This window comes from Oncorhynchus mykiss, chromosome 13, assembly GCF_057628025.1.
Source record: "Oncorhynchus mykiss isolate SJ-2025 chromosome 13, ASM5762802v1, whole genome shotgun sequence".
Classification (NCBI taxonomy): domain Eukaryota; kingdom Metazoa; phylum Chordata; class Actinopteri; order Salmoniformes; family Salmonidae; genus Oncorhynchus; species Oncorhynchus mykiss.
The window spans coordinates 81143654-81388683 of NC_143034.1; the positions used below are offsets into that span (position 1 = coordinate 81143654).

The 245030-nt window shown below is 41.1% G+C and overlaps 5 protein-coding genes across 9 annotated transcripts; 1 reads left to right on the top strand and 4 right to left on the bottom strand.

Moving 5' to 3' along the window:
* Nucleotides 1–1739: 1739 nt before the first annotated feature.
* On the bottom strand, nt 1740–18878 carry LOC118937613 (NLR family CARD domain-containing protein 3-like). Of its 2 annotated transcripts, XM_090197916.1 has the most exons (10): nt 18757–18878; nt 16956–17144; nt 11489–11605; nt 11290–11374; nt 10938–11160; nt 8042–9833; nt 7594–7767; nt 4106–4279; nt 3095–3141; nt 1740–2691 (listed from the first exon to the last, which is right to left on the bottom strand). In XM_090197916.1, the coding sequence occupies exons 2-10, from the start codon at nt 17126–17128 to the stop codon at nt 2153–2155; spliced, it is 3324 nt and encodes a 1107-aa protein (XP_090054042.1). In that variant the 5' UTR covers nt 17129–17144; nt 18757–18878; the 3' UTR covers nt 1740–2152. The 2 variants fall into 2 exon arrangements, with proteins under 2 accessions (XP_090054042.1, XP_090054044.1); XM_090197918.1 differs by lacking the exons at nt 11489–11605; nt 16956–17144; nt 18757–18878 and having other exon boundaries at nt 8042–9827; nt 11290–11393.
* An 11934-nt stretch (nt 18879–30812) lies between these two features.
* Nucleotides 30813–224344, bottom strand: LOC110515071 (NLR family CARD domain-containing protein 3). Of its 2 annotated transcripts, XM_090197856.1 has the most exons (11): nt 224259–224344; nt 53926–54022; nt 51226–51342; nt 46916–47032; nt 46537–46621; nt 46177–46405; nt 44019–45801; nt 43616–43789; nt 38145–38318; nt 36801–36847; nt 30813–32670 (listed from the first exon to the last, which is right to left on the bottom strand). In XM_090197856.1, the coding sequence occupies exons 2-11, from the start codon at nt 54003–54005 to the stop codon at nt 32141–32143; spliced, it is 3336 nt and encodes a 1111-aa protein (XP_090053982.1). In that variant the 5' UTR covers nt 54006–54022; nt 224259–224344; the 3' UTR covers nt 30813–32140. The 2 variants fall into 2 exon arrangements, with proteins under 2 accessions (XP_090053982.1, XP_090053981.1); XM_090197855.1 differs by lacking the exons at nt 30813–32670; nt 36801–36847; nt 38145–38318; nt 224259–224344 and adding exons at nt 55250–55317; nt 77187–77455 and having other exon boundaries at nt 43473–43789.
* On the top strand, nt 98522–130470 carry LOC110517709 (NLR family CARD domain-containing protein 3). 3 transcript variants are annotated; one of them, XM_090197815.1, is made up of 12 exons: nt 98522–98638; nt 100758–100898; nt 105908–106024; nt 107901–108017; nt 108395–108479; nt 108607–108835; nt 109212–110982; nt 111270–111443; nt 124590–124763; nt 126799–126972; nt 127152–127198; nt 127636–130470. In XM_090197815.1, the coding sequence occupies exons 2-12, from the start codon at nt 100774–100776 to the stop codon at nt 128163–128165; spliced, it is 3543 nt and encodes a 1180-aa protein (XP_090053941.1). In that variant the 5' UTR covers nt 98522–98638; nt 100758–100773; the 3' UTR covers nt 128166–130470. The 3 variants fall into 3 exon arrangements, with proteins under 3 accessions (XP_090053941.1, XP_090053943.1, XP_090053942.1); XM_090197817.1 differs by lacking the exon at nt 100758–100898 and having other exon boundaries at nt 98530–98638; XM_090197816.1 differs by lacking the exon at nt 105908–106024 and having other exon boundaries at nt 98532–98638.
* On the bottom strand, nt 145331–224441 carry LOC118937849 (NLR family CARD domain-containing protein 3-like). The gene is made up of 11 exons (XM_090197912.1): nt 224259–224441; nt 213882–213980; nt 212599–212715; nt 156034–156150; nt 155636–155720; nt 155278–155506; nt 153099–154893; nt 152641–152814; nt 148284–148457; nt 147997–148043; nt 145331–147579 (listed from the first exon to the last, which is right to left on the bottom strand). Exons 2-11 carry the CDS (start codon nt 213962–213964, stop codon nt 147053–147055), a joined length of 3348 nt encoding a protein of 1115 aa, XP_090054038.1. The 5' UTR covers nt 213965–213980; nt 224259–224441; the 3' UTR covers nt 145331–147052.
* A 10951-nt stretch (nt 224442–235392) lies between these two features.
* Nucleotides 235393–240382, bottom strand: LOC118938468 (uncharacterized). The gene is made up of 2 exons (XM_036942506.2): nt 240250–240382; nt 235393–238768 (listed from the first exon to the last, which is right to left on the bottom strand). The coding sequence occupies exon 2, from the start codon at nt 238757–238759 to the stop codon at nt 237818–237820; it is 942 nt and encodes a 313-aa protein (XP_036798401.1). The 5' UTR covers nt 238760–238768; nt 240250–240382; the 3' UTR covers nt 235393–237817.
* Between the last annotated feature and the right edge of the window lie 4648 nt (nt 240383–245030).

Genomic DNA, 245030 nt, shown 5'->3' on the forward strand with positions numbered 1-245030 from the left:
ACCCTAAATAGCATGAGGATATCCGGACAGGATGTCCTTAAAAGGGCATGAACACAGGACACAGGAATAACTCGTCCATCACTTTTTGACAGCAGCCGTCGACTATATTCTCTCTTACAGTTCTACAGGAATATTAAATGATGTGTTAAATATATTCTCTCTTACAGTTCTACAGGAATATTAAATGATGTGTTAAATATATTCTCTCTTACAGTTCTACAGGAATATTAAATGATGTGTTAAATATATTCTCTCTTACAGTTCTACAGGAATATTAAATGATGTGTTAAATATATTCTCTCTTACAGTTCTACAGGAATATTAAATGATGTGTTAAATATATTCTCTCTTACAGTTCTACAGGAATATTAAATGATGTGTTAAATATATTCTCTCTTACAGTTCTACAGGAATATTAAATGATGTGTTAAATATATTCTCTCTTACAGTTCTACAGGAATATTAAATGATGTGTTAAATATATTCTCTCTTACAGTTCTACAGGAATATTAAATGATGTGTTAAATATATTCTCTCTTACAGTTCTACAGGAATATTAAATGATGTGTTAAATATATTCTCTCTTACAGTTCTACAGGAATATTAAATGATGTGTTAAATATATTCTCTCTTACAGTTCTACAGGAATATTAAATGATGTGTTAAATATATTCTCTCTTACAGTTCTACAGGAATATTAAATGATGTGTTAAATATATTCTCTCTTACAGTTCTACAGGAATATTAAATGATGTGTTAAATATATTCTCTCTTACAGTTCTACAGGAATATTAAATGATGTGCTAAATATATTCTCTCTTACAGTTCTACAGGAATATTAAATGATGTGTTAAATATATTCTCTCTTACAGTTCTACAGGAATACTAAATGATGTGCTAAATGTGTTATTTTAATTGTAATTTAAACAATTGTGTGATTCCAAGTTTCTTATTGTTCGTAACAACTCAGTTTGCTGCTATAGGCAGTTAGCTGCCTACTGTGACAGCTAGGTACTGGTTGCAACCTTGTAACTCTCTGAAGGGAATAGTTGAAGACCATGTTTAGTTTCCAAGTGCTACTGAATAAGCTCAAGTTCTACTCCAATGCTCCAACATGATACATGTCATTATTCTAGTCTATCATTATTCTAGTTTATCAATCCATTTGAAATCATTATCTGCAGCACAGGTTGCTCTCTGCCATACTTTACATAACACAAGGGCAGCATATATAGCCTAGTGCATCAGAACTGCTAGGATACTGCCTGTTCTCTGAGCTCTTTATGTTTCTGGAGGCTGATGTCCCTTTATACCACAGGCTGGACAGTCCATGTCCTTACATTTAGTGAAAGGATGGAATGACTTCAGATTGTTACTACCATTTAGTGAAAGGATGGAATGACTTCAGATTGTTACTACCATTTAGTGAAAGGATGGAATGACTTAGTGTTACTACCATTTAGTGAAAGGATGGAATGACTTAGTGTTACTACCATTTAGTGAAAGGATGGAATGACTTAGTGTTACTACCATTTAGTGAAAGGATGGAATGACTTAGTGTTACTACCATTTAGTGAAAGGATGGAATGACTTAGTGTTACTACCATTTAGTGAAAGGATGGAATGACTTAGTGTTACTACCATTTAGTGAAAGGATGGAATGACTTAGTGTTACTACCATTTAGTGAAAGGATGGAATGACTTCAGATTGTTACTAACATCATATCAAACATAAAACATTTACAACTGATCTTTTTATTAAACTGAACAATAAAATAAACCCAACAAGATCTTACTGAGTTACAGTTCATATAAGGACATCAGTCAGTTGAAATACATTCATTAATCAGGCTGTTGATTGTGGCCTGTGGAATGTTGTCCCAGTCCTCTTCTCTTCATTGGCCGTGTGTGTGTGTGTGTCCAGTGTGTGTGAGCCCAGTGTGTGTGTCCATTGTGTGTGTCAGTGTGTGTGTGTCCAGTGTGTGTGTGTTTGTCCCGTATGTGTGTGTGTGTGTGTGTGTGTGTGTGTGAGTGTGTTTGTCAGTCCGTGTGTGAGTCTAGTTTGTGTGTTTGTGTCCTGTGTGTGTCCAGCGTGTGAGTTGTGTGTGTGTGTGTGTGTATCAGTGTGTGTGTGTATCAGTGTGTGTGTGTGTCAAGTTATTATTTCCAGAGACACGGAGGAGTCAACATCACAAACCCTAAACCCTGGATAGAGGGGCTCAGTGAATGTGGAGGTGAATGTGTACAGGTGGGTCAGTGTGTCAGAGGAGACACTATAGAATGACAGAGTGCCGGCTAGCCAGTCCAGATACACTCCTACTCTGTGGGAGCTGGAGGAGGGGACGTCTATGGTAGTGGGATTCTTATTGTGACAGGTTCTGTAACTTTTGTCATAGCAGACCAGACTCCAGGACTTGTCATTCCATCCAAGACAACAGTCAATACCCCTTCCTCTCCTGTTGATTCCTTTATATGTCACTCCAATATCAGCCCTTCCCCCACTCCACTCTACCTCCCAGTAACAGCGCCCAGTCAGACCCTCTCTACACAGCACCTGTCTACAGTCATCAAATCTCTCTGGGTGATCAGGATACGGCTGCTCCTCTGTCCTACATGTCACCTTTCTGTTCTCCTCAGACAGAGAGAGGAGTCTGTTTACTGTGTTTAGGTCCAGTGTGAGATCACAGACATCTGATGGATGAAACCAGACACAATATTAGAAATCATCATCATCAACATTAGAATGTTAACTCACTTTTCACTAATTCTTGTAATGTAGATGTTTCTAGGTATCAAAAGGAGAAGTTAAGGTAATTTGAGACTTGTAGAATGATCATATGTTATACTGTATGGTAATATAAAACACGTATTCCAATGAATTACACACACACACACACACACACACACACACACACAAACACACAAATTGTCAAAGCAACTCTTTGTAAACTTTGGTGTCCCTGATTTCTGCTTCTGTAGAACTACAGTTGATATTTAATATGACCAAGTAAGTAATGATGGTGGTCTTTGACTTTGACTTAACTTGAATTAAGACTTATTCTTAGTCATATTCTTCACAACAGTCAACACTCACATTTTCTAAGTCCAGGTCTCATTGTTTTCTCTCCACCATGTTCCACACTGTAGCGGTAAGCAGAAGAACAGACAGTCATTGAGTGATACACCTGAACACACACACAAACACACACACACACACACACAAACAAACTCATACTGGACACACACACATGCAGGTCAAGCGTTGGTAAGAATGTTTGTTTTTCTGTGTGTGTGTGTTGTTGGAGAATAATCAGAATTAGTTGGGTAACATAGATAAGATGTTTTATTTTCATTATATGCTTGTGAGTTACTTCTCATCAGAATGTCTATTTTTGTATAATACTGTTGGCCGGTTGCAGTTATCTGTTCTCTGTCATGGGATAAGTTACTTGGGCCGCAGAGAGGGGAGGGGTCAGGTTTGTCTACATAGGAAAACATATCTTTTAAACCAATTATCTCTTGGCTCCACAATGTCTGTGTGCCAGTCACTGTGTCTCTGTGATCTTGCCAAGGTGTATTTGATATATGCCTGTTGATAGGTTTTGTTTTATGGTCCTGAGAGCGAGAAAATAACTTAGTTTAGGAGACAAAGCTGAACGATAATTTATGGCCAATGCTGCCTGGCTATGTGTGTCTTTGCTATAAAGGATCTCAGTTGCAATGTGTAAGGACTCTCAGAGAATTCATTGATAGACACTGAATTGATCTGAGAGTCACAGGGTTGTGATGGAGCTCATATAATTAAAGATGGACTTTATGATAACTCTGACTTGTGTGGTGGTTTGGTCTCATGATTTGGTAAATACAGGACATTTCCACTACAGTGTTCAGTGTCTGCATCCTGTGTGTATGACGTGTGGTGTGTGTGTGTCCTGTGTGTGTATCCAGTGTGTATGTGTGTGTGTGTGTTTCACACACACATTGGACACACACACACACACACACACACAGTCAGCATTCCAAGTGGTGGAAATAATGTTTGTCTTAACTAGCCTGATAAGTCCAACATGTCTGATATGAACATTGACATAAACCCTCTACATACTTGAGTTTCTCCAGTCTGCAGTGTGGATCCTCCAGTCCAGCAGAGAGCAGTCTGACTCCTGAGTCTCCTGGGTGATTGTAGCTCAGGTCCAGCTCTCTCAGGTGTGAGGGGTTTGACCTCAGAGCTGAGACCAGATAAGCACAGCCTTCCTCTGTGACTAGACAGCCTGACAGCCTGCAAAGAGTCAAATCATATTAAAATCACACTGCTATTATTTGGTGGTGAAAATAGTGGTAGTATATTTTTTTCAACATGTGTGGACTGACCAGACCAGTATAAAAAGCAGAATCAGTCAAAAGACAGACAGTGAGGAATCAGATTTAGATTGTATTGAGTATACAGTCCACACCATATCTATTTAGACAGTGAGGTATCAGATTTAGATTGTATTGAGTATACAGTCCACACCATATCTATTTAGACAGTGAGGTATCAGATTTAGATTGTATTGAGTATACAGTCCACACCATATCTATTTAGACAGTGAGGTATCAGATTTAGATTGTATTGAGTATACAGTCCACACCATATCTATTTAGACAGTGAAGCTAACATTTTAAATGTGTCTCTATTCTCCAACATTTTGGATTTCAGGTCAAATGTTTCATATGAGGTGACAGTTTATAATGTCAACTTTAATTTGAGGGTATTTTTAGACATATGTGTTTCACTATTAAAAATGAAAACAATTTATATTTCCAGTCTCCCCATTTGAAGAAGTCTTAAGTATTCTGAACAATTCACTCATAGTGTATTAAAATAGTCAAAAAAAAATCTGTTTTTTGTCGTAAACTCGTTGGTTGCATTTGCAGTTTGTTTTTGGTTGTGTTTTGCCCAATAATAAAATGGTGGATGATGAGTGGAGTACTTTTCTGTCTAAGAGAGTAGATAACATGTTTCTAAACAATAATACATTAATCCTGATGGTGCCATGATTAAGAAAAATCATGAAAGAATCATGAATAATAATGAGTGAGAAAGTTACAGAGGCTACAACAAAACATGCTAACCTCTCACCATGACCAATAACAGAGGATACAACAAAACATACTAACCTCTCACCATTACCAATAACAGAGGCTACAACAAAACATGCTAACCTCTCACCATTACCAATAACAGAGGATACAACAAAACATGCTAACCTCTCACCATTACCAATAACAGAGGCCACAACAAAACATGCTAAACTCTCACCATTACCAATAACAGAGACTACAACAAAACATACTAACCTCTCACCATTACCAATAACAGAGGATACAACAAAACATGCTAACCTCTCACCATTACCAATAACAGAGGATACAACAAAACATGCTAGCCTCTCACCATTACCAGAAACAGAGACTACAACAAAACATGCTAACCTCTCACCATTAACAATAACAGAGGCTACAACAAAACATGCTAACCTCTCACCATTACCAATAACAGAGACTACAACAAAACATACTAACCTCTCACCATTACCAATAACAGAGGCTATAACAAAACATGCTAACCTCTCACCATTACCAATAACAGAGGCTATAACAAAACATGCTAACCTCTCACCATTACCAGTAACAGAGACTACAACAAAACATGCTAACCTCTCACCATTACCAATAACTGAGGCTACAACAAAACATGCTAACCTCTCACCATTACCAATAACAGAGGCTACAACAAAACATACTAACCTCTCACCATTACCAATAACAGAGGCTACAACAAAACATACTAACCTCTCACCATTACCAATAACAGAGGCTACAACAAAACATGCTAACCTCTCACCATTACCAATAACAGAGGATACAACAAAACATGCTAACCTCTCACCATTACCAATAACAGAGGCTACAACAAAACACGCTAACCTCTCACCATTACCAATAACAGAGACTACAACAAAACATGCTAACCTCTCACCATTACCAATAACAGAGGCTACCACAAAACATGCTAACCTCTCACCATTACCAATAACAGAGGATACAACAAAACATGCTAACCTCTCACCATTACCAATAACAGAGGCTACAACAAAACATGCTAACCTCTCACCATTACAAATAACAGAGGCTAAAACAAAACATGCTAACCTCTCACCATTACCAATAACAGAGGCTACAACAAAACATGCTAACCTCTCACCATTACAAATAACAGAGGCTAAAACAAAACATGCTAACCTCTCACCATTACCAATAACAGAGGCTACAACAAAACATGCTAACCTCTCATCATTACCAATAACAGAGACTACAACAAAACATGCTAACCTCTCATCATTACCAATAACAGAGACTACAACAAAACATACTAACCTCTCACCATTACCAATAACAGAGACTACAACAAAACATGCTAACCTCTCACCATTACCAATAACAGAGGCTACAACAAAACATGCTAACCTCTCATCATTACCAATAACAGAGGCTACAACAAAACATGCTAACCTCTCACCATTACCAATAACAGAGGCTACAACAAAACATGCTAACCTCTCATCATTACCAATAACAGAGGCTACAACAAAACATGCTAACCTCTCATCATTACCAATAACAGAGGCTACAACAAAACATGCTAACCTCTCATCATTACCAATAACAGAGGCTACAACAAAACATGCTAACCTCTCACCATTACCAATAACAGAGGCTACAACAAAACATGCTAACCTCTCATCATTACCAATAACAGAGGCTACAACAAAACATGCTAACCTCTCATCATTACCAATAACAGAGGCTACAACAAAACATGCTAACCTCTCATCATTACCAATAACAGAGACTACAACAAAACATGTTAACCTCTCATCATTACCAATAACAGAGGATACAACAAAACATGCTAACCTCTCACCATTACCAGAAACAGAGGGGGTCTGATCTTTGTGCCTCTGTAACTTTCTCATTCATCATTATCATCGATTCATTCCTGATCATTCATCATCATAGTAGCATCCACATGAATGTAGAAGTGTTCAGAAACATCTTCTATTCTTACTGACAATACAAGTGAAGTGACTCCAAAATGACAGGACATTATTCACCATTCAGTTTCTATCAGGAAAACATCTAAAACACAACCAAGACAAACTGCAAATACATTCAACAAGTTAGTAGAATCACAAGCCTGATGTAATCACTGCAGGCATGGAATATGGGACCAGATACTAAACGTAGGACTAAAATAATTTATCCAAAATATTATGACTTTTTCAAATGGGAGAACTAGATACATAAAGTGTTTTCATTCATAAACTGTAAAATATATGTGTGAATACCTTTAAATAAAAGGTGACATTCTGTACTGTCTCCTAATATGAAACATTATATCTCAAATCCAAAATGCTGGAGCATAGCACCAAATTTAAAACTGTAAGCTTCACTGTCCAAACACATATGGTGTGGACTATGTGTGTCTGGTAAACACATGTGGATCTGGTAAACAGTTATCACTTGTTGACCAACTACAGGAATACTGACCTCAGAGTCTCCAGTTTACAGTGGGGATTACCCAGTCCAGCAGAGAGCAGCTTCACTCCTGAATCCTTCAGGTCATTGTTACTCAGATCCAGCTCTCTCAGGTGTGAGGGGTTTGACCTCAGAAATGAGACCAGAGAAGCACAGCCTTCCTCTGTGACTCCACAGCCTGACAGACTGACAAAGAGATCATCATGACTTCACAAACAGACTGTTAATTTAACACCAGTAGTGTAGAAGGACAATGGCAGATGTATTTGGTTTATTCTTCCAAACAACATATAGATTCTTCCGTCTCCTAGAATTGTATGGTCATATTGTTATACTAATGTGAAAATCAATGAATTAATTCAGTTTTTCAATATATTATATACATATTATAATACATATTTTTCTCTAAACTGAATATTGCTTCCTGATGATTAGTTCTTATGTCATTTTATTTACTCACAGAACTGCTCTGGAGGCTTTGACCACTGGCAGCAGCCTCAGAAGACCTTCCTCTGATCTGGAGTATTTCTTCAGGTCAAACACATCCAGCTCCTTTTCTGAAGTCAGCAACACAAAGACCAGAGCTGACCACTGTGCAGGTGACAGTTTATCTTCTGAGAGACTTCCTGAGCTCAGGTATCTTTGGATCTCCTCCACTAGAGAATGGTCATTCAGTTCATTCAGACAGTGGAAAAGATTGATGCACCTCTCTGGAGAGGGATTCTCCCTGATCTTCTCCTTGATGTACTCAACTGTTTCTTCATGGCTCTGTGAGCTGCTTCTTGTCTTTGTCAGTAGACCTCGTAAGTGCTTCTGATTGGACTCCAGTGAGAGGCCCAGAAGGAAGCGGAGGAAAAGGTCCAGGTTTCCTGTCTCACTTTGTAAGGCTTTATCCACAGCACTCTTGTAGACAGTAACTTTACGCCTTTGTTTGATCCTCGCAAAAAGGTTCCTGGACGTTGATTGCAGTTTGGCCATTAGATTCTCATTGTTGTTGATGAATGAGAGGAACACATATACAGCAGCCAGAAACTCCTGAATGCTCAGATGAACAAAGCAGTACACCTTGTCCTGGTACAGCCCACATTCCTCTTTAAAGAGCTGTGTGCACAATCCTGAGTACACTGAGGCTTCATTGACATCAATGCCAGCCTCTTTCAGGTCTTCTTCATAGAAAATCAGATTGCCATTCACAAGCTGTTGAAAAGCCAGTTTTCCCAGTGACAGAATGCTCTTTTTATTCCAGTGTGGACCTGTCTCTTCTTTCCCAAGATACTTTTCATTCTTCTGTTTGGTATGAAACACCACAAGGTGTGTGTACATCTCAGTCAGAGTCTTGGGCATCTCTTCTCTCTTATGTTTCAGCATGTGTTCAAGGACTGTTGCAGAAATCCAACAGAAGACTGGAATGTGGCACATGATGTGGAGGCTCCTTGATGTCTTTATGTGTGAGATGATTCTGATGGCCAGGTCCTCATCACTGAATCTCTTCCTGAAGTACTCCTCCTTCTGTGGGTCATTGAACCCTCGTACCTCTGTCACCTGGTCAACACACCCTGAAGGGATCTTATTGGCTGCTGCAGGTCGGGTAGTTATCCAGAGGAGAGCAGAGGGAAGCAGATTTCCCCTTATGAGATTTGTCAGCAGAACATCCACTGAGGTTGACTCTGTGACGTCCCAACAGATCTTGTTCTTCTGGAAGTCTAGGGGCAGTCGGCACTCATCCAGACCATCAAAGATGAACAGAACTTTGTACTTGTTGTAGATGGAGATTCCTGATTGTTTGGTTTCCATTGAGAAGTGATTGAGAAGTTCAATCAAAGTGTGTTTGTCCCCTTTCATCAAATTCAGCTCCCGAAAAGGGAATGAAAATACAAATTGGACATCCTGATTCGCTTTTCCTTCAGCCCAGTCCAGAATGAACTTCTGCACAGAGACTGTTTTTCCAATGCCAGCGACTCCCTTTGTCAGCACAGTTCTGATAGGTTTGTCTTGTCCAGTTAAGGGTTTGAAGATGTCGTTACATTTGATTGCAGTCTCTGGTCTTGCTTGTTTCCTGGTTGTTGTCTCAATCTGTCTCAGCTCATGTTCATTATTGACCTCTCCTGTTCCACCCTCTGTGATGTAGAGCTCTGTGTAGATCTTATTGAGAAGTGTTGGGTTTCCTTGTTTAGCGATCCCCTCAAATACACATTGAAACTTCTTCTTTAGATTAGATTTGAGTTGGCAAATCACAGCAAGCTCATCTGAATCTAGAAATAACACAGAGGATATTAATATTACATCTGTTTTAATGCCTACAGTATTGAAGGACTGTTATAAAATTGTAAATTATAATAATTTATTATCTTATTAACTGACTGTCTAAATCTGTAAAAGTTTTTATAATGCATTACAGACTGGTGTGACTGATTATATTATTATTGGTATTATTGATGGTATTATTAATGTTGTCTCTCTCTCTCAATGCATCAACACAACACATCCCTGCCGCTACTTGATGAGGTCACTAGGTGTTGTTTTGAGACTATGTCATGAAGGACTGCTGAGGTTTAGAAGTATACTTATTCATGTCACTGAGGGACTTTAGAGGGTCTACACCTGAAGGTAATGGTTATAGGAGGAAGGTATATAGTGGAGGGTCTACACCAGAAGGTAATGGGTATCTGTAGGAGAAAGGTATATAGTGGAGGGTCTACACCAGAAGGTAATGGGTATCTGTAGGAGGAAGGTATATAGTGGAGGGTCTACACCAGAAGGTAATGGTTATAGGAGGAAGGTATATAGTGGAGGGTGTAGACCAGAAGGTAATGGTTATAGGAGGAAGGTATATAGTGTATGCACTAAGCTTGGAATGTGTTGGTGCAGGGAAGTGATTACATGTGGCAGGCATTGAAAAGGGGAGAGAGCCATGGATTAGTGATGGAGGGGGTCAGATGAAGTGAGGAAGAACAGATATCACTAAGGTTTATAGAGCAACATAGATACATTGGCTGTTCGGCTGCGGAGGAGGAGACTCAGCCTAGGAGAAAGGGAGGAGGAGACTCAGCCTAGGAGAAAGGGAGGAGGAGACTCAGCCTAGGAGAAAGGGAGGAGGAGACTCAGCCTAGGAGAAAGGGTTAAATATCAGTGCTTGTGTCAGATGTTTTGTTGTCTGAATAACAGCTGTACCGACCCCTTGGGAAGAATTCAACTTGGTTAAAGCTTCTCTAGTGTCCGTGACTTATTTACTCTGAAAAATTACAGTGTTAAGGCTGCTACAATATCATTGAGTTACACAGCTACTTTAGCTGTACTTTAGCTACAACTTTTAAATGTTATAAAACAGCATTCAACATGAGGCAGACAGATCTTACATTTCTCCAGTGTGTCAGCAAGCTCCTTCTGGTTCATTTTCCTCAGGATGTGCAGTGTGATCTTCAGAGCCCCCTCTCTGGCACTGCTCTCCTGCTTCTCATCTTCAGCATCCACCACTTCCTGCTTCTGACTCTCAAAGCCTTCTGGGAGTTCTGGACTAAGAATCCTCTTGAACATCTTCAGCTCGTTCTTCACAAATGTCATAATATTCTCTTCAAGCATCTGAAATAAATTAAGTAAATAAGTTAAGCAAGATAATAAATGCTTTCTCATTAACACATTAATGAATGATTGACAGATCAACTTTGCTTGAGGTAAACAAAAACAAATGTACATAACAGGACCACATACACTGAATATGGAGGCCAGGCCTGTTTGATGACTCTGGGAAGACTGGCCACTGAGAATCTCTGACTCTGATCTTCCCTGTTGGTTTCTGTGGACAAAACATGAGATTACATCTCCTCATCCAGGGAGTACACACACACACACACACACACACACACAGGGAGGGAATGTTAGTTGACCATGACCCATGAGTTCTTCTTACCTTTGTTCAGTAGAAAAGTCTCCCTCTCTAAACTCTATAGGTAGATCCATAGACCAGTCACTCTTCATGGACACACAGCTGGGAACAGGGGAGGCTGGTCTCTTCTGCTTGATTGGTCTTCAACACAACAGAGACAAACATTACATCTCTCATCTACTCTGAGCTCAGATGGGGAAACATAAGAAGAGTTTCACAAATAGAACTGACTTCCAGACGTTAGTTAACGCGCGCGAGCAGTGTGTCATTTTTAATAACGAAATTCAATTTGCGACGCGAGCGTTGTAGTCAGTCTGTCAGCCCCGCTAAAAGGCTGGTGTCGTTATTCTGCCTTCTCCGGGGGATGTTGAGGTACATTTACTAACCGGGAGGGTTGAATGATGTAATTTATTAGAGGGCTGGAAGACGCACTCTCGAGGTTGTTTACTCGCTATATCAGATATTAAGATGATTTTTATAATGAATGTATACTGAGGTTGATGTTCTGACTAGTGATTATTTACCCGGGGTTCAATACCTGCTATTGAGGCGCCCTGAAAATAATATTCAAAAGTTTGGTCCTTGGACACAGAGGGGTTAAACACTAAAGTTACCGTCCATCTAGTGAAGAGAGGAGAACCGGACAGAGGTAGCCAGCATCCGTCAACGAGAAAGGGAGAAGCCCCACCGGGATTTAACAGGTGGAAGAAACAACCGGGGAGCTCCATCGGTCCACAAGAAATGCAGACAGCCGGTGATGATGTAGTGGTAGCTATGGTAACTAGGATGCTGCTGGTAGAGTAGCTAGCTAGCTTACCGAGTTGTACCGACTAGCTAGGATAACTAGGATGCTGCTGGTAGAGTAGCTAGCTAGCTTACCGAGCTGTACCGACTAGCTAGGAGGTCGTTCGTCTGTCCCTCGTCTCGATGATGAATCCGGTGAAACACAAATTGAAACAAGGATAGAGAGTGAAAAGGATCTGGCTACACTCACACTGTCCCTGACCGTAAAGAAAAAAAGCAAATTGAACAGTAAACTTCGGTGTCTCAACACTGTAACAAACTCCGTCATTATTCCCCAAGATCACCTCAGTCCACTCTGCGCGTAATCGACTTGGCGCCACACCGAACGGGGACGCGTACAGTTCTGTACGGGGACGCGGACAGTTCTGTACGGGGACGCGGACAGTTCTGTACGGGGACTCGGACAGTTCCAGAACACTGACATGAGCAGTGGAACACAATCAACTAAACCCAGTCTTTACAGTGGGTTACATTAGTAATATTCATTTTTTTATTATTATGTGAAACAAACATTTTATAACAATATGTTGAGATCTGGGACCATATCGCCAAAGTGTCTCAGAGTAGAAAATGGGTCGTATAAGTGCTGAGAATAAAGGCATTTTACACTTATGGGTATAAGTAGGGTAACTATGCATGAAGTCTCTAGTCAGCAGATATTTAGGACACCTCGTGAGCTGTCCTAAGTAGTTAAGAGTTAACATCAGGTGTCCTAAGTAGTTAAGAGTTAACAGCAGGTGTCCTAAGTAGTTAAGAGTTAACAGCAGGTGTCTTGATAATACTATAGAATAATGCAGTGAGTCAGTGGTTCCTGCGCCACATGTAATTGCTTTGTAGTAGTTAAAATAATGTTTTATATTTCTATGTGATCAACCCATAAATAATATAGACCTACATGCAACAGTATGTCTTGTGCTTTTGACAATGATTTATGTGTAATAATTAATAATTATGTATAACAAGTGATACCATGTATGTCTCTAAAGCGTTTTGTCTTCATTTTGGCAGATTAACTCATGCTTATTCCCCAAGATTAACTCAGGTTTTCACCCAGTGGCTAAGGAGTTGGACCTGTGGCCTAAAGGTGGCTGGTTCGAATCCCGGTGAGGCCGGGTGCTGGAAAATGTGCTATTTGCTAACTGCTGGCTAACTTTCTGGTTAATTCCTTAGATCTCAAACCTGCCCCATCTTTCCCACGCCAATTGCTAGACTTTCAAATAGAGGTTACCAGGTCATTCAGTTCAAACCACATATGAAAAATAAAACACGTGGCTTGTTGATCAAGTGTTCTGCCTTACAATAATAAATATAATGAAATAACAAAACAAAAACACTAAAATGCTGAGACAGGTTTAGATTAACAAAATAATCTAAATGCTATTTAGTACCATAATGGTATTTACTAACATAATAATATTACTAAAACAGTTTCTAAAATAATTAGGGTTTAGGTTAATGCTAAATAGGTAATACGTAGGGTTAGATGCTGATGTAAAAAGGGCTTTATAAATACATTTGATTGATTGTTAGGTTGAGGGATTTTAAGGCAAAAAACAGTATGTGTTTATAGTTCTCTTCTCTTGCTCCTCCCTGTGGCCTCTGGGTACTACATAACTCATTCACGACACCTGCTAGGCTCATAATCTGAAGTAGCAACTGCATCAGATCTACAAATCAACTAGCTAGACCTGTCCATTTGTTTTCTAACTCAGTGAAACTGCGCAGCTTTCACTCAATCCGATGTCTACGAACGAACATTTCGATGCATATCAAATTAACCAGCAGCCATGTAGAAACAAGACATAAAAAAAAGTGTTATTTCTTAATTTAAAACATTTCTTCTGGCTGTTTAAATTGGCCACTTCTTGAAAAAGAGGACAGGGACATACGTTTTAGTTAGGTGGTATACCTTTTTCTGAAAACAAATATGGTTAACCATGACCCGAAAAGGTTTCAGGTTTAGCACTGTCGGTCACCACAACGTGTATCCAGGGCGAACAGTGATCACGCTCACCAAGTAGCTTTAACCCTGTTAATATAAGATACCTGACGTCAGCCTGCCGGCAGGTGTCATTGATACAATAGTGCAGCTGCCATTGTGATTCAGAACAATGAGCTGGGAATAGAACGTTCAGAAGGTGAGTTGGTTCCACGGAGCTCAATAGAACTAATAGGAGCTGCCATTGTGATTCAGAACAATGAGCTGGGAATAGAACGTTCAGAAGGTGAGTTGGTTCCACGGAGCTCAATAGAACTAATAGGAGCTGGCATTGAGACTCAGAACAATGAGCTGGAAATAGAACGTTCAGAAGGTGAGTTGGTTCCACGGAGCTCAATAAAACTAATAGGAGCTGGCAGGGTGACGCAGAACAATGAGCTGGGAATGAATAGAACGTTCAGAAGGTGAGTTGGTTCCACGGAGCTCAATAGAACTAATAGGAGCTGGCAGGGTGTCGCAGAACAATGAGCTGGGAATAGAACGTTCAGAAGGTGAGTTGGTTCCACGGAGCTCAATAGAACTAATGGGAGCTGGCAGGGTGACGCAGAACAATGAGCTGGGAATGAATAGAACGTTCAGAAGGTGAGTTGGTTCCACGGAGCTCAATAGAACTAATAGGAGATGGCAGGGAGAAGAATGAACAAAAATAAGGCCTGTTTTGTAGCGATTACTAAATAACATAACGTAATATTATGAAACTGGGCTCCATGGCGGATGCAATGAACTAGTTATCAGAAAAAAACGGTGTTGTAAATGTCATGTTTCCAGCCTACTTGAGGCGCACCGAAAATAATATTCAAAAGTTTGGTCCTTGGACACAGAGGGGTTAAACACTAAAGTTACCGTCCATCTAGTGAAGAGAGGAGGGGTAAAGAACGGAGCAGAAGAGACATGTTTGTTGTTTGCTGTAACTAATGGTCAACGTTGTATTGTAATGTATGTATTGTAATGCCAGAGTTGACGTGGGCCATCGTTCAAAAAAAGAGATGCCTCCCTGACCACCAGTGTGTTTGGATATAATGAAGATCAATTCAGTGAAGAAGAACCTCTAGAGTTCTGACCAAAGAGCCCTATAAAGGGTTCTATATATACTGTATACTCAGACAGGCTAACCTCCTATAAAGGGTTAAATATATACTGTATATATACTGTATACTCAGACAGGCTAATCTCCTATAAAGGGTTCTATATATATTCTATATATACTGTATACTCAGACACTTCCTAACCTCCTATAAAGGGTTCTATATATATTCTATATATACTGTATACTCAGACACTTCCTAACCTCCTATAAAGGGTTCTATGTATATTCTATATATACTGTATACTCAGACAGGCTAACCTCTGTCGTGGAAATTTCCTCTATTTACCAAATCATGGGAGCAAACCACACACACAAGTCAGAGTTAGTTATCAAAGTCCATCTTTAATTATCTGAGCTCTATCACAACCCTGTGACTCTCAGATTGATTCAGTGTCTCCCAGTGAATCCTCTGAGAGCCCCTTCCACATTGTAACTGAAGTCCTTTATAGTAAAGACACACACACAGGATAAGACAGCATAGACACAATTCATCGTTCAGCTTTGTCTCCTTTCCCAAACCCCAGAACCATAAACCAATCCTCCAAATCAACAGGCATATATCAAATTGTCATTTAGATACAACCCACTCAAAATACAAACTCCTGGACAAACTCACGGAGAGGAGGGTGAGGCTATAGGTTAAGATAGAAACAACATGAGAGGGAGCATAGAATGATTCCAGACACTGCAACCTTCCTTTCCCCACTATGGGGAAGGTAGAGAGTGAAAGATATGTTTACACATGATGACACTTTGACCTCTCCCCTCTCAGCGGCCATGCAACTTAGTCTTGACATAGAACAGATACTGCAACCCTGCCCACAGTATTATACAAAAATACCATTCTGATGAGAATTAACTTACACACATTTGATAAATATAAAACATCTTACATATGTTACCAACAAATTCTGAATCTTCCCTAACACCTCCTGTAAAGGGTTCTATATATATTCTATATATACTGTATACTCAGACACTTCCTAACCTCCTATAAAGGGATCTATATATATTCTCTATATACTGTATACTCAGACAGACTAACCTCCTGTAAAGGGTTCCATATATATTCTATATATACTGTATACACAGACACTTCCTAACCTCCTATAAAGGGTTCTATATAGAACTTTAGTGGTTCTGTATATGTAGGAAGATCCCTTTTTGGTTTCAACAGGAGTGAAGAGTGTGTTGATATAACGGATATATTGTCAGAATTCAGCTTGTAACAATGATCAGAATAAAAACTATAAAGTTATGCCTGCCAACATATTAGATAATAATCAAGAGGCTAAATGATTGTGTCATGCTAACATTTTATAGAGGTGTGTGCGTGTGCGTGTGTGTGTGTGTGTGTGTGTGTGTGTGTGTGCTGGTGACACAACCACATATCACAGTCTAATATACAGGATACAAACATTCCATTCCAGTTATACAGCGTTTTGCAAAACAAAAATTCATACACAAAAAACTATTAATTAAAATCTTAGAACAACAATATTTTCCAGACAAGGTTCCCCTGAGCAACACTGTCTGATAAATAACAAATGTGTAAAAATGGTGGAAACACATTTTAGAAACAAACAACATTGTAATCTCACCTCTTAGTTTTGGTGTCATGCTCCCCAGAGAGTCTCATTTTAGAGGCAGGGCCCCCCTCCTCTCTCTCCCCAGAGAGACTCATTTTAGAGGCAGGGCCCCCCTCCTCTCTCTCCCCAGAGAGGCTCATTTTAGAGGCAGGGCCCCCCTCCTTTCTCGCTCCAGAGAGACTCATTTTAGAGCACTGACCCCTAAACAGAGATCCAACATGTTGGTTGTGGTTAACACAGTGACAACTAAACAGAGATCCAACATGTTGGTTGTGGTTAACACAGTAATTATTGAAGGTCAGATGTTCTCTTTTATTCATTATCTCTTAGAAATAAAACATTTACTAACAGACACATCCAAACAGTTAGGTGATTTAATGCATCACATGAATATGTAGTCGTGATTTATAATTTTCACCTTTTGTCCATAATAATAATAATATAATAATAATAATAACAATATAATATATAATAATATGAATAATAATGTCTCACTTTCTCTTTTAATAATTTCTCTCATTCTAGTGTGTTGCTTTGTTCAACAGGTATGATATTATGATGCTGTTACTGAATTCAGTTCATAATATTAATGTTAAGAAAAGTCTGTTCAGTGGTTTCATACCAAATTACACAGGAAGCAGGAGCTCATTGGAATTTAGAAAACAACAAATGTTCTGATATTCTGAAAGACGACTTACAATTTATACATAAAACATACACACATTGTAAAATAACCAGAATATAGGAATATATGAACAACATGTTTTTGAATGCCTACGCCCCAGTTAGCTATATGAACAACATGTTATAATGTGACTTGACTACACCCAGTTAGCTATATGAACAACATGTTATAATGTGACTTGACTACACCCAGTTAGCTATATGAACAACATGTTTTAATGTGACTTGACTACACCCAGTTAGCTATATGAACAACATGTTTTAATGTGACTTGACTACACCCAGTTAGCTATATGAACAACATGTTATAATGTGACTTGACTACACCCAGTTAGCTATATGAACAACATGTTATAATGTGACTTGACTACACCCAGTTAGCTATATGAACAACATGTTATAATGTGACTTGACTACACCCAGTTAGCTATATGAACAACATGTTATAATGTGACTTGACTACACCCAGTTAGCTTTTGAACAACATGTTATAATGTGACTTGACTACACCCAGTTAGCTATATGAACAACATGTTATAATGTGACTTGACTACACCCAGTTAGCTATATGAACAACATGTTATAATGTAACTTGACTACACCCAGTTAGCTATATGAACAACATGTTATAATGTGACTTGACTACACCCAGTTAGCTATATGAACAACATGTTATAATGTGACTTGACTACACCCAGTAAAATATATGAACAACATGTTATAATGTGACTTGACTACACCCAGTTAGCTATATGAACAACATGTTATAATGTGACTTGACTACACCCAGTTAGCTATATGAACAACATGTTATAATGTGACTTGACTACACCCAGTTAGCTATATGAACAACATGTTATAATGTGACTTGACTACACCCAGTTAGCTATATGAACAACATGTTATAATGTGACTTGCCTACACCCAGTTAGCTATATGAACAACATGTTATAATGTGACTTGACTACACCCAGTTAGCTCCATTTTGTATGATTGAACTGTCACGTAGCTGTCCCAGGTGAAATGGACTGTTAGATCTGAGTGTTTTACTGTCATTCACTATACTAAAATAACACCATACATTTAATGTCGATACACACTTTACAATAATCCCTGGGAAGAGTCTTACCTTGTAGCCTGAATTCACAACCAGAACATGTCAAGTCATTGAGATATTTTCCGTTGTGCTGAGAGAGAACCTTCCTGATGACAAGTGTCTCTGTATCTATATTCTAGGTACAGTTGATCTCTGGATGCAATAATATCTGGTCAAAGTCTAGTGACACAACACCATAGTATATCATAACCATAACAGCAGTTTAACCTTTGGCCAGTAAAGGCCATGGTATATTATTACATGTAGAATCATTATGATGATCCAGGTTCATATTATAACATGTAGAATCATTATGATGATCCAGGTTCATACTATAACATGTAGAATCATTATGATGATCCAGGTTCATACTATAACATGTAGAATCATTATGATGATCCAGGTTCATACTATAACATGTAGAATCATTATGATGATCCAGGTTCATACTATAACATGTAGAATCATTATGAGTATCCAGGTTCATATTATAACATGTAGAATCATTATGATGATCCAGGTTCATATTATAACATGTAGAATCATTATGATGATCCAGGTTCATACTATAACATGTAGAATCATTATGATGATCCAGGTTCATATTATAACATGTAGAATCATTATGATGATCCAGGTTCATACTATAACATGTAGAATCATTATGATGATCCAGGTTCATACTATAACATGTATAATCATTATGATGATCCAGGTTCATACTATAACATGTATAATCATTATGATGATCCAGGTTCATACTATAACATGTAGAATCATTATGATGATCCAGGTTCATACTATAACATGTAGAATCATTATGATGATCCAGGTTCATACTATAACATGTAGAATCATTATGATGATACAGGTTCATACTATAACATGTAGAATCATTATGATGATCCAGGTTCATATTATAACATGTAGAATCATTATGATGATCCAGGTTCATACTATAACATGTAGAATCATTATGATGATCCAGGTTCATACTATAACATGTATAATCATTATGATGATCCAGGTTCATATTATAACATGTAGAATCATTATGATGATCCAGGTTCATACTATAAATGTAGAATCATTATGATGATCCAGGTTCATACTATAACATGTAGAATCATTATGATGATCCAGGTTCATATTATAACATGTAGAATCATTATGATGATCCAGGTTCATACTATAACATGTAGAATCATTATGATGATCCAGGTTCATATTATAACATGTAGAATCATTATGATGATCCTATTATAACATGTAGAATCATTATGATGATCCAGGTTCATATTATAACATGTAGAATCATTATGATGATCCAGGTTCATATTATAACATGTAGAATCATTATGATGATCCTATTATAACATGTAGAATCATTATGATGATCCAGGTTCATATTATAACATGTAGAATCATTATGATGATCCAGGTTCATATTATAACATGTAGAATCATTATGATGGATCCAGGTTCATACTATAACATGTAGAATCATTATGATGATCCAGGTTCATACTATAAATGTAGAATCATTATGATGATCCAGGTTCATACTATAACATGTAGAATCATTATGATGATCCAGGTTCATATTATAACATGTAGAATCATTATGATGATCCAGGTTCATACTATAACATGTAGAATCATTATGATGATCCAGGTTCATATTATAACATGTAGAATCATGATGATGATCCAGGTTCATACTATAAATGTAGAAACATTATGATGATCCAGGTTCATACTATAAATGTAGAATTATTATGATTTTACCAACCCCAACCCCAGCCTCAGCCCCAGCATCAACCCCCAACCCCAGCCTCAGCCCCAGCATCAACCCCAACCCCAGCCTCAGCCTCAGCATCAACCCCAACCCCAGCCTCAGCCCCAGCATCAACCCCCAACCCCAGCCCCAGCATCAACCCCCAACCCCAGCCTCAGCCTCAGCCCCAGCATCAACCCCAACCCCAGCAACCCTTCAGAAAAAATCGTACCATAAAGACAGACCAAAAGGCAAGGTGGCGGATTGGAATTTTATAGGAAATAAACCAATACTAGTCTTGGGAGACTCAAATGTTAATATAATCCCTCCATTTCATAACCCAAACATACAAGTGGACAGTTACCCTGGAGCAACATTTTACCATTTCACAAAGGTTCTGGAGAAAACAGCGGTTCATTTAGACACCAGCATAGTGGTTCTCTCGGTGGGCATAAACAATATGGATAATGACCCATACAAAACATCAATCAAACATATTGCATCAATGCACAAGGAAGCAAGAGTCACTTTCCCTAATGCAATTATTTACATCCCCATTATTTACCACTCACACCTCCTTTCACTAGTTCGAAAACAAAACCTCAGTCATTTTATTTATTTATTTATTTATTTCACCTTTATTTAACCAGGTAGGCAAGTTGAGAACAAGTTCTCATTTACAACTGCGACCTGGCCAAGATAAAGCAAAGCAGTTCCACAGATACAACGACACAGAGTTACACATGGAGTAAAACAAACATACAGTCAATAATACAGTATAAACAAGTCTATATACAATGTGAGCAAATTAGGTGAGAAGGGAGGTAAAGGCAAAAAAGGCCATGGTGGCAAGGTAAATACAATATAGCAAGTAAAACACTGGAATGGTAGTTTTGCAATGGAAGAATGTGCAAAGTAGAAATAAAAATAATGGGGTGCAAAGGAGCAAAATAAATAAATAAATTAAATACAGTTGGGAAAGAGGTAGTTGTTAGGGCTAAATTATAGGTGGGCTATGTACAGGTGCAGTAATCTGTGAGCTGCTCTGACAGTTGGTGCTTAAAGCTAGTGAGGGAGATAAGTGTTTCCAGTTTCAGAGATTTTTGTAGTTCGTTCCAGTCATTGGCAGCAGAGAACTGGAAAGAGAGGCGGCCAAAGAAAGAATTGGTTTTGGGGGTGACTAGAGAGATATACCTGCTAGAGCGTGTGCTACAGGTGGGAGATGCTATGGTGACCAGCGAGCTGAGATAAGGGGGGACTTTACCTAGCAGGGTCTTGTAGATGACATGGAGCCAGTGGGTTTGGCGACGAGTATGAAGCGAGGGCCAGCCAACGAGAGCGTACAGGTCGCAATGGTGGGTAGTATATGGGGCTTTGGTGACAAAACGGATTGCACTGTGATAGACTGCATCCAATTTGTTGAGTAGGGTATTGGAGGCTATTTTGTAAATGACATCGCCAAAGTCGAAGATTGGTAGGATGGTCAGTTTTACAAGGGTATGTTTGGCAGCATGAGTGAAGGATGCTTTGTTGCGAAATAGGAAGCCAATTCTAGATTTAACTTTGGATTGGAGATGTTTGATATGGGTCTGGAAGGAGAGTTTACAGTCTAACCAGACACCTAAGTATTTGTAGTTCTCCACGTATTCTAAGTCAGAGCCGTCCAGAGTAGTGATGTTGGACAGGCGGGTAGGTGCAGGTAGCGATCAGTTGAAGAGCATGCATTTAGTTTTACTTGTATTTAAGAGCAATTGGAGGCCACGGAAGGAGAGTTGTATGGCATTGAAGCTTGCCTGGAGGGTTGTTAACACAGTGTCCAAAGAAGGGCCGGAAGTATACAGAATGGTGTCGTCTGCGTAGAGGTGGATCAGAGACTCACCAGCAGCAAGAGCGACCTCATTGATGTATACAGAGAAGAGAGTCGGTCCAAGAATTGAACCCTGTGGCACCCCCATAGAGACTGCCAGAGGTCCGGACAACAGACCCTCCGATTTGACACACTGAACTCTATCAGAGAAGTAGTTGGTGAACCAGGCGAGGCAATAATTTGAGAAACCAAGGCTGTTGAGTCTGCCGATGAGGATGTGGTGATTGACAGAGTCGAAAGCCTTGGCCAGATCAATGAATACGGCTGCACAGTAATGTTTCTTATCGATGGCGGTTAAGATATCGTTTAGGACCTTGAGCGTGGCTGAGGTGCACCCATGACAAGCTCTGAAACCAGATTGCATAACAGAGAAGGTATGGTGAGATTCGTAATGGTCGGTAATCTGTTTGTTGACTTGGCTTTCGAAGACCTTAGAAAGGCATGGTAGGATAGATATAGGTCTGTAGCAGTTTGGGTCAAGAGTGTCCCCCCCTTTGAAGAGGGGGATGACCGCAGCTGCTTTCCAATCTTTGGGAATCTCAGACGACACGAAAGAGAGGTTGAACAGGCTAGTAATAGGGGTGGCAACAATTTCGGCAGATAATTTTAGAAAGAAAGGGTCCAGATTGTCTAGCCCGGCTGATTTGTAGGGGTCCAGATTTTGCAGCTCTTTCAGAACATCAGCTGAATGGATTTGGGAGAAGGAGAAATGGGGAAGGCTTGGGCGAGTTGCTGTTGGGGGTGCAGTGCTGTTGACAGGGGTAGGAGTAGCCAGGTGGAAAGCATGGCCAGCAGTAGAAAAATGCTTATTGAAATTTTCAATTATGGTGGATTTATCAGTGGTGACAGTGTTTCCTATCTTCAGTGCAGTGGGCAGCTGGGAGGAGGTGTTCTTATTCTCCATGGACTTTACAGTGTCCCAGAACTTTTTTGAGTTAGTGTTGCAGGAAGCAAATTTCAGCTTGAAAAACCTAGTCTTGGCTTTTCTAACTGCCTGTGTATAATGGTTTCTACCTTCCCTGAACAGCTGCATATCACGGGGGCTGTTCGATGCTAATGCAGAACGCCAGAGGATGTTTTTGTGTTGGTTAAGGGCAGTCAGGTCTGGGGAGAACCAAGGGCTATATCTGTTCCTGGTTCTAAATTTCTTGAATGGGGCATGTTTATTCAAGATGGTTAGGAAGGCATTTAAAAAAAATATCCAGGCATCCTCTAATGACGGGATGAGGTCAATATCCTTCCAGGATACCCCCGGCCAGGTCGATTAGAAAGGCCTGCTCGCTGAAGTGTTTCAGGGAGCGTTTTACAGTGATGAGAGGAGGTCGTTTGACCGCTGACCCATTACGGATGCAGGCAATGAGGCAGTGATCGCTGAGATCTTGGTTGAAGACAGCAGAGGTGTATTTAGAGGGGAAGTTGGTTAGGATGATATCTATGAGGGTGCCCGTGTTTAAGGCTTTGGGGAGGTACCTGGTAGGTTCATTGATAATTTGTGTGAGATTGAGGGCATCAAGTTTAGATTGTAGGATGGCTGGGGTGTTAAGCATGTTCCAGTTTAGGTCGCCTAGCAGCACGAGCTCTGAAGATAGATGGGGGGCAATCAGTTCACATATGGTGTCCAGAGCACAGCTGGGGGCAGAGGGGGGTCTATAGCAGGCGGCAACGGTGAGAGACTTGTTTTTAGAGAGGTGGATTTTTAAAAGTAGAAGTTCAAATTGTTTGGGTACAGACCTGGATAGTAGGACAGAACTCTGCAGGCTATCTTTGCAGTAGATTGCAACACCGCCCCCTTTGGCAGTTCTATCTTGTCTGAAAATGTTGTAGTTTGGAATTAAAATGTCTGAATTTTTGGTGGTCTTCCTAAGCCAGGATTCAGACACAGCTAGAACATCCGGGTTGGCAGAGTGTGCTAAAGCAGTGAATAGAACAAACTTAGGGAGGAGGCTTCTAATGTTAACATGCATGAAACCAAGGCTATTACGGTTACAGAAGTTGTCAAAAGAGAGCGCCTGGGGAATAGGAGTGGAGCTAGGCACTGCAGGGCCTGGATTCACCTCTACATCGCCAGAGGAACATAGGAGGAGTAGAATAAGGGTGCGGCTAAAAGCAATAAGAATTGGTCGTCTAGAACGTCTGGAACAGAGAGTAAAAGGAGGTTTCTGGGGGCGATAAAATAGCATCAAGGTATAATGTACAGACAAAGGTAAGGTAGGATGTGAATACAGTGGAGGTAAACCTAGGTATTGAGTGATGAAGAGAGAGATATTGTCTCTAGAAACATCATTGAAACCAGGAGATGTCATTGCATGTGTGGGTGGTGGAACTAATAGGTTGGATAAGGTATAGTGAGCAGGACTAGAGGCTCTACAGTGAAATAAGCCAATAAACACTAACCAGAACAGCAATGGACAAGACATATTGACATTAAGGAGAGGCATGCTTAGTCGAGTGATCAAAAGGGTCCAGTGAGTGGAGAGGTTGGTTGAGGGTCACGGCGATTTAGACAGCTAGCCAGGCCATCGGTAGCAAGCTAGCATAGGATGGAGGAATGTTGTTAGCCACCTCTTGCGTTCGGTCAGTAGATTAGTGGGGTTCCGTGTGGTAGAGGGGATTAATCCAAATCACACAACAACAACAAAAATAAGAACAATAGATATAGTTATAGAGGCCCGAGAAGGAAACATAATAATAATTAAAATAAATAAATTGTCCGATTGTCTATTCAGATAGCAGCCGGTAAGACAGCTAACGGTTAGTGGGCCGCAGATGGGCGTTCAGGTAACGTCGCGACGGAGGAGCCAGCCGGAACTCCTTCAGGTAGATAACGTCGGCAGTCCAGTTGTGAAGGCCCGGTGGGGCTCCGCGTAGGCAGTAAAACGGGTCCGGATAGGTGACTGCAGCCCAGGAGTGAATGATGGAACTCCCGGAGCTGGCTAGCACCGGAACAATCGATGTTTGCTCCGGAATCGACGAAAGCCGACTGTCACACGGATAGCAGCTAGCTAGCTGTGAGATCCGGGTATGAATGTCCAGAGAGCAGTTGAAATCCAGGGACATGAAGAGAAAAATTGGTCCGGTATGTTCCGTTCCGAGCCGCGCCGTACAAAACTGGCGATATATTTTCGATAGATTTTCGAGCTAAAGGATAGCTGTGGTTAGCTGAATACTAACGATTTGCCAGTAAAGAAGCTAACTAGCTTCTGATTAGCTTCTGGGCTAGCTCCTGGCTAGCTTCTGGCTAGTTTCTGGCTAGCTTCTTGGAGTTTCTGGCTAGCTTCTTGGAGGATTACAGATCTGAGGTAAATAATACTTTTTTTATAAATATAAATTGGTGAGGCGGGTTGCAGGAGAGTGTTTAGAAGATGAGTTGATGGAAAATAAAAATAAAATGTATGTGAAAAAAGTTGTAAATATATATATACAGGACACGATAAGACGAGGACAAAAGACGTCTGAACTGCTATGCGATCTTGGAAGAGACGGTTAACGGTCATTAACGGTTAGATCACCACACATGGCCCATTTCTCTTGGAGATACCCCATGATGAATTCCACACAACAACAGACCTGATACACTGGACAACAACCACAACAGACCTCATTTTTAAGAATTTGTGTGAGCAGCTAAATTTAGAATAGGCTCTACCCACAATTTGGACCCACCTAGCCACACCACACCCTTCTTTTCCCCCCAACCCCCTGTACTCTCTCCCCCCTTTCCTCCCCCAGTTGCTTTCTTAGATTACCCAGCAGAGGGGGTAGTTGACCCCCTCTCATCAAACATCATGAATTTATCCAAGTCTTTTCAACTCACAACAGCACAGACCCAACTTTTGGAGAGGGGGTTGTCTTTCATTCCCCGCCCTGGTAAATTTGACTGGGAAGAACTTCATAGGGACACACATAAATATCATAGATGACTTAAACTTCTAGACTACTTTGACTATCAGACAAATGACACCCATTTACCCTTCCTTCAATCTGGGAACCCAAACTGTCCCAGATAGATAGGAGGGTAAAGAACCTAATCAGAACCGACCAAGACACCCTTCACAACTATCACACCCAGGCAGATAGAGAGGACAACATCACCCGCATCGAAAGACAAGCCATAACATAACTTATAAACAACCCTCACATAATATTGAAACCGGCAGATAAGGGATCTAAAACAGTGATCCTAGATAAACATCAATACACATACGAGGCAAATAGACAGTTATCCAACACCAAGTATTATGTACCAATAGGAAACAGCCTACAAGCACAGACCCAGACTAAATTACGTAGAATCATACAAACACTTTATGATAAACGGCACATCACGAAAAAACAACGAGACTTTCTATTTGGCCCAGACACTCCACCACCTAGACTGTTTTACCTGCTTTGCAACATTCATAAAGAACCAGAAACCTGGACTATTCCCCATGAAGTTCCTCCTGGCAGGCCAATCGTATCAGACTGTAATAGCATACAACATAGCCCAATATATTGATCATTATATCAACCCTCTCTCCACTAGAGACCCCATCTACCTCAGAGACACGTATCACTTTCTTGAGAAGATCAAAACCATAGTTGTTCCCTCCCAAACATATATATTCACTATAGACATTAATAGCTTAAACACTAACATAAATACAGCAACAGGAGTACAGACGGTCAGAAATATTTTCCATGCACACCCAGATATCAATAGACCAGACAATGAAATACTACAATTATTAGAAATCAGCCTCACACACAAGGACTTTATATTCAATGATAAGCACTACTTACAGGTTGTTACGGATACAAGTATCCTGTGTGTGTGTGTGTTTCTTTTCTCTCCTTTTCCCCTCACAGGTGAAAATCATCACTCCCCAATCAGTCAACAATCAATCATCAATCAGAAGACACACCTCCTCCTGTTTCCTACCCTATCACAGTTCCTTCCCCATGGTTTAAAACCCCCATAATTTGTTTGCTCTAGAGCTCAATCTCTCTGTAAATGCCATGTCTGTAGGACTCTGTGTTTCACTCGCTCTCTGTGTATTAATTAACTTCTCTTTTGTTTGAGCACCTCCATAGCACTTTGTCCTCACCTGTGAGTATTGTTTTTGGTTATGGTGTTTGTTTGATTGCTGGTGGGAAAAGGGGAAACCAAGACAAGTCGCCCATGGGCATACACTACCCGTAGGTAGACTTTGTTAAATACACTAGTTAGAACTGGGCGGACCACCCACTGTATTTTTGGTTAGTTAGCTCTTGTTGAAATAGTCTAGTTTAGGGGTGTTTTTGAATACTTATTGTTTCTTTCCTTGGGTCCAGCTCAGCCCCTTTTCCTGCTCCCCCCATTACCGTGTGTTTATTAATAAACCCTGAGTTTGACGCTAGATTTCAGTAGTCGTGGTTATTTTGTTCTCACTTTTACTTTCTCGCAATTATAATTTGCACGAGTTATGTTACGGGTCTTACTACCATCCCCCCCCTAGACTGTCGGGCCAAAAGGGATTCGTAACACCCCATATCCCTAGCTTCTCTTTATTCAACCTGCCATCTACCCACCTGGGGACTGAGGGTTATGAGAGAACCCCCACATCACTGGCTTCTCTTTATCCAACCTGCCATCTACCCACCTGGGGACTGAGGGTTATGAGAGAACCCCCACATCACTGGCTTCTCTTTATCCAACCTGCCATCTACCCACCTGGGGACTGAGGGTTATGAGAGAACCCCCAAATCACTAACTTGTATGTTCTACAGCCTTGACAAGATAAGGAGGGGATGACTGGGAGGCAGGTTGGCATGTATTGTCATGAATCTTGCCCTGGAGGCAGGTTGGCATTTATTGTCATGAATCTGGAAGAAGTTCAGTAAAGTGGTCACTATCTGACACAGGCACAAAGTAATACAATCTGATTTTAATCCTACAGCCAATTTTTACTTTGGAGCTGGGGCTAGGGGGCACAAGGAGTTCCCTAAAGGGAACACCCCCTCCCATTCAGCTGAAAAAATATTATTTAGTAATATTTCATGTTCCCACATTAACAATACAATGTATTGTACAGCAAATGAAAGATAAACATCTTGTAAATCTACCCATCGTGTCCGATTTAAAAAAAAATATTTTACAGTGAAAACACAACATATATTTGTTAGATGACCACTAAATTCAAAAACACACACAGTGATTTTTCAGTCACAAAAGCATAAATATAGATTAAATAACTATAGATAAAATTAATCACTAACCTTTGATTATCTCCATCAGATGACACTCATATGACATCATGTTATACATGTATTGTGTGTTTTGTTCGATAATGTGCATATATATATATATATATATAAAGGATCTCAGTTTACATTGGCGCGTTACGTGCAGTAATGTTTTGATTCCAAAACATCTGGTGATTTTGCAGAAATACTCACAATAAACATTGATAAAAGATGCAAGTGTTATTCACAGAATTAAAGATAAATGTATCCTCTATACAACCGCTGTGTCAGATTTAAAACAAACTGTACGGAAAAATAATAATCTAAGAATGGCGCTCAGAACCCAAAGAAATAGCCGCCATTTTGGCGTCAACAGAAGCTACAAAAAACAATAAAAATATTCACTTACCTTTGAATATCTTCATCAGAAGGCAGTCCCAGGAATCCCAGTTCGACAAATTACTGATTTGTTCCATAAAGTTCCAAAAAGCCCATAATTTAGCCACTTGTTAGCTTGTTCAGCCCAGCATTCAATCCTCAAAAAGCACGAGCAATTCCTCCAGACAAAAACTCAAAAAGTTCCGTTACAGGTCGTATAAACAAGTCAAATGATGTATGCAATCCATATTTAGGATGTTTTAAACATTGATCAGCAATAAGGTTCCTACCGGAGAATTTCATTGTCTGATGAAAAGCATAGGAACGGGAGGACACTCTCTCGTGACCGCGTGTAACGAGACTGAGGCTTCCTGCCAGACCACCCACTCAAAGAGCTATTATGAGCCCCACCTTTATAGTAGAATCATACAACCAGAATCTAAAGACGGTGACATCTTGTGGAAGCCCTAGGAAGTGCATGCTCATCCATATCTAAGGTAGACATCCAATGGCACTGTTTTCTAAATTGAGTTCTCACTTCCTGTTTGGAATTCTTCTCAAGGAATTCTTCTTGTCTGCCATATGAGTTCTGTTATACTCACAGACATGATTCAAACAGTTTTAGAAACGTCAGAGTGTTTTCTATCCACCAGTTATAATATTATGCATATATTCCCATCTGGGACTGAGTAGGAGGCAGTTCACTCTGGGCAAGCCTTTCATCCAAAAGTGAAAATGCTGCCCCCTAGCATCAACAGGTTCTAAATATCTGGAGGAAATCACGCTGTTCTGCCTCCAGGTCAAGATTCATGACAAACATGAACCTGCGACTGGGAGAGGCAATGTAAAATCTAAATAAAAATTGTTTTCACAATCAACATGCCTTTTCTTGTTTCAATTATGTTTTATTATGAAAAATACAATATCTTCTTGTATACTTGTACAACTAAATAAACTAAAATCACATTTTATTTGTCACATACACATGGTTAGCAGATGTTAATGTGAGTTTAGCGAAATGCTTGTGCTTCTAGTTCCGACAATGCAGTAATAACCAACGAGTATTCTAACCTAACGATTTCACAACAATGACCTTATATACACAAGTGTAAAGGGATAAAGAATATGTACATAAACATACATGAATGAGTGATGGTACAGAACGGCATAGGCAAGATGGAGTAGATGGTATCGAGTACAGTATATACATATGAGATGAGTAATGTAGGGTATGTAAACATTATATTAAGTGGCATTGTAAAGTGGCTAGTGATGCATTTTTTTCCATCAATTCCCATTATTAAAGTGGCTGGAGTTGAGTCAGTATGTTGGCAGCAGCCACTCAATGTTAGCGGTGGCTGATAAACAGTCTGATGGCCTTAAGATAGAAGCTGTTTTTCAGTCTCTCGGTCCCAGCTTTGATGCACCTGTACTGACCTCGCCTTCTGGATGATAGCGGGGTGAACAGGCAGTGGCTCGGGTGGTGATGATGCACCTGTACTGACTTCACCTTCTGGATGATAGCGGGGTGAACAGGCAGTGGCTCGGGTGGTGATGATGCACCTGTACTGACTTCACCTTCTGGATGATAGCGGGGTGAACAGGCAGTGGCTCGGGTGGTGATGATGCACCTGTACTGACCTCGCCTTCTGGATGATAGCAGGGTGAACAGGCAGTGGCTCGGGTGGTGATGATGCACCTGTACTGACCTCTCCTTCTGGATGATAGCAGGGTGAACAGGCAGTGGCTCAGGTGGATGTTGTCCTTGATGATCTTTATGGCCTTTCTGCGACATCAGCAGTGTATGTGGAGCGTATGTCCATATATAATTGTACTATTTGTTATTCAACATAAAAGACGTACAACAAATGATCACATTGGTATTTTAACAGTGTTATTGTTTAAATTGTTTAAATTTAAGAGTTTAAATGTTTAAACAGAGGATCCATCTAAACAGTATTAAACAAGATGATAAACAGAGGATCCATCTAAAACAGTATAAAACAAGATGATAAACAGAGGATCCATCTAAAACAGTATAAAACAAGATGATAAACAGAGGATCCATCTAAAACAGTATAAAACAAGATGATAAACAGACGATCCATCTAAAACAGTATAAAACAAGATGATAAACAGAGGATCCATCTAAAACAGTATAAAACAAGATGATAAACAGAGGATCCATCTAAAACAGTATAAAACAAGATGATAAACAGAGGATCCATCTAAAACAGTATAAAACAAGATGATAAACAGAGGATCCATCTAAAACAGTATAAAACAAGTGCAGTATGTTCTGAGAATGTTACTTTAACATCAACTCATAACGTCACACTATAACTTCATGGGAGTCTTGTGGAAAGACTGCATGTTGTTTTGGGTGGATTGAGTGACGTCTTCATCAACATTTGCAGAATATTCCTGTAATATTTTCACCTCTTGTCAGACGCCAACAGTCTAGTCGGCTGCAGACATTCATAAGGAGTTCTAGTAGTTTATTTCCCATTTGCAGGTATTAAAAGTAATACATACATTGTAATTCCTTGTTGGAGCTCTCTCACATATAGGACAGTACATACCAGAGGAGGCTGCTGAGGGGAGGACGGCTCATAATAATGTCTGGAACAGAGTTGTGTGTGTGTGTGTGTGTGTCCCGTGTGTGTCTGCTGTGTGTGTGTGTGTTTGAGCTGTTGTTTATGTTTGTGTCTGTGTGTGTGTCAGTGTTTGTCTGTGTCAGTGTGTGTGCCATGTGTGTGTCCGCTGTGTGTGTGTGTGTGTCCAGTGAGTGTGTGTGTGCCCAGTGTGTGTGTCAGTGTGTGTGTGTGGCCAGGGTGTGTGTGTCAGTGTTTGTGTGTGTCCAGTGTGCGTGTGTCCAGTGTGTGTGTGTGTCCTTTGTGTGTGTGTCCAGTTTTTGTATGTGTCCTCTGTGTGTGTGTCCTGTGTGTGTGTGTGTGTGTGTGTGTCCTGTGTGTGTGTCCAGAGTGTGTGTGTGTCCTTTGTGTGTGTCCAGAGTATGTGTGTGTATGTGTGTGTCCAGCGTGCATGTGTGTGTGTCCTGTGTGTGTGTGTGTGTCCTGTGTGTGTGTGTCCAGTGTGTGTGTGTGTGTCCTGTGTTTGTGTGTACAGTGTTTGTATGTGTCTATTCTGTGTGTCCAATGTGTGTGTGTTTGTGTGTGTCAGGTTATTATTTACAGGGACACTGAGGAGTCTTCATCATAATGAACCCTAAACCCTGGATAGAGGGGCTCAGTGAATGTGGAGATGAATGTGTACAGGTGGGTCAGTGTGTCAGAGGAGGCTCTATAGAAGGACAGAGTGCCGGCTTGCCAGTCCAGATACACTCCTACTCTGTGGGAGCTGGAGGAGGGGACGTCTATTATAGTGAGATTATTATTGTGCCAGGCAGTGTAACTGTTGTCATAGCAGAACAGACTCCAGGATTTGTTATTGTATCCAAGACAACAGTCATCACCCCTTCCTCTCCTGCTGATTCCTTTATATGTCAATCCTATATCAGCCCCTCTCCCACTCCACTCTACCTCCCAGTAACAGCGCCCAGTCAGACCCTCTCTACACAGCACCTGCTCACAGTCCTCAAATCTCTCTGGGTGATCAGGATACGGCTGTTTCTCTCTCCTACATGTCACCTTTCTGTTCTCCTCAGACAGAGAGAGGAGTCTGTTTACTGTGTTTAGGTCCAGTGTAAGATCACGGACATCTGATGGATGAAACCAGACACAATATTAGAAATCATCATCATTCACATTAGAATGTTATACTCACTTTTCACTAATTCATTTAATGTAGATGTTTCTAGGTATCAAAAGGAGGTAACTTGAGACTTGTTGAATGATCATATGTTATACTGTATGGTGATATAAAACACACTTATTCACATTAATTACACACAGACATATACACACACACACACAACCGGACACACACACACAAATATTCACATTGTCAAAGCAACTACTGGTAAACTTTGGTGTCCCTGATATCTGCTTCTGTAGAACTACAGCTGATATTTAATGTGACCAAGTAAGTAATGATGGTGGTCTTTGACTTCGACTTAACATACATGAAGGGCACTTTTCGGCATTTGCTGTATGATCGATGAGAATTTCCATATTGCAAATGTACAAGAGACAGTGCCTTACAAGACGTCCGGGACGTGCACAGGGGCCAGATCTTCCAGTGAGTCATCAAACCAAGTCTCTCGGACATTCGGTTTCCGTTTTCTAAAATGTTCAAATATTGGTCATTTTTCCGCTGTTCCGGTAAATTCCACCAAATGGCGAATGGAATCTTATTGCAAATGTACAAATATCACCAATCACGACATGGCCATTTTTCCTAAAAGGAATAGACTTAGAAGATGAAACTTGGTGAGCATAGGTTCGGACAAGATGGCGTCGAGGCCTCAACGCTTTTTTGAGTTAAGGCAATTTTTCTGGGATTAAATGTCAAAACGAAAATAGAAAACGCTGATTTGAACACTTCACGTCAAAGTACATGAACCTACGGTGTCAGGAAAGAAAGAACCAGCCATTTATCTATGGTAATTTAAGAGAAATAGAACCAACAAAGCAAAAATGATATAACCGCCATATTGTGCAGTCAACAGAAGTCAGAAATTACATCATAAATATTCACTTACCTTTGATGATCTTCATCAGAATGCACTCCCAGCAATCCCAGTTCTACAATCAATGTTAGATTTTTTCGATAATGTCCATTTCTTATGTCGAAATAGCTTTTTTTTGTTAGGGCTTTTGGTACACAAATCCAAATGCGCATGCAGGTTCAGCTGAACGTCGGACAAAAAGTTCAAAAAGTTATATTACAGGTCGTAGAAACAATTCAAACTAAGTATAGAATCAATCTTTAGGATGTTTTTATCATAAATTTTCAACAAACTTCCAGCCGGAGAATTCCGTTGTCTGTAGAAAAGCAGGTCGCTCTCATGTGAAATGCGTGACCAATGCGTGACTCTTCCAGACCACTGACTAAAAGAGCTCTCATCCGGCCCCACTTCACAGTAGAAGCCTCATTCAAATTCCTAAAGACGATTGGCATCTAGTGGAGGCCTTAGGAAGTGCAACTTGACCCATATCCCACTGTGTTTTCGATAAGGGCTGAGTTGAAAATCGACCAACCTCAGATTTCCCACTTCCTGTTTGGATTTTTCTCAGGTTTTTGCCTACCATATGAGATCTGTTATACTCACAGATATCATTCGAACAGTTTTAGAAACTTCAGTGTGTTCTATCCAAATGTACTAATCATATATATATATATATTAGCAACTGGGACTGAGGAGAAGGCTGTTTACTATGGGCACCTCTGGGCACCTTATTCATCCAAGCTACTAAATACTGCCCTCCGCCCTAAGAAGTTAAGTTCCTATGAAATCCTACTGCAAATGGACAAAACCTATGCCATACGGACAAGTAAAACAATTATGACAATAAAATATGACAAAAGTATGTATGTACAGTTCTTAAACATGTGTAATTGACAAAAGAATCGAAAGAATTTCGAAAAACTGTCCAGAAAGCACTTTTTAAACCTCTTTGGTACAAGTAGCGTCCCACCTCGACAACAGCCAGTGAAATTGAAGGGCGCCAAATCCAAAACAACAGAAATCCCATAATTAAAATTCCTCAAACATACAAATATTAAACACCATTTTAAAGATAAACGTCTTGTAATTCCAACCACAGTGTCCAATTTCAAAAAGGCTTTACTGCGCAAGCACACAATGCGATTATGTTAGGTCAGCAGCTAGTCACAGAAAACCATACAGCCATTTTCCAGCCAAGGAGAGGGCTCACAAAGGTCAGAAATAGCGATTAAAATCATCACTAACCTTTGATGATCTTCATCAGATGGCACTCATAGGACTTCATGTTACACAATACATGTATATTTTGTTCGATAAAGTTCATATTTTTATCCAAATATCTCAGTTTACATTGGCGCGTTATGTTCAGAAGTGCATTGTCTCAAACAAACATCCAGTGAAAGTACAGAGAGCCAAATCAAATTACAGAAATACTCACTATAAACGTTGATCTAAGATACAAGTGTTTAAAATACATTTAAAGAAACTTCTACTTAATTTCTTGGCCCATCCCGTTAGCGGGATCATTTTCGTCAGCAACCCCTGAATAGCATAGCGCCACAGTCAAATAATATTACAAAAAAAATATGCATATTCATATTCATGAAATCACAAGTGCAATATTGCAAAACATAGTTTAGCCTTTTGTTAATCCACCTGTCGTTTCAGATTTTGAAATTATGCTTTACAGCGAAAGCAATCCAAGCATTTGTGTAAGTTTCTCGATAGCATAGCATAACATTATGTACATTATGTACACTAAGCATTACGTCACGAAAATCAGAAAAGCAATCAAAATAATAGTTTACCTTTGATGATCTTCGGATGTTTTCACTCACGAGACTTCCAGTTACACAACAAATGTTCCTTTTGTTCCATAAAGATTATTTTATAGTATTTTTAAAATACCTTTTTGTTTGTCGCGTTATGTTCCACAGGAAAGATCACGACAACGCAGGCTTTATGGCGAAAGCACACTTTTAGTCCAGTAATCAAAAATGCACAAGACACGAGCACAAAGTCTAGACGAAAAGTCAAAAAAATTCTATTACAGTTTCTAGAAACATGTCAAACGACGAATCAATCTTTAGGATGTTTTTGTCATAAATCTTTAATAATATTCCATCCGGACAAGTTCTTGTCTTTATAAATGAAAAGGAACTAAACTAAAGGCTTTTAACCAGACCACTGGTTCAAACTGCTCTTATTCACTCCCCCTTCACAGTAGAAGCCTGAAACAAAGTTCTAAAGACTGTTGACATCTAGTGGAAGCCTTGGGAAGTGCAACCACATAGACACTGAATATTGGAAAGGCAATCACTTGAAAAACTACACACCTCAGATTTCCCACTTCTTGGTTGGATTTTATCAGGTTTTCGCCTGCCATATGAGTTCTGTTATACTCACAGACACTCACAGACACTCAGAGACATCATATGTATATCCTAGCCTCTGGGCCGAAGTAGCAGGCAGTTTACTCTGGGCACGCTATTCATCCGGACGTAAAAATAATGTCCCCTATCAGTGAGGTTAGGGGGTGATAAGTTTTAGAATTTTTTTTCAAATGTTCAAAATTTGACCATTGGGTCTTGACTCGATGTTTTGCAATATGACAATTTACTGTAGAGCGCACTCGCCATCTTTTGGATTTTTGCTTTGTGACATTTGGCATTACCAAAAAGCTTTGAATGATCTGTCGTCCATTTGAGAGGTATTTGACATCTTGTATATGTTTCGTACGGTGCCAATATTAATATAATTAATATAATTAATAACATCTACATATAACCAACAACCCACTACTGTACATTATAACCTAGACTACTTTACATAATATAACATCTACATGTCACTAACAACCCACTATTATACATTATAACCTAGTCTACTTTACATAATATAACATCTACATATCACTAACAACCCACTACTATACATTATAACCTAGTCTACTTTACATAATATAACATCTACATATCACTAACAACCCACTACTATACATTATAACCTAGTCTACTTTACATAATATAACATCTATATATCACTAACAACCCACTACTATACATTATAACCTATACTACTTTACATAATATAACATCTACATATCACTAACTACTTTAGAAAATATGTTCCCATACATTTTTGTCCATTTCAGGGGGTTCTTCCCTTACTTGAATTAAGACTTATTCTTAGTCATATTCTTCACAGCAGTCAACACTCACATTTTCTAAGCCCAGGTTTCATTGTGTTCTCTCCACCATGTTCCACACTGTAGCGGTAAGCAGAAGAACAGACAGTCATTGAGTGATACACCTGAACTCACTCACACACACACACACACACACACACACACACACACACACACACACACACACACACACACACACACACACACACACACAGACACAGACACAGACACAGACATACTAGACTGACACAGACACAGACATACTAGACAGACACAGACATACTAGACTGACACACACACAGACACAGACATACTAGACTGACACACACAGACAGACAGACAGACAGACAGACAGACACACACACACACACACACACACACACACACACTAGACTGAAACACACACACACACTAGACTGAAACACACACACACATACTAGACTGACACACACACACACATACTAGACTGACACACACACACACATATTAGACTGACACACACACACACATACTAGACTGACACACACACACACACATAATAGACTGACACCCACACACACATACTAGACTGACACACACACACACATACTAGACTGACACACACATACTAGACTGACACACACACACACATACTAGACTGACACACACACACTGAAAACACATACTGGACACACACACACACTACACACACACACACACACACACACACACAAAGGACATACACACACAGGACACACACACACAGGACACACACACACACACAGGACACACACACTCTGGACACACACATACACACACACTGGTCACATGCACAGGACACACACACACACTGGACACACAGTAATCTCACACATACAAGACACACACACACAGGACACACACACTCTGAACAGACATTAGACACACACACACACACAGGACACCAACACGCAGGACACAAAAAACAGGAGACACACACACAGGACACACACAGTGGACTCACATACACACAGGACACAAAAACAGGAGACACACATACAGGACACACAAACACACAAAGGACACCCACGCATGACACACACACACACACACACACACACACACACACACACACACACACACACACACAGAGAGAGAAACAAACACAGGACTCTCACACACACAGGACACACACAAACACAGGATACAAACACTCACTGGACACACACACATACACACACACACTAGACACACCCACACATACACACACACACACTAGACCCACACATACACTAGACACAGACACGCACACACACACACACAGTAACATTTGTCCAAGTGGTGGTAATAATGTTTTTCTTAACTATCCTGATAAGTCAAACATGTCTGATATGAACATTGACATAAACCCTCTACATACTTGAGTTTCTCCAGTCTGCAGTGTGGATCCTCCAGTCCAGCAGAGAGCAGTCTGACTCCTGAGTCTCCTGGGTGATTGTAGCTCAGGTCCAGCTCTCTCAGGTGTGAGGGATTTGACCTCAGAGCTGAGACCAGAGAAGCACAGCCTTCCTCTGTGACTAGACAGCCTGACAGCCTGCAAAGAGTCAAATCATATTAAAATCACACTGATATTCTTTGGTGGTAAAAATATAGGCAGTGTATTTTTTTTGAGTAGACTGACCAGTTTATAGTATCAGTCAACAGACCAGACCAGTTTATAGTATCAGTCAACAGACCAGACCAGTTTATAGTATCAGTCAACAGACCAGACCAGTTTATAGTATCAGTCAACAGACCAGACCAGTTTATAGTATCAGTCAACAGACCAGACCAGTTTATAGTATCAGTCAACAGACCAGACCAGTTTATAGTATCAGTCAACAGACCAGACCAGTTTATAGTATCAGTCAACAGACCAGACCAGTTTATAGTATCAGTCAACAGACCAGACCAGTTTATAGTATCAGTCAACAGACCAGACCAGTTTATAGTATCAGTCAACAGACCAGACCAGTTTATAGTATCAGTCAACAGACCAGACCAGTTTATAGTATCAGTCAACAGACCAGACCAGTTTATAGTATCAGTCAACAGACCAGACCAGTTTATAGTATCAGTCAACAGACCAGACCAGTTTATAGTATCAGTCAACAGACCAGACCAGTTTATAGTATCAGTCAACAGACCAGACCAGTTTATAGTATCAGTCAACAGACCAGACCAGTTTATAGTATCAGTCAACAGACCAGACCAGTTTATAGTATCAGTCAACAGACCAGACCAGTTTATAGTATCAGTCAACAGACCAGACCAGTTTATAGTATCAGTCAACAGACCAGACCAGTTTATAGTATCAGTCAACAGACCAGACCAGTTTATAGTATCAGTCAACAGACCAGACCAGTTTATAGTATCAGTCAACAGACCAGACCAGTTTATAGTATCAGTCAACAGACCAGACCAGTTTATAGTATCAGTCAACAGACCAGACCAGTTTATAGTATCAGTCAACAGACCAGACCAGTTTATAGTATCAGTCAACAGACAGACAGTGAGGTATCAGATTTAGATTGTATTGAGTATTCAGTCCACACCATATCTATTTAGACAGTGAGGTATCAGATTTAGATTGTATTGAGTATACAGTCCACACCATATCTATTTAGACAGTGAGGTATCAGATTTAGATTGTATTGAGTAAACAGTCCACACCATATCTATTTAGACAGTGAGGTATCAGATTTAGATTGTATTGAGTATACAGTCCACACCATATCTATTTAGACAGTGAGGTATCAGATTTAGATTGTATTGAGTATACAGTCCTCACCATATCTATTTAGACAGTGAGGTATCAGATTTAGATTGTATTGAGTATACAGTCCACACCATATCTATTTTGACAGTGAAGCTAACATTTTAAATGTGTCTCTATACTCCAGCATTTTGATTTGAGATCAAAGGTTTTCATGTAAGGTGACAGTATATAATGTCACCTTTTATTTGAAGATATTTTCATACATAACTGTTTTACGTTTTGAAATAAAAGCACTTTTCGTGTCTCGTCCCCCTATTTGAAGAAGTAGTAAGTATTCTGACCAATTTATAAAATAATTTAAATGTTGAAAAGATAATGATGAAATAATTGCACTCTGGAACCTTATAATTGTATATAATTGATTAGCATCATACAATTCTAATCTGATGATGTGTGTAGTTTTAGTCAGAATTAGGTTAAACAATGTATCTGTATAGTGGAAAAACACAGACTGTCTGAGCAAGGCGTAGCTCAGGATTTGTACTTGTATGGGAGGGGCTGAAGAAAGATACAGAGGACAGTTAGAACCCACCTGGCAGGAACTGAGAAAACTTATGAGGACAGGGAGGACTTTTCAAGGTTTCCCTAATCTTGGGGGGATGGAACTGTCGGCTGGGAAAGGATCCACAGTGGTTGGAACTATGGAGAAAGAGATAAAACTCACCCACTGTTTGTGTGGAAGTATGTGCGTAGGATACGTACTGTTTGTGTGTGAAGGTATGTGCATATGGAACCAGTATGAAATGGATGGTTTTGTACAACAGACTAGGACATCCTCATAAATAAACACTTTGATTTTTGTAAACTGGGACTCTTGTCTGCTTCATTCAACCAGAATCTTACAGACTCTGTGTTGCAGACTGAGTAGATTAATTGAAGTTTATGAACATCGATAACACATTTCTCATGACAATTTGGTCCTTTGAGCCGGATTCCAATACCTGCCCTGTCGTCCGAAGGTAACACGCCGAAAACCGTGCACGGGTGGGTCGTTGACCCGTAAATTAAACACCTATCCCCTGACATTGAGGTTCCATAACAGGCCGGTTTATATCTAAGGTCGATAGAGACAGTGACGGAATCCAACCGACATTGCTTTCCCAGCCTACGAGACAAGGTCAGTAAGTTTTTATTCACGAATTTGGGGGAATATTTTAAGACATCTTGGACTTGATATGCTAAACACCTAGAATGAATCAAGGATAAGAACTTAGGTATTCTAAACAGATTCACCGGGACTGTCTAATACTTTGTGTATTAATTAAGGAAGTGATTGAGGTGGAAACTGGGGATTCAAATCAAATCAAATCAAATCAAATCAAATTTTATTTGTCACATACACATGGTTAGCAGATGTTAATGCGAGTGTAGCGAAATGCTTGTGCTTCTAGTTCCGACAATGCAGTAATAACAAGTAATCTAACTAACAATTCCAAAACTACTGTCTTGCACACAGTGTAAGGGGATAAAGAATATGTACATAAGGATATATGAATGAGTGATGGTACAGTGATGGTACAGAGCAGCATAGGCAAGATACAGTAGATGGTATCGAGTACAGTATGTACAAATGAGATGAGTATGTAAACAAAGTGGCATAGTTTAAAGTGGCTAGTGATACATGTATTACATAAGGATACAGTCGATGATATAGAGTACAGTATATGACGTAAGCATATGAGATGAATAATGTAGTGTAAGTAACATTATATAAGGTAGCATTGTTTAAAGTGGCTAGTGATATATTTACATAATTTCCCATCAATTCCCATTATTAAAGTGGCTGGAGTTGAGTCAGTGTCAGTGTGTTGGCAGCAGCCACTCAATGTTAGTGGTGGCTGTTTAACAGTCTGATGGCCTTGAGATAGAAGCTGTTTATCAGTCTCTCGGTCCCAGCTCTGATGCACCTGTACTGACCTCGCCTTCTGGATGATAGCGGGGTGAACAGGCAGTGGCTCGGGTGGTGTATGTCCTTGATGATCTTTATGGCCTTCCTGTGACATCGGGTGGTGTAGGTGTCCTGGAGGGCAGGTAGTTTGCCCCCGGTGATGCGTTGTGCAGACCTCACTACCCTCTGGAGAGCCTTACGGTTGAGGGCGGTGCAGTTGCCATACCAGGCGGTGATACAGCCCGCCAGGATGCTCTCGATTGTGCATCTGTAGAAGTTTGTGAGTGCTTTTGGTGACAAGCCGAATTTCTTCAGCCTCCTGAGGTTGAAGAGGCGCTGCTGCGCCTTCTTCACGATGCTGTCTGTGTGAGTGGACCAATTCAGTTTGTCTGTGATGTGTATGCCGAGGAACTTAAAACTTGCTACCCTCTCCACTACTGTTCCAACCTATGGTTGTAATGGATTCAGTATACAGCCCAATCAGTAGTGAAAGAAGAATGTTATGCCTGCGCCACAGCAAAATCTCAGTTGAAAACCATCCCCTTTCCACTTGATGGAATTGAAAGTTGAAATGAAATGAAAGTTGGATTGGTCTTCATTATCTGTATGTGCCCATTACATCCAGACTTCCCCCTTTCACAGTTACAGGAGGAAATTATTATTGTATGGCTCGATATATCACACACAGATGGGACGTAGGGGAAGTAAGAACATGCCATAGGACAGAGAATGTTACAACGGACAAGAGGGACCTTGTACAGTTAGGCCTTCACCCTTACCCAACACAAAGACCTAGGGCCAGGTAGAAGAGAAAGAAGGAAAGAAGGAGTGCTCCATCAGGATCTTTTGACAATGGAGTTTACATTGATAGCATTGGAGTTCCAAGAGTGGTGCCCGAAACCTTGAATAAAGACTGTTGACATCTAGTGGAAGTCATAGAAATTGCAATCTGGGAGCCGGATTTACATATAGCCAATAGGTTTGCATTGGAAGAGCCTGGGACCTCAAAAACAAAACAAATTCGGTTCTTCAGATTTTTTTCTGCCATATCAATTATGTTATAGACAGTATTTTAACCTCTTGAAACTAGGGGGCACTATTTTCATTTTTGGAAAAATAACATTCCCAAAGTAAACAGGCTATTTTGTCAGGACAAGATGCTAGAATATGCCTATAATTGACAGCTTAGGATAGAAAGCACTCTGAAGTTTCCAAAACTGTAAAAATATTGTCTGTGAGTATAACAGAACTGATATTGCAGGCGAAAGCCTGAGAAAAATCCAATCAGTAAGGGACTCTTATTAGAAACCTCTGCGTTCCTATGTGTCCCCATTGAGCAGTGAAAGAGATATCAACCAGATTCCTTTTTCTATGGCTTCCCTAATGTGTCCAGTGTCACAAGACATAGTTTCAGGCTTTTATTTTGACAAATGAGTGTGAACGACAACATTGCATCAGTGGTCAGCTGGTGGCTCTCAGAGTGATTTGTGCGTAATAGACAAAGGCGGCCATTGTGCCTCTCGCTCCTACTGGGAAGCCAACTGTCCCGGTTGATATATTATCGAATAGATATTTGAAAAACACCTTGAGGGTTGATTCTAAAAAACGTTTGCCATGTTTCTGTCGATATTATGGATCTCATTTGGAATATTTATCAGCGTTGTCGCATTTCCGGTGGATTTCTCAACCAAACGTGAAGTACAAACAACAGAGGTATTTCATGAATATTAATATTTTCTAGTAATATTTTTTGTCCATTGCGTTATGCTAATTAGTGTCAGTTGATGACAATTCTCCCGGATCCGGGAGGGGTAGTTCTAAGATTAAAGTGTTTTCTACCCAGTGCTACCAATTAAATGCATATCCTAGCTTTTGGGCCTGAGTAACAGGCAGTTTACTTTGGGTATGTCACTGAAGCGGATATTCAGGAAACTAGACGCTATCCCTAAGAAGTTTTTACATTTTAGCTGCCATGTTCAGGGGATTAAATAAAATGTGTCATTCTGTACTGTTGCGTAATATGAAACATTCTATCTCAAATCCAAAATGCTGGAGCGTAGCACCAAATTTAAAACTGTAAGCTTCACTGTCCAAACACATATGGTGTGGACTATTTGTGCCTTGGTAAACACATGTGGATCTGGTGAACAGTTATCACTTGTTGACCAAGTACAGGAATACTGACCTCAGAGTCTCCAGTTTACATTGGGGATTCCCCAGTCCAGCAGAGAGCAGCTTCACTCCTGAATCCTTCAGGTCATTGTTACTCAGGTCCAGCTCTCTCAGGTTTGAGGAGTTTGACCTCAGAGCTGAGACCAGAGAAGCACAGCCTTCCTCTGTGACTCCACAGCCTGACAGCCTGACAAAGAGATCATCATGACTTCACAAACACACGGTTAATTTAACGAGTGGCAGATGCATTTGGTTTATTCTCTCAAACAACTTCAAGATTCATTTTTCATCTCCTAGAATTGTATGGTCATATTGTTATGACGCACTGACTCAGTAAGTTTTTCAATTATAAATATTTTAATCTAAACAGAATATTTCTTCCTGATTAGTTCTCAAATGTCATTTTATTTACTCACAGAACAACTCTGGAGGCTTTGACCACTGGCAGCAGCCTCAGAAGACCTTCCTCTGATCTGGAGAATTTCTTCATGTCAAACACATCCAGCTCCTTTTCTGAAGTCAGCAACACAAAGACCAGAGCTGACCACTGTGCAGGTAAGAGTTTGGCTTCTGAGAGACCTCCTGATCTCAGGTAGCTTTGGATCTCCTCCACTAGAGAATGGTCATTCAGTTCATTCAGACAGTGGAACAGATTGATGCTCCTCTCTGGAGAGGGATTCTCCTTGATCTTCTTCTTGATGTACTTGACTGTTTCTTCATGGCTCTGTGAGCTGCTTCTGGTCTTTGTCAGTAGACCTCGTAAGTGCTTCTGATTGGACTCCAGTGAGAGGCCCAGAAGGAAGCGGAGGAAAAGGTCAAGGTTTCCCGTTTCATTTTGTAAGGCTTTATCCACAGCACTCTTGTAGACAGTATCTTTAGGCTTCAGCGCAAAATAGATACTGGATGTTGATTGCGGTTTGGCCATTAGATTCTCATTGTTGTTGATGAAGGAGAGGAACACATATACAGCAGCCATAAACTCCTGAATGCTCAAATGCACGAAGCAGTACACCTTGTTCTGGTACAGCTCACATTCCTCTTTAAAGAGCTGTGTGCACAATCCTGAGTACACTGAGGCTTCATTGACATCAATGCCAGCCTCTTTCAGGTCTTCCTCATAGAAAATCAGATTGCCATTCAAAAGCTGTTGAAAAGCCAGTTTGCCCAGTGACAGAATGCTCTCTTTTTTACAGTTTGGATCTGTCTCTTCTTTCCCAACATACTTTTCATTATTTTGTTTGGCGTGAAACTCTACAAGGTGTGTGTACATCTCTGTCAGAGTCTTGGGCATCTCTTCTCTCTTATGTTTCAGCATGTGTTCAAGGACTATTGCAGAAATCCAACAGAAGACTGGAATGTAGCACATGATGTGGAGGTTCCTTGATGTCTTTATGTGTGAGATGATTCTGATTGCCAGGTCCTCATCACTGAATCTCTTCCTGAAGTACTCCTCCTTCTGTGGGTCATTGAACCCTCGTACCTCTGTCACCTGGTCAACACACCCTGAAGGGATCTTATTGGCTGCTGCAGGTCGGGTAGTTATCCAGATGAGAGCAGAAGGAAGCAGATTTCCCTTTATGAGATTTGTCAGTAGAACATCCACTGAGGTTGACTCTGTGACGTCACAACAGATCTTGTTCTTCTGGAAGTCTAGGGGCAGTCGGCACTCATCCAGACCATCAAAGATGAACAGAACTTTGTACTTGTCATAGTTGGAGATTCTTGATTGTTTGCTTTCCATTGAGAAGTGATTAAGAAGTTCAATGAAAGTGTGTTTGTCTCCTTTCATCAAATTCAGCTCCCGAAAAGGGAATGCAAATACAAATTGGACATCCTGATTTGCTTTTCCTTCAGCCCAGTCCAGAATGAACTTCTGCACAGAGACTGTTTTTCCAATGCCAGCGACTCCCTTTGTCAGCACAGTTCTGAAATGTTGGTCTTGTCCAGTTAAGGGTTTGAAGATGTCGTTACATTTGATTGCAGTCTCTGGTCTTGCTTGTTTCCTGGTTGTTGTCTCAATCTGTCTCAGCTCATGTTCATTATTGACCTCTCCTGTTCCACCCTCTTTGATGTAGAGCTCTGTGTAGATGTTATTGAGAAGTGTTGGGTTTCCTTGTTTAGCGATCCCCTCAAATACACATTGAAACTTCTTCTTTAGATTAGATTTGAGTTCACGTTGGCAAATCACAGCAAGCTCATCTGAATGAAGAAATAACACAGAGGATATTAATATTACGTCTGTTTTAATGCCTACAGTATTATAGGACTGTTATAAAGTTTTACATTATAATAATTTATTATCTGACTGTATAAATGTGTAAATGTTTTCATAATGCATTACAGACTGGTGTGACTGATTACATTATTATTGGTATTATTGATGGTATTATTAATGTTGTCTCTCTCTCTAAATTAATCACCACAACACATCCCTGCTGCTACTTGATGAGGTCACTAGGTGTTGTGTTAAGGCTGCTACAATATCATTGAGTTACACAGCTACTTTAGCTGTACTTTAGCTACATCTTTTAAATATTATAAAACATCATTCAACATGAGGCAGACAGCTCTTACATTTCTCCAGTGTGTCAGCATGCTCCTTCTGGTTCATTTTCCTCAGGATGTGCAGTGTGATCTTCAGAGCCCCCTCTCTGGCACTGATCTCCTGCTTCTCATCTTCAATGTCCACCACTTCCTTATCCTGCTTCTGACTCTCAAGGCCTTCTGGGGGTTCAGGACTAAGAATCCTCTTAAACAACTTCAGCTCGTTCTTCACAAATGTAATAATATTCTCTTCAAGCAACTGAAATAAATTAAGTTAAGTTAAGTTTAGCAAGAGAATAAATGCTTTCTCATTAACACATTAATGAATGATTGACAGATCAACTTTACTTGAGGTAAACAAAAACAAATGTACATAACAGGACCACATACACTGAATATGGAGTCCAGGTCTGTTTGATGACTCTGGGAAGACTGACCACTGAGAATCTCTGACTCTGATCTCTCCTGTTGGTTTCTGTGGACAAAACATGAGACATCTCCTCATCCAGTGAGTGCACACACACACACACACACACACACACACACACACACACACACACACACACACACACACACACACACACACACACACACACACAGGGAGGGAATGTTGTGTTTGTTTAATATTGTTTTAGGACTATGAAAATGGACAAAATGATCAGCCTATGGATTATGAAGACAACAACAATAAATGGGAAAATGGGAGAGGAGAAATGACTATAGACAGTGTTGTTTAACTCACTGACCATGACCCATGAGTTCTTCTTACCTTTGTTCAGTAGAAAAGTCTCCCTCTCTAAACACTATAGGTTTACCCATAGACTGGTTACTCTTCATGGACACACAGCTGGGTACAGGGGAGGCTGGTCTCTCCTGCTTGATTGGACTTCAACACAACAGAGACAAACATTACATCTCTCATCTACTCTGAGCTCAGAAGGGGAAACATAAGAAGAGTTTCATTCCAAAAATCCTTTACATCCATTTTCAGAAATCTTTGCAAATTTGTTTTTTTGTTTCTAGAAATGATCAAATTAATGATTGTGTTTTCTCACTATCTAATCATGGCATGCTCAATAACAGACATGTATTTGATTATAATCTATCACATGGTTTAATTTCAGAGAGACAAATAATCATGTTTTTTTGTTGCTAAATGCTACATATCTGTCTGACTCTCAGAGAAATCAGTAGTACTGCTAGGTTTTACACAGTAATAATATATATCTGCCTCACTCTCAGAGAAATCAGTAGTACTGCTAGGTTTTACACAGTAATAATAGATATCTGTCTCACTCTCAGAGAAATCAGTAGTACTGCTAGGTTTTACACAGTAATAATATATATCTGCCCCACTCTCAGAGAAATCAGTAGTACAGCTAGGTTTAGTACAGTAATAATATATATCTGCCTCACTCTCAGAGAAATCAGTAGTACTGCTAAGTTTTATACAGTAATAATATATATCTGCCTCACTCTCAGAGAAATCAGTAGTACTACTAGGTTTTACACAGTAAAAATATATATTTCCCTCAGTCTCAGAGAAATCAGTAGTTCTGCTAGGTTTTATACAGGCAAATATTTTCCTCAGACCACTAGGACAGCTGAGTAATCTAACACCTGCCTCAGACCACTAGAACAGCTGAGTAATCTAACATCTGCCTCAGACCACTAGAACAGCTGAGTAATCTAACACCTGTCTCAAACCACTAGATCATCTGAGTAATCTACCACCTGCCTCAGATTACTCAGCTGTTCTAGTGGTCTGAGGCAGGTGTTAGATTACTCACCTGTTCTAGTGGTCTAACACCTGCCTCAGACCACTAGAACAGCTGAGTAATCTACCACCTGCCTCAGACCACTAGAACAGCTGAGTAATTTGCTACCTAACTGGGAGTCTCCTGAGTGAAAACATCTGAAGTTCTTCAAAGGTAAATGATTTCAATTGATTGCTTTTCTTATTTTCGTGAAAATGTTGCCTGCTGCCAGCAGAGTCTAGCATAGCATTATGCCATGATAAACTTACACAAATGCTTGTCTAGCGTTGGCTGTAAAGCATATATTGAAAATCTGAGATGACAGTTTGATTAACAAAAGGCTAAGCTGTGTCTTCATTTGTGATTTTCATGAATAGGAACATTTTCTAGGGGTATTTATGTCCGCTGCGTTATGCTAAATCGTTTGAGGCTTTGATTACGCTCCCGGATCCGGGTTTGAGAGTAACAAGAAGTTAAACAGGATATTTTATCAGGACAAGATGCTAGAATATGCATATAATTGACACCGTTCGATAGAAAACACTCTAACTTTTCCAAAACTGTAAAGATATTGTCTGTGAGTATAACTTAACTGATGCTGCAAGCGAAAGCCTGAGAAAAATCCAATCTGGAAGTGCCCCAGGTTTTCGCTGCGTTCCAATGACTCCCTATTCGGCTGTGAATGTACCATCAACGAGCTTACGCTTGCTACGTATTCCCCAAGGTGTCTAAGGCATTGTGACGTAGTTTTACGCATTTCTGTTGAAGAATAGCCGTATGGGGGCACATTTGGTAAGTGGTCACATGGTGGCTCCGAGAGAGATTCTCGCGTAAAATACAGAGGTAGCCATTACTCCAATCGGTCCTGGAGAAAAAGGAATTGTCCCGACGGATATATTATCGAATAGATATTAGAAAAACACCTTGAGGATTGATTCTAAACAACGTATGCCATGTTTCTGTCGATATTATGGAGCTAATTTGGAAATAATTCCGGCGTTGTGGTGACCGCAATTTCCGGGCGATTTCTCAGCCAAACGTGAAGAACAAACGGAGCTGTTTCGCCTACAAAAATAATATTTTGGAAAAAAATGAACTTTGGCTATCTACCTGGGAGGCTCGTGAGTGAAAACATCCGAAGTTCATCAAAGGAAAACAATTTAATTTGATTGCTTTTCTGATTTCCGTGACAAGGTTGCCTGCTGCTAGCAAGGCATAATGCTATGCTAGGCTATTATAAACTTACACAAATGATTGTCTAGCTTTGGCTGTAAAGCATATTTTGAAAATCTGCGATGACAGGGTGATTAGCAAAAGGCTAAGCTGTGTCTCAATATATTTCATTTGCAATTTTCATGAATAGGAATATTTTCTAGGGATATTTATGTCCGCTGCGTTATGCTAATTAGTTTCAGGCGATGATTACGCTCCCGCATGCGGGTTTGGGAGTCGCTAGAGGTTAAGTGAAACCTTACACAGAAATACAATTCTCTCACATTACATCATTAGCATCCCATCCCATAATTTCACAAATAGTTTAATCTTTCCTCATTTATCCTGTACAACAATTAGATGTAAGCCTCATATCTGAGGCTATTGTATAAACTGCGTTATGGTAATGTGGCAGTATTGTCTCCCATGAGTTTCACAAAATTTTACCATACGCACTAGTTCGTAGCTGGATTCTTCACCGATCTTTTATGCCTTCTCCAGAACATAAATGTTGTTCAGACCTCAAGTGCTGTGAGGGGGAAGAAATTCCTTTGTTCTCTCTATGAAACTCACTCTCTCTATACTGTGGCCATGAGGAGATAATCTCCTCCAGGAACGCATATGAAGCAGACCAGGCCAGGTTTTGGGGTTAAAATATCTTCTGGGATATGAAGCAGACCAGGCCAGGTTTTGGGGTTAAAATATCTTCTGGGATATGACGCAGACCAGGCCAGGTTTTGGGGTTAAAATATCTTCTTGGAACGCATATGAAGCAGACCAGGCCAGGCCAGGGTTTGGGGTTTAATTATATTCTGGGATATGAAGCAGACCAGGCCAGGTTTTGGTGTTTAAATATCTTCTGGGAACGCATATGAAGCAGACCAGGCCAGGGTTTGGGGTTTAAATATCTTCTGGGAACTCATATGAAGCAGACCAGGCCAGGGTTTGGGGTTTAAATATCTTCTGGGAACTCATATGACGCAGACCAGGCCGGGGTTTGGGGTTTAAATATCTTCTGGGATATGAAGCAGACCAGGCCGGGGTTTGGGGTTTAAATATCTTCTGGGATATGAAGCAGACCAGGCCGGGGTTAGGGGTTTAAATATCTTCTGGGATATGAAGCAGACCAGGCCGGGGTTTGGGGTTTAAATATCTTCTGGGATATGAAGCAGACCAGGCCAGGGTTTGGGGTTTAAATATCTTCTGGGATATGACGCAGACCAGACAATAAAATAACAATAATGAGACTGTAAGGAGAACCAGTACTGAGTCAATGTGCAGGGGTACCAGGTAGTTGAGGTAATAATGAGGCTATAGGGAGTACCAGTACTGAGTCAATGTGCAGGGTACCAGGTAGTTGAGGTAATAATGAGACTATAAGGAGTACCAGTACTGAGTCAATGAGCATGGGTACCAGGTAGTTGAGGTAATAATGAGACTATAAGGAGTACCAGTACTGAGTCAATGTGCAGGGTACCAGGTAGTTGAGGTAATAATGAGACTATAAGGAGTACCAGTACTGAGTCAATGTGCAGGGTACCAGGTAGTTGAGATAATAATGAGACTATAAGGAGTACCAGTACTGAGTCAATGTGCAGGGTACCAGGTAGTTGAGGTAATAATGAGACTATAAGGAGTACCAGTAGTACTGAGTCAATGTGCAGGGTACCAGGTAGTTGAGGTAATAATGAGACTATAAGGAGTACCAGTACTGAGTTAATGTGCAGGGTACCAGGTAGTTAAGTTAATATGTACAGTACATTTAGGTAGGTGTAAAAGTGAATAGAGACTACATCTCCTCATCCAGGGAGTGACACTCTTTCACACACACACACACACACACACACACACACACACACACACACACACACACACACACACACACACACACACACACACACACACACACACACACACACACACACACACACACACACACAGGGAGGGAATGTTGTGTTTGTTTAATATTGTTTTAGGACTATGAAAATGGACAAAAGGATGAGCCTATGGATTCTGAAAACAACAACAATAAATGGGAAAATGGGAGAGGAGAAATTACTAGAGACAGTGTTGTTTAACTCACTGACCAGGACCCATGAGTTCTTCTTACCTTTGTTCAGTAGAAAAGTCTCCCTCTCTAAACCGTATAGGATATTCCATAGACCGGTCACTCTTCATGGACACACAGCTGGGTACAGGGGAGGCTGGTCTCTCCTGCTGGATTGGTCTTCAACACAACAGAGACAAACATTACATCTCTCAACTACACTCAAGTCAGATGGGGAAACATAAGAGGAGCTCCATTCTTAAATGCTATAGATCCATTTTCTGAAACGTTTGTAAATATGCTTTAATTGTTTGAAGAAATTATGAAATAGATTATTGCGTTTTTTTCACTCTCTAATCAAGGCATAGGGTTGTTCAATAACAGACCTGTATTTGTTCAAAATCTATTACTTGATGATTTCATTTCAGAGGGACAAATAATAATGTTTTTGTTCCGCAAATTGCGATATAGCTGCCTCACTCTTAAACCGGCTGAATTTTGTCTAATGTAGCAACATTTGAAAAGGTGTTTTTTACATTGGATAAAAGTAGAGACTAGGGTGGAAAATAGTATATCAGTGCTTGAAAATGGGACACTACAGTTGAGGAACAACGGGGAAGTAATTCTGCTTTGAACGTTGATAAACTTGTAACCTCACTTTTGAGAAAATGGACTTTGAATATTTTGGTACCTACTGGAGAGCTCTTCTTTGTCTACATGGCTGTTACTTAGGCAGATTATGTCACCCATCTAAATAAATAGTTGTTTATATATATATATATATATATATATATATATATATATATATATATATATATATACAGTGGGGCAAAAAAAGTATTTAGTCAGCCACCAATTGTGCAAGTTCTCCCACCTAAAAAGATCAGAGAGGCCTGTAATTTTCATCATAGGTACACTTCAACTATGACAGAAAAAATGAGAAAAAAAATACAGAAAATCACATTGTATTCAGATTATTGCATGGGTTTCTTTTACCATAAAACATTTTTTTTAAAATCTGACACAGCGGTTGCATTAAGGAGAGCTATATCTATAATTCCATGTGTCTAACTTGTATTATCAACTACATTTATGATGAGTATTTCTGTTTAATGATGTGGCTAAGCAAAATCACTGGATGTTTTTGGAACTAGTGAATGTAACGCGCCAATGTAAAGTCCTATTTTGATCAATATGAACTTTATCAAACAAAACATGCATGTATTGTGTAACATGAAGTCCTATGAGTGTCATCTGATGAAGATGATCAAAGGTTAGTGATTCATTTTATCTCTATTTGTGGTTTTTGTGACTGTCTGGAAAATCTTTTGCTGGAAAAATTGCTGTGTTTTTCTGTGGCTATGTGGTGACCTAACATAATCGTTGTGAGCCGGCTCTTGTAGGTGAACATTGTGTATAACTTTTAGTGAGTCCATATATTAAGGAAGTGATAGAAGCCTTTTTGGTTCAATAAGGAACCTTCTTTTCTAAGAGTGTATAATAACAAACACGATTTTCTTTTGACTATTTAATTTTCTACATCGTGTTATTTCAAGTTCTCCCTTTGGAGCGCAACATCACGTTGTTAAAAAATACTCCTAAACTGTGCGTGGCTATAAATTGGGCGTGGCTATAAATTGGGCAATTGAAGGCATCTAGGGCGTAATATGTGTTTGATGAAAATTGACATTGTTGCAACGTTGTAGGCAACATTATTGGCAAGGGACTTGATGCCTACTATGCCAAAGATATTTAGAGTTGTTAAACGGGTGTGAAGAGTGTGTTGATATAACGGTAATATTGTAAAAATTCTGCTTGAAACAATCATCACAATTGAAAAAAAATGAATTCCATTATATTAGGCAAGAATTAAGAGTAGGCAAAGTGGTCGTGTTGTGAAAATTCTATAAAATCTCTTACATTGGAAAGTGGGTGCCGTGGAACCCCTACAGTACCTCCTCAGACCCCAGATTGAGAACCGGATTGAGTACCCCAGCAGTACCTCCGCAGACCTCGGATTGAGAACCCCGGCAGTACCTCCACAGACCCGGATTGAGAACCCCAGCAGTACCTCCACAGACCCCGGATTGAGAACCCCAGCAGTACCTCCTCAGACCCCGGATTGAGAACCCCAGCAGTACCTCCTCAGACCCCGGATTGAGAACCCCAGCAGTACCTCCACAGACCCCGGATTGAGAACCACAGCAGTACCTCCACAGACCCCGGATTGAGAACCCCAGCAGTACCTCCACAGACCCGGATTGAGAACCACAGCAGTACCTCCACAGACCCCGGATTGAGAACCCCCGCAGTACCTCCTCAGACCCCGGATTGAGAACCCCTGCAGTACCTCCACAGACCCCGGATTGAGAACCCCAGCAGTACCTCCTCAGACCCCGGATTGAGAACCCCAGCAGTACCTCCTCAGACCCCGGATTGAGAACCCCAGCAGTACCTCCCCAGACCCCGGATTGAGAACCCCAGCAGTACCTCCTCAGACCCCTGGATTGAGAACCCCAGCAGTACCTCCTCAGACCCCGGATTGAGAACCGGATTGAGAACCCCAGCAGTACCTCCACAGACCCCGGATTGAGAACCCCAGCAGTACCTCCCCAGATCCCGGATTGAGAACCCCAGCAGTACCTCCTCAGACCCCAGTAATATTGAAGGTACCCATAAGCAACCATTTCAGACTAAAAAACAGAGGTGCGTTTTTTTTGGAAGTAAACTCTTAATAATTCTTCACCACAATTGTCATCTCACCTCTTAGCTTTGGTGTCATGTTCCTCGGGGAGTCTTATTTTAGAGGGAGGGTCCCCCTCTCTCTCCCCAGAGAGACTCATTTTAGAGCAACTGACACCTAAACAGAGTTCAAGCATGTTGGTTGTGGTTAACACAATAATTCTTGAATATCAATTGTTATCATTTATTCGTTATCTCTTATGAAACATTTACTAACAGACATATCTAAACAGTCATTTGATTAATGCATCACATGAACAATCAATAATAAATAATAAACATAATAAACATCCATAATAATAATAATATACTACTGTTTGTTAGTTATAGACAGTACGGCAACACAAGGCCATGTCTCACAATTATTTTCATTAAGTAATAGTAGGCTATTTCTTGTCTTTCAATCTGTTCTTTTCTAAACGTATCTGAGAATATAGACAGAAGGGGTAAAACGGACATGATTGATCTGAGGGGGAAATCATTGATCCATTCAGAAAGGTTTTATGCATCAAGTAAGAGATGTTATATTATGTAAAGTAGACTAGGTTATAATGTATAGTAGTGGGTTGTTAGTGATATGTAGATGTTATATTATGTAAAGTAGACTAGATTACAATGTATAGTAGTGGGTTGTTAGTGATATGTAGATAGCCTATAACCTACATATAATAGATGACCAGTCTAAACCTGTTCAGATCAGTTCACAGAGACCATCAGGTTTGTCAGCATGATAAGTGATCATAACTCAACCTAAACTGACTATTGAATGTCTGACGTCGACCTAACGTTATAATAGTTTGTAGGTAACCTAGACCTAACCTTATAATAGTTTGCAGGTAGCCTAGACCTAACCTTATAATAGTTTGTAGGTAGCCTAGACCTAACCTTATAATAGTTTGTAGGTAGCCTAGACCTAACCTTATAATAGTTTGTAGGTAGCCTAGACCTAACCTTATAATAGTTTGTAGGTAGCCTAGACCTACAGTACGAGAGTCTGCCCATCTTTCCTACATTCCAACACATTTATTTAATGTTACAGAGAAATATGTGTTACAGTTTCAACAGCCATTTTATAACTGCGTGGGCTACAAACATACTTCTAATTTCATATGAGGAAATCACTTTTTTTTTTTTTTTTTTTTTTTTTTTACCTTTATTTAACTAGGCAAGTCAGTTAAGAACAAATTCTTATTTCCAATGACGACCTAGGAACAGTGGGTTAACTGCCTGTTCAGGGGCAGAACGACAGATTTGTACCTTGTCAGCTCGGGGATTCAAACTTGCAACCTTTCGGTTACTAGTCCAACACTCTAACCACTAGGCTCCCCTGCCACACATAACTTACAGTCACTGGTGCAGCCGCCTGTTTCCTTGCAGATGAAGTAGCTTTCAAAGACAACTCATTCAACCAGCCTAAACAACAGTACATAAAATATGTAAAATGGTCAAAAGTGAATCCTCATAGAGTCATATACATTAGAGAGAGTTATATATATCCTGATAGAGTCATATACATTAGAGAGGTATATATATCCTGATAGAGTCATATACATTAGAGAGAGGTATATATATCCTGATAGTCATATACATTAGAGAGGTATATATATCCTGATAGAGTCATATACATTAGAGAGGTATATATATCATGATAGAGCCATATACATTAGAGAGGTATATATATCCTGATAGAGTCATATACATTAGAGAGAGGTATATATATCCTGATATGGTCATATACATTAGAGAGAGGTATATATATCCTGATAGAGCCATATACATTAGAGAGAGGTATATATATCCTGATAGAGTCATATACATTAGAGAGAGGTATATATATCCTGATAGAGTCATATACATTAGAGAGGTATATATATATCCTGATATAGCCATATACATTAGAGAGAGGTATATATATATCCTGATAGAGCCATATACATTAGAGAGAGGTATATATATATCCTGATATAGCCAAATACATTAGAGAGAGGTATATATATCCTGATATAGTCATATACATTAGAGAGAGGTATATATATCCTGATAGAGTCATATACATTAGAGAGAGGTATATATATCCTGATAGAGTCATATACATTAGAGAGGTATATATATATCCTGATATAGCCATATACATTAGAGAGAGGTATATATATATCCTGATAGAGCCATATACATTAGAGAGAGGTATATATATATCCTGATATAGCCAAATACATTAGAGAGAGGTATATATCTCCTGATAGAGACATATACATTAGAGAGAGGTATATATATCCTGATAGAGTCATATACATTAGAGAGAGGTATATAGATCCTGATATAGTCATATACATTAGAGAGAGGTATATATATCCTGATATAGCCATATACATTAGAGAGAGGTATATATATCCTGATAGAGCCATATACATTAGAGAGAGGTATATATATCCTGATATAGCCATATACATTAGAGAGGTATATATATCCTGATATAGTCATATACATTAGAGAGGTGTATATATCCTGATAGTCATTAGAGAGAGGTATATATATCCTGATAGAGTCATATACATTAGAGAGGTATATATATCCTGATAGAGTCATATACATTAGAGAGGTATATATATCCTGATAGAGCCGTAGAGAGAGGTATATATATCCTGATAGAGCCGTGGAGAGAGGTATATACATCCTGATAGAGCCATATACATTAGAGAGAGTTATATATATCCTGATAGAGCCATATACATTAGAGAGAGGTATATATATCCTGATAGAGCCATATACATTAGAGAGGTATATATATATCCTGATATAGCCAAATACATTAGAGAGAGGTATATATCTCCTGATAGAGACATATACATTAGAGAGAGGTATATATATCCTGATAGAGTCATATACATTAGAGAGAGGTATATAGATCCTGATATAGTCATATACATTAGAGAGAGGTATATATATCCTGATATAGCCATATACGTTAGAGAGAGGTATATATCTCCTGATAGAGACATATACATTAGAGAGAGGTATATATATCCTGATAGAGTCATATACATTAGAGAGAGGTATATAGATCCTGATATAGTCATATACATTAGAGAGAGGTATATATATCCTGATATAGCCATATACGTTAGAGAGAGGTATATATATCCTGATATAGTCATATACATTAGAGAGGTGTATATATCCTGATAGTCATTAGAGAGAGGTATATATATCCTGATATAGTCATATACATTAGAGAGGTATATATATCCTGATAGAGTCATATACATTAGAGAGGTATATATATCCTGATAGAGTCATATACATTAGAGAGGTATATATATCCTGATAGAGTCATATACATTAGAGAGGTATATATATCCTGATAGAGCCGTAGAGAGAGGTATATATATCCTGATAGAGCCGTGGAGAGAGGTATATATATCCTGATAGAGCCATATACATTAGAGAGAGTTATATATATCCTGATAGAGCCATATACATTAGAGAGAGGTATATATATCCTGATAGAGCCATATACATTAGAGAGGTATATATATATCCTGATATAGCCAAATACATTAGAGAGAGGTATATATATCCTGATTGAGTCATATACATTAGATAGGGAAATATATCCTGATAGAGCCATATGCATTAGAGAGGTATATATATCCTGATAGAGTCATATACATTAGAGAGGTATATATATCATGATAGAGCCATATACATTAGAGAGGTATATATATCCTGATAGAGTCATATACATTAGAGAGAGGTATATATATCCTGATATGGTCATATACATTAGAGAGAGGTATATATATCCTGATAGAGTCATATACATTTGAGAGAGGTATATATATCCTGATAGAGTCATATACATTAGAGAGGTATATATATATCCTGATATAGCCATATACATTAGAGAGAGGTATATATATATCCTGATAGAGCCATATACATTAGAGAGGTATATATATATCCTGATATAGCCATATACATTAGAGAGAGGTATATATATATCCTGATAGAGCCATATACATTAGAGAGAGGTATATATATATCCTGATATAGCCAAATACATTAGAGAGAGGTATATATCTCCTGATAGAGACATATACATTAGAGAGAGGTATATATATCCTGATAGAGTCATATACATTAGAGAGAGGTATATAGATCCTGATATAGTCATATACATTAGAGAGAGGTATATATATCCTGATATAGCCATATACATTAGAGAGAGGTATATATATCCTGATAGAGCCATATACATTAGAGAGAGGTATATATATCCTGATATAGCCATATACATTAGAGAGGTATATATATCCTGATATAGTCATATACATTAGAGAGGTGTATATATCCTGATAGTCATTAGAGAGAGGTATATATATCCTGATAGAGTCATATACATTAGAGAGGTATATATATCCTGATAGAGTCATATACATTAGAGAGGTATATATATCCTGATAGAGCCGTAGAGAGAGGTATATATATCCTGATAGAGCCGTGGAGAGAGGTATATACATCCTGATAGAGCCATATACATTAGAGAGAGTTATATATATCCTGATAGAGCCATATACATTAGAGAGAGGTATATATATCCTGATAGAGCCATATACATTAGAGAGGTATATATATATCCTGATATAGCCAAATACATTAGAGAGAGGTATATATCTCCTGATAGAGACATATACATTAGAGAGAGGTATATATATCCTGATAGAGTCATATACATTAGAGAGAGGTATATAGATCCTGATATAGTCATATACATTAGAGAGAGGTATATATATCCTGATATAGCCATATACGTTAGAGAGAGGTATATATATCCTGATATAGTCATATACATTAGAGAGGTGTATATATCCTGATAGTCATTAGAGAGAGGTATATATATCCTGATATAGTCATATACATTAGAGAGGTATATATATCCTGATAGAGTCATATACATTAGAGAGGTATATATATCCTGATAGAGTCATATACATTAGAGAGGTATATATATCCTGATAGAGTCATATACATTAGAGAGGTATATATATCCTGATAGAGCCGTAGAGAGAGGTATATATATCCTGATAGAGCCGTGGAGAGAGGTATATATATCCTGATAGAGCCATATACATTAGAGAGAGTTATATATATCCTGATAGAGCCATATACATTAGAGAGAGGTATATATATCCTGATAGAGCCATATACATTAGAGAGGTATATATATATCCTGATATAGCCAAATACATTAGAGAGAGGTATATATATCCTGATTGAGTCATATACATTAGATAGGGAAATATATCCTGATAGAGCCATATGCATTAGAGAGGTATATATATCCTGATAGAGTCATATACATTAGAGAGGTATATATATCATGATAGAGCCATATACATTAGAGAGGTATATATATCCTGATAGAGTCATATACATTAGAGAGAGGTATATATATCCTGATATGGTCATATACATTAGAGAGAGGTATATATATCCTGATAGAGTCATATACATTTGAGAGAGGTATATATATCCTGATAGAGTCATATACATTAGAGAGGTATATATATATCCTGATATAGCCATATACATTAGAGAGAGGTATATATATATCCTGATAGAGCCATATACATTAGAGAGAGGTATATATATATCCTGATATAGCCAAATACATTAGAGAGAGGTATATATATCCTGATATAGTCATATACATTAGAGAGAGGTATATATATCCTGATAGAGTCATATACATTAGAGAGAGGTATATATATCCTGATAGAGTCATATACATTAGAGAGGTATATATATATCCTGATATAGCCATATACATTAGAGAGAGGTATATATATATCCTGATAGAGCCATATACATTAGAGAGAGGTATATATATATCCTGATATAGCCAAATACATTAGAGAGAGGTATATATCTCCTGATAGAGACATATACATTAGAGAGAGGTATATATATCCTGATAGAGTCATATACATTAGAGAGAGGTATATAGATCCTGATATAGTCATATACATTAGAGAGAGGTATATATATCCTGATATAGCCATATACGTTAGAGAGAGGTATATATATCCTGATAGAGCCATATACATTAGAGTCAGGTATATATATCCTGATATAGCCATATACATTAGAGAGGTATATATATCCTGATATAGTCATATACATTAGAGAGGTGTATATATCCTGATAGTCATTAGAGAGAGGTATATATATCCTGATAGAGTCATATACATTAGAGAGGTATATATATCCTGATAGAGTCATATACATTAGAGAGGTATATATATCCTGATAGAGCCATAGAGAGAGGTATATATATCCTGATAGAGCCGTGGAGAGAGGTATATATATCCTGATAGAGCCATATACATTAGAGAGAGTTATATATATCCTGATAGAGCCATATACATTAGAGAGAGGTATATATATCCTGATAGAGCCATATACATTAGAGAGGTATATATATATCCTGATATAGCCAAATACATTAGAGAGAGGTATATATCTCCTGATAGAGACATATACATTAGAGAGAGGTATATATATCCTGATAGAGTCATATACATTAGAGAGAGGTATATAGATCCTGATATAGTCATATACATTAGAGAGAGGTATATATATCCTGATATAGCCATATACGTTAGAGAGAGGTATATATATCCTGATATAGTCATATACATTAGAGAGGTGTATATATCCTGATAGTCATTAGAGAGAGGTATATATATCCTGATATAGTCATATACATTAGAGAGGTATATATATCCTGATAGAGTCATATACATTAGAGAGGTATATATATCCTGATAGAGCCGTAGAGAGAGGTATATATATCCTGATAGAGCCGTAGAGAGAGGTATATATATCCTGATAGAGCCATATACATTAGAGAGAGGTATATATATCCTGATAGAGCCATATACATTAGAGAGAGGTATATATATCCTGATAGAGCCATATACATTAGAGAGAGGTATATATATATCCTGATATAGCCATATACATTAGAGAGAGGTGTAAATATATCCTGATAGAGTCATATACATTAGAGAGAGGTATATATATACTGATAGAGCCATATACATTAGAGAGAGGTATATATATATGCTGATATAGCCAAATACATTAGAGAGAGGTATATATATCCTGATAGAGACATATACATTAGAGAGAGGTATATATATCCTGATAGAGTCATATACATTAGAGAGAGGTATATAGATCCTGATATAGTCATATACATTAGAGAGAGGTATATATATCCTGATATAGCCATATACATTAGAGAGAGGTATATATATCCTGATAGAGCCATATACATTAGAGAGAGGTATATATATCCTGATATAGCCATATACATTAGAGAGGTATATATATCCTGATATAGTCATATACATTAGAGAGGTGTATATATCCTGATAGTCATTAGAGAGAGGTATATATATCCTGATAGAGTCATATACATTAGAGAGGTATATATATCCTGATAGAGTCATATACATTAGAGAGGTATATATATCCTGATAGAGCCGTAGAGAGAGGTATATATATCCTGATAGAGCCGTAGAGAGAGGTATATATATCCTGATAGAGACATATACATTAGAGAGAGGTATATATATCCTGATAGACTCATACACATTAGAGAGAGGTATATATATCCTGATATAGCCATATACATTAGAGATATATACATTAGAGATATACATTAGAGATATATACATTAGAGATATATATTAGAGATATATACATTAGAGATATATACATTAGAAATTTATATTAGAGATATATATTAGAGATATATACATTAGAGATATATATTAGAGATATATATTAGAGATATATACATTAGAGATATATACATTAGAGATATATATTAGAGATATATATTAGAGACATATACATTAGAGATGTATATTAGAGATATATACATTAGAGATATACATTAAAGATATATACATTAGAGATATATATATCCTGATAGGTCAGGCACTGTGTTATGCATTCAAGCCCGGTGCACTCTATTCCAGATCCCTGCATTGGCGGGGCTAGAATGGACATCCAGCCAGGACGGATGGTGCCGGCTCAGCGCTCCTGGTCTCCAGTACACCTCCTTGGACCAGGATATATATATATATATATATATATATATATATATATATATATATATAACAAACTGACCCTAGCCCCCCGACACATAAACTACTGCAGCATAAATACTGGAGGCTGAGACAGGAGGGGTCAGGAGACACTGTGGCCCCATCCGAGGACACCCCCGGACAGGGCCAAACAGGAAGGATATAACCCCACCCACTTTGTCAAAGCACAGCCCCCACACCACTAGAGGGATATCTTCAACCACCAACTTACCATCCTGAGACAAGGCTGAGTATAGCCCACAAAGACCTCTGCCACGGCACAACCCAAGGGGGGGAGCCAACCCAGACAGGATGACCACATCAGTGAATCAACCCACTCAGGTGACGCACCCCCTCCAGGGACGGCATGAGAGAGCCCCAGTAAGCCAGTGACCCAGCCCCTGTAATAGGGTTAGAGGCAGAGAACCCCAGTGGAAAGAGGGGAACTGGCCAGGCAGAGACTGCAAGGGCGGTTCGTTGCTCCAGAGCCTTTCCGTTCACCTTCCCACTCCTGGGCCAGACTACACTCAATCATATGACCCACTGAAGAGATGAGTCTTCAGTAGAGACTTAAAGGTTGAGACCGAGTTTGCGTCTCTGACATGGGTAGGCAGACCGTTCCATAAAAATGGAGCTCTATAGGAGAAAGACCTGCCTCCAGATGTTTGCTTAGAAATTCTAGGGACAATTAGGAGGCCTGCGTCTTGTGACCGTAGCGTACGTGTAGGTATGTACGGCAGGACCAAATCAGAGAGATAGGTAGGAGCAAGCCCATGTAATGCTTTGTAGGTTAGCAGTAAAACCTTGCAGTCAGCCCTTGCTTTGACAGGAAGCCAGTGTAGAGAGGCTAGCACTGAAGTAATATGATCAAATTTTTGGGTTCTAGTCAGGATTCTAGCAGCCATATTTAGCACTAACTGAAGTTTATTTAGTGCTTTATCCGGGTAGCCGGAAAGTAGAGCATTGCAGTAGTCTAACCTAGAAGTGACAAAAGCATGGTTTAATTTTTCTGCATCATTTTTGGACAGAAAGTTTCTGATTTTTTCAATGTTACGTAGATGGAAAAAAGCTGTCCTTGAAATGGTCTTGATATGTTCGTCAAAAGAGAGATCAGGGTCCAGAGTAACGCCGAGGTCCTTCACAGTTTTATTTGAGACGACTGTACAACCATTAAGATTAATTGTCAGATTCAACAGAAGATCTCTTTGTTTCTTGGGACCTAGAACAAGCATCTCTGTTTTGTCCGAGTTTAAAAGTAGAAAGTTTGCAGCCATCCACTTCCTTATGTCTGAAACACATGCTTCTAGCAAGGGCAATTTTGGGGCTTCACCATGTTTCATTGAAATGTACAGCTGTGTGTCATCCGCATAGCAGTGAAAGTTAACATTATGTTTTCGAATAACATCCCCAAGAGGTAAAATATATAGTGAAAACAATAGTGGTCCTAAAACGGAACCTTGAGGAACACCGAAATTTACAGTTGATTTGTCAGAGGACAAACCATTCACAGAGACAAACTGATATCTTTCCGACAGATAAGATCTAAACCAGGCCAGAACTTGTCCGTGTAGACCAATTAGGGTTTCCAATCTCTCCAAAAGAATGTGGTGATCGATGGTATCAAAAGCAGCACTAAGGTCTAGGAGCACGAGGACAGATGCAGAGCCTCGGTCCGATGCCATTAAAATGTAATTTACCACCTTCACAAGTGCAGTCTCAGTGCTATGATGGGGTCTAAAACCAGACTGAAGCATTTCGTATACATTGTTTGTCTTCAGGAAGGCAGTGAGTTGTTGCGCAACAGCCTTTTCTAAAGTTTTTGAGAGGAATGGAAGATTCGATATAGGCCGATAGTTTTTTATATTTTCTGGGTCAAGGTTTGGCTTTTTCAAGAGAGGCTTTATTACTGCCACTTTTAGTGAGTTTGGTACACATCCGGTGGATAGAGAGACGTTTATTATGTTCAACATAGGAAGGCCAAGCACAGGAAGCAGCTCTTTCAGTAGTTTAGTTGGAATAGGGTCCAGTATGCAGCTTGAAGGTTTAGTGGCCATGATTATTTTCATCATTGTGTCAAGAGATATAGTACTAAAACACTTGAGCGTCTCTCTTGATCCTAGGTCCTGGCAGAGTTGTGCAGACTCAGGACAACTGAGCTTTGAAGGAATACGCAGATTTAAGGAGGAGTCCGTAATTTGCTTTCTAATAATCATAATCTTTTCCTCAAAGAAGTTCATGAATTTATCACTGCTAAAGTGAAAGTCATTCTCTCTTGGGGAATGCTGCTTTTTAGTTAGCTTTGCGACAGTATCAAAAAGGAATTTCGGATTGTTCTTATTTTCCTCAATTAAGTTAGAAAAATAGGATGATCGAGCAGCAGTAAGGGCTCTTCGGTACTGCACAGTACTGTCATTCCAAGCTAGTCGGAAGACTTCCAGTTTGGTGTGGCGCCATTTCCATTCCAATTTTCTGGAAGCTTGCTTCAGAGCTCGGGTATTTTCTGTGTACCAGGGAGCTAGTTTCTTATGAGAAATGTTTTTAGTTTTTAGGGGTGCAACTGCATCTAGGGTATTGCGCAAGGTTAAATTGAGTTCCTCAGTTAGGTGGTTAACTGATTTTTGTCCTCTGGCGTCCTTGGGTAGACCGAGGGAATCTGGAAGGACATCAAGGAATCTTTGTGTTGTCTGTGAATTTATAGCACGACTTTTGATGATCCTTGGTTGGGGTCTGAGCAGATTATTTGTTGCAATTGCAAACGTAATAAAATGGTGGTCCGATAGTCCAGGATTATGAGGAAAAACATTAAGATCCACAACATTTATTCCATGGGACAAAACTAAGTCCAGCGTATGACTGTGACAGTGAGTGGGTCCAGAGACATGTTGGACAAAACCCACTGAGTCGATGATGGCTCCGAAAGCCTTTTGGAGTGGGTCTGTGGACTTTTCCATGTGAATATTAAAGTCACCAAAGATTAGAATATTATCTGCTATGACTACAAGGTCCGATAGGAATTCAGGGAACTCAGTGAGGAACGCTGTATATGTCCCAGGAGGCCTGTAAACAGTAGCTATAAAAAGTGATTGAGTAGGCTGCATAGATTTCATGACTAGAAGCTCAAAAGACGAAAACGTCATTTTTTTTTTTGTAAATTGAAATTTGCTATCGTAAATGTTAGCAACACCTCCGCCTTTGCGGGATGCACGGGGGATATGGTCACTAGTGTAGCCAGGAGGTGAGGCCTCATTTAACACAGTAAATTCATCAGGCTTAAGCCATGTTTCAGTCAGGCCAATCACATCAAGATTATGATCAGTGATTAGTTCATTGACTATAATTGCCTTTGAAGTAAGGGATCTAACATTAAGTAGCCCTATTTTGAGATGTGAGGTATCATGATCTCTTTTAATACTGACAGGAATGGAGGTGGTCTTTATCCTAGTGAGATTGCTAAGGCGAACACCGCCATGTTTAGTTTTGCCCAACCTAGGTCGAGGCACAGACACGGTTTCAATGGTGATAGCTGAGCTGACTACACTGACTGTGCTAGTCGCAGACTCCACTATGCTGGCAGGCTGGCTAACAGCCTGCTGCCTGGCCTGCACCCTATTTCATTGTGGAGCTAGAGGAGTTAGAGCCCTGTCTATGTTGGTAGATAAAATGAGAGCACCCCTCCAGCTAGGATGGAGTCCGTCACTCCTCAGCAGGTCAGGCTTGGTCCTGTTTGTGGGTGAGTCCCAGAAAGAGGATCAATTATCTACAAATTCTATCTTTTGGGAGGGGCAGAAAACAGTTTTCAACCAGCGATTGAGTTGTGAGACTCTGCTGTAGAGCTCATCACTCCCCCTAACTGGGAGGGGGCCAGAGACAATTACTCGATGCCGACACATCTTTCTAGCTGATTTACACGCAGAAGCTATGTTGCGCTTGGTGATCTCTGACTGTTTCATCCTAACATCGTTGGTGCCACGTGGATAACAATATCTCTATACTCTCTACACTCGCCAGTTTTAGCTTTAGCCAGCACCATCTTCAGATTAGCCTTAACGTCGGTAGCCCTGCCCCCCGGTAAACAGTGTATGATCGCTGGATGATTAGTTTTAAGTCTAATACTGCGGGTAATGCAGTCGCCAATGACTAGAGTTTTCAATTTGTCAGAGCTAATGGTGGGAAGCTTCGGCGTCTCAGACCCCGTAACGGGAGGAGTAGAGACCAGAGAAGACTCGGCCTCTGACTCCGACCCGCTGCTTAATGGGGAAAACCGGTTGAAAGTTTTTGTCGGCTGAATGAGCGACATCGGTTAAGCGTTCCTACAGCATTTCCTTCCAGAAACCGTGAGAAAGTTGTCCGGCTGCGGGGACTGTGCCAGGGTATTTATACTACTATCTGTACTTACTGGTGGCACAGACGCTGTTTCATCCTTTCCTACACTGAAATTACTCTTGCCTAGCGATTGCGTCTGAAGCTGGGCTTGTAGCACAGCTATCCTCGCCGTAAGGCGAGTACAGCGACTGCAATTAGAAGGCATCATGTTAATGTTACTACTTAGCTTCGGCTGTTGGAGGTCCTGACTAATCGTGTCCAGATAAAGCGTCCGGAGTGAAAAAGTTGAGGAAAAAAAATAAATATATATAAACGGTAATTAAAAAGTAAAAACCGTAAATTTGTCAGGTAGCAAAACAGGTTGGCAAAAAAACGCACAGCAACTCGAAAACAAGTCTGCAAGTTGTGACCGGAAATGTACTGTACTGTACTGAGCGACGGTCCAGCGACGGTCCCCAGTCCGGAGCCCCCGGCGATGATCTGTCGCCAGGTTCCTCCAGTGAAGGTCCATGCACCAGGGCCGCCGCCAAAGTGGAGGGATCTGCGGGCGGAGGAGGGTCTACGTCCAGCACCAGAGCCGCCGCCATGAAGGGATACCACCCGGACCCTCCCCTTTAGAGTCAGGTTTTGCGGCCGGAATCCGCACCTTTGCGGGGGGTACTGTCAAGCCCTGGCCATAGAAAGGTTTTGATTCTCTATTTTGGTGAGGCCAGGGTGTGACAAGGGTGGGCATTCTAGTTTCTTTATTTCTATGTTGGTGTGGTTCCCAATCAGAGGCAGCTGTCTATCGTTGTCTAAGATTGGGGATCATATATAAGTTGTCCTTTTTCATTTGAGTTTTGTGGGTAGTTGTTTTCAGTATAGTTTATTTGCTTTACAGAACTGTTCGTTTTTTCACTTTGTTATTTAGTTCAAATGTTTTGATAAATAAAAATCATGAACACTTACAACGCTCCACTTTGGTCCGATCGCCATTCTGACGAAAGACATTACATTTTTAAAGCTTAAATACACTCAAATACAAGAAACGTTTTAGTTTTCCTGTAACTGGATGATCATATTTTTCTTTCCCCATGCTGTGGCCCTCACCACCTGGCCATCTGGCTCGTAGAGACTAAAGGACCATGCTGAGGCCCTCACCACCTGGCCATCTGGCTCGTAGAGACTAAAGGACCATGCTGAGGCCCTCACCACCTGGCCATCTGGCTCGTAGAGACTAAAGGACCATGCTGAGGCCCTCACCACCTGGCCATCTGGCTTGTAGAGACTAAAGGACCATGCTGAGGCCCTCACCACCTGGCCATCTGGCCCGTAGAGACTAAAGGACTATGCTGTGGCCCTCACCACCTGGCCATCTGGCCCGTAGAGACTAAAGGACCATGCTGTGGACCTCACCACCTGGCCATCTGGCCCATAGAGACTAAAGGACTATGCTGTGGCCCTCACCAACTGGCCATCTGGCCCGTAGAGAATAAAGGACTATGCTGTGGCCCTCACCACCTGGCCATCTGGCTCGTAGAGACTAAAGGACCATGCTGAGGCCCTCACCACCTGGCCATCTGGCTCGTAGAGACTAAAGGACTATGCTGTGGCCCTCACCACCTGGCCATCTGGCTCGTAGAGACTAAAGGACTATGCTGTGGCCCATAGAGACAAAGGACTATGCTGTGGCCCATAGAGACAAAGGACTATGCTGTGGCCCATAGAGACTAAAGGACTATGCAGTGGACCTCACCACCTGGCCATCTGGTCCATAGAGACTAAAGGACCATGCTGTGGACCTCACCACCTGGCCATCTGGCTCGTAGAGACTAAAGGACCATGCTGAGGCCCTCACCACCTGGCCATCTGGCTCGTAGAGACTAAAGGACCATGCTGAGGCCCTCACCACCTGGCCATCTGGCTCGTAGAGACTAAAGGACCATGCTGAGGCCCTCACCACCTGGCCATCTGGCCCGTAGAGACTAAAGGACTATGCTGTGGACCTCACCACCTGGCCATCTGGCCCGTAGAGACTAAAGGACTATGCTGAGGCCCTCACCACCTGGCCATCTGGCCCATAGAGACAAAGGACTATGCTGTGGCCCATAGAGACAAAGGACTATGCTGTGGCCCATAGAGACTAAAGGACAATGCTGTGGACCTCACCACCTGGCCATCTGGTCCATAGAGACTAAAGGACCATGCTGTGGCCCTCACCACCTGGCCATCTGGCCCGTAGAGACTAAAGGACCATGCTGTGGACCTCACCACCTGGCCATCTGGCCCGTAGAGACTAAAGGACTATGCTGTGGCCTTCAACACCTGGCCATCTGGCCCGTAGAGACTAAAGGACTATGCTGTGGCCCTCACTACCTGGCCATCTGGCTCGTAGAGACTAAAGGACCATGCTGAGGCCCTCACCACCTGGCCATCTGGCTCGTAGAGACTAAAGGACCATGCTGAGGCCCTCACCACCTGGCCATCTGGCTCGTAGAGACTAAAGGACCATGCTGAGGCCCTCACCACCTGGCCATCTGGCCCGTAGAGACTAAAGGACTATGCTGTGGCCCTCACCACCTGGCCATCTGGCCCGTAGAGACTAAAGGACCATGCTGAGGCCCTCATCACCTGGCCATCTGGCCCATAGAGACAAAGGACTATGCTGTGGCCCATAGAGACAAAGGACTATGCTGTGGCCCATAGAGACTAAAGGACTATGCTGTGGACCTCACCACCTGGCCATCTGGTCCATAGAGACTAAAGGACCATGCTGTGGCCCTCACCACCTGGCCATCTGGCCCGTAGAGACAAAAGGACCATGCTGTGGACCTCACCACCTGGCCATCTGGCCCATAGAGACTAAAGGACTATGCTGTGGCCCTCACCACCTGGCCATCTAGCTCGTAGAGACTAAAGGACCATGCTGTGGCCCTCACCACCTGGCCATCTGGCTCGTAGAGACTAAAGGACCATGCTGTGGCCCTCACCACCTGGCCATCTGGCTCGTAGAGACTAAAGGACTATGATGTGGCCCATAGAGACAAAGGACTATGCTGTGGCCCATAGAGACAAAGGACTATGCTGTGGCCCATAGAGACTAAAGGACTATGCTGTGGCCCATAGAGACTAAAGGACTATGCTGTGGACCTCACCACCTGGCCATCTGGTCCATAGAGACTAAAGGACCATGCTGTGGACCTCACCACCTGGCCATCTGGCCCTTAGAGACTAAAGGACCATGCTGTGGACCTCACCACCTGGCCATCTGGCTCGTAGAGACTAAAGGACCATGCTGAGGCCCTCACCACCTGGCCATCTGGCTCGTAGAGACTAAAGGACCATGCTGAGGCCCTCACCACCTGGCCATCTGGCTCGTAGAGACTAAAGGACCATGCTGAGGCCCTCACCACCTGGCCATCTGGCCCGTAGAGACTAAAGGACTATGCTGTGGACCTCACCACCTGGCCATCTGGCCCGTAGAGACTAAAGGACTATGCTGAGGCCCTCACCACCTGGCCATCTGGCCCATAGAGACAAAGGACTATGCTGTGGCCCATAGAGACAAAGGACTATGCTGTGGCCCATAGAGACTAAAGGACAATGCTGTGGACCTCACCACCTGGCCATCTGGTCCATAGAGACTAAAGGACCATGCTGTGGCCCTCACCACCTGGCCATCTGGCCCGTAGAGACTAAAGGACTATGCTGTGGCCCTCACCAACTAGCCACTGTACTGTATATCAACTATATAGCCACTGTACTGTATATCAACTGTATATCAACTGTACTGTATATCAACTGTATATCCACTGTACTGTATATCAACTGTATATCCACTGTACTGTTTATCAACTGTATAACCACGGTACTGTATATCAACTGTATATCCACTGTACTGTAAATCAACTGTATAGCCACGGTACTGTATATCAACTGTTTTTCAACTGTACTGTATATCGACTGTATATTCACTGTACTGTTTATCAACTGTATATCAACGGTACTGTATATCCACTGTACTGTATATCAACTGTATATTCACTGTACTGTTTATCAACTGTATATCAACGGTACTGTATATCCACTGTACTGTATATCAACTGTATATCCACTGTACTGTATATCCACTGTACTGTTTATCAACTGTATTGTATATCAACTGTATATCCACTGTACTGAATATCCACCGAATATCCACTGTACTGTTTATCAACTGTATAGCCACTGTACTGTATTTCCACTGAATATCCACTGTACTGTATATCAACTGTATAGCCACTGTACTGTATATCAACTTTATATCAACTCTATATCCACTGTTCTGTATATCACTGTACTGTATAGCCACTGTACTGTATATCAACTATATAGCCACTGTACTGTATATCAACTGTATATCCATTGTTCTGTATATCCACTGTATATCCACTGTACTGTATATCAACTGTATAGCCACTGTACTGTATATCAACTGTATATCCACTGTACTGTATATCAACTGTATATCCACTGTACTGTATATCAACTGTATATCAACTCTATATCCACTGTTCTGTATATCCACTGTATATCCACTGTATATCCACTGTACTGTATATCCACTGTTCTGTATATCCACTGTATATCAACTGTATATCCACTGTACTGTATATCAACTGTATATCCACTGTATATCAACTGTACTGTATATCAACTGTACTGTATATCAACTGTATAGCCACTGTACTGTATATTAACTGTACTGTTTATCAACTGTATAGCCACTGTACTGTATATCCACTGAATATCAACTGTATTGTATATCAACTGTATATCAACTGTACTGTATATCAACTGTATATCCACTGTACTGTATATCAACTGTATAGCCACTGTACTGTATATCCACTGTACTGTATATCAATTGTATATCCACTGTACTGTATATCAACTGTATATCAACTGTACTGCATATCCACTGTTCTGTATATCCACTGTATATCCACTGTATATCCACTGTACTGTATATCAACTGTACTGTATATCAACTGTATAGCCACTGTACTGTATATCCACTGTACTGTATATCAACTGTATATCAACTGTACTGTATATCAACTGTATATCAACTGTATATCCACTGTTCTGAATATCCACTGTATATCCACTGTACTGTATATCCACTGTTCTGTATATCCACTGTATATCAACTGTATATCCACTGTACTGTATATCAACTGTATATCCACTGTACTGTATATCAAATGTACTGTATATCAACTGTACTGTATATCAACTGTATAGCCACTGTACTGTATATCCACTGTACTGTATATCAACTGTATATCCACTGTTCTGTATATCAACATGATGTATCATATGACATGTTAAATTTAGAACTTTTGACGTATTGAATTTGACTTGACCACGTCCAGTCAGCTCCATGTTGTGTGATTAAACTGACACCAACCTGTCTCAGTAGAAGTAGACTGTTAGGAGTGTTATACTGTCATTCACTATACTAACATTACACCAGACATTTAATGTATCTACTGTTAGGAGTGTTATACTGTCATTCACTATACTAACATTACACCAGACATTTAATGTCTCTACTGTTAGGAGTGTTATACTGTCATTCACTATACTAACATTACACCAGACATTTAATGTCTCTACTGTTAGGAGTGTTATACTTCACTATACTAACATTACACCATACATTTAATGTATCTACTGTTAGGAGTGTTATACTGTCATTCACTATACTAACATTACACCATACATTGAATGTCTCTACTGTTAGGAGTGTTATACTGTCATTCACTATACTAACATTACACCAGACATTTAATGTCTCTACTGTTAGGAGTGTTTTACTGTCATTCACTATACTAAAATAACACCATACATTTAATTTATCTACTGTTAGGAGTGTTATACTTCACTATACTAACATTACACCATACATTTAATGTATCTACTGTTAGGAGTGTTATACTTCACTATACACTACACTAGTCTTCCGACTAGCTTGGAATGACAGTACTGTGCAGTACCGAAGAGCCCTTACTGCTGCTCGATCATCCTATTTTTCTAACTTAATTGAGGAAAATAAGAACAATCCAAAATTCCTTTTTGATACTGTCGCAAAGCTAACTAAAAAGCAGCATTCCCCAAGAGAGAATGACTTTCACTTTAGCAGTGATAAATTCATGAACTTCTTTGAGGAAAAGATTATGATTATTAGAAAGCAAATTACGGACTCCTCCTTAAATCTGCGTATTCCTTCAAAGCTCAGTTGTCCTGAGTCTGCACAACTCTGCCAGGACCTAGGATCAAGAGAGACGCTCAAGTGTTTTAGTACTATATCTCTTGACATAATGATGAAAATAATCATGGCCACTAAACCTTCAAGCTGCATACTGGACCCTATTCCAACTAAACTACTGAAAGAGCTGCTTCCTGTGCTTGGCCCTCCTATGTTGAACATAATAAATGTCTCTTTATCCACCGGATGTGTACCAAACTCACTAAAAGTGGCAGTAATAAAGCCTCTCTTGAAAAAGCCAAACCTTGACCCAGAAAATATAAAAAACTATCGGCCTATATCGAATCTTCCATTCCTCTCAAAAACTTTAGAAAAGGCTGTTGCGCAACAACTCACTGCCTTCCTGAAGACAAACAATGTATACGAAATGCTTCAGTCTGGTTTTAGACCCCATCATAGCACTGAGACTGCACTTGTGAAGGTGGTAAATTACATTTTAATGGCATCGGACCGAGGCTCTGCATCTGTCCTCGTGCTCCTAGACCTTAGTGCTGCTTTTGATACCATCGATCACCACATTCTTTTGGAGAGATTGGAAACCCTAATTGGTCTACACGGACAAGTTCTGGCCTGGTTTAGATCTTATCTGTCGGAAAGATATCAGTTTGTCTCTGTGAATGGTTTGTCCTCTGACAAATCAACTGTAAATTTCGGTGTTCCTCAAGGTTCCGTTTTAGGACCACTATTGTTTTCACTATATATTTTACCTCTTGGGGATGTTATTCGAAAACATAATGTTAACTTTCACTGCTATGCGGATGACACACAGCTGTACATTTCAATGAAACATGGTGAAGCCCCAAAATTGCCCTTGCTATACTAACATTACACCATACATTTAATGTCTCTACTGTTAGGAGTGTTATACTGTCATTCACTATACTAACATTACACCATACATTTAATGTCTCTACTGTTAGGAGTGTTATACTGTCATTCACTATACTAACATTACACCAGACATTTAGTGTATCTACTGTTAGGAGTGTTATACTGTCATTCACTATACTAACATTACACCATACATTTAATGTCTCTACTGTTAGGAGTGTTATACTTCACTATACTAACATTACACCATACATTTAATGTATCTACTGTTAGGAGTGTTATACTTCCCTATACTAACATTACACCATACATTTAATGTATCTACTGTTAGGAGTGTTATACTGTCATTCACTATACTAACATTACACCATACATTTAATGTCTCTACTGTTAGGAGTGTTATACTGTCATTCACTATACTAAAATAACACCATACATTTAATTTATCTACTGTTAGGAGTGTTATACTTCACTATACTAACATTACACCAGACATTTAATGTATCTACTGTTAGGAGTGTTATACTGTCATTCACTATACTAACATTACACCATACATTTAATGTATCTACTGTTAGGAGTGTTATACTTCACTATACACTACACTAGTCTTCCGACTAGCTTGGAATGACAGTACTGTGCAGTACCGAAGAGCCCTTACTGCTGCTCGATCATCCTATTTTTCTAACTTAATTGAGGAAAATAAGAACAATCCGAAATTCCTTTTTGATACTGTCGCAAAGCTTACTAAAAAGCAGCATTCCCCAAGAGAGAATGACTTTCACTTTAGCAGTGATAAATTCATGAACTTCTTTGAGGAAAAGATTATGATTATTAGAAAGCAAATTACGGACTCCTCCTTAAATCTGCGTATTCCTTCAAAGCTCAGTTGTCCTGAGTCTGCACAACTCTGCCAGGACCTAGGATCAAGAGAGACGCTCAAGTGTTTTAGTACTATATCTCTTGACATAATGATGAAAATAATCATGGCCACTAAACCTTCAAGCTGCATACTGGACCCTATTCCAACTAAACTACTGAAAGAGCTGCTTCCTGTGCTTGGCCCTCCTATGTTGAACATAATAAACGTCTCTCTATCCACCGGATGTGTACCAAACTCACTAAAAGTGGCAGTAATAAAGCCTCTCTTGAAAAAGCCAAACCTTGACCCAGAAAATATAAAAAACTATCGGCCTATATCGAATCTTCCATTCCTCTCAAAAACTTTAGAAAAGGCTGTTGCGCAACAACTCACTGCCTTCCTGAAGACAAACAATGTATACGAAATGCTTCAGTCTGGTTTTAGACCCCATCATAGCACTGAGACTGCACTTGTGAAGGTGGTAAATTACATTTTAATGGCATCGGACCGAGGCTCTGCATCTGTCCTCGTGCTCCTAGACCTTAGTGCTGCTTTTGATACCATCGATCACCACATTCTTTTGGAGATATTGGAAACCCAAATTGGTCTACACGGACAAGTTCTGGCCTGGTTTAGATCTTATCTGTCGGAAAGATATCAGTTTGTCTCTGTGAATGGTTTGTCCTCTGACAAATCAACTGTAAATTTCGGTGTTCCTCAAGGTTCCGTTTTAGGACCACTATTGTTTTCACTATATATTTTACCTCTTGGGGATGTTATTCGAAAACATAATGTTAACTTTCACTGCTATGCGGATGACACACAGCTGTACATTTCAATGAAACATGGTGAAGCCCCAAAATTGCCCTTGCTATACTAACATTACACCATACATTTAATGTCTCTACTGTTAGGAGTGTTATACTGTCATTCACTATACTAACATTACACCATACATTTAATGTCTCTACTGTTAGGAGTGTTATACTGTCATTCACTATACTAACATTACACCAGACATTTAGTGTATCTACTGTTAGGAGTGTTATACTGTCATTCACTATACTAACATTACACCATACATTTAATGTCTCTACTGTTAGGAGTGTTATACTTCACTATACTAACATTACACCAGACATTTAATGTATCTACTGTTAGGAGTGTTATACTTCCCTATACTAACATTACACCATACATTTAATGTATCTACTGTTAGGAGTGTTATACTGTCATTCACTATACTAACATTACACCATACATTTAATGTCTCTACTGTTAGGAGTGTTATACTGTCATTCACTATACTATTATTACACCATACATTTAATGTATCTACTGTTAGGAGTGTTATACTGTCATTCACTATACTAACATTACACCAGACATTTAATGTCTCTACTGTTAGGAGTGTTATACTTCACTATACTAACATTACACCATACATTTAATGTATCTACTGTTAGGAGTGTTATACTGTCATTCACTATACTAACATTACACCAGACATTTAATGTATCTACTGTTAGGAGTGTTATACTGTCATTCACTATACTAACATTACACCATACATTTAATGTATCTACTGTTAGGAGTGTTATACTTCACTATACTAAAATAACACCAGACATTTAATGTATCTACACACGTTATAATAATCCCTGGCAGGATTCTCACCTTGTAGCCTGAATTCACAACCAGAACATGGCAAGTCATTAAGATATTTTCTGTTCTGTTCTGTATATTCTGATAGATGAGGCCAGAGCTCGAACGTGCAGTTAACTGCGGCTGGCTAGCTTTAGAAAACCAGTATATCAAGCCTGTATCATAGTTTACCCCTCAGGCTACAATCAGGTTTCAGCATCAGGCAGGTATAAACATGCCGAGTTGTAGGCTACAACTGTACAACGTGACCTGAAGGGTTTCTGTTGCCAAATGTTTTGCTACGATGGGCACTAATGAATACACACAACCTGTTTTGAGGAAGTGTAATTTGTTGTTAGTCTTTCCACAATAATTATTTGTCTCTTTTTCACACAAAATACCTCCCTGAGTGAAAAGCATTAACAGTAGATTAGAAAGATAAAATGTTTGTTTGTTGATTGTTGTGTTTTAAGCCTGTTTTGAGAAGACAAGTCTATAGACCTATGATACAGTAGGAGATCACCCTGGTCCATAGACCTATGATACAGTAGGAGATCACCCTGGTCTATAGACCTATGCTACAGTAGAATATCACCCTGGTCTATAGATCTATGATACAGTAGGAGATCACCCTGGTCTATAGACCTATGATACAGTAGGATATCACCCTGGTCTAAAGACCTATGATACAGTAGGAGATCACCCTGATTCTAGATAGTGTAGGAGTGATCACCCTGGGGAACACAGACGGGCACGGAACAAATTCATCTCCCGCATTTAATTTACATCAAATAAGGAGAGTAGGTCTATTATAACACTCTGTCTACCATAAATATCATCAACCATATGAATATAACAATATCACCAACTATATGAATACACATAACAATATCATCAACTATATTAATACACATAACAATATCATCAACTATATTAATACACATAACAATATCATCAACTATATGAATACACACAACAATATCATCAACTATATGAATACACATAACAATATCATCAACTATATGAATACACATAACAATATCATCAACTATATGAATACACACAACAATATCATCAACTATATGAATACACATAACAATATCATCAACTATATGAATACACATAACAATATCATCAACTATATGAATACACATAACAATCGTTGTCTTACCTTTTATCTCTCAATAGAAACAGAGTCTGAATGATCATCAGGTCGTCAAAAGTTACTTTCATTTGCTCTGCTCATTTACATATCAGGTTCTGCCTGTTCTCTCTCCCTCTCTCTTTACAGCTCTTACAATGTGCCTTGGAATACATTCTATATCTGTCTTGAACTCTATTGGAGGGATGTGACACCATTCTTCCACAAGAAAATCCATCATTTGGTGTTTTTTTGATGGTTGTGTTCAATTGTGTTGAGACCTGGTGACTGAGACGGCCATGGCATATTGTGAAACAGTCTTCATCACTGAAGCTCCTACCAAACGTGCCCCAACAATCACCAATCGTTAAGCTCTTCCCGAGCAAGGTTGCAGTCTCTCCTGTTTGCAGCTCCTCTCTCTCCCCAGAGATAACAGCTCCTCTCTCCCCAAGGGGTAGCACCTCCTCTCTCCCCAGGGGTAGCAGCTCCTCTCTCCCCAGGGGTAGCAGCTCCTCTCTCCCCAGGGATAGCAGCTCCTCTCTCTCCAGGGGTAGCAGCTCCTCTCTCTCCAGGGATAGCAGCTCCTCTCTCTCCAGGGATAGCAGCTCCTCTCTCCCCAGGGGTAGCAACTCCTCTCTCCGCAAGGGTAGCAGCTCCTCTCTCCCAGGGGTAGCAGGTCCTCTCTCCCCAGGGATAGCAGCTCCTCTCTCTCCAGGGGTAGCAGCTCCTCTCTCTCCAGGGATAGCAGCTCCTCTCTCTCCAGGGATAGCAGCTCCTCTCTCCCCAGGGGTAGCAACTCCTCTCTCCGCAAGGGTAGCAGCTCCTCTCTCCCAGGGGTAGCAGCTCCTCTCTCCCCAGGGGTAGTATCTCCTCTCTCCCCAGGGGTAGCAGCTCCTCTCTCTCCAGGGGTAGCAGCTCCTCTCTCCCCAGGGGTAGCATCTCCTCTCTCCCCAGGGGTAGCAGCTCCTCTCTCTCCCCAGGGGTAGCATCTCCTCTCTCTCCAGGGGTAGCAGCTCCTCTCTCTCCAGGGGTAGCATCTCCTCTCTCCCCAGGGGTAGCAGCTCCTCTCTCTCCAGGGGTAGCATCTCCTCTCTCCCCAGGCGTAGCAGCTCCTCTCTCCCCAGGGATAGCAGCTCCTCTCTCTCCAGGGGTAGCAGCTCCTCTTTCTCCAGGGGTAGCAGCTCCTCTCTCCCAGGGGTAGCAGCTCCTCTCTCTCCAGGGGTAGCAGCTCCTCTCTCCCCAGGGGTAGCATCTCCTCTCTCTCCAGGGGTAGCAGCTCCTCTCTCCCCAGGGGTAGCATCTCCTCTCTCCCCGGGGGTAGCAGCTCCTCTCTCTCCAGGGGTAGCATCTCCTCTCTCTCCAGGGGTAGCAGCTCCTCTCTCCGCAAGGGTAGCAGCTCCTCTCTCCGCAAGGGTAGCAGCTCCTCTCTCCCCAGGGGTAGCTTCCCCGGATTTGAAGACATTGGTGGCTTAGCCCATAGCCTGTAGGGGGGTCCACTCCACAACAAACATAGACTCTGACCTGTCCAATTAACCATACTGATTAAAGTATCCTATAGGACCTAACCACTCTCTCACACACACACATACACACACACACACACACACACACACACACACACACACACACACACACACACACACACACACACACACACACACACACACACACACACAGGTCAGATCAGTGGTCATGGCTGATATGCATGGACTAGCAAACAAACTTGAATGCCATTTTACTCAGATTCACTGTTTGTGTTGATGCTGTTTGTCTCTGTAGGACAGTAGTTCAGGTGGCTGTTTGTCTCTGTGGGACAGTAGTTCAGGTGAATGTTTGTCTCTGTAGGGCAGTAGTTCAGGTGGCTGTTTTTTTCTGTAGGGCAGTAGTTCAGGTGGCTGTTTGTGTAGATGCTGTTTGTCTCTGTAGGACAGTAGTTGAGGTGGCTGTTTGTGTAGATGCTGTTTGTCTCTGTAGGACAGTAGTTCAGGTGGCTGTTTGTCTCTGTAGGACAGTAGTTCAGGTGGCTGTTTGTCTCTGTAGGACAGTAGTTCAGGTGGCTGTTTGTCTCTGTAGGACAGTAGTTCAGGTGGCTGTTTGTCTCTGTAGGACAGTAGTTCAGGTGGCTGTTTGTCTCTGTAGGACAGTAGTTCAGGTGGCTGTTTGTCTCTGTAGGACAGTAGTTCAGGTGGCTGTTTGTGTAGATGCTGTTTGTCTCTGTAGGACAGTAGTTCAGGTGGCTGTTTGTCTCTGTAGGACAGTAGTTCAGGTGGCTGTTTGTCTCTGTAGGACAGTAGTTCAGGTGGCTGTTTGTCTCTGTAGGTCAGTAGTTCAGGTGGCTGTTTGTTTCTCTAGGACAGTAGTTCAGGTGGCTGTTTGTCTCTGTAGGACAGTAGTTCAGGTGGCTGTTTGTCTCTGTAGGACAGTAGTTCAGGTGGCTGTTTGTTTCTGTAGGACAGTAGTTCAGGTGGCTGTTTGTATTTGTAGGGCAGTAGTTCAGGTGCCTGTTTGTCTCTGTAGGGCAGTAGTTCAGGTGGCTGTTTGTCTCTGTAGGGCAGTAGTTCAGGTGGCTGTTTGTATTTGTAGGGCAGTAGTTCAGGTGGCTGTTTGTCTCTGTAGGGCAGTAGTTCAGGTGGCTGTTTGTCTCTGTAGGACAGTAGTTCAGGTGGCTGTTTGTCTCTGTAGGGCAGTAGTTCAGGTGGCTGTTTGTCTCTGTAGGACAGTAGTTCAGGTGGCTGTTTGTCTCTGTAGGGCAGTAGTTCAGGTGGCTGTTTGTCTCTGTAGGGCAGTAGTTCAGGTGGCTGTTTGTCTCTGTAGGACAGTAGTTCAGGTGGCTACCCATTCCCTTAGTCTGCCTATCGTCATGGTTACACCTTCCTGAAAACAATGACTCCATACTTTGCTGAAACCTGTTCTGCCAGTTCATGTCCTTCAACACTAGAATGTTCCATTGTGGTTACCCAAAAAGATGACAAGATAGTTCACACATTCATCATCCAGCTCAGGTATTTGAACCAGTGACCTTTCGGTTACTGGCCCAACACTCTAATCGCAAGCAATCTGACCAGTTTAATCATTGAAATGTGATACAAACTGATGCAACGGTGGATCAGGCCATGTGGACACCTCCCAGTGGTGGGGTTGTTAGGAGTGTTTATCAGACCATGTGGACACCTCCTAGTGGTGGCGTTGTTAGGAGTGTTTATCAGACCATGTGGACACCTCCTAGTGGTGGGGTTGTTAGGAGTGTTTATCAGACCATGTGGACACCTCCTAGTGGTGGGGTTGTTAGGAGTGTTTATCAGACCATGTGGACACCTCCTAGTGGTGGCGTTGTTAGGAGTGTTTATCAGACCATGTGGACACCTCCTAGTGGTGGGGTTGTTAGGAGTGTTTATCAGACCATGTGGACACCTCCTAGTGGTGGCGTTGTTAGGAGTGTTTATCAGACCATGTGGACACCTACTAGTGGTCTGGTTGTTAGGAGTGTTTATCAGACCATGTGGACACCTCCTAGTGGTGGGGTTGTTAGGAGTGTTTATCAGACCATGTGGACACCTCCTAGTGGTCTGGTTGTTAGGAGTGTTTATCAGACCATGTGGACACCTCCTAGTGGTCTGGTTGTTAGGAGTGTTTATCAGACCATGTGGACACCTCCTAGTGGTCTGGTTGTTAGGAGTGTTTATCAGACCATGTGGACACCTCCTAGTGGTCTGGTTGTTAGGAGTGTTTATCAGACCATGTGGACACCTCCTAGTGGTGGCGTTGTTAGGAGTGTTTATCAGACCATGTGGACACCTCCTAGTGGTGGCGTTGTTAGGAGTGTTTATCAGACCATGTGGACACCTCCTAGTGGTGGGGTTGTTAGGAGTGTTTATCAGACCATGTGGACACCTCCTAGAGGTCTGGTTGTTAGGGGTGTTTATCAGACCATGTGGACTCCTCCTAGTGGTGGGGTTGTTAGAAGTGTTTATCAGACCATGTGGACACCTCCTAGTGGTGGGGTTGTTAGGAGTGTTTATCAGAACATGTGGACACCTCCTAGTGGTGGGGTTGTTAGGAGTGTTTTTCAGAATGTGGACACCTCCTAGTGTTGGGGTTGTTAGGAGTGTTTATCAGACCATGTGGACACCTCCTAGTGGTGGGGTTGTTAGGAGTGTTTATCAGACCATGTGGACACCTCCTAGTGGTCGGATCATTAGGAGTTTTAATCAGACCATGTGGACACCTCCTAGTGGTCTGGTTGTTAGGAGTGTTTATTAGACCATGTGGTCACCTCCTAGTGGTGGGGTTGTTAGGAATGTTTATCAGACCATGTGGACACCTCCTAGTGGTGGGGTTGTTAGGAGTGTTTATCAGACCATGTGGACACCTCCTAGTGGTCTGGTTGTTAGGGGTGTTTATCAAACCATGTGGACACCTCCTAGTGGTCTGGTTGTTAGGAGTGTTTATCAGACCATGTGGACACCTCCTAGTGGTCTGGTTGTTAGGAGTGTTTATCAGACCATGTGGACACCTCCTAGTGGTCTGATTGTTAGGAGTGTTTATCAGACCATGTGGACACCTCCTAGTGGTCTGGTTGTTAGGAGTGTTTATCAGACCATGTGGACACCTCCTAGTGGTGGGGTTGTTAGGAGTGTTTATCAGACCATGTGGACACCTCCTAGTGGTGGGGTTGTTAGGAGTGTTTATCAGACCATGTGGACACCTCCTAGTGGTGGGGTTGTTAGGGGCGTTTACCAGACCATGTGGACACCTCCTAGTGGTCTGGTTGTTAGGAGTGTTTATCAGACCATGTGGACACCTCCTAGTGGTCTGATTGTTAGGAGTGTTTATCAGACCATGTGGACACCTCCTAGTGGTCTGGTTGTTAATAGTGTTTATCAGACCATGTGGACACCTCCTAGTGGTCTGGTTGTTAGGAGTGTTTATCAGACCATGTAGACACCTCCTAGTGGTCTGGTTGTTAATAGTGTTTATCAGACCATGTGGACACCTCCTAGTGGTCTGGTTGTTAGGAGTGTTTATCAGACCATGTGGACACCTCCTAGTGGTGGCGTTGTTAGGAGTGTTTATCAGACCATGTGGACACCTCCTAGTGGTGGGGTTGTTAGGAGTGTTTATCAGACCATGTGGACACCTCCTAGTGGTGGGGTTGTTAGGAGTGTTTATCAGACCATGTGGACACCTCCTAGTGGTGGCGTTGTTAGGAGTGTTTATCAGACCATGTGGACACCTCCTAGTGGTGGGGTTGTTAGGAGTGTTTATCAGACCATGTGGACACCTCCTAGTGGTCTGGTTGTTAGGAGTGTTTATCAGACCATGTGGACACCTCCTAGTGGTGGGGTTGTTATAAGTGTTTATCAGACCATGTGGACACCTCCTAGTGGTGGGGTTGTTAGGAGTGTTTATCAGACCATGTGGACACCTCCTAGTGGTGGGGTTGTTAGGAGTGTTTATCAGACCATGTTGACACCTCCTAGTGGTGGGGTTGTTAGGAGTGTTTATCAGACCATGTGGACACCTCTTAGTGGTGGGGTTGTTAGGAGTGTTTATCAGACCATGTGGACACCTCCTAGTGGTCTAGTTGTTAGGAGTGTTAATCAGACCATGTGAACACCTCCTAGTGGTCTGGTTGTTAGGAGTGTTTATCAGACCATGTGGACACCTCCTAGTGGTCTGGTTGTTAGGAGTGTTTATCAGACCATGTGGACACCTCCTAGTGGTGGGGTTGTTAGGAGTGTTTATCAGACCATGTGGACACCTCCTAGTGGTGGGGTTGTTAGGAGTGTTTATCAGACCATGTGGACACCTCCTAGTGGTCTGGTTGTTAGGAGTGTTTATCAGACCATGTGGACACCTCCTAGTGGTCTGGTTGTTAGGAGTGTTTATCAGACCATGTGGACACCTCCTAGTGGTGGGGTTGTTAGGAGTGTTTATCAGACCATGTTGACACCTCCTAGTGGTGGGGTTGTTAGGAGTGTTTATCAGACCATGTTGACACCTCCTAGTGGTCTGGTTGTTAGGAGTGTTTATCAGACCATGTGGACACCTCCTAGTGGTGGGGTTGTTAGGAGTGTTTATCAGACCATGTGGACACCTCCTAGTGGTGGGGTTGTTAGGAGTGTTTATCAGACCATGTGGACACCTCCTAGTGGTGGGGTTGTTAGGAGTGTTTATCAGACCATGTGGACACCTCCTAGTGGTGGGGTTGTTAGGAGTGTTAATCAGACCATGTGGACACCTCCTAGTGGTGGGGTTGTTAGGAGTGTTAATCAGACCATGTGGACACGTCCTAGTGGTGGGGTTGTTAGGAGTGTTTATCAGACCATGTGGACACCTCCTAGTGGTGGGGTTGTTAGGAGTGTTTATCAGACCATGTGGACACCTCCTAGTGGTGGGGTTATTAGGAGTGTTAATCAGACCATGTGGACACCTCCTAGTGGTGGGGTTGTTAGGAGTGTTTATCAGACCATGTGGACACCTCCTAGTGGTGGGGTTGTTAATAGAACTACCCCTCCCGGATCCGGGAGAATTGTCATCAACTTACACTAATTTGCATAACGCAACGGACAAAAAATCTTACTAGAAAATATTCATATTCATGAAAACACAAGTGAAATATATTGAAACACAGCTTAGCCTTTTGTTAATCACCCTGTCATCTCAGATTTTGAAATTATGCTTTACAGCCAAAGCAAGACAAGCGTTTGTGTAAGTTTATCGATAGCCTAGCATAGCATTATGCAAAGCTCTTGTTGGTCACGAAAATCAGAAAAGCAATCAAATTAACAAGAAGGTATTTAAATGGTAATAACCAGACATTTTTCCAACAGATATTATTGGCAAATGTATTCCAGTAAGTTGTGACATAAGGAATGGATACAATCTCCCTTTGAAATAAAGCAGGTATCTGTTGTTCTGAGGGAGCAGGGAGAGAAACAGTTTCCCTATTGGAGAGTCAACTGGATTAAGCGAAGATAGGTCAAGAAGGTGAGGTCTGGTTACACATCTAAATAACATGAGTTCCAGATGGAATAGCATCAGAGACTATGGAGAACTCTCTAGGAGGGCAGGTCAAGAAGGTGAGGTCTGGTTACACATCTAAATAACATGAGTTCCAGATGGAACAGTATCAGAGACTATGGAGAACTCTCTAGGAGGGTAGGTCAACAACAACAAGGTGAGGTCTGGTTACACATCTAAATAACATGAGTTCCAGATGGAATAGCATCAGAGACTATGGAGAACTCTCTAGGAGGGTAGGTCAAGGAGATGAGGTCTGGTTACACCTCTAAATAACATGAGAGTTACAGATGGAATAGCATCAGAGACCATGGAGAACTCTCTAGGAGGGCAGGTCAACAAGGTGAGGTCTGGTTACACCTCTAAATAACATGAGAGTTCCAGATGGAATAGCATCAGAGACTATGGAGAACTCTCTAGGTGTTACAGGGATATTGTAACAAGATAAAAAAAATCCTCATAATTGAGTAACAATCCTTCTGCATTAAAAAGTTGACTTACCAGCAGGATATGATTATTAAACCAGTTCTTCAAAAATAAAGACTTGTTTCTATACAAAATATCCTTATTGTTCTAAATGAAATACCTTTTTTAATATATTAACGAGCACGTTAAGAATACTGTTGTAGGAATCTTATCGGTGTTATAGTTACAAAGTAACAAAATTGAAGTCACCAAAACGGGAGAAGATATAATGAGGGATGAAATTCCAAATTGAAGTTGGATTCTTTAAGAAATGTTTTTCCCAATTTATCTTTAAAGTATTATTAGTATTATTTATAGTAAAATCAACTAAATGTTCATAACGACAGATGTCCTTATATAATGTGTACGATTTTCCCAGATGAAGTCAACCTCTTTCCCTATTTTGTGGTTAAGATGTAGGGACTGGGCTGCATACAACTTGTGTATGACTTAGAGGCAGGGTAGCCTAGTGGTTAGAGTGTTGGACTAGTAACCGGAAGGTTGCAAGTTCAAACCCCCGAGCTGACAAGATACAAATCTGACAAGGTACAAATCTGTCGAATAGGCAGTTAACCCACTGTTCCTAGTCCGTCATTGAAAATAAGATTTTGTTCTTAACTGACTTGCTTAGTTAAATAAAGGTAAAAGAAAAATTTAGTGATTTAGTCTAATGCTTTAAACATTCTGCCCTCCAAATTCATATCTAAGGGGCATTTGTCATTAGTGCAAATCTGTTCTGTGACAATATGTAATAATAATAATAACTTTGTGAATCAGGATGCATTATGAAAGGACAATAAGAGACGGTGGTAATATGTTTCCTTTTAGAGACTATAATACATGACAACCAGGTCATTTTAGTTTCTCTTAGAATCACAACCTCAGTGGAACAACAGTTTGTCATTTCCCACAGGTACAGTTCTCCTGAACAAACAAGTGCAGGACAGAGGAATAGCAATCCTTACCTTGTTCTAAATTCAATCACCTTCTTCATCCTCATCATTCAGTTCATTGAAATACAGTTTTGAAGTTGTGCACAATTATCAGTTTCTGTTTGGTTTATGCAGCCCATTAATTCACTGTCAGCTACATCAGCCCATTAATTCACTGTCAGCTACATCAGCCCATTCATTCACTGTCAGCTACATCAGCCCATTCATTCACTGTCAGCTACATCAGCCCATTCATTCACTGTCAGCTACATCAGCCAATTCATTCACTGTCAGCTACATCAGCCCATTCATTCACTGTCAGCTACATCAGCCCATTCATTCACTGTCAGCTACATCAGCCCATTCATTCACTGTCAGCTACATCAGCCCATTCATTCACTGTCAGCTACATCAGCCCATTCATTCATTCACTGTCAGCTACATCAGCCCATTCATTCACTGTCAGCTACATCAGCCCATTCATTCACTGTCAGCTACATCAGCCCATTCATTCACTGTCAGCTATATTAGACAAATTAGCGCCTTGGAACCCAGGAGCATAGTCAGTGCTCTAACTCCCCCTTGTGGTGGTGTGGAGCAATACAATAAGCAGTCAAGCAGAGTAATGTACTAAACTACAAATTACCTCTAAATCCTGCAGCATACTCTCAAAACTAAGTAGATCTGTAAGTAGATCTGTAAGTAGATCTGGAAATAGATCTGGAAATAGATCTGGAAATAGATCTGGAAATAGATCTGGAAGTAGACCTGGAAGTAGATCTGGAAGTAGATCTGGAAGTAGATCTGGAAATAACTTCATCTTAGAAAGCAACACTCAACCTTTCAAGGATAAATTCCTCTGTAACCATTGGTTCAACTTCTTTTTGTTTATTTTCTTCAATAATAAGTACACACATTGAATGAGCCTATTTTCAGTTGATCCTTAGATATGGTAATCCCAAGGTATGTTACATTTTCCTTAAGTGGAATATTGCAGATAGAGGGATTCACACAGTCTGTAACATATGTCTATCACACACATACAATGTAATCAGACCTGGAGTCAGATTGGGAGGGAGAACATTATTTACAATGTAATCAGACCTGGAGTCAGACTGGGAGGGAGAGCATTATTTACAATGTAATCAGACCTGGAGTCAAACTGGGAGGGAGAGCATTATTTACAATGTAATCAGACCTGGAGTCAGACTGGGAGGGAGAGCATTATTTACAATGTAATCAGACCTGGAGTCAGACTGGGAGGGAGAGCATTATTTACAATGTAATCAGACCTGGAGTCAGACTGGGAGGGAGAGCATTATTTACAATGTAATCAGACCTGGAGTCAGACTGGGAGGGAGAGCATTATTTACAATGTAATCAGACCTGGAGTCAGACTGGGAGGGAGAGCATTATTTACAATGTAATCAGACCTGGAGTCAGACTGGGAGGGGGATCATTATTTACAATGTAATCAGAAAAGACCAACTGAAAAGGGACTAACTGTTCTGTAAACAGTTGTGTAAAACTCAGCAGATACACCATCAGTCCCAGGAGATACACCATCAGACTCAGCAGATACACCATCAGTCCCAGGAGACCTCCAACAGAAAAGGGACTAACTGTTCTGTAAACAGTTGTGTAAAACTCAGCAGATACACCATCAGTCCCAGGAGACCTCCAACTGAAAAGGGACTAACTGTTCTGTAAACAGTTGTGTAAAACTCAGCAGATACACCATCAGTCCCAGGAGACCTCCAACAGAAAAGGGACTAACTGTTCTGTAAACAGTTGTGTAAAACTCAGCAGATACACCATCAGTCCCAGGAGACCTCCAACAGAAAAGGGACTAACTGTTCTGTAAACAGTTGTGTAAAACTCAGCAGATACAACATCAGTCCCAGGAGACCTCCAACAGAAAAGGGACTAACTGTTCTGTAAACAGTTGTGTAAAACTCAGCAGATATACCATCAGTCCCAGGAGATACACCATCAGACTCAGCAGATACACCATCAGTCCCAGGAGACCTCCAACAGAAAAGGGACTAACTGTTCTGTAAACAGTTGTGTAAAACTCAGCAGATATACCATCAGTCCCAGGAGACCTCCAACAGAAAAGGGACTAACTGTTCTGTAAACAGTTGTGTAAAACTCAGCAGATACAACATCAGTCCCAGGAGACCTCCAACAGAAAAGGGACTAACTGTTCTGTAAACAATTGTGTAAAACTCAGCAGATATACCATCAGTCCCAGGAGACCTCCAACAGAAAAGGGACTAACTGTTCTGTAAACAATTGTGTAAAACTCAGCAGATACACCATCAGTCCCAGGAGACTTATTATTTTTAAGTTGTTCAATAGAATAAATGATGTGTTCAACTATAACAGGGTTTTCACACTGTTCCCTGTCAGCCTCACCAACTGATTTCACATCCCCCAGACAATCAAAACAAAGAGTTGAGGACACCTCACAATACTGTAGAAGATGAGGACACCTCACAATACTGTAGAAGATGAGGACACCTCACAATACTGTAGAAGATGAGGACACCTCACAATACTGTAGAAGATGAGGACACCTCACAATACTGTAGAAGATGAGGACACCTCACGATACTGTAGAAGATGAGGACACCTCACAATACTGTAGAAGATGAGGACACCTCACAATACTGTAGAAGATGAGGACACCTCACAATACTGTAGAAGATGAGGACACCTCACAATACTGTAGAAGATGAGGACACCTCACAATACTGTAGAAGATGAGGACACCTCACAATACTGTAGAAGATGAGGACACCTCACAACACTGTAGAAGATGAGGACACCTCACAATACTGTAGAAGATGAGGACACCTCACAATACTGTAGAAGATGAGGACACCTCACAATACTGTAGAAGATGAGGACACCTCACGATACTGTAGAAGGACACCTCACAATACTGTAGAAGATGAGGACACCTCACAATACTGTAGAAGATGAGGACACCTCACAATACTGTAGAAGATGAGGACACCTCACAATACTGTAGAAGATGAGGACACCTCACAATACTGTAGAAGATGAGGACACCTCACAATACTGTAGAAGATGAGGACACCTCACAATACTGTAGAAGATGAGGACACCTCACAATACTGTAGAAGATGAGGACACCTCACAATACTGTAGAAGATGAGGACACCTCACGACACTGTAGAAGATGAGGACACCTCACAATACTGTAGAAGATGAGGACACCTCACAATACTGTAGAAGATGAGGACACCTCACAATACTGTAGAAGATGAGGACACCTCACAATACTGTAGAAGATGCAACTGAAGATGGAGATTAATGTGGGATCATCTGTGATGAGACAAGTCATATTTAAATGCTGAATTGTATTATGTTTAGAGTGGTATTTTTCTAACCTGAAAAAAAAAGATTAATTTAGTTCACCCTCCTCCATTTCTAACTAGACAGCTTTCAGTTTATACATATCATCCAACTGGTGTTGTAGATCAATCAGAACAGATTTATCCTCCTCCATTTCTACCTACATCTGACACAGGTTCCGTCTGCTTTCAGTTTATACATATCATCCAACTGGTGTTGTAGATCAAACAGAACAGATTCATCCTCCTCTGAAAGACTTTCAACAGGCTTTTGAACAAGACAGGTGATCTTTGTAATTACACTTTCTTCTTCAGCTCTCCTGGTCTTGACAACAATACTCTCATGTTTTCTTGCATATCTTCCAACCTTAAAAAGCTCCCAGTTATTACTGTATGAATTGTTATTCATAGCGTTGTTCCTGAAGTGTGTAATTACATTGTTTATCTCCATCTGGACCAACTCATGTTTTAATATAGAGCTATTAAGCTTCCAATAGGATGCTCTGCCAGGGCCATTATCAGAGATAAACAGTGTAATGTCAGTATAAACAGCTCTATGGTCAGTAAGGGCCATTATCAGAGATACACAGTGTAATGTCAGTATAAACAGCTCTATGATCAGTAAGGGCCATTATCAGAGATAAACAGTGTAATGTCAATATAAACAGCTCTATGATCAGTAAGGGCCATTATCAGTGATAAAGTGTCCAGGATGTTAACAACAATAGCCTGTTAAATGATTGAGTGAGAATAGTGGAGCAAAACAGAGATAACTGTCTGACCAAGATACAACAAAGCTCACTGCCTTTACTGCAGGTAAAAACAGCAAAAAGGAGAGAGAAAAATGTAATTATAAATATCCATTACTCCAGTAGTCATGTTTAGTTAGAACGAAAGTTAAATCACCTCAGAGCTGGGAGTGAGATCTGCTCACATCAGAGGCAGATAACTAGGTATGTTGACTATCAGTCACAGTCTGGGAGTGAGATCTGCTCACATCAGAGGGAGATAACTAGGTATGTTGACTATCAGTCACAGTCTGGGAGTGAGATCTGCTCACATCAGATGTAGCTAACTAGGTATGTTGACTATCAGTCACAGTCTGGGAGTGAGATCTGCTCACATCAGAGGTAGATAACTAGGTATGTTGACTATCAGTCACAGTCTGGGAGTGAGATCTGCTCACATCAGAGGTAGATAACTAGGTATGTTGACTATCAGTCACAGTCTGGGAGTGAGATCTGCTCACATCAGAGGTAGATAACTAGGTATGTTGACTATCAGTCACAGTCTGGGAGTGAGATCTGCTCACATCAGAGGTAGATAACTAGGTATGTTGACTATCAGTCACAGTCTGGGAGTGAGATTTGCTCACATCAGAGGGAGATAACTAGGTATGTTGACTATCAGTCACAGTCTGGGAGTGAGATACCTGCCTACTCCTTTAACACCAGAGACAACATGATTAATGTTTCCACTGTCCATACCTGCCTACTTCTTTGACACCAGAGACAACATGATTAATGTTTCCACTGTCCATACCTGCCTACTCCTTTAACACCAGAGACAACATGATAAATGTTTCCACTGTCCATACCTGCCTACTCCTTTAACACCAGAGACAACATGATTAATGTTTCCACTGTCCATACCTGCCTGCTCCTTTAACACCAGAGACAACATGATTAATGTTTCCACTGTCCATACCTGCCTACTCCTTTAACACCAGAGACAACATGATTAATGTTTCCACTGTCCATACCTGCCTACTCCTTTAACACCAGAGACAACATGATTAATGTTTCCACTGTCCATACCTGCCTACTCCTTTAACACCAGAGACAACATGATTAATGTTTCCACTGTCCATACCTGCCTACTCTTTTAACACCAGAGACAACAAGATTCATCTGGACTATTAAAAGGGCCAGGATGAACCAAGCCAGTTTACAGGCAAAGACTTAGAAGGGAGGATTAAAGCTCCCCAACATGTAATTATATCAAGAAGACTTTATAACTGCCCTGATAGGCTCTTTATTGACAACTCTAACATGACAATTATATCAAGAAGACTTTATAACTGCCCTGATAGGCTCTTTACCTACAACTCTAACAGGACAATTATATCAAGAAGACTTTATAACTGCCCTGATAGGCTCTTTACCTACAACTCTAACAGGACAATTATATCAAGAAGACTTTATAACTGCCCTGATAGGCTCTTTATTGACAACTCTAACAGGACAATTATATCAAGAAGACTTTATAACTGCCCTGATAGGCTCTTTACCTACAACTCTAACAGGACAATTATATCAAGAAGACTTTATAACTGCCCTGATAGGCTCTTTACCTACAACTCTAATAGGACAATTATATCAAGAAGACTTTATAACTGTCCTGATAGGCTCTTTATTGACAACTCTAATAGGACAATTATATCAAGAAGACTTTATAACTGCCCTGATAGGCTCTTTACCTACAACTCTAATAGGACAATTATATCAAGAAGACTTTATAACTGCCCTGATTGGCTCTTTACCTACAACTCTAACAGGACAATTATATCAAGAAGACATTATAACTGCCCTGATTGGCTCTTTACCTACAACTCTAACAGGACAATTATATCAAGAAGACATTATAACTGCCCTGATAGGCTCTTTACCTACAACTCTAACAGGACAATTATATCAAGAAGACTTTATAACTGCCCTGATAGGCTCTTTACCTACAACTCTAACAGGACAATTATATCAAGAAGACTTTATAACTGCCCTGATAGGCTCTTTACCTACAACTCTAATAGGACAATTATATCAAGAAGACTTTATAACTGCCCTGATAGGCTCTTTACCTACAACTCTAACAGGACAATTATATCAAGAAGACTTTATAACTGCCCTGATTGGCTCTTTATTGACAACTCTAATAGGACAATTATATCAAGAAGACTTTATAACTGCCCTGATAGGCTCTTTATTGACAACTCTAATAGGACAATTATATCAAGAAGACTTTATAACTGCCCTGATAGGCTCTTTATTGACAACTCTAATAGGACAATTATATCAAGAAGACTTTATAACTGCCCTGATAGGCTCTTTACCTACAACTCTAACAGGACAATTATATCAAGAAGACTTTATAACTGTCCTGATAGGCTCTTTATTGACAACTCTAATAGGACAATTATATCAAGAAGACTTTATAACTGCCCTGATAGGCTCTTTATTGACAACTCTAATAGGACAATTATATCAAGAAGACTTTATAACTGCCCTGATAGGCTCTTTATTGACAACTCTAACAGGACAATTATATCAAGAAGACTTTATAACTGCCCTGATAGGCTCTTTACCTACAACTCTAATAGGACAATTATATCAAGAAGACTTTATAACTGCCCTGATAGGCTCTTTACCTACAACTCTAACAGGACAATTATATCAAGAAGACTTTATAACTGTCCTGATAGGCTCTTTATTGACAACTCTAACAGGACATTTATATCAAGAAAACTTTATAACTGTCCTGATAGGCTCTTTACCTACAACTCTAATAGGACAATTATATCAAGAAGACTTTATAACTGCCCTGATAGGCTCTTTACCTACAACTCTAACAGGACAATTATATCAAGAAGACTTTATAACTGCCCTGATAGGCTCTTTACCTACAACTCTAACAGGACAATTATATCAAGAAGACTTTATAACTGTCCTGATAGGCTCTTTATTGACAACTCTAATAGGACAATTATATCAAGAAGACTTTATAACTGCCCTGATAGGCTCTTTATTGACAACTCTAATAGGACAATTATATCAAGAAGACTTTATAACTGCCCTGATAGGCTCTTTATTGACAACTCTAACAGGACAATTATATCAAGAAGACTTTATAACTGCCCTGATAGGCTCTTTACCTACAACTCTAATAGGACAATTATATCAAGAAGACTTTATAACTGCCCTGATAGGCTCTTTACCTACAACTCTAACAGGACAATTATATCAAGAAGACTTTATAACTGCCCTGATAGGCTCTTTATTGACAACTCTAATAGGACAATTATATCAAGAAGACTTTATAACTGCCCTGATAGGCTCTTTACCTACAACTCTAATAGGACAATTATATCAAGAAGACTTTATAACTGCCCTGATTGGCTCTTTACCTACAACTCTAACAGGACAATTATATCAAGAAGACATTATAACTGCCCTGATTGGCTCTTTACCTACAACTCTAACAGGACAATTATATCAAGAAGACATTATAACTGCCCTGATAGGCTCTTTACCTACAACTCTAACAGGACAATTATATCAAGAAGACTTTATAACTGCCCTGATAGGCTCTTTACCTACAACTCTAACAGGACAATTATATCAAGAAGACTTTATAACTGCCCTGATAGGCTCTTTACCTACAACTCTAATAGGACAATTATATCAAGAAGACTTTATAACTGCCCTGATAGGCTCTTTACCTACAACTCTAACAGGACAATTATATCAAGAAGACTTTATAACTGCCCTGATTGGCTCTTTATTGACAACTCTAATAGGACAATTATATCAAGAAGACTTTATAACTGCCCTGATAGGCTCTTTATTGACAACTCTAATAGGACAATTATATCAAGAAGACTTTATAACTGCCCTGATAGGCTCTTTATTGACAACTCTAATAGGACAATTATATCAAGAAGACTTTATAACTGCCCTGATAGGCTCTTTACCTACAACTCTAACAGGACAATTATATCAAGAAGACTTTATAACTGTCCTGATAGGCTCTTTATTGACAACTCTAATAGGACAATTATATCAAGAAGACTTTATAACTGTCCTGATAGGCTCTTTATTGACAACTCTAATAGGACAATTATATCAAGAAGACTTTATAACTGCCCTGATTGGCTCTTTATTGACAACTCTAATAGGACAATTATATCAAGAAGACTTTATAACTGCCCTGATAGGCTCTTTATTGACAACTCTAATAGGACAATTATATCAAGAAGACTTTATAACTGCCCTGATAGGCTCTTTACCTACAACTCTAACAGGACAATTATATCAAGAAGACTTTATAACTGTCCTGATAGGCTCTTTATTGACAACTCTAATAGGACAATTATATCAAGAAGACTTTATAACTGCCCTGATAGGCTCTTTATTGACAACTCTAATAGGACAATTATATCAAGAAGACTTTATAACTGCCCTGATAGGCTCTTTATTGACAACTCTAACAGGACAATTATATCAAGAAGACTTTATAACTGCCCTGATAGGCTCTTTACCTACAACTCTAATAGGACAATTATATCAAGAAGACTTTATAACTGCCCTGATAGGCTCTTTACCTACAACTCTAACAGGACAATTATATCAAGAAGACTTTATAACTGTCCTGATAGGCTCTTTATTGACAACTCTAACAGGACATTTATATCAAGAAAACTTTATAACTGTCCTGATAGGCTCTTTACCTACAACTCTAATAGGACAATTATATCAAGAAGACTTTATAACTGTCCTGATAGGCTCTTTATTGACAACTCTAACAGGACATTTATATCAAGAAAACTTTATAACTGTCCTGATAGGCTCTTTACCTACAACTCTAATAGGACAATTATATCAAGAAGACTTTATAACTGCCCTGATAGGCTCTTTACTGACAACTCTAATAGGACAGTTATATCAAGAAGACTTTATAACTGCTCTGATAGGCTCTTTACCTACAACTCTAATAGGACAATTATATCAAGAAGACATTATAACTGCCCTGATAGGCTCTTTACCTACAACTCTAACAGGACAATTTGGGTCGACATGGAAGAAGAACTCAATGCCCCATTTGGAGCATCATATTATCTGAGTCAACACTTAAATGTGGGACTGCAGAATCCCATAATGTCCCAAACTAAGAAATATGGAGTCAGATAAATAAGAGACAGACATCTTCACCTTCCCTGACAAGCTCTGCTTCGTTATTGAACAACCATGAATACTAATTAGGAGGAAAGGTGGTTGTCTGGAGAGAGTGGGATAGGTTTTCTTTTAGCCTCAACACTAATACATTTCACTTCTGCTTTTAGTGTCAACTTAAATTAGAGTGTGGCTGTGGAAGACTGGTCCCTTGATGATGTCTGCAAGTGTCTGAGTTCTGAGTTCCAATGATCTCCATGATTCCATCCCATCATTCCAAGGTTCACAGTCTTTCTGAAGAATGCCAACTCTATTCAATTGTCCACTTTGCAACGAGCAAACATTCTCTGTGTCCAGACTACTCACACATATTGTCCTCTATCACCAGCACGTTCTAACTACCTGTGGAGTTAATGGGTGTGGGAAAACAAATAGATGTTTCAGCTTCTATCGGTCACACATCTACCAAAACCACACAGAGCTTTTAAGAGCCAACTTAGATGAGAATTGCCCTCATGATGAATTTGAGACTGGGACTGATCCCATTGAAGATGACATGAGACTGGGACTGATCCCATTGAAGATGACATGAGCGACGTAGAGAGTCTGCCAGAGGCTGAATATGTTCAAGACACAGAGATCAACACTGAGCAGCTAATTGAACGTCTCTAAAACAATATCTGTCTTTTTATTTAGTAAACCAGGAAAGAACACTGCATCCCAGCTACGGTACAGAATAACATTGTTGAGGACCTCAGAACCATGTTGATGCATTATGACCCACTACAGTCCCCTCAGGTTTCATCTGACAAATAAACGAATACATGTGGTTGAACAGGACGATCTCAGGGACTTGCTTAACAACTCTGCAGTATTTGAGGAATGCATTAGATGCATAATCTCTGAGTGGATGCTGGAGCATTACTGTGTGAAAGAAGTGGGCGTGGTCAGGACAACTGAAGTACCACTGAGCAACAAAGAAGGTTATAAAACAAGGTGATTTCAATACAGCTACATTTCCCTCAGGCTACATGAATATAAAGAGGCATGAGACAAAACAATCATAATGAATCAGATTACATGGAGAGAAGGGACCTGATCCTAGATCATAATGAATCAGATTACATTTCCCTCAGGCTACATGAATATAAAGAGAAATGAGACAAAACAATCATAATGAATCAGATTACATGGAGAGGAGGGACCTGATCCTAGATCATAATGAATCAGATTACATGGAGAGGAGGGAGCTGATCCTAGATCATAATGAATCAGATTACATGGAGAGAAGGGACCTGATCCTAGATCATAATGAATCAGATTACATGGAGAGAAGGGACCTGATCCTAGATCATAATGAATCAGATTACATGGAGAGGAGGGACCTGATCCTAGATCATAATGAATCAGATTACATGGAGAGGAGGACCTGATCCTAGATCATAATGAATCAGATTACATGGAGAGGGGGACCTGATCCTAGATCATAATGAATCAGATTACATGGAGAGGAGGACCTGATCCTAGATCATAATGAATCAGATTACATGGAGAGAAGGACCTGATCCTAGATCATAATGAATCAGATTACATGGAGAGGAGGACCTGATCCTAGATCATAATGAATCAGATTACATGGAGAGGAGGACCTGATCCTAGATCATAATGAATCAGATTACATTTCCCCCAGGCTACATGAATATAAAGAGACATGAGACAAAACAATCATAATGAATCAGATTACATGGAGAGAAGGGACCTGATCCTAGATCATAATGAATCAGATTACATGGAGAGGGGGACCTGATCCTAGATCATAATGAATCAGATTACATGGAGAGATTAGGGACCTGATCCTAGATCATAATGAATCAGATTACATGGAGAGGAGGGACCTGATCCTAGATCATAATGAATCAGATTACATGGAGAGGAGGACCTGATCCTAGATCATAATGAATCAGATTACATGGAGAGAGGGGACCTGATCCTAGATCATAATGAATCAGATTACATGGCCCCCAGGCTACATGAATATAAAGAGACATGAGACAAAACAATCATAATGAATCAGATTACATGGAGAGAAGGACCTGATCCTAGATCATAATGAATCAGATTACATGGAGAGGAGGGACCTGATCCTAGATCATAATGAATCAGATTACATGGAGAGAAGGGACCTGATCCTAGATCATAATGAATCAGATTACATGGAGAGGGGGACCTGATCCTAGATCATAATGAATCAGATTACATGGAGAGATTAGGGACCTGATCCTAGATCATAATGAATCAGATTACATGGAGAGGAGGGACCTGATCCTAGATCATAATGAATCAGATTACATGGAGAGGGGGACCTGATCCTAGATCATAATGAATCAGATTACATGGAGAGGAGGGACCTGATCCTAGATCATAATGAATCAGATTACATGGAGAGAAGGGACCTGATCCTAGATCATAATGAATCAGATTACATGGAGAGGAGGGACCTGATCCTAGATCATAATGAATCAGATTACATGGAGAGGAGGGACCTGATCCTAGATCATAATGAATCAGATTACATGGAGAGGGGAGCTGATCCTAGATCGTAATGAATCAGATTACATGGACAGGGGGACCTAATCCTAGATCATAATGAATCAGATTACATGGAGAGGGGGGCCTGATCCTAGATCATAATGAATCAGATTACATGGAGAGGGGGGCCTGATCCTAGATCATAATGAATCAGATTACATGGAGAGGAGGGACCTGATCCTAGGTCATAATGAATCAGATTACATGGAGAGGAGGGACCTGATCCTAGAACATAATGAATCAGATTACATGGAGAGGAGGGACCTGATCCTAGATCATAATGAATCAGATTACATGGAGAGAAGGGACCTGATCCTAGATCATAATGAATCAGATTACATGGAGAGGAGGGACCTGATCCTAGATCATAATGAATCAGATTACATGGAGAGGAGGGACCTGATCCTAGATCATAATGAATCAGATTACATGGAGAGGGGGGCCTGATCCTAGATCATAATGAATCAAATTACGTGGAGAGGGGACCTGATCCTAGATCATAATGAATCAGATTACATGGAGAGATTAGGGACCTGATCCTAGATCATAATGAATCAGATTACATGGAGAGGGGGACCTGATCCTAGATCATAATGAATCAGATTACATGGAGAGGGGGACCTGATCCTAGATCATAATGAATCAGATTACATGGAGAGATTAGGGACCTGATCCTAGATCATAATGAATCAGATTACATGGAGAGGGGGACCTGATCCTAGATCATAATGAATCAGATTACATGGAGAGGGGGGCCTGATCCTAGATCATAATGAATCAGATTACATGGAGAGGGGGGACCCGATCCTAGATCATAATGAATCAGATTACAAGGAGAGGCAGACCTGATCCTAGATCATAATGAATCAGATTACATGGAGAGGGGGGACCTGATCCTAGATCATAATGAATCCTAGATCAGCACTACAACTCTGGGACACTGCCTGTATAGAACCGAACACAGTTGTAAAGTCTAGTTACAGCAGGTGTTTACTGCCATCTAGTGGAAGATACCAATATAACACTTTATTATCAGGGTGGGGAGGTGGCTGAGCTGAAACAGAAAGTAAAGTTGTTCTTTTGTTCAGGATCCATTTTGAGACGACAGAGCAGAAAACACTATATGGAGATTATTGAAAAATAAAGTAAGTATTTCTGAACAATAATCTATTCTAATGAACAGAGTAAGAGAATGAATACCTGGAATGAGATATTACTAGTTAGTAGAACTGCTACTTGAGCTGAGTTGCTGACAGACAGCAGTTTTCAAAGTGTAAACTAATCAGTAGACCTACATGTTATCAGTAAAACGTCTGGTAAAGATGGTGGAGGAGCTTTTCAATAATATGGTTTTATGTTTATCTCAGGGTTTCTCCATCCTTTTGTTCTTACCAGCACTGACACACCTGATTCAACTAATCATCACATATTATGTGAACTGATCTGAACAGGTTTAGGCTGGTGATATGATATATAGGCTATAGCTGAGGTATAGACCTTGATCTGGATATCACTAACAACCCACTACTATACATTATAACCTAGTCTACTTTACATAATATAACATATCACTAACAACCCACTACTATACATTATAACCTAGTCTACTTTACATAATATAACATCTACATATCACTAACAAACCACTACTATACATTATAACCTAGTCCACTTTACATAATATAACATCTCTTACTTGATGCAAAAAAGCTTTTCTGAATGGATCAAAGATTTCCCCCTCAGATCAATCATGTCCGTTTTAGCCCTGGGTTAACTAACTAACTAACTGTTAAGGGGCAGAACGACAGATTTGAACTTGCAACCTTCTGCTCTAAAAACTAGGCTACCCTGCTACTACTCCTACTCTACATTCAAATAAGTGTGAGACATGGCCTTGTGTTGCTGTACTGTCTATAACTACCTTAATAAACAGTGACTTATTATTATTATTATTATTGTTATTATTATTATTATTATTATTATTATTATTGTTGTTGCTGTACTGTCTATAACTACCTTAACAAACAGTGACTTATTATTATTATTATTATTATTATTATTATTGTTGCTGTACTGTCTATAACTACCTTAACAAACAGTGACTTATTAATATTATTATTATTGTTGCTGTACTGTCTAGAACTACCTTAACAAACAGTGACTTATTAATATTATTATTATTGTTGCTGTACTGTCTAGAACTACCTTAACAAACAGTGACTTATTATTATTATTATTATTGTTGCTGTACTGTCTAGAACTACCTTAACAAACAGTGACTTATTATTATTATTATTATTGTTGCTGTACTGTCTAGAACTACCTTAACAAACAGTGACTTATTATTATTATTATTATTGTTGCTGTACTGTCTAGAACTACCTTAACAAACAGTGACTTATTATTATTATTATTATTATTATTGTTGTTGCTGTACTGTCTATAACTACCTTAACAAACAGTGACTTATTATTGTTATTATTATTATTAAAATTCAGAGTTACCATGGAGATGTCATTTCATAACTACATGTTCATGTGATGCATTAAATCACCTGACTGTTTCTATATATCTGTTAGTACATGTTTCTAAGAGATAATTAATAAATGAAAACACTTGACATTCAATAATTAGTTGTCACTGTGTTAACCACAACCAACATGTTGGATCTCTGTTTAGTTGTCACTGTGTTAACCACAACCAACATGTTGGATCTCTGTTTAGTTGTCACTGTGTTAACCACAACCAACATGCTGGATCTCTGTTTAGTTGTCACTGTGTTAACCACAACCAACATGTTGGATCTCTGTTTAGTTGTCACTGTGTTAACCACAACCAACATGCTGGATCTCTGTTTAGTTGTCACTGTGTTAACCACAACCAACATGTTGGATCTCTGTTTAGTTGTCACTGTGTTAACCACAACTAACATGTTGGATCTCTGTTTAGTTGTCACTGTGTTAACCACAACCAACATGTTGGATCTCTGTTTAGTTGTCACTGTGTTAACCACAACCAACATGTTGGATCTCTGTTTAGTTGTCACTGTGTTAACCACAACCAACATGTTGGATCTCTGTTTAGTTGTCACTGTGTTAACCACAACCAACATGCTGGATCTCTGTTTAGTTGTCACTGTGTTAACCACAACCAACATGTTGGATCTCTGTTTAGTTGTCACTGTGTTAACCACAACCAACATGTTGGATCTCTGTTTAGTTGTCACTGTGTTAACCACAACCAACATGTTGGATCTCTGTTTAGGGGTCAGTGCTCTAAAATGAGTCTCTCTGGGAAGAGAGAGGAGGGACCTGCCTTTAAAAGGCGTCTCTCTGGGGAGAGAGAGGAGGGGGCCCCTGCCTCTAAAATGTGTCTCTCTGGGGAACATGACACCAAAGCTAAGAGGTGAGATGACAATTTTTGAAATAATAATTAAGAGTTTATTTCCAAAATGCATCACATTTGTTTTTTCATCAGAAATTGTTGCTCATGGGTACCTTCAATATTACTGTCCTCAGATTTTTAATTAATAGGTTTTAGATGGGTATATCTTAAATTATTATTACTATTATTATCAGTTAATAGATTTTAGATGGGTATATCTTTATTAAATTACTATTATTACAGCATGTCCTCTTTTTTCAAGACGTGGCCGATTTTAAAACTGCCAGAATACATTTTTAAAATAAGATTCATTTATTTTTTTACGACATTGTTTCTGAATGGCTGCTGGGTAATTTGATTTGCATTGAAATCTTCATTTGTAGACATCGGATTGAGTGAAAGCTGCGCAGGTTCACTGAGTTGCAAACCAAATGGACAGGTCTAGCTCATTGATTAGCTACGTATTACCTATTTTAGCCTTAACCCTAATTTTAGGGTAAAGTAGCCTAGAAGACTTTTAGAAACTATTTAGGAAATAATATTATGTTAGTAAATACCATTATTGTACTAAATAGCATTTAGATTATTTTGTTAATCACAACCTGTCTAAGCATTTTGCTTTTATTGTTTAGTTATTTTATTATATTAATTATTGCAAGGCAGAACACTTGATCAACAAGACACATTAGTTTTATTTTTTCAAATGTGGTTTGGACCAGTTTGAATTGGCGTGTGATAGGTGGGTTAGGTTGGGTAGGTTTGAGATCTAAGGAATGAACAAAAAAAATACACTTTATTTCTCAGCTGCATCACCAATGTCTGTAGGTGAATTTTTAACGTTTAACTGCTAAATATTTTCAATAGATGGCAGCACATGACCACGAAGCATCAGTTATAGGCTACAAGCAGCAATATAATTGACATAAAATAGCATATAACCACAGACTATATGTCCCATGATTTTCTAAAATGGTCACTCATTACTTTAGTTACAATATATATAGCTATTTGGGCTGTGTTGCTTTTGGGAGAGCAAAAAATAGTGACTATAGCAGGTTTTGAACCCCAGGTAAATAATCACTAGTCAGAACCTCAACCTTAGTATAAATGCAGTATAAAACATAATCTTAATATCTGATATTGCAAGTAAACAACCTCGGAATAGAAAAGACGAGTGCGACTTCCAGCCCACCAATAAATTACATCATGCAAACCTCGCTGTTAGCAAATTAACCTCAACAGGCCCCTTGAGAAGGCAGAGTGACGACACAAGCTTTTTAGCGGGGCTGAGTTGACTACTAGCGAGAGAAGGCAGAGCGGGTCGATGCTGGTTGATGAATTTGACAATGAATGTACGTGGAAAATATGTTTTTCTCAACCAGAGGTGACTGAATTCATGTTCAGGCTTATTGATAATCATTATAGTCATGAAGTATAATTTCAAACATGAGCATAAAAACAGGTAATAATAAACATGAATCATCATTATATTACTTCACAGTAATCTGTTAAATGCTTGTTCAGTCCTTCCTCTTGTGTTAGCAGTGTGGAAAGGGACAGAAAGAAGCCCTCTTGTGTTAGCAGTGTGGAAAGGGACAGGAAGAAGCCCTCTTGTGTTAGCAGTGTGGAAAGGGACAGGAAGAAGCCCTCTTGTGTTAGCAGTGTGGAAAGGGACAGGAAGAAGCCCTCTTGTGTTAGCAGTGTGGAAAGGGACAGGAAGAAGCCCTCTTGTGTTAGCAGTGTGGAAAGGGACAGGAAGAAGCCCTCTTGTGTTAGCAGTGTGGAAAGGGACAGGAAGAAGCCCTCTTGTGTTAGCAGTGTGGAAAGGGACAGGAAGAAGCCCTCTTGTGTTAGCAGTGTGGAAAGGGACAGGAAGAAGCCCTCTTGTGTTAGCAGTGTGGAAAGGGACAGGAAGAAGCCCTCTTGTGTTAGCAGTGTGGAAAGGGACAGGAAGAAGCCCTCTTGTGTTAGCAGTGTGGAAAGGGACAGGAAGAAGCCCTCTTGTGTTAGCAGTGTGGAAAGGGACAGGAAGAAGCCCTCTTGTGTTAGCAGTGTGGAAAGGGACAGGAAGAAGCCCTCTTGTGTTAGCAGTGTGGAAAGGGACAGGAAGAAGCCCTCTTGTGTTAGCAGTGTGGAAAGGGACAGGAAGAAGCCCTCTTGTGTTAGCAGTGTGGAAAGGGACAGGAAGAAGCCCTCTTGTGTTAGCAGTGTGGAAAGGGACAGGAAGAAGCCCTCTTGTGTTAGCAGTGTGGAAAGGGACAGGAAGAAGCCCTCTTGTGTTAGCAGTGTGGAAAGGGACAGGAAGAAGCCCTCTTGTGTTAGCAGTGTGGAAAGGGACAGGAAGAAGCCCTCTTGTGTTAGCAGTGTGGAAAGGGACAGGAAGAAGCCCTCTTGTGTTAGCAGTGTGGAAAGGGACAGGAAGAAGCCCTCTTGTGTTAGCAGTGTGGAAAGGGACAGGAAGAAGCCCTCTTGTGTTAGCAGTGTGGAAAGGGACAGGAAGAAGCACACAGGAGTTTTCCTGTGAGGGGAGTGGTGGTGTATCCAGGGAGAAAACTAAACTAATCTTCTGAAATGTCATTTGTGGTTTTATGCTGCCATCTATTGGAATTATGTAGCAACTGCAGTAGTACTGAATAATGTGTTATTGCTTACTAAATTACTAAGAATTGCAAGATATAACATTTTGTAGTTCATTTTACCACTTACGACCATAAAATAACAATTTATAGCTTAACAAGCAATGAAACTGACATCAACCAAAAACACAATACATTTAGGTAATTATATAACTTTACATTTATAGTTATATAGGTAATTAAATAACTATTTATTTAGATAGTGACATTATCTGCCAAAGTAACAGCCCTGTAGACAAAGAAGAGCTCTCCAGTAGGTACCAAAACATTCAAAGGACATTTTGTCAAAAGTCAGGTTACAAGTTAAAACCTGTTGACGCCAGGGGTTCCCCTAGAGGAACGCCCCCCCCCCCCCCCGTTCAGCTCAAGCCGTGGCGCATGGAACGCAAAAATATTCTTAGAAATATTTAACCTCCACACATTAACAAGTCCAATAGCTCAAATGAAAGATAAACACCTTGTTCATCTACCCAGCATGTCAGATTTTTTAAATGTTTTAACACACCACATATTTATATTAGACCACCACCGAAACCAAGACAAGAGGCAGCCATTTTGTCCCAGAAAATATAAAATTATAAAAGCAGGATTAAAAAATAAATCATTCACTAACCTTTTGAAAATCTTCATCAGATGACAGTAATAGGACATGTTACACAGTACATTTTGTTTTCAATAATATGCCATTTATATCCATAAATGTCCATTTACATTGAATTGATGTTCAGAAAATACTGAAAAATGTCTGCAGAAAATATAGATAGCGCCGCAAGATAACGTAAATAGACATCATAAACTTTGACTAAATATACATGTTCTACATATAGTTAGAAAGATACACTGCTTCTTAATGCAATCGCTTTATTACATTTCTTTTTAACGTTACAGAAATCGCTCACTATTCAATATGCTGAGACGGCGCTCAGACATAAGCAATATTTCTCCGCTATGTTGGAGTCAACAGAAACACACAATTTCATCATAAATATTCCCTTACCTTTGATGGTCTTCGTTCAGAATGTACTGGAAGGGTTCATACTTACCCAAAACATTGTTTGGTTTCAAGTCTTGTGTCTTTGTATTAGCATCTGCTAACAATATCAGCTGAAATGCTCCCAAAATGTCCTCTGGTCCTGAAAAGTTGCGCATCAAAACTTCAAAATTACATATTATATGTCGACTAAACAGGTGTTTGTCCTTCTTCTGAGTACTGGAACAAAGGAATGGCTGGGACCAATTCGCGCCCTTATGCACAGGTTTTTTCTCGCGGCACTTGCTCAAATCACTCCCATAGGGCCAATTCTCGCGGGATTGGAACGATTAAACGCTCTACAGAATGAGGACATCTAGTGGAAGACATAGAAAGTGTCCCCAGATCCATAAGTGGTTGGGAAGGGTGGGGGCGATGACGTCAAATTTGCTCCAACTTTCATGACCACAAAACTAGTTTGGAAGAATGCCTGCCCTGTGAGTTCTGCTATACTTACAGACATAATTCCAACGGTTTTAGAAGCTTTAGAGTGTTTTCTATCCAATAATAATTTTATTTGCATGTATTAGCAATTTTTGACAATTTTTTTTTTAGTTTACTATGGGCACGCAATTGCTCCAAAGGGGGCAGTAGTCTGCCATATCTTTAACAGGTTTTAATCAACGTTCAAAGCAGAATTACTTTCCCATTGTTCCTCAACTGTTGTGTCTGATATACCATATTCTAGCTCTGAGTCTCTACTTTTATCTTATGTGAAATACACCGTTTCAAATTTTGTGACATCGTCGGTCACATTTGACTGTATAAAACCTAGCAGTTCTACTGATTTCACTGAGAGTGAGGCAGATATATATTACTACTGTGTAAAACCTAGCAGTTCTACTGATTTCACTGAGAGTGAGGCAGATATATATTATTACTGTGTAAAACCTAGCAGTACTACTGATTTCTCTGAGAGTGAGGCAGATATATATTATTACTGTGTAAAACCTAGCAGTACTACTGATTTCTCTGAGAGTGAGGCAGATATATATTATTACTGTGTAAAACCTAGCAGTTCTACTAATTTCTCTGAGAGTGAGGCAGATATATATTATTACTGTGTAAAACCTAGCAGTACTACTGATTTCTCTGAGAGTGAGGCAGATATATATTATTACTGTGTAAAACCTTGCAGTACTACTGATAGATATATAGCAATTAGCAAATACCCATACCGTCTATTTGTTTCTCTGAAATGAAACCATCAAGTGATTTTAAACAAATACATGTCTGTCATTGAACAACACCATGTCATGATTATATAGTGGAAAAACACAACAGTCTCTTTCATACAGCAAATTTAAGGACAAAATTCTGAAAAGTGATAAATAGATGTAATGTTTGTCTCTGTTTTGTTGAAGACCAATCAAGCAGGAGAGACCAGCATCCCCTGTTCCCAGCTGTGTGTCCATGAAGAGTGACTGGTCAATGGGTCAACCTATAAACTTTAGAGAGGGAGACTTTTCTACTGAACAAAGGTAAGAAGAACTCATGGGTCCTGGTCAGTGAGTTAAACAACACTGTCTCTAGTCATTTCTCCTCTCCCATTTTCCCATTTATTGTTGTTGTTTTCATAATCCATAGGCTCATCCTTTTGTCCATTTTTCTAGTCCTAAAACAATATTGAACAAACACAACATTCCCTCCCTGTGTGTGTGTGTGTGTGTGTGTGTGTGTGTGTGTGTGTGTGTGTGTGTGTGTATGTGTGTGTGTGTGTGTGTGTGTGTGTGTGTGTGTGTGTGTGTATGTGTGTGTGTGTGTGTGTGTGTGTGTGTGTGTGTGTGTGTGTGTGTGTGTGTGTGTGTGTGTGTGTGTCCATGTGAGTGTGTGTGTACAGTCCCTGGATGAGGAGATGTAATCTCTATCCTTATTGCCTAGTCACGTTTACCTACATGTACATACTGTAATATTATATTGAATAAATACATTGATTTTCACATTAGTATAACAATATGACCATACAATTCTAGGAGACGGAAGATGAATCTATATGTTGTTTGGGAGAATAAACCACAAGTATTACCACAAGAACCTCAACTACCTGGTACCCCTGCAAATTGACTCAGTACTGATACTCCTTATAGTCTCATTATTACCTCAACTACCTGGTACCCAGCACATTGACTCAGTACTGGTTCTCCTTATAGTCTCATTATTACCTCAACTACCTGGTACCCTGCACATTGACTCAGTACTGGTACTCCTTATAGTCTCATTATTTTCCTGGTACCCCTACCCCAGGCCCTGGATAAAAACACATGATGATTTCAAAACTAAATGTTTAAATACAGATCTTATATTACTGTATTTAATAATGGTTTTAAAAAAAATGTTTTATATATATATATTATATATATGTCTAATGTATCATCTGTACAGTTCTTCATGAAAATTTATTTGTTACATTTGAGGCAGATATATAATACTACTGTGTAAAACCTAGCAGTACTACTGATTTCTCTGAGAGTGAGACAGATATATATTATTACTGTGTAAAACCTAGCAGTACTACTGATTTCACTGAGAGTGAGGCAGATATATATTATTACTGTATAAAACCTAGCAGTACTACTGATTTCTCTGAGAGTGAGACAGATATATATTATTACTGTGTAAAACCTAGCAGTACTACTGATTTCTCTGAGAGTGAGGCAGATATATATTATTACTGTGTAAAACCTAGCAGTTCTACTGATTTCACTGAGAGTGAGGCAGATATATATTATTACTGTGTAAAACCTAGCAGTTCTACTGATTTCACTGAGAGTGAGGCAGATATATATTATTACTGTGTAAAACCTAGCAGTACTACTGATTTCTCTGAGAGTGAGACAGATATATATTATTACTGTGTAAAACCTAGCAGTACTACTGATTTCACTGAGAATGAGGCAGATGTATATTATTACTGTGTAAAACCTAGCAGTACTACTGATTTCTCTGAGAGTGAGGCAGATATATATTATTACTGTGTAAAACCTAGCAGTACTACTGATTTCTCTGAGAGTGAGACAGATATATATTATTACTGTGTAGAACCTAGCAGTACTACTGATTTCTCTGAGAGTGAGACAGGTATATATTATTACTGTGTAAAACCTAGCAGTACTACTGATTTTTCTGAGAGTGAGGCAAATATATATTATTACTGTATAAAACCTAGCAGTACTACTGATTTCTCTGAGAGTGATATTATTTGTTTCTCTGAAATGAAACCATCATGTGATAGATTTTAAACAAATTCATTTCTGAAAAGTGATATATTTATTGCGTTTTGGAATGAAACTCATCCTATGTTTCCCAATCTGAGCTCAGAGAAGATGAGATGTAATGTTTGTCTCTGTTGTGTTGAAGCCCAATCAAGCAGGAGAGACCAGCCTCCCCTGTACCCAGCTGTGTGTCCATGAAGAGTGACTGGTCTATGGATCTACCTATATTCTTTAGAGGGGGAGACTTTTCTACTGAACAAAGGTAAGAAGAACTCATGGGTCATGGTCAGTGAGTTAAACAACACTGTCTCTAGTCATTTCTCCTCTCCCATTTTCCCATTTATTGTTGTTGTTTTCATAATCCATAGGCTAATCATTTTGTCCATTTTCATAGTCCTAAAACAATATTAAACAAACACAACATTCCCTCTCTGTCTGTCTGCCTGCCTGTCTGCCTGCCTGCCTCCCTGCCTGTCTGTCTGTCTGCCTGCCTGCCTGCCTGCCTGCCTGCCTGCCTGCCTGTCTGTCTGTCTGTCTGTCTGTCTTCCTGCCTGCATGCCTGTTTGTCTGTCTGTCTGTCTGTGTGTGTGTGTGTGTACTCCCTGGATGAGGAGATGTAATCTCATGTTTTGTCCACAGAAACCAACAGGAGAGATCAGAGTCAGAGATTCTCAGTGGTCAGTCTTCCCAGAGTCATCAAACAGACCTGGCCTCCATATTCAGTGTATGTGGTCCTGTTATGTACATTTGTTTTTGTTTACCTCAAGAAAAGTTGATCTGTCAATCATTCATTAACGTGTTAATGAGAAGCATTTAGTCTCTTGCTTAATTTAATTACTTGATTATTTCAGTTGCTTGAGGAGAATATTATGACATTTGTGAGGAACGAGCTGAAGATGTTCAAGAGGATTCTTCGTCCAGAACTCCCAGAAGGCTTTGAGAGTCAGAAGCAGAATAAGGAAGTGGTGGATGCTGAAGATAAGAAGCAGGAGAGCAGTGCCAGAGAGGGGGCTCTGAAGATCACACTGCACATCCTGAGGAAAATGAACCAGAAGGACCTTGCTGACACACTGGAGAAATGTAAGAGCTGTCTGCCTCATGTTGAATGATGTCTAATAACATTTAAATGCTGTAGCTAAAGTACAGCTAAAGTAGCTGTGCATCTCAATGATATTGAAACAGCCTTAACACAACATCTAGTGACCTCATCAAGTAGCAGCAGGGATGTGTTGTGGTGATTAATTAAGAGAGAGAGAGACAACATTAATAATACCATCAATAATACCAATAATAATATAATCAGTCACACCAGTCTGTAATGCATTATGAAAATGTTTACACATTTATACAGTCAGTTAAGAGAATAAATTATTATAATGTAAAACTTTATAACAGTCCTACAATACTCTAGGCATTAAAACATACATAATATTAATATTATTTGTGTTATTTCTAGTTTCAGATGATCCTGCTGTGATTTGCCAACGTGAACTCAAATCTAATCTAAAGAAGAAGTTTCAATGTGTATTTGAGGGGATCGCTAAACAAGGAAACCCAACACTTCTCAATAAGATCTACACAGAGCTCTACATCACAGAGGGTGGAACAGGAGAGGTCAATAATGAACATGAGCTGAGACAGATTGAAACGACAACCAGGAAACAAGCAAGACCAGAGACTGCAATCAAATATAACGACATCTTCAAACCCTTAACTGGACAGGACAAACCTATCAGAACTGTGCTGACAAAGGGAGTCGCTGGCATTGGAAAAACAGTCTCTGTGCAGAAGTTCATTCTGGACTGGGCTGAAGGAAAAGCAAATCAGGATGTCCAATTTGTATTTTCATTCCCTTTCCGGGAGCTGAATTTGATGAAAGAGGACAAACACACTTTCATTGAACTTCTTAATCACTTCTCAATGGAAACCAAACAATCAGGAATCTCCAACTACGACAAGTACAAAGTTCTGTTCATCTTTGATGGTCTGGATGAGTGCCGACTGCCCCTAGACTTCCAGAAGAACAAGATCTGTTGTGACGTCACAGAGTCAACCTCAGTGGATGTTCTGCTGACAAATCTCATCAAGGGAAATCTGCTTCCCTCTGCTCTCCTCTGGATAACTACCCGACCTGCAGCAGCCAATAAGATCCCTTCAGTGTGTGTTGACCAGGTGACAGAGGTACGAGGGTTCAATGACCCACAGAAGCAGGAGTACTTCAGGAAGAGATTCAGTGATGAAGACCTGGCCAGCAGAATCATCTCACACATAAAGACATCAAGGAGCCTCCACATCATGTGCCACATTCCAGTCTTCTGTTGGATTTCTGCAATAGTCCTTGAACACATGCTGAAACATAAGAGAGAAGAGATGCCCAAGACTCTGACTGAGATGTACACACACCTTGTGGTGTTTCATACCAAACAGAAGAATGAAAAGTATCTTGGGAAAGAAGAGACAGGTCCACACTGGAATAAAGAGAGCATTCTGTCACTGGGAAAACTGGCTTTTCAACAGCTTGTGAATGGCAACCTAATTTTCTATGAAGAAGACCTGAAAGAGGCTGGCATTGATGTCAATGAAGCCTCAGTATACTCAGGATTGTGCACACAGCTCTTTAAAGAGGAACGTGGGCTGTACCAGGAAAAGGTGTACTGCTTTGTTCATCTGAGCATTCAGGAGTTTCTGGCTGCTGTATATGTGTTCCTCTCATTCATCAACAACAATGAGAATCTAATGGATGAACTGCAAACAAAAAACAACTCTGAAGTTACTTTCTACAAGAGTGCTGTGCATAAAGCCTTACAAAGTGAGACAGGAAACCTGGACCTTTTCCTCCGCTTCCTTCTGGGCCTCTCACTGGAGTCCAATCAGAAGCACTTACGCGGTCTACTGACAAATTCAAGAAGCAGCTCACAGAGCCATGAAGAAACAGTCAAGTACATCAAGGAGAAGATTGGGGAGAATCCCTCTCCAGAGAGGTGCATCAATCTGTTCCACTGTCTGAATGAACTGAATGACCATTCTCTAGTGGAGGAAATCCAAAGCTTCCTGAGATCAGGAAGTCTCTCAAAACCCAACCTGTCACCTGCACAGTGGTCAGCTCTGGTCTTTGTGTTGCTGACTTCAGAAAAGGAGCTGGATGTGTTTGACCTGAAGAAATACTCCAGATCAGAGGAAGGTCTTCTGAGGCTGCTGCCAGTGGTCAAAGCCTCCAGAGCTGCTCTGTGAGTAAATAAAATGACATATAAGAACTAATCATCAGGAAGAAAGATTCAGTTTAGAGAAAAATATGTGTTATAATATGTATAATATATTATTTTGAAAAAACATATTGAATAAATACATTGATTTTAACATTAGTATAACAATATGACCATACAATTCTAGGAGACGGAAGATGAATCTATATGTTGTTTGAGAGAATAAACCAAATGCATCTGCCATTGTCCTTCTACACTACTGGTGTTAAATTAACAGTGTGTTTGTGAAGTCATGATGATCTCTTTGTCAGGCTGTCAGGCTGTGGACTCACAGAGGAAGGCTGTGCTTCTCTGGTCTCAGCTCTGAAGTCAAACCCCTCACACCTGAGAGAGCTGGACCTGAGTAACAATGACCTGAAGGATTCAGGAGTGAAGCTGCTCTCTGCTGGACTGGGGAATCCCCACTGTAAACTGGAGACTCTGAGGTCCGTATTCCTGTAGTTGGTCAACAAGTGATAACTGTTCACCAGATCCACATGTGTTTACCAGGCACACATAGTCCACACCATATGTGTTTGGACAGTGAAGCTTACAGTTTTACATGTGGTGCTCTGCTCCAGCATTTTGGTTTTGAGATAGAATGTTTCATATTAGGTGACAGTACAGAATGTCACCTTTTATTTAAAGATATTTATACATATACACTTTCTTTCTGTACTTATTTCTCTTAATTATTTGGACAAATTCACATTGTATTTTTTATTTTATTTTAGTTCACCTTTATTTAACCAGGGAGGCTAGTTGAGAACAAGTTCTCATTTGCAACTGCGACCTGGCCAAGATAAAGCATTGCAGTGTGAACAGACAACACAGAGTTACATATGGAGTAAACAATTAACAAGTCAATAACACAGTAGAAAAAAAAGGGAGTCTATATACAGTGCCTTGCGAAAGTATTCGGCCCCCTTGAACTTTGCAACCTTTTACCACATTTCAGGCTTCAAACATAAAGATACAAAACTGTATTTTTTTGTGAAGAATCAACAACAAGTGGGACACAATCATGAAGTGGAACGACATTTATTGGATATTTCAAACTTTTTTAACAAATCAAAAACTGAAAAATTGGGCGTGCAAAATTATTCAGCCCCCTTAAGTTAATACTTTGTAGCGCCACCTTTTGCTGCGATTACAGCTGTAAGTCGCTTGGGGTATGTCTCTATCAGTTTTGCACATCGAGAGACTGACATTTTTTCCCATTCCTCCTTGCAAAACAGCTCGAGCTCAGTGAGGTTGGATGGAGAGCATTTGTGAACAGCAGTTTTCAGTTCTTTCCACAGATTCTCAATTGGATTCGGGTCTGGACTTTGACTTGGCCATTCTAACACCTGGATATGTTTATTTTTGAACCATTCCATTGTAGATTTTGCTTTATGTTTTGGATCATTGTCTTGTTGGAAGACAAATCTCCGTCCCAGTCTCAGGTCTTTTGCAGACTCCATCAGGTTTTCTTCCAGAATGGTCCTGTATTTGGCTCCATCCATCTTCCCATCAATTTTAACCATCTTCCCTGTCCCTGCTGAAGAAAAGCAGGCCCAAACCATGATGCTGCCACCACCATGTTTGACAGTGTTCAAGGTGATGAGCTGTGTTGCTTTTACGCCAAACATAACGTTTTGCAATGTTGCCAAACAGTTCAATTTTGGTTTCATCTGACCAGAGCACCTTCTTCCACATGTTTGGTGTGTCACCCACGTGGCTTGTGGCAAACTTTAAACAACACTTTTTATGGATATCTTTAAGAAATTACTTTCTTCTTGCCACTCTTCCATAAAGGCCAGATTTGTGCAATATACAACTGATTGTTGTCCTATGGACAGAGTCTCCCACCTCAGCTGTAGATCTCTGCAGTTCATCCAGAGTGATCATGGGCCTCTTGGCTGCATCTCTGATCAGTCTTCTCCTTGTATGAGCTGAAAGTTTAGAGGGACGGCCAGGTCTTGGTAGATTTGCAGTGGTCTGATACTCCTCCCATTTCAATATTATCGCTTACACAGTGCTCCTTGGGATGTTTAAAGCTTGGGAAATCTTTTTGTATCCAAATCCGGCTTTAAACTTCTTCACAACAGTATCTCGGACCTGCCTGGTGTGTTCCTTGTTCTTCATGATGCTCTCTGCGCTTTTAACGGACCTTTGAGACTATCACAGTGCAGGTGCATTTATACGGAGACTTGATTACACACAGGTGGATTGTATTTATCATCATTAGTCATTTAGGTCAACATTGGATCATTCAGAGATCCTCACTGAACTTCTGGAGAGAGTTTGCTGCACTGAAAGTAAAGGGGCTGAATAATTTTGCACGCCCAATTTTTCAGTTTTTGATTTGTTAAAAAAGTTTGAAATATCCAATAAATGTCGTTCCACTTCATGATTGTGTCCCACTTGTTGTTGATTCTTCCCAAAAAAATACAGTTTTATATCTTTATGTTTGAAGCCTGAAATGTGGCAAAAGGTCGCAAAGTTCAAGGGGGCCGAATACTTTCGCAAGGCACTGTACATTGTGTGCAAAAGGCATGAGGAGGTAGGCGAATAATTACAATTTTGCAGATTAACACTGGAGTGATAAATGATCAGATGGTCATGTACAGGTAGAGATATTGGTGTGCAAAAGAGCAGAAAAGTAAATAAATAAAAAACAGTATAGGGATGAGGTAGGTGAAAATGGGTGGGCTATTTACCGATAGACTATGTACAGCTGCAGCGATCGGTTAGCTGCTCAGATAGCAGATGTTTGAAGTTGGTGAGGGAGATAAAAGTCTCCAACTTCAGCGATTTTTGCAATTCGTTCCAGTCACAGGCAGCAGAGAACTGGAACGAAAGGCGGCCAAATGAGGTGTTGGCTTTAGGGATGATCAGTGAGATACACCTGCTGGAGCGCGTGCTACGGGTGGGTGTTGCCATCGTGACCAGTGAACTGAGATAAGGCGGAGCTTTACCTAGCATGGACTTGTAGATGACCTGGAGCCAGTGGGTCTGGCGACGAATATGTAGCGAGGGCCAGCCGACTAGAGCATACAGGTCGCAGTGGTGGGTGGTATAAGGTGCTTTAGTGACAAAACGGATGGCACTGTGATAAACTGCATCCAGTTTGCTGAGTAGAGTGTTGGAAGCAATTTTGTAGATGACATCGCCGAAGTCGAGGATCGGTAGGATAGTCAGTTTTACTAGGGTAAGTTTGGCGGCGTGAGTGAAGGAGGCTTTGTTGCAGAATAGAAAGCCGACTCTAGATTTGATTTTCGATTAGAGATGTTTGATATGAGTCTGGAAGGAGAGTTTACAGTCTAGCCAGACACCTAGGTACTTATAGATGTCCACATATTCAAGGTCGGAACCATCCAGGGTGGTGATGCTGGTCAGGCGTGCGGGTGCAGGCAGCGAACGGTTGAAAAGCATGCATTTGGTTTTACTAGCGTTTAAGAGCAGTTGGAGGCCATGGAAGGAGTGTTGTATGGCATTGAAGCTCGTTTGGAGGTTAGATAGCACACTGTCCAAGGATGGGCCGGAAGTATATAGAATGGTGTCGTCTGCGTAGAGGTGGATCAGGGAATCGCCCGCAGCAAGAGCAACATCATTGATATATACAGAGAAAAGAGTCGGCCCGAGAATTGAAGCCTGTGGCACCCCCATAGAGACTGCCAGAGGACCGGACAGCATGCCCTCCGATTTGACACACTGAATTCTGTCTGCAAAGTAGTTGGTGAACCAGGCAAGGCAGTCATCTGAAAAACCGAGGCTACTGAGTCTGCCGATAAGAATATGGTGATTGACAGAGTCGACAGATCCCTTATTTCACTTCCGGCGCCGACAGAGATGGCCGCCTCGCTTCGCGTTCCTAGGAAACTATGCAGTTTTTTGTTTTTTTACGTGTTATTTCTTACATTAGTACCCCAGGTCATCTTAGGTTTCATTACATACAGTCGAGAAGAACTACTGAATATAAGATCAGCGTCAACTCACCATCAGTACGACCAAGAATATGTTTTTCGCGACGCGGACCCTGTGTTCTGCCTTACAAACAGGACAACGGAGTGGATCCTATGCAGCGACCCAAAAAAACGACTCCGAAAGAGAGGGAAACGAGGCGGTCTTCTGGTCAGACTCCGGAGACGGGCACAGCGCGCACAACTCCCTAGCATTCTTCTTGCCAATGTCCAGTCTCTTGACAACAAGGTTGATGAAATCCGAGCAAGGGTAGCATTCCAGAGGGACATCAGAGACTGTAACGTCCTTTGCTTCACTGAAACATGGCTCACTGGAGAGACTCTATCCGAAGCGGTGCAGCCAACGGGTTTCTCCACACATCGCGCTGACAGAAACAAACATCTTTCTGGTAAGAAGAGGGGCGGGGGCGTATGCCTCATGGCCAACGTGACATGGTGTGATGAAAGAAACATACAGGAACTCAAAGCCTTCTGTTCACCTGATTTAGAATTCCTCACAATCAAATGTAGACCGCATTATCTACCAAGAGAATTCTCTTCGATTATAATCACAGCCGTATATATCCCCCCCCAAGCAGACACATCGATGGCTCTGAACAAACTTTATTTAACTCTCTGCAAACTGGAAACGATTTATCCGGAGGCTGCATTCATTGTAGCTGGGGATTTTAACAAGGCTAATCTGAAAACAAGACTCCCCAAATTTTATCAGCATATCGATTGCGCAACCAGGGGAGGAAAGACCTTGGATCATTGTTACTCTAACTTCCGCGACGCATATAAGGCCCTGCCCCGCCCCCCTTTCGGAAAAGCTGACCACGACTCCATTTTGTTGATCCCTGCCTACAGACAGAAACTAAAACAAGAGGCTCCCACGCTGAGGTCTGTCCAACGCTGGTCCGACCAAGCTGACTCCACACTCCAAGACTGCTTCCATCACGTGGACTGGGAGATGTTTCGTATTGCGTCAGATAACAACATTGACGAATACGCTGATTCGGTGTGCGAGTTCATTAGAACGTGCGTTGAAGATGTCGTTCCCATAGCAACGATTAAAACATTCCCTAACCAGAAACCGTGGATTGATGGCAGCATTCGTGTGAAACTGAAAGCGCGAACCACTGCTTTTAATCAGGGCAAGGTGTCTGGTAACATGACCGAATACAAACAGTGCAGCTATTCCCTCCGCAAGGCTATCAAACAAGCTAAGCGCCAGTACAGAGACAAAGTAGAATCTCAATTCAACGGCTCAGACACAAGAGGCATGTGGCAGGGTCTACAGTCAATCACGGACTACAGGAAGAAATCCAGCCCAGTCACGGACCAGGATGTCTTGCTCCCAGGCAGACTAAATAACTTTTTTGCCCGCTTTGAGGACAATACAGTGCCACTGACACGGCCTGCAACGGAAACATGCGGTCTCTCCTTCACTGCAGCCGAGGTGAGTAAGACATTTAAACGTGTTAACCCTCGCAAGGCTGCAGGCCCAGACGGCATCCCGACTACCGCCCCGTAGCACTCACATCCGTCATCATGAAGTGCTTTGAGAGACTAGTCAAGGACCATATCACCTCCACCCTACCTGACACCCTAGACCCACTCCAATTTGCTTACCGCCCAAATAGGTCCACAGACGATGCAATCTCAACCACACTGCACACTGCCCTAACCCATCTGGACAAGAGGAATACCTATGTGAGAATGCTGTTCATCGACTACAGCTCGGCATTCAACACCATAGTACCCTTCAAGCTCGTCATCAAGCTCGAGACCCTGGGTCTCGACCCCGCCCTGTGCAACTGGGTACTGGACTTCCTGACGGGCCGCCCCCAGGTGGTGAGGGTAGGCAACAACATCTCCTCCCCGCTGATCCTCAACACTGGGGCCCCACAAGGGTGCGTTCTGAGCCCTCTCCTGTACTCCCTGTTCACCCATGACTGCGTGGCCACGCACGCCTCCAACTCAATCATCAAGTTTGCGGACGTAACAACAGACGGCCTACAGGGAGGAGGGAGGGCCCTCGGAGTGTGGTGTCAGGAAAATAACCTCACACTCAACGTCAACAAAACTAAGGAGATGATTGTGGACTTCAGGAAACAGCAGAGGGAACACCCCCCTATCCACATCGATGGAACAGTAGTGGAGAGGGTAGCAAGTTTTAAGTTCCTCGGCATACACATCACAGACAAACTGAATTGGTCCACTCACACAGACAGCATTGTGAAGAAGGCGCAGCAGCGCCTCTTCAACCTCAGGAGGCTGAAGAAATTCGGCTTGTCACCAAAAGCACTCACAAACTTCTACAGATGCACAATCGAGAGCATCCTGGCGGGCTGTATCACCGCCTGGTATGGCAACTGCACCGCCCTCATCCGTAAGGCTCTCCAGAGGGTAGTGAGGTCTGCACAACGCATCACCGGGGGCAAACTACCTGCCCTCCAGGACACCTACACCACCCGATGTCACAGGAAGGCCATAAAGATCATCAAGGACATCAACCACCCGAGCCACTGCCTGTTCACCCCGCTATCATCCAGAAGGCGAGGTCAGTACAGGTGCATCAAAGCTGGGACCGAGAGACTGAAAAACAGCTTCTATCTCAAGGCCATCAGACTGTTAAACAGCCACCACTAACACCGAGTGGCTGCTGCCAACACACTGACACTGACTCAACTCCAGCCACTTTAATAATGGGAATTGATGGGAAATTATGTAAATATATCACTAGCCACTTTAAACAATGCTACCTTATATAAATGTTACTTACCCTACATTATTCATCTCATATGCATACGTATATACTGTACTCTATATCATCGACGGTATCCTTATGTAATACATGTATCACTAGCCACTTTATACTATGCCACTTTGTTTACATACTCATCTCATTTGTACATACTTTACTCGATACCATCTACTCAATCAAATTTCAATCAAATTTATTTTATATAGCCCTTTGTACATCAGCTGATATCTCAAAGTGCTGTACAGAAACCCAGCCTAAAACCCCAAACAGCAAGCAATGCAGGTGAAGAAGCACGGTGGCTAGGAAAAACTCCCTAGAAAGGCCAAAACCTAGGAAGAAACCTAGAGAGGAACCAGGCTATGTGGGGTGGCCAGTCCTCTTCTGGCTGTGCCGGGTGGAGATTATAACAAAACATGGTCAAGATGTTCAAATGTTCATAAATGACCAGCATGGTCGAATAATAATAAGGCAGAATAGTTGAAACTGGAGCAGCAGCACAGTCAGGTGGACTGGGGACAGCAAGGAGTCATCATGTCAGGTATTCCTGGGGCATGGTCCTAGGGCTCAGGTCCTCCGAGAGAGAGAGAAAGAAAGAGAGAATTAGAGAGAGCATATGTGGGATGGCCAGTCCTCTTCTGGCTGTGCCGGGTGGAGATTATAACAGAACATGGCCATACAACATACTGTATCTTGCCTATGCTGCTCTGTACCATCACTCATTCATATATCCTTATGTACATATTCTTTATCCCCTTACACTGTGTACAAGACAGTAGTTTTGGAATTGTTAGTTAGATTACTTGTTATTACTGCATTGTCGGAACTAGAAGCACAAGCATTTCGCTACACTCGCATTAACATCTGCTAACCATGTGTATGTGACAAATAAAATTTGATTTGATTTGATTTGATTTGAAAGCCTTGGCAAGGTCGATGAAGACGGCTGCACAGTACTGTCTTTTATCGATGGCGGTTATGATATCGTTTAGTACCTTGAGCGTGGCTGAGGTGCACCCGTGACCGGCTCGGAAACCAGATTGCACAGCAGAGAAGGTACGGTGGGATTCGAGATGGTCAGTGACCTGTTTGTTGACTTGGCTTTCGAAGACCTTAGAAAGGCAGGGTAGGATAGATATAGGTCTGTAACAGTTTGGGTCCAGGGTGTCTCCCCCTTTGAAGAGGGGGATGACTGTGGCAGCTTTCCAATCCTTGGGGATCTCAGACGATACGAAAGAGAGGTTGAACAGGCTGGTAATAGGGGTTGCGACAATGGCGGCAGATAGTTTCAGAAATAGCGGGTCCAGATTGTCAAGCCCAGCTGATTTGTACGGGTCCAGGTTTTGCAGCTCTTTCAGAACATCTGCTATCTGGATTTGGGTAAAGGAGAACCTGGAGAGGCTTGGGCGAGTAGCTGCGGGGGGGGGCGGAGCTGCTGGCCGAGGTTGGAGTAGCCAGGTGGAAGGCATGGCCATCCGTTGAGAAATGCTTGTTGAAGTTTTCGATAATCATGGATTTATCAGTGGTGACCGTGTTACCTAGCCTCAGTGCAGTGGGCAGCTGGGAGGAGGTGCTCTTGTTCTCCATGGACTTCACAGTGTCCCAGAACTTTTTGGAGTTGGAGCTACAGGATGCAAATTTCTGCCTGAAGAAGCTGGCCTTAGCTTTCCTGACTGACCGTGTGTATTGGTTCCTGACTTCCCTGAACAGTTGCATATCCCGGGGACTATTCGATGCTATTGCAGTCCGCCACAGGATGTTTTTGTGCTGCTCGAGGGCAGCCAGTTCTGGAGTGAACCAAGGGCTATATCTGTTCTTAGTTCTGCATTTTTTGAACGGAGCATGCTTATCTAAAATGGTGAGGAAGTTACTTTTAAAGAATGACCAGGCATCCTCAACTGACGGGATGAGGTCAATGTCCTTCCAGGATACCCGGGCCAGGTCGATTAGAAAGGCCTGCTCACAGAAGTGTTTTAGGGAGCGTTTGACAGTGATGAGGGGTGGTCGTTTGACTGCGGCTCCATAGCGGATACAGGCAATGAGGCAGTGATCGCTGAGATCCTGGTTGAAGACAGCGGGGGTGTATTTGGAGGGCCAGTTGGTCAGGATGACGTCTATGAGGGTGCCCTTGTTTACAGATTTAGGGTTGTACCTGGTGGGTTCCTTGATGATTTGTGTGAGATTGAGGGCATCTAGCTTAGATTGTAGGACTGCCGGGGTGTTAAGCATATCCCAGTTTAGGTCACCTAACAGAACAAACTCTGAAGCTAGATGGAGGGCGATCAATTCACAAATGGTGTCCAGGGCACAGCTGGGAGCTGAGGGGGGTCGGTAGCAGGCGGCAACAATGAGAGACTTATTTCTGGAGAGAGTCATTTTCAAAATTAGTAGTTCGAACTGTTTGGGTATGGACCTGGAAAGTATGACATTACTTTGCAGGCTATCTCTGCAGTAGACTGCAACTCCTCCCCCTTTGGCAGTTCTATCTTGACGGAAAATGTTATAGTTGGGTATGGAAATCTCAGAATTTTTGGTGGCCTTCCTGAGCCAGGATTCAGACACGGCAAGGACATCAGGGTTGGCAGAGTGTGCTAAAGCAGTGAGTAAAACAAACTTAGGGAGGAGGCTTCTGATGTTGACATGCATGAAACCAAGGCTTTTTCGATCACAGAAGTCAACAAATGAGGGTGTCTGGGGACATGCAGGGCCTGGGTTTACCTCCACATCACCCGCGGAACAGAGGAGGAGTAGTATGAGGGTGCGGCTGAAGGCTATCAAAACTGGTTGCCTAGAGCGTTGGGAACAGAGAATAAAAGGAGCAGATTTCTGGGCATGGTAGAATATATCCAGGGCATAATGCGCAGACAGGGGTACGGTGGGGTGCGGGTACAGCGGAGGTAAGCCCAGGCACTGGGTGATAATGAGAGAGGTTGTATCTCTGGACATGCTGGTTGTAATGGGTGAGGTCACCACATGTGTGGGAGGTGGGACAAAGGAGGTATCAGGGGTATGAAGAGTGGAACTAGGGGCTCCATTGTAAACTAAAACAATCATAACTAACCTGAACAACAGTATACAAGGCATATTGACATTTGAGAGAGACATACAGCGAGGCATACAGTAATCACAGGTGTTGAATTGGGAGACCTAGCTAAAACAGTAGCTAACACAGTAGGTGAGACAACAGCAGCTAATCAGCTAGCACAACAACAGCAGGTAAAATGGCGTTGACTAGGCAGGGAGGGTCGGATTAACTACACACAGAGCCTGAGTGCGGCTGGGGCCGACAGATAAAACATAAACAAGCAGAATGGAGTACCGTGATTAATGGACAGTCCAGCATGCATCAGCTATGTAGCCAAGTGATCAGTGAAGATGAGAAGTACGAGACTGGAAACAAAGTGTACTACAAAGTGTACTACAAACGAGTTGACTGTCAAGTGTGGAAAGGTAGTCATTGGCCGAGATGGTGTGGTGATATTTGTGAGACACGGAGGCACCATTTTTAAGGTGCATCACTCAAGATTGTGGAAAGTAAATTATCAACAAGATGGAGGGTCTGTTGCTGAGAATCAGCCTCCTACTGAAATTGACAAAAAGGACACATTATTAATAACCTCTTGGGATAGGGGGAAACATTTTCACTTTTGGATAAATAGCGTGCCCTATTTCAATTTCCTGCTACTCATGCAAAGAATATAAGATATGCATATTATTAGTAGATGTGGATAGAAAACACTCTGAAGTTTCTAAAACTGTTTGAATCATGTCTGTGAGTATAACAGAACTTATGTAGCAGGCAAAACACCGAGGACTAACCATTCAGATTTCTTTCTTTTTTTTTTTAAGGTCACTGTCTGTTCAATGATTTCTCAATGGGAAACGGTATTTCTTAGGCAACTTGTTTGCAGTTCCTACCGCTTCCACTGGATGTCACCAGACTTTGGAATTTGGTTTAGGTTAACCCTTTGTGCAATGAAGAAGTACGGCCATCTTGGAACAGGGTAACGTTATGTGTACTGTTAATAGTTGCGCAAGACTTGAAAAGTAGCTTTAGTTTGTGATCCTCCTGTATTGAAAATAGATAGATCCGTCTTCAATTTGATTGGTTATTAACGTTTAAAAATACCTAAAGTTGTATTAAAAAAGTAGTTTGAAATGTTTTGGCAAAGTTTACAGGTAACTTTTGAGATATTTTGTAGTGACATTCCGCAAATTGGAAGCTGTTTTTTTCTGGATCAAACGCGCCAAATAAATAGACATTTTGGATATATATCGACGGAATTAATCAAACAAAAGGACCATTTGTGATGTTTATGGGACATATTGGAGTGCCAACAAAAGAAGCTTGTCAAATGTAAGGGATGATTTATATTTTATTTCTGCGTTTTGTGTGTTGCCTGCAGGGTAGAAATATGCTATTGTCTCTTTGTTTACTGTTGTGCTATCATCAGATATGTTTTCGCCGAAAAGCCTTTGACCAGGTGAGACATTTGCGTCCCGCCTATCCCAGAGAGTTAACAGACACAAGACTACCAGAAACTGACACTGGAAGTGGAAGAGAGACCTTCAGCCATGCCACTGGTAATACTGTTGAGGGTTCAAATGAGGAAAACATTCAACAACAGACACATGTGTTATTAAGACAGCATGGTTGTTCCAATCTGAAAACTGGACAAACTGTTAAATACATGGACAGAGAAAGTGGTATTCCAAACACAGCAACCGTCATTGGACGAGCAGGAAAAGCCAAAGGAAAACACCAGAACTGGTCCAACTTGCAGTACTCTGAACCAGCTACACTTTCTTGTACAACAGGGTCAGCTGACCTGTCACTTATCAGATTTCAACCAATGAAAAATCACAGAACACAGAATGACATTCAAAATGATGATGTACTTGAAACAAATGATGTTTAATTTGACTCTAAACTAGATGAGCTCTGTAATTAGAGAAAAAATTGAATGTTTGAGGAAGTGAAAGACATTGGCCAAAAATGTGTCTCAACAAGTTGGGTGTGTCCCTTAAAGAACTGAAATAGTGCCAAAAGACTATAGTGGCTAGAGGTTTAGAGGAGCTGGCTGCTAAACAACTCCCAAATGACTCATCTAGTGGCTAGAGGTTTAGAGGAGCTGGCTGCTAAACAACTCCCAAACGACTCATCTAGTGGCTAGAGGTTTAGAGGAGCTGGCTGCTAAACAACTCCCAAACGACTCATCTAGTGGCTAGAGGTTTAGAGGAGCTGGATGCTAAACAACTCCCAAACGACTCATCTAGTGGCTAGAGGTTTAGAGGACCTGGCTGCTAAACAACTCCCAAACGACTCATCTAGTGGCTAGAGGTTTTGAGGAGCTGGCTGCTAAACAACTCCCAAAAGACTAATCTAGTGGCTAGAGGTTTAGAGGAGCTGGCTGCTAAACGACTCCCAAAAGACTCACCGACATGCGCCTCAGAGTCACTCAGATTGCTGCTGACAGTGATTTGGAGGACTTTCCTGTCATGTTGATGACTTCATCTGGGGTGGCTCACAGACCTTCGCTACAACTGTGATTCCACACCTCAAAGCTGCTTTCCTGGTCCAACACAAAGGAGCAGCTTGGTGACTGTCTGACTACAAAGGGAGCATCAGGTCTTGTGCTCCTAAAGACTCTCAGTAATGGAAAGTGGCAGCTTGACTAATACAAATATAAACTGAGTCACACAACCCATTTGTAATGAGGAACTTAAATCATACTTGGGACATTTCATTATTTTGTTGTTTTATTTGTCTTTAAAGAAAAGTGGGAAATTGTTAAGTTTGTGTTTTAAGTATCCCTATATTTCTGTTACTACGGTGATATCACTCTGTTATTATTAGTACAACTGGGAGTGTCAGTGTTGATGGACCTGGCCTGAGTGTCATGGCAACCATTTGCATTGTATTTTATTTCACCAGGTAGGTGAAATAACCAGGTAGACCTTTATTTAACCAGGTATTTAACCAGGTATTTAACCAGGTAGACTAGTTGAGAACAAGTTCTCATTTGCAACTGCGACCTGGCCTAGATAAAGCGTAGCAATTCGACACATACAACAACACAGAGTTACACATGGAATAAACAAAACATACAGTCAATAACACAGTAGAACAAAAGAAAACAAAAAGTCTATAGACAGTGAGTGCAAATGAGGTAAGATAAGGAAATAAATAGGCCATGGTGGCGAAGTAATTACAATATAGCAATTAAACACTGGAACGGTAGATCGGCAGAAGATGAATGTGCAGGTAGAGATACTGGGGTGCAAAGAGTGCAAAGGAGCAAAATAAATAAATAAATAACAGTATGGGGATGAGGTAGGTAGATAGATGGGCTGTTTACAGATGGGCTATGTACAGGTGCAGTGATCTGTAAGCTGCTCTGACAGCTGGTGCTTAAAGCTAGTGTGGGAGATATGAGTCTCCAGCTTCAAAGATTTTTGCAATTTGTTCCAGTCATGGGCAGCAGAGAACTGGAAGGAAAGACGACCAAAGGAGGTATCATGTATTGTGGAAATACGGTGGAGTAAACGTTGTTCAACTGGAACAAGTTGTGTCATTTTGAGTTAACAGTGTTTACTCAGTACAATCTAAATCTGATACCTCACTGTCTGTCTTTTGACTGATACTGCTTTTTAAACTGGTCTGGTCAGGCTATTCAAATAGTTGTACAATAAATGTTTCTATCTACAAGCAATAATTTGATGTTTTGTCATTTCTAATATTGATAGCTATGCATTAATGAATGCATGTATGGCAGGTTTCAGGACACTGATATATCTGAATGTGTTGAAAAAATTTACTGCCACTATTTTCACCACCAAAGAATATCAGTGTGATTTTAATATGATTTGACTCTTTGCAGGCTGTCAGGCTGTCTAGTCACAGAGGAAGGCTGTGCTTCTCTGGTCTCAGCTCTGAGGTCAAACCCCTCACACCTGAGAAAGTTGGATCTGAGTAACAATGACCTGAAGGATTCAGGAGTGAAGCTGCTCTCTGCTGGACTGGGGAATCCCCACTGTAAACTGGAGACTCTGAGGTCAGTATTCCTGTAGTTGGTCAACAAGTGATAACTGTTCACCAGATCCACGTGTGTTTACCAGACACATAGTCCACACCATATGTGTTTGGACAGTGAAGATCACAGTTTTAAATGTGGTGCTCTGCTCCAGCATTTTGGATTTGAGATAGAATGTTTCATATTAGGAGACAGTACCAGAATGTCACCTTTTATTTGAGGGTATTTTCATAAAGATCTGTTTTATCGTTTAGAAATGAAAGCACTTTATGTATCTAGTTCTCACATTTGAAGAATTATTAGTTATTTGGACAAATTCACTTATATTGTATTAAAGTAGTCATAAGTTTAGTATTTGGTCCTATTTTCCATGACTGCAGATAGAAATAGAATATGTTTCTGAACACTTCTACATTCATGTGGATGCTACTATGATGATGAATAATCAGGAATGAATCGATGATAATGATGAATGAGTAAGTTACAGAGGCACAAAGATCAGACCCCCTCTGTTATTGGTAATGGTGAGAGGTTAGCATGTTTCGTTGTATCCTCTGTTATTGGTAATGGTGAGAGGTTAGCATGTTTTGTTGTAGTCTCTGTTATTGGTAATGGTGAGAGGTTAGCATGTTTTGTTGTAGCCTCTGTTATTGGTAATGGTGAGAGGTTAGTATGTTTTGTTGTAGTCTCTGTTATTGGTAATGGTGAGAGGTTAGCATGTTTTGTTGTAGCCTCTGTTATTGGTAATGGTGAGAGGTTAGCATGTTTTGTTGTAGCCTCTGTTATTGGTAATGGTGAGAGGTTAGCATGTTTTGTTGTAGCCTCTGTTATTGGTAATGGTGAGAGGTTAGCATGGTTTGTTGTAGCCTCTGTTATTGGTAATGGTGAGAGGTTAGCATGTTTTGTTGTAGTCTCTGTTATTGGTAATGGTGAGAGGTTAGCATGTTTTGTTGTAGCCTCTGTTATTGGTAATGGTGAGAGGTTAGCATGTTTTGTTGTAGCCTCTGTTATTGGTAATGGTGAGAGGTTAGTATGTTTTGTTGTAGCCTCTGTTACTGGTAATGGTGAGAGGTTAGCATGTTTTGTTGTAGCCTCTGTTATTGGTAATGGTGAGAGGTTAGCATGTTTTGTTGTAGCCTCTGTTATTGGTTATGGTGAGAGGTTAGCATGTTTTGTTGTAGCCTCTGTTATTGGTAATGGTGAGAGGTTAGCATGTTTTGTTGTAGCCTCTGTTATTGGTAATGGTGAGAGGTTAGCATGTCATATGGAACAGATATGTATTAAAATATCCTCATTATAGATATGGTGTGGACTGTATACTCAATACAATCTAAATCTGATACCTCACTGTCTAAATAGATATGGTGTGGACTGTATACTCAATACAATCTAAATCTGATTCCTCACTGTCTAAATAGATATGGTGTGGACTGTATACTCAATACAATCTAAATCTGATACCTCACTGTCTAAATAGATATGGTGTGGACTGTATACTCAATACAATATAAATCTGATACCTAACTGTCTAAATAGATATGGTGTGGACTGTATACTCAATACAATCTAAATCTGATACCTCACTGTCTAAATAGATATGGTGTGGACTGTATACTCAATACAATCTAAATCTGATACCTCACTGTCTAAATAGATATGGTGTGGACTGTATACTCAATACAATCTAAATCTGATACCTCACTGTCTAAATAGATATGGTGTGGACTGTATACTCAATACAATATAAATCTGATTCCTCACTGTCTAAATAGATATGGTGTGGACTGTATACTCAATACAATATAAATCTGATACCTCACTGTCTGTCTTCTGACTGAAACTGCTTTTTATCTGGTCTGGTCAGTCTACTATAATATTTGTACTAAACATGTCTCTCTCTATTCATTAAATTATGAATAGATATGGCTGTTTCAAGACACTGATGTATCTGAATATGTTGAAAAAATATTCTTCATATAAAAATAAATATATACTGTCCCTATTTTCACCACCAAAGAATAGCAGTGTGATTTTAATATGATTTGACTCTTTGCAGGCTGTCAGGCTGTCTAGTCACAGAGGAAGGCTGTGCTTCTCTGGTCTCAGCTCTGAGGTCAAACCCCTCACACCTGAGAGAGCTGGACCTGAGCTACAATCACCCAGGAGACTCAGGAGTCAGACTGCTCTCTGCTGGACTGGAGGATCCACACTGCAGACTGGAGAAACTCAAGTATGTAGAGGGTTTATGTCAATGTTCATATCAGACATGTTTGACTTATCAGGTATGTTAAGACAAACATTCTTGTCACCACATTTACGAATGATATGCTGTGTGTGAGCTCTGTGTGTGTGTGTGTGTGTTTGTGTGTGTGTGTCACTCAATGTCTGTTCTTCTGCTTTCCACTACAGTGTGGAACATGGTGGAGGGTACACAATGAAACCTGGGCCTAGAAAATGTGAGTGTTGACTGAATGTTACTAAGAATAAGTCTTAATTCAAGTTAAGTCAAAGTCAAAGACCACCATCATTACTTACTTGGTCATATTAACTATCAGCTGTAGTTCTACAGAGGCAGAGATCATGGACACCAAAGTTTACAAAGAGTTGCTTTGACAGTGTGTGTGTGTGTGTGTGTGTGTGTGTGTGTGTGTGTGTGTGTGTGTGTGTGTGTGTGTGTGTGTGTGTGTGTGTGTGTGTGTGTAATTAATGGGAATAAGTGTGTTTTATATTACCATACAGTATAACATATGATCATTCAACAAGTCTCAAGTTACCTTAACTTCTCCTTTTGATACCTAGAAACATCTACATTAAATGAATTAGTGAAAAGTGAGTTAACATTCTAATGTGAATGATGATGATTTCTAATATTGTGTCTGGTTTCATCCATCAGATGTCTGTTATCTCACACTGGACCCAAACACAGTAAACAGTCTCCTCTCTCTGTCTGAGGAGAACGGAAAGGTGATTTGTAGGAGAGAGAAGCAGCCGTATCCTGATCACCCAGAGAGATTTGAGGACTATAGACAGGTGCTGTGTAGAGAGGGTCTGACTGGGCGCTGTTACTGGGAGGTAGAGTGGAGTGGGAGAGGGGTTGGTATAGGAATGACATATAAAGGAATCAACAGGAGAGGATGGGGTGGCTGTGGGCTTGGATACAATGACAAGTCCTGGAGTCTGCACTGCTCAGACCACAGTTACGCTGCCTGGCACAATAGTAATCCCACTACCATAGACGTCCCCTCCTCCAGCTCCCACAGAGTAGGAGTGTATCTGGACTGGCCAGCCGGCACTCTGTCCTTCTATAGAGCCTCCTCTGACACACTGACCCACCTGTACACATTCACCTCCACATTCACTGAGCCCCTCTATCCAGGGTTTTATCTTTGGTATGATGGTGCCTCAGTTTCTCTGTGTCAGTGATACACACACACATTGGACATATACACACACACACACATTGAACACACACACACACACACACACACACACACTCATTGGGCACACATACAGACACGCACACACACACACACACACACATACACACACACACACACACACACACACACACTGGACATCTGGACATGTACACACACACACTGGACACACACATTGGACACACACATATATTGGACACACTCACATACACACAGCCACAAAAAGATTCACACAATGGACACTGGACACACACACACTGGACACACACACACACACACTGGACACACACACACTGGAAAACACGTTGGACACACACACATATTGGACACATACACACACACACTGGACACTCACATACACACAGCCACACACAGACACACATTTTGGACACACACACACACACACACACTGGACACACACACACACTGGACACACACACAAATTGAACACACACACACACTGGACACACACATTGGACACACACACAACACACACACACACACACACACACACACACACAAACACACACACACACAGACACGCTGGACACAGAAACACACACAAACACTGGACAAATACACACAGACACACACATTGGACAAGCACACACACACATTGGACACACACATATTGGACACACAAACCCTGGACACACACACACATTGGACGGACACACACACTGGACATATACACACACACACACACACACACTGGACACAAACACATTGGATACACACACACTGGACACACAAACCCTGGACACACACAGACTGGACACACACCCACATGCTGGACACACACACATACACTGGACACACACTGGACACACACCAGTGGTTGCTAGGCAGTTTCTGTATCACAGCTTCTATCCCAGTTCTATCTGCCTGTTAAATCAGTTTCTGGACCACAGGTTCTAGAACAGCTTCTATCCCAGTTCTATCTGCCTGTTAAATCAGTTTCTGGACCACAGGTTCTAGAACAGCTTCTATCCCAGTTCTATCTGCCTGTTAAATCAGTTTCTGGACGACAGGTTCTAGAACAGCTTCTATCCCAGTTCTATCTGCCTGTTGAAACAGTTTCTGGACCACAGGTTCTAGAACAGCTTCTATCCCAATTCTATCTGCCTGTTAAATGAGTTTCTGGATCACAGGTTCTAGAACAGCTTCTATCCCAGTTCTATCTGCCTGTTAAATCAGTTTCTGGATCACAGATTCTAGAACAGCTTCTATCCCAGTTCTATCTGCCTGTTAAATCAGTTTCTGGATCACAGGTTCTAGAACAGCTTCTATCCCCGTTCTATCTGCCTGTTAAATCAGTTTCTGGACCACAGGTTCTAGAACAGCTTCTATCCCAGTTCTATCTGCCTGTTAAATCAGTTTTTGGACCACAGGTTCTAGAACAGCTTCTATCCCAGTTCTATCTGCCTGTTAAATCAGTTTCTGGACGACAGGTTCTAGAACAGCTTCTATCCCAGTTCTATCTGCCTGTTAAATCAGTTTCTGGACCACAGGTTCTAGAACAGCTTCTATCCCAATTCTATCTGCCTGTTAAATCAGTTTCTGGATCACAGGTTCTAGAACAGCTTCTATCCCAGTTCTATCTGCCTGTTAAATCAGTTTCTGGACCACAGGTTCTAGAACAGCTTCTATCCCAGTTCTATCTGCCTGTTAAATCAGTTTCTGGACCACAGGTTCTAGAACAGCTTCTATCCCAGTTCTATCTGTCTGTTAAATCAGTTTCTGGACCACAGGTTCTAGAACAGCTTCTATCCCAGTTCTATCTGCCTGTTAAATCAGTTTCTGGATCTCAGGTTCTAGAACAGCTTCTATCCCAGTTCTATCTGCCTGTTAAATCAGTTTCTGGACCACAGGTTCTAGAACAGCTTCTATCCCAGTTCTATCTGCCTGTTAAATCATCAACCTAAACTGTTTCCATCAGACTATTAGAACATGACTGAACCTTTTGGTTCCATTTCTGATCTTTTACCACTTTGCATTTTTATGATCTATTTTACTGTTTGTGTTTGTACCACAGGAGGTTGGTGGGACCTTAATTGGGGAGGACAGGCTTGTAATGGCTGGAGGGGAATAAGTGGAATGGTATCAAACACGTGGTTTCCATGTGTTCCATTTCATTCACTCTGTTCCAGACATTATTATGAGCCGTCCTCCCCTCACCAGCCTCCTCTGGTATGTACTGTCCTATATGTGAGAGAGCTCCAACAAGGAATTACAATGTATGTATTACTTTTAATACCTGCAAATGGCAAATAAACTACTAGAACTCCTTATGAATGTCTGCAGCCGACTAGACTGTTGGCGTCTGACAAGAGGTGAAAATATTACAGGAATATTCTGCAAATGTTGATGAAGACGTCACTCAACCCCCCCAAAACAACATGCAGTCTTTCCACAAGACTCCCATGAAGTTATAGTGTGACGTTATGAGTTGACGTTAAAGTAACATTCTCAGAACATACTGCACTTGTTTTATACTGTTTTAGATGGATCCTCTGTTTATCATCTTGTTTTATACTGTTTTAGATGGATCCTCTGTTTATCATCTTGTTTTATACTGTTTTAGATGGATCCTCTGTTTATCATCTTGTTTTATACTGTTTTAGATGGATCCTCTGTTTATCATCTTGTTTTATACTGTTTTAGATGGATCCTCTGTTTATCATCTTGTTTTATACTGTTTTAGATGGATCCTCTGTTTATCATCTTGTTTTATACTGTTTTAGATGGATCCTCTGTTTATCATCTTGTTTTATACTGTTTTAGATGGATCCTCTGTTTATCATCTTGTTTAATACTGTTTTAGATGGATCCTCTGTTTATCATCTTGTTTTATACTGTTTTAGATGGATCCTCTGTTTATCATCTTGTTTTAGATGGATCCTCTGTTTATCATCTTGTTTTATACTGTTTTAGATGGATCCTCTGTTTATCATCTTGTTTTATACTGTTTTAGATGGATCCTCTGTTTATCATCTTGTTTTATACTGTTTTAGATGGTTCCTCTGTTTATCATCTTGTTTTATACTGTTTTAGATGGATCCTCTGTTTATCATCTTGTTTTATACTGTTTTAGATGGATCCTCTGTTTATTATCTTGTTTTATACTGTTTTAGATGGATCCTCTGTTTATGATCTTGTTTTATACTGTTTTAGATGGATCCTCTGTTTATCATCTTGTTTTATACTGTTTTAGATGGATCCTCTGTTTATCATCTTGTTTTATACTGTTTTAGATGGATCCTCTGTTTATCATCTTGTTTTAGATGGATCCTCTGTTTATCATCTTGTTTTATACTGTTTAAGATGGATCCTCTGTTTATCATCTTGTTTTATACTGTTTTAGATGGATCCTCTGTTTATCATCTTGTTTTATACTGTTTTAGATGGATCCTCTGTTTATCATCTTGTTTTATACTGTTTTAGATGGATCCTCTGTTTATCATCTTGTTTTATACTGTTTTAGATGGATCCTCTGTTTATCATCTTGTTTTATACTGTTTTAGATGGATCCTCTGTTTATCATCTTGTTTTATACTGTTTTAGATGGATCCTCTGTTTATCATCTTGTTTTATACTGTTTTAGAAGGATCCTCTGTTTATCATCTTGTTTTATTCTGTTTTAGATGGATCCTCTGTTTATCATCTTGTTTTATACTGTTTTAGATGGATCCTCTGTTTATCATCTTGTTTTATACTGTTTTAGATGGATCCTCTGTTTATCATCTTGTTTTATACTGTTTTAGATGGATCCTCTGTTTATCATCTTGTTTTATACTGTTTTTGTTATGGTGCGTGAATGAGGACCCAAAAGCGAATTAACAAACAGAGTACTTTAATGACGAACATACGTGGGCTCAGATGGACAGGTAGATTCCGACAGGACAGGACAAGGTTGCAGCACACACGATGATAGTCTGGTTCAGGCATGAGACACATAAACAAACAAACAAGAATCCGACAAGGACAGGAGCAGAAACAGAGAGAGATATAGGGACCTAATCAGAGGGAAAAAGGGAACAGGTGGGGAACGGGGTGAATGGGTAATTAGGAGGAGACAAGGCACAGCTGGGGAAAAGAGGGGGAGAAAAGGTAACATAACAACGACCAGCAGAGGGAGACAGGGTGAAGGGAAAGGACAGAGACAAGACAACATGACAGTACCCCCCCACTCACCGAGCGCCTCCTGGCGCACTCGAGGAGGAAGCCTGGCGGCACCGGAGGAAATCATCGATCAGCGCACGGTCCAGCACGTCCCGAGAGGGAACCCAACTCCTCTCCTCAGGACCGTACCCCTCCCAATCTACTAGGTACTGATGACCACGGCCCCGAGGACGCATGTCCAAAATCCTACGGACCCTGTAGATGGGTGCGCCCTCGACAAGGATGGGGGGGGGGGGGGGAAGACGAGCGGGGGCGCGAAGAACGGGCTTGACACAGGAGACATGGAAGACCGGGTGGACGCGACGAAGATATCGCGGCAGAAGAAGTCGCACTGCGACAGGGTTAATGATTTGAGAAATACGGAACGGACCAATGAACCGCGGGGTCAACTTGCGAGAAGCGGTCTTAAGGGGAAGGTTCTGAGTGGAGAGCCAAACTCTCTGACCGCGACAATATCTAGGACTCTTAGTTCTACGCTTATTAGCCGCTCTCACAGTCTGCGCCCTATAACGGCAAAGTGCAGACCTGACCCTCTTCCAGGTGCGCTCGCAACGTTGGACAAAAGCCTGAGCGGAGGGGACGCTGGACTCGGCGAACTGAGATGAGAACAGCGGAGGCTGGTACCCGAGGCTACTCTGAAAAGGAGATAGCCCTGTCGCAGACGAAGGAAGCGAGTTGTGGGCGTATTCTGCCCAGGGGAGCTGTTCTGACCAAGACGCAGGGTTGCGAAAAGAAAGACTGCGTAAGATGCGACCAATAGTCTGATTGGCCCGTTCTGCTTGACCGTTAGACTGGGGGTGAAAGCCGGAAGAGAGACTGACGGAAGCCCCAATCAAACGGCAAAACTCCCTCCAAAATTGAGACGTGAATTGCGGACCTCTGTCCGAAACGACGTCTGACGGAAGGCCATGAATTCTGAAAACATTCTCGATGATGATTTGTGCCGTCTCTTTAGCAGAAGGAAGCTTAGCAAGGGGAATGAAATGAGCCGCCTTAGAGAACCTATCGACAACCGTAAGAATAACAGTCTTCCCCGCTGACGAAGGCAGTCCGGTGACAAAATCTAAGGCGATGTGAGACCACGGTCGAGAGGGAATAGGAAGCGGCCTGAGACGGCCGGCAGGAGGAGAGTTACCGGACTTAGTCTGCGCGCAGACCGAACAAGCAGCCACGAAACGACGCGTGTCATGCTCCCTGGTGGGCCACCAGAAACGCTGGCGAATGGAAGCAAGCGTACCCCGAACGCCAGGGTGGCCGGCTAACTTGGCAGAGTGAGCCCACTGAAGAACGGCCAGACGAGTAGGAACGGGAACGAAAAGAAGGTTCCTAGGACAAGCGCGCGGCGACGGAGTTTGAGTGAGTGCTTGCTTTACCTGCCTCTCAATTCCCCAGACAGTCAACCCGACAACACGCCCCTCAGGGAGAATCCCCTCGGGGTCAGTGGAGGCTACTGAAGAACTGAAGAGACGAGACAAAGCATCAGGCTTGGTGTTCTTAGAGCCCGGACGATAAGAAATCACGAACTCGAAACGAGCGAAAAACAGCGCCCAACGCGCCTGACGCGCATTAAGTCGTTTGGCAGAACGGATGTACTCAAGGTTCCTATGGTCAGTCCAAACGACAAAAGGAACGGTCGCCCCCTCCAACCACTGTCGCCATTCGCCTAGGGCTAACCGGATGGCGAGCAGTTCGCGGTTACCCACATCATAGTTACGTTCCGACGGCGACAGGCGATGAGAAAAATACGCGCATGGGTGGACCTTGTCGTCAGAGAGGGAGCGCTGAGAAAGGATGGCTCCCACTCCCACCTCTGACGCGTCAACCTCGACAACGAACTGTCTAGAGACGTCAGGTGTAACAAGGATAGGAGCGGATGTAAAACGATTCTTGAGGAGATCAAAAGCTCCCTGGGCGGAAACGGACCACTTAAAGCACGTCTTGACAGAAGTAAGGGCTGTGAGAGGAGCTGCCACCTGACCGAAATTACGGATGAAACGACGATAGAAGTTCGCGAAGCCGAGAAAACGCTGCAGCTCGACGCGTGACTTAGGGACGGGCCAATCAATGACAGCTTGGACCTTAGCGGGATCCATCTTAATGCCTTCAGCGGAAATAACAGAACCGAGAAATGTGACGGAGGAGGCATGAAAAGTGCACTTCTCAGCCTTCACGAAAAGACAATTCTCTAAAAGGCGCTGGAGGACACGTCGAACGTGCTGAACATGAATCTGGAGTGACGGTGAAAAAATCAGGATATCGTCAAGGTAAACGAAAACAAAGATGTTCAGCATGTCTCTCAGGACATCATTGACTAATGCCTGAAAGACAGCTGGAGCGTTAGCGAGGCCGAAAGGAAGAACCCGGTATTCAAAGTGCCCTAACGGAGTGTTAAACGCCGTCTTCCACTCGTCCCCCTCCCTGATGCGCACGAGATGGTAAGCGTTACGAAGGTCCAACTTAGTGAAAAACCTGGCTCCCTGCAGGATCTCGAAGGCTGAAGACATAAGAGGAAGCGGATAACGATTCTTCACTGTTATGTCATTCAGCCCTCGATAATCTATGCAGGGGCGCAGAGACCCGTCCTTCTTCTTGACAAAAAAAAACCCCGCTCCGGCGGGAGAGGAGGAGGGGACTATGGTACCGGCGTCAAGAGCTACAGACAAATAATCTTCGAGAGCCTTACGTTCGGGAGCCGACAGAGAGTATAGTCTACCCCGGGGGGGGGTGGTTCCCGGAAGGAGATCAATACTACAATCATACGACCGGTGTGGAGGAAGAGAGGTGGCCCTGGACCGACTGAACACCGTGCGCAGATCGTGATATTCCTCCGGCACCCCTGTCAAATCACCAGGCTCCTCCTGTGAAGAAGAGACAGAGGAAACAGGAGGGATAGCAGACATTAAACATTTCACATGACAAGAGACGTTCCAGGAGAGGATAGAATTACTAGACCAATTAATGGAAGGATTATGACAAACTAGCCAGGGATGGCCCAAAACAACAGGTGTAAAAGGTGAACGAAAAATTAAAAAAGAAATGGTTTCACTATGATTACCAGAAACAGTGAGGGTTAAAGGTAGCGTCTCACGCTGAATCCTGGGGAGAGGACTACCATCCAGGGCGAACAAGGCCGTGGGCTCCTTTAACTGTCTGAGAGGAATGTCATGTTCCCGAGCCCAGGTCTCGTCCATAAAACAGCCCTCCGCCCCAGAGTCTATTAAGGCACTGCAGGAAGCTGACGAACCGGTCCAGCGTAGATGGACCGACAAGGTAGTGCAGGATCTTGAAGGAGAGACAGGAGTAGTAGCGCTCACCAGTAGCCCTCCGCTTACTGACGAGCTCTGGCCTTTTACTGGACATGAAGTGGCAAAATGACCAGCGGAACCGCAATAGAGACAGAGGCGGTTGGTGATTCTCCGTTCCCTCTCCTTAGTCGAGATGCGGATACCTCCCAGCTGCATGGGCTCAGCACCCGAGCCGGCAGAGGAAGATGGTAGTGATGCGGAGAGGGAGGCGACGGAGAGCGCGAGCTCCTTTCCACGAGCTCGGTGACGAAGATCAACCCGTCGCTCAATGCGAATAGCGAGTTCAATCAAGGAATCCACGCTGGAAGGAACCTCCCGGGAGAGAATCTCATCCTTTACCTCTGCGCGGAAACCCTCCAGAAGACGAGCGAGCAAGGCCGGCTCGTTCCAGCCACTGGAGACAGCAAGAGTGCGAAACTCAATAGAGTAGTCTGTTATGGATCGATTGCCTTGACATAGGGAAGACAGGGCCCTGGAAGCCTCCTCCCCAAAAACAGATCGATCAAAAACCCGTATCATCTCCTCCTTAAAGTCTTGATACTGGTTAATACACTCAGCCCTTGCCTCCCAGATTGCCGTGCCCCACTCACGAGCCCGTCCAATAAGGAGAGATATGACGTAGGCGACACGAGCAGTGCTCCTGGAGTAAGTGTTGGGCTGGAGAGAAAACACAATATCACACTGGGTGAGGAACGAGCGGCATTCAGTGGGCTCCCCAGAGTAACACGGCGGGTTATTGATTCTGGGCTCCGGAGATTCGAAAGCCCTGGAAGTGGCCGGTGGATCGAGGCGGAGATGGTGAACCTGTTCTGTGAGGTTGGAGACTTGGGTGGCCAGGGTCTCAACGGCATGTCGAGCAGCAGACAATTCCTGCTTGTGTCTGCCTAGCATCGCTCCCTGGATCTCGACGGCTGAGTGGAGAGGATCCGAAGTCGCTGGGTCCATTCCCGGTCGGATTCTTCTGTTATGGTGCGTGAATGAGGACCCAAAAGCGAATTAACAAACAGAGTACTTTAATGACGAACATACGTGGGCTCAGATGGACAGGTAGATTCCGACAGGACAGGACAAGGTTGCAGCACACACGATGATAGTCTGGTTCAGGCATGAGACACATAAACAAACAAACAAGAATCCGACAAGGACAGGAGCAGAAACAGAGAGAGATATAGGGACCTAATCAGAGGGAAAAAGGGAACAGGTGGGGAACGGGGTGAATGGGTAATTAGGAGGAGACAAGGCACAGCTGGGGAAAAGAGGGGGAGAAAAGGTAACATAACAACGACCAGCAGAGGGAGACAGGGTGAAGGGAAAGGACAGAGACAAGACAACATGACAGTTTTAGATGCATCCTCTGTTTCAACATTTAAACTCTAAAATTTAAACAATTTAAACAATAACACCGTTAAAATACCAATGTGATCATTTGTTGTACGTCTTTTATGTTGAATAACAAATAGTACAATTATGTATGGACATACGCTCCACATACACTGCTGATGTCGCAGAAAGGCCATAAAGATCATCAAGGACAACAACCACCCGAGCCACTGCCTGTTCACCCCGCTATCATCCAGAAGGAGAGGTCAGTACAGGTGCATCATCACCACCCGAGCCACTGCCTGTTCACCCCGCTATCATCCAGAAGGCGAAGTCAGTACAGGTGCATCATCACCACCCGAGCCACTGCCTGTTCACCCCGCTATCATCCAGAAGGCGAGGTCAGTACAGGTGCATCATCACCACCCGAGCCACTGCCTGTTCACCCTGCTATCATCCAGAAGGCAAAGTCAGTACAGGTGCATCATCACCACCCGAGCCACTGCCTGTTCACCCCGCGATCATCCAGAAGGCGAAGTCAGTACAGGTGCATCAAAGCAGGGACCGAGAGACTGAAAAACAGCTTCTATCTTAAGGCAATCAGACTGTTTATCAGCCACCACTAACATTGAGTGGCTGCTGCCAACATACTGACTCAACTCCAGCCACTTTAATAATGGAAATTGATGGAAATTGATGGAAATTGATGGAAAAAAATGCATCACTAGCCACTTTACAATGCCACCTAATATAATGTGTACATACCCTACATTACTCATCTCATGGGTATATACTGTACTCGATACCATCTACTGCATCTTGCCTATGCCGTTCTGTACCATCACTCATTCATGTATGTTTATGTACATATTCTTTATCCCTTTACACTTGTGTATGTATATAAGGTCATTGTTGTGAAATCGTTAGGTTAGATTACTCGTTGGTTATTACTGCATTGTCGGAACTAGAAGCACAAGCATTTCGCTAAACTCACATTAACATCTGCTAACCATGTGTATGTGACAAATAAAATGTGATTTTAGTGTATTTAGTTGTACAAGTATACAAGAAGATATTGTATTTTTCATAATAAAACATAATTGAAACAAGAAAAGGCATGTTAATTGTGAAAACAATTTCATTTTTGATATTACATTGCCTCTCCCAGTTGCAGGTTGATGTTTGTCATGAATCTTGACCTGGAGGCAGGTTGATGTTTGTCATGAATCTTGACCTGGAGGCAGGTTGTTTGTCATGAATCTTGACCTGGAGGCAGAACTGCGTGATTTCCTCCAGATATTTAGAACCTGTTGATGCTAGGGGGCAGCATTTTCACTTTTGGATGAAAGGTGTGCCCAGAGTGAACTGCCTACTCAGTACTCCTACTCAGTCCCAGATGGGAATATATGCATAATATTATTACTGGTGGATAGAAAACACTATGAGCTTCTAAAACTGTTTGAATTATGTCTGTGAGTATAACAGAACTCATATGGCAGACAAAAACCTGAGAAGAAATCCAAACAGGAAGTGAGAACTCTAGAAATTTAGAAAAGAGTGCCATTGGATGTCCATCTTAGATATGGATGAGCATTTAAACGTGTTAACCCTCGCAAGGCTGCAGGCCCAGACGGCATCCCCAGCCGCGCCCTCAGAGCATGTGCAGACTGGCTGGTGTGTTTACGGATATAATCAATAAATCCCAGTCTGCTGTTCCCACATGGGAGCAAAAGGGTAAGTTAGTGGCCTATTGGATAAGAAACTAATAATACATTTTAAAAAAGCTAACAAATAGGCTTAGAAGTTAAAGATATAATCAGATAAAACATATGAGAAACTGTTTGTTAACCAAGCCTGTATGTCCAGGATTTTATGCATTACAGGTGAAGTCACTCAATCCAGTCCCCGAGGCTTGTTGGGGGGACCATACCAAGGACTCCTGGTGACAGCTAGCTGAAAGATCTACCTGGATTCATATCACACGGCGGGAGGGTAAGACACAGTGACACTGTCGAACAATAAACAGTGTTTGAGAGGAGAACTGGAATTAGCAGAATTCCGGGGGCCATCGCTCGAATGAAGAAAATCCTTCCTGTCTTTTCATCCCTGTTTTTGTTCATAGAAGTGAAGGTGTGTCTGGCTCTTGCTAGTGATGTGTTCTCGGGGAGAGGGTGGGGCTTCACATGGAAGCTGTACGTCTGAGCTGTCTTATCGTGGGTGCCATATTCCTGATACAGCACGTCCTACCTGAGTATGCGGAGAGTGGTAATTTGACCCATGGTTTAGACGATGAGGATTTTGTTCCAAAACAAGCATAAGAGATCCCTAGATCTGGGTAGACAGGAAGTTAGAGTAGAGGTTGGGAAGGATGTCTCAGTGGAGTTTTATGTAGACCAAATGGGGTCCCTAACTACATGGCAGTCTAGGACTCTGAGACATTATGGTATATATCGGTGCAGGTCCCCATATTGATCATGGACACAGGTCATGGGGGCGGCAGGGTAACCTAGTGGTTACAGCGGTTAGAGCATTGGACTAGTAACCAGAACGTTGCAAGTTCAAACCCCTGAGCTGACAAGGTACAAATCTGTCGTTCTGCCCCTGAACAGGCAGTTAACCCACTGTTCCTAGGCTGTCATTGAAAATAAGAATTTGTTCTTAACTGACTTGCCTAGTTAAATAAAGATTCAATAACTAAAAAAAAACATTGTGAGGTAGATATGATTGTAGAACATTTAGGACGTAGGGAAGTCAGTTAAGAACTAATTCTTATTTACAATGCCTACTGGGGAACAGTGGGTTACCTGCCTGTTCAGTTAAATAAAGGTAAAATAAATATGGAGAGAGAGGGCTATATGAACCCACTCACCCAGTATGGAAGGAGGTGGAGTATAGTGAAGGTGAGAGTTTTTGACTGTAATCCGGAGAGAGGGATGTATTGCATAAAGATACGCCTAACCCTTTAAACAGTAATGAAGGAGGATCTAGGGTTGTGGTATGATGGAGATGACCAGTTTTTGGTTGACACCCTAGTACGGTTCCGGGTAGAGGAGGTTAGGCCGGTATGGTAAAGCTGTTGGTAAAGCTGTTCACGAAAGCAGGAATGCCAAAAAATGACAGTTGCATTGATTTGCACTATTTATATCCACAGGTTCCTCCCTTTACAGTGACCAGAGGAGATTATTACCGTTTGGCCCGGTACAGTACTCTTGGGAAATGATGTCAGGGCGATGCTTTACCGGCAGATTAGACAGGATTATGCTCACTTGTACATTTGGGAATGCCTTTCACACTCATTCAACACCAAGACATGAAGTTTAGCCAAACGGGAGAAAAGAGCTACTCCATCTGGGTCTTTGATGACAAAGTTTACATTGATAACATTGGGGTTCCACGGGGGTGCCAGATATGTTCAAAGCAAGAAATCAGATCCTAGCAGGATTAGAGTTAAGCATTTCCAGGTGGTCTACTCTCAATAAGAACGTGGACTGGATTAATTATATTTATTATAATCAACAGCGTTTTACCAATTGTACCAGAGATGCTATTAAAGGTTTTTCAGAACAGACTGAAGCAACCAGCTGGATGGCTTGGCAGAATAGAATTGCATTAGATATGTTATTGGCTGAAAAAGGAGAAGTATGCGTGATTATAGGGACCATGTTTGTGCTTACATCCCAAATAACACAGCTCCGGACGAATCAGTGCCCGAAGCACGAAGCTGGTTTGACCACCCTGGCTCACGGTTTGGCAGAAAACTCTGGGGTGGATACTTCTCTGACTAATTGGTTTGATAGTATGTTCGGAAAATGGAAAAAATATTATGATCACTGTATTATGGACTGCATTCACCTGTGTGACTGTTTTAGTTTTATGGGGCTGTTGTCTAATTCCCTGTGTACGAGGCCTTATTTCCAGGACTGGAGAAATCGATGACAATAGATGGTGAGTAACCAGTGGATACCAGGTTCTGACCCGTGGAGTGCTGAATGCATGTCTACAGAACAAGTGGACGAATCTGGATCCTTCATTTGCGGGGAACTTATGTTTGATGAGACCATTTTTGATGTTTAGGGAGGTTAGGTTGTATCTTGTTTCATTATTAGACAGTTTTTTTTATGAAGATTGTAACGAAAATCCTGATAAGAAGAGTTATGATTCTGATGTAGGCCTGAGAAACAGTCATGGCGAATGCAAGTAGTGGGTTATGTTTAGGTGATGTTTTGATGACAATAAATATTTCTAATAAAAATAGAAATGGGCTTTTTAATATTACAATATAACTACATGTGTGATTGGATGTATAATATTTAATCAAAGGGTGGATATTTTAAGGGAATTTTATCTATAATGACTAATTATGTATACATTTCAATCAGGACTGACTAATCAGAATACTATTATGTTACTGTATATGTACTAATCAGAATACTATTATGTTACTGTATATGTACTAATCAGAATACTATTATGTTACTGTATATGTACTAATCAGAATACTATTATGTTACTGTATATGTGCTAATCAGAATACTATTATGTTACTGTATATGTACTAATCAGAATACTATTATGTTACTGTATATGTACTAATCAGAATACTATTATGTTACTGTATATGTACTAATCAGAATACTATTATGTTACTGTAAATGTACTAATCAGAATACTATTATGTTACTGTATATGTACTAATCAGAATACTATTATGTTACTGTATATGTACTAATCAGAATACTATTATGTTACTGTATATGTACTAATCAGAATACTATTATGTTACTGTATATGTACTAATCAGAATACTATTATGATACTGTATAAGTACTAATCAGAATACTATTATGTTACTGTATATGTACTAATCAGAATACTATTATGTTACTGTATATGTACTAATCAGAATACTATTATGATACTGTATATGTATGAATTTTCTTTTTAATCCTAGTGCTGAATATAATGTGTGTAAATATAATCAAGAATTAGAACAATGACTGTCTGTTCTTGGTAGAAATGAATGAACTATATCTCCAGTCTGGCTAGAATGCTTATCTTCACAAGCATGTCCTTGGCTCGGTCGTATCTTAATAGGGTGAGACGATGTGAGACCCATACAGCCTTAGTACTAGAACGGAGATGGCACGGGTTGGTACTGAAACTAATGACCTCATTTTAAGTGTATAACCTGTGGTAAAATGTGTAAGGAGCAGTACTATCGTGAATAAAATCTGCTGTTTGACTTTGAGACTGGGCTCTGTCCATTTTATACAAATAAGGGTCATACAAATCCTTATGAATTGACAGAGTGTTTAATTTTAATTGGGTATTAAAACAGAGGAATATAACTCCTGCAACATTTGGTCCTTCGAACCTGGATCTAAATATCCGTCCCTGCCATCTGGAGGTCGTACGCCGGAAAAATCGTGCACGAGCGGGTCTGGTCCCGTTATTTAAGACCTGGCCTCTGAATTGAGGGTAAAGACCAAGCCGGTGTACACCCCAGACCGACAGGGAAGGTGACTAGATCCAACGAACAGTGCTTTTCCCAGTCGGCGGCAGGTCAGTAGCCTTTATTCTCGAATTTGGGAGGAATTATTTGGGATATTTTTGATTGAATGTTCTAAAGGAGTTTGGATTTAATCAATGATAGGTGCTTGAATATTCTGAACAAATACACTGGGTTTCTAATTTGCGTTTTAACCAAAATCGATAGCAAGGAAGAAACGGGAGAGACTCGTGGTAAGGTGCACTACCATACATAAACTAGAGCATAATAAATCCTGGTTTTGCAAGCCAGAAGGTTATTAAGGAGAGATATAGTACGCATTGGGGAATTAGGACTCTTGTTCCGTACAAATAGGATAGCCATTAATTCAAAAAACATACCTAAATAAAGTTTTAACCTGAGTCTATCTGTATATGGGAAGTAGTCTGACTATCAAGAAGTAGCAGATAGATATATTAAAACAGTGTATAAAGTGCTGATCCAATGAGGTGTGGTGGTAGACCCATGGATCCTAACAGTGTATAAAGTGCTGATCCAATGAGGTGAGGTGGTAGACCCATGGATCCTAACAGTGTATAAAGTGCTGATCCAATGAGGTGAGGTGGTAGACCCATGGATCCTAACAGTGTATAAAGTGCTGATCCAATGAGGTGAGGTGGTAGACCCATGGATCCTAACAGTGTATAAAGTGCTGATCCAATGAGGTTGTAGACCCATGGATCCTAACAGTGTATAAAGTGCTGATCCAATGAGGTTGTAGACATCTTAGTTCCAACATCTTTTTAGCTGCTGTCAAACCTGACATGAAAGGTATTTTCTGTAATGATAGTGGTGAATGATCATTAAGTGATAACAGTTTGGGGGAACAAGGTGTGATGACATCCACTACAGCAGATAAGACAGAGGGAACCTCTTTCCAAAACATGCCCCCTGGTCACTCCCAGTACATATGATTAAAGGAGCCCAAGGCACCTTGATTACATAGATCACACAGAGGAGAGGTTATGATTTTCATTAAATGTTTTCTAGATGGAAGGTATATGCACGAGATTACAATGTATCAGCTGGTGATTAGGATTGTTAGATGAACCCACTAAGTTCCTGATGAACTCAACTGGTTGAGCCTCTTCAGCAGCTAGTTCCATGGACACAGTGATTTCAATGTCCTTCACCAAGGTCAGATGACTTTCAGTCAACAGTCACTTTGGTGTATCTTCACTCCGTAGCCCACATTCTAGTCTGTCTCTTATGATGTCATTTAGAACACCATTCAACTCACAGTGTTCTGATAGTTTCTTTACTGCAGCAGCAAACATTGGTACTGATTCTCCCTCTTCCTGATGTGTCCTGTGGAACCTGAACCTTTCAGCATTAACTAGTGGTTCTGGTGAAACATGTCCTTTAAGTGTCTCCACAACATCCCCATACGCCTTATTACCTGTTCTGTCTGGATGTAACAGGCTGTCTAGTAAATTACATGTCTTTGGCCCCATTACACTAAAACATGTAGGCACAGTGTTGTCATCATCAATGTAATTTACAAGAACAAAATATTCAAACCTTTCTGTATATGAGGTCCACTGCTCAATGGTTTCATTAAACTGTCCAATGTTTCCAACAATTCCAGCCATTTTTCATTTCTCAATAGGCTCATGATTGTCACTCACTTCAATATTGTCCTCAACCACATCAATATTTTCCTCAGTCACATGATCTTCATTCACTTCACTCATTGACGTTTCCTCCCCAAGTTCGCTCATTTAGCAGTTTTTATTTCCAAAGTTCGGCTTCACAGTTGAATAAATGTCCCTTCCTTTAATCAATATATATTCCTCCTTTTTTAACTTATTTGGGGTAGGGGGCAGTATTTTCACCTCCGGATGAAAAGCGTGCCCAGAGTAAACTGCCTGCTACTCAGGACCAGATGCTAGGATATGCATATTATTTGTAGATTTGGATAGAAAACACTCTGAAGTTTCTAAAACGTTTGAATGATGTCTGTGTGTATAACAGAACTCAAAAACCTGATAAAATCCAACCATGAAGTGGGAAATCTGAGGTTTGTAGGTTTTCAAGTCTTAGCCTATCGAATATACAGTGTCTATGGGGTCATATTGCACTTGATTCATTTTATCTCTATTTCTGCTTTTTGTGACTCCTCTCTTTGGCTGGAAAAATGGCTGTGTTTTTTTGTGAGTAGGTGCAGACCTAACATGGTGTGCTTTCGTCGTAAAGCCTTTTTGAAATCGGACACTGTGGTTGGATTAACAACAAGTTTAGCTTTAAAATGGTGTATAATACTTGTATGGTTGAGGAATTGTAATTATGAGATTTCTGTTGTTTGAATTTGGCGCCCTGCACTTTCACTGGATGTTGGTCAGGTGGGACGTTAGAGTCCCATGTACCCTAGAGAGGTAATCAAGTTGTTTTACAGACCTGGCATCCGTCTTGGGTCGTTTTCCATGACGATGTTAAATCTCTCTCTTAGCTAGCTCAACTCTGCACTTGCCTCTGCTAGTAAATCACTGTGTTAACATTAGCCTAGACTGAACCACAGAAAATAACAGTTTTAAACAATTGTAAAAACCATCTTCTTCCAGACAGAATAGTTCCTGTAGATTCAGACTCATCACCAATCTTTTGTTATGTTATGTAGGTTTCATAACCACGTCTGTATAACAATTCAATAATGATGAGACGGGAGACAGGAATCAGTTCAACCATTTATCTGGAACGTGATCATCTCAACACATACAAACCCCCATGATGCTCTGCGGCACAACCCCAATACACAACAATACATCAATAAATTAGTAAATGGAGACTAAACAAAACTTAGAGGATTTAAATGTTTAGTTGTAGAAAGTAGGGCCATGGGACAGGGTCAGAAAGGTCAGTATGTTTGATACCTGGTTACAGAGGTGACATAACAAGCATAAGGTCCATTATAACACAGTGAAGTAGGACCATGGGACAGGGTCAGAAAGGTCAGTATGTTTGATACCTGGTTACAGAGGTGACATAACAAGCATAAGGTCCATTATAACACATTGAAGTAGGGCCATGGGACAAGGTCAGAAAGGTCAGTATGTTTGATACCTGGTTACAGAGGTGACATAACAAGCATAAGGTCCATTATAACACAGTGAAGTAGGGCCATGGGACAAGGTCAGAAAGGTCAGTATGTTTGATACCTGGTTACAGAGGTGACATAACAAGCATGAGGTCCATTATAACACAGTGAAGTAGGGCCATGGGACAGGGTCAGAAAGGTCAGTATGTTTGATACCTGGTTACAGAGGTGACATAACAAGCATAAGGTCCATTATAACACAGTGAAGTAGGGCCATGGGACAGGGTCAGAAAGGTCAGTATGTTTGATACCTGGTTACAGAGGTGACATAACAAGCATGAGGTCCATTATAACACAGTGAAGTAGAGGTGGTTGTGTGATTTATGTGTGTGTGTGTTTGTCAATGTGTGTGTGTCGAGTGTGTGTCCAGTGTGCGTGTGTCTGTCAGATTGTGTGTGTCCTGTATGTGTGTGTCCTGTGTGTCCAGTGTGTGTGTGTGCATGTGTGTGTCTGTGTCCAGTGTGTGTGTCCAGCGTGTGTGTGTGTTTCCAGCGTGTGTGTGTGTGAGTCCAGTGTGTGTGTGTGTGTCCAGCATGTGTGTGTGTCCGGTGTGTGTGTGTTCCCAGCGTGTGTGTGTGTGTGTCCAGCGTGTGTGTGTGTGTTTCCAGCGTGTGTGTGTGTGTGTGTGTGTCCAGAGTGTGTGTGTGTGTGTCCAGAGTGTGTGTGTGTGTGTGTCCAGAGTGTGTGTGTGTGTGTGTGTGTCCAGAGTGTGTGTGTGTGTGTGTGTGTCCAGCGTGTGTGTGTGTCCAGCGTGTGTGTGTGTGTTTCCAGCGTGTGTGTGTGTGTGTGTGTGTGTGTCCAGAGTGTGTGTGTGTGTGTCCAGAGTGTGTGTGTGTGTGTGTCCAGAGTGTGTGTGTGTGTGTGTGTGTCCAGAGTGTGTGTGTGTGTGTGTGTCCAGTGTGTGTGTGTGTGTGTCCAGTGTGTGTGCGTGTTTGTCCAGTGTGTGTGCGTGTGTGTGTGTCCAGTGTGTGTGTGTGTGTTCATGTGTGTGTTTGTGTGTGTGTCAGTGTGTGTGTGTGTGTTCATGTGTGTGTTTGTGTGTGTGTCAGTGTGTGTGTGTGTCCAGCGTGTGTGTGTGTGTTTCCAGCGTGTGTGTGTGTGTCCAGAGTGTGTGTGTGTGTGTGTGTCCAGAGTGTGTGTGTGTGTGTGTCCAGTGTGTGTGTGTCCAGCGTGTGTGCGTGTGTGTGTGTGTGTGTGTCCAGTGTGTGTGCGTGTTTGTCCAGTGCGTGTTTGTCCAGTGTGTGTGCGTGTGTGTGTGTCCAGTGTGTGTGTGTCCAGTGTGTGTGTGTGTTCATATGTGTGTATGTCAGTGTGTGTTTGTGTGTGTGTGTCAGTGTGTGTGTGTGTGTCCAGTGTGTGTGTGTCAGTGTGTGTCCAAAGTGTGTCAGTGTGTGTGTGTGTCCAGTGTGTGTGTGTGTGTGTATCTACAGGGACAGTGAGGAGTCATCACCCCAAACCCCAAACCCTGGATAGAGGGGCTCAGTGAATGTGGAGGTGAATGTGATCAGTTGGGACAGTGTGTCAGAGGAGGCTCTATAGAAGGACAGAGTGCCGGCTGGCCAGTCCAGATACACTCCTACTCTGTGGGAGCTGGAGGAGGGGACGTCTATGGTAGTGTGATTATTATTGTGACAGGCATAGTAACTGTTGTCAGAGCAGAACAGACTCCAGGACTTCTCATTGTGTCCAAGACAACAGTCCTTATCCCTTCCTCTCCTGTTGATTTCTTTATACGTCACTCCTATAACAGCCCTTCTCCCACTCCACTCTACCTCCCAGTAACAGCGCCCAGTCAGACCCTCTCTACACAGCACCTGTCTACAGTCCTCAAATCTCTCTGGGTGATCAGGATACGGCTGCTTCTCTCTCCTCCATGTCACCTTTCTGTTGTCCTCAGACAGAGAGAGGCGTCTGTCTACTGTGTTTAGGTCCAGTGTGAGATCACAGACATCTGATGGATGAAACCAGACACAATATTAGAAATCATCATCATTCACATTAGAATATTAACTCACTTTTCACTAATTCATTTAATGTAGATGTTTCTAGGTATCAAAAGGAGAAGTTAAGGTAACTTGAGACTTGTTGAATGATCATATGTTTTACTGTATGGTTATATAAAACACACTTATTCCTATTAATTACACACACACACCCACACACACCCACACACACACACACACACACACACACACACACACAGTCAAAGCAACTCTTTGTAAACGTTGGTGTCCCTGATTTCTGCTTCTGTAGAACTACAGCTGATATTTAATATGACCAAGTCAGTAATGATGGTGGTCTTTGACTTTGACTTAACTTGAATTAAGACTTATTCTTAGTCATATTCTTCACAGCAGTCAACACTCACATTTTCTAAGTCCAGGTTTCATTCTGTTCTCTCCACCATGTTCCACACTGTAGCGGTAAGCAGAAGAACAGACAGTCATTGAGGGATACACCTGAACTCACACACACACACACACACACACACACACACACACACACACACACACACACACACACACACACTTACTTACTGGACATATACACACACACAGTATCATAACTTTGTACAAGTGGTACGAATGTTTGTCTTAACTAGCCTGATAAGTCAAACATGTCTGATATGAACATTGACATAAACCCTCTACATACTTGAGTTTCTCCAGTCTGCAGTGTGGATCCTCCAGTCCAGCAGAGAGCAGTCTGACTCCTGAGTCTCCTGGGTGATTGTAGCTCAGGTCCAGCTCTCTCAGGTGTGAGGGGTTTGACCTCAGAGCTGAGACCAGAGAAGCACAGCCTTCCTCTGTGACTAGACAGCCTGACAGCCTGACAAAGAGTCAAATCATTTTAAAATCACACTGATATTCTTTGGTGGTGAAAATAGTGGCAGTATATTTTTATCCATATTCATGTCAAACTCTGATCTGTTTCACCTCCAGGTGTCGTTTATATCCCTGGTGTATATATCCCTGGTGTATATATCCCTGGTGTATATATCCCTGGTGTATATATCCCTGTGTTTCCATGGTGTATATATCCCTGTGTTTCCATGGTGTATATATCCCTGGTGTATATATCCCTGGTGTATATATCCCTGTGTTCCCCTGGTGTATATATCCCTGGTGTATATATCCCTGGTGTATATATCCCTGTGTTCCCCTGGTGTATATATCCCTGGTGTATATATCCCTGGTGAATATATCCCTGTGTTTCCCTGGTGTATATATCCCTGGTATATATATCCCTGTGTTTCCCTGGTGTATATATCCCTGGTGTATATATCCCTGGTGTATATATCCCTGTGTTTCCCTGGTGTATATATCCCTGGTGAATATATCCCTGTGTTTCCCTGGTGTATATATCCCTGGTATATATATCCCTGGTATATATATCCCTGTGTTTCCCTGGTGTATATATCCCTGGTGTATATATCCCTGGTGTATATATCCCTGGTGTATATATCCCTGGTGTATATATCCCTGGTGTATATATCCCTGGTGTATATATCCCTGGTGTATATATCCCTGTGTTTCCCTGGTGTATATATCCCTGTGTTTCCCTGGTGTATTTATCCCTGTGTTCCCTGGTGTATATATCCCTGGTGTATATATCCCTGTGTTTCCCTGGTGTATATATCCCTGGTGTATATATCCCTGGTATATATATCCCTGTGTTTCCCTGGTGTATATATCCCTGGTGTATATATCCCTGGTGTATATATCCCTGGTGTATATATCCCTGTGTTTCCCTGGTATATATATCCCTGTGTTTCCCTGGTGTATATATCCCTGGTGTATATATCCCTGGTGTATATATCCCTGGTGTATATATCCCTGGTGTATATATCCCTGGTGTATATATCCCTGATGTATATATCCCTGTGTTTCCCTGGTGTATATATCCCTGGTGTATATATCCCTGGTGTATATATCCCTGTGTTCCCTGTTTCTCGGTACCAGTTTGTCTTGTATGTTTATCAAGTCAACCAGCGTTTTTCTCTACTGCTGCTTCTGTTCGTTCCTCCCGGTTTTTGTCCCTTGCCTGTTTTCTGGACTCTTTACGCACCTGCCTGACCATTCTGCCTGTCCTGACCTGTAGTCTGCCTGTCCTGACCTGTAGTCTGCCTGTCCTGACCTCTTCTGCCTGTCCTGACCTCTAGCCTGCCTGACCATTCTGCCTGTCCTGACCTCTAGTCTGCCTGTCCTGACCTCATGCCTGCCTGTCCTGACCTCTAGCCTGCCTGACCATTCTGCCTGTCCTGACCTCTAGTCTGCCTGACCATTCTGCCTGTCCTGACCTCTTCTGCCTGTACTGACCTCTTCTGCCTGTCCTGACCTCTAGCCTGCCTGACCATTCTGCCTGTCCTGACCTCTAGCCTGTCTGACCATTCTGCCTGTCCTGACCTCTAGTCTGCCTGTCCTGACCTCTAGCCTGCCTGACCATTCTGCCTGTCCTGACCTCTTCTGCCTGTACTGTCCAGTCTGCCTGTCCTGACCTCTAGCCTGCCTGTCCAGTCTGCCTGTCCTGACCTCTAGCCTGCCTGTCCAGTCTGCCTGTCCTGACCAGTCTGCCTGTCCTGACCTCTAGCCTGCCTGACCAGTCTGCCTGTCCTGACCTCTAGTCTGCCTGACCAGTCTGTCTGCCTGTCCTGACCTCTAGTCTGCCTGTCCAGTCTGCCTGTCCTGACCTCTAGCCTGCCTGACCAGTCTGCCTGTACTGTCCAGTCTGCCTGTCCTGACCTCTAGCCTGCCTGACCAGTATGCCTGTCCTGTCCAGTCTGCCTGTCCTGACCTCTAGTCTGCCTGTCCTGTCCAGTCTGCCTGTCCTGACCTCTAGTCTGCCTGTCCTGTCCAGTCTGCCTGTCCTGACCTCTAGTCTGCCTGACCAGTCTGCCTGTCCTGACCTCTAGTCTGTCTGACCAGTCTGCCTGTCCTGACCTCTAGTCTGTCTGACCAGTCTGCCTGTCCTGACCTCTAGCCTGCCTGACCATTCTGCCTGTCCTGACCTCTTCTGCCTGTCCTGACCTCTAGTCTGCCTGACCAGTCTGCCTGTCCTGTCCAGTCTGTCTGTCCTGACCTCTAGCCTACCTGACCAGTCTGCCTGTCCTGACCTCTAGCCTCCCTGACCATTCTGCCTGTCCTGACCTCTAGCCTGCCTGACCAGTCTGCCTGTCCTGACCAGTCTGTCTGTCCTGACCTCTAGCCTGCCTGACTAGTCTGCCTGTCCTGACCTCTAGCCTGCCTGACCTGCCTGACCAGTCTGTCCACGACCATTCTCTTGCCTCCCCCTTTTAGTATATTAATAAATATCAAATACTCTAACCATCTGCCTCCCGTGCCATCTGGGTCTCTTCTTGTGCCTTAAACCACACTGCTATTCTTTGAGGGAATCCCCTTTTATTTGAGGGTAGTTTAATACATTTCCAACATTTTAGATTTGAGATCAAATGTTTCATTTGAGGTGACAGTATATAATGTCACCTTTTATTTGAGGATATTTTAAGACATTTCTGTTTCACCATTAATAACGAAAACTCTTTGTTTCCAGTCTCCCCATTAGAAGAAGACATAAGTAATTCTGACCAATTACCTTATAGTGTATTAAAGTAGTCAAAAGTTTAGTATTTGGTCGTAAACTCGTTGGTTGCATTTGCAGTTTGTTTTTGGTTGTGTTTTGAGCAATAATAAAATGGTGGATGATGAGTGGAGTACTTTTCTGTCTAAGAGAGTAGATAACATGTTTCTAAACAATAATAAATTAATCCTGATGAAGCCATGATTAAGAAAAATCATGAAAGAATCAAGAATAATAATGAGTGAGAAAGTTACAGAGGCTACAACAAAACATGCTAACCTCTCACCATTACCAATAACAGAGGCTACAACAAAACATCACTAACCTCTCACCATTACCAATAACAGAGGCTACAACAAAGCATGCTAACCTCTCACCATTACCAATAACAGACGCTCCAACAAAACATCACTAACCTCTCACCATTACCAATAACAGAGGCTACAAAAAAGCATGCTAACCTCTCACCATTACCAATAACAGAGGCTACAACAAAACATGCTAACCTCTCACCATTACCAATAACAGAGACTACAACAAAACATGCTAACCTCTCACCATTACCAATAACAGAGGACACAACAAAACATGCTAACCTCTCACCATTAACAATAACAGAGGATACAACAAAACATCACTAACCTCTCACCATTACCAATAACAGAGGCTACAACAAAGCATGCTAACCTCTCACCATTACCAATAACAGACGCTCCAACAAAACATCACTAACCTCTCACCATTACCAATAACAGAGGCTACAACAAAGCATGCTAACCTCTCACCATTACCAATAACAGAGGCTACAACAAAACATGCTAACCTCTCACCATTACCAATAACAGAGACTACAACAAAACATGCTAACCTCTCACCATTACCAATAACAGAGGCTACAACAAAACATGCTAACCTCTCACCATTACCAATAACAGAGGCTACAACAAAACATGCTAACCTCTCACCATTACCAATAACAGAGGCTACAACAAAACATGAAAACCTCTCACCATTACCAATAACAGAGGGGGTCTGATCTTTGTGCCTCTGTAACTTTCTCATTCATCATTATTCTCGATTCATTCCTGATTATTCATAATCATGGTAGCATCCACATGAATGTAGAAGTGTTCAGAAACATCTTCTATTCTTACTGACAATACAAGTGAAGTGACTCCAAAATGACAGGACATTATTCACCATTCAGTTTCTATTAGGAAAACATCGAAAACACAACTAAGACAAACTGTTAATTAATTCAACAAGTTTGTAGAATCTCCAGCTTGATGTAATCACTGCAGGCTTGGAATATGGGACCAAATACTAAACTTATGACTACATTAATACAATATAAGTGAATATGTCTGAGTAATTACAACTTTTTCAAATGGGAGAACTACATACATAAAGTGCTTTCATATCTGATAATACTGACCTCAGAGTCTCCAGTTTACAGTGGGGATTCCCCAGTCCAGCAGAGAGCAGCTTCACTCCTGAATCCTTCAGGTCATTGTTACTCAGATCCAGCTCTCTCAGGTGTGAGGGGTTTGACTCCAGAACTGAGACCAGAGAAGCACAGCCTTCCTCTGTGACTCCACAGCCTGACAGTCTGACAAAGAGATCATCATGACTTCACAAACACACTGTTCATTTAACAACAGTAGTGTAGAAGGACAATGGCAGATGCATTTGGTTTATTCTCTCAAACAACAAAGATTCATCTTCCGTTTCCTAGAATTGTATGGTCATATTGTTATACTAATGTGAACATCAATGAATTTATTCAATATGTTATTCAATATAATATTATATACATATTATAATAAATATTTTTCTCTAAACTGAATATTTCTTCCTGATGATTAGTTCTTAAATGTCATTTTATTTACTCACACAGCAGCTCTGGAGGCTTTGACCACTGGCAGCAGCCTCAGAAGACCTTCCTCTGATCTGGAGTATTTCTTCAGGTCAAACACATCCAGCTCCTTTTCTGAAGTCAGCAACACAAAGACCAGAGCTGACCACTGTGCAGGTGACAGGTTGTGTTCTGAAAGTCTTCCTGATCTCAGGTATCTTTGGATCTCCTCCACTAGAGAATGGTCATTCAGTTCATTCAGACAGTGGAACAGATTGATGCACCTCTCTGGAGAGGGATTCTCCCTGATCTTCTTCTTCATGTACTTGACTGTTTCTTCATGGGTCTGTGAGCTGCTTCTTGTCTTTGTCAGTAGACCTTGTAAGTGTTTCTGATTGGACTCCAGTGAGAGGCCCAGAAGGAAGCGGAGGAAAAGGTCCATGTTTCCCGTCTCACTTTGTAAGGCTTTATCCACAGCACTCTTGAAGACTGTAACTTCAGGTTTGTCTCTGAACAACGAAAAAACGTTGCTGGACTTTGGAGGTTTGGCCAGTAGATTCTCCTTGTTGTTGATGAATGAGAGGAACACATATACAGCAGCCAGAAACTCCTGAATGCTCAGATGTACGAAGCAGTACACCTTGTTCTGGTACAGCCCACATTCCTCTTTAAAGAGCTGTGTGCACAATCCTGAGTAGACTGAGGCTTCATTGACATCAATGCCAGCCTCTTTCAGGTCTTCTTCATAGAAAATCAGATTGCCATTCACAAGCTGTTGAAAAGCCAGTTTTCCCAGTGACAGAATGCTCTTTTTATTCCAGTGTGGACCTGTCTCTTCTTTCCCAAGATACTTTTCATTATTCTGTTTGGTATGAAACACCACAAGGTGTGTGTACATCTCAGTCAGAGTCTTGGGCATCTCTTCTCTCTTATGTTTCAGCATGTGATCAAGGACTATTGCGGAAATCCAACAGAAGACTGGAATGTGGCACATGATGTGGAGGCTCCTTGATGTCTTTATGTGTGAGATGATTCTGTTGGCCAGGTCCTCATCACTGAATCTCTTCCTGAAGTACTCCTCCTTCTGTGGGTCATTGAACCCTTGTACCTCTGTCACCTGGTCAACACATCCTGAAGGGATCTTATTGGCTGCTGCAGGTCGGGTAGTTATCCAGAGGAGAGCAGAAGGAAGCAGATTTCCCTTGATGAGATTTGTAAGCAGAACATCCACTGAGGTGGACTCTGTGACGTCCCAACAGATCTTGTTCTTCTGGAAGTCTAGAGGCAGTCGGCACTCATCCAGACCATCAAAGATGAACAGAACTTTGTACTTGTCGTAGTTGGAGATTCTTGATTGTTTGGTTTCCATTGAGAAGTGATTAAGAAGTTCAATGAAAGTGTGTTTGTCCTCTTTCATCAAATTCAGCTCCCGAAAAGGGAATGAAAATACAAATTGGACATCCTGATTTGCTTTTCCTTCAGCCCAGTCCAGAATGAACTTCTGCACAGAGACTGTTTTTCCAATGCCAGCGACTCCCTTTGTCAGCACAGTTCTGATAAGTTTGTCTTGTCCCGTTAAGGGTTTGAAGATGTCGTTACATTTGATTGCAGTCTCTGGTCTTGCTTGTTTCCTGGATGTTGTCTCAATCTGTCTCAGCTCATGTTCATTATTGACCTCTCCTGTTCCGCCCTCTGTGATGTAGAGCTCTGTGTAGATCTTATTGAGAAGTGTTGGGTTTCCTTGTTTAGCGATCCCCTCAAATACACATTGAAACTTCTTCTTTAGATTAGATTTGAGTTCACGTTGGCAAATCACAGCAAGCTCATCTGAATCTAGAAATAACACAGAGGATATTAATATTACATCTGTTTTAATGTCTACAGTATTGTAGGACTGTTATAAAGTTTTACATTATAATCATTTATTATCTTAGCTGCCTGTATAAATGTGTAAATGTTTTCATAATGCATTACAGACTGGTGTGACTGATTATATTATTATTGGTATTATTGATGGTATTATTAATGTTCTCTCTCTCTCATCTCTCTCTCAACTCTCTCTCTAAATTAATCAACACATCCTTCTGCTACTTGACGAGGTCACTTGTTGTTGTGTTAAGGCTGCTACAATATCATTGAGTTAAACAGCTACTTTAGCTGTACTTTAGCTTTTAAATGTTATAAAACAGCACTCAACATGAGTCAGACAGATCTTACATTTCTCCAGTGTGTCAGCAAGCTCCTTCTGGTTCATTTTCCTCAGGACGTGCAGTGTGATCTTCAGAGCCCCCTCTCTGGCACTGCTCTCCTGCTGCTCATCTTCAGCGTCCACCAAATCCTTATCCTGCTTCTGACTCTCAAGGCCTTCTGGGAGTTCTGGACTAAGAATCCTCTTGAACATCTTCAGCTCGATCTTCACAAATGTCATAATTTTCTCTTCAAGCAACTGAAATAAATCAAGTAAATAAGTTAAGCAAGAGAATAAATGCTTTCTCATTAACACATTACTGAATGATTGACAGATCAACTTTACTTGAGGTAAACAAAAACAAATGTACATAACAGGACCACATACACTGAATATGGAGGCCAGGTCTGTTTGATGACTCTGGGAAGACTGACGACTGAGAATCTCTGACTCTGATCTCTCCTGTTGGTTTCTGTGGACAAAACATGAGATTACATCTCCTCATACAGGGAGTACACACACACACACACACACACACACACACACACACACACACACACACATACACACACACACACACACACACACACACGCACACACACACACACACACGCAGGGAGGGAATGTTGTGTTTGTTTAATATTGTTTTAGGACTATGAAAATGGACAAAAGGATGAGCCTATGTATTATGAAAACAACAAAAATAAATGGGAAAATGGGAGAGGAGAAATGACTAGAGACAGTGTGGTTTAACTCACTGACCAGGACCCATGAGTTCTTCTTACCTTTGTTCAGTAGAAAAGTCTCCCTCTCTAAACAGTATAGGTAGACCCATAGACTTGTCACTCTTCATTGACACACAGCTGGGTACAGGGGAGGCTGGTCTCTCCTGCTTGATTGGTCTTCAACACAACAGAGACAAACATTACATCTCTCATCTACTCTGAGCTCAGATGGGGAAACATAAGAAGAGTTTCATTCCAAAATGCTATATATCCATTTTCAGAAATGTTCGTAAATGAGCATTTATTGTTTAAAGAAGTTATGTTTACATATTTCTTGCTAAATGAGGGGATGGCACGTGGGTACCTGCTTCTATAAACCAATGAGGAGATGGCACGTGGGTACCTGCTTCTATAAACCAATGATGCAGCGCGAACTGCGTCACAAATAGAACTGACTTCCAGACGCTCATTGGCGCGCGAGCAGTGTGTCATTTTTAATAACAAAATTAATTTAGCGACGCGAGCGTTGTAGTCAGTCTGTCAGCCCCGCTAAAAGGCTGGTGTCGTTACTCTGCCTTCTCCGGGGCATGTTGAGGTAAATTTACTAACCGGGAGGGTTGAATGATGTAATTTATTGGAGGGCTGGAAGACGCACTCTCGAGGTTGTTTACTCACAATATCAGATATTAAGATGATTTTTATAATGAATGTATACTGAGGTTGAGGTTCTGACTAGTGATTATTTACCCGGGGTTCAATACCTGCTATTGAGGCACCCTGAAAATAATATTCAAAAGTTCGGTCCTTGGACACAGAGGGGTTAAACACGAAAGTTACCGTCCATCTAGTGAAGAGAGGAGAACCGGACAGAGGTAGCCAGCATCTGTTAACGAGACAGGGAGAAGCCTCACCTGGATTTAACAAGTGGAAGAAACAACCGGGGAGCTCCATCGGTCCACAAGAAATGCAGGCAGCCGGTGATGATGTAGTGGTAGCTATGGAAACTAGGATGCTGCTGGTAGAGTAGCTAGCTAGCTTACCGAGCTGTACCAACTAGCTAGGATAACTAGGATGCTGCTGGTAGAGTAGCTAGCTAGCTTACCGAGCTGTACCGAATAGCTTGGTTAATTAGCAGGTCGTTCTGTCCCTCGTCTCGATGATGATGACGAATCCGGTGAACCACAAAATGAAACAAGGATAGAGAGTGAAAAGGATCTGGCTACACTCACACTGTCCCTGACCGTAAAGAAAAAAGCAAATTGAACAGTAAACTTCGGCGTCTCAACACTGTAACAAACTCCATCGTTATTCCCAACAACGTGGACGAGGACGGTTCTGTACGGGGACGCGGACGGTTCTGTACGGGGACGAGGACAGTTCTGTACGGGGACGGGGACAGTTCTGTACGGGGACATGGACGGTTCTGTACGGGGACGCAGACAGTTCTGTACGGGGACATGGACAGTTCTGTACGGGGACATGGACGGTTCTGTACGTGGACGAGGACAGTTCTGTACGGGGACGGGGACAGTTCTGTACGGGGACATGGACGGTTCTGTACGGGGACGCGGACGGTTCTGTACGGGGACGAGGACAGTTCTGTACGGGGACGGGGACAGTTCTGTACGGGGACATGGACGGTTCTGTACGGGGACGCAGACAGTTCTGTACGGGGACGGGGACAGTTCTGTACGGGGACATGGACGGTTCTGTACGTGGACGAGGACAGTTCTGTACGGGGACGGGGACAGTTCTGTACGGGGACATGGACGGTTCTGTACGGGGACGCAGACAGTTCTGTACGGGGACGCAGACAGTTCTGTACGGGGATGAGGACAGTTCCGTACGGGGACATGACCAGTGCAACACAATCAACTAAACCCAGTCTTTACAGTGGGTTACATTAGTAATATTCATTTTAAACAAACATTCTATGTTTTTTTGTAACAATATGTTGAGATCTGGGACCATATCACCAAAGTGTCTCAGAGTAGAAAAGTGGTCATATAAGTGCTGAGAATAAAGACATTTGACACTTATGGGTATAAATTAAAGCTATGCATGAAGCCTCTAGTCCCACCTAGTCGGCAGATATTTAGGACACCTTGTGAGCTGTCCTAAGTAGTTTAGAGTTAAGAGCAGGTGTCTTGATAATACTATAGAATAATGCAGTGAGTCAGTGGTTCCTGAGCCACATGTAAACAGTAACTGAATGATTGCTTGATGGGATCCGTGAGCTGACAAGGTAAAAAATCTGCCCCTGAAGAAGGCATTCAACCCACTGTTCCATGGCTGTTATTGTAAATAACAACTGCTAACCATGTGCATGTAACCAATAACATCTGCTAACCCTGTGCATGTGACCAATAACATCTGCTAACCATGTGTGTGTAACCAATAACATCTGCTAACCATGTGCATGTAACCAATAACATCTGCTAACCATGTGCATGTGACCAATAACATCTGCTAACCATGTGTGTGTGACCAATAACATCTGCTAACCCTGTGTATGTGACCAATAACATATGCTAACCATGTGTATGTGACCAATAACATCTGCTAACCCTGTGTATGTCACCAAGAACTTCTGCTAACCATGTGTGTGTGACCAATAACATCTGCTAACCCTGTGTATGTGACCAATAACATTGCTAACCATGTGTGTGTGTGACCACTAACATTGCTAACCCTGTGTTTGTGACCAATAACATCTGCTAACCATGTGTATGTGACCAATAACATCTGCTAACCATGTGTATGTAATCAATAACGTCTGCTAAACCATGTGACCAATAACATCTGCTAACCATGTGTATGTGACGAATAACATCTGCTAACCATGTGTATGTGACCAATAACATCTGCTAACCATGTGCATGTGACCAATAACATCTGCTAAACCCTGTGTGTGTGACCAATAACATCTGCTAACCCTGTGTATGTGACCAATAACATTGCTAACCATGTGTGTGTGTGACCACTAACATTGCTAACCATGTGTGTGTGACCAATATCATCTGCTAACCCTGTGTTTGTGACCAATAACATCTGCTAACCCTGTGCATGTGACCAATAACATCTGCTAACCATGTGTGTGTAACCAATAACATCTGCTAACCATGTGTATGTAACCAATAACATCTGCTAACCATGTGAATGTGACCAATAACATCTGCTAACCATGTGTGTGTGACCAATAACATCTGCTAACCCTGTGTATGTGACCAATAACATATGCTAACCATGTGTATGTGACCAATAACATCTGCTAACCCTGTGTATGTCACCAAGAACTTCTGCTAACCATGTGTGTGTGACCAATAACATCTGCTAACCCTGTGTATGTGACCAATAACATTGCTAACCATGTGTGTGTGTGACCACTAACATTGCTAACCCTGTGTTTGTGACCAATAACATCTGCTAACCATGTGTATGTGACCAATAACATCTGCTAACCATGTGTATGTAACCAATAACATCTGCTAACCATGTGTATGTAACCAATAACATCTGATAACCCTGTGTATGTAATCAATAACGTCTGCTAACCATGTGACAAATAACATCTGCTAACCATGTGTATGTGACCAATAACATCTGCTAACCATGTGTATGTGACCAATAACATCTGCTAACCATGTGCATGTGACCAATAACATCTGCTAAACCCTGTGTGTGTGACCAATAACATCTGCTAACCCTGTGTATGTGACCAATAACATTGCTAACCATGTGTGTGTGTGACCACTAACATTGCTAACCATGTGTGTGTGACCAATATCATCTGCTAACCCTGTGTTTGTGACCAATAACATCTGCTAACCATGTGTATGTGACCAATAACATCTGCTAACCATGTGTGTGTAACCAATAACATCTGCTAACCCTGTGTATGTAATCAATAACATCTGCTAACCATGCGACCAATAACATCTAACCCTGTGTATGTGACCAATAACATCTGCTAACCAACCATGTGACCAATAACATCTGCTAACCATGTGTATGTGACGAATAACATCTGCTAAACCCTGTGTATGTGACCAATAACATCTGCTAACCCTGTGTATGTGACGAATAACATCTGCTAAACCCTGTGTATGTGACCAATAACATCTGCTAACCCTGTGTATGTGACCAATAACATCTGCTAACCATGTCTGTGACCAATAACATCTGCTAACAATGTGTATGTGACCAATAACATCTGCTAACCCTGTGTACGTGACCAATAACATCTGCTAACCATGTGACCAATAACATCTGCTAACCATGTGTATGTGACCAATAACATCTGCTAAACCCTGTGTATGTGACGAATAACATCTGCTAACCCTGTGTATGTGACCAATAACATCTGCTAACCATGTCTATGTGACCAATAACATCTAACCCTGTGTGTGCGACCAATAACATCTGCTAACCCTGTGTATGTGACCAATAACATCTGCTAACCATGTTTATGTGACAAATAACATCTGCTAAATGTGTATGTAACCAATAACATCTGCTAACCATGTGTATATAACCAAAGACATCTGCTAACCATGTGACCAATAACATCTGCTAACCCTGTGTCTATAACCAATAACATCTGCTAACCATGTGACCAATAACATCTGCTAACCCTGTGTATGTGACCAATAACATCTGCTAACCATGTTTATGTGACAAATAACATCTGCTAAATGTGTATGTAACCAATAACATCTGCTAACCATGTGTATATAACCAAAGACATCTGCTAACCATGTGACCAATAACATCTGCTAACCCTGTGTCTATAACCAATAACATCTGCTAACCATGTGACCAATAACATCTGCTAACCATGTGTATGTGACCAATAACATCTGCTAAACCCTGTGTATCTGACCAATAACATCTGCTAACCCTGTGTATGTGACCAATAACATCTGCTAACCATGTCTATGTGACCAATAACATCTAACCCTGTGTGTGCGATCAATAACATCTGCTAACCCTGTGTATGTGACCAATAACATCTGCTAACCATGTCTATGTGACAAATAACATCTGCTAAATGTGTATGTAACCAATAACATCTGCTAACCATGTGTATATAATCAATAACATCTGCTAACCATGTGACCAACAACATCTGCTAACCCTGTGTATATAACCAATAGCATCTGCTAACCATGTGACCAATAACATCTGCTAACCATGTGTATGTGACCAATAACATCTGCTAAACCCTGTGTATGTGACCAATAACATCTGCTAACCCTGTGTATGTGACCAATAACATCTGCTAACCATGTCTATGTGACCAATAACATCTGCTAACAATGTGTATGTGACCAATAACATCTGCTAACCCTGTGTACGTGACCAATAACATCTGCTAACCATGTGACCAATAACATCTGCTAACCATGTGTATGTGACCAATAACATCTGCTAAACCCTGTGTATGTGACCAATAACATCTGCTAACCCTGTGTATGTGACCAATAACATCTGCTAACCATGTCTATGTGACCAATAATATCTGCTAACCCTGTGTATGCGACCAATAACATCTGCTAACCATGTCTATGTGACCAATAACATCTAACCCTGTCTATGTGACCAATAACATCTGCTAAATGTGTATGTAACCAATAACATCTGCTAACCCTGTGTATATAACCAATAACATCTGCTAACCCTGTGTATGTGACCAATAACATCTGCAAACCATGTGTATGTGACCAATAACATCTGCTAACCATGTGTATGTAACCAATAACATCTGCTAACCATGTGTATGTGACCAATAACATCAGCTAACCATGTGTATGTGACCAATAACATCTGCTAACCATGTGTATGTGACAAATAACATCTGCTAACCATGTGTATGTAACCAATAACATCTGCTAACCCTGTGTATGTAACCAATAACATCTGCTAACCATGTGACCCATAACAACTGCTAACCATGTGGATGTGACCAATGACATCTGCTAACCATGTGTATGTGACCAATAACATCTGCTAACCATGTGTATGTGACCAATAACATCTGCTACCCATGTGACCAATAACATCTGCTAACCATGTGTATGTGACCAATAACATCTGCTACCCATGTGACCAATAACATCTGCTAACCATGTGTATGTGACCAATAACATCTGCTAAACCCTGTGTATGTGACCAATAACATCTGATAACCATGTGTATGTGACCAATAACATCTGCTAACCCTATGTATGTAACCAATAACATCTGCCCTCCATGTGTATGCATCCAATAACATCTGCTAACCCTGTGTATGTGACCAATAACATCTGCTAACCATGTGAACAATAACATCTGCTAACCATGTGTATGTAACCAATAACGTCTGCTAACCATGTCTATGTGACCAATAACATCTGCTAAATGTGTATGTGACCAATAACATATGTTAACCATGTGTATGTGACCAATAACATCTGCTAACCATGTGTATGTAACCAATAACATCTGCTAACCATGTGTACATGACCAATAACATCTGCTAACCATGTGAACAATAAGATCTGCTAACCATGTGTATGTGACCAATAACATCTGCTAACCATGTGTATGTGACCAATAACATCAGCTAACCATGTGTATGTGACCAATAACATCTGCTAACCATATGTATGTGACAAATAACATCTGCTAACCATGTGTATGTAACCAATAACATCTGCTAACCCTGTGTATGTAACCAATAACATCTGCTAACCATGTGACCCATAACAACTGCTAACCCTGTGGATGTGACCAATGACATCTGCTAACCATGTGTATGTGACCAATAACATCTGCTAACCATGTGTATGTGACCAATAACATCTGCTACCCATGTGACCAATAACATCTGCTAACCATGTGTATGTGACCAATAACATCTGCTACACATGTGACCAATAACATCTGCTAACCATGTGTATGTGACCAATAACATCTGCTAAACCCTGTGTATGTGACCAATAACATCTGATAACCATGTGTATGTGACCAATAACATCTGCTAACCCTATGTATGTAACCAATAACATCTGCCCTCCATGTGTATGCATCCAATAACATCTGCTAACCCTGTGTATGTGACCAATAACATCTGCTAACCATGTGAACAATAACATCTGCTAACCATGTGTATGTAACCAATAACGTCTGCTAACCATGTCTATGTGACCAATAACATCTGCTAAATGTGTATGTGACCAATAACATATGTTAACCATGTGTATGTGACCAATAACATCTGCTAACCATGTGTATGTAACCAATAACATCTGCTAACCATGTGTACATGACCAATAACATCTGCTAACCATGTGAACAATAAGATCTGCTAACCATGTGTATGTGACCAATAACATCTGCTAACCATGTGCATGTGACCAATAACATCTGCTAACCATGTGCATGTGACCAATAACATCTGCTAACCATGGGTATGTAACCAATAACATCTGCTAACCCTGTGACCAATAACATCTAACCCTGGTTATGTGACCAATAACATCTGCTAACCATGTGACCAATAACATCTGCTAACCATGTGTATGTGACCAATAACATCTGCTAAACCCTGTGTATGTGACCAATAACATCTGCTAACCCTGTTTATGTGACCAATAACATCTGCTAACCATGTGTATGTGACCAATAACATCTGCTAACCATGTGACCAATAACATCTAACCCTGTGCATGTGACCAATAACATCTGCTAACCATGTGACCAATAACATCTAACCCTGTGCATGTGACCAATAACATCTGCTAACCATGTGACCAATAACATCTGCTAACCATGTCTATGAGACCAATAACATCTGCTAAACCCTGTGTATGTGACCAATAACATCTAACCCTGTGTGTGCGACCAATAACATCTGCTAACCATGTCTATGTGACCAATAACATCTGCTAAATGTGTATGCGACCAATAACATCTGCTAACCATGTGAACAATAAGATCTGCTAACCATGTGTATGTGACCAATAACATCTGCTAACCATGTGCATGTGACCAATAACATCTGCTAACCATGTGCATTTGACCAATAACATCTGCTAACCATGGGTATGTAACCAATAACATCTGCTAACCCTGTGACCAATAACATCTAACCCTGTGTATGTGACCAATAACATCTGCTAACCATGTGACCAATAACATCTGCTAACCATGTGTATGTGACCAATAACATCTGCTAAACCCTGTGTATGTGACCAATAACATCTGCTAACCCTGTTTATGTGACCAATAACATCTGCTAACCATGTCTATGTGACCAATAACATCTGCTAACAATGTGTATGTGACCAATAACATCTGCTAACCATGTGACCAATAACATCTGCTAACCATGTGTATGTGACCAATAACATCTGCTAAACCCTGTGAATGTGACCAATAACATCTGCTAACCATGTGTATGTGTCCAATAACATCTGCTAAACCCTGTGTATGTGACCAATAACATCTGCTAACCCTGTTTATGTGACCAATAACATCTGCTAACCATGTCTATGTGACCAATAACATCTGCTAACAATGTGTATGTGACCAATAACATCTGCTAACCATGTGACCAATAACATCTGCTAACCATGTGACCAATAACATCTGCTAACCATGTGTATGTGACCAATAACATCTGTTAAACCCTGTGAATGTGACCAATAACATCTGCTAACCATGTCTATGTGACCAATAACATCTGCAAAAACACTGTGTATGTGACCAATAACATCTAACCCTGTGTGTGCGACCAATAACATCTGCTAACCCTGTGTATGTGACCAATAACATCTGCTAACCCTGCGTATGTGACCAATATAATCTGCTAACCATGTCTATGCGACCAATAACATCTAACCCTGTCTATGTGACCAATAACATCTGCTAAATGTGTATGTAACCAATAACATCTGCTAACCATGTGACCAATAACATCTGCTAACCCTGTGTATGTAACCAATAACATCTGCTAACCATGTGACCAATAACATCTGCTAAATGTGTATGTAACCAATAACATCTGCTAACCATGTCTATGTGACCAATAACATCTAACCCTGTGTGTGCGATCAATAACATCTGCTAACCCTGTGTATGTGACCAATAACATCTGCTAACCATGTCTATGTGACAAATAACATCTGCTAAATGTGTATGTAACCAACAACATCTGCTAACCCTGTGTATATAACCAATAGCATCTGCTAACCATGTGACCAATAACATCTGCTAACCATGTGTATGTGACCAATAACATCTGCTAAACCCTGTGTATGTGACCAATAACATCTGCTAACCCTGTGTATGTGACCAATAACATCTGCTAACCATGTCTATGTGACCAATAACATCTGCTAACAATGTGTATGTGACCAATAACATCTGCTAACCCTGTGTACGTGACCAATAACATCTGCTAACCATGTGACCAATAACATCTGCTAACCATGTGTATGTGACCAATAACATCTGCTAAACCCTGTGTATGTGACCAATAACATCTGCTAACCCTGTGTATGTGACCAATAACATCTGCTAACCATGTCTATGTGACCAATAATATCTGCTAACCCTGTGTATGCGACCAATAACATCTGCTAACCATGTCTATGTGACCAATAACATCTAACCCTGTCTATGTGACCAATAACATCTGCTAAATGTGTATGTAACCAATAACATCTGCTAACCCTGTGTATATAACCAATAACATCTGCTAACCCTGTGTATGTGACCAATAACATCTGCAAACCTTGTGTATGTGACCAATAACATCTGCTAACCATGTGTATGTAACCAATAACATCTGCTAACCATGTGTATGTGACCAATAACATCAGCTAACCATGTGTATGTGACCAATAACATCTGCTAACCATGTGTATGTGACAAATAACATCTGCTAACCATGTGTATGTAACCAATAACATCTGCTAACCCTGTGTATGTAACCAATAACATCTGCTAACCATGTGACCCATAACAACTGCTAACCATGTGGATGTGACCAATGACATCTGCTAACCATGTGTATGTGACCAATAACATCTGCTAACCATGTGTATGTGACCAATAACATCTGCTACCCATGTGACCAATAACATCTGCTAACCATGTGTATGTGACCAATAACATCTGCTACCCATGTGACCAATAACATCTGCTAACCATGTGTATGTGACCAATAACATCTGCTAAACCCTGTGTATGTGACCAATAACATCTGATAACCATGTGTATGTGACCAATAACATCTGCTAACCCTATGTATGTAACCAATAACATCTGCCCTCCATGTGTATGCATCCAATAACATCTGCTAACCCTGTGTATGTGACCAATAACATCTGCTAACCATGTGAACAATAACATCTGCTAACCATGTGTATGTAACCAATAACGTCTGCTAACCATGTCTATGTGACCAATAACATCTGCTAAATGTGTATGTGACCAATAACATATGTTAACCATGTGTATGTGACCAATAACATCTGCTAACCATGTGTATGTAACCAATAACATCTGCTAACCATGTGTACATGACCAATAACATCTGCTAACCATGTGAACAATAAGATCTGCTAACCATGTGTATGTGACCAATAACATCTGCTAACCATGTGCATGTGACCAATAACATCTGCTAACCATGTGCATGTGACCAATAACATCTGCTAACCATGGGTATGTAACCAATAACATCTGCTAACCCTGTGACCAATAACATCTAACCCTGGTTATGTGACCAATAACATCTGCTAACCATGTGACCAATAACATCTGCTAACCATGTGTATGTGACCAATAACATCTGCTAAACCCTGTGTATGTGACCAATAACATCTGCTAACCCTGTTTATGTGACCAATAACATCTGCTAACCATGTGTATGTGACCAATAACATCTGCTAACCATGTGACCAATAACATCTAACCCTGTGCATGTGACCAATAACATCTGCTAACCATGTGACCAATAACATCTAACCCTGTGCATGTGACCAATAACATCTGCTAACCATGTGACCAATAACATCTGCTAACCATGTCTATGAGACCAATAACATCTGCTAAACCCTGTGTATGTGACCAATAACATCTAACCCTGTGTGTGCGACCAATAACATCTGCTAACCATGTCTATGTGACCAATAACATCTGCTAAATGTGTATGCGACCAATAACATCTGCTAACCATGTGAACAATAAGATCTGCTAACCATGTGTATGTGACCAATAACATCTGCTAACCATGTGCATGTGACCAATAACATCTGCTAACCATGTGCATGTGACCAATAACATCTGCTAACCATGGGTATGTAACCAATAACATCTGCTAACCCTGTGACCAATAACATCTAACCCTGTGTATGTGACCAATAACATCTGCTAACCATGTGACCAATAACATCTGCTAACCATGTGTATGTGACCAATAACATCTGCTAAACCCTGTGTATGTGACCAATAACATCTGCTAACCCTGTTTATGTGACCAATAACATCTGCTAACCATGTCTATGTGACCAATAACATCTGCTAACAATGTGTATGTGACCAATAACATCTGCTAACCATGTGACCAATAACATCTGCTAACCATGTGTATGTGACCAATAACATCTGCTAAACCCTGTGAATGTGACCAATAACATCTGCTAACCATGTGTATGTGTCCAATAACATCTGCTAAACCCTGTGTATGTGACCAATAACATCTGCTAACCCTGTTTATGTGACCAATAACATCTGCTAACCATGTCTATGTGACCAATAACATCTGCTAACAATGTGTATGTGACCAATAACATCTGCTAACCATGTGACCAATAACATCTGCTAACCATGTGACCAATAACATCTGCTAACCATGTGTATGTGACCAATAACATCTGTTAAACCCTGTGAATGTGACCAATAACATCTGCTAACCATGTCTATGTGACCAATAACATCTGCAAAAACACTGTGTATGTGACCAATAACATCTAACCCTGTGTGTGCGACCAATAACATCTGCTAACCCTGTGTATGTGACCAATAACATCTGCTAACCCTGCGTATGTGACCAATATAATCTGCTAACCATGTCTATGTGACCAATAACATCTAACCCTGTCTATGTGACCAATAACATCTGCTAAATGTGTATGTAACCAATAACATCTGCTAACCATGTGACCAATAACATCTGCTAACCCTGTGTATGTAACCAATAACATCTGCTAACCATGTGACCAATAACATCTGCTAAATGTGTATGTAACCAATAACATCTGCTAACCATGTGACCAATAACATCTGCAAACCATGTGTATGTGAACAATAACATCTGCTAACCATGTGTATGTAACCAATAACATCTGCTAACCATGTGTATGTAACCAATAACATCTGCTAACCATGTGTATGTGACCAATAACATCTGCTAACCATGTGACCAATAACATCTGCTAACCATGTCTATGAGACCAATAACATCTGCTAAACCCTGTGTATGTGACCAATAACATCTAACCCTGTGTGTGCGACCAATAACATCTGCTAACCCTGTGTATGTGACCAATAACATCTGCTAACCATGTGTACATGACCAATAACATCGGCTAACCATGTGAACAATAACATCTGCTAACCATGTGTATGTGACCAATAACATCTGCTAACCATGTGTATGTGACCAATAACATCTAACCCTGTGCATGTGACCAATAACATCTGCTAACCATGTGACCAATAACATCTGCTAACCATGTCTATGAGACCAATAACATCTGCTAAACCCTGTGTATGTGACCAATAACATCTAACCCTGTGTGTGCGACCAATAACATCTGCTAACCATGTCTATGTGACCAATAACATCTGCTAAATGTGTATGCGACCAATAACATCTGCTAACCACGTGTACATGACCAATAACATCGGCTAACCATGTGAACAATAACATCTGCTAACCATGTGTATGTGACCAATAACATCTGCTAACCATGTGTATGTGACCACGAACATCTGCTAACCATGTGTATGTGACCAATAACATCTGCTAACCATGTGTATGTAACCAATAACATCTGCTAACCATGTGTATGTGACCAATAACATCTGCTAACCATGTGTATGTGACCAATAACATCTGCTAACCATGTGTATGTGACAAATAACATCTGCTAACCATGTGTATGTAACCAATAACATCTGCTAACCCTGTGTATGTGACCAATAACATCTGCTAACCATGTCTATGTGACCAATAACATATGCTAACCATGTGACCAATAACATCTGCTAACCATGTGTATGTTTCCAATAACATCTGCTAACCATGTGACCAATAACATCTACTAACCATGTGTATGTGACCAATAACATATGCTAACCATGTGACCAATAACATCTGCTAACCATGTGTATGTTTCCAATAACATCTGCTAACCATGTGACCAATAACATCTACTAACCATGTGTATGTGACCAATAACATCTGCTAACCCTATGTATGTAACCAATGACATCTGCCCTCCATGTGTATGCAACCAATAACATCTGCTAACCCTGTGTATGTGACCAATAACATCTGCTAACCATGTGAACAATAACATCTGCTAACAATGTGTATGTGACCAGTAACATCTGCTAACCATGTGCATGTGACAAATAACATCTGCTAACCATGTGTATGTAACCAATAACGTCTGCTAACCATGTCTATGTGACCAATAACATCTGCTAAATGTGTATGTGACCAATAACATCTGCTAACCTGTGTATGTGACCAATAACATCTGCTAACCATGTGTATGTAACCAATAACATCTGCTAACCATGTGTACATGACCAATAACATCTGCTAACCATGTGAACAATAAGATCTGCTAACCATGTGTATGTGACCAATAACATCTGCTAACCATGTGTATGTGACCAATAACATCTGCTAACCATGTGACCAATAACATCTAACCCTGTGTATGTGACCAATAACATCTGCTAACCATGTGACCAATAACATCTGCTAACCATGTGTATGTGACCAATAACATCTGCTAAACCCTGTGTATGTGAACAATAACATCTGCTAACAATGTGTATGTGACCAGTAACATCTGCTAACCATGTGCATGTGACAAATAACATCTGCTAACCATGTGTATGTAACCAATAACGTCTGCTAACCATGTCTATGTGACCAATAACATCTGCTAAATGTGTATGTGACCAATAACATCTGCTAACCATGTGTATGTGACCAATAAGATATGCTAACCATGTGTATGTGACCAATAACATCTGCTAACCATGTGTATGTAACCAATAACATCTGCTAACCATGTGTACATGACCAATAACATCTGCTAACCATGCGAACAATAAGATCTGCTAACCATGTGTATGTGACCAATAACATCTGCTAACCATGTGACCAATAACATCTAACCCTGTGTATGTGACCAATAACATCTGCTAACCATGTGACCAATAACATCTGCTAACCATGTGTATGTGACCAATAACATCTAATAAACCCTGTGTATGTGACCAATAACATCTGCTAACCATGTCTATGTGACCAATAACATCTGCTAAATGTGTATGTGACCAATTACATCTGCTAACCATGTGTACATGACCAATAACATCGGCTAACCATGTGAACAATAACATCTGCTAACCATGTGTATGTGACCAAAAACATGTGCTAACCATGTGTATGTGACCAATAACATCTGCTAACCATGTGTATGTGACCAATAACATCTGCTAACCATGTGTATGTAACCAATAACATCTGCTAACCATGTGTATGTGACCAATAACATCTGCTAACCATGTGTATGTGACCAATAACATCTGCTAACCATATGTATGTGACAAATAACATCTAACCCTGTGTGTGCGACCAATAACATCTGCTAACCCTGTGTATGTGACCAATAACATCTGCTAACCCTGCGTATGTGACCAAAAATATCTGCTAACCCTGTGTATGTGACCAATAACATCTGCTAACCATGTCTATGTGACCAATAACATCTGCTAAATGTGTAAGTGACCAATAACATCTGCTAACCATGTCTATGTGACCAATAACATCTGCTAAATGTGTATGTGACCAATAACATCTGCTAACCATGTGTACATGACCAATAACATCGGCTAACCATGTGAACAATAACATCTGCTAACCATGTGTATGTGACCAATAACATCTGCTAACCATGTGTATGTGACCAATAACATCTGCTAACCATGTGTATGTGACCAATAACATCTGCTAACCATGTGTATGTGACCAATAACATCTGCTAACCATGTGTATGTGACCAATAACATCTGCTAAACCCTGGGTATGTGACCAATAACATCTGCTAACCATGTCTATGTGACCAATAACATCTGCTAACAATGTGTATGTGACCAATAACATCTGCTAACCATGTGTACATGACCAATAACATCGGCTAACCATGTGAACAATAACATCTGCTAACCATGTGTATGTGACCAATAACATCTGCTAACCATGTGTATGTAACCAATAACATCTGCTAACCATGTGTATGTGACCAATAACATCTGCTAACCATGTGTATGTGACCAATAACATCTGCTAACCATATGTATGTGACAAATAACATCTAACCCTGTGTGTGCGACCAATAACATCTGCTAACCCTGTGTATGTGACCAATAACATCTGCTAACCCTGCGTATGTGACCAAAAATATGTGCTAACCTGTGTATGTGACCAATAACATCTGCTAACCATGTCTATGTGACCAATAACATCTGCTAAATGTGTAAGTGACCAATAACATCTGCTAACCATGTCTATGTGACCAATAACATCTGCTAAATGTGTATGTGACCAATAACATCTGCTAACCATGTGTACATGACCAATAACATCGGCTAACCATGTGAACAATAACATCTGCTAACCATGTGTATGTGACCAATAACATCTGCTAACCATGTGTATGTGACCAATAACATCTGCTAACCATGTGTATGTGACCAATAACATCTGCTAAACCCTGTGTATGTGACCAATAACATCTGCTAACCATGTCTATGTGACCAATAACATCTGCTAACAATGTGTATGTGACCAATAACATCTGCTAACCATGTGTACATGACCAATAACATCGGCTAACCATGTGAACAATAACATCTGCTAACCATGTGTATGTGACCAATAACATCTGCTAACCATGTGTATGTGACCAATAACATCTGCTAACCATGTGTATGTGACCAATAACATCTGCTAACCATGTGTATGTAACCAATAACATCTGCTAACCATGTGTATGTGACCAATAACATCTGCTAACCATGTGTATGTGACCAATAACATCTGCTAACCATGTGTATGTGACAAATAACATCTAACCCTGTGTGTGCGACCAATAACATCTGCTAACCCTGTGTATGTGACCAATAACATCTGCTAACCCTGCGTATGTGACCAAAAATATCTGCTAACCCTGTGTATGTGACCAATAACATATGCTAACCATGTCTATGTGACCAATAACATCTGCTAAATGTGTATGTGACCAATAACATCTGCTAACCAGGTGTACATGACCAATAACATCGGCTAACCATGTGAACAATAACATCTGCTAACCATGTGTATGTGACCAATAACATCTGCTAACCATGTGTATGTGACCAATAACATCTGCTAACCATGTGTATGTGACCAATAACATCTGCTAACCATGTGTATGTAACCAATAACATCTGCTAACCATGTGTATTTGACCAATAACATCTGCTAACCATGTGTATGTGACAAATAACATCTGCTAACCATGTGTATGTAACCAATAACATCTGCTAACCATGTGTTTGTGACCAATAACATCTGCTAACCATGTCTATGTGACCAATAACATCTGCTAAATGTGTATGTGACCAATAACATCTGCTAACCAGGTGTACATGACCAATAACATCGGCTAACCATGTGAACAATAACATCTGCTAACCATGTGTATGTGACCAATAACATCTGCTAACCATGTGTATGTGACCAATAACATCTGCTAACCATGTGTATGTGACCAATAACATCTGCTAACCATGTGTATGTAACCAATAACATCTGCTAACCATGTGTATGTGACCAATAACATCTGCTAACCATGTGTATGTGACAAATAACATCTGCTAACCATGTGTATGTAACCAATAACATCTGCTAACCATGTGTTTGTGACCAATAACATCTGCTAACCATGTGACCAATAACATCTGCTAACCATGTGTATGTGACCCATTACATCTCCTAACCATGTGGATGTGACCAATGACATCTGCTAACCCTGTGTATGTGACCAATAACATCTGCTAACCATGTGACCAATATCATCTGCTAACCATGTGTATGTGACCAATAACATCTGCTAACCATGTGTATGTGACCAATAACATCTGCTAACCATGTGTATGTGACCAATAACATCTGCTAACCATGTGTATGTGACCAATAACATCTGCTAACCATGTGTATGTAACCAATAACATCTGCTAACCATGTGTATGTGACCAATAACATCTGCTAACCATGTGTATGTAACCAATAACATCTGATAACCATGTGTTTGTGACCAATAACATCTGCTAACCATGTGACCAATAACATCTGCTAACCATGTGTATGTGACCCATTACATCTCCTAACCCTGTGTATGTGACCAATAACATCTGCTAACCCTGTGTATGTGACCAATAACATCTGCTAACCATGTCTATGTGACCAATAACATATGCTAACCATGTGACCAATAACATCTGCTAACCATGTGTATGTTTCCAATAACATCTGCTAACCATGTGACCAATAACATCTACTAACCATGTGTATGTGACCAATAACATATGCTAACCATGTGACCAATAACATCTGCTAACCATGTGTATGTTTCCAATAACATCTGCTAACCATGTGACCAATAACATCTACTAACCATGTGTATGTGACCAATAACATCTGCTAACCCTATGTATGTAACCAATGACATCTGCCCTCCATGTGTATGCAACCAATAACATCTGCTAACCCTGTGTATGTGACCAATAACATCTGCTAACAATGTGTATGTGACCAATAACATCTGCTAACCATGTGTACATGACCAATAACATCGGCTAACCATGTGAACAATAACATCTGCTAACCATGTGTATGTGACCAATAACATCTGCTAACCATGTGTATGTGACCAATAACATCTGCTAACCATGTGTATGTGACCAATAACATCTGCTAACCATGTGTATGTAACCAATAACATCTGCTAACCATGTGTATGTGACCAATAACATCTGCTAACCATGTGTATGTGACCAATAACATCTGCTAACCATGTGTATGTGACAAATAACATCTAACCCTGTGTGTGCGACCAATAACATCTGCTAACCCTGTGTATGTGACCAATAACATCTGCTAACCATGTCTATGTGACCAATAACATCTGCTAAATGTGTATGTGACCAATAACATCTGCTAACCAGGTGTACATGACCAATAACATCGGCTAACCATGTGAACAATAACATCTGCTAACCATGTGTATGTGACCAATAACATCTGCTAACCATGTGTATGTGACCAATAACATCTGCTAACCATGTGTATGTGACCAATAACATCTGCTAACCATGTGTATGTAACCAATAACATCTGCTAACCATGTGTATTTGACCAATAACATCTGCTAACCATGTGTATGTGACAAATAACATCTGCTAACCATGTGTATGTAACCAATAACATCTGCTAACCATGTGTTTGTGACCAATAACATCTGCTAACCATGTCTATGTGACCAATAACATCTGCTAAATGTGTATGTGACCAATAACATCTGCTAACCAGGTGTACATGACCAATAACATCGGCTAACCATGTGAACAATAACATCTGCTAACCATGTGTATGTGACCAATAACATCTGCTAACCATGTGTATGTGACCAATAACATCTGCTAACCATGTGTATGTGACCAATAACATCTGCTAACCATGTGTATGTAACCAATAACATCTGCTAACCATGTGTATGTGACCAATAACATCTGCTAACCATGTGTATGTGACAAATAACATCTGCTAACCATGTGTATGTAACCAATAACATCTGCTAACCATGTGTTTGTGACCAATAACATCTGCTAACCATGTGACCAATAACATCTGCTAACCATGTGTATGTGACCCATTACATCTCCTAACCATGTGGATGTGACCAATGACATCTGCTAACCCTGTGTATGTGACCAATAACATCTGCTAACCATGTGACCAATATCATCTGCTAACCATGTGTATGTGACCAATAACATCTGCTAACCATGTGTATGTGACCAATAACATCTGCTAACCATGTGTATGTGACCAATAACATCTGCTAACCATGTGTATGTGACCAATAACATCTGCTAACCATGTGTATGTAACCAATAACATCTGCTAACCATGTGTATGTGACCAATAACATCTGCTAACCATGTGTATGTAACCAATAACATCTGATAACCATGTGTTTGTGACCAATAACATCTGCTAACCATGTGACCAATAACATCTGCTAACCATGTGTATGTGACCCATTACATCTCCTAACCCTGTGTATGTGACCAATAACATCTGCTAACCCTGTGTATGTGACCAATAACATCTGCTAACCATGTCTATGTGACCAATAACATATGCTAACCATGTGACCAATAACATCTGCTAACCATGTGTATGTTTCCAATAACATCTGCTAACCATGTGACCAATAACATCTACTAACCATGTGTATGTGACCAATAACATCTGCTAACCATGTGACCAATAACATCTACTAACCATGTGTATGTGACCAATAACATCTGCTAACCCTATGTATGTAACCAATGACATCTGCCCTCCATGTGTATGCAACCAATAACATCTGCTAACCCTGTGTATGTGACCAATAACATCTGCTAACCATGTGAACAATAACATCTGCTAACAATGTGTATGTGACCAGTAACATCTGCTAACCATGTGCATGTGACAAATAACATCTGCTAACCATGTGTATGTAACCAATAACGTCCGCTAACCATGTCTATGTGACCAATAACATCTGCTAAATGTGTATGTGACCAATAACATCTGCTAACCATGTGTATGTGACCAATAACATCTGCTAACCATGTGTATGTAACCAATAACATCTGCTAACCATGTGTACATGACCAATAACATCTGCTAACCATGTGAACAATAAGATCTGCTAACCATGTGTATGTGACCAATAACATCTGCTAACCATGTGTATGTGACCAATAACATCTGCTAACCATGTGACCAATAACATCTAACCCTGTGTATGTGACCAATAACATCTGCTAACCATGTGACCAATAACATCTGCTAACCATGTGTATGTGACCAATAACATCTGCTAACCATGTGTATGTGACCAATAACATCTGCTAACCATGTGTATGTGACCAATAACATCTGCTAAACCCTGTGTATGTGACCAATAACATCTGCTAACCATGTCTATGTGACCAATAACATCTGCTAACAATGTGTATGTGACCAATAACATCTGCTAACCATGTGTACATGACCAATAACATCGGCTAACCATGTGAACAATAACATCTGCTAACCATGTGTATGTGACCAATAACATCTGCTAACCATGTGTATGTGACCAATAACATCTGCTAACCATGTGTATGTGACCAATAACATCTGCTAACCATGTGTATGTAACCAATAACATCTGCTAACCATGTGTATGTGACCAATAACATCTGCTAACCATGTGTATGTGACCAATAACATCTGCTAACCATGTGTATGTGACAAATAACATCTAACCCTGTGTGTGCGACCAATAACATCTGCTAACCCTGTGTATGTGACCAATAACATCTGCTAACCCTGCGTATGTGACCAAAAATATCTGCTAACCCTGTGTATGTGACCAATAACATATGCTAACCATGTCTATGTGACCAATAACATCTGCTAAATGTGTATGTGACCAATAACATCTGCTAACCAGGTGTACATGACCAATAACATCGGCTAACCATGTGAACAATAACATCTGCTAACCATGTGTATGTGACCAATAACATCTGCTAACCATGTGTATGTGACCAATAACATCTGCTAACCATGTGTATGTGACCAATAACATCTGCTAACCATGTGTATGTAACCAATAACATCTGCTAACCATGTGTATTTGACCAATAACATCTGCTAACCATGTGTATGTGACAAATAACATCTGCTAACCATGTGTATGTAACCAATAACATCTGCTAACCATGTGTTTGTGACCAATAACATCTGCTAACCATGTCTATGTGACCAATAACATCTGCTAAATGTGTATGTGACCAATAACATCTGCTAACCAGGTGTACATGACCAATAACATCGGCTAACCATGTGAACAATAACATCTGCTAACCATGTGTATGTGACCAATAACATCTGCTAACCATGTGTATGTGACCAATAACATCTGCTAACCATGTGTATGTGACCAATAACATCTGCTAACCATGTGTATGTAACCAATAACATCTGCTAACCATGTGTATGTGACCAATAACATCTGCTAACCATGTGTATGTGACAAATAACATCTGCTAACCATGTGTATGTAACCAATAACATCTGCTAACCATGTGTTTGTGACCAATAACATCTGCTAACCATGTGACCAATAACATCTGCTAACCATGTGTATGTGACCCATTACATCTCCTAACCATGTGGATGTGACCAATGACATCTGCTAACCCTGTGTATGTGACCAATAACATCTGCTAACCATGTGACCAATATCATCTGCTAACCATGTGTATGTGACCAATAACATCTGCTAACCATGTGTATGTGACCAATAACATCTGCTAACCATGTGTATGTGACCAATAACATCTGCTAACCATGTGTATGTGACCAATAACATCTGCTAACCATGTGTATGTAACCAATAACATCTGCTAACCATGTGTATGTGACCAATAACATCTGCTAACCATGTGTATGTAACCAATAACATCTGATAACCATGTGTTTGTGACCAATAACATCTGCTAACCATGTGACCAATAACATCTGCTAACCATGTGTATGTGACCCATTACATCTCCTAACCCTGTGTATGTGACCAATAACATCTGCTAACCCTGTGTATGTGACCAATAACATCTGCTAACCATGTCTATGTGACCAATAACATATGCTAACCATGTGACCAATAACATCTGCTAACCATGTGTATGTTTCCAATAACATCTGCTAACCATGTGACCAATAACATCTACTAACCATGTGTATGTGACCAATAACATATGCTAACCATGTGACCAATAACATCTGCTAACCATGTGTATGTTTCCAATAACATCTGCTAACCATGTGACCAATAACATCTACTAACCATGTGTATGTGACCAATAACATCTGCTAACCCTATGTATGTAACCAATGACATCTGCCCTCCATGTGTATGCAACCAATAACATCTGCTAACCCTGTGTATGTGACCAATAACATCTGCTAACCATGTGAACAATAACATCTGCTAACAATGTGTATGTGACCAGTAACATCTGCTAACCATGTGCATGTGACAAATAACATCTGCTAACCATGTGTATGTAACCAATAACGTCCGCTAACCATGTCTATGTGACCAATAACATCTGCTAAATGTGTATGTGACCAATAACATCTGCTAACCATGTGTATGTGACCAATAACATCTGCTAACCATGTGTATGTAACCAATAACATCTGCTAACCATGTGTACATGACCAATAACATCTGCTAACCATGTGAACAATAAGATCTGCTAACCATGTGTATGTGACCAATAACATCTGCTAACCATGTGTATGTGACCAATAACATCTGCTAACCATGTGACCAATAACATCTAACCCTGTGTATGTGACCAATAACATCTGCTAACCATGTGACCAATAACATCTGCTAACCATGTGTATGTGACCAATAACATCTGCTAAACCCTGTGTATGTGAACAATAACATCTGCTAACAATGTGTATGTGACCAGTAACATCTGCTAACCATGTGCATGTGACAAATAACATCTGCTAACCATGTGTATGTAACCAATAACGTCTGCTAACCATGTCTATGTGACCAATAACATCTGCTAAATGTGTATGTGACCAATAACATCTGCTAACCATGTGTATGTGACCAATAACATCTGCTAACCATGTGTATGTAACCAATAACATCTGCTAACCATGTGTACATGACCAATAACATCTGCTAACCATGTGAACAATAAGATCTGCTAACCATGTGTATGTGACCAATAACATCTGCTAACCATGTGACCAATAACATCTGCTAACCATGTGTATGTGACCAATAACATCTGCTAAACCCTGTGTATGTGACCAATAACATCTGCTAACCATGTCTATGTGACCAATAACATCTGCTAAATGTGTATGTGACCAATTACATCTGCTAACCATGTGTACATGACCAATAACATCGGCTAACCATGTGAACAATAACATCAGCTAACCATGTGTATGTGACCAAAAACATGTGCTAACCATGTGTATGTGACCAATAACATCTGCTAACCATGTGTATGTGACCAATAACATCTGCTAACCATGTGTATGTAACCAATAACATCTGCTAACCATGTGTATGTGACCAATAACATCTGCTAACCATGTGTATGTGACCAATAACATCTGCTAACCATGTGTATGTGACAAATAACATCTGCTAACCATGTGTATGTAACCAATAACATCTGCTAACCCTGTGTTTGTGACCAAAAACATCTGCTAACCATGTGACCAATAACATCTGCTAACCATGTGTATGTGACCCATAACATCTCCTAACCATGTGGATGTGACCAATGACATCTGCTAACCATGTGTATGTGACCAATAGCATCTGCTAACCATGTGTATGTGACCAATAACATCTGCTAACCATGTGTATGTAACCAATAACATCTGCTAACCATGTGTACATGACCAATAACATCTGCTAACCATGTGAACAATAAGATCTGCTAACCATGTGTATGTGACCAATAACATCTGCTAACCATGTGTATGTGACCAATAACATCTGCTAACCATGTGTATGTAACCAATAACATCTGCTAACCATGTGTATGTGACCAATAACATCTGCTAACCATGTGTATGTGACCAATAACATCTGCTAACCATGTGTATGTGACCAATAACATCTGCTAACCATGTGTATGTAACCAATAACATCTGCTAACCATGTGTATGTGACCAATAACATCTGCTAACCATGTGTATGTAACCAATAACATCTGATAACCATGTGTTTGTGACCAATAACATCTGCTAACCATGTGACCAATAACATCTGCTAACCATGTGTATGTGACCCATTACATCTCCTAACCCTGTGTATGTGACCAATAACATCTGCTAACCATGTGTATGTGACCAATAACATCTGCTAACCATGTGTATGTAACCAATAACATCTGCTAACCATGTGTACATGACCAATAACATCTGCTAACCATGTGAACAATAAGATCTGCTAACCATGTGTATGTGACCAATAACATCTGCTAACCATGTGTATGTGACCAATAACATCTGCTAACCATGTGACCAATAACATCTAACCCTGTGTATGTGACCAATAACATCTGCTAACCATGTGACCAATAACATCTGCTAACCATGTGTATGTGACCAATAACATCTGCTAAACCCTGTGTATGTGACCAATAACATCTGCTAACCATGTCTATGTGACCAATAACATCTGCTAAATGTGTATGTGACCAATTACATCTGCTAACCATGTGTACATGACCAATAACATCGGCTAACCATGTGAACAATAACATCAGCTAACCATGTGTATGTGACCAAAAACATGTGCTAACCATGTGTATGTGACCAATAACATCTGCTAACCATGTGTATGTGACCAATAACATCTGCTAACCATGTGTATGTAACCAATAACATCTGCTAACCATGTGTATGTGACCAATAACATCTGCTAACCATGTGTATGTGACCAATAACATCTGCTAACCATGTGTATGTGACAAATAACATCTGCTAACCATGTGTATGTAACCAATAACATCTGCTAACCCTGTGTTTGTGACCAAAAACATCTGCTAACCATGTGACCAATAACATCTGCTAACCATGTGTATGTGACCCATAACATCTCCTAACCATGTGGATGTGACCAATGACATCTGCTAACCATGTGTATGTGACCAATAGCATCTGCTAACCATGTGTATGTGACCAATAACATCTGCTAACCATGTGTATGTAACCAATAACATCTGCTAACCATGTGTACATGACCAATAACATCTGCTAACCATGTGAACAATAAGATCTGCTAACCATGTGTATGTGACCAATAACATCTGCTAACCATGTGTATGTGACCAATAACATCTGCTAACCATGTGTATGTAACCAATAACATCTGCTAACCATGTGTATGTGACCAATAACATCTGCTAACCATGTGTATGTGACCAATAACATCTGCTAACCATGTGTATGTGACCAATAACATCTGCTAACCATGTGTATGTAACCAATAACATCTGCTAACCATGTGTATGTGACCAATAACATCTGCTAACCATGTGTATGTAACCAATAACATCTGATAACCATGTGTTTGTGACCAATAACATCTGCTAACCATGTGACCAATAACATCTGCTAACCATGTGTATGTGACCCATTACATCTCCTAACCCTGTGTATGTGACCAATAACATCTGCTAACCCTGTGTATGTGACCAATAACATCTGCTAACCATGTCTATGTGACCAATAACATATGCTAACCATGTGACCAATAACATCTGCTAACCATGTGTATGTTTCCAATAACATCTGCTAACCATGTGACCAATAACATCTACTAACCATGTGTATGTGACCAATAACATATGCTAACCATGTGACCAATAACATCTGCTAACCATGTGTATGTTTCCAATAACATCTGCTAACCATGTGACCAATAACATCTACTAACCATGTGTATGTGACCAATAACATCTGCTAACCCTATGTATGTAACCAATGACATCTGCCCTCCATGTGTATGCAACCAATAACATCTGCTAACCCTGTGTATGTGACCAATAACATCTGCTAACCATGTGAACAATAACATCTGCTAACAATGTGTATGTGACCAGTAACATCTGCTAACCATGTGCATGTGACAAATAACATCTGCTAACCATGTGTATGTAACCAATAACGTCCGCTAACCATGTCTATGTGACCAATAACATCTGCTAAATGTGTATGTGACCAATAACATCTGCTAACCATGTGTATGTGACCAATAACATCTGCTAACCATGTGTATGTAACCAATAACATCTGCTAACCATGTGTACATGACCAATAACATCTGCTAACCATGTGAACAATAAGATCTGCTAACCATGTGTATGTGACCAATAACATCTGCTAACCATGTGTATGTGACCAATAACATCTGCTAACCATGTGACCAATAACATCTAACCCTGTGTATGTGACCAATAACATCTGCTAACCATGTGACCAATAACATCTGCTAACCATGTGTATGTGACCAATAACATCTGCTAAACCCTGTGTATGTGAACAATAACATCTGCTAACAATGTGTATGTGACCAGTAACATCTGCTAACCATGTGCATGTGACAAATAACATCTGCTAACCATGTGTATGTAACCAATAACGTCTGCTAACCATGTCTATGTGACCAATAACATCTGCTAAATGTGTATGTGACCAATAACATCTGCTAACCATGTGTATGTGACCAATAACATCTGCTAACCATGTGTATGTAACCAATAACATCTGCTAACCATGTGTACATGACCAATAACATCTGCTAACCATGTGAACAATAAGATCTGCTAACCATGTGTATGTGACCAATAACATCTGCTAACCATGTGTATGTGACCAATAACATCTGCTAACCATGTGACCAATAACATCTAACCCTGTGTATGTGACCAATAACATCTGCTAACCATGTGACCAATAACATCTGCTAACCATGTGTATGTGACCAATAACATCTGCTAAACCCTGTGTATGTGACCAATAACATCTGCTAACCATGTCTATGTGACCAATAACATCTGCTAAATGTGTATGTGACCAATTACATCTGCTAACCATGTGTACATGACCAATAACATCGGCTAACCATGTGAACAATAACATCAGCTAACCATGTGTATGTGACCAAAAACATGTGCTAACCATGTGTATGTGACCAATAACATCTGCTAACCATGTGTATGTGACCAATAACATCTGCTAACCATGTGTATGTAACCAATAACATCTGCTAACCATGTGTATGTGACCAATAACATCTGCTAACCATGTGTATGTGACCAATAACATCTGCTAACCATGTGTATGTGACAAATAACATCTGCTAACCATGTGTATGTAACCAATAACATCTGCTAACCCTGTGTTTGTGACCAAAAACATCTGCTAACCATGTGACCAATAACATCTGCTAACCATGTGTATGTGACCCATAACATCTCCTAACCATGTGGATGTGACCAATGACATCTGCTAACCATGTGTATGTGACCAATAGCATCTGCTAACCATGTGTATGTGACCAATAACATCTGCTAACCATGTGTATGTAACCAATAACATCTGCTAACCATGTGTACATGACCAATAACATCTGCTAACCATGTGAACAATAAGATCTGCTAACCATGTGTATGTGACCAATAACATCTGCTAACCATGTGTATGTGACCAATAACATCTGCTAACCATGTGTATGTAACCAATAACATCTGCTAACCATGTGTATGTGACCAATAACATCTGCTAACCATGTGTATGTGACCAATAACATCTGCTAACCATGTGTATGTGACCAATAACATCTGCTAACCATGTGTATGTAACCAATAACATCTGCTAACCATGTGTATGTGACCAATAACATCTGCTAACCATGTGTATGTAACCAATAACATCTGATAACCATGTGTTTGTGACCAATAACATCTGCTAACCATGTGACCAATAACATCTGCTAACCATGTGTATGTGAACCATTACATCTCCTAACCCTGTGTATGTGACCAATAACATCTGCTAACCCTGTGTATGTGACCAATAACATCTGCTAACCATGTCTATGTGACCAATAACATATGCTAACCATGTGACCAATAACATCTGCTAACCATGTGTATGTTTCCAATAACATCTGCTAACCATGTGACCAATAACATCTACTAACCATGTGTATGTGACCAATAACATATGCTAACCATGTGACCAATAACATCTGCTAACCATGTGTATGTTTCCAATAACATCTGCTAACCATGTGACCAATAACATCTACTAACCATGTGTATGTGACCAATAACATCTGCTAACCCTATGTATGTAACCAATGACATCTGCCCTCCATGTGTATGCAACCAATAACATCTGCTAACCCTGTGTATGTGACCAATAACATCTGCTAACCATGTGAACAATAACATCTGCTAACAATGTGTATGTGACCAGTAACATCTGCTAACCATGTGCATGTGACAAATAACATCTGCTAACCATGTGTATGTAACCAATAACGTCCGCTAACCATGTCTATGTGACCAATAACATCTGCTAAATGTGTATGTGACCAATAACATCTGCTAACCATGTGTATGTGACCAATAACATCTGATAACCATGTGTATGTAACCAATAACATCTGCTAACCATGTGTACATGACCAATAACATCTGCTAACCATGTGAACAATAAGATCTGCTAACCATGTGTATGTGACCAATAACATCTGCTAACCATGTGTATGTGACCAATAACATCTGCTAACCATGTGACCAATAACATCTAACCCTGTGTATGTGACCAATAACATCTGCTAACCATGTGACCAATAACATCTGCTAACCATGTGTATGTGACCAATAACATCTGCTAAACCCTGTGTATGTGAACAATAACATCTGCTAACAATGTGTATGTGACCAGTAACATCTGCTAACCATGTGCATGTGACAAATAACATCTGCTAACCATGTGTATGTAACCAATAACGTCTGCTAACCATGTCTATGTGACCAATAACATCTGCTAAATGTGTATGTGACCAATAACATCTGCTAACCATGTGTATGTGACCAATAACATCTGCTAACCATGTGTATGTAACCAATAACATCTGCTAACCATGTGTACATGACCAATAACATCTGCTAACCATGTGAACAATAAGATCTGCTAACCATGTGTATGTGACCAATAACATCTGCTAACCATGTGTATGTGACCAATAACATCTGCTAACCATGTGACCAATAACATCTAACCCTGTGTATGTGACCAATAACATCTGCTAACCATGTGACCAATAACATCTGCTAACCATGTGTATGTGACCAATAACATCTGCTAAACCCTGTGTATGTGACCAATAACATCTGCTAACCATGTCTATGTGACCAATAACATCTGCTAAATGTGTATGTGACCAATTACATCTGCTAACCATGTGTACATGACCAATAACATCGGCTAACCATGTGAACAATAACATCAGCTAACCATGTGTATGTGACCAAAAACATGTGCTAACCATGTGTATGTGACCAATAACATCTGCTAACCATGTGTATGTGACCAATAACATCTGCTAACCATGTGTATGTAACCAATAACATCTGCTAACCATGTGTATGTGACCAATAACATCTGCTAACCATGTGTATGTGACCAATAACATCTGCTAACCATGTGTATGTGACAAATAACATCTGCTAACCATGTGTATGTAACCAATAACATCTGCTAACCCTGTGTTTGTGACCAAAAACATCTGCTAACCATGTGACCAATAACATCTGCTAACCATGTGTATGTGACCCATAACATCTCCTAACCATGTGGATGTGACCAATGACATCTGCTAACCATGTGTATGTGACCAATAGCATCTGCTAACCATGTGTATGTGACCAATAACATCTGCTAACCATGTGTATGTAACCAATAACATCTGCTAACCATGTGTACATGACCAATAACATCTGCTAACCATGTGAACAATAAGATCTGCTAACCATGTGTATGTGACCAATAACATCTGCTAACCATGTGTATGTGACCAATAACATCTGCTAACCATGTGTATGTAACCAATAACATCTGCTAACCATGTGTATGTAACCAATAACATCTGCTAACCATGTGTACATGACCAATAACATCTGCTAACCATGTGAACAATAAGATCTGCTAACCATGTGTATGTGACCAATAACATCTGCTAACCATGTGTATGTGACCAATAACATCTGCTAACCATGTGACCAATAACATCTAACCCTGTGTATGTGACCAATAACATCTGCTAACCATGTGACCAATAACATCTGCTAACCATGTGTATGTGACCAATAACATCTGCTAAACCCTGTGTATGTGACCAATAACATCTGCTAACCATGTCTATGTGACCAATAACATCTGCTAAATGTGTATGTGACCAATTACATCTGCTAACCATGTGTACATGACCAATAACATCGGCTAACCATGTGAACAATAACATCAGCTAACCATGTGTATGTGACCAAAAACATGTGCTAACCATGTGTATGTGACCAATAACATCTGCTAACCATGTGTATGTGACCAATAACATCTGCTAACCATGTGTATGTAACCAATAACATCTGCTAACCATGTGTATGTGACCAATAACATCTGCTAACCATGTGTATGTGACCAATAACATCTGCTAACCATGTGTATGTGACAAATAACATCTGCTAACCATGTGTATGTAACCAATAACATCTGCTAACCCTGTGTTTGTGACCAAAAACATCTGCTAACCATGTGACCAATAACATCTGCTAACCATGTGTATGTGACCCATAACATCTCCTAACCATGTGGATGTGACCAATGACATCTGCTAACCATGTGTATGTGACCAATAACATCTGCTAACCATGTGTATGTGACCAATAACATCTGCTAACCATGTGTATGTAACCAATAACATCTGCTAACCATGTGTATGTGACCAATAACATCTGCTAACCATGTGTATGTGACCAATAACATCTGCTAACCATGTGTATGTGACAAATAACATCTGCTAACCATGTGTATGTAACCAATAACATCTGCTAACCCTGTGTTTGTGACCAAAAACATCTGCTAACCATGTGACCAATAACATCTGCTAACCATGTGTATGTGACCCATAACATCTCCTAACCATGTGGATGTGACCAATGACATCTGCTAACCATGTGTATGTGACCAATAACATCTGCTAACCATGTGTATGTGACCAATAACATCTGCTAACCATGTGTATGTAACCAATAACATCTGCTAACCATGTGTACATGACCAATAACATCCGCTAACCATGTGTATGTAACCAATAACGTCTGCTAACCATGTCTATGTGACCAATAACATCTGCTAACTGTGTATGTGACCAATAACATCTGCTAACCATGTGTATGTGACCAATAACATCTGCTAACCATGTGTATGTAACCAATAACATCTGCTAACCATGTGTACATGACCAATAACATCTGCTAACCATGTGAACAATAAGATCTGCTAACCATGTGTATGTGACCAATAACATCTGCTAACCATGTGTATGTGACCAATAACATCTGCTAACCATGTGACCAATAACATCTAACCCTGTGTATGTGACCAATAACATCTGCTAACCATGTGACCAATAACATCTGCTAACCATGTGTATGTGACCAATAACATCTGCTAACCATGTCTATGTGACCAATAACATCTGCTAAATGTGTATGTGACCAATTACATCTGCTAACCATGTGTACATGACCAATAACATCGGCTAACCATGTGAACAATAACATCAGCTAACCATGTGTATGTGACCAAAAACATGTGCTAACCATGTGTATGTGACCAATAACATCTGCTAACCATGTGTATGTGACCAATAACATCTGCTAACCATGTGTATGTAACCAATAACATCTGCTAACCATGTGTATGTGACCAATAACATCTGCTAACCATGTGTATGTGACCAATAACATCTGCTAACCATGTGTATGTGACAAATAACATCTGCTAACCATGTGTATGTAACCAATAACATCTGCTAACCCTGTGTTTGTGACCAAAAACATCTGCTAACCATGTGACCAATAACATCTGCTAACCATGTGTATGTGATCCATAACATCTCCTAACCATGTGGATGTGACCAATGACATCTGCTAACCATGTGTATGTGACCAATAACATCTGCTAACCATGTGTATGTGACCAATAACATCTGCTAACCATGTGTATGTAACCAATAACATCTGCTAACCATGTGTACATGACCAATAACATCTGCTAACCATGTGAACAATAAGATCTGCTAACCATGTGTATGTGACCAATAACATCTGCTAACCATGTGTATGTGACCAATAACATCTGCTAACCATGTGTATGTAACCAATAACATCTGCTAACCATGTGTATGTAACCAATAACATCTGCTAACCATGTGTACATGACCAATAACATCTGCTAACCATGTGAACAATAAGATCTGCTAACCATGTGTATGTGACCAATAACATCTGCTAACCATGTGTATGTGACCAATAACATCTGCTAACCATGTGACCAATAACATCTAACCCTGTGTATGTGACCAATAACATCTGCTAACCATGTGACCAATAACATCTGCTAACCATGTGTATGTGACCAATAACATCTGATAACCATGTGTATGTGAACAATAACATCTGCTAACCATGTGTGTGTGACCAATAACATCTGCTAACCATGTGTATGTAACCAATAACATATGCTAACCATGTGTATGTAACCAATAACATCTGATAACCATGTGTGTGTGACCAATAACATCTGCTAACCATGTGTACGTGACAAATAACATCTGCTAACCATGTGTATGTGACCCATAACATCTGCTAACCATGTGGATGTGACCAATGACATCTGCTAACCATGTGTATGTGACCAATAACATCTGCTAACCATGTGTTTGTGACCAATAACATCTGCTAACCATGTGTATGTAACCAATAACATCCGCTAACCATGTGTATGTGACCAATAACATCTGCTAACCATGTGTATGTGACCAATAACATCTGCTAACCATGTGTATGTGACAAATAACATCTGCTAACCATGTGTATGTAACCAATAACATCTGCTAACCCTGTGTTTGTGACCAATAACATCTGCTAACCATGTGACCAATAACATCTGCTAACCATGTGTATGTGACCCATAACATCTCCTAACCATGTGGATGTGACCAATGACATCTGCTAACCATGTGTATGTGACCAATAACATCTGCTAACCATGTGTATGTGACCAATAACATCTGCTAACCATGTGTATGTGACCAATAACATCTGCTAACCATGTGTATGTGACCAATAACATCTGCTAACCATGTGTATGTGACCAATAACATCGGCTAACCATGTGAACAATAACATCAGCTAACCATGTGTATGTGACCAAAAACATGTGCTAACCATGTGTATGTGACCAATAACATCTGCTAACCATGTGTATGTGACCAATAACATCTGCTAACCATGTGTATGTAACCAATAACATCTGCTAACCATGTGTATGTGACCAATAACATCTGCTAACCATGTGTATGTGACCAATAACATCTGCTAACCATGTGTATGTGACAAATAACATCTGCTAACCATGTGTATGTAACAAATAACATCTGCTAACCCTGTGTTTGTGACCAAAAACATCTGCTAACCATGTGACCAATAACATCTGCTAACCATGTGTATGTGACCCATAACATCTCCTAACCATGTGGATGTGACCAATGACATCTGCTAACCATGTGTATGTGACCAATAACATCTGCTAACCATGTGTATGTGACCAATAACATCTGCTAACCATGTGTATGTAACCAATAACATCTGCTAACCATGTGTACATGACCAATAACATCTGCTAACCATGTGAACAATAAGATCTGCTAACCATGTGTATGTGACCAATAACATCTGCTAACCATGTGTATGTGACCAATAACATCTGCTAACCATGTGTATGTAACCAATAACATCTGCTAACCATGTGTATGTAACCAATAACATCTGCTAACCATGTGTACATGGCCAATAACATCTGCTAACCATGTGAACAATAAGATCTGCTAACCATGTGTATGTGACCAATAACATCTGCTAACCATGTGACCAATAACATCTAACCCTGTGTATGTGACCAATAACATCTGCTAACCATGTGACCAATAACATCTGCTAACCATGTGTATGTGACCAATAACATCTGATAACCATGTGTATGTGAACAATAACATCTGCTAACCATGTGTGTGTGACCAATAACATCTGCTAACCATGTGTATGTAACCAATAACATATGCTAACCATGTGTATGTAACCAATAACATCTGATAACCATGTGTGTGTGACCAATAACATCTGCTAACCATGTGTACGTGACAAATAACATCTGCTAACCATGTGTATGTGACCCATAACATCTGCTAACCATGTGGATGTGACCAATGACATCTGCTAACCATGTGTATGTGACCAATAACATCTGCTAACCATGTGTTTGTGACCAATAACATCTGCTAACCATGTGTATGTAACCAATAACATCCGCTAACCATGTGTATGTGACCAATAACATCTGCTAACCATGTGTATGTGACCAATAACATCTGCTAACCATGTGTATGTGACAAATAACATCTGCTAACCATGTGTATGTAACCAATAACATCTGCTAACCCTGTGTTTGTGACCAATAACATCTGCTAACCATGTGACCAATAACATCTGCTAACCATGTGTATGTGACCCATAACATCTCCTAACCATGTGGATGTGACCAATGACATCTGCTAACCATGTGTATGTGACCAATAACATCTGCTAACCATGTGTATGTGACCAATAACATCTGCTAACCATGTGTATGTGACCAATAACATCTGCTAACCATGTGACCAATAACATCTGCTAACCATGTGTATGTGACCAATAACATCTGCTAACCCTATGTATGTGACCAATAACATATGCTAACCATGTGACCAATAACATCTGCTAACCATGTGTATGTGACCTATAACATCTGCTAACCATGTGTATGTGACCAATAACATCTGCAAACCATGTGTATGTGACCAATAACATCTGCTAACCATGTGTATGTAACCAATAACATCAGCTAACCATGTGTATGCGACCAATAACATCTGCTAACCATGTGTATGTGACCAATAACATCTGCTAACCATGTGTATGTGACAAATAACATCTGCTAACCATGTGTATGTAACCAATAACATCTGCTAACCCTGTGTTTGTGACCAAAAACATCTGCTAACCATGTGACCAATAACGTCTGCTAACCATGTGTATGTGATCCATAACATCTCCTAACCATGTGGATGTGACCAATGACATCTGCTAACCATGTGTATGTGACCAATAACATCTGCTAACCATGTGTATGTGACCAATAACATCTGCTAACCATGTGTATGTAACCAATAACATCTGCTAACCATGTGTACATGACCAATAACATCTGCTAACCATGTGAACAATAAGATCTGCTAACCATGTGTATGTGACCAATAACATCTGCTAACCATGTGTATGTAACCAATAACATCTGCTAACCATGTGTACATGACCAATAACATCTGCTAACCATGTGAACAATAAGATCTGCTAACCATGTGTATGTGACCAATAACATCTGCTAACCATGTGTATGTGACCAATAACATCTGCTAACCATGTGACCAATAACATCTAACCCTGTGTATGTGACCAATAACATCTGCTAACCATGTGACCAATAACATCTGCTAACCATGTGTATGTGACCAATAACATCTGATAACCATGTGTATGTGAACAATAACATCTGCTAACCATGTGTGTGTGACCAATAACATCTGCTAACCATGTGTATGTAACCAATAACATATGCTAACCATGTGTATGTAACCAATAACATCTGATAACCATGTGTGTGTGACCAATAACATCTGCTAACCATGTGTACGTGACAAATAACATCTGCTAACCATGTGTATGTGACCCATAACATCTGCTAACCATGTGGATGTGACCAATGACATCTGCTAACCATGTGTATGTGACCAATAACATCTGCTAACCATGTGTTTGTGACCAATAACATCTGCTAACCATGTGTATGTAACCAATAACATCCGCTAACCATGTGTATGTGACCAATAACATCTGCTAACCATGTGTATGTGACCAATAACATCTGCTAACCATGTGTATGTGACAAATAACATCTGCTAACCATGTGTATGTAACCAATAACATCTGCTAACCCTGTGTTTGTGACCAATAACATCTGCTAACCATGTGACCAATAACATCTGCTAACCATGTGTATGTGACCCATAACATCTCCTAACCATGTGGATGTGACCAATGACATCTGCTAACCATGTGTATGTGACCAATAACATCTGCTAACCATGTGTATGTGACCAATAACATCTGCTAACCATGTGTATGTGACCAATAACATCTGCTAACCATGTGTATGTGACCAATAACATCTGCTAACCATGTGTATGTGACCAATAACATCGGCTAACCATGTGAACAATAACATCAGCTAACCATGTGTATGTGACCAAAAACATGTGCTAACCATGTGTATGTGACCAATAACATCTGCTAACCATGTGTATGTGACCAATAACATCTGCTAACCATGTGTATGTAACCAATAACATCTGCTAACCATGTGTATGTGACCAATAACATCTGCTAACCATGTGTATGTGACCAATAACATCTGCTAACCATGTGTATGTGACAAATAACATCTGCTAACCATGTGTATGTAACCAATAACATCTGCTAACCCTGTGTTTGTGACCAAAAACATCTGCTAACCATGTGACCAATAACATCTGCTAACCATGTGTATGTGACCCATAACATCTCCTAACCATGTGGATGTGACCAATGACATCTGCTAACCATGTGTATGTGACCAATAACATCTGCTAACCATGTGTATGTGACCAATAACATCTGCTAACCATGTGTATGTAACCAATAACATCTGCTAACCATGTGTACATGACCAATAACATCTGCTAACCATGTGAACAATAAGATCTGCTAACCATGTGTATGTGACCAATAACATCTGCTAACCATGTGTATGTGACCAATAACATCTGCTAACCATGTGTATGTAACCAATAACATCTGCTAACCATGTGTATGTAACCAATAACATCTGCTAACCATGTGTACATGACCAATAACATCTGCTAACCATGTGAACAATAAGATCTGCTAACCATGTGTATGTGACCAATAACATCTGCTAACCATGTGACCAATAACATCTAACCCTGTGTATGTGACCAATAACATCTGCTAACCATGTGACCAATAACATCTGCTAACCATGTGTATGTGACCAATAACATCTGATAACCATGTGTATGTGAACAATAACATCTGCTAACCATGTGTGTGTGACCAATAACATCTGCTAACCATGTGTATGTAACCAATAACATATGCTAACCATGTGTATGTAACCAATAACATCTGATAACCATGTGTGTGTGACCAATAACATCTGCTAACCATGTGTACGTGACAAATAACATCTGCTAACCATGTGTATGTGACCCATAACATCTGCTAACCATGTGGATGTGACCAATGACATCTGCTAACCATGTGTATGTGACCAATAACATCTGCTAACCATGTGTTTGTGACCAATAACATCTGCTAACCATGTGTATGTAACCAATAACATCCGCTAACCATGTGTATGTGACCAATAACATCTGCTAACCATGTGTATGTGACCAATAACATCTGCTAACCATGTGTATGTGACAAATAACATCTGCTAACCATGTGTATGTAACCAATAACATCTGCTAACCCTGTGTTTGTGACCAATAACATCTGCTAACCATGTGACCAATAAAATCTGCTAACCATGTGTATGTGACCCATAACATCTCCTAACCATGTGGATGTGACCAATGACATCTGCTAACCATGTGTATGTGACCAATAACATCTGCTAACCATGTGTATGTGACCAATAACATCTGCTAACCATGTGTATGTGACCAATAACATCTGCTAACCATGTGACCAATAACATCTGCTAACCATGTGTATGTGACCAATAACATCTGCTAACCCTATGTATGTGACCAATAACATATGCTAACCATGTGACCAATAACATCTGCTAACCATGTGTATGTGACCTATAACATCTGCTAACCATGTGTATGTGACCAATAACATCTGCAAACCATGTGTATGTGACCAATAACATCTGCTAACCATGTGTATGTAACCAATAACATCAGCTAACCATGTGTATGCGACCAATAACATCTGCTAACCATGTGTATGTGACCAATAACATCTGCTAACCATGTGTATGTGACAAATAACATCTGCTAACCATGTGTATGTAACCAATAACATCTGCTAACCCTGTGTATGTAACCAATAACATCTGCTAACCATGTGACCAATAACATCTAACCCTGTGTATGTGACCAATAATATCTGCTAACCATGTGACCAATAACATCTGCTAACCATGTGTATGTGACCAATAACATCTGCTAACCATGTGACCAATAACATCTAACCCTGTGTATGTGACCAATAACATCTGCTAACCATGTGACCAATAACATCTGCTAACCATGTGTATTTGACCAATAACATCTGCTAAACCCTGTGTATGTGACCAATAACATCTGCTAACCCTGTGTATGTGACCAATAACATCTGCTAACCATGTCTATGAGACCAATAATATCTGCTAAACCCTGTTTATGTGACCAATAACATCTAACCCTGTGTGTGCGACCAATAACATCTGCTAACCCTGTGTATGTGACCAATAACATCTGCTAAATGTGTATGTGACCAATAACAACTGCTAACCATGTGTACATGACCAATAACATCGGCTAACCATGTGAACAATAACATCTGCTAACCATGTGTATGTGACCAATAACATCTGCTAACCATGTGTATGTGACCAATAACATCTGCTAACCATGTGTATGTGACCAATAACATCTGCTAACCATGTGTATGTAACCAATAACATCTGCTAACCATGTGTATGTGACCAATAACATCTGCTAACCCTGTGTATGTAACCAATAACATCTGCTAACCCTGTGTATGTGACCAATAACATCTGCTAACCATGTCTATGTGACCAATAACATCTGCTAACCCTGCGTATGTGACCAATAATATCTGCTAACCCTGTGTATGTGACCAATAACATCTGCTAACCATGTCTGTGACCAATAACATCTGCAAAATGTGTATGTGACCAATAACGTCTGCTAACCATGTGTATGTAACCAATAACGTCTGCTAACCATGTCTATGTGACCAATAACATTTGCTAAATGTGTATGTGACCAATAACATCTGCTAACCATGTGTATGTGACCAATAACATATGCGAACCATGTGTATGTGACCAATAACATCTGCTAACCATGTGTATGTAACCAATAACATCTGCTAACCATGTGTATGTAACCAATAACGTCTGCTAACCATGTCTATGTGACCAATAACATCTGCTAAATGTGTATGTGACCAATAACATCTGCTAACCATGTGAATGTAACCAATAACATCTGCTAACCATGTCTACATGACCAATAACATCTGCTAACCATGTGAACAATAAGATCTGCTAACCATGTGTATGTGACCAATAACATCTGCTAACCATGTGTATGTGACCAATAACATCTGCTAACCATGTGACCAATAACATCTAACCCTGTGTATGTGACCAATAACATCTGCTAACCATGTGACCAATAACATCTGCTAACCATGTGTATGTGACCAATAACATCTGCTAAACCCTGTGTATGTGACCAATAACATCTGCTAACCCTGTGTATGTGACCAATAACATCTGCTAACCATGTCTATGTGACCAATAACATCTGCTAACCCTGCGTATGTGACCAATAATATCTGCTAACCCTGTGTATGTGACCAATAACATATGCTAACCATGTCTGTGACCAATAACATCTGCTAAATGTGTATGTGACCAATAACGTCTGCTAACCATGTGTATGTAACCAATAACGTCTGCTAACCATGTCTATGTGACCAATAACATCTGCTAACCATGTGTATGTGACCAATAACATCTGCTAACCATGTGTATGTGACCAATAACATATGCTAACCATGTGTATGTGACCAATAACATCTGCTAACCATGTGTATGTAACCAATAACATCTGCTAACCATGTGTACATGACCAATAACGTCTGCTAACCATGTGTATGTAACCAATAACATCTGCTAACCATGTCTATGTGACCAATAACATTTGGTAAATGTGTATGTGACCAATAACATCTGCTAACCATGTGTATGTGACCAATAACATATGCTAACCATGTGTATGTGACCAATAACATCTGCTAACCATGTGTATGTAACCAATAACATCTGCTAACCATGTGTACATGACCAATAACATCTGCTAACCATGTGAACAATAAGATCTGCTAACCATGTGTATGTGACCAATAACATCTGCTAACCATGTGACCAATAACATCTGCTAACCATGTGACCAATAACATCTAACCCTGTGTATGTGACCAATAACATCTGCTAACCCTGTGTATGTAACCAATAACATCTGATAACCATGTGTGTGTGACCAATAACATCTGCTAACCATGTGTGTGTGACCAATAACATCTGCTAACCATGTGCATGTGACCAATAACATCTGCTAACCATGTGTATGTAACCAATAACATCTGCTAACCATGTGTATGTGACCAATAACTTCTGCTAACCATGTGTATGTGACCAGTAACATCTGCTAACCATGTGTATGTGACCAATAACTTCTGCTAACCATGTGTATGTGACCAGTAACATCTGCTAACCATGTGTACGTGACAAATAACATCTGCTAACCATGTGACCAATAACATCTAACCCTGTGTATGTGACCAATAACATCTGCTAACCATGTGTATGTGACCAATAACATCTGCTAAACCCTTTGTATGTGACCAATAACATCTGATAACCCTGTGTATGTAACCAATAACATCTGCTAACCATGTCTATGTGACCAATAACATCTGCTAACCCTGCGTATGTGACCAAGAAAGTCTGCTAACCCTGTGTATGTGACCAATAACATCTGCTAACCATGTCTATGTGACCAATAACATCTGCTAAATGTGTACGTGACCAATAACATCTGCTAACCATGTGTACATGACCAATAACATCGGCTAACCATGTGAACAATAACATCTGCTAACCATGTGTATGTGAACAATAACATCTGCTAACCATTTGTATGTGACCAATAACATCTGCTAACCATGTGTATGTAACCAATAACATCTGCTAACCATGTGTATGTGACCAATAACTTCTGCTAACCATGTGTATGTGACCAGTAACATCTGCTAACCATGTGTACGTGACAAATAACATCTGCTAACCATGTGACCAATAACATCTAACCCTGTGTATGTGACCAATAACATCTGCTAACCATGTGTATGTGACCAATAACATCTGCTAAACCCTGTGTATGTGACCAATAACATCTGATAACCCTGTGTATGTAACCAATAACATCTGCTAACCATGTCTATGTGACCAATAACATCTGCTAACCCTGCGTATGTGACCAAGAAAGTCTGCTAACCCTGTGTATGTGACCAATAACATCTGCTAACCATGTCTATGTGACCAATAACATCTGCTAAATGTGTACGTGACCAATAACATCTGCTAACCATGTGTACATGACCAATAACATCGGCTAACCATGTGAACAATAACATCTGCTAACCATGTGTATGTGAACAATAACATCTGCTAACCATTTGTATGTGACCAATAACATCTGCTAACCATGTGCATGTGACCAATAACATCTGCTAACCATGTGTATGTAACCAATAACATCTGCTAACCATGTGTATGTGACCAATAACTTCTGCTAACCATGTGTATGTGACCAGTAACATCTGCTAACCATGTGTATGTGACCAGTAACTTCTGCTAACCATGTGTATGTGACCAGTAACATCTGCTAACCATGTGTACGTGACAAATAACATCTGCTAACCATGTGACCAATAACATCTGCTAACCATGTGTATGTGACCCATAACATCTGCTAACCATGTGGATGTGACCAATAACATCTGCTAACCATGTGTATGTAACCAATAACATCTGCTAACCATGTGTACATGACCAATAACATCTGCTAACCATGTGACCAATAAGATCTGCTAACCATGTGTATGTGACCAATAACATCTGCTAACCATGTGACCAATAACATCTAACTCTGTGTATGTGACCAATAACATCTGCTAACCATGTGACCAATAACATCTGCTAACCATGTGTATGTGACCAATAACATCTGCTAACCCTGTGTATGTGACCAATAATATCTGCTAACCCTGTGTATGTGACCAATAACATCTGCTAACCCTGTGTATGTGACCAATAACATCTGCTAACCATGTCTATGTGACCAATAACATCTGCTAACCATGTGTATGTGTCCAATAACATCTGCTAACCATGTGTATGTGACCAATAACATCTGCTAACCATGTGTATGTAACAAATAACACCTGCTAACCATTTGTATGTGACCAATAACATCTGCTAACCATGTGTATGCGACCAATAACATCTGCTAACCATGTGTATGTGACCAATAACATCTGCTAACCATGTGTATGTAACCAATAACATCTGCTAACCCTGTGTTTGTGACCAATAACATCTGCTAACCATGTGACCAATAACATCTGCTAACCATGTGTATGTGACCCATAACATCTGCTAACCATGTGTATGTGACCAATAACATCTGATAACCATGTGTATGTGACCAATAACATCTGCTAACCATGTGTATGTGACCAATAACATCTGCTAACCATGTGTATGTAACCAATAACATCTGCTAACCCTGTGTTTGTGACCAATAACATCTGCTAACCATGTGACCAATAACATCTGCTAACCATGTGTATGTGACCAATAACATCTGCTAACCATGTGTATGTGACCAATAACATCTGCTAACCATGTGTATGTGACCAATAACATCTGCTAACCATGTGTATGTAACCAATAACATCTGCTAACCATTTGTATGTGACCAATAACATCTCCTAACCATGTGGATGTGACCAATGACATCTGCTAACCATGTGTATGTGACCAATAACATCTGCTAACCATGTGTATGTAACCAATAACATCTGCTAACCATGTGTACAAGACCAATAACATCTGCTAACCATGTGAACAATAACATCTGCTAACCATGTGTATGTGACCCATAACATCTCCTAACCATGTGGATGTGACCAATGACATCTGCTAACCATGTGTATGTGACCAATAACATCTGCTAACCATGTGTATGTAACCAATAACATCTGCAAACCCTGTGTTTGTGACCAATAACATCTGCTAACCATGTGACCAATAACATCTGCTAACCATGTGTATGTGACCCATAACATCTCCTAACCATGTGGATGTGACCAATGACATCTGCTAACCATGTGTATGTGACCAATAACATCTGCTAACCATGTGTATGTGACCAATAACATCTGCTAACCATGTGCATGTGACCAATAACATCTGCTAACCATGTGCATGTGACCATTAACATCTGCTAACCCTGTGTATGTAACCAATAACATCTGCTAACCCTGTGCATGTGACCAATAAGATCTGCTAACCATGTGTATGTAACCAATAACATCTGATAACCATGTGTATGTGAACAATAACATATGCTAACCATGTGTATGTGACCAATAACATCTGCTAACCATGTGTATGTAACCAATAACATCTGCTAACCATGTGTATGTAACCAATAACATCTGATAACCATGTGTGTGTGACCAATAACATCTGCTAACCATGTGCATGTAACCAATAACATCTGCTAACCATGTGTACATGACCAATAACATCTGATAACCATGTGCATGTGACCAATAACATCTGCTAACCCTGTGTATGTAACCAATAAGATCTGCTAACCATGTGTATGTGACCAATAACATCTGCTAACCATGTGTATGTAACCAATAACATCTGATAACCATGTGTATGTGAACAATAAGATCTGCTAACCATGTGTATGTGACCAATAACATCTGCCAACCATGTGCATGTGACCAATAACATCTGCTAACCATGTGCATGTGACCAATAACATCTGCTAACCCTGTGCATGTGACCAATAAGATCTGCTAACCATGTGTATGTAACCAATAACATCTGATAACCATGTGTATGTGAACAATAACATCTGCTAACCATGTGTATGTGACCAATAACATCTGCTAACCATGTGTATGTAACCAATAACATCTGCTAACCATGTGTATGTAACCAATAACATCTGATAACCATGTGTGTAACCAATAACATCTGCTAACCATGTGCATGTGACCAATAACATCTGCTAACCATGTGTATGTAACCAATAACATCTGCTAACCATGTGTATGTGACCAATAACTTCTGCTAAACATGAGTATGTGAACAGTAACATCTGCTAACCATGTGTATGTAACCAATAACTTCTGCTAACCATGTGTATGTGACCAGTAACATCTGCTAACCATGTGTACGTGACAAATAACATCTGCTAACCATGTGTATGTGACCCATAACATCTGCTAACCATGTGTATGTGATCAATAACATCTGCTAACCATGTGTATGTGACCAATAACATCTGCTAACCATGTGTATGTGACCAATACCATCTGCTAACCATGTGGATGTGACCAATGACATCTGCTAACCATGTGTATGTGACCAATAACATCTGCTAACCATGTGTATGTGATCAATAACATCTGCTAACCATGTGTATGTGACCAATAACATCTGCTAACCATGTGTATGTGACCAATACCATCTGCTAACCATGTGTATGTGACCAACATTTGCTAGCTGTTTGGGGTTTTAGGCTGGGTTTCTGTACAGCACTTTGAGATATCAGCTGATGTACGAAGGGCTATATAAAATACATTTGATTGATTGATTGATAACATCTGCTAACCATGTGTATGTGACCAATAACATCTGCTAACCATGTGTATGTGACCAATAACATCTGCTAACTCTATGTATGTGACCAATAACATATGCTAACCATGTGACCAATAACATCTGCTAACCATGTGTATGTGACCTATAACATCTGCCAACCATGTGTATGTGACCAAGAACATCTGCTAACCCTGTGTATGTGACCTATAACATCTGCTAACCATGTGTATGTGACCAATAACTTCTCCTAACCCTGTGTATGTAACCAATAACATCTGCTAACCCTGTGTATGTGACCAATAACATCTGCTAACCATGTGTATGTGACCAATAACATTGTTTACAGGTTTATATGAAATCTGACCTAAAATGTATTAAAATATGAAAAACATGGTTACACTGGTAGAACAGCTGATTGATCTAACACCTGCCTCAGACCACTAGAACAGCTGATTGATCTAACACCTGCGTCAGACCACTAGAACAGCTGATTAATCTAACACCTGTCTCAGACCACTGGTAGAACAGCTGATTGATCTAACACCTGCCTCAGACCACTAGAACAGCTGATTGATCTAACACCTGCCTCAGACCACTAGAACAGCTGATTGATCTAACACCTGCCTCAGACCACTAGAACAGCTAATTGATCTAACACCTGCCTCAGACCACTGGTAGAACAGCTGATTGATCTAACACCTGCCTCAGACCACTAGAACAGCTAATTGATCTAACACCTGTCTCAGACCACTGGTAGAACAGCTGATTGATCTAACACCTGCCTCAGACCACTAGAACAGCTGATTGATCTAACACCTGCCTCAGACAACTAGAACAGCTGATTGATCTAACACCTGCCTCAGACCACTAGAACAGCTAATTGATCTAACACCTGCCTCAGACCACTGGTAGAACAGCTGATTGATCTAACACCTGCCTCAGACCACTAGAACAGCTAATTGATCTAACACCTGCCTCAGACCACTGGTAGAACAGCTGATTGATCTAACACCTGCCTCAGACCACTAGAACAGCTGATTGATCTAACACCTGCCTCAGACCACTAGAACAGCTGATTGATCTAACACCTGCCTCAGACCACTAGAACAGCTGATTGATCTAACACCTGCCTCAGACCACTAGAACAGCTGATTGATCTAACACCTGCCTCAGACCACTAGAACAGCTGATTGATCTAACACCTGCCTCAGACCACTAGAACAGCTGAGTAATCTAACACCTGCCTCAGACCACTAGAACAGCTGATTGATCTAACACCTGCCTCAGACCACTGGTAGAACAGCTGATTGATCTAACACCTGCCTCAGACCACTGGTAGAACAGCTGATTGATCTAACACCTGCCTCAGACCACTAGAACAGCTGAGTAATCTAACACCTGTCTCAGACCACTAGAACAGCTGAGTGATCTAACACCTGTCTCAGACCACTAGAACAGCTGATTGATCTAACACCTGCCTCAGACCACTAGAACAGCTAATTGATCTAACACCTGCCTCAGACCACTGGTAGAACAGCTGATTGATCTAACACCTGCCTCAGACCACTAGAACAGCTAATTGATCTAACACCTGCCTCAGACCACTGGTAGAACAGCTGATTGATCTAACACCTGCCTCAGACCACTAGAACAGCTGATTGATCTAACACCTGCCTCAGACCACTAGAACAGCTGATTGATCTAACACCTGCCTCAGACCACTAGAACAGCTGAGTAATCTAACACCTCAGACCACTAGAACAGCTGAGTAATCTACCACCACTCGTAGAACAGCTGAGTAATCTAACACCACTCGTAGAACAGCTGTGTGTCGTTAGATGTTTTTTTGCCCTTCCACGTGACTTTATACACAGAAGATCTCTGCTAAACATAGAATCACATGGTTTATCAGTCTCTCTGTGACCTCCGACAAATTCAGAAAGTTGACTACAAATACAAAGTTGACAATTGATTCAAACAAGGGATGTACACATTTTCTTCATATGAAAACCAAGATGACTTTATTAAAATATAAACATTAGGCTTTAGGCCTGTTTCAATCCTGTTGAAATATATTCCATGTTCCATATATTGAGTTATATTTTGCTACTTGTAGGCTACTGTCTGTAATTTTTCTCAATATATTTTATAACATGTGCGCAATGACGTGCTAAATCTGAGATGTTTTATTTGTCAGCATTAGAATTAGCCACCTCAATATCTGCAGCCATAGGTGCTAATAGAAGCTGATCTGTGGTCAATATTGTGAACTAATTATAATGTTAATGTTAACAATTTATGTTATTCTTCAATAACACAAACTCCAAAGCAAATCAGGGGAAGAAGAATAGGTTTATTCAGAGAGGACAAATCAAGATGTTAAGAGGTAGATGTTCAGATCTTCAGTCCCCCCTGTCCTCAGCTTTTCTCCACCGAACAAAGGAACAGGATGCCATTTATAACCCCCCCCCCACTGCCTGGGGTTGACCAATCAGAAGTCCTCTCTGAGTTCAGGAGTGACATTCCACAGTTGTTGAACTGAAACCCAACTCCTATTTACAATTCCTTATTGACCATAGTTGACCATAGTACTCTAGTACTCTACTGACCATTAGTACTCTAGTACTCTACTGACCATTAGTACTCTAGTACTCTCGTCCTCTCAAACTCTCAAACTCTACGTTGTGTATTTATCTTGAGGATATGAACTCTGACCTGTTCACCAGACGTGGTACCTTGTAGTGCTGCTGATCCAGTTTCTACTGGTCTGACTGAGGATACGAACTCTGACCTGTTCACCAGACGTGATACCTTGTAGTGCTGCTGATCCAGTTTCTACTGGTCTGACTGAGGATATGAACTCTGACCTGTTCACCAGACGTGATACCTTGTAGTGCTGAGGATATGAACTATGAAAACTGATTTACAACGGCGCAGATCAATACATAACACCACCGTAAACATAAATAATAATAAATAAATGAATGGGTAAACAAAACCCGGTACACACCAGCATCATCATCATCATCATGTGCACAAGCACTACAATAAACAATTATGAACAAGGACATGGGGGGAACAGAGGGTTAAATACACAACATTGGGCAGCAGGGTAGCCTCGTGGTTAGTGGCAGGGTAGCCTAGTGGTTAGTGGCAGGGTAACAACATGTAATGATGGAATAGAAACCAGGTGTGTGGAAAGACAAGACAAAACAAATGGAAAATTAAAAGTGGATCGGCGATGGCTAGAAGACCGGTGACGTCGACCGCCGGACCCTGCCCGAACAAGGAGAGGGACCGACTTTGGCGGAAGTCGTGACAACACCTCTGAATGCTCGGCTATGACAAGCCAACTGACATTTACTCCTGAGGTACTGACCAATTGCACCCTCTATAACCACTGTGAGTATTGTTTGACCCTATAGTGCTGACCTGTTGGCCCTCTATAACCAGTGTGATTATTGTTTGACCCTGCTAGTAGTGTATGAACATTTGAACATCTTGAAGAATGATTTGAACTTAGTGGCCATGTTCTCTTATAATCTCTCCCCAGCACAGACAAAAGAGGACTGGTCATCCCTCAGAGCCTGGTTCCTCTCTACCCAGTACAGCCAGAAGAGGACTGGTCATCCCTCAGAGCCTGGTTCCTCTCTCCCCAGCACAGACAAAAGAGGACTGGTCATCCCTCAGAGCCTGGTTCCTCTCTACCCAGTACAGCCAGAAGAGGACTGGTCATCCCTCAGAGCCTGGTTCCTCTCTCCCCAGCACAGACAGAAGAGGACTGGTCATCCCTCAGAGCCTGGTTCCTCTCTAACCAGGACAGACAGAAGAGGACTGGTCATCCCTCAGAGCCTGGTTCCTCTCTCCCCAGCACAGACAGAAGAGGACTGGTCATCCCTCAGAGCCTGGTTCCTCTCTACCCAGTACAGACAGAAGAGGACTGGTCATCCCTCAGAGCCTGGTTCCTCTCTACCCAGTACAGACAGAAGAGGACTGGTCATCCCTCAGAGCCTGGTTCCTTTCTACCCAGTACAGACAGAAGAGGACTGGTCACCCCTCAGAGCCTGGTTCCTCTTTACACAGTACAGACAGAAGAGGACTGGTCATCCCTCAGAGCCTGGTTCCTTTCTACCCAGTACAGACAGAAGAGGACTGGTCATCCCTCAGAGCCTGGTTCCTTTCTACCCAGTACAGACAGAAGAGGACTGGTCATCCCTCAGAGCCTGGTTCCTTTCTACCCAGTACAGACAGAAGAGGACTGGTCATCCCTCAGAGCCTGGTTCCTCTCTACCCAGCACAGACAGAAGAGGACTGGTCACCCCTCAGAGCCTGGTTCCTCTCTACCCAGTACAGACAGAAGAGGACTGGTCATCCCTCAGAGCCTGGTTCCTCTCTACCCAGCACAGACAGAAGAGGACTGGTCACCCCTTAGAGCCTGGTTCCTCTCTAACCAGGACAGACAGAAGAAGACTGGTCACCCCTCAGAGCCTGGTTCCTTTCTACCCAGTACAGAGAGAAGAAGACTGGTCACCCCTCAGAGCCTGGTTCCTCTCTACCCAGTACAGACAGAAGAGGACTGGTCACCCCTCAGAGCCTGGTTCCTCTCTACCCAGCACAGAAGAAGAGGACTGGTAACCCCTCAGAGACTGGTTCCTCTCTAGGTTTCTTCCTAAGTTCCTGCCTTTCTAGGGAGTTTTTCTAGCCACAGTGCTTCAACATCCTAACATGATCTCTTCAGCACGAGACGACTGTTACACCCAACGACGTGTTTCTGCCAATGAGCTTCAAATCAAATCAAATTGAATTTCTCACATGTGCCGAACAATAATGAGACTATAAGGAGAACCAGTACTGAGTCAATGTGCAGGGTACCAGGTAGTTGAGGTAATAATGAGGCTATAAGGAGTACCAGTACTGAGTCAATGTCCAGGGTACCAGGTAGTTGAGGTAATAATGAGACTATAAGGAGTACCAGTACTGAGTCAATGTGTAGGGTACCAGGTAGTTGAGGTAATAATGAGACTATAAGGAGTACCAGTACTGAGTCAATGTGCAGGGTACCAGGTAGTTGAGGTAATAATGAGACTGTAAGGAGAACCAGTACTGAGTCAATGTGCAGGGTACCAGGTAGTTGAGGTAATAATGAGGCTATAAGGAGTACCAGTACTGAGTCAATGTGCAGGGTACCAGGTAGTTGAGGTAATAATGAGACTATAAGGAGTACCAGTACTGAGTCAATGTGCAGGGTACCAGGTAGTTGAGGTAATAATGAGACTATAAGGAGTACCAGTACTGAGTCAATGTGCAGGGTACCAGGTAGTTGAGGTAATAATGAGACTATAAGGAGTACAAGTACTGAGTCAATGTGCAGGGTACCAGGTAGTTGAGGTAATAATGAGACTATAAGGAGAACCAGTACTGAGTCAATGTGCAGGGTACCAGGTAGTTGAGGTAATAATGAGACTATAAGGAGAACCAGTACTGAGTCAATGTGCAGGGTACCAGGTAGTTGAGGTAATAATGAGACTATAAGGAGTACCAGTACTGAGTCAATGTGCAGGGTACCAGGTAGTTGAGGTAATAATGAGACTATAAGGAGTACCAGTACTGAGTCAATGTGCAGGGTACCAGGTAGTTGAGGTAATAATGAGACTATAAGGAGTACCAGTACTGACTCAATGTGCAGGGTACCAGGTAGTTGAGGTAATAATGAGGCTATAAGGAGTACCAGTCAATGTGCAGGGTACCAGGTAGTTGAGGTAATAATGAGACTATAAGGAGTACCAGTACTGACTCAATGTGCAGGGTACCAGGTAGTTGAGGTAATAATGAGGCTATAAGGAGTACCAGTCAATGTGCAGGGTACCAGGTAGTTGAGGTAATAATGAGGCTATAAGAAGTACCAGTACTGAGTCAATGTGCAGGGTACCAGGTAGATGAGGTAATAATGAGACTATAAGGAGAACCAGTACTGAGTCAATGTGCAGGGTACCAGGTAGTTGAGGTAATAATGAGGCTATAAGGAGTACCAGTACTGAGTCAATGTCCAGGGTACCAGGTAGTTGAGGTAATAATGAGGCTATAAGAAGTACCAGTACTGAGTCAATGTGCAGGGTTCCAGGTAGATGAGGTAATAATGAGACTATAAGGAGAACCAGTACTGAGTCAATGTGCAGGGTACCAGGTAGTTGAGGTAATAATGAGACTATAAGGAGTACCAGTACTGAGTCAATGTGCAGGGTACCAGGTAGTTGAGGTAATAATGAGGCTATAAGGAGTACCAGTACTGAGTCAATGTCCAGGGTACCAGGTAGTTGAGGTAATAATGAGACTATAAGGAGTACCAGTACTGAGTCAATGTGCAGGGTACCAGGTAGTTGAGGTAATAATGAGGCTATAAGGAGTACCAGTACTGAGTCAATGTGCAGGGTACCAGGTAGTTGAGGTAATAATGAGGCTATAAGGAGGACCAGTACTGAGTCAATGTGCAGGGTACCAGGTAGTTGAGGTAATAATGAGACTATAAGGAGTACCAGTACTGAGTCAATGTGCAGGGTACCAGGTAGTTGAGGTAATAATGAGGCTATAAGAAGTACCAGTACTGAGTCAATGTGCATTGTACCAGGTAGATGAGGTAATAATGAGACTATAAGGAGAACCAGTACTGAGTCAATGTGCAGGGTACCAGGTAGTTGAGGTAATAATGAGGCTATAAGGAGTACCAGTACTGAGTCAATGTGTAGGGTACCAGGTAGTTGAGGTAATAATGAGGCTATAAGGAGTACCAGTCAATGTGCAGGGGTACCAGGTAGTTGAGGTAATAATGAGACTATAAGAAGTACCAGTACTGAGTCAATGTGCAGGGTACCAGGTAGATGAGGTAATAATGAGACTATAAGGAGTACCAGTACTGAGTCAATGTGCAGGGTACCAGGTAGTTGAGGTAATAATGAGACTATAAGAAGTACCAGTACTGAGTCAATGTGCAGGGTACCAGGTAGTTGAGGTAATAACGAGGCTATAAGAAGTACCAGTACTGAGTCAATGTGCAGGGTACCAGGTAGATGAGGTAATAATGAGACTATAAGGAGTACCAGTACTGAGTCAATGTGCAGGGTACCAGGTAGTTGAGGTAATAATGAGACTATAAGGAGTACCAGTACTGAGTCAATGTGCAGGGTACCAGGTAGTTGAGGTAATAATGAGACTATAAGGAGTACCAGTACTGAGTCAATGTGCAGGGTACCAGGTAGTTGAGGTAATAATGAGACTATAAGGAGTACCAGTACTGAGTCAATGTGCAGGGTACCAGGTAGTTGAGGTAATAATGAGACCATAAGAAGTACCAGTACTGAGTCAATGTGCAGGGTACCAGGTAGTTGAGGTAATAATGAGACTATAAGAAGTACCAGTACTGAGTCAATGTGCAGGGTACCAGGTAGTTGAGGTAATAATGAGACTATAAGGAGTACCAGTACTGAGTCAATGTGCAGGGTACCAGGTAGTTGAGGTAATAATGAGACTATAAGGAGAACCAGTACTGAGTCAATGTGCAGGGGTACCAGGTAGTTGAGGTAATAATGAGACTATAAGGAGTACCAGTACTGAGTCAATGTGCAGGGTACCAGGTAGTTGAGGTAATAATGAGACTATAAGGAGTACCAGTACTGAGTCAATGTGCAGGGTACCAGGTAGTTGAGGTAATAATGATACTATAAGGAGTACCAGTACTGAGTCAATGTGCAGGGTACCAGGTAGTTGAGGTAATAATGAGGCTATAAGGAGTACCAGTACTGAGTCAATGTGCAGGGTACCAGGTAGTTGAGGTAATAATGAGACTATAAGGAGAACCAGTACTGAGTCAATGTGCAGGGTACCAGGTAGTTGAGGTAATAATGAGACTATAAGGAGAACCAGTACTGAGTCAATGTGCAGGGTACCAGGTAGTTGAGGTAATAATGAGACTATAAGGAGAACCAGTACTGAGTCAATGTGCAGGGTACCAGGTAGTTGAGGTAATAATGAGACTACAAGGAGAACCAGTACTGAGTCAATGTGCAGGGTACCAGGTAGTTGAGGTAATAATGAGACTATAAGGAGAACCAGTACTGAGTCAATGTGCAGGGTACCAGGTAGTTGAGGTAATAATGAGGCTATAAGGAGTACCAGTACTGAGTCAATGTGCAGGGTACCAGGTAGTTGAGGTAATAATGAGACTATAAGGAGTACCAGTACTGAGTCAATGTGCAGGGTACCAGGTAGTTGAGGTAATAATGAGACTATAAGGAGAACCAGTACTGAGTCAATGTGCAGGGTACCAGGTAGTTGTGGTAATAATGAGACTATAAGGAGAACCAGTACTGAGTCAATGTGCAGGGTACCAGGTAGTTGAGGTAATAATGAGACTATAAGGAGAACCAGTACTGAGTCAATGAAACTTAAGGACCTCGGCGTTACTCTGGACCCTGATCTCTCTTTTGATGAACATATCAGGACTGTTTCAAGGACAGCTTTTTTCCATCTACGTAACATTGCAAAAATCAGAAACTTTCTGTCCAAAAATGATGCAGAAAAATTAATCCATGCTTTTGTCACTTCTAGGTTAGACTACTGCAATGCTCTACTTTCCGGCTACCCGGATAAAGCACTAAATAAACTTCAGTTAGTGCTAAATACGGCTGCTAGAATCCTGACTAGAACCAAAAAATGTGATCATATTACTCCAGTGCTAGCCTCCCTACACTGGCTTCCTGTCAAAGCAAGTGCTGATTTCAAGGTTTTACTGCTAACCTACAAAGCATTACATGGGCTTGCTCCTACCTATCTCTCTGATTTGGTCCTGCCGTACATACCTACACGTACGCGACGGTCACAAGACGCAGGCCTCCAAATTGTCCCTAGAATTTCTAAGCAAACAGCTGGAGGCAGGGCTTTCTCCTATAGAGCTCCATTTTTATGGAACGGTCTGCCTACCCATGTCAGAGACGCAAACTCGGTCTCAACTTCTAAGTCTCTACTGAAGACTCATCTCTTCAGTGGGTCATATGATTGAGTGTAGTCTGGCCCAGGAGTGGGAGGGTGAAGGGAAAGGCTCTGGAGCAACGAACCGCCCTTGCTGTCTCTGCCTGGCCGGTTCCCTTCTTTCCACTGGGATTCTCTGCCTCAAACCCTATTACAGGGGCTGAGTAACTGGCTTACTGAGGCTCTCTCATGCCGTCCCTGGAGGGGGTGCGTCACCTGAGTGGGTTGAGTCACTGATGTGGTCATCCTGTCTGGGTTGGCGCCCCCCCCACCCCTTGGGTTGTGCCGTGGCGGAGGTCTTTGTGGGCTATACTCAGCCTTGTCTCAGGATGGTAAGTTGGTGGTTGAAGATATCCCTCTAGTGGTGTGGAGGCTGTGCTTTGGCAAAGTGGGTGGGGTTATATCCTTCCTGTTTGGCCCTGTCCGGGGGTGTCCTCGGATGGGACCACAGTGTCTCCTGACCCCTCCTGTCTCAGCCTCCAGTATTTATGCTGCAGTAGTTTATGTGTCGGGGGGCTAGGGTCAGTTTGTTATATCTGGAGTACTTCTCCTGTCCTATTCGGTGTCCTGTGTGAATCTAAGTGTGCATTCTCTAATTCTCTCCTCTCTTTCTCTCTCTCGGAGGACCTGAGCCCTAGGACCATGCCCCAGGACTACCTGACATGATGACTCCTTGCTGTCCCCAGTCCACCTGGCTGTGCTGCTGCTCCAGTTTCAACTGTTCTGCCTTATTATTATTCGACCATGCTGGTCATTTATGAACATTTGAACATCTTGGCCATGTTCTGTTATAATCTCCACCCGGCACAGCCAGAAGAGGACTGGCCATCCCACATATGCTCTCTCTAATTCTCTCTTTCTTTCTCTCTCTCGGAGGACCTGAGCCCTAGGACCATGCCCCAGGAATACCTGACATGATGACTCCTTGCTGTCCGCAGTCCACCTGACTGTGCTGCTGCTCCAGTTTCAACTGTTCTGCCTTATTACTATTCGACCATGCTGGTCATTTATGAACATTTGAACATCTTGACCATGTTCTGTTATAATCTCCACCCGGCACAGCTAGAAGAGGACTGGCCACCCCACATAGCCTGCTTCCTCTCTAGGTTTCTTCCTAGGTTTTGGCCTTTCTAGGGAGTTTTTCCTAGCCACCGTGCTTCTACACCTGCATTGCTTGCTGTTTGGGGTTTTAGGCTGGGTTTATGTACAGCACTTTGAGATATCAGCTGATGTACGAAGGGCTATATAAATACATTTTGATTGATTGATTGATTGAGTACCAGTACTGAGTGAATGTGCAGGGTACCAGGTAGTTGAGGTAATAATGAGACTATAAGGAGAACCAGTACTGAGTCAATGTGCAGGGTACCAGGTAGTTGTGGTAATAATGAGACTATAAGGAGTACCAGTACTGAGTCAATGTGCAGGGTACCAGGTAGTTGTGGTAATAATGAGACTATAAGGAGTACCAGTACTGAGTCAATGTGCAGGGTACAAGGTAGTGAGGTAATAATGAGACTATAAGGAGTACCAGTACTGAGTCAATGTGCAGGGTACCAGGTAGTTGAGGTAATAATGAGACTATAAGGAGTACCAGTACTGAGTCAATGTGCAGGGTACCAGGTAGTTGAGGTAATAATGAGACTATAAGGAGAACCAGTACTGAGTCAATGTGCAGGGTACCAGGTAGTTGAGGTAATAATGAGACTATAAGGAGAACCAGTACTGAGTCAATGTGCAGGGTACCAGGTATTTGAGGTAATAATGAGGCTATAAGGAGTACCAGTACTGACTCAATGTGCAGGGTACCAGGTAGTTTAGGTAATAATGAGACTATAATTGAGATAATATGTACATGTAGGTAGAGGTATAAGTGACTAGAAAATCAGGATTGAGATTACCACTCCTCATCCAGGGAGTGCACACACACACACGCACGCACACACACACACACACACATACACACACACACACACACACACACACACACACACAGGGAGGGAATGTTTAATATTGTTTTAGGACTATGAAAATTGACATAATGATGAGCCTATGGATTATGAAAACAACAACAGTAAATGGGAAAATGGGAGAGGAGAAATGACTAGAGACAGTGTTGTTTAACTCACTGACCATGACCCATGAGTTCTTCTTACCTTTGTTCAGTAGAAAAGTCTCCCTCTCTAAAGTTTATAGGTTGATCCATAGACTTGTCACTCTTCAGGGACACACAGCTGGGAACAGAGGAGGCTGGTCTCTCCTGCTTGATTGGTCTTCAACACAACAGAGACAAACATTACATCTCTCATCTACTCTGAGCTCAGATGGGGAAACATAAGAAGAGTTTCATTCCAAAACGCAGTGTCCACTTTCAGAAATGTTGGTAAATTATATTTGATTGTTTATAGAAATTATTAAATGACTTCAAGTCTTTATAAAGGCTTCTAAAGTGGGTAAATTTCACTTAAAAAAGACAGACTTGATTTGATGAAAAATGGATCAACAACAAAACAAAACAAAACAAAATCAAGAACAGTTACAGTATATAGAATGTAGTATATAGTATATAGTTACAGTATATAGAATGTAGTATATAGTATATAGTTACAGTATATAGAATGTAGTATATAGTATATAGTTACAGTATATAGAATGTAGTATATAGTATATAGTTACAGTATATAGAATGTAGTATATAGTATATAGTTACAGTATATAGAATGTAGTATATAGTTACAGTATATAGAATGTAGTATATAGTATATAGTTACAGTATATAGAATGTAGTATATAGTATATAGTTACAGTATATAGAATGTAGTATATAGTATATAGTTACAGTATATAGAATGTAGTATATAGTATATAGTTACAGTTATATAGAATGTAGTATATAGTATATAGTTACAGTATATAGAATGTAGTATATAGTATATAGTTACAGTTATATAGAATGTAGTATATAGTATATAGTTACAGTATATAGAATGTAGTATACAGTATATACTTACAGTATATAGAATGTAGTATATAGTATATAGTTACAGTATATAGAATGTAGTATATAGTATATAGTTACAGTTATATAGAATGTAGTATATAGTATATAGTTACAGTATATAGAATGTAGTATATAGTATATAGTTACAGTTATATAGAATGTAGTATATAGTATATAGTTACAGTTATATAGAATGTAATATATAGTATATAGTTACAGTATATAGAATGTAGTATACAGTATATACTTACAGTATATAGAATGTAGTATATAGTATATAGTTACAGTATATAGAATGTAGTATATAGTATATAGTTACAGTATATAGAATGTAGTATATAGTATATAGTTACAGTATATAGAATGTACACATAAGCAACATTATCTGATTTAAAAACGTTTTAGAATATACATTCTTAAACAAAATTGACATCTCACCTCTTAGTTTTGGTGTCATGTTCCCCAGAGAGACTCATTGTAGAGGCAGGGACCCCCTCCTCCCTCTCCCCAGAGAGACTCATTTTAGAGCACTGACCCCTAAACAGAGATCCAGCATGTTGGTTGTGGTTAACACAGTGACAACTAAACAGAGATCCAGCATGTTGGTTGTGGTTAACACAGTGACAACTAAACAGAGATCCAACATGTTGGTTGTGGTTAACACAGTGACAACTAAACAGAGATCCAACATGTTGGTTGTGGTTAACACAGTGACAACTAAACAGAGATCCAACATGTTAGTTGTGGTTAACACAGTGACAACTAAACAGAGATCCAGCATGTTGGTTGTGGTTAACACAGTGACAACTAAACAGAGATCCAACATGTTGGTTGTGGTTAACACAGTGACAACTAAACAGAGATCCAACATGTTGGTTGTGGTTAACACAGTGACAACTAAACAGAGATCCAACATGTTGGTTGTGGTTAACACAGTGACAACTAAGCAGAGATCCAACATGTTGGTTGTGGTTAACACAGTGACAACTAAGCAGAGATCCAACATGTTGGTTGTGGTTAACACAGTGACAACTAAACAGAGATCCAGCATGTTGGTTGTGGTTAACACAGTGACAACTAAACAGAGATCCAACATGTTGGTTGTGGTTAACACAGTGACAACTAAACAGAGATCCAACATGTTGGTTGTGGTTAACATAGTGACAACTAATTATTGAAGGTCAATTGTTCTCTTTTATTTATTATCTTTTAGAAATAAAACATTTACTAACAGACACATCCAAACAGTCAGGTGATTTAGTTAAACTACTTTTTCTAGCCCAATGACTACTCAAAACCCGCCCACAAGGCCTGAAAACTAACTAATGCCCCTGATAGGCCTACATCTTATTTTGGGGCAGCAGGTAGCCTGAAAACTAACTAATAGCCCCTGATAGGCCTACATCTTATTTTGGGGCGGCAGGTAGCCTGAAAACTAACTAATAGCCCCTGATAGGCCTACATCTTATTTTGGGGAGGCAGGTAGCCTGAAAACTAACTAATAGCCCCTGATAGGCCTACATCTTATTTTGGGACGGCAGGTAGCCTGAAAACTAACTAATAGCCCCTGATAGGCCTACATCTTATTTTGGGGCGGCAGGTAGCCTGAAAACTAACTAATAGCCCCTGATAGGCCTACATCTTATTTTGGGGCAGCAGGTAGCCTGAAAACTAACTAATACCCCCTGATAGGCCTACATCTTATTTTGGGGTGGCAGGTAGCCTGAAAACTAACTAATAGCCCCTGATAGGCCTACATCTTATTTTGGGACGGCAGGTAGCCTGAAAACTAACTAATAGCCCCTGATAGGCCTACATCTTATTTTGGGGCGGCAGGTAGCCTGAAAACTAACTAATAGCCCCTGATAGGTCTACATCTTATTTTGGGGCGGCAGGTAGCCTGAAAACTAACTAATAGCCCCTGATAGGCCTACATCTTATTTTGGGATGGCAGGTAGCCTGAAAACTAACTAATAGCCCCTGATAGGCCTACATCTTATTTTGGGGCGGCAGGTAGCCTGAAAACTAACTAATAGCCCCTGATAGGTCTACATCTTATTTTGGGGCGGCAGGTAGCCTGAAAACTAACTAATAGCCCCTGATAGGCCTACATCTTATTTTGGGGAGGCAGGTAGCCTGAAAACTAACTAATAACCCCTGATAGGCCTACATCTTATTTTGGGGAGGCAGGTAGCCTGAAAACTAACTAATAGCCCCTGATAGGCCTACATCTTATTTTGGGGAGGCAGGTAGCCTGAAAACTAACTAATAACCCCTGATAGGCCTACATCTTATTTTGGGGAGGCAGGTAGCCTGAAAACTAACTAATAGCCCCTTATAGGCCTACATCTTATTTTGGGGCAGCAGGTAGCCTGAAAACTAACTAATAGCCCCTGATAGGCCTACATCTTATTTTGGGGCAGCAGGTAGCCTGAAAACTAACTAATAGCCCCTGATAGGCCTACATCTTATTTTGGGGCTGCAGGTAGCCTAGTGGTGTAGGAGCGAACCATTAAGGAGAGCAAAAGCATTAAATATAAATAGGTCTAGTTGCCAGGCTGAAGTAGCAAGGACATGCACATTAAGAGAAGATGACACCCAGGCCACATGACACCCAGACTATGCTCTATGTTTGAAAGAGTACATCAGACCACACGTATATTTATGACAGCTGGACGTACTATGGTCAGCAGGATACAGGAAGAAAGATGGAAACAAGATAACTGATGACTAACAGGTGAAACAGAAGCATTATTTTTAGAACATGGAAGGAGTTCTACCATCATTATAACCAGAAGCAGACATGAGCATTAGTGGGCGTGAACTAGCTCTGAGATGTGAAGAAAATAATGGACAGGTCAAGGGAAGCTGTTTTCATATAGAGGGAGGGGACTCTATACGTTTTGCAAAGACAGAATCCTATAAAGGCAGGACTCTGTAATATGAGAATTTGGTCTCTTTCCATGGAGGGGCTCGGCCCTGTTATTTTTCATTTTACCTTTATTTAACTATGCAAGTCAGTTAAGAACAAATTCTTATTTTCAATGACGGCCTACCAGCCTAGAAACAGTGGGTTAACTGCCTGTTCAGAGGCAGAACGACAGATTTGTACCTTGTCAGCTCGGGGGTTTGAACTTGCAACTTTCCGGTTACTAGTCCAACGCTCTAACCACTAGGCTATTAATAAGTGTGTGACAGGATCCTTCCATGGAGGGGCTCGGCCCTGTCATGTTTGTGATAGGGTCCTTCCATGGAGGGGCCCTGTTATGTTAGTGATAAGGTCCTTCCATGGAGGGGCTCAGCCCTGTTATGTTTGTGATAAGGTCCTTTCATGGAGGGGCTTGGCCCTGTTATGTTAGTGATAGGATCCTTCCATGGAGGGGCCCTGTTATGTTAGTGATAGGGTCCTTCCATGGAGGGGCTCAGCCCTGTCATGTTAGTGATAGGGTCCTTCCATGGAGGGGCTCAGCCCTGTTATGTTTGTGATAGGGTCCTCCCATGGAGGGGCTCGGCCCTGTCATGTTTGTGATAGGGTCCTTCCATGGAGGGGCCCTGTTATGTTAGTGATAAGGTCCTTCCATGGAGGGGCTCAACCCTGTTATGTTAGTGATAAGGTCCTTCCATGGAGGCCCTGTTATGTTTGTGATAGGGTCCTTCCATGGAGGGGCTCGGCCCTGTTAAGTTAGTGATAGGGTCCTTCCATGGAGGGGCTCAGCCCTGTTATGTTAGTGATAAGGTCCTTCCATGGAGGGGCTCAGCCCTGTTATGTTAGTGATAAGGTCCTTCCATGGAGGGGCCCTGTTATGTTAGTGATAGGGTCCTTTCATGGAGAGGCTCAGCCCTGTTATGTTAGTGATAAGGTCCTTCCATGGAGGGGCTCAGCCCTGTTATGTTTGTGATAATGTCCTTCCATGGACGGGCTCAGCCCTGTTATGTTTGTGATAGGGTCCTTCCATGGAGGGGCTCAGCCCTGTTATGTTTGTGATAAGGTCCTTTCATGGAGGGGCTTGGCCCTGTTATGTTAGTGATAGGATCCTTCCATGGAGGGGCTCAGCCCTGTTATGTTTGTGATAAGGTCCTTCCATGGAGGGGCCCTGTTATGTTTGTGATAGGGTCCTTCCATGGAGGGGCTCGTCCCTGTTATGTTAGTGATAAGGTCCTTCCATGGAGGGGCTCAGCCCTGTTATGTTTGTGATAAGGTCCTTCCATGGAGGGGCTCGGCCCTGTTATGTTAGTGATAGGGTCCTTCCATGGAGGGGCTCGGCCCTGTTATGTTTGTGATAAGGTCCTTCCATGGAGGGGCTCGGCCCTGTTATGTTTGTGATAGGGTCCTTCCATGGAGGGGCTCAGCCCTGTTATGTTAGTGATAAGGTCCTTCCATGGAGGCCCTGTTATGTTAGTGATAAGGTCCTTCCATGGAGGGGCTCAGCCCTGTTATGTTTGTGATAAGGTCCTTCCATGGAGGGGCTCGGCCCTGTTATGTTAGTGATAGGGTCCTTCCATGGAGGGGCTCGGCCCTGTTATGTTTGTGATAGGGTCCTTCCATGGAGGGGCTCAGCCCTGTTATGTTTGTGATAAGGTCCTTCCATGGAGGGGCTCAGCCCTGTTATGTTTGTGATAAGGTCCTTCCATGGAGGGGCAATGTTATGTTTGTGATAGGGTCCTTCCATGTAGGGGCTCGGCCCTGTTATGTTAGTGATAAGGTCCTTCCATGGAGGGGCTCAGCCCTGTTATGTTAGTGATAAGGTCCTTCCATGGAGGCCCTGTTATGTTTGTGATAGGGTCCTTCCATGGAGGGGCTCAGCCCTGTTATGTTTGTGATAAGGTCCTTCCATGGAGGCCCTGTTATGTTTGTTATAAGGTCCTTCCATGGAGGGGCTCAGCCCTGTTATGTTAGTGATAAGGTCCTTCCATGGAGGGTCTCAGCCCTGTTATGTTAGTGATAAGGTCCTTCCATGGAGGGTCTCAGCCCTGTTATGTTAGTGATAAGGTCCTTCCATGGAGGGTCTCAGCCCTGTTATGTTAGTGATAAGGTCCTTCCATGGAGAGGCTCAGCCCTGTTATGTTAGTGATAAGGTCCTTCCATGGAGGGTCTCAGCCCTGTTATGTTAGTGATAAGGTCCTTCCATGGAGGGGCTCGGCCCTGTTATGTTAGTGATAAGGTCCTTCCCATGGAGGGGCTCAGCCCTGTTATGTTAGTGATAAGGTCCTTCCATGGAGGGGCTCAGCCCTGTTATTTTAGTGATAAGGTCCTTCCATGGAGGGGCTCAGCCCTGTTATGTTAGTGATAGAGTCCTTCCATGGAGGGGCTCGGCCCTGTTATGTTAGTGATAAGGTCCGTCCATGGAGGGGCTCAGCCCTGTTATGTTAGTGATAGGGTCCTTCCATGGAGGGGCTCAGCCCTGTTATGTTAGTGATAGGGTCCTTCCATGGAGGGGCTCAGCCCTGTTATGTTAGTGATAGGGTCCTTCCATGGAGGGGCTCAGCCCTGTTATGTTAGTGATAAGGTCCTTCCATGGAGAGGCTCAGCCCTGTTATGTTAGTGATAAGGTCCTTCCATGGAGGGTCTCAGCCCTGTTATGTTGGTGATAAGGTCCTTCCATGGAGAGGCTCAGCCCTGTTATGTTAGTGATAAGGTCCTTCCATGGAGGCCCTGTTATGTTAGTGATAAGGTCCTTCCATGGAGGGGCTCAGCCCTGTTATGTTTGTGATAAGGTCCTTCCATGGAGGGGCTCGGCCCTGTTATGTTAGTAATAGGGTCCTTCCATGGAGGGGCTCGGCCCTGTTATGTTTGTGATAGGGTCCTTCCATGGAGGGGCTCAGCCCTGTTATGTTTGTGATAAGGTCCTTCCATGGAGGGGCTCAGCCCTGTTATGTTTGTGATAAGGTCCTTCCATGGAGGGGCCCTGTTATGTTTGTGATAGGGTCCTTCCATGGAGGGGCTCGGCCCTGTTATGTTAGTGATAAGGTCCTTCCATGGAGGGGCTCAGCCCTGTTATGTTAGTGATAAGGTCCTTCCATGGAGGCCCTGTTATGTTTGTGATAAGGTCCTTCCATGGAGAGGCTCAGCCCTGTTATGTTAGTGATAAGGTCCTTCCATGGAGGGGCTCAGCCCTGTTATGTTAGTGATAAGGTCCTTCCATGGAGAGGCTCAGCCCTGTTATGTTAGTGATAAGGTCCTTCCATGGAGGGTCTCAGCCCTGTTATGTTAGTGATAAGGTCCTTCCATGGAGGGTCTCAGCCCTGTTATGTTAGTGATAAGGTCCTTCCATGGAGAGGCTCAGCCCTGTTATGTTGGTGATAAGGTCCTTCCATGGAGGGTCTCAGCCCTGTTATGTTAGTGATAAGGTCCTTCCATGGAGGCCCTGTTATGTTGGTGATAAGGTCCTTCCATGGAGGGTCTCAGCCCTGTTATGTTGGTGATAAGGTCCTTCCATGGAGGGTCTCAGCCCTGTTATGTTGGTGATAAGGTCCTTCCATGGAGGGGCTCGGCCCTGTTATGTTATTGATAAGGTCCTTCCATGGAGGGGCTCAGCCCTGTTATGTTAGTGATAAGGTCCTTCCATGGAGGGGCTCAGCCCTGTTATGTTAGTGATAAGGTCCTTCCATGGAGGGGCTCGGCCCTGTTATGTTAGTGATAAGGTCCTTCCATGGAGGGGCTCAACCCTGTTATGTTAGTGATAGGGTCCTTCCATGGAGGGGCTCGGCCCTGTTATGTTAGTGATAAGGTCCTTCCATGGAGGGGCTCAGCCCTGTTATGTTAGTGATAGGGTCCTTCCATGGAGGGGCTCAGCCCTGTTATGTTAGTGATAGGGTCCTTCCATGGAGGGGCTCAGCCCTGTTATGTTAGTGAAAGGGTCCTTCCATGGAGGGGCTCAGCCCTGTTATGTTAGTGATAAGGTCCTTCCATGGAGAGGCTCAGCCCTGTTATGTTAGTGATAAGGTCCTTCCATGGAGGGGCTCAGCCCTGTTATGTTAGTGATAAGGTCCTTCCATGGAGGCCCTGTTATGTTTGTGATAAGGTCCTTCCATGGAGAGGCTCAGCCCTGTTATGTTAGTGATAAGGTCCTTCCATGGAGGGGCTCAGCCCTGTTATGTTAGTGATAAGGTCCTTCCATGGAGAGGCTCAGCCCTGTTATGTTAGTGATAAGGTCCTTCCATGGAGGGTCTCAGCCCTGTTATGTTAGTGATAAGGTCCTTCCATGGAGGGTCTCAGCCCTGTTATGTTAGTGATAAGGTCCTTCCATGGAGAGGCTCAGCCCTGTTATGTTAGTGATAAGGTCCTTCCATGGAGGGTCTCAGCCCTGTTATGTTAGTGATAAGGTCCTTCCATGGAGGCCCTGTTATGTTGGTGATAAGGTCCTTCCATGGAGGGTCTCAGCCCTGTTATGTTGGTGATAAGGTCCTTCCATGGAGGGGCTCGGCCCTGTTATGTTATTGATAAGGTCCTTCCATGGAGGGGCTCAGCCCTGTTATGTTAGTGATAAGGTCCTTCCATGGAGGGGCTCAGCCCTGTTATGTTAGTGATAAGGTCCTTCCATGGAGGGGCTCGGCCCTGTTATGTTAGTGATAAGGTCCTTCCATGGAGGGGCTCAACCCTGTTATGTTAGTGATAGGGTCCTTCCATGGAGGGGCTCGGCCCTGTTATGTTAGTGATAAGGTCCTTCCATGGAGGGGCTCAGCCCTGTTATGTTAGTGATAGGGTCCTTCCATGGAGGGGCTCAGCCCTGTTATGTTAGTGATAGGGTCCTTCCATGGAGGGGCTCAGCCCTGTTATGTTAGTGAAAGGGTCCTTCCATGGAGGGGCTCAGCCCTGTTATGTTAGTGATAAGGTCCTTCCATGGAGAGGCTCAGCCCTGTTATGTTAGTGATAAGGTCCTTCCATCGAGGGTCTCAGCCCTGTTATGTTAGTGATAAGGTCCTTCCATGGAGAGGCTCAGCCCTGTTATGTTAGTGATAAGGTCCTTCCATGGAGGGGCTCAGCCCTGTTATGTTAGTGATAATGTCCTTCCATGGAGGGCCTGTTATGTTAGTGATAAGGTCCTTCCATGGAGAGGCTCAGCCCTGTTATGTTAGTGATAAGGTCCTTCCATGGAGGGGCTCAGCCCTGTTATGTTAGTGATAGGGTCCTTCCATGGAGGGGCTCAGCCCTGTTATGTTAGTGATAAGGTCCTTCCATGGAGGGGCTCAGCCCTGTTATGTTAGTGATAATGTCCTTCCATGGAGGGCCTGTTATGTTAGTGATAAGGTCCTTCCATGGAGAGGCTCAGCCCTGTTATGTTAGTGATAAGGTCCTTCCATGGAGGGTCTCAGCCCTGTTATGTTGGTGATAAGGTCCTTCCATGGAGGGGCTCAGCCCTGTTATGTTGGTGATAAGGTCCTTCCCTAGAGGGGCTCAGCCCTGTTATGTTGGTGATAAGGTCCTTCCATGGAGGGGCTCAGCCCTGTTATGTTAGTGATAGGGTCCTTCCATGGAGGCCCTGTTATGTTTGTGATAGGGTCCTTCCATGGAAAGGCTCAGTGTATATTGAATTCACAAGTTCTTGTAAGAGTGTTATATTTCTGAGACGATTCTCCACGACAGATGTTAGACTAGCAGGTGTCCACATACTTTTGGTCATGTAGTGTATGTAGCCTAATCTAAATCAGATAAAATCAAATGTTATTGGTCACAATGTCAGAGTGGCATAGACTAAGATACAGTAGAATAGTATAGAATACAGTATATACATATGAGATGAGTAATGCTTAGACTAAGATACAGTAGAATAGTATAGAATACAGTATATACATATGAGATGAGTAATGCCAGATATTTATAGCCCCGGCCAGATTCTTTTCACAACATTTCCAACAGAGACCATCAGGTTGGTCGGCATGATTAGTGATCATACTGTAGCTCAAACCTACTGTGACTGTTGAATGTCTGACGACGACCTAACTTTATAATAGTTTGTAGCCTACCTACCAGAATCTACCCGTCTTTCCTTCAAATCAACACATTTATCTGTCTTCTAATGCAGTGGTGTAAAGTACTTCAGTAAAATACTTTAAAGTACTACTTCAGTAGTTTTTGTGGGGAATCTGTCCTTTACTTTAATATTTATATTTTTAACAACTGTTACTTTTACTTCACTACATTCATAAATAAAATGATGTACTTTTTACTCCGAACATTTTCCCTGACAGACAAAAGTACTCCTTACATTTTGAATGCTCAGCAGGACAGGAAATGGACTCACTAAACACAAATGCTTTGTTTTTAAATTATGTCTGAGTGTTGGAGTGTGACCCTGGCTATCCGTATATTAAAATAACATGGAAATTGTGCAGTCTGGTTTGATTAATAAAAGGAATTTAAATTATTACTACTTTACTTTTACCTTTGATACTTAATTATATGTAAAACCAAATACTTGTAGACTTTTCCTGAAGTAGTATTTTACTGGGTGATTTTCACTTTTACTGAAGTCATTTTCTATGAAGGAATCTTTACTTTTACTCCAGTTTGAGAACTGAGTTCTGTTTCCACCACTGTTCTAACGTTCCATATGAGACACAGTTTCAACAGACATTCTGGAACTGAGTTCTGTTTCCACCGCTGTTCTAACGTTCCATATGAGTCACAGTTTCAACAGACATTCTGGAACTGAGTTCTGTTTCCACCACTGTTCTAACGTTCCATATGAGACAGTTTCAACAGACATTCTGGAACTGAGTTCTGTTTCCACCACTGTTCTAACGTTCCATATGAGACACAGTTTCAACAGACATTCTGGAACTGAGTTCTGTTTACACCACTGTTCTAACGTTCCATATGAGACACAGTTTCAACAGACATTCTGGAACTGAGTTCTGTTTCCACCACTGTTCTAACGTTCCATATGAGACACAGTTTCAACAGACATTCTGGAACTGAGTTCTGTTTCCACCACTGTTCAAACGTTCCATATGAGACACAGTTTCAACAGACATTCTGGAACTGAGTTCTGTTTCCACCACTGTTCTAACGTTCCATATGAGACACCGTTTCAACAGACATTCTGGAACTGAGTTCTGTTTCCACCACTGTTCTAACGTTCCATATGAGACACAGTTTCAACAGACATTCTGGAACTGCGTCGGCTACAAAGTTACTTTCAGTTTCATATGAGGAAATAAAGTAACGGTCACTGGGTGAATTCGTTTTGCATTGCCCGGCTCCCCGGGTGAGCAGAGTTTGCGCATTTTAGACCATTCCATTGGTCCTTAAAATAAATGTCCACCCACCTGTAGCACCGGGCCATGCAAAACAAACTTCCCACTGTCGCAGAGACACAGAGTTCTAATCCCAGACGCGTTTCTTCAAGACATCTCTCTTACATTATTTTTGATAAACATATAATTTACTCAATACCAAGTTTAGCTGTGTATATCCTCCAAAATGTGGGTTACTGTAGGACTTTAATAATTGTAAGCAGTCCTACAAACCCAAAAGGTTTTAATTTGAGAATGTTCATTTGTTTGCCTCAAATATGAAACTGTCTTCAAATATGTGATGATTAGTTGAATCAGGTGTGTAAGTGCTGGTAAGAACAAAAGGATGGAGAAACCCTGAGATAAACATAAAACCATATCATTGAAAAGCTCCTCCACCATCTTTACCAGACGTGTTACTGATAACATGTAGGACTACTGATTAGTTTACACTTTGAAAACTGCTGTCTGTCAGCAACTCAGCTCAAGTAGCAGTTCCACTAACTAGTAATATCTCATTCCAGGTATTCATTCTCTTACTCTGTCCATTGGAATAGATTATTGTTCAGAAATACTTACTTTATTTTTCAATAATCTCCATGTAGTGTTTTCTGCTCTGTCGTCTCAAAATGGATCCTGAACAAAACAACAACTTTACTTTCTGTTTCAGCTCACCCGCCTCCCCACCCTGATAATAAATTGTTATATTGGTATCTTCCACTAGATGGCAGTAAACACCTGCTGTAACTAGACTTTACAACTCTGTGTTATGTTTCATACAGGCAGTGTCCCAGAGTTGGAGTGTTGATCTAGGATCAGGTCCCCCTATCCATCTAATCTGATTCATTATGATCTAGGATCAGGTCCCCCTGTCCATCTAATCTGATTCATTATGATCTAGGATCAGGTCCCCCTCTTCATGTAATCTGATTCATTATGATCTAGGATCAGGTCCCTCCTCTCCATTTAATCTGATTCATTATGATCTAGGATCAGGTCCCTTCTCTCCATGTAATCTGATTCATTATGATCTAGGATCAGGTCCCCCCTCTCCATGTAATCTGATTCATTATGATCTAGGATCAGGTCCCCTCTCCATGTAATCTGATTCATTATGATCTAGGATCAGGTCCCCCCTCTCCATGTAATCTGATTCATTATGATCTAGGATCAGGTCCCCCCTCTCCATGTAATCTGATTCATTATGATCTAGGATCAGGTCCCCTCTCCATGTAATCTGATTCATTATGATCTAGGATCAGGTCCCTCCTCTCCATGTAATCTGATTCATTATGATCTAGGATCAGGTCTCCTCTCCATGTAATCTGATTCATTATGATCTAGGATCAGGTCTCCTCTCCATGTAATCTGATTCATTATGATCTAGGATCAGGTCCTCCTCTCCATGTAATCTGATTCATTATGATCTAGGATCAGGTCCCCCCTCTCCATGTAATCTGATTCATTATGATCTAGGATCAGGTCTCCTCTCCATGTAATCTGATTCATTATGATCTAGGATCAGGTCCCTCCTCTCCATGTAATCTGATTCATTATGATCTAGGATCAGGTCCCTTCTCTCCATGTAATCTGGTTCATTATGATTGTTTTGTCTCATGACTCTTTATATTCATGTAGCCTGGGGGAAATGTAGCTGTATTGAAATCACCTTGTTTTATAACCTTCTTTGTTGCTCAGTGGTGCTTCAGTTGTCCTGACCACGTCCAATTCTTTCACACAGTAATGCTCCAGCATCCACTCAGAGATTATGCATCTAATGCCTTCCTCAAATACTGCAGAGTTGTTAAGCAAGTCCCTGAGATCGTCCTGTTCAACCACATGTATTAGTTTATTTGTCAGATGAAACCTGAGGGGACTGTAGTGGGTCATAATGCATCAACATGGTTCTGAGGTCCTCAACAATGTTATTCTGTACCGTAGCTGGGATGCAGTGTTCTTTCCTGCTTTACTAAATAACAAGACAGATATTGTTTTAGAGACGTTCAATTAGCTGCTCAGTATTGATCTCTGTGTCTTGAACATATTCAGCCTCTGGCAGACTCTCTACGTCGCTCATGTCATCTTCAATGGGATCAGTCCCAGTCTCAAATTCATCACGAGGGCAATTCTCATCTAAGTTGGCTCTTTAAAGCTCTGTGTGGTTTTGGTAGATGTGTGACCGATAGAAGCTGAAACATCTATTTGTTTTCCCACACCCATTAACTCCACAGGTAGTTAGAACATGTGGTTCATGCTGGTGATAGAGGCCAATATGTGTGAGTGGTCTGGACACAGAGAATGTTTGCTCGTTGCAAAGTGGACAATAGAATAGAGATGGCATTCTTCAGAAAGACTGTGAACCTTGGAATGATGGAATGGAATCATGGAGATCATTGGTACTCAGCCACTTGTAGACATCATCAAGGGACCAGTCTTCCACAGCCACACTCTAATTCAGGTTGACACTAAAAGCAGAAGTGAAATGTATTAGTGTTGAGGCTAAAACAAAACCTATCCCACTCTCTCCAGACAACCACCTTTCCTCCTAATTAGTATTCATGGTTGTTCCATAACGAAGCAGAGCTTGTCAGGAAAGGTGAAGATGTCTGTCTCTTATTTATCTGACTCCATGTTTCTTAGTTTGGGACATTATGGGATTCTGCAGTCCCACATTTAAGTGTTGACTCAGATAATATGATGCTCCAAATGGGGCATTGAGTTCTTCTTCCATGTCGACCCAAAGTGTCCTGTTAGAGTTGTAGGTAAAGAGCCTATCAGGGCAGTTATAAAGTCTTCTTGATATAATTGTCCTGTTAGAGTTGTAGGTAAAGAGCCTATCAGGGCAGTTATAAAGTCTTCTTGATATAATTGTCCTATTAGAGTTGTCAATAAAGAGCCTATCAGGGCAGTTATAAAGGCTTCTTGATATAATTGTCCTATTAGAGTTGTCAGTAAAGAGCCTATCAGGGCAGTTATAAAGTCTTCTTGATATAATTGTCCTATTAGAGTTGTCAATAAAGAGCCTAACAGGGCAGTTATCAAGTCTTCTTGATATAATTGTCCTATTAGAGTTGTCAGTAAAGAGCCTATCAGGGCAGTTATAAAGTCTTCTTGATATAATTGTCCTATTAGAGTTGTCAATAAAGAGCCTATCAGGGCAGTTATAAAGTCTTCTTGATATAATTACATGTTGGGGAGCTTTAATCCTCCCTTCTAAGTCTTTGTCTGTAAACTAGCTTGGTTCATCCTGGTCCTTTTAATAGTCCACATTAATCATGTTGTCTCTGGTGTTAATAAAGGAGTAGGCAGGTATGGACAGTGGAAACATTAATCATGTTGTCTCTGGTGTTAAAGGAGTAGGCAGGTATGGACAGTGGAAAAATTAATCATGTTGTCTCTGGTGTTAAAGGAGTAGGCAGGTATGGACAGTGGAAACATTAATCATGTTGTCTCTGGTGTTAAAGGAGTAGGCAGGTATGGACAGTGGAAACATTAATCATGTTGTCTCTGGTGTTAAAGGAGTAGGCAGGTATGGACAGTGGAAACATTAATCATGTTGTCTCTGGTGTTAAAGGAGTAGGCAGGTATGGACAGTGGAAACATTAATCATGTTGTCTCTGGTGTTAAAGGAGTAGGCAGGTATGGACAGTGGAAACATTAATCATGTTGTCTCTGGTGTTAAAGGAGTAGGCAGGTATGGACAGTGGAAACATTAATCATGTTGTCTCTGGTGTTAAAGGAGTAGGCAGGTATGGACAGTGGAAACATTAATCATGTTGTCTCTGGTGTTAAAGGAGTAGGCAGGTATGGACAGTGGAAACATTAATCATGTTGTCTCTGGTGTTAAAGGAGTAGGCAGGTATGGACAGTGGAAACATTAATCATGTTGTCTCTGGTGTTAAAGGAGTAGGCAGGTATGGACCGTGGAAACATGAATCATGTTGTCCAGATGAATCATTTTTTCTTAGCTGTTTATATTGACATTACACTGTGTATCTCTGATAATGGCCCTTACTGATCATAGAGCTGTGTATCTCTGATAATGGCCCTTACTGATCATAGAGCTGTTTATATTGACATTACACTGTTTATCTCTGATAATGGCCCTTACTGATCATAGAGCTGTGTATCTCTGATAATGGCCCTTACTGATCATAGAGCTGTTTATATTGACATTACACTGTTTATCTCTGATAATGACCCTTACTGATCATAGAGCTGTTTATCTCTGATAATGGCCCTTACTGATCATAGAGCTGTTTATACTGACATTACACTGTGTATCTCTGATAATGGCCCTGGCAGAGCATCCTATTGGAAACTTAATAGCTCTATATTAAAACATGAGTTGGTCCAGATGGAGATAAACAATGTAATTAAACACTTCAGGAACAACGCTATGAATAACAATTCATACCGTAATAACTGGGAGCTTTTTAAGGTTGGAAAATATGCAAGAAAACATGAGAGTTTTGTTGTCAAGACCAGGAGAGCTGAAGAAGAAAGTGTAATTACAAAGATCACCTGTCTTGTTCAAAAGCCTGTTGAAAGTCTTTCAGAGGAGGATACATCTGTTCTGTTTGATCTACAACACCAGTTGGATGATATGTATAAACTGAAAGCAGACGGAACCTTAGTCAGATGTAGGTAGAAATGGAGGAGGATAAATCTGTTCTGTTTGATCTACATCACCAGTTGGATGATATGTATAAACTGAAAGCTGACGGAACCTTTGTCAGATGTAGGTAGAAATGGAGGAGGATAAATCTGTTCTGTTTGATCTACAACACCAGTTGGATGATATGTATAGTCAGATGTAGGTAGAAATGGAGGAGGATAAATCTGTTCTGTTTGATCTACAACACCAGTTGGATGATATGTATAGTCAGATGTAGGTAGAAATGGAGGAGGATGGACAAAATATATCAGATTTTTTTTCAGGTTAGAAAAATACCACTCTAAAAATAATACAATTCAGCATTTAAATATGACTGGTCTCATCACAGATGATCCCACATTAATCTCCATCTTCAGTTGCATCTTCTACAGTATTGTGAGGTGTCCTCAACTCTTTTGTTTTGATTATCTGGGGGGTGTGAAATCAGTTGGTGAGGCTGACAGGGAACAGTGTCATGACCCTGTTATAGTTGAACACATCATTTATTCTATTGAACAACTTAAAAATAATAAGTCTCCTGGGACTGATGGTATATCTGCTGAGTTTTACACAACTGTTTACAGAACAGTTAGTCCCTTTTCTGTTGGAGGTCTCCTGGGACTGATGGTGTATCTGCTGAGTTTCACACAACTGTTTACAGAACAGTTAGTCCCTTTTCTGTTGGAGGTCTCCTGGGACTGATGGTATATCTGCTGAGTTTTACACAACTGTTTACAGAACAGTTAGTCCCTTTTATGTTGGAGGTCTCCTGGGACTGATGGTGTATCTGCTGAGACTGATGGTGTATCTCCTGGGACTGATGGTGTATCTGCTGAGTTTTACACAACTGTTTACAGAACAGTTAGTCCCTTTTCTGTTGGAGGTCTCCTGGGACTGATGGTATATCTCCTGGGACTGATGGTATATCTGCTGAGTTTTACACAACTGTTTACAGAACAGTTAGTCCCTTTTCAGTTGGAGGTCTCCTGGGACTGATGGTGTATCTGCTGAGACTGATGGTATATCTCCTGGGACTGATGGTGTATCTCCTGGGACTGATGGTGTATCTCCTGGGACTGATGGTGTATCTCCTGAGACTGATGGTATATCTCCTGGGACTGATGGTGTATCTGCTGGGACTGATGGTATATCTCCTGGGACTGATGGTGTATCTGCTGAGACTGATGGTGTATCTCCTGAGACTGATGGCATATCTGTTGGGACTGATGGTTTATCTGCTGAGACTGATGGTGTATCTCCTGGGACTGATGGTTTATCTGCTGAGACTGATGGTATATCTGCTGGGACTGATGGTATATCTCCTGGGACTGATGGTGTATCTCCTGGGACTGATGGTGTATCTGCTGAGACTGATGGTGTATCTCCTGAGACTGATGGTATATCTGCTGAGACTGATGGTATATCTGCTGAGACTGATGGTGTATCTCCTGGGACTGATGGTGTATCTCCTGAGACTGATGGTATATCTGCTGAGACTGATGGTGTATCTCCTGGGACTGATGGTGTATCTCCTGGGACTGATGGTGTATCTGCTGGGACTGATGGTGTATCTCCTGGGACTGATGGTGTATCTCCTGGGACTGATGGTGTATCTCCTGGGACTGATGGTGTATCTCCTGAGTTTTACACAACTGTTTACAGAACAGTTAGTCTCTTTTCAGTTGGAGGTATTTTCTGAAAGTGTTGCAGGAATTAAATTCCTCTGTTTTAACACCCAATTAAAATTAAATACTCTGTCAATTCATAAGGATTTGTATGACCCTTATTTTATAGTAATGGACAGAGCCCAGACTAAGCATTCTAGCCAGTCTGGCGATATAGTTCATTAATTTCTACCAAGGAACAGACAGTCATTGTTCTAATTCTTGATTATATTTACACACATTATATTCAGTACTAAGATTAAAAAGAAAATTCATACATATACAGTAACATAATAGTATTCTGATTAGTGCATATACAGTAACATAATAGTATTCTGATTAGTTACATATACAGTAACATAATAGTATTCTGATTAGTACATATACAGTAACATAATAGTATTCTGATTAGTACATATACAGTAACATAATAGTATTCTGATTAGTACATATACAGTAACATAATAGTATTCTGATTAGTACATATACAGTAACATAATAGTATTCTGATTAGTACATATACAGTAACATAATAGTATTCTGATTAGTACATATACAGTAACATAATAGTATTCTGATTAGTACATATACAGTAACATAATAGTATTCTGATTAGTACATATACAGTAACATAATAGTATTCTGATTAGTACATATACAGTAACATAATAGCATTCTGATTAGTACATATACAGCAACATAATAGTATTCTGATTAGTACATATACAGTAACATAATAGTATTCTGATTAGTACATATACAGTAACATAATAGTATTCTGATTAGTACATATACAGTAACATAATAGTATTCTGATTAGTACATATACAGTAACATAATAGTATTCTGATTAGTACATATACAGTAACATAATAGTATTCTGATTAGTACATATACAGTAACATAATAGTATTCTGATTAGTCAGTCCTGATTGAAATGTATAAATAATTAGTAATTATTGATACAAATTCCCTTAAAATATCCACCCTTTGATTAAATATTATACATCCAATCACACATGTAGTTATATTACAATATTAAAAAGCCTATTTCTATTTTTACTAGAAATATTTATTGTTATCAAAACATCACCTAAACATAACCCAACACTTGTTATCAAAACATCACCTAAACATAACCCACTACTTGCATTCGCCATGACTGTTTCTTAGGCCTACATCAGAATCATAACTCTTCTTATCAGGAATTTCGTTACAATCTTCATAAAAAAAACAGTCTAATAATGAAACAAGATACAACCTAACCTCCCTAAACATCAAAAATGGTCTCATCAAATATAAATTCCACGCAAATGAAGGATCCAGATTCGTCCACTTGTTCTGTAGACATGCATTCAGCACTCCACGGGTCAGAACCTGGAATCCCCTGGTACCTCACCATCTATTGCCATCGATTTCACTGATTTGTCCGGAGCTGTGTTATTTGGGATGTAAGCACAAACATGGTCCCGAAAATCACGCATACTTCTCCCTTTTCAGCCAATAACATATCTAATGCAATTCTATTCTGCCAAGCCATCAGGCTGGTTGCTTCAGTCTGTTCTGCAAAACCTTTAATAGCATCTCTGGTACAATTGGTAAAACGCTGTTGATTATAATAAATATAATTAATCCAGTCCACGTTCTTATTGAGAGTAGACCACCTGGAAATGCTTAACTCTAATCCTGCTAGGATCTGATTTCTTGCTTTGAACTCATCTGGCACCCCCCGTGGAACCCCAATGTTATCAATGTATACTTTGTCATCAAAGACTCAGATGGAGTAGCTCTTTTCTCCCGTTTGGCTAAACTTCATGTCTTGGTATTGAATGAGTGTGAAAGGCATTCCCAAATGTACAAGGGAGCATAATCCTGTCCAATCTGCCGGTAAAACCTCGCCCTGACATCATTTCCCAAGAGTATTGTACCGGGCCAAACGGAAATAATCTCCTCCGGTCACTGTAAAGGGAGGAACCTGTGGATATAAATAGTGCAAATCAATGCAACTGTCATTATCTGGCATTACTGCTTTCGTGAACAGCTTTACCATACTGGCCTAACCTCCTCTACCCGGAACCGTACTAGGGTGTCGACCAAGACCTGGTCATATCCATCATATCACAACCCTAGATCCTCCTTCATTACTGTTTAAAGGGTAAGGTGTATCTTTATGCAATACATCCCTCTCTCTGGATTACAGTCAAAAACTCTCACCTTCACTATACTCCACCTCCTTCCATACTGGTGAGTGGATTCATATAGCCCTCTCTCTCCATATGAGCTATGACCTGTGTCCATGATCAATATGGGGACCTGCACCGATATATACCATAATGTCTCAGAGTCCTAGACTGCCATGTAGTTAGGGACCCCATTTGGTCTACATAAAACTCCACTGAGACATCCTTCCCAACCTCTACTCTAACTTCCTGTCTACCCAGATCTAGGGATCTCTTATGCTTGTTTTGGAACAAAATCCTCATCGTATAAACCATGGGTCAAATTACCACTCTCCGCATACTCAGGTAGGACGTGCTGTATCAGGAATATGGCACCCACGATAAGACAGCTCAGACGAACAGCTTCCATGTGAAGCACCACCCTCTCCCCGAGAACACATCACTAGCAAGAGCCAGACACACCTTCACTTCTATGAACAAAAACAGGGGTGAAAAGACAGGAAGGATTTTCTTCATTCGAGCGATGGCCCCCGGAATTCTGTTAATTCCAGTTCTCCTCTCAAACACTGTTTATTGTTCGACAGTGTCACTGTGTCTTACCCTCCCGCCGTGCGATATGAATCCGGGTAGCTCTTTCAGCTAGCTGTCACCAGGAGTCCTTGGTATGGTCCCCCCAACAAGCCTCTGGGACTGGATTGAGTGACTTCACCTGTAGTTCACCTGTAATGCATAAAATCCTTGACATACAGGCTTGGTTAACAAACAGTTTCTAATATGTTTTATCTGATTATATCTTTAACTTCTAGGCCTATTTGTTAGCTAAACATTTTTTTATTTTTTTTATTATTAGTTTATTATCCAATAGGCCACTAATTTACCCATCCCCCTTTTGATACCTGACTCTGCCCAGGTAACAACCTTATCTACCCTAAATAATGACTTAGGTAGGATTAGTAAATTATCCTTATATTCTTACATTATCATGTATGTCCAATTCTCCCTTGGGCATCCATTCTTATCAATCCTGTATCAATTATCTGGCAAATGTCTTATCTAGTTTAAGAAGTATTTGTGCTAAGCGTCTCACTGTTTGACTTTATCTAAAATCATTGATTTTAGAAAAAACATGTCTATAAGTGGCAATCTCTAAAGTCCTTACATTTCCTTAATCAATCTGTCTTAATCCTTACAATAATTCTAAATCATCACAGATGTCATATATTCCTGTTAAATTTAGTAATATTTAAAAAACTCCTAATAGTCAAACAGAGCCAAAACAAATCCTAACCATATCAAAGTCCTTCCCACACTAATAAGCTCTTTCCTTCAGAGATCCTTAGTATTCTATCTGACAATAACATGAATTTAATATATGTTGCATAGTGTGGAATACCTTATCTACAGTAATTTATCACCCCTAAGAACTGAAACTTATTTTTCTATGTAATTTCCTGCCCTATTGGCTTAATTCGGTGTCCTGTCCAAACCTCAAAGGACCATGTTTTATCTCCCCCTATTTATTCTCAATGATAAATAGGATTATTTTCTGTTGTAATACCAAATCAATAATAGCCAATTCGAAAACTTCACTGCTAATATTGTAAAACAGAATCCTGAAACACTTTCTCATCAGTGATTCAAACAATAATTCTAACCCCAAACTAAAACTCCATTATAATTAATTGACCTTAAAACTAGTAACTCAATATGACCACATTCATTATACCAATGACTCTCCCCTGAGGCTGATCAGACCTCAGAAGATAGCCATGATAAGGTCAATAAGTCAACCCACCCTTGTATAGTCATGTTCCATACTACATTAGACATATTAAAGAACCCTTTATCCTTAAAATAAAAAAATTAACTTGTGTAATTAAAACTCATAAAATAAAAACTCATAAAGTTCCATATGTGAGCGTGCCTCTTTAAAATACCTTTGCACAATAACAAATAGTCCTAACAAATGTTTTATGTGTATGTATTTGCAAACCTTAATGATTAAACAACTTAATAAACTTCCAGGCCTTTTTCAATTTGGTCGTTTATTCCCTCAATCTCCCCCACTCTCCCCAAGATTATAATCCCAGGAAACGTCTAAAAGTGAGACACCTAAACATCAATTTTCCCAGAAGAACACAACACGCCTAACTAGCATTCACTATGCTACTTCGATTCAGAAACTCAAAAGTGAACTATAAACTAAACCTAATGATAATTCCCCTTTGACTCAAATCATTAATCATAAGTTTTAAACAACGTCTATGTATATGTTTACTTAAATGAACATGCTACCCTTAGATACAATTAACCAGATAACATTATTATCCAATGTATTACTTTTTCCCTCTGCCGCAAATGTCGTACATTTCTCAGGGTAAGAAATCTGTAATTTAATCCCAGATATTTAATAAAAATGTAAACTCATTCTCCCATGGCTCCTTTAATTTACTTATTTTAGATAACTTCCATCCATCCCGGAATAAGGAATTCTACTTAAACACACCAGAATACAATGTTTAATTAAGTTAAATCATTTAGTCCATAATGTTGCTTGATCAGTGGTTATGCTGTTAGCAGGACAAAATGAGTCTACATGAAAAGTGGAATAATGTTAAAGCCTCGGCCCCTTTTCGCCTAAAATGACATACCCAAATCTAACTGCCTGTAGCTCAGGCCCTGAAGCAACGATATGCATATTATTGGTAAGAAAAAACTTTGAAGTTGTGAAAGGAATGTAGGAGAATATAACATATTAGATCAACTGTTTTTTTGCATTTTTTTTGTACCATCATCTTTGAAATGCAAGAGAAAGTTCATTATGTATTATTCCAGCCCAGGTGTAATTTTGATGTTGGCCACTAGATGGCAGAAGTGTATGTGCAAAGTTTCAGACTGATCCAATGAACCATTGCATTTCTGTTTCAAATTTTGTATCAAGACTGCCCAAATGTGCCTAATTGACAACAATTTTGGACCCCCTTGTGGCCCCCTTAAATGTGGAGTATGAAATAATTATTACGATATGACAACAATAATGTCTAACGTAACTGGCCCCTCTAACAGTACAACTGGCCCCAGCTTGGCCCCCCCAGTTGAAACGGTCTAGAACCACCAGTGAAGAATATGTGAATAAACATTTGAACGTATCTATTTTTCTGTTCAGGAAAAAATGGTCATGTCTATAAAACAACAATCTAAAATAGTCAATGGGTGATGAACATGTTTTATTTGACTACATTAAACATTAACATACGACACAAAGGATGTATTCATCATAACTGGACCAGTTTGCCCCATTCTGTGTATTATTCAGTAATATATACATAAAAGGTGGGAAACCAAAGTCAATCTAGCCCAGTCTTCTGCTATGCAAATCATTACAGAGTTTAAGACTAAAGTATATGGAATGGAATGGGCAATTCATTAACGCATATATTTGTACACTGCATGTTTTGCATTAGATATATTAGACATCAGCAAACAACAAGAAAGGGAAATACATGTTTATAATGTTTATAATGTAGCACAGTTTTGTCCAGGCAATTCTGTTATCTAGCATTATCAGGGTTGGGTGAATGAGCCCCTTTACATACATCTCATTCTCAACTGACTAGAAAGAGTGTTTTGCCTGAGAACTAAGTCAGCACTAGCACTGTCCCTAGAACTGTCTTTAGCAATGTCCCTAGAACTGCCCCTAGCACTGTCCCTAGAACTGCCCCTAGCACTGTCCCTAGAACTGTCCCTCGCACTCTCCCTAGAACTGCCCCTAGCACTGTCCCTAGAACTGTCTTTAGCACTGTCCCTAGAACTGCCCCTAGCACTGTCCCTAGAACTGTCCCTAGCACTGTCCCTAGAACTGTCCCTAGAACTGTCCCTAGCACTGTCCCTAGCACTGTCCCTAGAACTGTCCCTAGAACTGTCCCTAGAACTGTCCGTAGCACTGTCCCTAGCACTGTCCCTAGAACTGTCCCTAGAACTGTCCCTAGAACTGTCCCTATAACTGTCCGTAGAACTGTCCCTAGCACTGTCCCTAGAACTGCCCCTAGCACTGTCCCTAGCACTGTCCCTAGAACTGCCCCTAGCACTGTCCCTAGAACTGTCCCTAGAACTGTCCCTAGAACTGCCCCTAGCACTGTCCCTAGAACTGTCCCTAGAACTGTCACTAGCACTGTCCCTAGAACTGTCCCTAGCACTGTCCCTATATAGCGCTGTCACTAGCACTGTAACTATATAGCACTGTCCCTGGCACTTTCCCTATATAGCACTGTCACTAGCACTATCCCTATATAGCACTGTCACTAGCACTGTCCCTATATAGCGCTGTCACTAGCACTATCCCTATATAGCACTGTCACTAGCACTGTCCCTATATAGCGCTGTCACTAGCACTGTAACTATATAGCACTGTCCCTGGCACTTTCCCTATATAGCACTGTCACTAGCACTGTAACTATATAGCACTGTCACTAGCACTGTCCCTATTTAGCACTGTCACTAGCACTGTAACTATATAGCACTGTCACTAGCACTGTAACTATATAGCACTGTCACTAGCACTGTAACTATATAGCACTGTCCCCATATAGCACTGTAACTATATAGCACTGTCACTGGCACTGTCCCTATATAGCACTGTCCCTATATAGCACTGTCACTAGCACTGTACCTATATAGCACTGTCCGTCCCTATATAGCACTGTCCCTATATAGCACTGTCCCCATATAGCACTGTCCCTATATATCACTGTCACTAGCACTGTAACTATATAGCACTGTCACTAGCACTGTAACTCTATAGCACTGTCACTAGCACTGTAACTATATAGCACTGTAACTATATAGCATTGTCACTAGCACTGTAACTATATAGCACTGTCACTAGCACTGTCCCTATACTGCACTGTCACGAGCACTGTCCCCATATAGCACTGTCCCTATATAGCACTGTCCCTATATAGCACTGTCACTAGCACTGTAACTATATAGCACTGTCACTAGCACTGTAACTATATAGCACTGTAGCTATATAGCACTGTCACTAGCACTGTAACTATATAGCACTGTCACTAGCACTGTCCCTATACAGCACTGTCACGAGCACTGTCCCCATATAGCACTGTCCCTATATCGCACTGTCCCTATATAGCACTGTCACTAGCACTGTAACTATATAGCACTGTCACTAGCACTGTAACTATATAGCACTGTCACTAGCACTGCCCCTATATAGCACTGTCCCTATATAGCACTGTCCCTATATAGCACTGTCACTAGCACTGTAACTATATAGCACTGTCACTAGCACTGTAACTATATAGCATTGTCACTAACACTGTCACCATATAGCACTGTCAAGAGCACTGTCCCCATATAGCACTGTCACGAGCACTGTCCCCCTATAGCACTGTCACGAGCACTGTCCCCATATAGCACTGTCAAGAGCACTGTCTCCATATAGCACTGTCACTAGCACTGTCCCCATATAGCACTGTCACTAGCACTGTCCCTATATAGCACTGTCCCAATATAGCACTGTCCTCATATAGCACTGTCCCCATATAGCACTGTCCCCATATAGCACTTTCCCCATATAGCACTGTCCCTATATAGCACTGTCCCCATATAGCACTGTCACTAGCACTGTCCCTGTATAGAGTTCTTTATGGCATTCACTACTTCTTCTGCTTCCTCTAGTGTTAAAAACTCACCCTGGAGAAAAGGTCTGATACCCTCACATGCATGGAGTCTCTCCTTTAATACTCCCTCTTCAACTTGGAGGGTGCGGTCAGCTGGCAGATGGAATGCCAGGGTCACATTGTCCCACATGAAATACTCAAAACCACGTCCAAGTTCTTCTGTTTCAACTGTTCCACTCTCTCTGTTGATGATCAGCTTCTTTGTATGGGTTTCACATATTGCTTCTGCACGCCAGACAATTTGACCATCTTTATAAATGCATATTGCCTTATCATTCTCATCAGCAAGAAGTGGGTACTCATCAAACTCTGTCACATCTGGACCGTGGACAACCACAACGTACATGATCTCCTGCTTGTAAACCACGGTTTCAAAGACTCTCAGGACAGGCTTCTCTCCCTCACAGATCTGCTCTGTGTACATCTGCATGAGATCCTCCAAGGGGAAGGTAAACTTAAAGTTCCCGTACCGAGATCCCTTTTGGAAGACAGGGGAGGTGGTGAATTCCTTCAGGAATGGATTGTGTCTTTGTTCTTCACCCGTTGTTGGGTCAAAGGAAAGCTGTTCCTTTTCAATGAAGCGATTCTCTGCTGCCTCAATTTCCCCTTCTGTAATGTGAAGAGCCCACCATGTGAAACCCCCTGTTTGCCCTGCTGTAAATCCACTCAGATCCATGATTCCTGTCAGGCCTGTTGGAGTGGTTACATGACAGACTGTGTCCACGTGAAATTCCGCTCTATCAGCTTTGGGGTACAGTGGAATGTCTTTTGAAATAAGACGTCTACAACTTAGTGGGGTCTCCATTTTCAAGGTTTCTATACTCTGATGCTCCCCGCGGAAAAAGGTCTCCGTTATTCCTCTTTGGTTTTGTCGCTGCATTTTCTTTCCCTGAAAAGATGAAAGTTGACAGTCAGATGAGTCGTGTGTCTCTTTATTTAACTAGATTGTTTGCACAACATCATTATGTTGTTATATTTAAACCCACTTTGACTGACTGGACCTGAATGTTTCTACCACTAACCTCACACCTGTTTTGAAAATATGATTTTTACTGTTCTCCTTCATCTAAGATCAAGCACACTTGACTGTCCTCTATTCAGTTGTCTGTCTCCCTCATGTTGTCTGTCTCCCTCATGTTGTCTGTCTCCCTCATGTTGTCTGTCTCCCTCATGTTGTCTGTCTCCCTCATGTTGTCTGTCTCCCTCATGTTGTCTTTCTCCCTCATGTTGTCTTTCTCCCTCATGTTGTCTGTCTCCCTCATGTTGTCTGTCTCCCTCATGTTGTCTGTCTCCCTCATGTTGTCTGTCTCCCTCATGTTGTCTGTCTCCCTCATGTTGTCTGTCTCTCTCATGTTGTCTGTCTCCCTCATGTTGTCTGTCTCCCTCATGTTGTCTGTCTCCCTCATGTTGTCTGTCTCCCTCATGTTGTCTGTCTCCCTCATGTTGTCTGTCTCCCTCATGTTGTCTGTCTCCCTCATGTTGTCTGTCTCCCTCATGTTGTCTGTCTCCCTCATGTTGTCTGTCTCCCTCATGTTGTCTGTCTCCCTCATGTTGTCTGTCTCCCTCATGTTGTCTGTGCCGTGACAAGCCTTAATGCATATTTTCTTCTAAATGCTCAATATGCCAGGTTAATAGAATATTGTTATATTTAAACCCACTTTGACTGACTGGACCTGAATGTTTCTACCACTAACCTCACACCTGTTTTGAAAATATGATTTTTACTGTTCTCCTTCATCTAAGATCATTGCATTGTACATAGTTTTGTTGTTGTGAATACTGTCATTATTATTGGTAGTAAAATTGTGTACTCTATGTTGAGTGTCGTGTTAATCATGTAACAGTAACATTGCAACTTATTAATGGACAATACTTCAGCTGTTTTTAATGATCTGTTACATTAAAGGGGCAATCAATAACAAAGGCGCCACCCTGCCATTCTTTGGGGGTAAACAGCCGAGGGATGGGGTGAGTTATATTCTTCAAGAATCAATGGCTACAATATATATCATTCATTTAAAAGTCCACAAATGCATCATGTACCAATCAGAGATTTCTGCTTTAAATGCCTGGACACATTATGGCATGAAAATCCCTCAAAGAAGAAACCATGTCATTAATCACTAAGTCAAAATACATTTTAGATAACGATGTCAGAAGTAGCATATTTATTGGATTTTAGTTACATATAACCTTCATCAAAGATGATGCCTATATCTATATTTAATACATTAAACTCATTGGCCATTTGTCATCCAATCAAACCATTGCCATTTGAATGCATTAGGAAGCTATTCTATCGTAAATACAGTATCTTATGTATTCTAAATAATCGCCCATTTGGAAAAGGAAAATGCAATAAATATTTACTCTGAGCTGCGCTTCGATCGGTTGGTCGTAGGTGGAAGGCCAGGTTGTCCTTTGAAGAATGTCTGGTGGTAGAACGTATACTTGGTAGAACCGTCGTCGTGTGGTAGAACGGGTCCTTTGTCCGTCCTTTCCCAGCCCACGTTTACAGCTGTGGTTGCTAACGCAACAGCTAGGAGGTATCACTTCTTTAGTGAATAAGAGTTCAAAGTTCACAGCAAGTTGCCATACTTTAAGCTCATGCTATATTCTGGCTGGTATAGTCGAAATTCATCCTTTCGGTGTGTTGATCATCATCTTCATGTTGAAATGAAATGTTAATTTCGGTAGGTTCTTGTCGTTCAACCAGAGCTCACACTGAGGTTGGCTTAGTTCTGTTGTTGATCTTGTCCTTTTCAAGTGGAGACCACCGTCCTCTTCTCCTTGGAACAGGAGGTTACATTTTCATATCAGGGCTTATATAGTAGGAGAGAGAAGGGCGTGTTTCATAGTTTATAACCAATGTCTGTTCACTTGGGCGGGGCCTCTGAGTGAGCAGAGTTTCTCCATGACAAACCGTTCTCTCATTTAAGAAGCTGAAATTACATTTCATCTATTCACAAATAGTTTCATATTTTAACATCACATTCCAAGTTGAATAATATCATAGAGGGGATTGTTTTCACTGCTCCACATGTCTGGACATGTCTGGACGTGTAGTTCACATTTGTACTACAGGGGTCAGTCTAGGACAGGTCATCACATTCCAAGTTGAATAATATCATGGAGGGGATTGTTTTCCCTGCTCCACATGTCTGGACATGTATGGACATGTATGGACATGTAGCCGTGGCAATAGTAGTATATTTTGTTTCCTACAGCTTACATGGGTACATGGATGATGCAACAGTTCACTTTTGTACTGGATCAGTCTAGGACAGGTCATTGAATTTTCAAGTTGAAAAACATCATGGAGGGGATTGTTTTCACTGCTCCACATGTCTGGACATGTACGGACATGTATCGACGTGTAACCGTGGCAATAGTAGTAAATTGTGTACTCTATGTTGAGTGTCGTGTTAATCATGTACAATACTTACTTACTTGTAATCACAGTATACACTACCATATCAGTACACACTACCATATCAGTATACACTACGGTTACGGTTAGGCACAGGGGGTGCGACTGTGAAAGGTGCTCAGAGAGCTACATCTCGGCATCATCCTGAGGAGCTACTAGCAACAACAGTTAGAAACATGAGGCACTTTCCCTGTGGTTATTGACCGTGTGCTGTTTGGGGTTTGCTTCCAATTCCCTAGTACTTAAAATTGCTGTATCAAAATAACTATGTTACTAATTACACACATATATGGAAATAGCTACGGGGTTGGACGATGGCCTATGTAAACAGAAGACAATTCGATTCACTCCGTGTCTCTTACCGAAATGAACATGGCAACTGGCCCCTATTGGACAGATCGTGGCTTCCACTGTTAGAATGGCTGGGTGAGAAGTGGTGGGGTTCCGTCTCCGAAGAGCAGCTAATATCATCCCTGAATAGACCCGAAGTCACTGTAGGAGCTATTGCCATCGCGGCCTACTTTGGTGACATGCCCGGAGGTGTGTGTTCAGGTGTGGTGAAGAGCCCTGACAATAGCCTCATCCCATTTGCTATATACAGTATGTCACCCGAGGCTATTACAAATGCACGGACTTCGTAGACTGGGACAGAGGTGAACCTGTTGCGATGATAGAGGATGCGATTGAAGCAGTCCCAGAAGGTTACTTGATGGCTAGACCGAGAGAAATACCCGATAAGGTAACCTGTGATAAGTGCGGGTTTGTGCCTGTAAAATATGCAGTAGTCAACAGCGTGATTGAAGCAGTCCCAGAAGGTTACTTGATGGCTAGACCGAGAGAAATACCCGATAAGGTAACCTGTGATAAGTGCGGGTTTGTGCCTGTAAAAGATGCAGTAGTCAACAGCGTGATTGAAGCAGTCCCAGAAGGTTACTTGATGGCTAGACCGAGAGAAATACCCGATAAGGTAACCTGTGATAAGTGCGGGTTTGTGCCTGTAAAAGATGCAGTAGTCAACAGCGTGATTGACACAGCTATACACTTCAACACCATGGCACGTTTGCTGGACTATATGAGGTTGAAAAGGTGACCTTTGTACCAAGACCCCTTCCTACGCTGCAAGAGCTCTGCAGGATGAGGATGGTGAAAGATGTAGCAGGACCGATCAGGAGACAATGGGAGATGGAAACTCCACCCCATCTCAACCACTTCATACAGGCCGGTCCATATGCAAAGAGATAGAGGACATGAACATTGAACTCCTGCACATCTAAATGAATATATCAGGCAGTATATGTGTCATTATACTATACCATTATGTATCCTTGGTTTGACATGACAGCAATGAAGTGAATCACCAGTCATTTCAGAGCCTTGTTCTTGTCTATTCACATAGATTACAAACAGCAGTAACATTACCACCACACATGTTCCACCCAGAGATTATGGCTGGGCTTTCCACCCAGAGATTATGGCTGGGCTTTCCACCCAGAGATTATGGCTGGGCTTTCCACCCAGAGATTATGGCTGGGCTTTCCACCCAGAGATTATGGCTGGGCTTTCCACCCAGAGATTATGGCTGGGCTTTCCACCCAGAGATTATGGCTGGGCTTTCCACCCAGAGATTATGGCTGGGTTTTCCACCCAGAGATTATGGCTGGGCTTTCCACCCAGAGATTATGGCTGGGCTTTCCACCCAGAGATTATGGCTGGGCTTTCCACCCAGAGATTATGGCTGGGCTTTCCACCCAGAGATTATGGCTGGGCTTTCCACCCAGTACCGCTTCATCCAAGTGAGTCTGGGTTATCCAACAAGAGTCCATTCAGTGGTTTCTAGCCTTTACAGTTGCATCCAAGTGTGTCTCTATATCCAGCCATTAACAATACATCCCACACAGGTTGTTTAGCAACCCGTTTACCACTTATCACACTGTGGCTGTAGTATCCACACTGTGGCTGTAGTATTCACACTGTGGCTGTAGTATCCACACAGGCTGTTTAGCAACCCGTTTACCACTTATCACACTGTGGCTGTAGTATCCACACTGTGGCTGTAGTATCCACACAGGCTTTACTGTCTCCACCCCCGTCAGGTTTATCTACCCTTCGCCCAGTCTTCTCTGGTTGTTTATTCAGCCCTGGGCACTCAGCCAAGCCTGTCTGTTATACAACTCAGGGTGTTTACCCAACCGAATAGTACAGGGAAGCAGGTAAAAAGCAAGGCCTGCTCTTCAGATCTACATCATTTGGCCTGTCTCAGCACTGTCTCAGCACTGTCTCAGCACTGTCTCAACACTGTCTCAACACTGTCTCAGCACTGTCTCAGCACTGTCTCAGCACTGTCTCAGCACTGTCTCAGCACTGTCTCAACACTGTCTCAGCACTGGGGAAGAAGTATCAAGTCTATTGGAAATGGCTTGGAGGGAAGTAACGTATGGCAACTGGCCCATATTTTATATCAGTGGGACAATGGAACATAGTGTTTAACATGATCCTATTGACTATTGGCTTCAAGAAGATATTCACTTTATCCATTACAACAATCTGAGCCCCCTTATCTGCTGGTTTAATCACTATACTCTGATTGATGTTGAATGTTTCTAGAGCTTGATTTAAAAAAAAATGCTTCTGAATTGTGAAAAGGAAGCCACCTCCCTACATATAAGAGCCTGTATAGTTTCTGACACTGACTCCAACTGAGGTTCCCAATGTGAGGGGTTTGGAATTAGTATATGAGGAAAATCTGTTTCATATTCATAATGATCTGATAACTTCAATCTTCTATGAAGGACGTGTAAATCCCCTCCGGAGTTCCCCACAGTCCACCTGTTTAGGAGTTGGCTCCTCCCAGTCCTCCTGTTTAGGAGTTGGTTCATCCCAGTCCACCTGTTTAGGAGTTGGCTCCTCCCAGTCCTCCTGTTTAGGAGTTGGTTTCCCGCAGTCCACCTGTTTAGGAGTTGGTTCCTCCCAGTCCACCTGTTTAGGAGTTGGTTCCTCCCAGTCCACCTGTTTAGGAGTTGGTTCCTCCCAGTCCCCCTGTTTAGGAGTTGGTTCCTCCCAGTCCCCCTGTTTAGGAGTTGGTTCCTCCCAGTCCCCCTGTTTAGGAGTTGGTTCCTCCCAGTCCCCCTGTTTAGGAGTTGGTTCCTCCCAGTCCCCCTGTTTAGGAGTTGGTTCCTCCCAGTCCACCTGTTTAGGAGTTGGTTCCTCCCAGTCCCCTTGTTTAGGAGTTGGTTCCTCCCAGTCCCCCTGTTTAGGAGTTTGTTCCTCCCAGTCCACCTGTTTAGGAGTTGGTATGATAGATCCCCTCTGGAGCTCCTCCCAGTCCACCTGTTTAGGAGTTGGTTCCTCCCAGTCCCCCTGTTTAGGAGTTGGTTCCTCCCAGTCCACCTGTTTAGGAGTTGGTTCCTCCCAGTCCACCTGTTTAGGAGTTGGCTCCTCCCAGTCCTCCTGGTTAGGAGTTGGTTCCTCCCAGTCCCCCTGTTTAGGAGTTGGTTCCTCCCAGTCCCCCTGTTTAGGAGTTGGTTCCTCCCAGTCCCCCTGTTTAGGAGTTTGTTCCTCCCAGTCCCCCTGTTTAGGAGTTGGTATGATAGATCCCCTCTGGAGCTCCCCACAGTCCACCTGTTTAGGAGTTGGTTCCTCCCAGTCACCTGTGTCACAACTTCTTCTTGTTCGGGCGGCGTTCCGCCGGCCTACCAGCCATCACTGATCCTTGTTCGGGCGG

Bases quoted from the DNA above. Each gene is read 5' to 3' on its own strand.
- LOC118937613 (XM_090197916.1), bottom strand. From the start codon at position 17,128: ATGAGTCTCTCTGGAGCGAGAAAGGAGGGGGGCCCTGCCTCTAAAATG. The intron at 11,161-11,289 runs GTATGTGGTCCT...AATTTATTTCAG, and splicing joins GCCTGGCCTCCATATTCAGT to ATGCTTGAAGAGAATATTAT. The intron at 9,834-10,937 runs GTAAGATCTGTC...TGTTATTTCTAG, and splicing joins TGCTGACACACTGGAGAAAT to ATTCAGATGAGCTTGCTGTG.
- LOC110517709 (XM_090197815.1), top strand. From the start codon at position 100,774: ATGAGTCTCTCTGGGAAGAGAGAGGAGGGACCTGCCTTTAAAAGGCGT. The intron at 108,018-108,394 runs GTAAGAAGAACT...TTTTGTCCACAG, and splicing joins GACTTTTCTACTGAACAAAG to AAACCAACAGGAGAGATCAG. The intron at 111,444-124,589 runs GTCCGTATTCCT...GACTCTTTGCAG, and splicing joins TGTAAACTGGAGACTCTGAG to GCTGTCAGGCTGTCTAGTCA.
- LOC118938468 (XM_036942506.2), bottom strand. From the start codon at position 238,759: ATGCAGCGACAAAACCAAAGAGGAATAACGGAGACCTTTTTCCGCGGG.
- LOC118937849 (XM_090197912.1), bottom strand. From the start codon at position 213,964: ATGAGTCTCTCTGGGGAGAGGGAGGAGGGGGTCCCTGCCTCTACAATG. The intron at 212,716-213,881 runs GTGAGATGTCAA...GTTGTGTTGAAG, and splicing joins CATGACACCAAAACTAAGAG to ACCAATCAAGCAGGAGAGAC. The intron at 155,721-156,033 runs GTAAGAAGAACT...TTTTGTCCACAG, and splicing joins GACTTTTCTACTGAACAAAG to AAACCAACAGGAGAGATCAG.
- LOC110515071 (XM_090197856.1), bottom strand. From the start codon at position 54,005: ATGAGTCTCTCTGGGGAGAGAGAGGGGGACCCTCCCTCTAAAATAAGA. The intron at 46,406-46,536 runs GTATGTGGTCCT...AATTTATTTCAG, and splicing joins ACCTGGACTCCATATTCAGT to TTGCTTGAAGAGAATATTAT. The intron at 45,802-46,176 runs GTAAGAGCTGTC...TTCTTCATTCAG, and splicing joins TGCTGACACACTGGAGAAAT to ATGAGCTTGCTGTGATTTGC.